Genomic DNA, 288,358 nt, shown 5'->3' with positions numbered 1-288,358 from the left:
CACCGTCAGGAGGTTTTTGGGGTGGGCCTGGGGCAGTGATCCCGCCCGTGTGGCCACGCGAGACATGCCAGTCTGAGTAGACAATACTGACTTTGATGGACCAAGGGTCGGATTTGGTACAAGGCAGCTTCATGTGTTCATGATTACATCACTTCCTGGGGTAAACCCAGAAGTGATATAATCGCACTGTGTGTGGCTGTGCACGTGTGATCACTACAATGAGGAGCAACCTGGCAACCCCATTCCTCAGCTGTGCAGCTGTTTTGGCTCTTGAAAATGATGATGGGGGGAGAGAAGCCCTTCCCCCAGCACCCTGATCCTCAGCGGGATCGGGCCACACAAAAGGCTTCAAAATAGTGCCATTTCTCTGTGGCAGACTTGGAGACGCAGTATCGTCTAACTTGGCCCTCAGCCTAAACTGCCTCACAGGTTTACTGGGAAGAAAAAATGCAGATGGGGAAGAAACAGGTACCCAGCCCCTCAGCTCCTTGGAAGAACGGCAGAATAAAATACACAGATGTTAAATACTATGGCAGACAGAACAGAACCCTCGGGAACTTCACAGGACAAGTCCCATGGACACGGAAAGGAATCTCCCAACACCATCTTTTGAGATCTTGAAAAGACTGGGGCCACTCAGACCAGTGCCTTCGAGACCTCACTCTGCAATATGACCCAGAGGGCAGGGCGGTGGAAATCAAAGGCCGTTGAGATTTGCAAAAGAAGAGCAGACAGACTGGCACAAGGTAACTTCCATGGCTTACAGCGCATTTGAACCCAGGTCTCACCAGTTGTCAGTACTCCAGCCACTATATCACACTGCCTCTACTACAATGCACATTAATTTTTTTGCCATCAAGTTGCAGCCGAGTTTTGGCGATCCTGTAGGGTTTTCCAGGCAAGAGAGTTGGTTCAGAGGTGGTTTGCCTTTGCCTGCTTCTGTGTAGTGACTTTGGACTTCCTTGGTGGTCTCCCCTCCAAGTTCTGGCCATGGCAGACCCTGCTTAGCCTCCAAGATCTGACAAGATCAGGCTAACCAGGGCCATCCAGGTCAGGCACATATGAATAAGACTACACAACATTCAGGTTAGTCTGAAATAATTTTGTGACATTCTGTTACTGCTGTGGAAAAAAACACAGAGTTTCTTCAGACCTGTCATTGATTTATTTAGGCTATTTATATACTCTGAATTCTACCAGCTCAGTCAGTACACAAGGTGGATAACAACACATACTATATACAAATAATCATCTCCTAAAATCATTAAAATGCATAATTAAAACAGCAAGCCTGAGTCCACATCTATAACCTTCCATCTGTCTCCATAGCTCTGTTCCACTACCTCGCCCGAAGGTGGATGTCCACCTCACCTCTTCTGGGACACCTCCACAGTAGTGAGGCAGCAGCTGAAAAAGACCAGGCCTGAGTTGATCCAGGAGCCTAACCAGATGTTACAAGCTGCACAAGTTCTCCACAGGGAACTGTATCTGCTAGCTGCCGGGGGCAACTCATGAGTAAAAGAACAGGGCCTGATTTGGATTGGGACTGCGGTACAGGAGGAGGAGGAATTCCTGCCTTCTTCCCTTCTCTGTGGAGAGTCAGTATGTGCAAGCATTCAGTGCTGGCTGCCAACAGAGCAAAACTAACACTCACCCCCCTCCCCATGATATTCAGGCTGTTTCAGCCATTGAAAACAGCACAAGAGAGAAGGAATTCCCCCTTCTCCCGTGCAGCAGCCCCTATCTGAATCAGGCCTTAAGGTGGCTTTACTCATGAGTTGTCCATGGCAACATGCAGCTATAGATAGCTGCAAGTCCCCATGGCAAACCGGTGTAGTTTGTAACATCAAGTTATGCTCTGGATTGCAATCTTGAGAGAACAGGGACCACTGGGAGACCATACTGTGAGGAGCACAATTGCTGTAGAGGTCCAAATAGGGAGAGAAGGTTACTTCAGGCATGTGGGCCCGTGAGCATGAAAGCAGGAGGCAGTTAAATTAAGAAGAAGACAAAGAAGAAGAGTTGGTTTTTATATGCTGACTTTCTCTACCTTTTAAGGATAATTAAACCAGTTTACAATCTCCTTGCCTTCCTCTCCCCACAACAGACACGTGAAGCTACCTTATTCTGAATCAGACCCTTAGTCCATCGAAGTCAGTATTGTCTACTCAGACCGGCAGCGGCTCTCCAGGGTCTCAGGCAGAGGTCTTTCCCATCACCTACTTGCCTAGTCCCTTTAACTGGAGATGCCAGGGATTGAACCTGGGACCTTCTGCATGCCAAGCAGAGGCTCTACCACTGAGCCACAGCCCCTCCCCCTTGTGAGCTGGGGCTGGGAGAGTTTGAAGAGAACTGTGACTAATCCAAGGTCACCTAGCTGGATGCATGTGGAGGAGTGGGGAAACCAACCCAGTTCACCAGATTAGAGTCCACAGCTCGTAACCACTACACCACGCTGACTCTCAAACACAACTTAGGTAACTCATTCCAAACAGTCAGCCCAGAGGAAATGAAGACTCCCTAAGCACAGTGCTGCTTCCCATTTAAGCAAAGTCATTCAAGCCACCTCTTAAGCTCTGTAGAGCAGGCAGGGTCATTCCAGTTTTCAGAGTCATTCACACCTGCTATTTTCAACACCGGATCTTTCCCAGAGCAAGCTGCTTTTCCCATGCAAGGGACAAAGGTTTAGCGGGCTTGGAATTCTACCATTATCTTCTAGGCTCTAGAGAAGTCAGGGAAGGCAGATGATCATGGTCCTTCAAGGTCAGTACTGTCTACTCAGACTGGTGGCAGCTCTCTGGGGTTTCCCACACCACCTACTACCTGCTCCTTTTAACTGGAGATGCCAGAGATTGAACCTGCCTGCCAAGCAGAAGCTCAACACTGAGCCACAAGTAGATGTAGCCCTTTGACAGGGCCCTTAAAAGAAGCCAGGATATTATTTTCATTTGCTCGCTTCATACTATTGCTTTCCTCTGTCTACTGGCCTTTCCTCTAGTCGCTTCTCTGATCTTGCTTTCCCTCTCTTTCCCATCTCACTACACTTCTAATAGTCTTTCACCTGGCCACCATCCTTTTCTTTGTCTCCCCTTTAAACACTCAGGACTTCTTTCCCATATGCCTCCCTGAACATCTCAGATTTATTATTCCATTCCATAAAAATATTATTAAAAGTGCTGAAGAGCGAAGCTTTCAAAAGGGCAAAATGCTACGCTCATGGACTATAGCAACAGCCCACATGGAACAGTCTAACTCAGGGGGTCGCCAACCTTTTTGAGCCTGCAGTCAGTGATGGTATTCTGACGCAGAGAAGTGGGCGCAGCCACAAAAAAGGCTGCCATGGGAGGCAGAACCCACCAGAAAATGGCTGCTACAGGAAGTGCAGCCACCCACAAAATGCCAGGGATCAAGGTTATATATAACTCTAACTCATTTCAGGCCGAAGTTCTGTTTAACAGGTTGCCTTTTAATCTGCACAGCCAATCAGAAGCCCTGCTGGACAAAAGCCCCACCCAGCCCCACCCACCAGGAAAGGCATCAGTAGGTGCCATGTTGCCCACAGGCACTATCTTGGGGAACCCTGGTCTAACCTATGAATTAACCTAAGAGGAAATGTAGGGAATTACATTTGGGGACCTGATCTAATCAACTAATCCTCTCCCTTTTTTGTCCAGTGATCCAGTGCAAGGTTACAGCATTAAAAAAGAAACCCCTGCACCGCTGCAGAGTTCTATCCATTCCAAGCTCATGCTGCTTTTCATCAGTTTATCTCCCCCCACCCCCGTATTTTATATCTCAAACGCCATTCATTAAAGCAGGGAAAGCATTAATGCAGCCAATAAAATTGATTAGTAAGAATGGACAGGGTGGCTAAAGTACATTAGAAGCAAACACGAGGAGCCAGTGGGAAGAACAGGTTGCTTCTCTTGCCCAGGCGGTGGAGAGCCGAGAGCCGCACCGAGGGAGGATCTAATTTAGCCAGCCCAATCTAATGTGGCATTAGGGGCTAATGGAAAGGGGAATGGGATTATATCAGAACGTTGATGGCATTGACAGGAGCAGGGAGGGGTTTGAAAATTGGATAGAGATGCAACCCATCTTTGCCTTTTGGCCTCAAACCGTTCAGAGTGCAATTCTCCTGAAGGCAACCTGAGTCTACCTTCCATCTTTGGATGCCCGACCCAATCAGCCTGCTAACTTCAATGAAGAGATTTCAGACTTGCGGCGTTTGCTCCATGCTGCATATCGCATGTCTAGGAAAGCAGCATCGTGGTTATAACTAAACCTTCAGCATCCGCTACAGACAAAACTGCTTTTCCAGAGTGACAGTGTGTTAGCCACAAATTCTTAAGTGTGTGCAATTCAGTTAGTTCTAGAGGACAATGTAGGACTGATAAATACAGGGTATACTTTTTAACTGATATTATCTTCCTTACCAAATGCAAAAGACTGGATATTACACCCAAAGGACTGAAAATTAAAAAATCCACTACAAACCACTTACCGGCTGAGTATCCCTTATCCAGACATCTAATATCTGGACTGATCCAAAACCCAGACTTTTTTGAGCCGGTATGCAGGCATTACTCACAGGCCCATTGCAGGACGCCAATTTGCTTTCTGATGATTCAATGTACATAAAATTATTTAAAATATTGTTTAAAATTACATTCAGGCTATGTGTAAAATGTAGACAGACAGACAGACAGACAGATAGATAACATAAATGAATTTCATGTTTAGACTTGGGTGCCATCCCCAAGATATCTCATTATGTATTGCGAATATTCCAAAATATGAAAAGATCCGAAATACAGTCCACTTCTGGTCCCAAGCAGTCCAGATAAGGGTTACTCAACCTGTATCTTACAAACTCTGGCAAAAATTTGTGCCAGGTATCTGACAAAAGGTGCTTTGACTCTCAAAAGCTCATACCCCAAAAATCTATTTGGTCTCTAAAGTGCTGCTGGACTTGAATCCTGCTGTTCAGCTGCAAACCAACACAGCTACCCTCTGAAACTACTTTTTAATTAAAACCTTTTGAATATGTAACCTTGCAAGGGATAAGCTCAAGAACTGTAATTAGGGTGACGCTAAAGTGTATTTTTAATTCCAGTTTTGAATTCACCTTCTCAGCACATGATGATTCTAACAGCAAAGCTTACTTAAATTAGGGTTTCAATTAAATTAAATGTGGCCTTCAATATCAAGAAGGTAAGTTATGTTTCATATCGTATTAGCTGGCAGGAAGATTAGATGGTGCTAATACCAATCAAAATTTACCGATTAAATTAGCACTTGCTTACTGCGAAATGGTCTGTTTTCAAAGTGCCCACTAACATAGGCGACCTAACAAATTCCAAAATCTGTAATTAGCTCAGGCAAGAACAAAACCTAACATTAACACTTAGTACAAGATAGCCAATAATAACATTCTTACAGAAGAGCCAATCTAGATGTTACGGGGAGGACAGATTGAAGAGTCTTCTAAATATTTTTAAATGAAAAGGAGGCAGCAAATTTGAGAGAAGGAATGGGAGAGAGAAGCTGATTTCCCAGGAGCTGTTTTTGTGATCAAAACGGCCCCAAAGTGTTTTCCTCTGTGGGTACTAACGTGTGTGCCCTGGTCCAGTTGCATAAGCGGGAAAGGCACTGGGGAAACTGGCACAGGGAGATGAGCTAAACACCCCCACCCCCACCCCATTCACTCTCCTGATCATAGCCTCCCTCAGTTGATTTTTTAAAGAATAAATAGCATCAGAGAGACAAAAAAAGGAATATAAACCTCCCAAATGAAATGCTCTACATTTTGAAATATCTTGTATTGTTCTTGTAAATTTTCCTTTAAAATGTTTATTGCAACTTTTTTTGTTTTCTTTTTACACAACAGGAATAAAATGCAGCGTATAGTGGAAAGGAAAGATGGATCCCCTGAGGAGGGAAACTTCCTGTGCACTGATCTTCTTCACAGAAACACACTACTTACGCTCCACATTAATAGCGAAAGGGCCAGTTATACATAAAATAATTACACTTGGACAACTGAAACTAGAGACACTTGTGTTTTTCTTATGCATTTATCAGGATCACACTCCACAGTGAAAACAGAAGAGATCTGAGTTGTCAGGAAACACTCTGACTTTTTGCTTTTCAGATCAAAATGGTCACCCAAATTGTCTCATGGCTAGGGTTGCCAGCTCTGGGTTGGGAAATACCTAGAGGTTTTGGGGATGGAGCCTGAGGAGGGCGAGGTTTGGGGAAGGGAAAGACTTCAGTGGGATATAACGCCATAGAGTCCATCTTCCAAAGCGGCTATTTTCTCCATGGGAACTGATCTCTGTCACCGGGAGATCAGATATAATAGCGGGAGATCTCCAGCCACAAACTGGAAGTTGGCAACCCAACTCCCGACAATAAAAATAAAGGGTTGCTTCCATCCTCTGGGCTTCTCTTTTCATCCTCCAAGGATCAAAGAGCCATGACAGATCCCCAAGCAGGGTCACCTCCATGCTTACGCCCAATTAGCAGCCCTGGGCAGAACTTGTAAAGACTGGAAACGTGATGCTTGGGGGGTGGGAGAGTGGCGTTTAGCCTTTTCCTCCTGTACCTCAACCTTTTTGATCCTGTGGGCACCTCTGGAATTCTGTTATACATAAAATAGCTGTGGTGGTGGCAGCAACATAATGGCTACCACAGGAAGCGGAGACACACAACACAGAGAAAGTCCAAATGAAGAGGGAAAGAGTACACAGTGAAAAATACACACTGAAAGAGGAGTGTGTGGGAGAATAAAACCTGCACCTCGGGGGCAGCTGACGTCGAAAACATGTTAATTTAATCTCCACACTCAACCAGATCTCCCATGCCAGTCAGAGGACCGGGTGGGCAGGAGCTCTACCTGGCCCCACCCACTAGCTAAAAACACTTGGTGGGTGCCAGGAAAGGTGCTGGTGCGTGCCATGGCACCCTCAGGCACCACACTGGGGGTCCTTACCCTGCCCGAATTCCTCGAGACAAATTCTCCCTACTTGAGGCTACAAACTTTTTTGGGTAAGGCAAAGTGATTGCCTTCCACTCCAAAATTCAAAGAAAAATAATGGACGAATGGTACCTTTACCTCTCCTCCCCCCTCCCCAATTCATGAGGCTATTTAGTTGGGAGGAGGCAATTTAAATTCAGGAAACAATAAAGGATGAGAGAGTTAAAACAATACCACCAGCGCAAAAGAGTTCAGCAAGACTGCTAGTTTTTTAAAAACAAAAACCAGGCGATCTTAATTGTAGATCTCCTACATTAAATCTTGCTTAATCCTGAAAAAAAACCCTACATGTTGACAAAGAAAGCAGTCCAAAAAGAAAAAAAAGTCAGTTTACTTTTTTGACATAGGCAACATTCCCTTCATAGATTTTATTTACTCACTTACAGCATTTATAACCTGCCTCTCTCCTCCATGGGGACAGAAAGTGGTTTACATCCACCTCCTTTCCTTTACTGTATCCTCACAACAACCCTGTGAGGTATGTTTTTAGGTGAACACCTAAGATAAACTGTATGTATGAATGAGGCGGGTGTAAATGATATAAGAAGAAGAGTTGGTTTTTATACCCCGATTTTCTCTACCTTTAAGGCAGGGGTGGGGAACCTTTTTTCTGCCAAGGGCCATTTGGATATTTTTAACATCATTCGCGGGCCATACAAAATTATCAACTTAAAAATTAGCCTGCTATATTTGGTCAGACATTTAGCCAAGAGGCCCGACCGGAGACGGCTCCGAGTGTCTGCCACATAGAGCGACTCGCTTTTGAGCTCTGCTGTCCCCAGCTGGGCCCAAGAGATTCAGGCAGGGCAGCATCCTTCCGTGCTAGAGATCTGCCAGGAACCATGAAGGGCCAGACCAAATGATTTTGCGGGCCTTATACGGCCCCCGGGCCTGACGTTCCCCACCCCTGCTTTAAGGAGTCTCAAACCAACTTACAATCACCTTCCCTTCCCCTCCCCACAAGACACCTTGTGAGGTAGGTGAGGCTGAGAGAGTTCGAAGAGAACTGGGACTAGCCCGAGGTCACCCAGCAGGCTTCGTGTGTAGGAGTGTGGAATCGAACCCAGTTCTCCAGGTTAGAGTCCTCCGCTCTTAACCACTACACCACACTGCCTGCGAACGATGCCTGAATATACTCACTGGAAAGCCAAGACTGGCTGTACCCGTACAATCAGTGGCTGCGTAATGTGTGAAACGGCCCTCTGGCATGCATGTGGAGGTTCTCATTCTAGAGTGACGGGGGATGTCAATCCCCCACTAAATTAGACCCTCACTCAGCATCGCTTCATTTTGCTGTGAGAACACCAAGGAATTCAGAAGTGAGGAACTGTTAAGCCGAGCTAAGCTCCGGCAGCCTTCAAGGAGGCTGTGGTTCGAAAGGGAGGCCGTGCCGGATGTCCTGCCGTTGGAACCTGAGCCTCCCAGCGCACACAGAACGGCACCAACACAAAAATAGCACGCAACAAGCATTCTGGAGACAGGAGACTGCTTCGTAGCCCTTTGTGACAGCTGCTTTGTCACCCAGACGTCAAAGCAAAAGCACAGAACTTCTCGTTGTTTCTAAAACCTCCAAGATGCCTGGTGGAAAACACACAAGGAAAGGAGTCTCAGTGAAGCAAACTGTACGAACGTAAGATGGACACATCCCATGAATAAGAACAAGGGGGAAGCTGGCAACCTATTGACGCAGAACAAAATTGTTCAAGCTGGTTTGAAATTTTTAAGTGTGATGGCAGATAACAATAAGTGTGATGGCAGATAACAAAGCATTTTAACAATTAAGCGTTTAAACGGCAAGATTGGTCGTGAATTATGGAAATGAAAGCAATGGCATTTACGACAGTGAAAAGGTACAGGATTTAATAGATAGAAATGGGCTGGCATAAAGGGAAATGACAATAGGAAAGGTATTCATGGGCCAGCGTCCAAACAGATGAGCTCAGACAATGGTTGACAACATCTCTTCCAGCTGACACTGATACCACTTTCACCGGCTGCTTTTGAATTAGTTTCAAAAGCCATTTATCAGAATGAGTTAGGGTCTACAATCCCTCCTCTCAAAACTAGTACCACAGTACTTTGGATCCAGGCCAAAGGTCATAAACGGTGGAAGAAAAGGGAAAATAAAACCCAACCTAAAACAGAAACTGGGTACCCAAGGTTGGGTGAAAAGAAAAAATATATAGGTCTATGTGTAAATACTGAAAGCATAATTTATTAGAAGCGCTATGTAAAATTTAAAATTCTTTAAAAGCATTAAAATAGCACAATGGCATATCCTGAGGTTGATGACTGTAACCACATACCAAACGTGTTTTGTCCTATAGGTCCTTCATCAGTGGTTAATTAAAACCCTTTCTTAAGCCTGCACACATACACAGAAATACAATAATGAATACAAATTCAAACAGTTCAAACCCAACCAGGCATGTGTATATGTTGTCTGGTTAGTATAAGTCTCTCATATATTCTGTGTGAAGGTATCAACCTAGTGAAGCAGTTATAAATAAAGGTCATAAACAACAGTAGGAAAGGTTATTTAAAAAAAAAGAAAATCCACAAGTTTTATAGATGGCAACAGCTGAGAAAATAAAGGATGAGAACCTCGAGACCTTATTATGGGGCCTGCTCTTTGCAGCTCTCTGCCCTGGTAAAGGCTTAATCTCAAACAAATCACCTTTGATTTTATGAAAAGTTTATTAGAATAGAGATTAGGGCAGAGAGACTATAACCTGGCCAAATTGCAGAAAAATTTCAAGAAGTGGTTACTGCTTTGAGTCCTGGGGGTTCCTGTGGTAGAGCATCTGCTTGGCATATTTGGCATGCAGAAGGTCCCAGGTTCAATCCCCAGCATCTCCAGTTAAAGAGATTAGGCAAGCAGGTGATGTGATGTGATGTGAAAGGCCTCTGCCTGAGACCCTAGAGAGCAGCTGCCGGTCAGAGTAGACAGTACTGACTTTGATGGGCCAAGGGTCAGATTCAGTATGAGGCAGCTTCATGTGTTCATGTGTACCCACCTAAAACATTTCTTCGATTAATCCTCTTCAGTTTAGGCTCAAAAGTCCAAGATTATTGTAGTCGCCACCCTTTCATTGGTTTAATGAAAATCTGGTTTGTGTTCCCACAGCTATCAACTTTCATCAAAGTGCCCACTTTAAATGGGAACTGAGCTATTACCAAAGTTACGCAATGCCCACCATGTATACATCCTGGCAACAAAGAGTGTGTGGGGGGGGTTTCTTGGCAAACATCTTACTGGCAGATTCAGCATTTCAGGGTGGTTTTTCAGATTATACAAATCTTTCTGAATTTCCAATTTATGAAAAAGATCAAGCGGCTGATGTGACCAGACACCCTAATGTCTCCCCACTGTGCCTACTCCCCTCCATGCTATAGCTTTATGAAACGAATACTTCTATTAACAATATTAATATTAACCTATTACTAATATTACCCTTGTTACCAATTAAACTCCCTTATCAGATCTGCATGGCTCTAGACAGCACACACCCTGGACACAAATCTTGTTCTCATTTCCAGCAAAATCCAAGGAGGCAGGCTGGACTAGTTTCAGTTGGGGTGGGGGGGAGGCGGAGTGTGCTTGGGACCCCCTCCTTTACTGAGGTGGCTGCCACAGCTTCCAGAAACCCCACTGCCACCACACACCATCTGCATGCCCTTCTCTGGTGGTGCCAGCCGCGCTTGCAGCCAGCAGCATGGGTAATGGCGTACTTGCCAGTGAGCAGGCAAGGGAGGGTGTGCGGGGTGGCAGGGGAGGTGCACGAGCGGAGAAAAGCTGAGCATTGGCAACTGCCCAACTCAGCTTATGCTGATGCCAGCCCTGGAGACAGCGGAAGTGCCAACCTGGTGCCTGAAGTCAGGACTGGATGGGGGTGGATCAATGAAATTTAATCTGGAAAAAAAGAGAACTACTTTTGGATAAGGTCAGATCAAGTTGATGTCTGTGTGAGTGTGTAAGTGATGTGAGTGAGTGTGTGTGTGTGTGTGTGTAGCGAGAGAGAGAGATGAACTACCTAGATGGACTACTAAATTAGAAAAATACAGAAGCACCCTCCAGAAAAAATTAAATCTCACTTTTTTTAAAGTGCCATCGAGTTACAGTCGACTTACAGTGACCCTGCAGGGTTTTCAAGGCAAGAGACGCTCAGAGTCGGTTTGCCCTTGCCTGCCTCTGCTTAGCAACCCTGGACTTCCCTGGTGGTCTCCCATCCAAGTACTAATCAGGCTGACCCTGCTTAGCAGCCACAATCTGACAAGGTAGGGCTAGCCTGGGCTATACAGGCCAGGGCTCCTTTTCACTACAACCTTATGTATTCCCTTTATTTAGAAAGTCCCATCAGATGCATGCAAGCAGTGCAGAAGAAGACAGTTCCAAAGCATTTCAAGCACTGAAGTGTCTTCATCAGGCAAAGAGTCACTTATTTCAGGAGTCTCTTCATGCTCTCCAAGCAGAGCTGAAATTGATGTTTCCTGCCCTGCAAGCAGGAAAAGAGACTCCTGAAATTAAGTATTGCCTTGAAGAAATGCCACAAACTCTTGAAACACTCAAACTTGCACTCAGGCCACGAGGCTTTATGAATTAGGAATCTGATTTGTCAACTAAAGCCGTAGATGATTCTGTCACACAGTGAAGATCCTTGTGTTGTGGTAGCAGCAGCTGCCAAAGGAACGTTTTTAAAAATCTGCCCAGCCAACCAGAAGCCCCACCCACTTCCTAAAACAGCTTGGCGAGCCCCAAGAAAGGTGTTGGCAAGCATCATGGTGCCCCCAGTCACCACACTGAGGATCCCTGCTCTAGCATTTTTCTCCCTATGGTCATACACTCTGCATCCAAATTTTGCCGCAGACCTCAACACCATCCTTCGTTAGTGGTAGCCAAGCCAGTGGGTGATGCGGATGCCTGTGCCTTCACCAAAGGAACTCCCCCCCCACACACACTGTTTTGTTGTTTTTGAGTGACAATGCAGCAGAAAGCTTCTTGGTACGTCGTCAACTTAAGCAGTCATCCTAAACCCGCAACTGAGCATCCAGTTAATGGACAGATAATCAATCGACTAAAACTCTGAAATCAGTTGGCATTTCGTTACAATCCTTGGCCTTTTATGCATGGGTTGGATCTCCCTGATTGGACTTGGGTTCATTGCACATTAATGTAACCCAATCTGGGGGAAACTGTATGCATTGGCTTGAAAGATCAGGGACGAAACTGTGTGCTATTCGAGCCATGAATACAGAAAAGCAGTCTCCCAAGCTCAAATCAAGTCCCACCCTTTTAAATGCTGCTCTGTAATTGGCTTACTTCTCAGTGTTCACCGTGAGAGAAGATTTCCTTCCCCCCAATCCATCTGCCACATAAAAAAGCATTTTAAGAACAAACAACAAAAAACAGAGCAATCTGAAAGAAAGGGGGGAGGAGAAATCCAAGCCTCGTTTTTAAAAAGCCTTTCTCTTGCTCAGAAAGAGCTCTGAGGAAGCAGGAAGCACTTGAATCCCCGCCTCTTTACACACTGCTTCGTGATTGGCTGTGAGAGAAGCCAATTTTCTGTGTTTCCCCGTTTAGTCATCGGCACACTGCTTTGAGCCAGGCTGAGCTCAGGGGAGAGGGAAAAGTTGGATTAATAGAGGAACGGGAAGACCCGGGTTGGTTTTGTGTCGAAACAGCGTCGAGCTACCAAGGAATAGGATATTGTGCCTACTGAAAAGTTAGATCCTGGCAGAAACAGGGAATAAAGGAGGTTACAGCGAACATGCATAAATGACCCTTGTCTCTAACCCCAGCAGGCTTGGCCTCCCGCTCCACCCTTGCCTGGGCGAAGCAGTCGTCTCCCCACATCAAATCACGGTCTGGTCTTGTTTATGCTGTTAAGTGTTACCGAAGAGCAATTTCTTTAGAAGGCGATACAGTTCTCTAAACACTGCTCAAGGAGAGGAGTACATAATTAGGTTGTACAAATATTGTGCGCAATATATTACAGCAGTTTTCAGTCTGCTGTGACAAGTATTCAAGCTCCCAGGTTCAACCACCCACCCTTCTAGCTCATGAAAGCAGCCCTGCATTTTTTTGCTTTAATTATCCCCGGTAGTTTGCCAGTCGCTTGATAAAAATCAGAGGTGCTAATGTATACACAGTTAGCATTAGACTCCAGCAAGTCATTATCCCAAGTATTATTTGCTTATCTGTCTTGGCGATGCTGTCGCTGTTTTAATTTCCTGTACATCACACATTCAATACAATGTTAACAGCGTTGCCTTGTATTAATATTTTCCTTCTGACAATCTCTTTTTAGGGACCATTTTCGTCTTCCATTCAAGAGCTCTGAAAGCCATTAGGACATTAGGACACTTGCAAAAAATGTTTAAACATATGTTAACCCTTGTTAAATGTCTTCTTTACAGAAGTTGGTGTTCTGAAGCTTTCAGAAATCCAGCTGTATGGGTCAAGACCCACAACTGGTCTGTATCTCAGCATAAGGTGGATTGAACTACAGAGGCAACTGCCTTTTTGTTGGTGTGTTTCTGATGTCAATGTATATTTTTAAGAGCAGAAAAACAGAAAGAGGAACAAGCTGGGAAAGGAGAGAGAAGAACCACAACAGAGAAAATATATAACTACAACTGGGTATCATGTTGTAGGTACCTGCTATTGGTAGATTCCACTGGCTACAAGAGGCTTCTGCCCTGACCTGGATGGTCCAGGCTAGCCCAATCTCATCCGATTTCAGAAGCTAAGCAGGGTACAGCCTTGGTTAGTACTTGGATGGGAGACCACCAAGGAAGTCTAGGGCTGCTACACAGAAGCAGGCAATGGCAAACCACCTCTGTTAGGCCCCTTTCAAACTGCCCTTATAATCCAGTTGAGCAGCTAGTTGCTAATGGATTTTTTGTGTCGATTCAGGTACAACTGGTTTGACTCCTGGCTGCTAATCGCTTCAGTGTGATGTTCAAACTGTCTGGAGCACTTCCGAAAGGATCGCTATTCCCCCGCCACCACCTGTGTGGCATACTTTTTCAGCTTTTTTTTAAAGTTCTAAGATTTGCACTATAGTGTTATAGCAGCGCCACTGACATGCCTGTTGCTGTAGCCATTAAAGAATGTGCCACCAAAAAAGGCAGGAAAACAAACAGAGGCGCTGTTTGAACTGGCCAGAGTGCTTTAGAGACGGCTCATAGATGGATTGAAATTAGCTGTGTGAACTCCCATCTCTGTATCGCTTTACATTTGGTTTAGAACGGTAATCTGAAAGGGGCCTTAGTCTCCTGACTTGAAAACCCTAATGGGTTGCCATAAGTCGGCTGCAACACAATGGCATTTTCTGCCACCACCACCAGCTACGGTTCTATCTATCTAAGCTTCTGCTGTAGCTACTCACCACCCAGCGGAAGAAGTGAAGAAACAGACTCACCAGAACAGACTCTGGAGTCACCTACAGAACAAGCCAACCACCACTGGATCATCACCTCCAGCTCTTAGCTCATGTCTCTGCAGTGCATCCTCCAGGACCTCCAGGAAGACGATGCTTCCTACTCACAAGACTTGAGGTAGAAGGCCTGACTTTCCTTACAAGTAGTCCCCACTCCTATCTGAAGCAACTACTCACCGGCAGCAATAGGCCACCTAGCAGAGAAGCCCCCACACTCACCCATCCAACAACCTCCAGCGCCACTGTTGTCCCCAAATCTATTGGAGCAACACTACCACAAGAGGATCCAGGCGCCACCAGAGATGTGGTCAAGGGCACATTCACCCACAGCCACCATGTATTACAAGCAGAAACTGGCTTATAATGACTCAGACACTTGGGCGTTCACAATCAGAATATTGTCAACTCTGACCGGCCAGCAGCTTGCCAGAATCTCAGGTTGAGATCTTTCACATTACCTACAAACAGATCCTTTAACTGGAGATTCCAGAGATTGAACCTGGGACCTTCTGCCTGCAAAACAGATGCTCTGTCACTCGCCTCCCCTAACACCCTCCTAGCAATGCCCTTCTGCTATTTATAGCAGCCATATAGGACTGTCTCTATGGAGCAGGCACAGGTTAGACATTCCAAAAGGCAGCAGTCAAAAACTAGCGGGTGAGCATTTCAACTTCTCTTGAATATTCAGTAACAGACCTACATGTCAACATACTTCAGAAAGAAAGCTGGGAAGGGGGACTCCAGGGTAAAGCTGTTACGGTCATGCCATGCCTCCTACAAATAATGGGATACCCATCCCTTATCAGTTTTTGTTTCCTCAATGGAAGCAAGTGGCAAGTAGGAATCTCTCTCCTGCTTTTTAAAAATGTGATATCCAACAAGCTTTGGATAAATTATACTTGGAGTCCCCAACACGGTGCCCATGGGCACCACAGTGCCCATAGACAGCTTTCCTGGCACTCACCAAGTGTTTTTAGAAAGTGGGTGGGGCTCGGGCTCTTGCTCAGCAGGGCTTCTGACTGGCCACTGGAGATCTGATAAGCCGTGCAAATTAAAATAAGGTTGTTTCAGTGGCAACTACAGTGTTGGTTTTATAATCTAATGCAGGGTTGGCTGAAGGCTACTGTTTGAAGGAGTGTCTATTTGCTTCCAATGTGTGGTGCACACAGATTCACATGAACACTTGAAGCTGCCTTATACTGAATCAGACCCTTGGTCCATCGAGCTCAGTATTGTCTACTCAGACTGGCAGCGGCTCTCCAGGGTGTTAGGTAGAGTTATTTCACATCACCTGCCAGTACCTCAGCCTTTTAACTGGAGATGCTGGGGACTGAACCCAAGACCTTCCGAATGCCAAGCAGATGCTCTACCACTGAGCCATGGCCCTATCCCTAAAAAAATCACTTATTCACAAATTAAAAACAAATATTATAAAGGTACCCTAAGATTCTAGTGCGCTCTCCCCTCCAAGGAAAACAAAGCCCTGGAGTGTGACCCCTGTAACCTCTCAACACTCAAAGAAATGGGGTGCACTAAACGTTGTTCTATAACCCCCAATGATTTTTTCTTCTTTACCGGCAGCCAATAACCTTGTTTGTCTAAGCCTTGAAGTGGCTCTATTAATTATTTAGCGGCACACGAGGAGAAGGAATCCATTTAAAATCTTCTGGGAAGCCCAGATATAAAGCCGCATACATCTACATTTCATTCACAACGCTGTCCTTGTTTAGGGGGGGAAAATACAATATTACTAATTAAAGCTCAGTGCATTAGGCCATTACAACCTGAGTGATTCATCGCAGCATAATCAACATGCTTATCGTTTTCTGTTTTAGTTTATTGGGTACATTGGTGGGGGGAGAATATCAAGCAATTTGCAAAATTGAATCCAACCCAAGAATGACTTGAAACGTTTTCCCCTCTCCAGAGAAGTGATTTCACTATGTGTAAAGTGCTGTTCTGGCAAGAAAAATGCTTCCAATCAATAATTAAAGAGAATGAAAGTTTGATGTCTCAGAAGGACACCCGCGAAGCAGGACAAGGAAAGAACAATCTCTTGGCTTGTTCATGTCCCATTTCAAGTGCAGCACTTCAAATTCTTAAAATAAAAGATTTAATTTACCTAAGCATTTCTGACTATCTCAAATCTACAAACCCAACAGGTCCAGAATATATTTTTCAAAATGGCTAGTTTCTACTGCTAGGCAAGTCCTTCAGTGGACTGAAACACCTTTGCTATGCCAACCAAAATCCAGCACTGTGAAAGATTTTCTTCTGAAGGATACACAAGTGCCTTAAAAAAGAGACAAAAAGCACTATGTGGGGATTTTCATCTGTCCCTCCTTCCCAACAATTTGTATTTGCGTGGTTGGCAACTAATTTTAACCGTTCTATGGAAACGACACAGGTGGCATATGGAAAATCTATAGAAAGAAAATTTTTTAACTTGTACTCTGTTAATGCTCTCGTACTCTGCTAATGCGCAGAGGCTAGTTTAACAGTTGGACTAAAGCTGAAGAATAACAGGTCCTCTGGATCTAGGAGGACCAGGACTTTCAACCAAGTAGGGGTTGTGGGTCTGATTGTGAATAAAAGAAGGACGAATTATTTTGTTTGTGACAGTACGGAAGAGAAAGATGAGGAGGGGGAGGCTGCTATCTTCACCCAGCTGCGGAACAGAGAAAGATGGCTTTGGAAGTGTGACCTGGACGGCACCAGCACAAAAAGCTGGAAACTGACATTCAGCATACCCGGGTTGCTACGCAGAGGCAGGCCGTGCCAAGCCACCTCTAAACGTCTCCTGCCTGGACCTCCATGGCCCAGCCGAGGAAGTCCAGATTGCCACACAGAGGCAGCCAATGGCAAACCACCTCTGCTCGTCTCCTGCCTTCACCCCCCACCCATGGAGTTGCTGCGCTTTCCACCAGCAGCAGCTTAGACTGAGTACCTTTTAAAACCTTCCTGTCCTTGGACCTCCAATCAGAAGGATCTTATCTCCCTGGTTTCAACCCATAAACCAGCTTTGCTCCTCCCAGTAGCTTTTACTTGTCACCCAAACCCAGAGGACATGAAGATCATCCTTGGCTCAGACATGGGCCTTTTCAGTTGTGTTTCCATCCACTGGGAACAGTTTCCCAGAGGGAGCGAGGCAAGCATCTTCTTCCTTGGTAGTCAGAAGGTGTTACAAAATAAATTATTTCGGGTGTTCCTTCATTAAGCATATATAATTGTGATGGGTTATAGATATTTTATGGTATTAATTTTGTGCTAAAACATACTTGGGGTTGCTCCTGTTTTACAAATAACCAGGCAAGTAGCTGTTTAAAAGCCTGCGTGATTCTCTTCAGATAATCTGGCTGTTTTGCAAACTTTTGCATTTATTTGTTCCTCATACTACAGTGGTGTCCAGCAACTCATTAAGACTAGAAAGCAGTAATAAAAGGGAAACCAACTGTACTGTACTCATGAACTACTCAAGTGCTCAGTGGCAGAAAAACCCAACCACTTAAAAGCCTCAACATCATGACTCGGCTTTCTCTTATCGTTTAGCATCTTAGAGACTAATGTCTTTATTTAGTATTTGCATATTCAATGACAAGCCAGTGCTTACACAAGCTGTTTTGAAACTGGGTCTTTTTTTGGGGTGAAGAGTCAAGTCACTCGCAAGGACCATTTAACTGAACACATTTCTGCCTTAATTCTCCCACAAAGAGGCAGTTTCTACAACATGGATTATAACCCAACGAGGGTTGCCAGCTTCAGGTTGGGAAATTCTAGAGATTTGGAGGTGGAGCTTGTGGAGAGACCTCAGCAGGATATAAATGCCATAGTGTCCCCGCTCCCAAGCAGTCACTGGAACTGGAACTGGTGTGGTGTAGTGGTTAAGAGCGGTGGTTTGGAGCAGCAGACTAAACTGGAGAACCGGGTTTGATTCCCCACTCCTCCACATGAGCGGCGGAGGCTAATCTGGTGAACTGGATTTGTTTCCCCACTCCTACACACAAAGCCAGCTGGGTGACCTTGGGCTAGTCACAGCTCTCTCTGAATCTCTCAGCCCCACCTACCTCACAGGGTGTCTGTTGTGGGGAGGGGAAGGGCAGGTGATTGTAAGTTGGTTTGAGTCTCCCTTAAGTGGTAGAGAAAGTCGCCATATTCAAACCAACTCTCCTCCTCCTCCTCCTCCTCTGTTATCGGGAGACCAGCTGTAATTCTGAGGGATCTCCAGACCCCACCTGGCAACCCTATAACCAACACTTCTAAAAAAGCACTCAAAACAGGAATTAATCTGTCAACAACTATAAATCAAAACCTGTTAAAGCAACGCAAATCAAGCCACCATCGATTGCTTCTCAAAAATTAAAGCACACATTTGATAATCTACAACAAACAGGACATTGCCTGGGATAGATATTTTGATGGTTTTAAGGATAGCTAAGCTACAATTCTGCATGTTGCTTGGCTGTAAGGAAAGATTTAGGTCAGATATGGAGGGAGGATGACAAGTCTAGTGCTGAAAATATCATTCTTATTCTATCTTGACAGGATGAAACAGTTCCCATGCAAAGAAGGAGCAGTTTCCGATGGTCTCCACCTGAGGTAAATAGCTGGTTCACTGGCTGACAGCCTGAAACTTGGTGTGAAACCAGTATTACATCTACACTTACAGAACACAAGCACAAGGCGAAACAGACATCAGTAACAGGAACAAGGCTGACCACTGACAACTGGATGACGAGTAAAACACAGGCAAAAAATATCCTTGGTTTCATGCCCAGTGACAGGTGTCTCCAAACACACCAACCTAGTTTGGGCCACTCGAAGGACGTTTCACATTCAGTTCAAGTGAACACACAGTTAAAATCCTGAAACCTTAATTTGTGATTTTATCCCTTAAAAGAGCAAACCAGGGAACAGTTAAGATAATCCTTGGAAATAACCACAAAATGATTATACTGGGTAACATCAACTACACATCAGTCACTAGATTGATATGAACTGATAACTTGCCAGGAACTCTTTAAACTTGCTAGGAGTTTAGTTGATCATACTATTTGTTAGCTTAAAGTAGTCCACAAATAAACCTTAATATTTAAGGTGACATATTTATTTCATTCTTAACTCTCATTTAAGACTTATTTTATCCATACAGTTCCTTTGCTATGAGTCTGTATCTTCTCATTTTATCTGTAATCAGTAGTTTCACACTTTGAGCTATTGTAATTTGCTCATTTAGAAATGTAGCCAAGCATGGAAAACGTTTATGTGCCCCAAGGAACAAGTGGTGTTCTCACTTGGGAACAAGCACTGAACCTAAGGTACAACAAACCCAGTAACAGCTCATACGATCCTCTTCCCAACAATATACGTTGACTCGCTTCCCCTCAGCTCACGCCAAATCCTCAGGTTGTTACATACAGGCAATATCTAATGTGGTGAAGATCTCCTTAGAACTGGCTTCCTCCACTCTCACAATCAATTGCACTGAAACACAGATAAGGGGAAGGAGGGGATGTGGCTCAGTGGCAGAGCCTCTGCTCAGCATGCAGAAGGTCCCAGATTCAACCCCTGACATCTCAAGTTAAAAGGACCAGGCAGTAGGTGATGTGAAAGACCTTCACCTGAGACCCTGGACAGCCACTGCCAGTCTGAGTAGACAATACTGACTTTGATGGATCAAGGGTCTGATTCAGCGCAAGGCAGCTTCATGTGCAGCTTCATGTGCTCATGTAGTTCAACCAGAAGCAGCCATTTCTGTTGCCTTGTTAAGCAGAGCTTCAATTCCAAGTTCATAAATCTAGCATTAAGGACCTTGCACAGATTGGAGACCCTGTCTGTGTACCACCCACTCTGCTGCCTAACAGCCTCCATGTCTTGAAGAGGTTTGGAGCCTGGTATCAGGGCCCATGAGCGTTATAGTATTTGGAGATTTCCACATTCACATTGACCCTGCTTTGTCTGATTATGGCTCAAGACTTCACAGCTTACATGATGAATCATACGTAGGGTTACCAACCTCCAGGTGGTGGCTGGAGATCTCCCGCTATTACAACTGATCTCCAAGTGACAGAGATCAGTTTCCCTGGAGAAAATGGCTGCTTTGGCAATTGGCCTCTATGGCACTGAAGTCCCTCCCAACTCCAAACCCCACCCTCCTCAGGTTCCACCCACAAAATCTTCAGGTATTCCCCAGCCCAGAGTTGGCAACCCTAATCATACAGGACGTCATACCCTTAATTTGGATTTTGCTCTTGCTCAAGTTTATACAGTCTAGTAATAAGGGAATTATCAGCTATCCTCTGTCATAGGCCAACCAGTACCTGGTTCAGGTTACATCTGTGTAACATGTGTAAGTTCATCTCCCATCAGAGGCTAATGGACTCCTGATGGCCCTTGTGGAGTTTCCTGCTGATACGGCTGGCTATCCTATTTGGAATGCAGGAGGAGCATGTGGAAGAAACCTCCACGTTCAGAAGCAGAAACCCTCTGAATCCCAGTGCCAAGAGGCAACATCAGGGGAAGGCCTTGGCCTCTAAGCCCTGTTGTTGGACCTCCAGAAGAACCGCTTGGCTGCTGTGTGAGACAGAATGCTGGACTAGACCGACCAGTGGTCTGATCCAGCAGGGCTCTTCTTATGTTCTTATATTAAGTGACTTGGGTAGTTGACACCATCGCTCTCACATATCCTCGGCCTCAGATCCCATTCAGATGTTTGGTTTACCGAGGAGACCGGGCGAATACAGAGAGATTGTAGACATCTAGAGAGCAAGTGGAGGAAAGCTCAGGATGGACAGGATCAAGCCCATGTGAGAGCTCACATTAGTGCCTACTCTGTGGTGCAAAACCAGAAATCAACCCTCCCCTCAAAAGAAGGGCAGACCGTTTTGGTGCCCGAAACACAAAATCCAAATGGAGCCACCTTGAGATCAAAAATGAAACAAATAAACCATCGCTTGCTTCCCTTCAATGACACCCCAAAACCTGTCACTAGGTGGGTGGTCTCATCCTAACTCATGGCAGGGCTGGCCAGTGGTGTCAACTGTTACGGGTGAACACGTACATCCGAGGCACGCAGAAGCATCCGATAACTTGCTAAACAAGGTAGACGGCATCAAGGGACGGGCAAGTGGGAGTGGTGGATCAAGGGCAGCCTCGACAAGACACGGTAAGAGGCCGGCCACCCGGAGCTTCTCCGCATGCTATTTTCGGTGGCAGTTTGTGTGAAAGCAAGCAGAGGCTGCAAACGTACCTTTCGGTTACCCAAAGAACAGTTATTATGACATCCGCCTTCAGTGCTGACGGTGAGGAAGTTACTTTTCCTCTTGTCTCTCTCACACTTATGCTGTGACAAAATTTCTTTGCCCTAAAGCTATTGCCTTCATAGGCACAACCAAACAGATGAGGTCACTCACAGCTAACTGAAGTGTATCAAAATTGTTATTCCTCTCCTTGCTTTATGCTCTCTGTCTCCTTAAGGATACCAACCTTAAAGTGGTGGTGGCAGAAAGTGCCATCAAGTAGCAGCTGACTTATTGCAACCCCTCAAGGGTTTTTCAAGGCAAGAGACGAACAGAGGAGGTTAATGCCATTCCCTGCCTCTGCAGGGCGACCCTGGACTTCCTGGGTGGTCTCCCATCCGAGTACTAACCAGGACCGACCCAGCTTAGCTTCTGACATCCGACAAGATCAGGCTAGCCTGGGCCATCCAGGTCAGGACTACCTTAAGGTAGGGGTTCTCAATCTTTTTGGAGTGGGACCAACTTCTAAAACTGGTTCCAGTTTTGAGGGCCTTCCCGACATAAAAAGAATCCCACATCAGCACTGAACAAGTTTATATTTTACTTTTTTCATTTGTAGTATTTCTCAGTATATAGCCAGCGTGGTGTAGTGGTTAAGAGTGGTGGACTCTAATCTGGAGAACTGGGTTTGATTCCTCACTTCTCCAAATAAGCAGCAGAGTCTAATCTGGAGAAACAAGTTTGATTCCCCACTCCTCCACATGAGCGGCAGACTCTAATCTGGCGAACCAGGTTGGTTTCCCCACTCCTCCACATGAAGCCAGCTGGGTGACCTTGTGCTAGTCACAGCTCTTTTAGAGCTCTCTCAGTCCCACCTACCTCACAAGGTGTCTGTTGTGGAGAGTGGAAGGGAAGATAACTGTAAGCCGGTTTGAGACTCCTTAAAGGTAAAGAAAATCAGGGTATAAAAACAACTCTTCTTCTTCTTCATTCTTGTACAACAAACTGTATTTCATGGCTACTTCATACTTTATGTGCAGAAACAAACTCAGCTCTCCCAGATTTCCCTCCTCCCTCCTGGTCTTACTATCCACCTGTGAGAAAGTCATGATCCAGCTTTGGGTACCAACCAACACCATGAGAACCACTAGTTGAAGGATATACACAGCCACAAACGGCATTTTGGAAAATAAGAGACTGTCAGTAGAATTGCACATTGACATTCAGAGAAGAGCTGAATATCCTATGCTAGCTGGGCTAATCCACTGATTAATATTGTGGTTATTTCTAATAAGAAATTGAATCCATACAGATTACTAAAAGTTCTAGTATGATGAGATAAAAATGTCGCCTCACACCTATCATTTTATAAAACTCGTACTATACCATAACTCCTCCCCTGTGTTTCCCCCTCTAAAATTAGAATCCCAGATATCCTAATCTCTCCTTGTAAAAGTAGGAGCCCATAACCCCCACAATCATCAGCGACTGTTTTTCCATACCTTTTCCAGGCCTGAGCATAACATCCCAAATGCAGCTGCCCCATACAATTATATAAAAACATTGTGATAGTTGCTATTTCATTTACCGGTAAGCCTGTCTTTCTTTCCAACATGGGAGCTCAAGAAGTGTTGCCAACAGGCCTGGAGAAAAATGTCCTCTCCCTTTAACAGAGGCTGAATGTGTGAAAATCTATCTTATTTATTTAGTTCATTTGTACCCCGCCTTTCTCCCCAATGGGGACCCAAAGGAGCTTACACCATTCTCCTCGCCTCCATTTTATCTTCACAACAATCCTGTGTGGTAGGTTAGGGTGAGGGAGTATGACTGGCCCAAGGTCACCATGTGAGCTTCCATGGCATGAATGGCAATTCGAACCTGGGTCTCCCAGATACTAATCCAGCATTCTTTAACCACTACACCATAATTGCTGGGCAGCTGCAGCTTCTCTTGGCATGGAGGAAAAAAACATCACCTGACAAATAGCACGCTATTAAGCCTCTATTAAAAGGACAGACTACTTTTTCTCTCCAGGCAGCTGGCAACCCTAGGCTCAAGGGAGGTAAAAACACATTATTAAGTAAAAAGTACTGCCAGCCAGCCAATTAAAATGCTAGGCCCCTATTAGGCAATCTAAAACTCCCCCCCCCCCAAAAAATGTTCAACTTCATTTTCTTTTCTTTTTTTCAAGTTTTATTGAAATATGCAGAATATTACAGAATATGTCAAAGTATATAAAATATACAAAAAACATAATATACAAAAAGAAAAAAAGTGAAGAAAAAAAACTAAGAGAAAAAGTGAGATACAAAACAATACAGAAACCGACTTCCAACTCTCCCCATACAGAAAAGGTTATTATATATCTTATTTCTTTTGTGAATAACTTTGATTTAATCTATTTTCAATTATTATTTAGCTATTTTCATCTTAGTCTACTGTTTAATACGTTTAGGTTTTAAAACCTAAGGTCATTTTTTTATCCCTAAAATATTGATTTATATATACTCACCAGACCTGTTCAACTTCATTTTCAATTCCTTTCCTATGAACTGCTAACACAGAGTTGGCCTCCCCTCACCCCACTACACATTTCCCATGAACTTTCAACCCACCCACCCCAAATCTTTCCTGGGCAGCCATGGGCCCACCAATCCGTACTGCCAAGCAGCCAGTCCGGCTGGGCCAGAGTATTGAGGATTACCTCGACCAAGCAAAGAACATTCACGATCCGTGCCCTCATCCCACTGCAGGTACTGCTGGTCCCTCGGGAGGGAGAGACGTGGATCCATTCTACAGAATGTGGCCAGCCTGCATTTACAGTCCAAGTATTAAGCTACTAGCAGGACACTCTGGCCCTGTCTGTTCTTGGCACAGCTGTTTCCCACTCAAGATACCCATAGCAAAACCCCAGTTGCTGCAGTTCTACAGAACAGCCTTCCAAAAACTAGTGCGGACTCTTAAAACCTCCCTGCCAATGGCTCTGCCTCGTCATTCTACCAAAAGATTACTCCCTTGTGCCTGACTGCAGGTTTTCTGTCAATTCTCCATTCTAATTCCCATTCTAGGAATCGCCAGAAACTAGCATTTCTGGGAATTCCTAAAGCGGCATGAAGTCACTTCCCGCTTTCCCCAGAAGTGATGGCATGCTATAGCCTTGTGCCGATTTTTAGCCACATCACAGTGTCGGTTCACGTCCATCCTTTTCATACGTACTACCACCAAGACACAGGTCCCCTACCTTGTATCTGGGCACGTGGTTCTTTTTGTCTGAAACAAGAACTTTGCAAGCATCTTTGCCAAGTTTCATTTCATTACATTTGACTTTGGCAAACTGTTCACCATACCCAGGGTCTACACACTGGAGGGATAAAACACTCCCCTTAGAGGAAGTAAACCTCTGAATCCCAGTGCTGGGAGGCAAAATCAGGGAAAGGCTTCAGCCTTTATGCCCTGTTGTCAGCCCTCCGGAGTGACTGGTCGTCCACTGTGTGAGACAGGATGCTGGACTAGATGGACCACTGGTCTGATCCAGCAGGGCTCTTCTTAAGTTCTTCACACATGAGCATTTCTGGAAAGCACGCAGTGGCCACCGTGACTGTCAGAAAGCAGTCACCAATCACCACCACCCTTCTCCTCCTCTGTCCTTGCAGTCTACCTTCTCAGCTCTTGATCATGCCCCAACCTTTACCTCCACAGATGGAGTGTCCTTTGCTTCTTCCAAGCCACCCTTCTTGCTCAATGGTTGCCTGAAACTCCAGCATACTCCTGGTTCGGAGGTGTAGCCAACCAGAGGTGACAGTGCAGGAAGAAGAAGAAGAGTTGGTTTTTGTATGCTGACTTTCTCTACCAATTAAGGGAGACTCAAACTGGCTTGCAATCACCTTCCCTTCCCCTCCCCACAACAGGCACCCTGTGAGGTAGGTGGAGGTGAGAGAGCTCTAACAGAGCTATAACTTGCCCAAGGTCACCCAGCTGTCTTCGTGTGTAGGAGTGGGGAAACAAATCCAGTTTACCAGATTAGTGTCCGCCGCTCATGAGGAGAAGTGGGGAATTAAACCCAGTTCTCCAGATCAGAGTCCACTGGTCCAAACCACTGCTCTTAACCACTATACCACACTTGGCAAAAAACCGAAATCTCACGGAGCTCATGGCGATCTTCAGCAGAGGCTGGTGGGGGAATATGCAGATGAGTTGCAACCTTGCTAGGCCTGAGCTGTCTGTCACCTGACTGTGGTAATGGCAGATGGGGTGGGCACACATGCATGAAGACTCCTGTAGGACTCCCAATTTTGCTAACATTCATACCAGTGCGAACAACCAGATGACACAGACACCTGGGGAACTAGGAAACTCCTCAGGAGCAGAACCTTAGGCAGATCATGAGAGGGAGGGCATTTTGGCCACCTTCTGGGCATAGAGTAGGGGTCACTAAGGGTGTAGGGGGGGGAGGTAGTTGTGAATTTCCTGCATTGTGCAGGGGGTTGTATTAGATCAGGACTTCTTAAACTTTTTCCACTCACAACCCCTTTTCACCCGAGAAATTTTTACGCAACCCCAGGTATATAAAACAGGTATACAAATCAAACATTTTCTGATAATAAATCAAATTTTTGTGACCCCCACATTCAGTTACATGACCCCATATGGGGTCGCAACCCACAGGACGTTTCAGGGGCCCAGAGTTGTCCACTCTTCTGGGTCACGCAAGAAGCTGCCTTCTACTGAGTCAGACCCTCAGCCCACCAAGGCCAGTGTTGCCTACTCAGACTGGCAGCAGCTCTCCAGGGTCTCAGGCAGAGGTATTTCACATCACCTACTGCCTGGTCCTTTTAACCGGAGTTGCCAGGGATTGAACCAAGGACCCTCAACAGGCAAAGCAGAGGCTCACCTACTGAGCCATAGCACCTCCCCAGTCCAGCCCTTCCACAACCATGCAAAATTCCCAAGAGAAAAACATCTTACTTTGTTTTAACCAAGGTTTTCCGCCACCAAAGATTACACAAACATATTTGATACAGCTTAACTCTTTTTTTCCCCTTTCAAATCTGTATAAGTTAGCATGCTGCTATCCAGAGGCTACAGTTCTTTTCTTTTTAAACCAGGTTTATCCAGGGGGGAGGGTACAGAAAAGGGAAAAAAATAACAGTTGGGTGGAAAAAACAAAAAGTCCTCATAACGGGGCTGCTGCAAAGAAGGAATGACCTTCACCTGGTATGTACCTAAATATCAACCACTACCCACCCCATCTCCACTCACAAGAGAATCAATAAAATTACAGACAATAAAAACACAGTGTTGAGTATTAGAGGCTGCGAACTTACACACTTATGTGTATGCCTCACTGAATTTAGTGGAATTTACTTCTAAGCCAGTTTGCATAGGATCAGCCTTGAACCGAAGCATTTTAATAAGAGCGGAGGACTCTAATCTTCAGAACCGGGTTCGATTCCCCACTCCTCCACATGAAGCCTGCTGGGTGACCTTGGGACAGTCACAGTTCTCTCAGAACTCTCTCAGCCCACGCAGAGGCAAGCAATGGCAAACCACCTCTGAATGTCTCTTGCCTTGAAAACCCTAAGGGGTGGCCCTAAGTCAGCTGTGACACGCACACGCACACACACACGAAGCCAGGAGGAGGACTTGAGTGCCTGAACCTGCCTTTTACTGTCTCAAACCAGTGGTTTGCCAAAGTCAGTACTGTCTACTCAGACTGGCAACAGCTCTCCGGGGCCTCTCCTGTCCCCAACTACCTGATCCTCTTAGTTGGAGATACCGAGGACATTCTGCATGCAAGGCAGATGGTCTATCATCGCCTTATCTGCTGAGTGTAAAATGACGGAACCTTCCAAAATAAGGACTTAAGTGTAGCTTTCCAGTTAAATTGGGGTGGCATTCGTTTTACAACAGGCAGCAGGCTTTACTTGATAATACCCAATGGGCGCCAAAGATTAGGTCCGTTTCAGAGTGTGGCCGTGTTGGTCTGCAGAACAGCTCGGTTCCAGTCCAGAAGCTGACGAAGGCATCTGACGAAGGGAGCTTTGACGCTCGAAACCAAATACCCCCCAAAATCTTGTTGGTCTCTGAGGCGCTCCTGGACTCTAAATCCAAATCTAAACGATTAGTTTGGGCTCACGCAGGGGACTTGCTGTAGCCTTGTGAGACAGATGATTTTTTTTGTTTGGAAAGGCACCAGGAGAGCCATTTTCAAGTACCTGGACCGTGATGCTATTGGATGGCTCTTCACCACTGGAAGCTTATGTTGCTGTATGTTCACTGAACAAAGAAAATGAACGTTTCCAGCTGCTACATCAAGGGAACTTTTACATGACTTAGAGGAAAGCTGCATAGCATGGTTGATCTGACACCCTAAATTCTGGAGTAAACGGCTTCATTCTGATCTACCTGTTTGTACTGTTATACAAATCAGCTATGAAAACTTGATAACCGTCACTCGCAAAGCCTCACAACACGATTCATCCACACTGGCTCCTGTCATCTCTTTATCCAGCTGTTCCATGTCAAGCACATGAAGCGTATTGTGTTACATACCCTACTGAATCACAATTCGTTTATTTGAAGTGACCTAAAACGTTTGCTGGGAAGTACTGAGAACAGTACAACTGTCCTCTAGATCTATCCTATCGTATCGGTCTGCGAATATTAAGTACACAAATCAGCCCAAATAGAGAATTTAAGAGTTCGGTCTGTCTGCAAAGTTGTTACCGGCTGCTCAACTTCCCACTGAAACGAATGGGATTTAAACGTGTTAAAAGGGGTCGGGATTCTGCCCCCGTGGTCCTAGATATGTCAGCTGCCAAGCACTAAGTGTGCGATTCCGCTCCCTGCTCCTCTGCTAGACTTATAGGGTGCTGCCGACAAATGGTTTCATATCCTGAGAATTGTAAGAAACGGAGCAAATTACGAACAGGCGTACAGGAAAAGACCTTCTGTTGCAAAGGGATGCAAATACCGGCAACGGAGCAGCCACTTAGCAAGACGATCCACCAGTCACAGCAACGTCACGCCAATCTATTTCAAACTAAGCAGCACATACAAACATCTGTTGTAAAAAGACTGAAATAAATATTAATTGTGACAGATTTGCTCCGTGCGGCTGTGTGACAAAGAGATAAAGATGATTTCCCCCAAAAAACTGATGCACAGAGATTTTTACACGCCCTATAAACAGCGGGCCAACTTTTTAATGCGGTTCTAAGTGTCCGTTCACGGGCAAAGCCGCGGTTCCTGCCCCCGGTGCGAGCCAGACTCGGGGTTCCTACTGACCACGCGCCTCCACCAAGTCTCTTCGAAAAGGCGAGCCTGGCCTTCGGGCTCACGGCGCAAAAAGACCCCGTCCGGAGCCCGAGGGGGGCACACGCCGCGGACTGGCGCCCGGCCCTGGGGCAGCAGCGGCGGGCAGCTCGCTCGGGGCGCTTCCACGCGTGCCCGGGCACACCCTCCCCGGGCACGCCCAGCGCCCCGTCCCACTTGCCGGCGGCCAAGCGCGCGCGGGCAGCTCCCGCCGGCGCGTCTGGCAGCCGAGCCGCCCTCGAGCCGCGCCTCCCCCGCCCGGCGCCCCCCACGCGCCGGCCCCGCCGCCTCCAGCCCCGCGCGCACCCCCAGGGGAGCCCCCCGCCCCCCCCGACACGCCCGCGGGGCTGTCAGCCCTTGCAGGCCGCCCGTCGACTCTCCCGGGAGGGGGCGGCGTCCCCCCCCCCCACCCCCACCCCGTGGCCCTGCCGAGGGGGCCGGCGCCCCTGTGGAGAAAAGCGGCGCGGGGCGGCCGGGGCTGCCTTCCTCGCGGGCCGGGCGAGGGCGGGGGGGGGGGTTCTGGGCTCCTGCCGCGCCCCTCCGACGGCCCTTCCCCGGGGGGCTGCCTCCCCGCTGCCCCGCCGCCGCGTCCCGGGAGCAAGGAGCCGGGGGACACCGAGCGGCCGCGAGACGCGCCGGCCCGCCCGGAGTGGGGAGGGGAGGCGGGCGGGCGGGCGAGGGGGCGACGGGGCGCCACCCCCACCCCATCCCACCCCCAAGAGGCGCCGGCGGGTCCGACTCACCTGCGGTGGGGCGGTGGGGCGGTGAGCCCAGCCTGGCGAGGCGGGGAGGCGTCCAAAGCAGCCCGGAGCGCGCTGGCGGCGGGGCTAAGGGCTGTCGGGGCTCCGCGGCCGGCGGGGCGGCATGACGGGCAGCCTCCGGCTCCTCCGGCTCCTCCGGCTCCTCCGGCTCCTGCTCCTCCTGCTGCTGCTGCCGCCGCACGAGCAGCCCGGGCCCCGCTCCCGCTCGCTGCCTGCCTGCCTGCCTGGCTGGCTGGCTGGCTAAGGCGGGCGTCTGGCTGGCTGGAGCTCCCCGGCTGCCTCCTCCCGCGCGGCGGCGGCGGCGGCGGCGGCTCCCCCCAGCCCAGCCCAGCCCAGCCCAGCCCAGCCCGCGGGAGGGAGGGAGGGGGGGGGAGCGCAGCGCAGGGGACGCGGCCGGCCGGGGGAGAGACGGGGTCGGGGGGGGGGGGCGCGGGGCCGCCGGGCGCCTCTGCGGATCAGCATGCCAACCTCCAGGCGGGGCCTGGAGATTCCCCGGCAGGTCCGACGGAGGGGCCGTTCCCCTGGAGGAAAGGGCCGCTTGGGAGTGGGGGGGGGGGAACTCTGCGGAGATGGAACCCGCCCTTTGCCCATCTCTCCCCAAACCCTCCCCAGCCTCAGCCCCCCAAAATCTCCAGCCATGTCCCAACCCAGAGTTGGGAACCCTGTCTGGGAAGTTCCTAGGATAAGGCTGCGATCACTGTCCCCCTTGAGGGGCTGTCTGGTAGACTGCCCCTGAACTTGGGGGTCCCGTTTTGCTCCCTTCAGAAACCCAGGGTTGGCCTCCTTTTTTAAAAAAAACAACAGCAGCAGCAGCACAAACACCCAGCCTTTGGCCATTTGGGGCAGAGCCGTGGTTACAACATGGGCCGGGCGTGTGAGTTGGCAAATCCAGAAGGAGAGGACTCGATCCCAAGACTCCAGGCCAAGCAAGTCCAGCGGGGACATTACAGGCGTGGCTGGCTCATCGAGGTGGTCGTTTAAAAGAGGAGTCCCAAGGTGGGCCCCGTGGCACCCACCGACACCTGTCTTAGCAGCCACCGAGTGTTTTTAGAAAGTGGGTGGGGCCAGGCGGGGCTTTTGCCCAGCAAGGCTTCTGATGGGCCAGGGCAGATTTGATTGAGGTTGCCAATTTTTAAAAACATTGCTGTGGATGGCTCATAGAACAAGGTTGAGAAGAGAATCCTTTGTATCAGTCGGAGAAAAACTGAATTCATATTTCACTTAGGTGGAAGGCCGCCCACTCCCCTCCTGACTGTGGGGGGGGGGGGCTGATCCTATAACACCCTGGTAAGGGAGCAGGGGTGAGGTCATGGGATTTTTAGCTGACTCTTGATTACAGAGAGAGAAAGAGCTTGGAGAGACAGAGAGAGAGAGAGAGTTGAGACTGCTGGAAGAAAAGGGAAAGCAAGAGGGGAAAGAGCTGGGGAAAGAGAGCCAATAAGCAAGACTGGAAGAAAGCACCCAGATCCCTTTCAATCTAGTCTCCGGGCCAGTTTTGTAAGGGAGGCTGACTTGATTGACCTGGGAGAAGGAGAGGGGAAGGTTGTATCTCTGTCGGGTCTTCTGGATCCTTCAAGCAGCACGTATTCCCCGTGGTTTCCATCTGGACTGCCCTAGCTGCAATGGGCTTTGGTGGCACGCACCTAGGGATGCCAGCCTCCAAGTGGGGCGGGGAGATCTCCCAGAATTAGAAGTGATCTCCAGGTGACTGAGATCAGTTCCCCTGGAGGAAAAGGTTGCTTTGGAGGGTGGAGTCTATGGCATTATAATCTTCTGAGGTCCTGTCCCTCTCGAAACCCCGCCCTTCTCAGGCCCCACCTCCAAAATCTCCAGGTATTTCCCTACCCAGAGTTGGCAACCACAGTGGTACCCTTTTGTGCTGCCCACATTCCTTCCTGAATGGTGGGTTGCAGAAGGAGGGCTTTGGGGCCTGCTACCCTCCCTCAAGGCCTTTGGTTGGTAGAGCGTGCCATCTTGTTGTCTCCTGTGCTGTTTCACGTCTTCCTGACAACCCCCCCCCCCGGGGGAGGACGTCCAAAACTTTGTGCTGTGATGTCACCAGTAAACCTAGTGCTGTCTGCCATCTCCACCTAATTCTGGGGAGGCTGTGGGAAACCTGAGCCGGTGTTTGAACAGGGGCAAAGAAGCTGAAATTTGATCTGGAGAAGATTGGGGGGCGGGTTAGTGCCATGGTTTAATTGCTTTATTTGTATTGTTTTAATTTTGTTTTTTACAGTCATTTATTTATATTGGAACCCATCTTGCGTTCTCCAGGGAGAAAGGTGGCTAATATATGCTTAAAATAAATAAATAAAGGGAACCTCCTTGTTCAGACCGAATAGTATCAATCAGACTTCAGGGAAAGCCTATCAACATAAGCATCATTCAAATTTATGCCCCAACTACAGATGCTGATGAGGAAGAAACTGAAAGTTTTTATGCAAGTGTTCAGGAAGAAATTGATCACAGACCTAAACAAGGTATGCTGATAATCATAGGTAACTGGAATGCAAAAGTAGGAAACAAAGCAGAATCAAATGTTGTTGACAGAGTTAAGCTAGGAGCACGGAATGAAGCAGGAGAACGACTCATAGAATTCTGTGAAGACAACGATTTGTTCATTGCAAACACATGTTTCAGGCAAATAGACAATTGTATACATGGACATCACCAGACAGCCAGAATAGAAATCAAATAGCCAAAATAAATGAAAAGCCTCAATGGATGTCTGAGGAAACTCTTAAAATTGCCAAAGTTAGCAAAAAGCAAAAGTAGAAGGTGACAGAAACAGAATCAAAAGTGTAAGTGCAACATTCCAGCAACTCGCACATAGAGACAAAGAGAACTATTATAATAACCAGTATAAAGAAATAGAAGAGAACAATAAAAAAGGAAGAACGAGAGATCTGAATGATCAGCATGGAAATACATTAACTGAACAGGACAAAATAAAGAAAAGCTGGGAACAATACACTGAAGAACCATACAGAAGAGATGAAAGGATGACAGATTCCTTCCAAGAAGAATCTTTTGAAGAAGAACCTATAGTTTTAGAAAGGGAAGTGAAAGCTGCACTAAGAGCAATTGGGAGAAACAGATCACCAGGAGCAGATGGGATATCAATAGAGCTATTCCAAGCCTTACGAGGCTTCTCCCCTACAGCTTCAGGGGGCTGCTGGTTCCATTATTGTACCTTGGATGCCTTTTACCAGCTTGGCCCTTCCTAGTCATCCAGACAAGAAGGCTTCAAAAGGCATTAGGCATCTGTGGATGAGGAGGGCACGCTTCCTGTGGTTTTTCACCACAGCAGTGCTATGAGTCTGAGGTTACCATCCTCTAGGTGGGACCTGGAGATCTCCCAGAATTACAAATGATCTCCAGGTGACATAGATCAGTCCCCTGGAGAAAATGGCTGCTTTGCAGGGTGGACTCTATGGCATTATACTCTGTTCCACCCCTTCCCAAACCCCTCCCTTCCCAGTCTCCACCCCCAAGAAGAAGAAGAGTTGGTTTTTATATGCTGACTTTCTCTACCACTTAAGGGAGAATCAAGCCAGCTTACAATCACCTTCCCTCCCCCTCCCCACAGCAGATACCCTGTGAGGTAGGTGGGGCTAAGAAAGCTTGAAGAGAGCTGTGACTAGCCCAAGGTCACCCAGCTGGCTTCGTGTGTAGGAGTGGGAAACAAATCCAGTTCACCAGATTAGCGTCTGTCGCTCATGTGGAGCAGTGGGGAATCAAACCCGGTTCTCCAGATCAGAGTCCACCGCTCCAAACCACCGCTCTTAACCATTACACCATGCTGGCTCAAAATCTCCAGGTATTTCCCAACTCAGAGTTGGCAACCGTAGCTATGACTGTCAAATGCCCTGCCAAGGAGGGTGTTCCCTCTTCATTAGTCTGTCAACGGCTGCTGAGACCCAGCTCTTTTACAAAAAAGAGCTTTTGGAGATTAAACTGCAGTGAATCCGTTGGGGCTGGTCTCTGACGTGACTTTTTTATGTCCAGCTCTTTGGTAACTAAAATATTGTCAAAGGCTTTCACGGTCAGAGTTCATTGGTTCTTGTAGGTTATCTGGGCTATGTAACCGTGGTCTTGGTATTTTCTTTCCTGACGTTTCGCCAGCAGCGAATCAATGATTAGCACATTACCTTTGATACTTTTTGCAGGACAATGATTCAGCTCAAACCCAACCCCTTTCTGACTATATATTACTCTTCCTACACACTTGACACTGAGAGACACTGTCCTTCAGTGTTACTTCTCTGAAGATGCCTGCCACAGCTGCTGGCGAAACATCAGGAAAGAAAATACCAAGACCACGGTCACACAGCCCGGATAACCTACAAGAACCAATCTTTGGTAACTGCCCCTCTGTTGGTATCTATTCATACTTTCCACTTTTGCCCGGTGCTGATGTCAAGAGGCTGTTATTTCACATTCCTGACCATTATGTTTTACCAGCTCTTCGTGTTTTATCTGTTGCTACTTCTACAGTTATTCTTGTCAGTTATTTCAGTGGTTAGCTTTTTTAATAGTTTTAATGGAGCAATCCTAAGCAGAGTTACACCCTTCGAAGTACACTGAAGTCAATGGGCTTAGAAGTGTGTAATTCTCCTTAAGATTGCACTGTAAGAGAGAGCAAGAGAACTGGCACAACACATAGAACAGTTTTATGTGATATGTAGGTTTTAGTTTGCTGCACTGTTTTAATGGCGTTACTGAGAAGCCACCTCAGATGCTCTGATTACTGTTTCTCAGCTCATGAGTAATTTTATTCTCATGACTTATCTGTGTCTACATTTTTATACTACCCAAGGTGCTCGGAACATTTGTATAGGGCAGGGCCGTAGCTGGGGGGTGGGGTGTGTGTGACGAGGGCAGCCATAGGGTTGCCAGGTCCCTCTTCGCCACCGGCAGGAGGTTTTTTGGGTGGTGCCTGGGGAGGGCGGGATTTGGGGAGGGGAGGGACTTCAATGACTACCAAGTACCTGGAGGTTGGCAACCCTATGCAGCCGCCGCCCCTGTGGCATGCAGAGAGGGTGGCAGAACTACCTCTCCTACCTGGTACAGAGGTGCCTACACTCTCTGCATGCCACAGGGGTGGTGGCCGCCCTCCTCGCCCCCCAGCTCCAGCCCTGGTATGGGGTTCTCACAACAACCCTGTGAGGTAGGTTAAACTGAGAGAGAATAATGGAGCCGAGGTCATCCAGTGACCTTCAGGGATGGGTGGAAATTTGAACTTATGTAAATAATATTCCATAATGCCTCTAGTAAAGGTACAGGACTCTTTTTGCTAAACCTTTTGACAATCCTAGCTGCAAAATTTTTAAGAGAAGGAAAAGGGTGAGAACTGTTAATGTCTGGGTTCCGAGACCCATGGCAAAACTTTATTTTCCCAAGTGTGGGGGAGTCATGAAAAACAGGATCTTGGTTCAGCAGAAAACCCGACCATTTGGCTAGGTGCCAAGAGAGTCCATTGGCAGAGAGCGCCATCCCACGTGGGCAAGGTTTCTAACTCTGGATTGGGGAAAGGAGGTTTTTCACCCTGGCAGGCAGAAGTCTTAAAAGGTGAACCCTTACTTTTTTCTGAGTTCAGACACATGGAAACTCATCCCTGTGATGTGGGGATTGGGGGGAATGTGTTTGCTCCATCTGAAGATAACTGCCATGATGTAATGTAGTTAGATATTTGTTTTCCCTTTTATTTCCTTAGATCTTTATCTCTTACTATGATGGCTATTTTCCATGTATGTGCTCTAGTCTAGTCTTTAGTAATAAAGCTTCTTTCCTGTTTAAGAAAGCAGTGCCCCTCAAATCTCACCCATACTCTAAGACCACTCTTACACGCTAAAGGTCACTGAAAGCTCTGCTCTTTGTACTTGCTCAGAGACAACCTTCACCAGGGTTCCCCAGGGCACTGGTTTACTGAGAGGCTGGGTTTTATATCTTGGGGTGGTGGCAGGAAGAGGAAATATGCTTTTACACGCAGGCAGATGCCACACAAATGTGAGAGCACATAGGATTGTGACGGGAACAATGTAGATCATTTTAAACGTAAAGCAGTTTGAAAGTCTACTGCTGCCCATGCAGGAATTGAGAAGACAAAAGAGTCACTGGAAAAGACTGTAATGCTAGGAAAAGCTGAAGGCAGCAGGAAAAGATGAACACCTAAGATGAGATGTTTTGACTCCATCAAGGAAGCCACAGCCCTCAGTTTGCAAGTCCTGAGCAAGGCAGTTAACGAGAGGACATTCTGAAGGACATTAATTCATAGGGTCACCATAAGTAGGAAGCAACTTAACAGAACTGAACAAACACACATGTAGGAAATGTTTGTCAGTTACTAGAGCGTATAATCAAGGTTATAGCTTCGTTTCACTAATATCATTTTAAAAAATTAAGAAAAAATATGCCTCCTCCATGTTGATATGAATTACTGTTTCTTTTCTTCTATCCTGAAGCACCCAAATTAACATCACCAGCCTTAAAAAGCTGATTATCCAGGCACTGGGTGTTTTAGGTATTATTGACAAATCAGTGTTGATTTTAGAAAATTCCCCATTTTAGAAAATTCTGTGGGCTTGACCCAAGCTTCCCAAACAGAACAGCTGAAGCTTAAGTTTCAGCTTATTGGGAAGTAGCCTTTTCCTGCTGTCACGTACCATTGTGGTGTTCTTCTATGAGCCTCTCTGGAAAAGCGGCTTTCAAATGTCTAAAATAAAGGAGTCTCTTTCCAAATTTGCACTCATTACCCAGCACCGTTTTAACAATTTAAAACGTTTTATTTTGACACTTGTGTCCCATACAAAAGCAAGGACACCTCGGAGTACTCTCCAATAGATGAGACTGACATTAGCCCTTCCCCTTTGTTATTAGGTCTTCTGTTAAACTTTAGCAGACTCTGTGTACGGGCTTATTGGTAATTCTTATCTGGCCAAGGAGATTACTGACAGGTTCATCCATTCTGAAGAGAGGCTAGAATGGATTTCTCATTTGGCTGTCAGTTTGTGTTCTTCATTTGTCAGGGAGAAAAGGCTTAAGCTTTTCCTTCATTTGTCAAGACTTGCCTTCCCCATCATAACTAGCAAGGTAGAACGTTGCTATTCATCTCAAGTAGGTGTGAGTTGGGATTGGTTGTTCCTGGAAGATGTCATGAAGGACCTCCTAGGGACATGTTTCCTGCATACAAAGAGCTCTGCTGAACCATTCAGAACTATATAAAGCTTCGACATCTTTTTCCTAACTAAGGCTGTTACTGCACTAGGTATTCCCAGCAATGTATTAAGAGTTTGAAAACGTTATAAAAAATACTGTTCGCACTTTGTTTGGCCCCTTTAGCTGTGAAGACGTCTTCCAACCATTTACAAGCTGTGGTATCCAAAAACCCTTTTAAAGCGATGTTTTTTATAACGTTTTCAAACTCTTAATACATCGCTGGGAATACAAAGTGCGGTAACCCCCATCGCTTTAAAAGGGTTTTTGGATACCACGGATAAAAAATGGTTGGAAGACGTCTTCACAGCTAAAGGGGCCAAACAAAGTGCGAACAGTATTTTCTATAACAGTTTCAAACTCTTAAAACATTGGGGGGAATACATTGAAAGTGTGAACAGAATTTTTTATAACATTTCCAAACTCTTGATACATCTCTGGGAATACCTAGTGCGGTAACAGCCTAAAAAAGCCCCAGATGCTTGTGTCAGTAAGAAACTCCAACCCTTTATTCTTTCCCGTGCCTTTTCCTCTGTCATAAAACCTTGTTTGAAGTGGGGTGGCCAAACAAGTCTAGTCTTCCAAGCTTGGTTAATAGAGTTGCCAACCTCCCAGTGGGACCTGGAGAGCTGCCAGAATTAAAACAGACTTCCAGACTACACAGATCAGTTCCCCTGGGGTAAATGGCTGTGTTGGAGAGGGAGGGGGACTCCATGGCATGATACCCCACTGAAGTCCTGTCCCTCCCCAATCCCTGCCCTCCCAGGCCCCACCCTGAAATCTCCAGGAATTTCCCAAGCCAGAGTTGGCTCCCTTACTGGTTAATGTCAGAAGTTATGCGGAAGCACCTTGACAACCCATCTGGCCCTTGAAAACTCAACTTTGAATTTTTGCCTAAGATGACGCTGAAGCTCATTCAGAAGGGCCTGGTCAGAAAACTAAAAAAGCTAGTTGGATGAGCTGTTTTTCTCAGTGTGTGCAGGAAATCATCTGAGAATTTGGTGAGATCTACATCAACTTCCGATCTGTCAACCAATCACTCCTTATTCATGAGCTGTATTCTGCCTTTCATGGAAATGTAATACCTTACTGGATCTGTACATCTTTCAGCCGTGAGTTTGAGGAAATGTTTCCCTGTGTCCCTCCTCTGGGCCTTTGTCCTCGACTTGCAGCTTTCTGGGGTCGATTTTTCATGGAGCTTTGCTGCGGTTTGAAATCTGATTTGTGTCGTTGCAAATTTTGGATTATTCATGGCAGCTCCGAATTTTTCAAGATTGAGCAATAAAAGCCGTGTTATAACCGCGGCAAGTCAAACCACTTTTGCGCCGTTCTTTCCTGTTGCTGCGCAGTTTTTGGCTCGGAGCTCCATGAAAAATTGTTTGCTTCGGTTCATTTACCCCTGCCCATGACGTCTCCTTTCCCCTCCCACAAGAATGGCGATTGGTTGGGGGAGTTTCGTGCTTGGTTGAAAACACCACCCCTTTTGCTTCGATTTCTGCGGCGGCCAGCAGGTGTCGCTTCCTTGCTCAGTCTTCTGACTGCGCTCCAAGGCATAGGGATTGGTCAGCCTTGAGTTACTATTTTCATTTATTTCCTTTGTTTCAAAAGTCCCGCTTGATTGCTGGCGGATTCGAGCCAATTGTATAAAGTGGCCAGGTCACATGCCCCCAGTTGGCCAATGGCAGACGGGTTTTGCGGCTCACAGCCATGAATGTGGTTCGTGTTGGAAGAGGCGGACCCATTCATTTTATTACCTCGGAGGCCAGCAGCCTCAGCTTACCTGAATAAACTGTGTTTTTTAGCGATGGCTGGGAACCAAAAATCGACGGGTGGAACCCGGCCAGGAAAATGCTGCCGAAGTCGTCTGACCAGGACGCTGTTCTGGAGGAGGCATTGCAAATTGCGGGGGAGGGCAGTTGCAAATTGCATAGGGGGCATTGCAAATTGCATGGGGGAGCTGTTGCAAGTTGCAATGGGGGGCATTGCAAATTGCAATGGGGGAGGCGGGGACGGTGGGCCGCCGTGCGTGCTTACTTGGAAGTTAGCCCTACAGGGTGCGATGGGGGCTGGGCTCCACCGCCCTTGGCTGGCTGGTGCAACCCGGGCAAGTTCGGTGCGGGCCAGGGAAGCGTGCGGGCGCACGGGGCTGGCTGCTTCTGGGTGTGCTTTAATCGCGAGGAAGTCTATGGGGAGGGCGTCTTGGAGCTGGGGTGGGGGGCAGGCCAGGTAGGCAAAGTTGGGAGCTGAGGCCGGACGAGGCCTCGTTAGGGCAGCGCGGAAGGAGAAAGGAACTTTTTGCGAAGTGGGTGGGGACTCGGCGGTGGGAAGCTGGAGCGCGGCGGCAGGCGGAGGTGAGCTGGGAGGGCCGCGTGGAGCCACTGTGGATTTCCCCGCTGGGGGGAGGGGAGGTTTTTTGGGGGTTGGGGGGGCGCCAGGCATGCGATGCTGGGGTGATGGAGGTCAATGCAAAAGTGGGATGTCTGCAAAGGGGGTATTTTGGGGGGGCGTCTTTTTGTCCAGGGGGGTTCAGAAGGGTCGCCGCAGCCCCGGGGAGTTGAGGAGGCGTGCGAAGGGAGATCTTCCAGCACAATCTTGCGCAGTGCCATCCTGAACTCAGTGCAAAAGTGGGGGGATTTGGCGGTTTGGAAGGGTGACTATTCAGCCGGAGGGTCCAGGAGGGTCGCCCCCCCGGGGAGTTGAGGAGCCGTGCGAAGGGAGATCTTCCAAGGCAACCCTGTGCAATGCCACCCTGAACTCAGTGCAAAAGGGGGGTTTGGGGGTTCAAGGGGGGGTCACTGCCACCCCCGGGGAGTTGAGGAGGCATGCAAAAGAAAGATCTTCTGGTGTAATCCCGTGCAGTGCCATCCTGAGGTAGCTTTCCTGGGGAGTAAGCACCACTGACCAGACTGGAGCAGGATTCCAAGGAGACCTGTGTAGGATCGCATTGCTACTCCTGTCTAAGGCTCAGTGGGCTAAGGATGGGGGTGACTCCACATAGGATTGTGCTATTTGGGTGCAAGGGGAAGGGGTGAGGGGGCTTCTGTGTGAGGAAGGTTGGGTGAGGGATGATTTGAAGTGCCAGAGGGATCCAGGGGTGCTAGGAAGGCAAAACCACCTCGGATCGCCAGAGCCAGACCCTTCCTCATGAGATGCAAAGGAGGCGCCGATCCAGAGAAGAATCCTTTTATACTGAGAAGTTGGAAGCTGTGGCTCAGTTTGTAGAGCATCTGCTTGGCATGCAGAAGGTCCCAGGTTCAATCCCCAGCATCCCCAGTTAAAGGGACCAGGCAAGTAGGTGATGTGAAAGAGCTTCTCTGCCTGAGACCCTGGAGGGCTGCTGCCGGTCGGAGTAGACAATACTGACTTTGATGGACCGAGGGTATGACTCAGTATAAGGCAGCTTCATGTGTGGAATGGGACGGGGGGGTGAGGAGAGAGGAGAAAAGGACGGCTTAAGCGGCGTGGGAAGGGGATCGCGGGACGGGAGGCTTGAGGGGCGGCGCCGATCCGAGCTGGGCAAAGTTTGGAAGGCTTTGCAAAGAGTTCCCCCCACCCGGGAAAGGGAAACTGCTCAGGGTCCCATCCGCCCGACAGCTGCTTGGCTTTGTGCGCCTTCTGGTAAAAGGATCATGGGTGCGCATTGGCCAAATGGATTGGAAGGGGCCTTGGCGGGGGGTGGGGCAGGCTGGAACCTCCTGTGGACTTGGCCAGGGCTGGCCGAACCCCCCACCCCACCGAACATCTGTGCTCCCAGGCCCGCTCCCTGCTGAGCTCAGAAGAAGCTGTTCTCTCCTCCTCCTTTTCTTCGCGTTGCTGCAACTATTTTCTTGAGCAACTCGCAGATCTTGAGTGTGTTTTGGCAGCAGAAGCCCTGCTGAGTGGAAGGGGCAAATCGAAGCAGGAACCTTGCTGTAATGATGCATGAGAGGGTTTGCCTTGGATTTGCTGCTCTCTAGATGCAAATTCTTCTCTGCCGAATTCTTATAAGTAAAAGAAAATAAGCCCCCAATGCAGAGTTACGAGAATTTGGATGGGGAAAATGTCATCTAGAGAGCGGCAAATCCAAGGCAACCCCCCCCCACATGGCCTTGCAGTTTGTGTTAATCGGAAGTAAATCCCATGCTATTCAGGGGAGCATACTTTTCAGCAAGGGTGTCCCCAGAAATAATTTTAAAGGAGGGGGTCACTAAGAGATCATCCTGTGGACCTCTTGCTGACTAGTTGGAAGGGTGTATATTTCAGGGTACCTTTAAAAATCAATAAATGTAAGATTCTATATGGGGGGGAAGCAAACTCCCAGACATGTAACAAGGGCACTTGGTGTACAAAGCCGAGGGGTGCAGGAAAAGTCATTACTGAAATAAACCTTGTGTAGTTGTTATTACTCTTTGTATTGACATTTTTACCAACATAACAACTATGTATAGTAGGGGGGTGCAGTTTTATATTCTTCCATTGAGTGCTAAAGTGGCTAGTTACAGAAGAAGTTGGTTTTTATATGCCTGGAGAGATACATGCCAAATGCAAACTTTTACCTTTCAATAAAAAGTTGCCTGTATCATTGAAAGCTCTGTTATTGTGTTTTTCTTTTAACGCAAAATATTTGAATGAATGAGTTGTTTTTTTCTAAACGAAAACCTCAATATTCAGGTTAAATTGCTGTATTGGCGCTTGGCGATAAATAAGTGGGTTTGGGGTTGCAGTTTGGGCACTTGGTCTCTAAAAGGTTCGCCATCACTGCCATAGGAGGTCTATACGAACACTTCCCTCGCTGTTCACAGAAATTATTCCTTCTTGGGTCTGGTCAAACTTAATAAATTTTGGAGTAATTTCGCTGCCTTGGACCAAGCGACCATGGGCACTTGGGTGGGAGTGCAGAATCCCAACTGCAGTCACACATGGATACAGTAGCAATTCACAAGCGGATGCTTATCAGCAGGTTGTAAAGCGCCAGCCATTGGGTCAAGCACCAAGAGGGCCTCCTCAGCGATTGCGGAAATCAGAACTTGCAGCCCGAGCATTGTGATGTAAATGCCTCATCTTGAATGCCTGGGGAACCTTCCAGACGTCGGGATAGTTGTCATTTAAAAATCACAAATTGGCCCCTGTTCTCTTTGTAACTTGGTCTGTGGCAACAGCACGGATTTCAAAGGACACCCGTAAATAGAGATTAGCTGAGGAGTTGACCCATTCCTTCCTGGGACCAACCCCCCCCCTTAACTTTGGAAGCTCATCCAGAGTTCAAGAGCGAGGACGAGAGACAGGTGGAGAGTTGGTTGCTCATGCAAACTTGAGCGCTGCCCTGCAGGTTCTCCTCATCTCTTTGGTCAACTCCATTGAACTTTTCCAGCAATACTGATCAGCCATGCAACTGACCATGCGTGCAGCTGCCAACCTTCAATACCTGGAAACGTGGGGGATGGAGCCTGAGTAGGGCGGGGTTTGGAGAGGGGGAGAGGACCTCAACGCCATAGAGTCCAGTTCCCAAAGCGGCCCTTTTCTCCAGGGGAACTGTCCTCTGTCACCTGGAGACCATTTTTAATAGGGGATCTCCAGCCATCACCTGGAGGTTTGCAACTGGGCCTAGGGCATACAGCAATTCTCCCTTTCATTGTCATAACAAGTCTGTGAGGTAGGCTAGGCTGCAGGCTGGGAAATACCTGGAGACGTCGGGGCTGGAGCCTGAGGAGGGCGGGGTTTGGAGTGTAAAGGCACACAGTCCACCTTACAAAGCAACCATTATCACCAGATGGACTGATTTCTGCTGCCTGGAGAGCACTTGTAGTAGCAAGAGATCTACAGCTAGTACATGGAGGTTGGCAACCCCACATAGACTCCACCTTCAAAAGGGGCCATCCTCTGTGCAAGGGATAGGACCTTCGGGGAGCCAGAAAGCAGCCACAGCCAGAAAAAAACAAGAGAGGGAGCGACATCTAGTGGCCACATGGAGCGAAGCAGCAGCATGGGCAAAGTGGGCAGGGGTGGCCAGAGTTGGGGGCAGTCCGGCACGAGCGGAATGGAAGGGGAAGGACAAGGGAGCAGAGGTTACCGTCGCCGAATAGTGCGTGTTTTCCCCCATGAAAAACCAAAACAGCTTGGGGATAGAAGGGGAAAATCCGCTGCCATGAAAAACAAATTTACATCGGGTTGTTTTTTTTTTTTGCTCCACGGCAAAAGAGAAGCAAAATCTACCGTGAAAAATCTGCCTGGGTCTTTTAACTCCTAATGTAGCATAGTGGGAAGAGCAAAAGACGCAAACTTTTAAGTCCCTGGTTCGAAATTTCAGGTCTGCCATGAATTCACGTGAATTGCTAATTAGTTTCCCTCATCATTTCTCCTAATATGGGGGAAAACCCAGCAGGGTAGCTGTAAAAATCATGGAGATAATGTGTGCACAGCACTCAAAGCACTTAGGGGGAAAGAGCTATACATTATTTTATTTTATTTTCCCCTAAAGGTGTTTTAAAAGCTGCTTGTGTGCAGATAAACTCTGCTCCCATGGACACCTTATGATTATCTTTCCTCGAGGCTTCTCTCTTTTCTGCTTTTGGCATGCCAAAACTTATTATAACAGTCCAATATGATTTGGCTATTTAAGCATCCAAACTAGTCCTATGCATTATACTTGTAAAAGGTGGTGTCATCTACGGCAGTGCAAACAAATACACAATCTCCGAACAGAGTAAAAGCCATAAAAGTGCAAACATGTTGTTGACCCTCCACCATGAAGAGCCTCTTTACGAAACCCCAATTTAGGCTTTCAAACAAGCCCCTTTTATGCCCTGTACTTGGCTCCTTCATAATTCCCCTTGGGAAGTTTTCTGTCTTCCACTGGGGGTAGAAAGTGCCATTAAGTTGCAGTTGACTTCTGGTGAACCCGTAGGGTTTTCAAGACAAGAGATGAACAGTAGTGGTTTACCATTGCCTGCCTCTGCACAGAGACCCTGGACTTCCTTGGTGGTCTCACATGCCGGTACTAAACAAAGCTGAACCTGCTTAGCTTCCATGGTCTGATGAGAATGGGCGAGCCTGGGCTGTCCAGGATAGTGTCTTCCACTGCTGTTCACTATATTTTACATCTGGTCTCAATATGTTATCTGTAACAAAGACCGTCCTTGATATGATTCTTCCTGTTTCTCTTAGGTCAGGGGTCCCCAACATTTTTTAGCCTGTGGGCAGCTTTGGGATTCTGACCCAGCATGGTGGGTGTGACCTCAAAATGGTTGCCAGAAAAATGGCAAGAGTCAGAGCCAGCCACAAAATGGCTGCCACTGGCCACAGCTTCCCTTTGATGTGGTGGCCTCATTTACATAGAGTCCAATGGAGTAAATGAAGACAAGGAGGTTGGGTTGAGCTTAACGGCTTGATTTATTGGCCAAGAAGTCATACCGGGTGATGCCAGAATACAGTCGATAAGCTCTGCAGTCTGGTCACACAGAGGGGGGGGGGGTCAATACAAGAGGTTATATAGACAATTGACATTCCAACCAACATTCAATGTGACTTGTAACTGCAGCATCATAGTTTCTACAGAGTGGGTGGGCATTCCTATATCTGAATACAGCTCTATTGTTCTCTGGCGAAGATAAACAAAACCTAAAAGGAGGGGGATAGGGAAGGGGTTGAAGCCCATCGGAGCCTTCTGTTAGCAGACAATGGAATCTGTGTGCATGTTTGGGTGCTATGCAAGAGGCAGGAAAGGAGAGGCCATTGGGAAGCTGCTTCTGTGGGTATGCGTGTAGCCTGCATGTCTGAACGTGGTTACTCAATCACAACACCTTCAGTCACACAGAGAAGATTCTTGTGCTGTGTTGGCAGCTACTGCCAAAGGAAAATGTTTAAAAAATCTGTGCAGCCAATCAAGTCTCTGAAAGCCAATCAGAAGCCTCGCTGGGCAAAAGCCCCACCTGGCCCTGCCCATTTTCTAAAATCACTCGGGCACCAGGAAAGGTATCAGAGGATGCCATGGAGTCCATGAGCACCACGTTGGGGACTGCAGCTCTAGATCTAGGAGTAGCTGAGCTGCAGCCCACTCAGCCTCATGGCTGTGGGTAGAAGAGGCCTTTTGAGGTCACAAGTCTTGTTCTCTAAAAACAGCCGTGTCTTGGTATATCAGTCTCTACAATAGTAAATAATACTAAATATTTAAGAAACTTACAGTGTATCATCTGTCCTTGTACACAGCCCATTCTTAGTTTTAAATCAATAGGTTTTATGATTACAGCAATCAATTAGTATGCATGCATATTTAGGAACTATCTAAATAGCATTCAAAATGTGACTCAAATCAAATTGATTGGAAATCAATCCACACTGGTTCCAATGAGTTTGCACAGGCTAGGAGGGTGGGGCTTGCTGATGTGAGCCCCCGCACCCGCTTTTTTCCCCCCTGCCCAATTAGAACATATGAGAAGGGCTCTTGATCACATGACTAGGCTTGCCCCTGTTCCTTATTTCAAGGAAAGGTTCTTTATTTAGCATTAACAGAATACTCTGGGAAAAGAAAAGATGCAACGTTAATCTAAAAAAGCAACTGTAATACTTTACAGTATAGTTCAATAAAGTTCCATTAATGTTCTGACACACAAAGGCTACAGTCTTAATGATGCTTTCCCAAGAGTAAAAAAGGTAAAGGCAGTTCCCTGTGCAATTTACCGGGTCATTCCTGACCCATGGGGTGACATCACATCCCGATGTTTCCTAGGCAGAGTTTGTTTACAGGGTGGTTTGCCATTGCCTTCCCCAGTCATCTACACTTTACCCCCAGCAAGCTGGGTACTCATTTTACCGGCTTCTTCTTGAGACAGCTACCTGAAACTGACTTCTGTTGGGATCGAATTCAGGTCATGAGCAGAGCTTTGACGGCAGTACTGCAGTTTACCACACTGTGCTATGGGGCCCTAGACTAAGTCCCGCTGAATAACATGGGATTTACTTGTGAGTAGATCTGCTTAGGAGTGCTCGCATCATTATGGTCTCACCACATGTTCCTTATTTGCGAGCTCTTCAGATGGAAACCCTGATCATGACCCCAAAACAAGATGTGAATAGGCAGAGAATGATGAAAAATTCTAGGTAAACAAAAAACTTTTAAAAATAAGTATAGAAGGAAATCAGAATGTTCAGGTAACAATTTTTAAAATATTATTATAATAATAGCAAAAGGTAAGGTAATAAGTTATAGGATTCTCACACTGAATGATACCAGAACATAAAAATCATGCAAAGTATTTCTTGGATTTCCAAAGTCCTTTTCTTTAAGCCATTTCTAGATGCCACCTGTTCTCCTGGTGACCAAAGGCAAGACAGAGGAAGGTTCTTGACTAATCTTAGCACAAACCCACCTAAGCGCCACAGAGCTCAAAACTATCTAATCAAAGTATTCCATGATTATATCACTCTTCACAAAGGACCAATGTTTGCAGTCAAGACTGGCTGGGAAGGTGGGTCACGCCAAGAAAGTGATGAAAACTCCCAGTCCCAACGAGTGTTCCAATCAGATTTTGAAACTTGATGCCAATGGAGGCAAGTTTGGACCAAGCAGCAGCTGAGATAGGCGAATGCTTCCTTTGAGTGGAAGAATGATGTTGGCCACAGCATGCCTCTGGAGTGGTCAGGCAAGAAAGAGGAGTGTTTCCCTGGTTTTTACAATTGGTAGTGGTAGAAAGTGCCAACAACTTGCAGCCGACTTATGGCAACCCCTTATGGGGTTTTCAAGGCAGGAGACAAAGAGAGGTGGTTTGCCAATGCCTACTTCTGCGTAGCGACCCTAGACTTCTTTAGTGGTCTCCCATCCAGGGCCAACCCTGCTTACGTTCTGAGATTTGATTTACAGTTACTATGCCACTCAAAAGCCTTGGCAGCCGAGTGCTAGAGAGTGAGACAAAGGAAGTTTCGTATCTGCACATAACAAATTTCTGATGAAAAGGTAGGTTTGACATTGGCCGTCTCAGCTAACCAAACTTCTTATGTTTGAGTTCATCGCAAGTGGGCTGCACCCTGGTCTAAGATGTTACCACCACTGCCTCCACCCACCCCAGTGCTTTTAAGAGCAGAAGAAAGAGCAGGAGAGAGGCTGTAGCCAGATTTAAAAAGAATAGAGACTGTATAATTGACATGTTTGGGAGGGAAAAGTGTGAAATGACATCATTGTTAATTCACTAATGCCTCTGCCTAGTTAGCGTGTTCGGGAGGAGGTCTCATAGTTAATACATTCAGTTAATGCTTTATGTTGATCAAGTGCCTTTAAAAGTCACTGTCAGTTTCAGAAATTAGGCAGATGGTTTAAATCTGGTATCACATATTATCTAGTGCCATAAATAAACCAAGTCTCATGCTTAAGGGATTTTACAGAAGAAACTCGATGCTTTACAGTTCTAGTTCATGACAGTAGGAACAGAGAGAGGAAACCTAATAACACAGTTAGTGTTATGCTGTGCTTGAGACCATGACAGCAATCCACTTCCCATCTATATTGTATTGTGCTTATGGGCATAAGAACATAAGAAAAGCCCTGCTGGATCAGACCAAGGCCCATCAAGTCCAGCAGTCTGTTCACACAGTGGCCAACCAGGTCATGAAACTTCTGACAGTGACCAGGTGGGCTGCTATAATGGAATCAGGTATTCTAGGAGCAACCCTCTCAGAATGTTTGCAGACCAGTTTCTCTGAGTGAAGGAGAAATTGACAGTTTGGCTAGAAGAAGAAGAGTTGGTTTTTATTCCAACTTTCTCTACCACTTAAGAGAGACTCAAACTGGCTTACAATCACCTTCCCTTCCCCTCCCCACAACAGACACCCTATGAGGTGAATGAGGTTGAGAGACTGTGACTTGCCCAAGGTCACCCAGCTGGCTTTGTGTGTAGGAGTGGGGAAACAAATCCAGTTCACCAGATTAGCCTCCGCCGCTCAAGTGGAGGAGTGGGGAATCAAACCCAGTTCTCCAGATCAGACTCCACCACTCCAAACCACAGCTCTTGACCACTGCACCACACTGGCTCCCTACACCACGCTGGACTCAAAACTCACAATTGACAGTAATTGTGTGGGTCAAGCGGAGGACTGGAAAGAAATCCTGAGAGGTAGGGTTGTCATCTCCAGGTTGGGAAATCCCTGGAGATTTGGGAGCAGTGCCTGAGGAGGGTGAGGTTTGGGGAGGGGAGGGAGCTCAGTAGGGACACCTTGCCAAAAAGTCCATCCTCCCAAACCTGCCATTTCCTCCAAGGAACCTGAGCACTGTAGTCTGGAGATTGATTGTAATTCCAGGAGAACTAGGACAGCCCCCCCCTCCGGAGGGTACTGGATGGCAAGGACTCTAAAGGACTCTAAGGGCTGGGAACCAAGAGGAAAATTGACTGGAGGAAGAGTCCAGAGAAGCCGATGACTTAGAAACAGGTACCCTAGAAAAATTAGGAAAGAGGTTTGAGGAAAAGAGTAAAATTAGCTAATAGATAACGGGGAGGTGTGGCTGTGTTGCACAGACTGATCAGAGCCAATTAATTACTTGCAGCTGAGTGGAACTCCGTATGATACTAAATTCTCTTGGTGCTACTTACCTGTTTTAGTAAGTTCCAGAACAATGCAGCTGTTGGCAGTATCCTACAATCTGAACAAGGACACACTAACTTCTGGTTTCAAGATAAAGGCTATTAGCTGAGAAAGGGAAGGGTGATTCTTGTTTTAGAGTAGGAAACTGAACTGGACAACCTATTGTGCTCCCCTCCCTATTCTAAGATGGATGACTAGCAAGAAAGTTTTGTGTGTACTGGAAACAGTAGATGTTTGGCAGGGATGTTTTACATAGATCTCTGGGTAACTGGGTGTATATTCAACTGATGGCTTAATGCAGGGCCCCCTAATGTGGCGCCCATGGGTGCCATGGTACCTGTCAACAGCTTTCCTGGGGCCTGCCAAGTGCCTGTGTGTGTGTGTGTGTGTGTGTGTGTATAACGTCGCTCCCTGACAGTCTGTTGTTGGCTCCACCTCCTGGGGCAGCCATTTTGTGGTTGCACCAACCGCACTGTTGCACCAACCACAGAATCCAGGCTAATGAAGATGCAAATAGACGTTAATTGTTGTTATTAAATAATTTCAAAATAACATTAAAGGAAAACAAGATCTTGTTATCCAACAGGAACTTTTGACATACAAGAACCATGAAGGTAATGGATGGTGACATTTTCTTCCACCCACCATTATAAAGAGATTGGTTGAAGAATAACAAGTTGCTACATGAACACTTTAAGTAGCTGCTTGCTATTAAGAGAAAGCTTATTTCTGTCCAGCAAATAGGAGAATGTTCCAAAATAGCTTATCCTTGTGAAAACCCAACCGAGCTATTCCCACCTGGCAAGGTCAGGGAGACTCATAGCTCAGCAAATAAATGTACTGGTCTTCACCATTGCAGCCAATTACCAAGCACAGTTTGCTGTATGAGTCTTTCAGAAACAATAACTAGCAGTAGAGCCCTCCAGACCAATTCTCACTCTGCTTTAGTTCAGAGTAACTCAAAAGGAAGTGTAAAATGATATGAGGAGCACAGAGCAAATGCAGGTTTTTGTCTTATGGATGCCAACCTTTGACATAGGTAACTATGGACAGTCTAACCCAGGAATCCCCAATCCATTTAAGCATGTGGGCTTAGGCATCTTGGGAATCCTGACACAGGCTGGTGAGCACAACCACAAAATGGTTGCTACAAGAGGAGGAGCCAACCGCAACTTCTCAGGGAGTGGGGTCATTCCTAACTCTCATGGTAACACTTCAACATTTCAGGCAGAAGCTCTGTTTAACAGGATGCCTTTCAAAATAAATATTTATGTTAGTCACACAGTGAAGATCCTTGTGCTGCGGTGGCAGCTGCTGCCAAGGCAACATCTTAAAAATCTATATAGCCAATCAGATCTCCAATGGCCAATTGGAAGTCACACTGGGCAAAACCTCACCTGGCCATGCCTATTTTCTAAAAACACTCGGAAGCTTCCAGGAAAGGTTTCTGTAATTGCCATGGGGCCCACAGGCACCGTTGTTTGGGAACCCTTGTCTAGCCATGTGTCTCAGGATATCAGAGGGCCAATAGCAGCAGAGGATTGTTGTCTAGATGCAATGTATTAATATTAAAATGTGGAGTTGCAAACTAAGGTGTTTTATGCATGGGCGCTTTAACCTCCTTTATTCCCTGTTTCAGCCAGGATCAAATTTTTCAGTATGCACAATATCTCATTCCTTAGAAGCTCAACGCTGTTTCGACGCAAAACGAACCCGGCTTTTCCCATTCCTCTTCTGGCTCGAATTAAACAGTTCATCCTGGCTCATTCCAGAGTCTCAGAGCATGCATACTCCGTTCTCGGGTTGAGCTTCCCCACACCATCACGTCCCACCCTTTTGCAACCCCCTCCACAAAGCAGCATGCTGATGGTTAAACAGGGGGAAACAGAAGATTGGCATCTCTCACAGCCAATCACAAAGCAGTGTGTAAAGTGGTGGAGATTCAAGTGCCTCCTGCTTCCTACTACCTCGGAGCTCTTTCTGAGCAAAATAAAGGCTTTTTTAAAACGAGGCTTGGATTTCTCTCCCCCACTGAAGAACTATAGGTGGAAACTAGAGAACTCATTAATGCAAATCTGTTCCTTACATGGTCTTTAAACGCTTCCGGAATATTGCTTAGATTGTATTTTGGTGCTATGAATGTTTTGGTGTTTTTCTTAAGCGTTCCAATCACCTATGATTATCAGCATATCTTGTTTAGGTGTGTGATCAATTTCTTCCTGAACACTGGCATAAAAACTTTCAATTTCTTCCTCATCAGCATCTGTAGTTGGGGCATAAACTTGAATGATGCTTATGTTGATAGGCTTTCCCTGAAGTCTGATTGATATTATTCAGTCAGATTTTGCATTATAGCTTCTGACTGCCTTTGCTACATCTTGCTTCATTATTAAAGCAACTCCGTTTCTTCTCTTTTTGTCATTCCCTGAATAAAACACTTTGTAATTTTCTGATTGAAAATGTCCTAATCCAGTCCACTTTAATTCATTAGAACACCATAAATCACCATAAATCACTATAACCAAACACCATTTAATTCATTAGAACACCATAAATCACTACAGCCAAACTGTTGGACACAGACTCCAAGAAAAGCATATGACAGATTCTAAACCAGTTGAAATAAAATATATTTAACCTTATTACAAAAAAAATATTGAAAATTTCTCATGAAAAACAACAATTACACATACATACAGTTTAATCATTCTCCCAGGAAAATCAGCAAATATTTGTCTTTGCGAAAACACTCGTTTAAGCCTTACAACAGATTAACTTGTTGATGAACTACTCTAAATTATACATGTATTATATAAAAGTTTTGCGATTTAGCAATTCCAAACTTCTGATTAACCAGTTCTCTAGATTATAAAATTATAAACAATGTATGTTATAACTGCATTTGGTTATGCTTGTCATCTTTAGTTTGGCTTTGCTATAGTTAATTTATCCACTTTCTGCTACCTACTTCCCCAGATTATTTCTTCATCTAATGCCATCTAGTCTCTGCACACACTATACTGTTGGATACAGATATCTTCCTCTATTACTTGGTTGTGTTACACTTTCAAATGTGCACAGTCATAATAAAACTTCCATTTCTTTTGAAATGCATCCTTCAATCTTCCTTTCAGCAAATTGGATAATCTAGCCATCACATCATATTCAGACATTTTTTCTTCCATCTTTTCAATTCTGGAAATTATATCTTCTTGTTTCCACACCGTTGCCAGTACTACTCTTGCAGCAGTTATCATGTAGCTGAATAGGTCTCTGTGGTTCTTATCTAGATTTGCTGGTTCTATTCCCAATACATGATTTCTGGATCTAAAGAAAAATTGAATTTTAACACTTTCTATATTTCTTGATGCACCTGTATCAAAAATTTTTTTACTTTTTTGCATGTCAAACCTTAAATGAAAATAGGTCTTGTCTTTGTCTTTACATTTCCAGCAGTGGCTGTCGAATGTTTCATTCATTGTTTTAATTTCCAATGGTGTGATGTACGATCTTACAAAATTGTTTATACCAATTTTCTCTCAGATTATTTCTAGCTGTAAATTTAATTGATGTAGATCATAATCTTTCCCATAGTTGCATTGAGAACTCTTTCTTAAAATTCTGCTTCCACTTGATCATACATGTCTTAATTTGTTCTTGTTCAGTCTCATATTAAAGCAAAAGTTTGTATATTTTACCCAAAGTGTGGTTCGTTTCTTTATTTACCATTGTTTCAAATTCTGTATTTTCTTTTACAGCACATTCCTGAGCTGGTGGCATGTGGGGATGGCAGGGAGGCGGTGCAGCCGCAGCACCTCCTAAGCAGTGCCCTGCACACTGAATACATTTTAAAAGCCTTTTGTGTGCTTTTCGCCCCATAGAGAATTTATTGATTTGTCTTTGCCAGCCAACAATAGTTTTTTCTTCTATGTGTATAGGTAGCATCTGAAATAGAAAAATCAGTCTTGGTAGAACATTCGTTTTAATCAACAGCTATTCTTCCCAGGCATGCCAGATTCAGTTTGGACCACCTCATCAAATCCTTCTGAATTGCCAACCAGACCTTTTGGTAATTGTCTTTAAATAAAGTCTGATTCTGTCCAGTAATATTAATCCCCAAATATCTTTCAGGGTCTTCCTTTATCTTACAACCTGTTTTTAGCTGTATTTCCTGCTTTTCTGATCCAAATTTTCTAATATTATCTTAGTCTTAGTCTTGTTTATTCTGTATCCAGAAAGTTGCCCGAAATAGTCTGTTTACTCCAAAAGGTGTTCTATAGAATTTGTAGGATTTTCCAATGTCAAAACCACATCATCTGCATAACATTTAAGTTTGAACTCCTCTCCAAGAGTTTTCAAACTCATTTTTTCATCACTTCTTATTCTGGTCACTAAAACTTCAAGTGCTATATTGAATAGTATTGGGGAATGCAGTACCTTTGTACCTTTGTTGATTGTAAACTTCTCTGTCAATTTTCCATTAGTCAACAGTCTTGCTGATTGCTTCAGGTATATACTCTTTATCCATTTTAAAAATTTGCCACCACAGTTCAAACCTTGCATAGTTTTTAGAAGGTCCCAATAAATATTGTCAAATGCCTTTTCTGCACCCAGGAAAATGAAGGTGGCTAAGCCCTTTTCCTTTTTGACATGTTCTATCGTGTTAATAATGAACCAAACATTTTCACGCACCTGTCTTCTTGGAATAAATCTGGTTTGATAAGGATGGATAATTTGCCCTATTTTTTTTTCAATCTCTCAGCCATGAAGGAGCTAGAAAAGATTTTGAAGTGTAAGGATGTGTCACTGGCCACCAAGACTAGATTAATTCATGCCATCGTATTCCCTATTACTATGTATGGGTGTGAAAGCCGGACAGTGAAGAAAGCTGATAGGAAGAAAATAGATTCCTTTGAAATGTGGTGTTGGAGGAGAGTGTTATGGATTCCGTGGACTGCCAAAAAACAAATCAGTGGGTTATAGATCAAATCAAGCCTGAACTGACCCTAGAAGCTAAAATGACTAAACTGAGGCTATCGTATTTAGGTCACGTCATGAGACGACAAGAGTCACTGGAAAAGACAGTCATGCTAGGAAAAGTTGAGGGCAGCAGGAAAAGAGGAAGACCCAACAAGAGATGGATTGACTCAATAAAGGAAGCCACAGCCTTCAATTTGCAAGGCTGTCAAAGATAGGACATTTTGGAGGACTTTCATTCATAGGGTCGCCATGAGTCGGAAGCGACTTGACGGCACTTAACACACACACTCACTAAGCCATCTAAGACCTATGCCTTCCCTACATACCGTTTTCCTTCCAAGTCCATCCCTTGAACAGTGTTTAATAAATCTCTGTTACTTGGCTGTTAACTTGAAAAAGCCTCTGGGCATGTCATTTCTACTTTGGTAAAATAAATAAAGGGGCTAAGGAGAAAAATTAAAACTCCAATCGAACATTTTGGAAAGTAGTTTCTCACTCAGATTGTGATAGCGTGAAACTATGGGAGATGGTGGTAATAATTATTATTATTTTGTCTTTGGGTTCACAAACATGCCTATGAAGGATTAAATTTTCAAAATATGTTATGCTTGTTAATTGATTTTTGTTAAAATACCAAAGGACCATCCTTGCCATTTTAATGATGCATACATTTTATGGATATTTAATCACTCTTTTCTAGAGGGAGCGAGAGTTACAACTGGTCTATGATTTATGTGAAATGCTATTTGATTAAACCTTTGGAGAATCTGTGTCAGAGCATTACTGCTGCATGATAATAAGAGTGGGATTTTATGCATCCTTTTTGAGAAATGCACCTGTCTGCTAAGACACCCACCAGAGGTCTTCTGTGCAAAAACTGGGAAACCATTATAGGAAATGGTTCTTGTAGGTTATCCGGGCTGTGTGACCGTGGTCTTGGTATTTTCTTTCCTGACGTTTCGCCAGCAGCTGTGGCCGGCATATTCAGAGGAGTAACACTGAAGGACAGTGTCTCTCAGTGTCAAGTGTGTAGGAAGAGTAATATATAGTCAGAAAGGGGTTGGGTTTGAGCTGAATCATTGTCCTGCAAAAAGTATCAAAGGTAATGTGCTAAGTAATCATTGATTACCTTTGATACTTTTTGCAGGACAATGATTCAGCTCAAACCCAGCCCCTTTCTGACTATATATTACTCTTCCTACACACTTGACACTGTCCTTCAGTGTTACTCCTCTGAAGATGCCTGCCACAGCTGCTGGCGAAACATCAGGAAAGAAAATACCAAGACCACGGTCACACAGCCCGGATAACCTACAAGAACCAATGAACTCTGACCGTGAAAGCCTTCGACATTATAGGAAAATTCATTCTCATTGAGCTTTCTAGATTCAAATGGAATCTCTGAAAATTTAATTATTGGTGATGCTGGATGGATATGTTCTTATCCTTGCTCAAAGTACTAATTCTGAATAAATGAACTTATATTACAGATGTGTTAATTAGAACATTAATATTTGGTGGTGGAAAGTGCTCTCAAGTTGCAGCCGATTTATGGCAACCCTGTAGGGTTTTCAAGGCAAGAAATGAAAAGAGGTGGTTTGCCATTGCCTGCCTCTGCAATGCGACCCTGGACTTACTTGGTGGTCTCCCATCCAAGTACTAACCTGGGCTGACCTGCTTAGCCTCCGAGATCTCATCAGATCAGGCTAGCCTTGGCTATTCCGGTCAGGGCAGAAACAAACAGAGGTGGTTTCCCATTGCCTGCGTCTCCCTGGGCTTCCTTGGTGGTCTCCCATCCAAGTACTAACCAGGGCTAACCCTTCTTAGTTTGGGAAATATGATGAGATTGGGCTATCCTGGGCTATCCAAGTCAGGGCACATTGACATTTACTAAAACTATTTCGAGTTCAGCTCTTAGTACTGCTTGCACCAAAAGAAGGAATCCTATCTAGCTCTGGCATGAAAGTATAAATATTCCAAATGTGAGCCTGGCAGTTTTGAATAGCTGAAGACAGGAATTCCAGGTGAAGTCAGTAAAATGATTAAAATGTTCTCTCCAGATGTCAGGAGATGATGAAGGGTTTATTGCAAATGAGATGAACAGAAGATTCCTGCCAGCTGTGATCATCCTTGATGCAAAACTGGCAGGCCGCAGTTCCACTGGCTTGAATAAAACCTCCAAAGTCTTTGACCACTTGAGAGTGGCCTTTAACAACAGAGGAGGAAATTGCAGTTTTCGTCTCCCTTGTGGCTCGTCCCCATCTTTGCAGGATGCATTCGTTTTCAGATAGGCTTCACAGATAATACAATTTTCCCAAAGAATAAAATGAGTCATTTCACTTTTCGTAACTACAGTTCAGCTACAATATAGTACGTGGCCATTTTATTCATTTTGTAAATATAAATGAAAGAAGACTGATTCTATTGAACAAATGACACAGCAGACTTCATCCATGCACTCTGAGTAACATAATATGAATAGCACTTTAAGGGAAAAAAAACTCTTTAAAAATCTAGTAGAAGCAAATATTTCTCTCTTGAGATCCCTATTAGTTTACAATGTTCCTGGGTAATGCATAATGCAATAAAATGAACTGCTGGCGATTATGTTGTTCAATACAGTTAGAAAATTCATCCAGAATTAATACTGCCATACTTTTCATTAAAATTAATAATCCCTCTTCAGATGTGTTAAATTGGCCTGCAATTCTACCAAATAAACTGTCACAAACTATTTAACTTATTGCTATATGATGAAATGAGGATGCTGGTCAAATAACACCCTGTTAAGTTTGGTGTGTTACAATATTCAAAACCTGTCCATATTCAGCTGTCCACTGAAACTGTGACTGAAAACCTTCAAATTTGCACGTTTGAACACAGTTTTAGTTCAGACTTTGAAATCTTATTGGTTTTGCTTTTTGCAGGCATCAGATGTGTGGTCTCCTAGGCTGCCATGTACTGTATATAATGTTAGGTGCTCCATGATTATGTTGGATTAAAAAACCTCCAATAACTTCCTAGCATTATATGTCCAAATTTATTTCCAAAAATCCAAAATCACAAAAAGATTAATGAAATGGTTATTTCCCACTGCACTTACAGAAAATAATCACTAGGATGTGTTGTTTCTAAGGGTTGCCAACTCTCAATTGGGAAATTCCTGGAGATTTGGGGTGTGGCCTGGGGAGGGACCTCAGTGGGGTATAACAACAACAACAACAACAACAATTTTTATTGTATCCTGCCCTCCCTGGCTAAACCAGGCTCAGGATGGCTAACATCATATATAATAGTGTGTGTGTGTAAAGTGCCTTCAAGTCACAGCCGACTTATGGCGGCCCCTTTTTGGGGTTTTCATGGCAAGAGACTAACAGAGGTGGTTTGCCAGTGCCTTCCTCTGCACAGCAACCCTGGTATTCCTTGGTGGTCTCCCATCCAAATACTAACCAGGGCTGACCCTGCTTAGCTTCTGAGATCTGACGAGATCAGGCTAGCCTGGGCCATCCAGGTCAGGGTCATATATAATAGTACAAAATTTTAAATACAATTTAAATCACATTTAAAATCAATACAATACATTTAAATACAGATGGTGCCAAATCAATAGGGTTGCCAACCTCCAGGTACTGTGGAAAAGAATAGTACTGAGTTCTTCAAGATTCTACAAACAACATATATTAAATATAGTGACAAAGTGAAAAGTGCAAAACATACATCAAGGTACACTATTTACAAACTCACAATCCAAAACAAGACCCATACAAAGTAGCTTAAACACCTAGCTACAAAAGTATCTATTAAGAAATTTTGAAAAAAAGAATTGAAGGCTTATTAATGGTCTCGTAAGACTGTCATAGTGTCCTTATCAACTGTCAAATTTGTAAGTTTCACACAGACGTGGGAGGAAATGGGAACTCCGTCCGGATGTGCTTTGCGTTTTCACTGCCACGTGGGCAGCTTCATCAGCCGTCCGTTTGTTAAGAGTCAAAGCTCCTACAAATAACAATAAAGTGCTATTTTTTCTGATATAAGGTCTCATTCTTATTCATAATAATACAATAATTAACTGGAAACAGCAGAAGAGGGACCTGGCAACCCTACAAATCAACCATTTTACTTTGGGGAAGCTGTTCCTACAAGGTGGCCCATGACCCACAGTAACCATAAAAGGGCCAACAATCCAAAGATGACATAGAATCCACCCTCTGAAGCCGCCATTTTAGCCAAGGGCGCTAAGGTTGCTACCTCCAGGTTAGGAAATACCTGGAGATTCGGGGGTAGAGCCCAGGGAGAGGAGTTTGGGGAGGGAGGGACCTCAGCGGTGTATCATGCCATACAGCCCAACTGCCAAAGCTTTTGTTTTCTCCAGGGGAACTGATCTCTGTAGTCTGGAGATTAGTTGTAATGCAGGTGATGTGGTGCCCATACAGTCCACCCTCCAAAGTGGCCATTTGCTCCAGGGGAAGACTGATTTCAGTAGTCTGGATTCAGAGATTAGCTATATCTCCAGGAGAATTCCAGGCTGTGCCTTGAGGCTGGTAGTGTAATACTAGATGAACTTCTAATGAAACAGCTGGGCAATCCAGAACCATCCCCGTTTTCTGCAGCCACTGAAATAACATGCTGTCTACTCAATCTCTTTTAGCTGGCTTAGTTGAAACAACATCGTTACTAAATCCCTAGATGTGATTAAAATTAACTCTCTACTTTATCTAGCCTAGTTCCAAAACCAATTCAAACAAATGGTAATGTCTGACATTGCTGGGAGTTAAATTGGGCTGTCTGCATCAAGTAAAACACAGCTGATAGGATTAAAAAACAAAAAAATCCCCCCACTTCTGCATTCAAACCTTCAATTAAAAGCTTTCCAATAAAAAAAAAATCCCTACTTAACCCCCCAAAAAACAGGCCTAAGTATTATTAATGTAAACTTACCCACTGTGCTGATCCTTTCAAGGCTTTATAACTCATATATAAAATTGTAATTAGCAAAGTGGGAATATACATTCATCCCATCTTCATAGAAGAAAGTATCACATTTCAAGACTTTCCTAAATGGCAAATAAGTGCAGTGACAGAACAAAGTCAGTAATCAAAGAACAACAGTGGTGTAGGGTTGCCAACCTCCAGGTAGGACCTGGAGATCTCACAGAATTACAATTGATCTCCAGGCTACAGAGATCTGCTCTCTCAGAGAAAATGGCTGCTCCAGAGGCCAGGCTGCATGGCAGGAGTGCCCAACTATTTTGAGCCCATGGGTGCTTTTTTTTTAATAATAATTTTTTATTTTTCTTCTTTTAATATATCCATAAAAACAATATAGTAATGATAATAAAGGAAAAAAAACAAATATTATTCTAATTTAACATTCAAATGACTTCCCCTTCTCCCTCTTCCGTCTAAAATTAAATTGTATAATCTTTTGCTAACAGGACTAATCCCAATATTATTTTAATTTATCTATTCTTATCATATCCAACATTATGAAATCAATACCTAATATAAAAGTTAACACAAAATATGAATAAGGGATTAGATCAATGAGTATCCTTTAAATGGTCCCATTAAAAAGTAATTTTCACAATACATTCTCCAAGCCTCCCATTCCCCCCAAAATTGTTCATTATCATTCTGATTTATCAAAGCTGTAAGTTTCGCCATCTCAGTCAATTCCAGCATCTTTTTTATCCAATCTTTTTTATCTGGTATCTCAACTGTCTTCCATTTAGCTGCATATATCAATCGAGCAGCCGTGGTAGCATAAAACAAGAAAGTTCTATGAGTAAAAATAGTGTCTGGTATCATACTCAATAGCATCATTTCAGGTGTTTTAGAAATATTTTGTTGTAGGATCAACCTTATTTCATTATATATCATCTCCCAATTTTTTTTGGCTTTTTCACAAGTCCACCACATATGATGAAAAGATCCTATTTCTTTATTGCATTTCCAACAGCTTGGTGACATAGAAGCATACGATTTTGCTAACTTCTTCAGTGTTAAATACCATTTATACATCATTTTGTAGACATTTTCTCTTAATAGTTGCGAAGATAAAAGTTTCAGGTCTCTCATCCAAAGCCTTTCCCATTTTTGTAACATTATATCATGACCAAACATTTGTGCCCAACTAATCATAGTAGGTTTTATTCGTTCTTGTTCACAATAGAGTTCTAACAATAATGTGTACATCTTGGAAATAAGGTGATCATTTGTATCCAGCAAAAGTTTCTGTAAAGTTGATTTAGTTTTAGCAAATCCTGTTTTCGCATCCTGTAAAAAAAACGAATTTATTGATGATACTGGAACCAAGATAATAAGTCTTTAACTTCCTCATATTCTTTTAGTGAACATTTTGTACCTTCCCATTTCAAAAGGTCCTGATATGTCACAAATTGGGCGGGTCTTAATGGGCGTAATGTCAACATTTCTTGGGAAGAAATCCATAACGGAGTTTTTGTTTCTATTAAATGTTTATATCTAATCCATATCCTATAAAGAGATGATTTAACCATATGTTGTTGAAATGATGCATTTGTTTTAACTTTATTATACCACAAATAACCGTGCCAACCACTTCTGTTATCAAAACCCTCCAAGTCCAGTAAGCGTGTATTTTTTAAGTCCATCCAGTCTTTCAGCCATACTAAGGCAGCCGCCTCAGCATAAAGTTTAAAATTGGGGAGTGCAAGACCTCCTCTTTCTTTTGAATCCACCAAATATTTGTATGCAATCCTTGGTTTTTTACCTTGCCAGATGAAATTCAATATGAGCCCATGGGTGCTTTTGGAATCCTGGCAGCGGGCAAAACTGCAAAAAGGTTGCCTCATAGGGCTGCCAACTTCTAGATGGGCCCTGGAGATTTTCCCCTTTTACAACTGATCTCCACACTATAGAGATCAGTTCCTCTGGACAAATGGACTGCTTTGGAGGGTGGACTCTATGTCATTGTACCAGGCTGGGGTCTCTCCCCTCCCCAAACCCCACCCTCTCCAGGCTCCACCCCCTAAATCTCCAGGTATTCCCCAACCCAGAGCTGGCAAACCGACTGCTGCAGGAGGCAGAGCCAACTACAAAATGTCAAGGAGTGAGATTATGCATAACTCTAATAGTAATTCTTCAATATTTCAGGCAGAAGCTCTATTTAACAGGATGCTTTTAAAAGGAACATGTTGTTAAAAGCTATGACTTGCATACACTCACAGCAACACAGTGAAGTGCCTTGTGCCGTGGGGGAAGCTGTGGCTGAAGAAACTTTAAAAATACCTGCACAGCCAATTAGCTCTCTAATGGCCAATCAGAAGCCCCGCTGGGCAAAAGCCCCACCTGGCCCCCCACTTCCTAAAAACACTTGGCGGGTGACAGGAAAAGTGCCACAGGGCTCCATGGTTCCCACGGGCACCACATCAGGGACCAATCTTCTATGGCCTTATATCCCACTGAGCTGTAGGGTTGCCAGCTCCGGACTGGGAAGTACTTGGAGATTTTGAGGGTGGAGCCTGAGGTGGGTGGGGTTTGGGGAGGGGAGGGACTTCAGTGGGGTATAGTGCCGTAGACTCCACCTTCCAAAGCGGCCATTTTTTCCAGGTGAACTGATCTCTTGCTGCAGTTATAATCTCAAGAGATCACCAGCCACCATCTGGAGGTTAAAACCCCCCAACACCCTCTGTGCTGCCAAGCAGTTACTGGTGAAGCAAAGTACAGAATGACTCCAAAATGCAGTGTAACTTATCTATTAAGGAAAGCAAAAGTACCATACAATTTTACCTTACAATTTTACAAATAAGCAAATGCTAACACCTCCAAAAACTCTGGAGTGAATCCTGAACTTATAAAAGTCCTAGTTATCCCTGAAATTGGGAATAGGAGTGCCGGAGCCACAATGACGTCCCAGAAGACGATGTCCATTCCCGAGAACTCCTCGTTTCGAACACAAGGTTCCTTCTTCAGTTCTTTTGTCGAGAACCCTCCTTATGTATATAAATCACATGTCAGCAATAATATACGGTACCGTATATACTCGTGTATAAGCCAAGTTTTTCAGCACATTTTTTATGCTGAAAAAGCCCCCCTCGGCTTATACTCAAGTGAGGGTCCCACTTACCTGTTCTCCGGTGCAGTGCGGGTGTTCTCCAGCTGGGAGGGGGGGGGCTTTGGTGGTTATGAGGCGGGAAAGCAGTGTGGGGGGAGGGGCGCCTCTGACCCCCTCCTCCTCCTCAGAGAGTTCCGGCGGCCACCGCCGCTGAGGGGAAAAAAAGACGGAGCGGCGAGGATGGAAGAGGAGGAAGAGGGGGGAAGAATGGAGGCGCCTGACGCCCAGGGGGAGCGTGCGCACGGCGTAGGATGAGGGGGCATGGCTGGGGGCGGGGGAGCGTGTGTTAGGGCTCATAATATACACGCTGCATTGTGTACGCACTGTGTTACTGTGTTATTAGCATCTATTTTTATTTTGAAATTTACCTGTAGCTGCTGCATTTCCCACCCTAGGCTTATACTCGAGTCAATAAGTTTTCCCAGTTTTTTGTGGTAAAATTAGGTGCCTCGGCTTATACTCGAGTATATACGGTAATTCAAAAAGTAAAAAGCTTATTTATATAATCCATATAACTCACCATTGTAGTATTCTTAAGGTTAATAGTAGATTAAGTCTCAGACCACTTTGCCAGGTTCCTCACTGGGATACAATATTCCAAGGGTGGTTCCACAGAGTTTCGGGGAAAGTGATAGACCACCCCCCTGCTATGATGCCGGCGCTTCTGCATCGCGCTGGAAGTGATATCATTGGGCAGGAACCCAGACCACTTCCCCCACTTTCAGCCGCCCTCCTTTTGCCTGTCGAACAGCTGAGTGTCAGTGGGCAGCAGCAGAAAGCACCAGGAGATTGCCTGCCATTAGCGTGCACTTGGGAACCCTACCTCCAAAGCAGCAATTTTCTTCAGGGGAACTAATCTCTATAGTCTGGAGATCAATTGTAATCCTGTCTGAGTAGGCAATACTGACTTTGACGGACCAAGGGTCTGAATCAGCATAAGGCAGCTTCGTGCGTTCAGTATTGACTGCACTATCTACTGGAAATGGGTCTGTCTGCTAACATGGTAATGAAGCTGGCTGATAGGACTTGTAGAATACATAGCCATTATAGCTAACTATGTAATCCACATTTCTGTAAAGCGACCCTTTTTTGCTAGGCAGACTTATCTGCAAACTAGGTGTAGGCTGCAAAGCCACTTGACAGATTGTAGCCCAGGATGATATTGGATGGGACACCCCAGGCAACAATTGCTCCCGTGCCAGCCGACGCCAGCGTGGGCGCAATGTTGCTGCTGACCAAAGTCTCATACGAACTGCCTGGCACAGCCCTTACTCAACGGAACAGATGGATTTTTAATTAGTTCTGTCACTTCATTTTCTGTTTACGAAACACCCATCAGTCTGTATGTCAGGAAACATTAGGATCAATTGCAAGCAACACAATCGTCCCTAGAAAGAATAAAATGATTAACAAACAGCAAAGCACAATTAGAATACAAATGAGATGATCTTGATGAATGCATAGAATTCATGCAAGGTGCCATGAGTTTCATGACCCCGGTAAATAATTATTACAGTACTTAAAATTCATGCCCATTTGATTGGAGGTACACGATCATTCTGTTCAGCTTGGGGTTCATTTACCATAAGCTCCATTTGGGCATTCTGGCAACGGGGCTGGCCTTATGTCTCAGGTTTGAAGGCAAACCAGTTTCAATAGCAGCCATGAAGTTTGGACACAACAAAAATATAGTGGGCTGAATGTCAGGGGGCTTCCAACAAGATTGCTATTTCTGACTGGGGAGGAGAAAAGGTTGCCAGCTCTGGGTTGTAGGGCTGTTGAATTTAAAAAAATTCAGTATAGTTCGGATTCGGCCGAATTCGGCCCGTTTAGATTCGGGATATGCCGAAGTCCAAACTCCCCCACTTGGGGTCCGTTCAATTCGGCGGGAATTCAAAGTTCGGGAAAAAAATTCGGCCGAATAAAGCCATTAAAAACACAATTGCGCCTTTCCGCGGCTCTGGGGGGGCATTTTTGGGGTTAGAGGTCCCAAACTTTCAGCAGAGCTTCAAAGGACGTTTATTGAAAGATTCCCCAAGTTTTGTAAAGATTGGGTCAGGGGGGGCTGAGATATGGGCCCTGAAAGGGCCCCCCCACCCTTAATGTGCATCTCTCAGCAGAGCTTGCCGCCCACGCACAAAGCTCCCAGCCCCAACAACAGTTTGCAAAGCAACTGCAAAGCAACACAACCTTGTAAAACAACACCTTTGCAACAGGGAAAACCAGAAGACACACAACTGAAACCTCCCCCCTCAAACCAGGGAGCGAGAGACGCAAGGAGGAACACACACCCCAGGCAGAACCGACGAAAGCCCCCTTTGGCTTCCCCCCCACCCACAGAAACTGCTCCCTCCCCCCACACACACAGACTCTGCTTTCCCCCCCACACACACACATACACAGGAGAAAAATTATAGATTAAAGCCCCCAAAGGGATCTTACTGTGGCTGTCTTCTGTTCCATCAGGAGGGGCTGGGGAGGACTTGTAATCCAAGATGATTCCAATTAGGCACGGGACGTTTTGCTCTGGAGATGCACATACAGGATCGGCTGATCCATTCATCCCAATAGGGGAAAGGGGAAAGGCCATATCTCGGGACCCCCTGACCCAATGTTCACAAAACTTGGGTGGTCTCTTAAGAACACTTGTCTGAAACTCCGCTCAAAGTTTGGGATCTGCACCCCCAAAAATGCGCCCCCTGCAGCCACGGAAAGAGAAAAGGGGTGGAGGCGATATTTCTGCCCCCACTGAACCCATCTTTACAAAACTGGGTGGTATCTTAAGAATGATTGTCTGAAGCTATGCTGAAAGTTTGGGGGCTATATCCCCAAAAAAGCGCCCCCTGCAGCCACATAAATGGAAAAAGGGGTAGGGAAAAGGGGGAGAGCCCATATCTCGAGACCCCCTGACCCAATGTTTACAAAACTTGGGGGGTATCTTAAGAAGCTTCATCTGAAGCTCCACTGAAAGTTTGGGGTCTGTACCCCAAAAAATGCGCCCCCTGAAGCCATGGAAAGAAAAAGGGGGGAGCCCATATCTCGGGACCCCCTGACCCAATGTTTACAAAACTTGGGGGGGTATCTTAAGAAGCTTCATCTGAAGCTCCACTGAAAGTTTTGTGTCTGTACCCCAAAAAATACGCCCCCTGCAGCCACAGAAAGGAGCAAATGTGCACAAGCACCCCCCCCCACACACACACACGAGGATTTCACTCTCTCTCTCTCTCTCTCCCTGGCCGGGCCGCACATCAGCTGATTCCTCCAGTACTCAATCCTGACTGATTGGCCAGAAGAAGACCCAGCTTGGCCACCGACTGGCCGGGGGGGGGGGGAGAATGCTGCTTACTGACGGTTATGCTGCTTACTGACGGCCCTGAATTTGCCGGATTTATTCGCGAACTCCCGAACTCGCTGAATTCGGCTTCCCGGTTGCCCGCCAGTTTTGAGTTCGGTTCCTCCCAAACTAAAAACCACCGAATCAGGGGAAATTCGGCTGATTTTCAGTTCGGGCCGAACCGAATCAACAGCCCTATTGGGTTGGGGAATTTCTGGACTTTTTGGAGGTGGACCTCAGAACGATATAATCCTCCAAAGCAGCCATTTTCTGCAGGGGAACTCACCTTGGTAGCCTGGAGATGAGTTGGAATTCCGGGAGATCTTCAGGCCACGTCTGGAGGTTGGCAACCCTAGGAGGAGGCAAGATTTCAGGAAGGTTTCAAGGCCTGTTGGATATATTCAAGAATGTTATTTTGTTTGATAATCTCCTACCCCACCCTGTACTTAGGGCTGCTTGTAACACCAACCAATATAAAACAATATTAAAAAGTAAAGGTAAAGGTCCCCTGTGCAAGCACCGGGTCATTCCTGACCCATGGGGTGACCTCACATTCCGACGTTTCCTAGGCAGACTTTGTTTTACGGCGTAGTTTGCCAGTGCCTTCCCCAGTCATCTTCTCTTTACCCCCAGCAAGCTGGGTACTCATTTTACCAACCTCGGAAGGATGGAAGGCTGAGTCAACCTTGAGTCGGCTACCTGAAACCAACTTCCGTTGGGATCGAACTCAGGTCGTGAGCAGAGCTTGAACTGCAGTACTGCAGCTTACCACTCTGTGCCACGGGGCTCTTCAAAAAAACAATATTATAGACGTTTTAAAAAAACTTATCCCAGGCCCACAATTAAAAATAACCATAGTAATGTCAATTTGTATATCATATAACACAGCAGCTTTAAAAAGTAGGATCAAAGCAAATAAGCCAGCAATAAAAAACAAATAAATGCCAAACCGCTATTTAAGAAAACTTTATAAAATAACAGAATGTCAAGAGTGTAGGGGGGGGAGTAATTAATTACTAAACCTGAAGGAAAGAAACAAGTATCCAATGAATGATAATTCCCCTCCTCCAGTCAATACACGGAGGGTCCGGGAGAACAGACGACGTTTTAACCAGGCACCAGAAACCCAAGCAGCCCAATGACAGGTGACTACCGGGTGGGAGGGCAATCTGCATTAGAGAGGCTAAAACACCCCCCTTCTTGTACAGCCCCGCACACCCTCCGTTAATGGCAGCAGACACAGCAGGAGCTGGGACGGTAACCTCAGCTGATGGGCGGGAACAGACGGGTTTATGGAATCATTCAAGTATCCGGGTCCCAGACCATTCAGGGTTTTAAAGGTCAAAACTAGAATCTTGAATTTCTTTCAGTCACTTTGTTGATAACCCAGAAAAATTATAGAAACGATATTAACACGAGGGCAAACCACTGCTGTTTTTAAATCGAAGGGATCTCTGTGTGCGGCATGACTGTACAGTGCTCAGATCTGTATCATTTATTTATTATTTATAGCAATAGTCAATCAGTGTGTATAACCAAGGTTGGCCAGATATAATTACTCCTGGAGAATAATAACATGTGGTCTATAATGGGGGTGGGTGGGTTTGGATCCGTAGTAAATTGTAACCCCCAAGTAAGGATTCCTAGAGGACTCCAATGTTAAGACGGATGACAATTTCAGCTTTCCTTGTAATAAGTATATTTTCAAGTCCTTCCGGAAAGATATAATGTTGAAAATGAGGCAGTTGAGAAGTCCCTGCCCAGTGCCACAATACTGGTGTTGTATACACTGCATGGGTATGTTTCAGTAAAAGAAATAATTTGTGCCATTTGGTATTCTATTTAATGAAAATACTGATCTTGTGAAAATCAAATGTTGAACCCACTGACAAAGTCCTATCGGTGGAAATTGTTAAGCTTCATACAAGCAAGAGAGCAAAAATACGCATCATATTAACAATATTAACCTGAGAGATCTTTCAGCTGGTTCCATCAGTCTACATCTATTTTTATCACATTTAACCATATAACTAAATTAAACTTGACTCCCTTTTCCAGGGTTTTAAAAATTCTAATCCCTAAATATTTGATCCTTTCATTTCTAATGTTAAACTTAATGTTTATTTGAAGTGCCCTATAGTTGCCTTCTGCCATGGGTAACAACTTTGATTTATACCAATTAACTTCAATGGGATATCCACATCTATGTCAATACTGTAGTGATAAACATTGGCGGACTGTAGAAACTACATAAGGTAATCTGACCAAGTCGAATGCACAGTATGTCCAGAGCCATTAAAATCAACGCTAACTTTGTTTTGACCACTGGATGTAATCTAAATAATCAAAATGTCACATAATTGGTCAAGCACAGTGATGTCTTGGGTTTAATTTGCCTCTGGGGCATTGTGTTTTGTTGCTGTTTGTAACTGTAACTCATCTCCCTCATGAGACATCAAAATGAAATTTACGTACCGGTAGGGTTGCCATCTCTGGCCTGGGAAATTCCTGGAGATTCTGTGATGGAGCCAGGAGAAGAAGAGTTGGTTTTTATACCCTGATATTCTCTACCTTTAAGGAGTCTCAAACCGATTTACAATCATCTTCCCTTCCTCTCCCCACAACAGACACCTTGTGAGGTAGGTGGGGCTGAAAGAGTTTGGAGAGAACTGTGACTAGCCCAAGGTCATCCAGCTGGCTTCATGTGGAGGAGTAGGATCTTCCATAAAAATCTTCATACTATGTATTCTGAGGCATCAAAATCTTGTCTTTAAAAACATCTCACTCATTCCTAAAGAGAAAATATCTCAAAATTAAAATATCTCAAAATATTATAAAAATGAAAAAGTCCTCAGAATAAAACTCATTCCCATCCCACTGAAATTTTTTTGGGCTTTTTTCAGACATTGACTTTTCTATAAATACCCAATAATTTCTAGTGTTCTGCAGAGATATTCTGGCAAACCAAGCAGCTAAGAGTTCCCAACTGGCAAATCAACTGCTGTTGGACACTAACAGCCCATTCCTGAGAAATGGGCTGGAAGTACATAGGAGGTGGCGTGACCCCGCCGCCCGTGTAAGTCCTCTCTTATTCTGTGATAAGAGGCACTTACAGTGGCGGCAGGAGCAGTTCTGTTGGCACCTGGGCACTGAAGAGCTGCATGCCACTCTTCCAATGCTGCAGTTTCACCGGGACCTAAATCCCGGAAGAGAAATGCAGTGCCGGCGTGAGGGGAGGGGTTAGGGTTGCCAGGTGCCCACTGGTGGCGGGCAAATCCCCGCCAATTGCCCCCTCTACCCGCCAACCACCTGAGGGTCAGTGGGCAAATATGCACGTGTGCATGCATACTGCACGCGGCACTTCTGGTTTAGAACTGGAAGTTCCACCTCGCAAGGGGCCTTTACCTCTTAGTCGGCAAGCGCTTAAACACGAAAGCCTCCCGCCGGAGGAACAGAGGGACCTGGCAACCCTAGGGGGGTGTTCCCTGGGTCGGAGCTGACAGTAGTCAGTTTCCAAAGCCCCTCCAGCTTGGGAATGCCCCCTCCTGCAACAGCGTTGCTGCACCAGGTTCTTCCTGGGACAGTCTCGCTGTTCTCTATGGGGGGAAATGCCCCCTTTTCCTAAAAAGCCTTTTAAAAAGGCTTTTAAAAAGGCTTTTTTAGACCTTTTGGCGGCCGGTGAACCTCTTTGGAGGTACCATGGCGGCGCCTCGGTCACGCCGTCCCTGGCCGCAGAAAGGCTCAGGAATGAGCTGCCCATGACTCTCTCATGTCCACAGGGATGCGGCAGGCCGTCATACTCTCGTGTAAATGCCAAGCCTGCCACGTGTCAGCTTCAGTTACGGAGCTGTCAGTTTAAGCTGAAGAATGCTCTCCCTTAGACAAGTGCTGAGTGCTGCTTAATTGTAGGAAGCTCTATTTTTTAAATTCTTTATGAAGAGCAACATAAAAGATTTAGGTGAAATGTTTTAAAGAGCAATAGCCTGGGAAAATAAAGAATAATCTGGCTATGCTTAAATGGCGAGTGACCAGACACTGATGTCTGACCTTATCGTATTTCTATTGCGCAAGAAGCGTCAGAAGAGGAATTTCTTCAAAAATTCTGTGGAACCAGCAAATCTGGAGAAGAACCACAGGGACTTATTTAGCTACATGACGACTGCAGCAAGAGTGGTTCTAGCAACGGTGTGGAAACAAGATGATATTCCCGAACTGGAGATCTTTCCACTGCGGAGGCAGCTTCTGCTGAAGCAACTTGTAAAAAATCTGCTTCTGCACAGCCTATCAGATCTCCATCGGTCAAACAGAAGTCCTGCTGGCCCCGCCCACTTTCTAAACATACTTGATGGGCACCAGGGAAGGTGTCGGTGGGTGCCATTGTGCTCATGGGCACCATGTTGGGGACCCCAGGTGTAGTTTATAGTACGAATAGCTGCGCTTTGGGAAGACTGATTATAAACATTAACTGATGTTAACTGATTTCTCTGACTTGTAACCCACAGTTCCACTCTAATGAGGCAGGCAATTGCCTATGAAAGAAACCTCTTGCTGTCTCAGTGAACTTCAGTTAGCATTAAAGGGGCAGCTGGACTCCTTTACAAATATTAAAAAATAATTGACAGATTATTTAAACAATATTTAATGTGCTTGAAACCAGGGAACAGACTTGATGTCCTGTGAGAACAGCCCAAATTCAACCACCTGGTCAATTAATGGGACATGATGTATTAAAAGATAAAAATGGGAATTTAAACTGCACTATTCTTTGTTTTTCTCTCTCTCTCTCTCACCCCCACCCCCTTTAGTATATTACCATAGACAGGTTTGACCCTGGTGCTGTTGAGCCAATAACCACACACCAAGAGGGTGAAAGGAATAAAAGTTTATTTCTGTGCACACAAATAAGCCCCCCCCATCTCAAGCGGCTGTTGAAGAGAGAAGCACACCATCACTCCCAATCACAAACAATATATAGTGTCTCATTTCCTCCTTCCATTATACATATTTGGAAAGCACATTGCTGTTGTGGTGTTGTGGTTAGTGTCCTGCTGGGATCTGGGAGATGTAGGTTCAAATCCCCATTCTGCTTGCTTGGAGAACTTGGGCCAGTCACTCAGCCTAACTCACCTCACAGGGTTGTGGTGAGGATAAAATGTAGGAGAGGAGAATGGTGTAAACTTCTTTGTGTCTGTGTTGGGGGGTGGGGGAGGCAGGGTAAAAAGAATTAGATAAAATAAATAGTCTTGAACCTCTGCCAATCAGATTCAGCCCACGAGTTTTACTATTTTTGGAGAGGGAGAAAAAGTTCTCTCCATCCACTTTCTGCGCTCCATCCATGTTTTTACAAAGCTCCATCAGGTCTCTTATACTTTTAGTTATCACTTCAAATTTGTTTTCAACTTTAAAAAGCAACAAAACACTTTGTCGTGCCTTTCACAGAGTGCTTTTTTGTGTATTGTGTGTGAAGGTGATACATATAGGACCAACAATAAAGTGCATGACTTTTAGGAGGAGAACTTGAAACGGCACCATGGCATGTGCTTGTGTGCATCATTACAACGCAACCTGTGTGTTTTCCTGCAGTGGGCACCTCCCATGTTCAAGAATGATTTTGTCTTGACAGCCAGCGTTGTGCAGTGGTTAAGTGGCAGACGAGGAGAACCAGGTTCAAATCCTCACTCTACCATGGAAGCTTGCTGGGTATCCTCCAGCCAGTCACACACTTTCAACCTCACAGGGCTGTTGTCGAATACAAAAAGGGAGGAGAGGACAGCAATGAAAGCGGCTTTGGGTCCTCACTGGGGAGAAAGAAGGGGTATCAATGAAGTACATACATTTCAAGCCTGGCGCACAGGCTATGGGGAAGCAGCAACAGGATCTCGTGGAAAAGAGAGGGATCCTCTTGAGCAGTGTCGAGATTTTAGAGTAGGATTGCCAACATTGGGTTGGGAAATTCCTGGAGATTTGGGGGTCTTGCCTGGGGAGGGCAGGGTTCAGAGAGGGGTGGGTAAGGGTTACATTGCCATAGAGTCCACCTTACAAAGCTGCCAGTTTCTGCAGGGGAACTGATTTTCACCTGGAAAGCGGTTTTTTGGGTGATCTCACTGTGGTAATGAGGTAAATCTCTGTACTCACACGAATTGCAGAACGTTACACAACTTATTTTATTGCAACTAAAATCAGACTCACACACAAACCGAAAGCAAGAAAAGAGAACTGTTAAGTCCGCGTGGGAAGGATTCACGAGATCAGAGACGGAGTTTGAACAACACAGCTTTATTTGATTTCAGCACAGAACTAACTTACACACTGAACGTGCCCTGCGGCCACTCACCCCCCCCTGATCCGTGATAGGGGGGGAATACCCTGATCTCGTCAGATCTCAGAAGCTAAGCAGGGCCAGCCCTGGTTAGTATTTGGATGGGAGACCACCGAGGAAGTCCAGGGTTGCTGTGCAGAGGAAGGCACCGGCAAACCACCTCTGGTAGTCTCTCGCCATGAAAACCCCCATAAGGGGTTGCCATAAGTCGGCTGCGACTTGAAGGCACTTGACACACACACCCTCTGGGTGACCAATGGGGCATGCTGGCTTAGGGCCAATAGGATCCGTTTCTTGTAGGTTATCCGGGCTGTGTGACCGTGGTCTTGGAATTTTCTTTCCTGACGTTTCGCCAGCAACTGTGGCCGGCATCTTCAGAGGAGGAACACTGAAGGACAGTTTGCTTAGCCAATAGGGTGAGCAGGGCTTAGGATCCTTTGTGCGGAACTCAAGCTCCTAAGTCTCCCCTTGCTTACTACCCTACTAGATACATAGGAGCCCCGTGGCGCAGAGTGTTAAGCTGCAGTACTGCAGTCCAATCTCTGCTCACGACCTGAGTTCGATCCCGACGGAAGTTGGTTGCAGGTCGCCGGCTCAAGGTTGACTCAGCCTTCCATCCTTCCAGGTCGGTCAAATGAGGACCCAGCTTGTTCCTGGGGGTAAAGGGAAGACGACTGGGGAAGGCTCTGGCAAACCACCCCATAAAACATAGTCTGCCTAGGAAACGTCGGGATGTGACGTCACCCTATGGGTCAGGAATGACCCGGTGCTTGCACAGGGGACCTTTACCTTTAGATACATACACACCACCAACAGTCCAGGGAGCGGAGTTTTCTTCCATCCCATAAACAGGCTCCAGTTAACTCTTTACTATCTATTTTACTACAAGTTTTAACGGGTTGGGGGGGGGGAGGGGAGCGTCTCCAGGCTCCACACGGAGGTTGGCAACCCCGGGGGGGGGGGCTGCCTGGCCCGCTGCCCCGCAATACTCGCTACACCCACGAGAGACAGCCTGGCGCGGCGGTTAAGAGCGGTGGTTTGGAGCGGCGGGGGTCTGATCCGGAGATTTCCCGGTTCGATTCCCCGCTCCTCCCCGTGAGCGGCGGCGGCGAACCGGGCGGGCCGGGCCGGTTTCCTCGCTCCTTCGGGGTGACCTCGGGCTAGCCACGGCTCCCTCAGCCCCACCTACCTCCCAGGGGAAGGCGCTTGTCAGCCGGTGCGGTTCCTCCTGAAGCGGTAGAGAAAGCCGGCACGTGAAGACCAGCCAACCTCCTCCTCCTCCGGCGCAGCGCTGCTCCTGCGGGGCTCGACGGCCCGAGGAGCCTCCGCCCGCCCCGGCTCCCAGCAGCCGGCGCCGCCCCGTCGAGGGAGGCCTCCCCTCGCTCCCTCCGGCCAGCCCCGGGTTGGGTTGGGCCTGGCCTGCCTTGGGTGGGAGGCGGCGCTGGCGGCTGTCGGGGCCAGAGGGGCCCCCATGGAGCGGTGGCGAGAGGCGCTCTCCTTCCCGGCCTTCCGCCGGCGGCTCCCGCCGGGCGCGGCCTACGGCTGCGGAGGGGACAGGCCGGCGCTGCGCCGCGCCGAGTTCGCCAGGCTCGCAGGTAACCGGGCCGAGGTGGGGGGTCGAGGAAAGGGGAGGTCGGGGAAAGCGCGCCCACCTACCCACTGGGCCCTCCGGCCAGGCCTGCTAAGAATAGCGCGGACACCGCGCTATTCTTAGCAGGCCTGGCCGGAGGGCCCAGTGGGTAGGTGGGCGCGTCTTTGCGGCCTTCCCTCGGCGGGGCGGCGCGAGGCCCGGCCGGCGCGCCGGACTAGGCCTAAAACCGTTGGTTGCTAGGAGACGGAGTGGGGGGGGGCGTCGCCCGCCCTCCCACAACGGTGAGGCCCCCCTGTCACGCTTATAAGAAACAAACGAAATTTTTCCACAACAACAACAGCAACACAGAAATGGGCGCCAAGGCCCGGTTTTTAATTCCGGTTGCCCGCAGTAGTCGCCGTCGGCCCTTCTTCTGCGACCGTTTGAAGGCGCTCGAGGGTCGCCAGCCTTGGTGCCCTAGGGTCTAAGGCGGGGGTGGGGAACCTTTCCCCTGCCGTTTGCACATTTATAATGAGGCAGCAAGGTAGACTTCCCCTGACTGTGGAAGATCCACTGATTTAGCCATTGGGTAATAATCTCTTTTCCTTTCTGTAAATGTATTGGGATGTATTAGGACAGCAAGGGACTAGCTGGATATCTCTGCGTGTGTATGTCTGCGTCAGGGGTTCCCAACCTTTTTTTGACCAGGGACCACTAGGACTTTTTTGTCCGGTGCAGGGACCCCAAGGTTCAAAATAAAAACTCCGGGGATTTGAAAATAAACTTTAATCATAACTGTTAGTTAAACATTAAACTCAGAATTATATTTGAATATATATATTTTATAATAGAGAACTTTTAACTGAAAATATTAATTTGTTATAGGTTTATAACTTTGTTTCGCGGACCTTAATTTAGTTCTCGCGGACCCCTGGTTGGGAACCAGTGGTCTGCGTGCTAAGGCATTGGGGCAAGAGTCATGGAGGGTTACAGTAAACCATAACAAGAACTGGATGAAACTGTTACTCTACTGCCGCCTCGATGTCTGGAGTGCTATCAGCTTTACCCTGAATATTGATGGGTTGTCACATCTTGAATTTGGATAGATATCTCTCCCTCAGTACAACCGGGACTCAGAGATTTCTGCCCATCAGGGCCTCTGAGTCAGCAGCTGCAAATAAACTGTTTTCTTGAAATGACGATCTCAGGTCTCTCTCTCCCCCCACGAACTCCCGTTTACCACATCAATAACATCGTTCGGGGGCCATAACCAGATGTAGATCTCCCGGTGGGGGTGTGTGGGGGGGAGAGACTAGGGTTGCCAGGTCTCCGGCCGCCACCTGGAGGTTGGCAACCCCAGGGGAGGCCACGCAGAGAAGGCCTGGAGGGCGCCCCCGCTCCCCCCTCCTCCCCTGGAGGGCAGCCAAAGGGCGCCGCAGCGCCCCGGCAAGCTGTGGCCCCAGGAACAAGCCGTGGCCTCAGGGAGGGCCGCCCTGCACCACGCCTCCGCGGCAGGGCCCTGGAGCTCCCGAGGGCCACAAAAATGTCCTTGGGGGCCGCATACGGCCCCCGGGCCTGAGGTTCCCCATCCCTGGTCTAATGTTTCAGGGGGCCCCACTTGCCAACGGGCCAGCCGACCCCTTGGCCAGTCCGCTGCTGCGCAGCCCGCGCCCTCCCGGCCCCTCTCAGGGCCCAGCCCCAACAGGGGCAGCTTGGGGCGGGGCGGGGCAGCTTAGATAGTGTAAGAGCCTTGCCATGGTCATGCTTGTTTCTGTTCATGTGTATCCAATGTGTTCGGCATCTCTAATGTGTTCAAGCGGTCAGGAGTCATGCTGTTCAGATAGGCTCTTGACATGAGTTAGGCCCATTCCTGTCCCTATGTTATTCTTTGGATTTTGATTCCCTCCTTTCCCTCCCCCCTGTCCTTCCCTTGAGTCTCTAGCAGGCAACTACTGTATTTTGGGTAGCTCACTCCCTGCTTCCTACCAGGTACTGTTATCTCGTAGTTCCCAGGCCACTTAGCTGTGCACCTGGGGAGATTGTGGATCCCAAAAGGATGCTCACATGTCCTTCTTCCCCCCCCCTTCCCCTCACAGAAGTTTAAATCCCTCTTGTGGGATGCTCTGCTTTTATCTTATTTTATCAATAGTGTGTACCATTGTTAAAACACATGAACAAAAAATAAAAAAGAGAGTGGGTTGGGTTTCTGATGCTGCCCATGGCAACATCAATGATGTGAGTGCTGATGTACATGGCAAGGAAGATCTGCTCCTTGAATGCCAGAATCTGTGCAGAACAGAGGGGGGGAAAACGAGCCGACTGCGGAGGAAACAGAGGTGCGGGTGGATCGTGGCCAAGCCGATCTTTAGGCTTGCTGCTCGACCCTGCACAAAATCAGGGATGAGGGCAGCATGCAGAACAGGCTGACATGGAGGCTCCCTTCCGTTCCTGTGGCCAGTAGGCACTGATGGACCTTTTCTCTATGAGTCTAGCCCTCTTTTAAAGCCGTCTGTGCTCCGTGGCCCTTGCTACCTCCCCTGGCAGTGAATTTCATAGTTCAATTGAATAAAGAAGTGTTCATTTTTCTGTCCTAAACCTCTTTCCTCAGAACTTTATTGGGTGCCCCGGGGTTCTGTTATCGGTGGGAGCGACCCTCAGTTGGGCACCTTGAGGTGGAAAAGGGGGATCTTGCAGGCCAGTCTATTTGCCAGGATTTTTAATGGGGTATAGAGTGCAGGTATCTTTAAAGGGGGTATTTTCTCCTGTATGTTCTAAATTTGTGATTTGTAAGCTGCCATGAGGGAAGGCAGGATAGAAATATTTTAATAAAATCAATTAAATATCTGTGGTGTTAATAGGTCTGATTTAGAACGGCAGCGTTACTGTCTTTAAGTTTTACCACTTAAAGCCCAATCCTATGCATGTTTACTTGGGAGTGAGTCCCATTGAGGTGTACTTCCTAGTAAGTGTGTTTAGGAGTGTTTCCTGGCAGTGCAATCTTACATCTAGTTGCTCATAGGTAAGACCCAACCATGTTCAATGAGGATTACTCCCAGGCCATTGTGCAGAAGGTAGCAGCCTTCTTCTGATTAAACTGTGGAAAGAATGATCCAGAGAAAAATTCTTGCATAATCCAGAAATATGCATGCTGCAATTTGGAAACTGGTTGGTCTTGATAAAAGACCATTTACTGTTCTTGGGAACAGCTTAGTTCCTTGTTATAATTAAGACGCTTAGGATTAGACTGTTGGTAACCAAACCTCCTTCTATGCACAAATATATATAAAACAACCCCTAAGAGTAATCTGTTTTGAAGTTGAAAAACATTGCCAGAAGCTTTTGCCATATACAAGTATTCACATGCAGTAGGATAGAAGGCGCAGGGCAAGTTGGTACTTTTATTTGCAACTTTAGGGTTGCCGAATTATCTTTTCAGTTTATATCTCAGCAGCTCTATGAACTGAGGTTCACACCAGGCACCCATTGCTTGTCTGCTGAATTAGGATGTAGGCCAACTCGCTGCAGCAAACCTTATTGAATCTGGAGTGAAACTAAAAAGCACAAGACTGGCTTGTGACTTTGGTTAGGAGTTGCAGTTTTTTGCCCTGCTATAATGGCCTCCACTAAAGCTTGGACTGGTATTCACGCTGTAGGACACGGTGTGCTACTCTGCAAGTTGCAGAAACTGAAAGATTCTGTAGGAAGTATCAGACACAGGAAATCTTGTATTTTATCTGGAAAAAGATCAGTTTTTAGGGCTCAGGGATGTTTTGAAGAGATCGCAGGACGATAAATGATTGCTGATATTGTCAAGTGATGTTTGCCTTTAAAAAAATTAATATCGTTTAACTACCAGCATTGCAAATAGAATTAGTTCAACTTTTTTATAACACTTCATCCAGGGTGTTCTCTGAACATAGAAGAAACTGCCTTATGCTGAATCAGACCGCTGGTCTGTTGAGGTCAGCACTGACTGGCAGCGGCTCCCCAGGGTCTCAGATTAGAGGTTTTCCACATCACCTACTCCCTGATCCTTTTAACTGGAGATGCTGGGGATTGAACCTGGGACCTTTGGCATGCAAAGCAAGAGCTCTGTCATAGTGCTATGGTCGTTCCTTTGATGCGGCAGGAACATGCCCACTTCTTTTCTTCCTGTCTAAATGCTGGAAATACTACTTTGATCAGTGTTCCATTAGTTTTTGGTGGAACAATTAGTTTCATGTTTGTAATTTGCATTATTTTTCTGTTTTATGATGAACTCACAGAATGTCTTGCTTTACATAACAGAGATTTCTGAGTTTTGATCTTCAATGAACGATTCCCATTTTGTTTTATTTTACCTCATTTATACCCACCTTTCTCTCCAGTGGGGAAAGGCTTACATCGTTTTCCTGCTGTCTATATTAAGTATATTAAAAGCAGAAAGTGGCTTCTGTGCTATTACTTAAAACAACCTATGAGTGAGATCAAAACTCAAATATTTAATTCCACATAAAATCCTAGAGAAAAAAAGAGTTGTAAAGTTGACCCTGCCTGCCTCTTGAGGTTTTAGGATTTAGTCACGTAGAAAAGAATTCTCTGTGAAAAAATAAAATAATGGGTCTCTCATCTTTATTCCAGCATAGATAATTGCTTGTCTGAAGTTGTTTACTGAGGAAGTATCTATTCCCCCAGGTATGTAAGGATGTTAGTCTTCAAAGAAAATTGTTGAAGGAGAAGAACCATGTTGAAAGCTCGGCGTTTTGCAGTATGTGCTCTTTCATAGTCCACAGTAGAGTATGGGGGAAAGTCTAGAACAGTCTGTTGTGTATGCAAAACTAGTGATACCCAGAAGCACATTTACAGAAATTAAGTCTGTTTGCATACTTGGTGAGTACCTGCCACACCAGGCTCACGATGCCAGATACGCTTTCCAAACAGTGTTTAGTGCCAGTTTCTATTCTAGTTACCCATACACTGGTATCTGAAGTTCTATGCCCATTCATGCTTGCATCATCTCAATGAAATGCCGAGCTGGCTTGCGGTGAAAACCGATGACTTTGCCCGTTTTTAAAACAATGGAACAAATCTTTGTTAATTTAATATCTTTAAATATCGAACTTAACTGGGCTTATTTAATGTTTAGACAAGGAATGGTGTAATGCAGTGCTTCTAAAAATTCTGATAGCGTGCCTTTTCTGAATTAAAATTTGGGACACACGTCATTTTTGAACCTGTAGCTTGAGCTGGTTGACATAACATGCCAGTCAAAGTCCACCTCGTGCTGTCAAAACTGATGCCCTTGCGTTAAGGATCATCAGTTTCAGAGGGCAGGAGAGAGCAATGTGTGTGTATGTGGAGGGGCAGCATTGCTTTTCTTGTTTCATCACTGACTAGTTCAAGTGCTTTTGTGTTGCTGTTTTGAAGTTGGAGTAGATCCCAGCATGAGAAAGCATAAGACTGTGATCCAGAATTTGTGCAAAAAGGTGTATTTCGGGCCATGCGGGACTTAAAACAGTTCCACAGGGCCTGTAAAACTGAGCTGTTCCACCAGACATATGGTTGAGGACAGCGGTGGTTTTCCATCGGGGTGGCCTCCCCTTCTCTCCCCCCTCCTCCTCCATCTCTGCTATTTCCCGCTAATAGTAAAAATGGTTTTTTATGTTAATTGTATTATTTGCTGCTGTTAGAGAAAGGATGCCTGGTTTTACTATTTTATTCTTATGTAATTATGGATTGTTTTTAGATGTTTTTAAAAGGTTGTGAGCTGCTCTGAATCCTGTTTGGCCAGGAAAGGGTGGCCTAAAAATAAATAAATAAATTTACCAATGTTTCGGTTCAGACACAGTGGTGTTAAGGGGTCTCTGGGATTCTCAACTTTGAGAGGAAGGTAAGGAGTGTAACTTGAGAATAAAAGGGGAAATTGTTCAAAATAAAGAATTTAGCTCTTCTCAGGTGCCCAGCAAAGCAGCAGGCACCCCTGCAGTCAATTAATGGGGTGGAAAAAGGGAAGAAGACATGGGGGAAGACATGGCTGAGTGGGAGAGCATCTGCTTGGTATGCAGGAGGTCCCAGGTTCAATCCCCAGCATCTCCAGCTAAGGATCAGGTAAAAGACCTCAGCCTGAGACACCAGAGAGCTGCTGCCAGTCTGAGTAGACCGTACTGACTTTGATGGGCCAAGGGTCTGATTCAGTAGAAGGCAGCTTCAAGAATGAGTTCAAGAATAGCAGAAATGGGGGAGGGAGTGACAGAAAGGAGGAAGGTCTGGAAACTGGATGACACTGGTTTTGGCTCAGCCAAGGAAAAATAAATTGTTGCAGCGTCTTTAGGTACAGTTGAGCCTTTGAGGTCTTAAGAAATGTTTGGCTAGAGAGTCTGGTTTAGAAGAGGCACCCTGGGCTAGAGAGACTGGAGAAACCCTGGTATAACAGAAGTGAAGAAGACAATAATAATAATAATAATAATAATAATAATAATAATAATAATAAAACTCTTTGTAAGGCTAGGTTAGATATACTCTTCTGCTATTAAAGGCAAACCTCATAACATAGTTAATATATTGTAGTAATGTAATTCTTGCCTAATAAACGATCCCCTAATTTCACCTGATTTGGCCAAGTTTGGCTAGGTATTTGGTGAAGATGTGACCCCAATATACATGCCCATTTCTAGATCAGAAACCAAACTATGGTTTAAACTTCCAAATGCACAGCAAACTGTGGTTTAGGGATGCTTGCCTGCTTTCCTTTCCATCTGCTCAGTATTCCAGTTGTGGCCGGCTCTAGAGAAAGATCAGTGGCTATAAATGGAACCTGTTGGTTTAACCTTACCTGATGTAAACTTTAGCCCTGTGGCAAACCCATAAACAGATTTCAGCAGACGGCAAATTTACGAAAGCAGTTTTATTGGTTAGAATTGACAGGTTTCAGAAGCTATGCTTAAAAGGACACTAGTAAGGGGCAAAGGCAAGGTACACAGCATATATGGAAGAGCAAAAGGAGATAGCTGGTAACCCAGGCAACCCCCCTCCCAGAGGCAGGAAGGAGTACTTGGCGATTCCCACAGTATGGGAATCTATGAAGACTAAACACGGGGCATAGACTGGCCTTGGACAGAATAGCACAACAACACCTGGAAGCAGCACAGTCAGACAACCACATACCATCCCCATGGCCTGCTCCTGACACCTGATCATATTTATCACAAACTGTGGTTTCTGCCTGTGGTTTGCCAGTTGCAAACCATGGTTTGTGAATTTGGATATCACACAAAAGGTAGTTGAATTTTCTCAACAATATGAGGTCTGAATTACCTTGCTGTCTCGTCTGTTGCATTTGAACTATACTAATAGGCATAACCATTACCAAGTGGGCCGAGAAACCTGTTAAGGTTTGAGCCTTCTTTTTTGAATATATTTGGAAGTGTATGCATTCTGTGGTTTTTCTCACAGCAAGGTGTCTGGAGCAATCTATTTCTCCTGTACACCTGGGCTATCGAAGGTGTTGTCTAAGCCTGGAGTATTTTGGCAGACTGAACTGCTGGGGTAGCTATTATTTGAATCAAACTGCTGAGCAAAGGGTGGTTTTTTTCTTGACTAGACTTGTCGACATATCAAATAGCTTTAACAAAATTATGAATTGAGTTAGATCCATTAAGTTATTGCTGTTCTGTGTCATCTAAACTATGTAGCATTTGATAGTGATAAGATCATTTATAGTTTCTAATGTGCATTTGAGTACCTTGCATCTCCCTTAAAATGTCACTGCTGTTTACAATGCAAATTAGTTACCTTTCCAATGAGAAGAGGTTCATATTCCAACCTGACACTAAAAGGCAATGGAAGCAACTTAAGTACATCTGTAAATAACAGCCTGGTTTCATTGGTGAATGAGCAATATAGGTTGAGAAGTGGCATACTGCATGAACTGGAGTCTGGGATTCCCACATTCAAATTCCCACTCTGCCATAGAAGCATGCTGGGTAACCTTGGGCCTGTCACACATTTGCAGTCTAACCAACCTCACAGGGTTATTGTGAGGATACAGTGGAGGAGGAGAAGAACACAATGTAAGCTGCTTTGGGTCCTCTTAGGGGAGAAAGGCAGGGTATAAATGAAGTAAAAGAAATTGGGGGGGGGGGAATAAAACACATTCCTGTAAAATCTTTCACAGTGACCCCAAGATGCTTGTGCGGTTAATCAATTGCAAATAGACAAATAATTCAGACTGCTGCCTTGACTTTACGTGGCACTTGCCTTGACACTGGGAATGTACCTCTGACATGGGTGTATAACATACCATCACGACCCCTTGACTGCGTGTTGAGGGGGAGAGAGACTGCTTGTCAAAATGTTTGTTTGTTTTAAGTTTTCTCCTTAGTCCCCTTTACCTATTTTACCTCAGTAAAAATGAGACACGAGAGGCTTTTTCAAGTTAACAAACAAGAAACAGAGATGTATTAAACATTGTACAAGGGATGGACTTGGAGGGAAAACGGTAGGTAGGGAAGGCATAGAACCAGAGCTAGTTTATAAGTTTTACTACAGAGAAGGCATAGATCTTAGATGGTTTAGTTGTTGCAGAACTACAGTTCTTAAGTTCACAAATTCCTTTCAGTTTCTAGATGTTAGTATTTAGACTCTGCTGCCTAGCTATCAGGGAAGTTAGAGATTAAACAACCTCGCTTCCCCAGAGAAACACAGAAGTATGGAGATTTCTCCACTGAGGCTTCAGGCGTCTTGAGCAGTGGGTTATTTTCCTTGTTCCATCCGGGGAAGGCAGGACTAAAATTGAACTTCCTGTCTTCCTGGCGGGAAAATAGCCTACAGAAGCCCAGTTTCCTCCTGCCTTCTGGACGGGGAAGCAGGATCTTGGCACAGCTCCGTGCTTCAGTTAGAGTAGGAAGAGTTTAGTACCTTTATTGTTGTTAGTCTTTCTTCCTTTCACTATCTCTTCTTTCCAACTTTATTTTCTCCCAATCTAATCCCCCCCAACCCCTCCTGGTCTGTAAAACCTTTTCTTTGTGAGGGACTTTGATTAGACCCGGGACGATCCAAGATGGCGGACGCCATTACGACCCGGGAGGACGATTTATTGTCGGTAGAGGACTACCGACTAGGTTTAGTCCAGGCGACCCGCCACGACCCCGAGTACCCCAACGGCCGCAATAGCGAGCCCTTAGGGGGGAGCGCGGTGGAAATTGAGCAGGGGAGCGCGGAGAGAGAGACGCCAAAAAAGGCGCGAAAAACCGCGACTGTTAAAAACGGAGCGGGGAGAAAGAGGCGCGGCCCTAGAGTGACTGGACACAAGAGAGCCGGGAAGAAAGCTCCCGCCTACTCTGCAACCTCCGCGAGCGCAGCTACCAATGCCCTCCCGGCTTCTACACCTGATGTCTCCAGGCCTGGAGTTGGTAACGTACTTCCCCCCCCTTCTGAATTGGCGGGACAGCGCGTTTTCTCCCAGCAGGAGGCAGATGACTTAGTGAACTATGCGCTTCAGAGACAGTGGCAAGCTTTCCAAGCTTTCCAACTTAGAATTCCCCCCCCCTTTCCATGGACGGGGCCCACAGGGACGGGGACCATGGGATCTCCCTCTACCTCGCATTCTCATTCCCAGAGTACCAGGGATGGGGAGCCTGCCCTGAATCAGGCCATGGCTCCAACTATAGTTCAACCCCAGGCTTCTACTTCTTCTCAGTGGCCAACAAAGGCTGCACTGAAATCTAAGACATTGGACACTCAGACTTATCATTTGGATACTTCCACCTCCTTAGATTCAGATCAAGAGAGAGAGGAAGGAGAATTTGACTCAGGAGACGAGTCTTCTCAGTCAGATGATCAACCAACTAGATTGTTTAATGGGGAGGATTATCAGAGTTTGTTATCTAAAGCTATTCTGGCCTTAGAGTTAAATGAGGAGTCTGATTCCTCTGAGGAACCTAAATCCAAACTAAAACAGGGGGTCAAGGAGTGTTTTCCAAGAAAGAAAGCCTCCAACAATTTGGTTCCTTTTCCGGATCTCTTTACTAGAGCAGTCAGTGATGAGTGGGACAATCCTTCAGCTAGCAAACAAGTGCCTCCTACTATTAAAAAACTGTATGCCTTGGCACCACATGCCATGTCCATGCTTAAAGTGCCCCTTGTAGATGCCCCAGTGGCAGATCTTCAAAATCCTGGTTTGGTTCCAGAAGATGGAGTGGGCACCCTACGTGACCAGCTAGACAGAAAATCTGACTCTCTGGCTAGAAAGGCACATGAAGCCTCGGCACTTACAATCCAGGCCAATGCAACTATGTCCATCTTCGCTAGGGCATCATATTTGTGGACCAAAAAACTGATTCAGTTAGTTCCTGAGGAAAACCACAGGATTATTGGAGGATTGGAGAGGGTTTTAAGCGCGGTCAGTCTAATGGCCGACGCTTCATTGGATTCAATCTCATTCACAGCTCGATCCATGGCTTCCACCACGGCCTTAAGAAGAGGCCTGTGGCTCAGAGCCTGGCCAGCAGACTTCAGGGCCAAAACTACCCTTATGGCTTACCCCATACAAGGAGACAGATTGTTTGGGGAAAAATTAGACAGAATTCTTGTCGAAACCAAAGACAAAAAACATGTCATGCCCAAACAACTTCGCAAGGAACAGAGGTCATTTAGTTACACCCAGTCCTTTCGTTCCTTTCGACCCTCTTCCAAGTATAGGACTGATTACAAGAGAGGATCCTGGAATACCTCCCGGCCCTTTCGAAGGGGCGGTAGGTTCCAAAGACCTCAAAACAACACCAGAAGCCATGGATACAATGACAAGGGGGACAAGTTCACCAAATCCAATACCCAGTGACGCCCACCTCACAGGGATAGGAGGGAGGCTACAATTGTTTCTGCCCAGATGGTTAGCCTCCAACCCCGACAACTGGGTCTCCAGAATCATTTCAGAAGGGTACCTATTGGAGTTCACCTGCCAACCACGCGACAGATTCATCCTTTCCCCCACATCCCTCAAGAGGGAAAAGCGCACCAGAACATTCAGGGCCATTCAACATCTGCAAAACATCAAGGCCATAGAACAGGTTCCCATCCACGAAATACACCAGGGGGTTTACTCCATATTTTTCACCGTCCCAAAGAAAAATGGGGACTGGAGGGCCATCCTGGACCTCAAGTATGTAAACAAGAGAATGACAAAAAAGCATTTCAGGATGGAAACCTTACGCTCCATCGTGGAGTCACTACGCCCCAATACATTTATGACGGCGGTGGACTTATCCGAGGCCTATCTACATGTGCCCATCCACCCACGACACAAACGTTTCCTCCGATTTGCAATTGGTCCACATCATTTTCAGTTCAGGGCGCTTCCCTTCGGCCTGTCTTCCGCCCCGAGAGTCTTTACGAAGATCCTCGTGACGGTCATGGCAGCTCTCAGACAGGAAGGGATCCAGGTACATCCGTACCTGGACGACATCCTGATCTGCGCTCAATCCAGGGAACAATCCATCCAGCATACTACAACAGTAGTACATGTCCTTCAGGAACATGGCTATATAATCAATTTCAAAAAGAGTTCCCTAACCCCTTCTCGCTCCTTGGTACATCTGGGGGTTCGGATAGATTCTCAGAAAAATTCTCTTTCCTTACCCCCGGAGCGAATTTCCAAAATTATCACGCTAGCATCCTCCGTGATCAGGTCAAAGTCAGTACGTCTAATGAGATTAGCAAAGCTCTTAGGCCTCATGATTTCATGCATTGCAGTGGTACCCTGGGCTCGGTTCCACTCGAGACCTCTTCAGTGGCTCTTAAGACCTTTTCACAAGGACATAGCCAGGAAGAGAGACAGACTCATACGCATGACACAAAAGGCAAAACAAACATTACGGTGGTGGACACACAAGACAAACCTTCAGAAGGCGAGTCAGTACTTACACGACGAGCCTCTTCAATTATTTACCGATGCCAGTTTGGAGGGTTGGGGAGCCACCCTCAACAGACACATGACTCAGGGTCGCTGGTCCCCAGCCGAGAAAAATCTACACATCAATCTATTAGAGATGAGAGCAGTCAGATTAGCCCTCCTCAAATTCTCGTCAGTCCTTCAGGGTCACCATGTACTCGTGAGGACGGACAATACAACTACAAAGGCGCACATAAACAAACAGGGAGGGACCAGGTCATCCTCCCTCCACCTGGAGGCGGTAGCAATCTTCTCCTGGGCACAGATACACCTCAAATCTATACGGGCAGAACATATAAAAGGGGCTCTCAACACCCAGGCGGACTGGCTCCGCCGTCAGATCGTAGACGAGGGAGAGTGGTCTTTAGATCACGATGCCTTTCAACTAATTATTTCCAAATTTGGCACCCCTCAGGTAGATTTGTTCGCCTCAAACGCAAACACAAGGCTGCCCAGGTTTTTCTCAAGATATTTTCATCAAAATGCAGAAGGAACGGACGCTCTGACCAGTTCATGGCCCAAAGGCCTACTGTACGCCTTTCCTCCGTTGCCAATTCTACCCAAGGTACTAAGGAAGGTGTTCCAGGAGAAGGCCAATGTCATACTCATTGCCCCCTTTTGGCCCCGCAGACCGTGGTTTGCGACCCTTCAGCAGTTATCAGTCCAACAGCCATGGCGGATTCCAACTCATTGGGGAACACTTCGTCAGGGTCCTCTAATACACCCAGACCCCGCATGGTTTTGCTTAACCGCGTGGCACTTGAAAGGGGACTCCTGTTAGAAAAGGGTTACTCCCAAGAGGTCGCGGACACCATTATAGAGGCACGACGACCGGCCACACGGCGCATTTATAATGCTTCATGGAAGGCTTACGTACGTTGGACTAGAAGGAAAAAGGTCGATCCCATGAATCCTGGGATACAAAACATCTTAGAGTTTTTGCAGGAAGGGGTAAGGATGCAGCTATCAGCGTCTACACTAAGGAGACAAATAGCTGCGATTACTACAGTGATATCTACCTTAGAAGGGGTTCCCACATCTAGGCACAAACATATTGTGGCCTTCTTAAAAGGGGTGGCACAGACACAACCTCCAGTTGTCCATCGATTTCCCTCATGGAGTCTTAATTTAGTCTTGAATGCTCTTACCTCTTCCCCTTTTGAGCCTCTCGACTCAGTTCCTTTAAAATTCCTTCGCATGAAGGTTTTGTTTTTGGTGGCCATCACATCGGCCAGGCGGGTATCGGAAATTAGGGCTTTATCCATCAGAGAAGGCCTCTGTTTATTTCATAAGGATAAAGTAGTCTTGAGACCAGACCCCACGTTCCTTCCAAAGGTAAACTCCCCATTTCATAAATCACAGGAAATCAATTTGCCTTCCTTTTGCCCAAGACCTTCCTGTTCTAGGGAGCGCGCCTGGCATTCCCTGGACCTTAGGAGGGCGATCAGGACCTTTATCCGTAGAACTGCTGAGTTCAGGAAGACTGACTATATGTTTATTGGCATTAATAATACCACCAGGGGCAAACAGATGTCAGTGGCAGCAATTAGTTACACCCTCAAACACTGCATTGTTGAGGCTTACAAGGCTAGTGGAAATCCGATACTGGTTGGCATCACAGCCCACTCATTACGCAGCGCAGCCACTACGGCCGCCTTTAACAAACAGGCACCATTAGAAGAGATTTGCAAGGCCGCAACATGGTCTACAATCTCTACCTTCATCAAGCACTACAAGATCAACTCCTGGTCTTCTGCGCAGGCGTCCTTCGGACGAAGGGTTTTGCAGCAGGTAGTGCAAGAAGGTTCGTAACCCACCCGGTAGGGAGCTCTTGAAGGTCCCACTGCTCAAGACGCCTGAAGCCTCAGTGGAGAACGGAGCCTTGATTACTTACCGTGAAGGCTCCTTCTCTCCTGAGGCGAAAGGCGTCTTGCCCTCCCTAATCATACACTGAGCAATAATATCGAACCTTCTCTCTATGAGTTTTTCTAAACAATTACTTATAGAAGTCTTATTTAACTGGAGCGAACTAGAACCTGTAGTTCCCTCTACTGTCTGTTGACGTTATGTATGTTGTTCTTGCTGTTACCCGTTGGTAATGTTATCAGTTTTCAGTTATAGTTCCTGTCTATTGAGCTAGGCAAGCCGGTAACTGGGCTTCTGTAGGCTATTTTCCCGCCAGGAAGACAGGAAGTTCAATTTTAGTCCTGCCTTCCCCGGATGGAACAAGGAAAATAACCCACTGCTCAAGACGCCTTTCGCCTCAGGAGAGAAGGAGCCTTCACGGTAAGTAATCAAGGCTCCGTTCTCCTCCAAATTTCTCTTCCAGTTCTCACTACAGAACTACCCCACTCAGGTGGCAGTAATCCCTTAATGAAACCCTGTATCTGGAATATCTCCTTCCCAGAGCCTATTCCCCTTTAGTGACCTGAGAAAGGGTCCCTTTTCCTCCCAATCTCTGCTTTCAGCTCTTATCGGTAAAGTGGCACCAACTTTCTTGAGTACGGCATTCATTCCCTCCCCGTCCCCCAAGAATAAAGAAGCTGGATGTCCTCATTCTAGAGGGATCTTGAATGTTACCTTGAGCTCTGGACATGTTATCAACATGGCTTGAATGGCCATAGGAGCCATTTTTAAAAAGCTTCATTTTAAGCCACTTTTCTTCTGCAGGCTGCGTGTTCTTTTGTAGTCATTAGTTTAAATTTGAGATTTTCTGCTGTTATAACATGATGGCTCAGTATGTAATACATTATTACGTTTTGCCTTGTAGGAATGACTTACCTTGACCATGCTGGAGCTACGCTCTTCCCGCAGAGTTTACTAAAAGCCTTCACTGATGACCTCAATGCAAATATTTACGGTAAGAAGCAACTGGGTAATATAAGCATCCCACTTCGTTATTTTGCGTTGACAGGAGTTCTGCTGTTTTGCTTTGGACTCTTCCTGAGGCCTTGGTCGGAAACCAGTTCTTAACAGAGGCTGTTATTTATCGTCGAGAATGCCCAGTGCCCCAGCATGTTGGCGCCTCCCAATTCTTAGGGCTTTTAAACCCCCCTCCCTATTAGGAATAACAGCAGATGCTTTGATAGCCCCCCCCCTTTGTTCAGGCATAGAAGTTGGCAGCTTCATAACTGCAGAAGGGGAAGATGCCCTCAAAGGCTTGGTTGACAAACACGGCAGATTGAGACCATAGAAGGAACTGCATCTCTTCTGATTGCAAGTGGAAGAAATGCATTTTGCAGCGCTTCTATCCATTTTTAAAAAGCCTCTCCTCGCAAACAGAAAAACCCATCGGAGCAGGCAGGGGTAGAGCTTTTCTCCCTGAGGTGCTCATTTTATTCGCAACCTCAGTATTTTTTTTTTTTTTGCCCATAAAGTCACAGCTGATTTAAGGTGACCCCATAGGGTTTTCAAGGCAAGAGACGTGCAGAGGTGGTTTGGCATTGCCTGCCTCTGCGTAGGGACTCTTGGTGGTTTCAAGAATTCCCTGAATTCTGAATTCTACCACTTCATTATATTTTTTGTGTGTGAACCTCAGTCTCTGTTGCTGTTTATACGGCGGTACAAAGCACAAATATTCAGATGTTAACAAGCATTGTTTCTTAACAGCCCTGACTTGGACAGCTCCGGCTAGCCTGATCTCATCAGATCTCAGAAGCTAAGCAGGGTCGATCCTAGCAAGTATTTGGATGGGAGACCTCCAAGGAATACCAAGGTTGCCATGTGGAGACAGGCAAGGGCCCCTGAACGTTTCTTGCCCTGAAAACGCCACCAGGAGTTGCCATAAGTCAAATGTGACTTGATGGCAAAAAAAAGTTCTTTAACAGTCCTCATTTTGTCACTATTATAACCTGAGGTATAAAGACAAATTAATGATTATATTACCTCCTGTTTTAAAATGAACAAGCATATGTAGTGAAAACTGTAGGAGTATTTAGCAGGCTTTAAAATATTCTCCTGTGAATCACTTTGTCAAATGGTATTCAGTTTGAAACATGGAGTTGTTGACTTGAGATGAGTCATGTTTGCATCAACATGTTTCAAGAAATGTAGTGGTTATTTGTATCCCATACTGGCAAGTAGCACAACCTTATTAGGTGTGGGTAGACGGCACCAGTCTTCATACACAGCTCCTGGTGATAATAACAGAACTTGATTGGCAAGTACTTCACAGTGTTCTGCTATAATCCACTAACGGTGGCTTGATTGGCAGTGGGTTATGTTTGAATTTAACTTCTGAGCAGGCTCCAGGAATTTCTATTGCAATAGTAACTGATTCCGTCCTGGCTCTTTGTGGGAGTTTTGCTGTCTGCTGTCGCTTGCGTTAACTACTTCAATTGAAAATCTGCCATAAAGAGCTTCAGAGCACAGTAGCAAATTCTGTGTTTATTCTCACATTTGCACCAAACACAGCCCTGAAGGGTTCCTTGGGACAGCGCTTTGATAACCGTATGGAACGTCGGATTGGGAATCAATTATCTCTCTCTTTTGCCTTCTAGGCAACCCTCACAGCCAGAGCATCAGTAGCAAATTGACTTACGACACTATTGAACATGTCCGATACAGGTACAGAAATCTCTGTGTTATGTACTGTATACAATAAGTGCACGTGAACTCGATAAGCATTTTTGTTTTAAAATATTGTCGAAGGCTACAAGAACCAATTTTTGTTTTAATTTTATATTTGACGCCTTGCTGTTACAAATGCCAGTTTCCCAAGTACCGGTAGTCATGGGAAGGACTGAAAATGGAAAGGCTGTGAATATATTGTAAAACTGATAATCAGGTCGTAGTCCAAGAGTAGGGTGTCTAAGGCAGGATGACACCCTTTTAGGTAGTTCAACAGCATGTTGGCTCAGTGGTAGAGCACCTGCTTGGCAGGCAGGAGGTCTCAGGTTCAATCCATGGCATCTCCAGGTAAATGGATCAGGTTGTAGGTGATGAGAAAGGTCTTTGCCTGAGCTGTTGGATGGCAGCTGCCAGTCTGAGTAGACAATACTGACCTTGATCTCACCATGGTCTGATTGTGTGTAAGGTAGCTTCATGGGTTATGGATGCTCATGGATGCTATATATTCTCCCTTTACCTTTCACTTTTCAGGCTTTGTTTAATTTTTCCACCCTTCCTTCTGGATTACCTGTATGCTCCAAGAAGCTCAAGCATTTCTCAGCATTAAGTGCAGTTTTTGTTCTTACCTTAATACAGCTTTTGGGGGCCCTCAGAATGGGATTGGCAGTGGAGAAGGGCCTAAAGGCATTCCCCTTGGGTGTGGCTCAGTGGTAGAGCATCTGCTTGGCAGGCAAAACAGACCAGATTCAATCTCTGGCATCTCCAGTGAAATGGATCAGACGATTGGTAATGAGAAAGACCTCCATCTGAGACCCTGGTGAGCTGCTGTTTGTCTGAGTAGGCAATGCTGACCTTGCTGGACCAGGGGCCTGATTCAGTGTAAAGCACAGCTTCACATATTCATGTGTGTTTGCAGGCTGTTTTTCTCAAGCAGAATGGTCAACCTTGAAACTTCATTTGACCTTTAATGCACAAGTAAGAAACATCAGAATTGATTTGTCCTTTTGAGAGGTTGCTAACCGGAGACGATATGAATGAATGAAACTTAAGTCCCTTCTGCAGCTCAATGGGTCTGTTTTAAAGTTATGATGACTCAGTCACTTATACTAGTTGGGTGCTCGCTTGTAGCTTTTCTAATTAACTCTAATCACATGCAATATTTTAACAGTGCATTCCTGAGAGGAATGTCTGTGCTGGGCTTTGGAGACAACGCAGCTGTGCTGCCTCCAAAGGAGGTTTCGGCCCTGCCAAAACCACCTCCCATGGTCAAAAATCTGTGCAATCCTTGCCAAAAATAAAAAGGGGTGTTCCCGGCCCGAAAGGGCTTCGGACCCAGACCGGCGTTTGAGTGCTCCAGCAATGCCTACTGGGATGCTGTAACGCCCCGGGAACACCTCTTAGGACGCCGATGCGGCCTTTGACAGCATTCAGACACTGCCGGAAGGCCCCGTCGGTGTCCTGGGGTGGCGCTGCCGGCAGCACCCCACAACCAGCGTCTGGGCCTTCCCGCCAGAGTTCAGGCCAGTAATGCTGGTGTTAGTTGCCCGGACGCCAGCGTGGGTGGCCTGGATGCTGGCGCGGCACCTTCCTGACCTCCTAAGGGCTTTTGCCCTTAGATCTCAGGAATGCACTGTAACTGTAGTAATTTTTTTTTTGCTGAGCAAAGGAGATTAAAGTAAGGCATTAACCAGAAAACTTCCAAAACTCAAAGTACGTTTTACTAGGACTAACCAGATTGACACGAACCATTGTGCAGCTTCTGGGCTCACCAGAACTATTCATCAGGCTGCAGATAGAGTGTTGGAAGCAGATTTTTCAGGCCGTGATGTTAAACTTGATCTTACAAGCACTCTGTTTGCCCTTTGTAGAAAGTGAAACATTTATTCTTTCTGCATTCATATTGAGGCAAGTTAAGTGAAGTGCTATCCTCTGTTTTTCCAAGTTGGGACAGTTTTACTGGTGTTTCTTGGGTGTTAAAGTAATTGACATTTTTTATTCCAGGGGTGCCTGTGGGCGCTGTGGCACCATCTGATACCTTTCATGGCTCCCACCAAAGTGTGCATAGGCAGGTGGGGCTCCTGGCCAGCAGGGCTTGTGATTGGCCATTGAAGATGTGATTGGCTACGCAGATTAAAATGTTGTTTTGGCAGCCGCCACCACCATTCTTGGTTTCATTCTGTCACTTCTCTCTCCCAGTATATTTTACTCCACTTGTCCCCTGCACTTGGCTTTCCTCTGTATGCATTGGGCCTCCCATAGTGGCCATTTTGTGGTTGGCTCCACCTCCCATAGTGGCCATTTTGTGGTTGACCACACCACCCTGTCTCAGAATACCATAGGTGTCCACCAGCTAAAAGGTAGGGGACCCCAGTTCTATATAGTCTGAAGTACTAATATATTGTCGAAGGCTTTCACAGTCAGAGTTCATTGGTTCTTGTAGGTTGTCCGGGCTGTGTAACCGTGGTCTTGGTATTTTCTTTCCTGATGTTTCGTCCTTCAGTGTTACTCCTCTGAAGATGCCTGCCACAGCTGTGGGCGAAACGTCAGGAAAGAAAAGACATTTTGCCCGCAGCTGTGGCAGGCATCTTCAGAGGAGTAACACTGAAGGACGAAACATCAGGAAAGAAAATACCAAGACCACGGTTACACAGCCCGGACAACCTACAAGAACCAATGAACTCTGACCGTGAAAGCCTTCGACAATATTTTGAACTCCTCTACGGGGAGGAAATACTTCAACAGACCCGGAGATTGGAAACACTTCGGAACAAGAAAGCACTTCGGAACAAGAAAGCACATCTACTTTGTTCTTTAATTTTTCTACTGCGATGCAGAGACACAGGAACCATTCCATCTTTTCTCATAACTAAAAAGAATCTTTAAAACTTCACGAGCTAACCACATTTATGACCATCTAGAACGGGCTCTCTTACGAGAGAGAATTCACACTACCCGCAGAGAACTTGCTGCCACAGACAAGGAGTTGTTTTACTTGCATATCAACACTAGCCACAAAATGAGAAGCCACGATTGGGACAAGATTGATAATCTCACCTATAGGAAAATGGAACAGGGGTTAACCAGCAATACTTCCAGACAGAAGCAGAAGTTTAACAAATTACAGGAAAGAAGACAGACCAGTTCAAAATTTGACAACAAACGGATTATCTTCAATCTGACAGACCGACAACTGTCACCTGAAGAAACTTCCATCCTAGCCAAGGGAGGAAACTTTGCAGTCACTCCCACCCAAATTCCGGTGGAAGACATCATTGCAAATGTAGAAGCTGCCATTCGTAATCTACCTGAAGAAGATGCTGAGGAAATAAGAGGAGAGACAGCAAGAATTCTATGAAAAGCAAAGCCCCCTGCTAGCAATATAACACGCAAGGAGAGAAACACCATCAAGACCCTCAATTCAGATCCAGAATTCATTATTCTACCAGCTGACAAATGCCACGGTGATCATGAAAACAGAAGAATACAAAAAGAAGATTGGGGAACTTCTGGACCCTGCCACATACAAAAAACTAAAACAGGATCCAACCTGCAAAATTACCAGGAAAACTAGCATACTGATCAAGAATTCCACTCTTCATTCAGACACACACAGAAAACTATGCAAGACAGAAGCACAACCACCACAATTATATGGACTACCTAAAATTCATAAGGATTCCATCCCACTCCGACCCATCGTGATCGCCATTGGTTCCCCAACATATGAATTAGCTAGATATTTGACCACCCTCCTACAGGACCACATCGAAAAAACCACTTCTTACATCAAAGATTCAACTCATTTCATCAACAAAATCAGTCCATTGAGACTCAATCCACAGGATATATTAGTCAGCTTTGATTTTGTATCCCTCTTATCCCGGCTATTCCAGAAATGAAATCAGAAGGGCCATTAAACCAAACAAAAATCAGAAAACTCAGGAAAAACAGTCTCCCATAGGAAAGGTATTCTTGCCATTTATTAAAGGAGTCACTGATAGGATGGAGAAACTTTTGAAAAAACATAACCTACAAACAGTGTTTAAACCCACCAAGAAAATACAACAGATGCTACGATCAGCAAAAGACAAAAGAGACCCCCTCACCTCTGCAGGAGTATATCGTATACCTTGCAGTTGTGGACAAGTTTACATCGGGACCACACAACGCAGCATACAAACAAGGATAAAAGAACGTGAAAGATACTGCAGACTTGGCCAACCTGAGAAATCAGCAGTGGCTGAACGTGGACTGACCCAAACAGGACACAGGGTCTTATTCCAAGACACTGAAAGACTGGACAATTTTACCAACTATTTTGTCAGATTGCACAGAGAAGCCAATGAAATTCATAAACATCAGCACAACTTTAACAGAAAAGAAGAGAGTTTAAGAATGTATACGGCTTTGCTTCCTGCCCTGAAAACCTCCAGACTGACAAAGACTACAGTCCACAATAGCCATGCGGATTAGTCTTGGATTCCACATGTTAACAGATCACTTCAGGATCAATGGTTCCACATTATCATACCACACCCTCATTAGCACATTATCTTGATTCTTACAGGACAATGATTTGCACATTACCTTTAATACTTTGCAAGACAATGTCTGTGACATCAGTCTAAGGCAGCAGACATCCATTCTGTGGGCATCTACGGCCAGGCTAGACACTGCAGCACCCGGGACAGTTCCCAGTACTGTCTCCAGAGGCAATGAATGTTGGTTTGGAAAAAGTCTGACCTTAACTACAGGCATACCTCATTTTTATCGTGCTTTGCTTTACCGCTCTTCGCAGATATTGCATTTTTTTTTTTTTTTTACAAATGGAAGGTTTTTGGCAACCCTGCATTGAGCAAGTCTACTGGCACCATTTTTCCAACAGCATGTGCTCACTTCGTGTTTCTGTGTCACATGTTTAGCATCAAAGTATTTTTTTAATGAAGGTATGTACTTTTTTTTAGACATAATGCTATTACACACAAACCGTGCATTCCTGATCAAAATGACTGCGCCAGGCTTAGGAGGTAACTCAGCGGTGTTGCCTCCTAAGGAGGTTTTGGCCGTGCCAAAACCTCCACCCGGCACAAAAAATCCGTACAACCCTCATAAGGTATCTCGGCCCCCCCAAAAGGGGCGTTCCCAAGCTGTAACGGCTCAGGAGGCAGCCTAATGGCAGCCCCACCCCCGGTGGGTCCTTGCGCTGGCACAGGCCTTTGCTGGCCTCCAAAGGCCTTTGGTCCTGACCGCTGGCACACCTCAGGAATGCGTTGTTAATAGACTACATTCTAGAGTAAACATAACTTTTATATGCACTGGGGAACACATTTTGTTGGTGTGTGTGTGTGATTTTATTGCGGTGGTCTGGAACCGAACCCGCAGTATCCGAGGTATGCCTGTAAATGCCTCAGTAGTGAAGCAGCCCTAGCCTACCCATTTGTTTGCTTGTTTATTTAATTGCAATGCTTCCTTTCCACACAGCTAGGGTCCCCAAACAATCAAAAACGTTAAAACGAGCTTTTGACATATATAGTATAAAACAATTAAAAACAACAATTAAAGCAGTTTAACACACATACACGTTTAAAACTCAAACAGAGCAAGGAGGGCCAATGAGTGAACGCCAGACAAAACAGATAAGCCTTCACCCTCTGGTGAAATACATGGATAGAGGGGTACAGATGGATCTCTTTGGGGATGGAAGTCCATAATTTTGGCTCTACAATTGAGAAGGTCGTTTCTTGGGTTGCTGCCCATCTAGCCTCTGGTGGCAAAGGCACTCAAAGAGGGAAGGTAACCACAGTGTTTGGGGAGGTTCATGAGGGAGTTGGCAATCCTTAAGGTATATTTGTCCCAATCTATATAGGGCTTTAAAGATCATTGCCAACAGCTCGCTGGGCCTGGAGACTGATTGGGAGTCAGCGTAGGTGGAACAAGACTGGACTTTAGCCAGAGTGGAAAGAGGCACCCTTTACTATTTCTTCTGTGAGATTACTGGGAACAACTAGAGTCATGACGCTACAGTGGGTTTCAGTTCCTCATTTGAGAAGGCCGAACCTTGAGTTTCAGAGGACGAGTTGGGTGTTGAATTCTCGGAGGTGTCTGGGAGCTGCTGTTCTTCCAAATGTACTTCAAGCTGCTCTTGAGAGACATTACTGCTGACCCACCTCAAGGAACTCCCCCCTGTACCTGGATGATGGTTGGAGGCTTTTGGGGTGTGGGTTAAGATATTCAATATAAAACATGAATCTCTCCCTCATAGGCTATATCCTTCCATCTCGAGAAATCACAGACAACCTTTTGTAGTGTTTATTCCACAGTGCCACGTCTGTCTGCAGCCAGTCCTTGTCACTTAAATTGTCACTTTCTGAGGCTCTGATTATCCCTGAGCTCATATTAACCAGCTCACCTTAAAGATGGAGGAAGGCACTACTGGCATGAAAATCAGGGGTATAACTTTCCTTTGATTTGGGTTGTGGTTCTAATGCTTTACTGAAGACTGGTATTGAAGGTGGAAGGGGGATATGCATTTTTCAGTGCAGAAAACTTTGACTAGTGTGTGCGAAAAGGATCTTGGGGTCTTAGTAGACCAAACACTGAACATGAGTCAGCAGTGTGATGTGGTAGCTAAAAAAGCAAATGCGATCTTGGGCTGCATCAACAGAATAGTGTCCAGATTGCGTGAAGTAATGGTATTGTTTTACTCTGCTCTGGTTAGACCTCACCTAGAGTATTGTGTTCAGTTTTGGGCAACACAATTTAAGAAGGATGAGAGAAGCTGGAACGTGTCCAGAGGAGGGCAACAAAGATAGTGAGGGGTCTGGAGACCAAGTCCTATGAAGAGAGGTTGAAGGAGCTGGGTATGTTTAGCGTGACGAGGAGAAGACTGAGAGGGGATATGATAATGATCTTTAAGTACTTGAGGGGCTATCATATAGAGGATGGTGCCGAGTTGTTTTCTGTTGCCCCAGAAGGTCGGACCAGAACCAACGGGTTGAAATTAAATCAAAAGAGTTTCCGTCGACATTATTAAGAATTTTCTGACAGAGCGGTTCCTCAGTGGAACAGACTTCCTCGAGAGGTGGTAAGTGCTCCTTCCCTGGAGGTTTTTAAGCAGAGGCTAGATGGCCATCTGTCAGCAATGCTGATTCTATGACCTTGAGCAGTTCATGGGAGGGAGGGCATCTTGGCCATCTTCTAGGGGTCACTGGGGGTGTGGGCGGGGAGGTAGTTGTGAGTTTCCTGCATTGTGCAGGGGGTTGGACTAGATGACCCTGGTGGTTCCTTCTAACTCTATGATTCTATGACTAAGCACACATCAGCATCTTTTCTGGTGCTATCCAAGTGTTCTGAAAAAGTGGAACCAGGTGGGGCTTTTGCCTAGCATGGCTTCTGATTGAGCATTGGAGATCTGATTGGCTCTGCAGATTTTTAAAAAATGTTGCTTTGGCAGCAGCTGCCGCCACAGCACAAGGATCTGCACTGTGAAGGTCAGCTGTGGCAGCCATTTGGTGGCTGCTCCTACCTCCTTGTGGCAGAATTCCAACGCTGCCCACAGCCTCAAAATGGTTGGGGACTCGTGTTCCAGACAGTGAAATCCAGAGCTTAAAAGGCAACTTTGGTAAGCCCAGGGAAGTTGGTGCCAAAAAATGGTAGCAAAATGCAGCTGAAGCTCTTGGTGCCTCCAGCTTTTCCAAACGACAAAACATACAAGCTGTAAACTAGCCCTGGGTCAAGTAATTAGGGATGCAATTAGGCATCCATGGAAGTGATTAAGTGATTGTTGTTGAATAATGTGCGGACTCTATTAGTGGTAGACTGTATCTCCTGTGCACTCCAGCAGAGCCCCAATGAAAATTGTTTGAGGCCTTCCACTTTCCATTAGGGGAGGTCCATTAAGCTATTGTCTTTCTTATGTAAATAAGACTGAGACATGCTTCTGTTTTTCCTTTTTCTTTATGCTGTGGGTGCTCTGCTTGGGTAGGTTTTTATATGCCAACTTTATCTACCACTTAAGGAAGACTCAAACTGGCTTACAGTCACCTCCCCTTCCCCTCCCCACAACAGAAACTCTGTGAGGTAGGTGGGGCTGTGAGAGCTGTGACTTGCCCAAGGTCACCCAGATGGCTTCATGTGGAGGAGTGGGAAATCAAACCCAGTTCTCCAGATCAGAGTCCACTGCTCCAAACCACTACACCAAGTGAGCGAACATATCAGTCCGCAGAGAAATAGTGGTGGAAAGTTCTGTCAAGTCGCATCTGACTTAGTAGACCAAACACTGAACATGAGTCAGCAGTGTGATGTGGTTTTCAAGGCAAGAGATGTTCAGAGGTGGGCTGCCATTGCCTGCCTCTGCATAGCAACCCTGGACTTCCTGGGTGGTCTCACATCCAAGTCCTAACCAGGGCGTACCCTGCTGAGCTTCCGAGATCTGATGAGATCAGCCCAGCCTGGGCCATCAGGGTCCATGGAGAAATGAGGTCTCAAAGTTTTGTTACTTTCTGTGCAGTTTTAGCAACTGGTGGCAGGCACCAGGGCATGAAGCTCCACAGAGGCAAGTGATGGTGGAGGCCTCAGGCAGAAGTTTTTTTTTTGGGGGGGAGGGAGCAGCCTCTGCCACCATTCTTGCCTGGTTGTCCCTGCCCCCACCCAGAGCTACTAACGCTTTCCCTCTCCTTGTTCCCCACACAGTATGGGGAGTTGGGCCTGCCAAACAGGGCTGCCTGAATGCTTTGAGGTGCGAGGGCTCAGGAAGCACTGTTGGCCATGCAGGGCTTGCCACGCTGTGTTTAAAGATACCCAGGGAAGAAGAGAGTAAGGAGCGTTAGTTGCTCCAAGCGGAAGGAGTGGCGCTGAGAGATTACATCTGGACAGCTTGCGGGCTTCTTTGGTGGCGGCGCCAAACCGAGGGCATGTGCCTGTGCTCCTCCAGGGTGTCCAGACCTCCTGCAGCCAGATGTTATTCACTGCCTCTGAAAGATAAATCTCTTCCTGCAGAACCAAGTTTGTGACCTGTCCCTGATAACATGAGGCTAAGCTGTACCACCAGCTCAGGCCAAGAGATACCATAGAAAGAATGTTGTTCAGCACAGAGTGGCAGACTCTAATCTGGAGAACCGGGTTCAATTCTCTACTCCTCCACATGAAGCCTGCTGGGTGGTGACCTTGGACTAGTCACAGTTCTGTCTGTACTCTCTCCTCCATCGACCTCACAAGGTGTCTGTTGTGGGGAGAGGAAGAGAAGATGATTGTAAGCTGGTTTGAGACTCCTTAAAGGTTGAGAAAATCGGGGTATAAAAATCAACTCTTCCTCTTCCTGCTGCATAAAATACATCTCTAAGGGTTCTCGGCCCTTCGCTGCATCTACTTTGCAAAGAGTGTTGCCCAGAGCACCAGCGTACAGCAGTCAAAGCTTCTTTGGCTCAACAGAGGTAGTCCATCCCTTTCTTTGAAGAACTGGAGCGCCTCATTGTGAGCCATGGAGGGTGGCGACTGTGCCCAGTGCTTGCCACATTTCCCAACCCATGACCACTTGTTCTGTGCCTGGGCCCTAACTAGGGTTTCCAACTCCTGGAGATTTCAGTGTGGAGCCTGGGGAGGGCAGGGTTTGAAGAGAGAAGGGACCTCAGCAAGGTTTAATGCCATAAAATCCTCCATCCAAAGCAGCCATTTTCTCCTGGGGAATTGACCTCTACAGTCTGGAGATCAGCTGTAATACTGGGAGGTCTCCAGGCCCCACCTGGAGGATGGCAACCCGATGACTAATCCTGAGTTGTGTGCCTTTCCTGGCTTGGTAACTTAGTGTATAAACTGTGGCTGTAATTCAGCAGCACTTTACCTAGCACTATTGGGAGGGGCCGTGGCTCAGTGGCAGAGCATCTGCTTGGCATGCAGAAGGTCCCAGGTTCAATCCCCGGCGTCTCCAGTTAACGGGACCAGGCAAATAGGCGATGTGAAAGACCTCTTCCTTAGACCCTGGAGAGCCGCTGTCAGTCTGAGTAGACAATACTGACTTAGATGGACCAAGGGTCTGATTCAGTATAGGGAAGCTTCATGTGTTCATGGGTTTCAATATGAAGATGGTTCTGCAATAACCTCCTGAAGCGGATCCCATTATTGGGATGGTATGTGGTAGTATAAGGATGCAGCTTCATCTTCTGCCATCTGCTATACTGCATTGACCTACTTTGAATACAGGCACAGCTCCTAAACCTACAGAGCTGAGAAGGTGTCCCTCCTGCACTCAGTGGGGGCAATTGTGGGGATCTAAGTGAAAACAGCTTCCACAAAGGAAGGAAGTCGATGTCCTCTGGCTAATGTTTACTAATGTAGGAAAAGGCATCGGATGTTTTCCCCACCTTTAAAAAAGAAACAGCCAGTTATGTTCTGTTAAAAAAATTAAGAAAACCATCCAGTGCTTTTCATTTCAAAGAGTTGATTCCCTGTGTAGGTATGAGAGAGCAGGAGATCTGAAAATGGTCAAGGTTTTATTGGACTGACTCCTTTGGTGCCAGAGTATGCAAGTTTTCATATTACACAGAACATTAAACGGAATGTGAAGAGGACAGAGTCTCATTAAATGTAGACCACAAGGTTAATTATAAAAGCCCATAATTCCAGGCACTTCGAGCAGTCAGTGGTTTAATCACAAAGTTTAGTACTTCAAATGTAATACAACGATCAGCAAGGGGTTGCTGGCTGTTACAACTCAGTACTTGCTTTGCATCTATTATGTATAGAAGGAAACCATATACTTGGGCAGAGAGAGTCCTGGTGATAATTCTAGGTTAGGATGGCATGCACATATAAAACTTAACAAGTCTGGGTTCTTGGCTAATTAACGTTAGCTTGTCTGTGGTGTTCTCCAGCCTCCAATCTTCATCTGTGTATATCTTTTAAAGAAATAGCTCCCCCCTGCAAGGCCAGAACAGGGAACTGCGTCAGGCATATCTGTGAGGAGGCACCAGCAATTTCTGTGCACAGATGCACATTGTTTCTTGCCGTGCTGGACTTTCAGTGAGCGCATGCATCACACATAAGATTGAGAGAGTAGCGCATAAACTTGGGAGATCAGTGTGACCAACAGACATATCAGTAGTCCGTAATCGATACTCACCTACATTTTGCAAACAGATTTTGGTCACCAGTGCAAAATCGCCCCTGAGAATGTGAAGGAATCTATCAACCCTTGAGGAATCTGTCTACCACAGAGTCCCCAGCATCTCGCAGTACTGATTTGCGGCTTGTGGGCGTCTGTTCATTGACAAGAGACCCATTTTGAAGATTTCGTTCTTACTTTTGAGGATCTGCTCTTAAAAGGACATTTGAATTCGACGGAAAGTCTTATGGACTCATAGGGAAACTGACAGATTTTTGTATATAGTTTTGTATTTTGTGCTTTGGATTATTACTTTCCTATCTTGATGCTTTTCACTTGTAGATATTACTGCATTGTCCTTTGAGTCTATTGTCTCTCCACAATATATGTTCTGAATGATAAGCTGAGTGCTGATATATTTGTTGACAATCTCCAGGTACTAGCTGGAGATCTCCTGCTATTACAACTGATCTCCGACTGATAGAGATCAGTTCACCTGGAGAAAACGGCCGCTTTGACAAATGGACTCTATGACATTGAAGGCCCACCCCAAACCCCATCCGCCTCAGGCTCCACCCCAAAAATCTTCAGGTATTTCCCAACCTGGAAAGTGAGTGGGGCCTGGTAAGGCTTTTCTGAGCAAGGCTTTTGATTGGCCATTGGAGATTTGATTGGCTTTGCAGATTTTTAAAAATGTCACTTTGGCACCAGCTGCTGCCACAGTAGAAGGATTCTCACTGTATGACTGAAGGCTGGCCTTGGCAGCCATTTTATGTCTGTGCCTACCATGTTGGGTCAGAATTCCAGTGATGCCCACAGATACAAAAAAGGTTGAGGGTCCCTCATCTACCACATACCTTCTTTCTGTTGGTAGTGGCTAGCCTTGTTTTCCGCAGGCTTCGGAAGAGAGGTTTTTAAAAAAGTCTTGCTTTGTTGTTTCTAATAACGGGCATGTGCATCAAATTTCATTGTTTGACAGTGCAATCGGCTTCCTAGGGAGGTGGTGAGCTCCCCACTCACTGGCAGTCTTTAAGCAAACTCTGGACAAGCACTTGTCAGGGATGCTCTAGGCTGATCTTGCATTGAGCAGGGGCTTGGACTAGATGGCCTGTGTGTCCCCTTCCAACTCTATGAATCTAATTGGGAAAGCATCCTAAGTTTTGACACCCAATTATTAAGTGCGTGAAGCCAGAGCGACTTCATATTTCTTGATGTATTGAACTTGGCACTTTAAGCAGTGCTAAGCCAGAACATCTATAACAGTGGTGGTGAACCTATGGCACGGGTGCCAAACGTGGCACTCAGAGCCCTCTCTGTGGGCACGCACGCTGTCTGTCGCACCAGCACAGAGTTCGCCTGAGTTCGTTCCCCCAGCTGAGGAGGCTGGGGACCAGCAGTGCCTTCCCGGCTCCTCCGGGAAGTACCGGGCTCCTTCCCAGCGCCTTCTCCGCAGTTGTTGGCTGCGTGCTCCGGAGGCGAAGACAACGACGAGCCTTCTGCCGAGGACTGGAAGAGGTGGAGCCGGGACGGGGCTGGACCGGGAGTGGGACGCCTGGGCAGCCGTCTGCGGCAGGCTGGTTGGTGACTGCAGTGCGGGGGATTGGCGGTGAGGGCCAAACGGGGGCCCACCTGGCGTTTGTACTGGAACCGAGCCCTTTGCTTAGCCCGGGTTTCCACTCTGCTCGTTCATGCAACCGAAGGTGCCTCTGAGCATGTGCAGAGGGCTGTCCCCACCATCATCCCCCCCGCATAACAGTCTTTTTAAATTTGTATGAAGATAACAGTTGGAAAAAGAACCAAACTGAAGGGGTGGGGGCTATGCTCCAGCTGCTTTCCTTCCCCCGCTCAGCCGCCCATGCAGGGTTGCCAACCTCCAGGTAGTAGCAGGAGATCTGCTATTTCAGTTCACCTGGAGAAAATGGCCGCTTTGGCAATTGGACTCTATGGCATTGAAGTCCCTCCCCAAACCCCACCCTCCTCAGGCTCCGCCCCAAAAGCCTCCCGCAGGTGGCAAAGAGGGACCTGGCAACCCCTAGCCTCATGTGGACTTCTAGCTGTGTTGGCACTTTGCGATAAATAAGTGGGTTTTGGGTTGCAGTTTGGGCACTCGGTCTCTAAAAGATTTGCCATCACTGATCTATAAGATGGTTCAGCCCTCATTTTATCCACTTGTACTCTTTTGATGGCACTAAACACACACACACACTCTTTTTGCAGAGAATATCTCACTTTTCTTTGCCTACGTAGTCAACTTCTTCAGCTGGACTTCACGTTTTCCCATCCAGGGCGTATGAAAGGGTCAGTGAGCCAATGGCTGCATGCCAGGTTGCTCAGACGTGTTGTGCCGCCCCCCCCCCCCGTTAAATGCCCACCTCTGTTGAGAAGGAGCTGTCAGTTGCTGGGTAAACACACACATTGGTTCAGCCCCAAGTTCATTCTGCATCCTGATAATGGGAATTACATAAAAACCCAGAATGATAAATTAAATGGTAATAACTGTTTTGAACAAGGGACTGGAGTCAGGTTATTCAGTACTGGATGCGCTTAACAGAACATTTAGCATAGAAACATAATCCTGTATTCATAGAAGGCATCAAAAAGCTAGTGCTAATCCCTTGGAAACAGGATGTAGTGTTACAGCCCACATCCCTGTGTATGGTATTTCGCAGCGTAACAAAAAAAAGTCCCTGAAGGAGCTGTATTAAGCGCAGAGGAGAGGCAGCAGAGGGAGGGGAGGAAGAAAAGGTTAAGGTAAAAAGATATTTTTTCATTCCTTGGTTCAATCACCAACAAAAAGGGGGGACTGCAACCAAGAAATCAGGAGGAGGCTGAAACTGGAAAGGCCACTGCTGGAAGGAGCTAGAAAAGATCTTTAAGCGTAAGGATGTGTCGCTGGTGAACAAGATAATTCATATCATAGTATTTACCCATTATTATGTATGGATGTCAAAGTTGGACAATGAAGAAAGCTGGCAGGAAGAAAGTTGATTCATTTAAAATGTGATGTTGGAGGAGAGTTTTTGGGTTCCTATGGATCACAAATAAATGCGTTATGGATCAAATCAAACATCAACTTTCCCTAGAAACTAAAATGACTAAATGGAGGCTGACATATTTTGCTCACATCATGAGAAGACAAGAGTCACTGGAAAAGACAATAATGCTAGGAAAAGTCAAAGGCAGCAGGAAAAGAGGAGATGGATTGACTCAATCAAAGAAGCTATGGGCCTCAGTTTGCAAGACCTGAGCAAGGCTGTTAATGATAGGACGTGTGGGTGTGTATGTATATGTGTGTGTGTATATATATATATATATGTGTGTGTATATATAGCCGTCAAGTCACAGATGACTTGTGGCGACCCCGAAGGGTTTTCAAGGCAAGCGACTTTCGGCAGTGGTTTGCCATTGCCTGGCTCAATGTCACGCCCCGTATTCTTGGAGGTCTTCCATGCAAATACTTGCCAGGGTCGAGGCTGAGAGTGTGTGACTGGCCCAAGGTCACCCAGCAGGTTTCCGTGGCCCGAGTTGGGATTCGAACCTGGGTTTCCCAGATCCTAGTCTGACACCTTAACCACTATACCACACTGGCTCTCTCAAGACCTGAGCAAGGCTGTTAATGATAGGACATTTTGTAGGTCATTAATTCCTAAGGTCGCCATAAGTCAGAAGTGATTTGATGGCACTTAACCCATGCGCAATAGGATCAAACATAGCAGCACATGCAAATACTTCGCGTAAAGGGAGATTTTGCCCACATTGTAAAGCATTGACACTTGCAGATTTCCAATTTTTAAAAACAGTTAGGTGGGCCTAGTCCAGGGGTCGGCAAACTCATTAGTCAAAAGAGCCAAATATCAACAGTACAACGATTGAGATTTCTTTTGAGAGACAAATTTCTTAAACTTAAACTATATAGGTAGGTACACTGTTTATTAACTTAATAAACTTTAATTAAAGTTTTAAGTCTTAATTAAACTATAGGTACACTGAATAAAACTTGATATAGTGATCTTATTTATTGATAAAATAATAATAGTGATCTTATTTATTGATAAAAATTAAATTGTAAGTCCCTGCCATTTCCCCCTCCCCGTCCGGAGTCCTCGTCTAGAGGCCTGGTCTACCGCCATAAAAGCCTATTGGTAGACCTGGCCTCCGGCTGAGTCCCATTGGGAGGCCAGGTCTACCCATTGGCTTTCTGGGCAGTAGACCTGGCCCCCGGAGGCCCATAGAAGCCAATTGGTAGACCTGGCCTCTGAAGGGGGACTTTTCCCCCTCCTCGGAGTCCAGGTCTGCCGCCAAGAAAGCCAGTGGGTAGACATGGCCTCCCAATGGGACTCAGCCGGAGGCCAGGTCTATCAAAGGAAGCCCGCCCCGCCTAACAGCTGATAGGTGGGCAGGGGGGCCAGGAACTGCCGAGCAATTGCGCGGCTAGAGGGGAGGGCAGGCTTTAGCCTCCCAACCATTGAGGGCAAGGGAAAGGGGGACCGGCCATTCTCCACGGCGGGGGGGGGGGGGAGAGACAGCGTGCCCGCTCTCTCTCTCAGGCGCGCCTGCTCCGCAGCCTGGCTGCAGGCGCGAGCAGGCACAAGAGCAGGGGCTCCGAACCAAGTTTGGAGAGCCGCACTCAACGGGCCAAAGAGCCGCATGCGGCTCTGGAGCCACAGTTTTGAGACCCCTGGCCTAGTCTATAAGTATTTCTGATTTTCTTGAGTTGTTTGTTTTAGCAAATCTAAATGCTAAAATACATTTATCCTTGCTTGTAGAGCAAAATATATCCTAAACAGATGAGGCCAATTAATACTTTGACCTTGGAAACAAAGATTAAGCAAAAATGGTATGGAAAGACATCATTAACAACTCAACTGCTGCACAAATCTCAGTTGCAACAAAGGCTTTTGAAGCAGGAAACTAAAACGTTAAAGTTTGCATGAAATTTATCTGAACCTGACTGAATGGTTACGTCATCTTTTTAAAAAAATGCAAGATGGAATTTTTTTCACTTGTTTCTGTTTAGAAGTGAAATTCCGTGGGCTTCAGAGAGATAATTGCAACATTTTGTAAAGCCCATTAAAACAACAGCAGTCTATGCTGAGTGCCAGCCTGCGAAGCCAAACTCATCTTTGTTACATGTGCAGCTGGGCCCATAGGGAGCAAGGTATGTGCTGGTAATCTTTTGGACCCAAATAGGCTGGGACAGTTTTTGTCTGGAAAAGGCTGTGCCGTGCTGTGAGAACTAGTCGACAAGTTGCATGCAGATAGGGTAAATTAGAATGGTAATAATTGCTGGAGACAGCAGCAAAACGGTTTGCTGTGGTCTGGTCTTGGAAACTGATGGGGAAGGAAAATGATTTTCAGTGTGTTGCTCATTAAGGAATGAGGATGAGACGTTTAGCGAGGAGCGCAGCTGGCTCAGCTGCAGAACCAGGAAGGAAGCAGGTCAGATGCTGCCACCTTGGCAAAGTTATAAAGAAATCTGGGATTACAAAAACCTCTCACGCATTTCAAGGTCATCATTTTAGAGCAGACTTTCTTAGCTGTTTGCTTGTATTCTAAGCAGTTCTGTCTGGCTTGTTCTTTGAGGTTCTTTTGATTCTGGCTATTCGGTTTTAGGCTTCAAGAGACAGCATGGTGTAGTGGTTAAGAGCGGCAGACTCTAATCTGGAGAACTGGGTTCGATTCCCCACTCCTCCACATGAAGTCTCCTGGGTGACCTTGGGCCAGTCACAGCTCTCTCATAAGAACATCAGGAAGGCCCTGCTGGATCAGACCAAGGTCCATCAAGTCCAGCAGTCTGTTCACACAGTGGCTAACCAGAACTCTCTCAGCCCCACCTACCTCACAAGGTGTCTGTTGTGGGGATAGGAAGGGAAGGCGATTGTTAAGCCACTTTGAGACTCCTTAAGGTAGAGAAAAGCGGGGCATAGAAACCAGCTCTTCTTCATCGTGTAGGGAACATCATGTATAACCCTGACAGAGAACCGGGAGAATCGTGAGACAAACCAGCATGCATAACCGACCATATAGAAAATACCCCAGTCAAACCTAGGGAAATTTGAAGTTGAAATTATTACAGCAGGCACCATATATCATGGTGGTGGAAAGCACTGTAAAGTCACAGCGACTTGTGGCAGCCCTGCAGGGTTTTCAAGGCAAGAGATGTTCAGAGGTGGTTTGCCATTGCTTGTCTTTGCATAGTAACCCTGGAATTCTTTGGTGGTCTCCCATCCAAGTCCTAACCAGGGCTGACCCTGCTTAGCATCTGAGATCTAATTTTCCTTCCCCATCAGTTCTTTGCAGCAACCCTGGACTTCCTTTTTGGTCTCCCATTCAAGTAGTAACTAGGGTCAACCCTGCTTAGCTTCCAAGATCTGATGAGATTAAGCTAGCCTGGGCCATCCAGGTCAGGGCAGTGCATCCAGGTAGAGATGTTTTTTTCGTGATGGGAATTGGATAGAGCAAATACAAGGAGGGTCCAGTTTAATAGCCTGTACCTGTCCAACTATGACACCCACATTGATAAACCAAATTGCTGGGTCCCTTTGTGGTCTGTTTCTCTCCCTTCGCTCATAGGTGTATGATTATCATTGGTACAGTGTGAATCCATTATAGACAATGCTGTATAATGGTTTTGTTGCTATTAATAAATGAGAAATTATTTCAAAATCTTTGCCACATTCTGTATGAAGTTACTAAGAAGAGGTGTGCAGAATAACTGGTAATTTCTTTTATACATTCCAGAAATTAGGTCCAGTATTGTTCAATGCCAGGGCAGTTTCAAAACACATGTAACATAAGTAAAGTAATTGATGAATGAAGGAACTAAAACATGAGAATGCTGCACCTTGGTGCTTTCAGTGACCGAAAGCGAAATGCACAAAGCAGTTTTAGATTATGGTGATGTAAACTGAGTCTGAGTTTCAGGTCAACATTGTTTTGGCTTGCCTTTTGGGCTAATAAAAACTGGTACCTGAATTTCATAATGCACCATCATTCCTACATAGGCAGCATTACTGCTGTACCTAGTCTTTGGAGGTATTTTAACTTTTATGTAAATATTATGAACTCATTAGAAATCACTTAACATTTCTTAAAAGGAACATGCCACCAAGCTACATGGAGGATTGAAAGAGAGGAATACAGCTCCAAAAAAAGGTGTGACCTCAGTAATGCAGTTTACCAGCAGTTGACATTTTGGACTATCATTCCCCAACCACTTCCAGCCTTCCATATCTACTGCAGCCTTAATTGAAATAATTAAATATGATTCTTTATGGCACTCAACCTTCCTCAAGAATTTATTCAGGAGTCTGACTTTTCAGTATTTTATCTTGAGAGACCCAGTGCTCTAGTGCTTAGAGCAGGGGTCCCCGACTTTTTTGAGCCTGCAGGCACACAGTGTGGTGGGTGCAAAGGGTCGCCAACCTCCAGGTACTTTCCCCTGTTCTTGGACCGAGGTCTTGAACAATAAAACCATAAAACTTAAATAAGCCCCATTTCGAAAAACACCTCCCTTCGTCTCTCTTCTCTGCAGCCTCCAAACAACGAGCAACAAAATAAGTACGCTGAGGGTCAGAGTCCTCTAAGAGGAACCTCCAGGTACTAGCTGAATATCTCCTGCTATTACAACTGATCTCCAGCCGATAGAGATCAGTTCACTTGGAGGAAATGGCCGCTTTGGCAGTTGGACTCTATGGCATTGAAGTCCTTCCCCTCCCCAAACCACACCCTCCTCAGGCTTCACCCCCAAAACCTCCTACCGGTGCCGGAGGGACCTGGCAACCCTATGGGCACAGCCACAAAATGCCTTCCACAAAATGGGCTATCCTGGGCCATCCAGGTCAGGGCAACTGTGAAGAACTGCTGAATTCCCGGGAGCCGTTCTGGCCTTGGAGCCTCAGGATCGAGGGCTGTGGAGGTCCGGGAGTGGCCGCAGGACCTGGAACAGTTCAGAGCGGAAGAGTCAGTGATGCACCGACGGGAGTTGAAGCAGCGGGGTGGAGCTGGGAGCTGCCTGGAGAGGATTTTCTCCTCCAGGAGTTTAAATCAAAGGAACACTGTGTGAGTTGTCTCTTCAAGACAGGGTCATCAAACGGGGTTTTAAGGAGGACAGTATCTCCAAGCATGGAGAGTCAATCCTAATCATTCAAGTTGGGAACAGATTTGAAGGAAAGAGTGATCTTTAAACTAGAAAGGGAAATCACTCCGGGGAAATGAGTGATCCCTAAAGGGTTTAGGAGAAATATCTCTGGAGTCAAGAGTGATCCCAGTTCAGATTAAGGAATGAACTGGGGAAGTGAGTTTTCTTTTACAGTTCCTAACTCCTAAAAACTGAAAAAACCATTGTGTTTAAGTAAATTTGAGTGAAAACCAAACAGAAACTGTCAACCAAAAGAAAGCCCTCTCAGTGTGAAACCAAGTGAAACTTAGTGCCCTCAATTTCTGACGGTCTTATTATTTTTGAAAAATCAAATCTCTCCCTTGATCTGTGACAGCAACCCGACCCTACAAAAAGCAAAAGGGAACCTCAGAGGCTGCGTACGACTGTGGGCAAGTCATCCTCGCTGACGTGGTCAGTGGGGTTTTTTGACCAACTGTTTCCTTGGCAGAGCTGGTCAAAATGCTCCTCCTGGCTATTCTCCATTGGAGAGTGGCCTTTCTATGGAGGGGGAGGGGACCTGCCCCCAGTTGCTTATTGGCTGGTGGCCCAATGAGATCTCTTCACTTGCTGCATCTTCAACTATCCAGTAGACGGTGCTGGCATATCACCAGGCCCCACTGCTGTGTGTGGGGAGGGGGGGAGGAGGAGAGAATTCTCTTAGAGGCAGATGCTAAAAATAACCTACCCTTACTACTAACTTGGTCACTCAGCACTGTTTTAGCCAACTATGTACAGTCCTGAGTACTCTGTGGGGATCACTTTTGCATCATTATGTGGAGTGTTTTGTTTAGTAATAAAAATATTGGAAGAGAAAAGCCAAACTGGAAGTTGGCCATGGGGGAAGGAAAATTGGTTCTCTCCCGAGGCTTGAGGAAGAAGCTAAATTTGCCAGAGGAAGTTCTGGAGGTCTGCAGTAGAAAAGAAGTTTCAGCATGGCTCAGGTTGCTGGATCCCCACAGGTCAAGAAAAAAATCAACATTCAAGGCCAAAGATTATACAATGTAAAGGTTATATCAGTACAATATATAGTATTTATTTATTTATTTCAGGCGAAATTCATAACATTTATAAGGCCCTGCAATAGCCTACCAAACCAACATATTCATGTAAACACAAATGGACATACAATCATAGAATTAGACTTTAACCAAATGCGTTTCAGCCAAATGGCCTTCTTCAGTGGTCAAAACAATCACAATTCCAGACTACAAATGTACATGACTTTCTAAAAATCTTTATGACTGTAGGTACATTGTGCTCTGAATAAATAAATAATATAAAAGTATATTAAACACATCACATATACATCAATTATTTAAAAAGAATTTTTAACCAATTAAGGCTCCACACTAACTGCAGGGTAACAATATATAATATATATATAAAACTTTGTTTTATGCTTCCATACAAATGTGCAACTAACCTGATCTTAGCCTGACGCTCTAACCCAGGGGTCAACATGATGTCCATGGGCACCATGGCACCTGCTGACACCTTTCTTGATACCCACCAGGTGTTTATAGAAAGTGAGTGGGGCTTTTGCCCAGCAAGATTGGCCACTGGAGATTTGATTGGCTGTGCAGATTTTTAAAAACATTTTAAAAACATTGCTTTGGAAAAGCTGCCACGACAGGACAAGGATCTCCACTGTGTGACTAAAAGTAAGCTGCAACAATCATTTTGTGAGTGGCTTTGCCTCTTGCAGCAGCCAATCTCGTCAGATCTTGAAAGCTAAGCGGGGTCAGCCTTGGTTAGTACTTGGATGGGAGACCACCAGCGTGGATTTGATTTAAATCACTAGTCAGTAAGATTAAATTCATGATTTTCTACACTCTTTTACGGCCTACTGCCATTACAGGGTTTCTCCTCCAGTGAGAGAATAATATGATAAATCTCAGGCTATACACGCAAAGATCCCAAGACTTGTGGAGAATTCTGCTCAAAAGACAATATGTCATATCCACAATATGTCATATCCATCCCTCGTAACATTTGAGTTCGACACCCCTGGTTTAGAATCTAAATGTCTGTCCATGACTTTATTGTCCATAAGAAGCCAAAGTGAAGAACCCTTAGATGTGAGCAGTGGGATACACACACTTGGATTCACCAAATCTAGTTGGTTGATTTCAAGGTAGCTCTAAAATCATGTGGCACCATAAGGAAACGTAATTCATCCCAGTGTATCCCATTCATACATAACTAGAAGGGGCAACACTTTACCCCCCGTCTTCTGTGTATGTGCAGTGGGGGTAGGGTTGCCAACTCCGGGTTGGGAAATTCCTGGAGATTTGTGGGTGGACCCTGGAATAGGGGGGTTGAGGGAAGAAGGGCTGTAGAGTCCACCCTTCAAAGCAGCCTTTTTTCTCCAGGGGAACTGATCTCTGTAATTCCAGCAGATCTCCAGGCCCTACTTAGAGGTAGGGAAACTCTAGGTGGTGGGAAACAAGATCATTCCTTATGGCGCTGGCCATTCAGCATCTGTGGGTGGGAGTTAATGTTTGAATAGGGCACATGTATAAAGTCCAATCTGCATAGGCTTCAGCAGTGTGCTTCACTGGGATTCAGTGGGGCTCAATTGCCCGTATACCTTATTGAAATGTTACATCCATGCAAGGACACCTGGCTTTCTTGGAAGGCAGACAGGATTATCTGGTGCCAGGGACAGGAAAATCTTCTCTTTTTCTCCCGCTGGACCTGGTGCAGAATGAGCGATAGCCAGCCGATTCAGACCAGTGAGGTTGCATAATGAAGGAATATTATCATATTTTCCTGACTTCTTTTTTTTTGGTATCCAAATGTTTCCATAGTAAGTCTTTTCGGTAACTAATTTACAATGTGTCAGGACAATCCCCATTTTAATTATAGTAATAAAAACCCTCATTATTTGCTCCATTAATCTGCTGTAGGCTAATGTTGTATAAATAATCTTCGGTTGAACTAGGCCTACTTCTCTCCCTTTTTCAGTTTAGAAATGTGACACCACATTCCTCTGAGCCAGGCAAAAAAGTGAAGGGTTGAGTTACGGTGAAGACCTGGTCATCTAAAACAAAAGGCACTTAGCTCCACCTGTGGAATAATAATGTCAATTCAAACAGCTGCTTAGATCCCATCCCCATATTTGATTTGGGAGCTGTGTTCAGACTTCGTGAACAAATTTGCGTCCAGACCAGAATGAGCCTAAAATCCTCGGCCACCACATTCTTTCCATTGTTTTTTCTGTATGCAAAGCTGTGTCTAAGGTTGCCAACTCTGGGTTGAGAAACTCCTGGAAATTGGGGGTGGAGCCTGGGGAGGAGAGGGTTTGGGGAGGGGAGGGACCTCAGCAGGGTATAATACCATAGAGTCTACTCCCCAAGGCAGCCATTTTGTAGCTGGTTCCACCTCCTGTGGCAGCCATTTTGTAGCTGCACCCACCACCACCCCGTGTCAGAATGCCCACTGGCTCAAAAATGGTTGGCTTCTGGCTCTGTGAACTGGAAGCTGCCCCCTGGAAGTTTTTGTTGCTATATATTTTATAAGGTGCATCAGGACACTGTTCTTTTTGTAACTAGTGGCTAATATGACTCTCTTGCCAGATTAATGTGTTTAGTTGGGGGCAAAATGCATGTTTCATACAAATCAGTGTCCTGAATTTTCAGTATTTTGTTTCTAATCTAAAGGTCCCTTAATCTTATCACCTCTAGGGAAAAGCAGGCCGAGGACGGTGACTCTGCCTGTTGTCTACTTTACCAGCAAAGGGAGTAGCCAAGTATGAAGGGAGAGTGAATAAAAGTGGGAAAACATTTGATCAATCTGACTGACTCCCAGAAAAAATATGAGATTGTAACGAAGAATGCACAAGCAAAAAAACTCACATTCCATCCAATATCTCGCTATCTGTACAGTGTATCAGCATAAAAACAATAAATCACAGCACATAATATTAATTGTCTAGTTTAATTGTCCAGGGGACACGAGGGAGGGCCTTTTCGGTGGCAGCCCCACTATTATGGAAATACCTGCCCACTGAGGTGCTCCTGGCCTGACTTTCGATCCTCAGGAGGCAGTTGAACACAATTTTATTTCAGACTGCATTTGACTGACTTAGTTTTTATTTATTGGCAGTCCTGATTGGAGATTTTAAATTGTGGACTTTAGGTGTTTTTACAATCATTTTCATTTATATTGTAAGCTGCCTTGGGTTTCGCAAGGTAGAAAGGTGGCTAATAAATATTTTAAATAAATAAATAATGAATAGTTTGCCTCTTAATTTAGTGAAGTGAGCAATAAAATTTTGGTAGCATATGATTCCACTCCAGCCATGGAGAACAGAAAGGGATCTGGAGATCAAGTCTTATGAGGAAAAGTTGAAGGGAGGTGGGTATATTTAGCCTGGAGAAGAGACGACTAAGAGGGGATATGATAACCATCTTCAAGTACTTGAACGGCTGTCATATAGAGGATTGTGCCGAGTTGTTTTTTGTTGCCTCAGAAGGTCGGACCAGAACCAACGGGTTGAAATAAATCTGGCTAAATATTAGGAAGAACTTTCTAACAGAGTGGTTCCTCAGTGGAACAGGTTTTCTCAGGAGGTGGTGGGCTCTCCTTCCCTGGAGGTTTTTAAGCAGAGGTTAGATGGCCATCTGTCAGCAATGCTGATTTTATGACCTTAGGCAGATCATGAGAGGGAGGGCCAGGAGGGTTGCATCAGTGTTTGGCTCTCATGGCCCTTTCTTGCATGCCCAGGGTAGTGCCAATCACCACTTTAGAGTCAGGAAGCCATTTCCCTTCAGGCCTGGAGGAAAAGAAACCTGGAGGGTTTTTTTTTTGTTGTTGCCATCTTCTGGGCATGGAGTAGGGGTCACTGGGTGTGTGTGGGGGAGGTAGTTGTGAATTTCCTGCATTGTTCAGGGAGTTGGACTATATGATCCTAGTGGTCCCTTCCAACGCTATGATTCTGTGATTCTATGATTTTGTTAGTTTACATTTGGGCTTAGATGGATACTGCAATCAGTAGCCAAGACAGATATTTCAATTATCTAAAATTAAGACTTAAAAACCTTGCCCATCCAACATTGCCATGTTTTTCTTCTTGTTTGACAGACTACTGCAACACTTCAATACTACCATTGAAGACTACACTGTCATTTTCACTTCCGGATGTACAGCCGCACTCAAGCTTGTAGCGGAGGCATTCCCTTGGATCCCTGAATCTCCGGAGGAGCCTGGCAGCCGGTTTTGCTACCTCACTGATAGCCACACATCTGTGGTGGGCATGAGAGCGATCGCGGCTGCTGTGAATGTCTCATCTGTCCCCGTGAAACCTGCGGAGATAATATCCCGGACAAGGGACTTGGGGGCTGAAGAGCCAAGCTGCCAGACGCCTCTTCTCTTTTGTTATCCCGCTCAGAGCAATTTTTCAGGAACTAAATATCCCCTTGCGTGGATCGAAGAGATAAAATCGGGAAAGCTCCGCCCTGTCAATGTCCCAGGGAAATGGTTTGTGCTGTTGGATGCAGCCTCTTACGTCAGCACTTCTCCGTTAGACTTAAGTGCTCACCAAGCAGACTTTATACCTCTGTCGTTCTACAAGATGTTTGGATTCCCCACCGGTTTGGGGGCACTGCTGGTGAAGAATGAAAGTGCTTCTTGCCTAAGGAAAACGTATTTTGGAGGGGGAACCGCAGCAGCCTACCTTGCAGGGGAGGATTTCTATTTACCAACACGCTCTGTAGCCGAAAGGTAAAACTGTTCCGCAGAATTTCTCTATCTTCAGTAATTATTCTCCACAATAAATGTGTTCTTAGTGTTAAAGCTACCAGAGCCCAGATCCAGTACTAGTAGCACAATATCCTGTCATCATACGATGAATGGAGGAGGCCTGGCTTGCTATAAAGGGATTGCCTGGTGTGTGCTTTTTCTGATTTGATGTTTATTCCATTGTGAGTGCAACACAGAACCCTGGCCAGCAACTAGTTTTCTTGGAAGTAGGGTTGCTAGGTCGTGCGAGCTTGCAGGGGACACACTGCATCATGTAAACTCCAGCCTCAGAAGCCACCATTTTTGCCAGAGGAAATCATCTCTATTGTCTGGAGATCAGTTGTAATTCCAGGAGATCTCCAGGCCTCCCTGGAGATTGGCAACCCTAGCTGGTATGCATAATGCCTCATTCATCGCTGTCTTTGGCATGTGCTGAGAAGATAGTGGGCTTGGCATCAGTGAATGGATGTCATAGGGTTGCCAGCTCTGGGTTGGGAAATACCTGAAGATTTTGGGGGTGGAGCCTGGGGAAAGTGGAGGTGAGGGACCTCAGTGAGGTACAGCGCCAAAGCAACCATTTTCTCCAGGGGAACGTAGAAGAATCATAGAAGAATCATAGAATTGGAAGGGACCACCAGGGTCACCTAGTCCAACCCCCTGCAATACTACCTCCCCCCCACACCCCCAGTGACCCTCCTCCTTGCCCAGAAGATGGCCAAGATGCCCTCCCTCTCATGAAGTTTCTAAGGTCATAGAATCAGCATTGCTGACAGATGGCCATCTCCTTAAAAACCTCCAGGGTCTTTGGCCACTGGTACAGAGTGACTCCTTTAGGTTATCATGGATCATCATTATAGGGGATAAAGTAAATAGTTTGGGACTTGTTCCGTCAGCACTTTTGCAAATGGGCATGGACCAAACTAGACTAACTATAAATGAAAGAGTCAAAGATATTGAACGTCAAACGGATCTCTTGAGATCTCCTGCATTTATAGCACCTCAACATTCCAGGTATATTCTAGCACCAGCTGCATATTTATACTCCCTAGAAAGGAACACACATAGGAGGGCCTATACACTAGCCAGATGTGCAGCCCTGCCACCTGCCTTATTAGAAGAGATTTAAGAAGATCCCCAGGGTGGGGCGACTGCCCATGTAACACAGGAGAGCTGGAAACCATTGAGCATATATATTTTTAATGTCCCCTCTACAAGACAGCCCACTTCAATATTATTGACCCTTTGATTAGGGAAATGGGCTCTGGTGATGAGCTGGGAAATAGCTCACCATTAACCACCCAGGTCACAAAACACTGTGCAGTAGCAATGAAGCAATGAAGCTACGTCGCCTTAATGTACTCCCTTAATCTGTGGAAATGTAAAATTGGGTAATTCCTAATTTTGTTGGCCTTGGTTGTAAACATCTACTCTGTATGGTCAGTTTCTGTTTTACCAGCCACAAATAAAAAAATTATTTATTTATTTAAAACCCTCCAGGGAAGGAGCGCTTACCACCTCCCGAGGAAGCCTGTTCCATTGAGGAACCACTCTAACTGTTAGAAAATTCTTCCTAATGTCGACTCTAGACGGAAACTCTTTTGATTTAATTTCAACCCGTTGGTTCTGGTCCGACCTTCTGGGGCAACAGAAAACCACTCAGCGCCATCCTCCGTATGACAGCCCTTCAAGTACTTGAAGATGGTTATCATATCCCCTCTCAGTCTTCTCCTCTTCAGGCTAAACATACCCAGCTCCTTCAACCTTTCCTCATAGGACTTGGTCTCCAGACCCCTCACCATCTTTGTTACCCTCCTCTGGACATGTTCCAGCTTGTCTACATCCTTCTTAAATTGTGGTGCCCAAAACTGAACATAATACTCTAAGTGAGGTCTAACCAGAGCGGAGTAATGTGATGGCATCACTTCGAGTGATCTGGACACTATACTTCTGTTGATGCAGCCCAAGATCGCATTTGCCTTTTTAGATACCGCATCACACTGTTGACTCATGTTCAGTGTTTGGTTTACGAAGACCCCAAGATCCTTTTCGCACGCACTACTGCTAAGACGTCTCCCCCATCCTATAATTATGCATTTGATTTTTCCTACCTAAATGCAGAACTTTACATTGATCTCTGTTGAAATGCATTTTATTGGTTTTAGCCCAATTCTCCAGCCAGTTAAGATCATCCTGTATCCTGGTTCTGTCTTCTACCATATTTGCTACCCCTCCCAATTTAGTATAATCTGCAGATTTAATAAGCATCCCCTCTATTCCTTCATCCAAATCATTTATAAAGATATTGAACAACACAGGGCCCAGGACAGATCCCTGAGGCACTCCTCTAGTCACTCCTCTCCAAGTGGATGAGGAACCATTAACAAGCACTCTTTGGATGCAATCTGTCAACCAATTACAGATCCACCTAACAGTAACAGGATCTAAATCACATTTTCCCAATTTGTCAACTTATGTTTGTCATCTGGAGATATAGTTCTGGAAGATCCCCAAGCACCACCTGGAGGTTGGCAAACCTATATTGGGGGTATATCAACCTGCGGAAGCTATAGTTCCCCTTCAGATATTCCTTGGATTCTAGATTGGATAGTATAATCCTGAACACACTTCTTGGCTCATTGACTTAAATGGATTTAGGTGGAACTGTGCTGAGATTTGCACTGTAAATGCCATCTTAATAGGAAGATGACAATTCTGTGATGACTACAACATGATTCCTCTCTTGGAACAACACACTTGGACACAAGAACGTGAAGAACAGCTGGATCAGGACAGTGGTCCATTTAGTCCAGCATCCCATTTCATACAGTGGCCCGGCAATTGCTCTGGAAGGGCACACAAAAAAGGGGGGGGGTGCCTCCTAGCACTGGGATTCAGAGGTTTGGTGCTTCTGGGTATGGAGTCCCCCTCCAGTCACCATGGCTAGTTGCCATTATTGGCACCTAAAGCATACGGCTTTTTCACCCAGCGGTCAATGAAAAACGAGACCAAGAGCTTTACATGTGAATGTACAGGTTGTTGGTGGAATTTTTAGCCTCCAGTCATTTTATGAGAAAGTGCCACCCCCGAAGAGGTGTTCCTGCCGACAAGTCTTCATTAATATTCCCTTTGTGCATATCGAGCTATGTCAGTAGCGGGATCCCTGGCTGAGAATGGAGAGGGTGGCAGGCTGTCAGGAAATGTGATTTGCCCTCTCATCTTTCACTCAGATAAAACCCAGACGTCGTTTTAGAGGTGCTGTAAACCATAACGTGTGCTTTGTATTTTTATAATATTTTTTCCAGTGTCAGTTTCAGATAGATTTATTGTACCTATATTTTACCAATTGTAGGGTGAAAAAAGTTCTTGTAAGTTAATCATTAAACTAAAATTTGCCATCCCCACTCATTCCACTGAGTACAGAAAATATGAGGATGAGATAGAGTTGCCAGACCTCTCGCCGGCTATCCTGATTGCCTGCTGCCCCTGCTCAAAGCGGTGGAAGGAGAATTATTTTTTAAAAAACAGGTCTTGCTCATGTTGTAATGTTACTTCTGGCCCCTCAGGGTTGCCAGGCTGTGCAACACCAAATTTGAGGGTGGAGCCTGGGAGAGTGGGGTTTAGAGAGGGGAGGGACCTCAATAGGTTATAATGCCATGCTGTCTACCTTTCAAGGCAGCCATTTTTTTTCCAGGAGAAGTGGAATAAGTGTTTTAAATAGTGATTAATGTGTCTGGAGGTCAGTTGTAATTCCAGGAGATCTCCAGCCCCCACCTGGAGGATATACTATAGAAACGAAAATACCTGTACTGGAGGATGGCAACCCCAGATACATCACTGTCAAGGAAATCCAGAAGTGACATCTATACCCCGCTGAGGCCCCTCTCCTCCCCAAACCCTGCCCTTCCCAGGCTCCAGCCTAGGCTTGCCATTTGCCTGGTTATGGCGGGAAACTGCCCACCAATTAACCAGGCAGCCCCCCGATCCTCACCTGGTTGGCAGGCAGAAGCAGGCCCTCTGAAAGGGGGGGGAGCCATCGGCACGCATAATGTGCCTGTGCAGTGGTGACATCACTGGCTGGGGTTACCCCGGAAGCGACAGAGGTGCTCTAGCATTCTCCCCCCCAAAACTCTATGGCTTTCATAAAGTTTTTGGAGAACAATGCTAGAGCATCCTGTGCGATGCCGGCACTTCCGGGGTAAACTCGGAAGTGATGTCATTGCTGCGTGCATGCAGATCGCCCCCTCCAACCCCACCTGGAAGAAGCTTCTGCCGGTGACGAGGGGGGACCTGGCAACCCTACTCCACCCCCAAATCCGTAGGAATTTACCAACCTGGAACTGGCCACCCTACTGGGATTAGAAAAGGTTATGACCATTAATGTGTACATGGAGATCCTACTCAGTATTAGTATGGGGCTGTCATGATCCTAGGCTGAGGCCTACCGGCCTGAGGGAAGGTTTTCTTCCAGAAAAGCCTGAGGCTTTTCCAACAGGCCTATAGTTCCCAAGCACCTTCCAAGCTTTGTGATTGAGCTGGGGAGAAATAGAGGGGAAAGCAGAAGCCAGTCACTGGTGAGGAGCCAGAGCCAAGATGCCCTCCCTCCCTTGGCTGGAGGGGCAGGCAGGCAGGCAGGCCCTCGTGTCCAGGCGGCTTCCACAGGGGGAGGGGGAGAAAGGAGAGTTCCCCAACGGCCCCTTCCTCCCTCCCTGGAGAGAGGGAGATGCACAGTCCATCCATCCTCCCCCCCACCACGGACATGCCAGTTCCCTCCTGGCCAGAGGGAGGGGCAGGTGCTCACCCCCCCCTACCATACTGGGACCTTCGGGCTCCAGATTCAGGGCAGGCAGATGCCCGAGCAAAGTAGCTTGGCTGGAGGAGCCCCCCCCCCCCGGCTGGGGAGGCAGGCAGGCAGGGCCCAGGCAGCTTCCACGGGGGGTGCTCAATTTGGAACCAGTGCAGCTGGTGGAGCACTGGTTGGACATGTGCCCTCCAAGGGGTCCCCATAAGGATCTGAGCCACTGCATTCTGGACCAGTTGAAGTTTCTGGAGCAGTCTTAAGGGAAGCCCTGTGTAGAGCAAGTTGCAGTAGTCTAGCCTGGAGGTGACTGTTGCATGGATCACTGTGGTTAGGTCGGGGCGAGAGAGGTAGGGCACCAGCAGCCTGATCTGGCAGAGCTGGTAAAATGCCACCCTGGCTATATTAGTGACCTGTGCCTCCATCTGTGAGGGAGGCATCCAGAGTCACCCCCAGGCTGTTGACGGATGCAGCTGCTGTTAACTGCACACTGTCAAGAGCTGACAACCCACACTCCCATCTCCCCGGCCCAACCCCTTACCCCCCTCCCAGGGGCGGCCTGAGCACGGCCTTGAGCTCGCTCTGTAGCCCTGGGGGCGAGGGAACGAGAGCGGCCATACCGAAAGAGAGGCCTGCGCGGCAGGGAGGGAAGAGGTGGCAGCCCTCGGGGCAGCTCACTCTCTGCCTCCCCCTCCCGTCCGGGCTGCGGGCGGCCTCAAGTGAGAAAGGCGCCGCATGGGGCTTCCTCTTCCGGGCGAAGCGCGTCCAAAGCAATGAGAATTTCTCTCGAGCCTTTCTGAAGAGGGACTCGAGGAGCTGACAGCAGAAGCCAGGAGGCAGCGAGCGGGCTTACCATGCAAATATCTAAACGGCGGCTGCTCCCTCCGCTGCTTAAGAAACCCCCAATCCCCACAGCAGGCCAGTCAGCAGCAGCAGCACGTGGTCGCCCCTTTGTAATTCGAGCGCCTCCTGAGCAGACTCTCTCCCCACAGCAGGCCCGCCAGCAGCAGCGGCACGTGGTCGCTCCGACGGAACCCAAGCACCTCCTGCGCAGACTCTCTCCCGGCCCCCCCTTTCGCTACTCAGCCTGGCCCGCACATGGAAAGAGCCGCACTCAAGGGCTCAAAGAGCCGCCTGCGGCTCGGGAGCCGCACTTTTGCGACCCGTGGTTTAGGTCATAGTGCTGTTCTTTCAGACTAGTTATACATATACTGCGCAATTGTATTTTTTTAACCTCCAGGTAGTGGCAGATCTCCCACTATTACAACTGATCTCCAGCCGATAGAGATCAGTTCACTTGGATAAAATGGCTGCTTTGGCAATTGGACTCTATGGCACTGAAGACCCTCCCCTCCCCAAACCCCGTTCTCCTCAGGCTTCGCCCCCAAAATCTCCAAGTATTTCCCAACCTGTAGCTGGCAACCCTACCAATGGCCCTGCAGGGCAGCTGCCATTGGGAGCTTTCTTTCTTTTCTTTTTTTTAAATTTTTTTTATTTTATTTATATAATTGGGGGATACAGAAGGAAAAAATAGGGAAATGGTAAGACATTAAGTTAAAAAAAAAAGGAAACAACAATATAATTAACAATTTCCATTAAAAATTAACTCATCGTATTCAAAATATTAATCATTTGTAAAGCACTATGTCAAAACAAGAATATACATTTTACAATGTTAAGATCGTTTACTTGACATTCAGTTTCCCTTTAAAAAGATAACGTAGTATGTAATATATAATATAACATATAAAACCTTTGTAATTTTTTAATAAACGGTCATGCTGATCTTAGTTTATGTAACTGGAATTCATGTAAGTGTAAAATGACTCCCATTTTTCGTCAAATTGTTCTATAGATTCGTTAAACTTTGGGTTTAAAACAAAAGTCAATTTGGCCATGGTAGCGTAGTCCAACATTTTTTCTTTCCATTCCTCTATTTCTGGTGTGTGCATTTGTTTCCAAGTTCTTGCTAGAACCGTTCTGGCAGCTGTTGTAGCATACTTGAAAACATCGTGAAATTTCAAAGGGATGTTTTGTGGTACCATACTAAGAAGATAGTATTTGGGGTCAAATGTTATCTTCGTTTTCATTATCATCTGAAGTTCCCGGTGGATCTTTTTCCAATACGTTTGCAGTTTGGGGCAAGTCCACCAGACATGAAAATAAGAACCATCTGTATCTTGACATTTCCAGCAGACACCTTTTTCCCCGGTGGAGGACATCTGAGAAATCATATTTGGAGTCAAGTACCATCTATAAAATGTTTTATACCAATTTTCTTTTACTTCTTGAGACACAGTATATTTAAGTTCAGAGGTACATAGTTTTTCCCAGGATTCCATATTAATCATTTCACCAAAGTTTTGCATCCACTTTATCATGTTAATTTTGACTTGTTCTTCTTCTGTATCATATTTCAAAAGGAGTTTGTAGATTTTTCCTAATAAATGAGAATCATTCTTAGATATGATCTGTTCGAATTCTGTCAGTTCTCGAAATGGCTGAGGATACAAACAATCTTTTTGTAAATTAGATGTCAGTTGAGAGTAGGTCAGCCAGTTCAATTTTTGAAAATTTTCTTGAAGTTTAACTAAATTAAAAGTCAAGTTAAACTTCAAGAGCTTTCTTGGCAAGTTAAGAGGCCAGTCTGTCCCTGCCTATAGTGGAAGGAACTTTCCAATAGAATAAGAGTCTCTTCCACTGTAGGAAGGCTCCTTCTGCCAGAGGAAGACTTCCACGCTTAGCTTAGTAGATCTAGCCTAATGTTTACTCCTGTAGAGGTGGTAACAAATGATTGCCTCTGGTACCATAATGGAAACCCAAAGGCAGTTAAATGTGGCCATGAGTTTATAGAAAGGCTCCCATGAGCCAATTCTACAACTGTGCTCCAACATCTGCAATTTTTAGATTCTGGGCAGAATTTGAGAGGTAAATTTTGACCACCTAAAACAATACAGGTCTACTCAGAACTCAGATCTTTTCAGTTGGGTTACTTCCAGGAAAGCGTGCTTAGGATTGCACTGTTAGTGTGTTGGACTTTCATGCCTTCGACACTTTGTGTTCAAGGTACAGCCTATTTGTGTGTCAGTGTGACTTGAAAGGTCTGACTTGTGAATAATAAGGTCAGTTGGGCAATTCCTGTTAATCATAATCTCTTGTTCAGCTACAAAAGCCAGAATCACGATTAGATAAAGGCAACAGTTGAGTTGCTCAATATGCATGTTTAGACCTTTTGAGTTCAATGCGTCTAGTCACAAATAGGTTCCTTTAAATTCCAAATCCTATCTAGTGCATGTACAAGTACACAGGGGTGGGTGGGTATGCTGGCAAGTTGCAGCTGACTTATGGCAACCCTATCATGATCCTATATTTGTGGATCCTGTACTTTCCTTGAGGAGTGTGGTTCCCTGGTGCTAGGTGTTTTCCATCCTGACCTGGATGGCCCAGGCTAGCCCAATCTCGTCAGATCTCAGAAGCTAAGCGGGGTTGGCCCTGGTTAGTACTTGGATGGGAGACCACCAAGGAAGTCCAAGTTTCCTACTCAGAGGCAGGCAATGGCCAACCACCTCTGTTCATCTTTTGCCTTGGAAACTCTATGGAGTAGCCATAAGTCGGCTGCGACTATGGCATTTCCCACTACCAGGTGCTTTCTACTAACCTTGAATGAGCAGAATGCACCCAGGGCCAGAGCACTCCAGAATAGAGTACTGCCTCCATAATGTGAGGCAGCCTGGAGCCAGTCGAAGGAAGGTATAGGATTGCAGCTATGACTGTGGCAGTGAGACTAAGGACCTTTTCTGTTGTGGCTTTGTACCTTTGGAACTACTTCTCTATGGAGACTAATCAGCATTTAGAAAATTTGTCAAGACCTTCCTGTTCAGAATTGCTTTCACTGTTTGGGATGGTAGCAGAGAGACAGTTTTATTGCACTGTTTGCTGAATCTTATTTGTTGGTTTTAGAATCTGCTATGTTAGAGTTGCTTTATCTTATTTTTCATTGTGGTGAGTAATGGTCGTAAGCTTGATAGAGAGCCTGATATAGCTGGCTAAGCTTTCTGTACATTTTGAAATAAACACTTTGTGTGTAATAACCAAGGGCTGTTTATCTTCAGGAAAGATTTGATTCTCCCATTCCTTTCCTTTCCTTTCCTTTCCTTTCCTTTCCTTTCCTTTTATCCCTTAGAAGCTCCTTGATCAATTGATCTTGAGCAGCATATATCTAGTGTTGGAGGGATATAAGGACTGAAACAAATCTTGCCACTGACAATGTAGCCTTGGGGTCCCTGTCGCTTAGTAAAAAAGGCATTATGTCAGTCACATAGGCATTGGATTTGTATATTAAAAGGGGGGAAATATAGTGTGATCGAAGTTCCTCGTAAAAGCGGCATTCCAAAAGGGCATGGGCTAATGAGTCAATAGAGCCAGAAGAGCAAGGGCAGATCCTGTCTGAGTATGGTATATTCAGAATTCTGCCCTGCATTACCATAGAAGGATTAGCATTCAATCTAGCCAAGCAAAAAGCTCTACAGAGACGAGGAGTTGTCAGATAATATGTATAGGCAGGCAGACCACGTGGAGTTGGTATTCCGAAGAACTGGGATGAACAGACTCGACGAGCACGAAAAGTAGTGCTGTTATAATCGAGCTCTTTAATGTGCTTTTTAATTTGCAGCAAGATGAGAGTCAGTCCTTATCAGGGAGATCTGTAGGAGACATCTCCCTAAGCAAGTTAGAATCTGCTGTAGGAGGACACACTATTATGGTTGGTTCCAGAGGAACCGGGGCATTGCCTTGAAATAGGTCAGACTCTTGGGCGGGCTGGCTTACTAAGTCAGGAGTCATATCAACCGTGTGTTTGGAATTTGGTTGGTGCTCAGTTCTAGTAGAAAGGGAAGGTACCCTTGGTTTAAAAGGGGGTAAATGGGCCTGTGCTGACTTAATCTGGGTAAGGTTATCTTTAAGGTTCCTAGCCTCATTATTATATTGTTTTGTTCCTTTGTTGGGAGAATGTGAAAAGAACTAATTAGTTTTGCATCCTCCATTTCGAGTATATCATCAACCGGGTTACATGGCTGGAGCAGAGAGCATCTAGAATCTGGTGGTAGGCTTGATTTACGGTACATGAATTTTAGATTTGAATCAACTGGGGAGGCATTCTTTAAACTAGTTGGAGACAGATATATTAAAGGCTTATCAACCTTGTGAGACTCAGCCTGGTTTTGGGGAGCAAATTTAGTTGATTTTTTAAAGAGGGGCTTGGGAGGGATCTTAGATGAGAGCAGAGGTGCTATTGTTGTGCGAAAGGATTCTTTGGGGAAAATGCCGAATGTCATTAGTCGGTCCTGATTTTCAAGGATCAGCGCTGGGATACGGGGGGAATAAAAAGTAAGGGACAGACGATGTTCACTTAATAATCCTGGGAGTCTATCAAAGTATATCAAGTCAATATCACTTGGGTGGCAGTGCAATAAGAATGCTAAATGCTCTTTAATTCGCCATTTCCCATGCCAGCTTATAACACGCCCCTGGTAAGAATGTATGCTTAAAGAGATCCTGAAGCTATCAGGGATAAGGGTAGGGTGATTAGGATAGTGGGACCTTTGTACTCCATGCCTTCGAAAAAGTGGGGTTCTGTGCATAGGTGCAGGAAGATTGTTTTCCTGATGGGAACCTTTTGGTGCAAGATCAGGGGGATTCTCCCATTCAGTCTGCTCAGAGTTTGATCCCTCTATGTTCGTGGGAATTTATTCCAAGGATATTACGTGGAAGTTTGCAAACTTTAAAAGGAGAGCCATGGATGCCACCTCCCCTCATCAAACTTTTAAGGAACCCGTTTTCCCCCAGTGTCTGCAGAGATCACAGATATGAGATTTTAAAAAAAATGCTATTGCCATGCACTTCCAAGATTTCATAATTTAGGAATTGTGATAAAAATACTCTCATGGTTTTTTTTTTCTTTTTTAAACCCAGTTTCCAACAAGTGTAGACAGCAGGGAAATACTTTTTATGTGGTTCCTGGGTACACATTTCCTTGAGTCAAGTAGGTCTGCAAAATTGCACCCAAAGATTCATTGTGATTCTGTAATGTGAATTTTGTGATTTTGTTTTAATATAACCAAGCAAATGCAACAGCTGCAACAAAACCAAAACTGAACAGCAGCAAGTTGCATAAAATGTCTCTACATACCCTAAAACACCTGCAAAAAGACATCAACCGAAAAAACTCCACTCGTATTGTAGATCAAATAAAAATGTCTGTAAATTTATAAACATGTGCAATACATAAAATACACCTTTAATAATAGCAAATAGTCAAGAAAAGGCCAAACGTGTTTTGACAACCGTTGTCATCAGTGGCCCAAATTAAACAGACAAATTCACAGCGATCAAACATTATAAACAATACACAGTAAATACACAGTAAGTCTGGTCTTACTATATCATGAAATAATAAATCTGAAAAATAGAAATATACAAACGGGGACCCTCAAGGACTTGCCGGGTCACTTCATTTCCCCCGTATCCCCTTCCCCACACTATTTCATCTTTCACTCTTCCCGACAACCCCCATATCCTGTACCTTTTGCCTAGTTCTTTCCTTCCCACTCACCAACCAATCTTTCTTTTATCGGCTCATACCCAATCTTCATTTATTATAAGTGGGAACCTCAAGGAATTGTGGGGGGCGTCTCATTTCCCCCTCCCCACTATTTACTCTTTCCCTTTACTATGGTAAAACCATAGAGTTGTTGCAGTGTCACTTCCAGTTTAAACCAGAAGAGACGTAGGCATGCCGGTGTGATGCCAGCGCGCCCAGACAGCCCTTAGTGGCTCCTGGGGGTTGCCAGTTACAGCTTGGCAACTCTGGTTGTTCCTGTAAGCATGACTGCTTGTTAATAAATTAAAGGGCTCTGAACAGTTTTTCAGGAAAAGAAATCTACGGAAATTTTATTTGAAAGGCGCATGACAAGGAACAATGGGGACTTGTCTTCACAGACAAATACTTAACGAGTGGACAAAATACTCCTTTTGGCATGTGCCATACAAAAGAAAATCGGTGTAGTAACTGGATTAGGATCTGGGTAACCCAGGTTCGAATTCCCACTCTGCTATGGAAGCTTGCCAGTCATGCACTGCTATGACCAGTCACACCCTCTCAGCCTAACCGACCTCACAGGGTTGTTGTGAGGATAAAATGGAGGAGAAAAAAATGATTGAAGTGCTTTTGGTCCCCATTGGGGGGGATGGTGAGGGATAAATGAAGTAACCCATTTATCTAATTCCCAAGTGTGCAGGGGCACAGTGACCTCCAACAGGTTATTCTACAGACTTGGGGTCTGCAGAAAAATCCAAAAAGTAAACAAACAGACAAACGGGGGTGTAAATTCCCCCAAAACTAAATAAAGCGTTCATGCACATGCATGGAGAACGCACCTACCTTTGGCGGCTGCCTCCAACCCTGCTGGGCCAGGTCAGCAGGGATTCTGGCAGCCGCTCAGGCTCGCCTGATCTGGCCTTTGTGTGTGTGTGGGGTGGTGGTGGCGGCAGGCGAGCTCAGAGCAACTCCAGGGTCACCCGATCTGTCCTGTGGGGGGCGGGGTGGCAGGTGAACTTGGAGCAACTCCGGGCTCGGCCAACCTGGCCTTTGGGGGAGGGATTCCCCCCACAAATTTCGTGGGCTCCCTCTTGTAAATAATAATTGGCCACCTATCATCTGTGTTTCTGTTCTATAGAGGTTAAAGTTGTTGTGCATAGAATTGTGAACTGGTTTATTTTTCCTTTCCCTTGTTGAACTGATTGCCCCAATTGCCTTCAGCTCAGCAGTATACCCTTAGGGATGACGAATGCAGAGGCCTTTCTGTTTAGTATCTGACAGACCCATACGGCAGTAGCACTGCCAGTTACTGTCAAATGTCCAGTTAAGGCCTTCAGCACAAGATAAGAAAATACTTGTTGAGTGATATGGGCAGGGTGATACAGTACAGGGTACAGTTTAGTCGATGGACCCTGGTTTCATGCTGTGAACCTTCTGCATTGTTTCTCTGGCATGCATGTATTTTTTGGAAATGAGAAAAATATGTCTGAACTGGCACACTTGCACTTATAATTTTCTCTGTGTAGTGTGGTAATCTTTAAAGATTAGGAATGCTGTGCTAATCCTTGGCTCTGTATGTGTGTGTGCATGTATTCTTATATGCTCATATTATAATATATTTTACATGCACATTTCACACATACATATTCATCTTAAAGAAGCGGACTCTCAACTCTACAGAGGGCCCAAACTGATGTAACATGATCTGATCACCCGGCTTTTTTCTTCTTTCTTTTAAAGTAGCTGCTTATTTGATTGGGAATGTGGTATTCCATGAAGGAAATGTTTAACCTTTTCCAACCCATCCTATTTCTGCAATCAAAATCCCCCTTCCTCAGATGCCATTTGCCCTGCCCGCTAGGAAGAAAAACAGTGATGCTGTTTTCTTAGATGTTTGTTAATGTAGTTCTTTGTAAGCCACTGTGACTCTAACAGCCCATTCCTGAGCTGGCAGCGTAAGGGGATGGCGGGGAAGAGGCTCGGCGGCTCCTCTTCCTAAGCCGATTCCCGTACGCAGTTAAACAAAAAAAGCCATTTCGTGGCTTTTTTGGGTTTAACTGGGGCTTTTCGCCCCGTAGGGAACAGCGAGGCTGCGCCTGCTAAAAAGCAGGAATCCCATCTAAAAAGCAGGCTCAGCACCGCCATTCCCGGCGCCATCATACCGGGCTGAATCGGGATAGGGAGCCGCCTAACCGGTGGCTCCTCCTCCCGCCCCGCCTCTGGAATGCCCTCCTGCGCCACGGAGAGGCCACGCTGGCGGAGGGGCAAGGCGCGGCTCAGCCACCCTCCCCGCCGGCGTAAGTGCGTATAATCTCGTAATTACACGCACTTACGCTGGCGGCAGGGTTAGGCCGCCTCCTAAAAGGTTTCAACCTGAAACCTCAGGAATGGGCTGTAAGAGTCTTGTTATGGGCTGAACATTTTGAATAGAAGAGAAATTTAGGAGTGCTGACTTGGATTCTTCTGGACCCAGTAACGCTTGAGAGGTCTAAAGCAGGCTCTCTGTTCCCCTTTCCTAGCTAGGCTTCATTTCAGTGGCAAAACAGCAGAATGCTATTTAGAAAAACAGCAGAATGCTATTTAGAGAAGGTCAAAATTAGCTCTCTTCATTTGTATTTCTGGCCACATATTGAGGGTTGCCAGCTTTGTGTTGGGAAATTCCTGGAGATTTGGAGGTAGATCCTTGGGGATGGTGGGGTTTGGGGAAGGGACCTCAGCAGGGTATAATCTCATAGAGCCCACCCTCCAAAGCAGCCATTTTCTCCAGGGAAACTGATCTCTATTGCCTGAAGATCAGTTGTAATAGCAGGAGATCCCCAGGCCCCACCTGGAGGTTGGCAACCCTACACATGTGATTATTCTTCAGGAGTATTTTGTAACATTAGATTCATTTGAGCATTCCACCCTGTACCTTCTCCACTGAAATGAATGAAGCTCCTTGTGTGTATTCAAGCACTTGTAGGACTCTGAATCGTGGTGATGGGTTTTAGATTTTATTTGGAGAAGAGATATTTAGTGGTAGAAAGTAGGGTTTTCAAGGAAAGAGATGTTCAGAGGTGGTTTGCCATTACCTGCCTTCGCATAGTGACCCTGGACTTCCTGGGTGGTCTTCCATCCAAGTACTAACCAGGGCTGACTGTACTTAGGTTCCGAGATCTGACAAGATCAGGCTAGCCTGGGCCATCCAGGTGAGGACACAGAGATACTTAGTCTACATTTATTTAGTAAACATTTTCTTCCATATCTGTAAGGGGATTAGTGGTAAAGTGAATATATGGGTTTTTTTTCCTGATGTGATCTTAAAGGTTTTCACTAGAACAGCTGAAATTTAATGCAGTGTGAGGTAAATTAGGTGCTCTTCCTCAGAACAGATCTTACCCAGATATGACCACAAGGAGTCAAGGAACCTTCTCATTCACCTCCATTCATATTTTGTGCACTGAAATATAACTGGAAGTTGTTACAGCATATTTAATAGATTATATCCGCAACAGATGTCCATACCAAAATTATAGTAAAATGGAACATTGTGCTCTAAAATTGCAAAGTAATAAGCAAAAATTTATTAAACTGTTGGTAACACAAACCATTATAGCAATTAAAGAGTTTGTTTCCAGTGAAAAAGAGTGCAAAAATCATGGGAGGAATCAGACTTTGTATCATGCTGCAAGGTTTTCTGGGACACAGTTTATTCCAGCAGGGCTTTCTGATAAGGAAATGGAAGCTCCCTTTTAAAGCATTGCTTTTTTATTTAATTTGGAATAGGGTTGACATGTCACTTGACCAGTCATTTGACCCCTCCATTATCTGACTTGTCAAATATTCCATGAAGCCAAGAATATCAATGTGTAGGTGGCAACTTTCCTTGTTAAAATTTAATCATAGTGCTATTTTTTGGAAGGCTGGAAGGGAGGGGCTGAGTCCTGTCCAGCCCTGCAACCGGCAGAGGCAAACTCAGCAGCAGGGCACAGCGCCTCCTACTGGCTGCCTGTGTCTACAGCAGGTCTCTCAAGGCATGAACGGGATACAAGGAGCCAGCAGTTATACAAATTGAATTTTTGTTAATTTACCATGATAGTTTTAACCGATTTGTAATTTAGCAATTCTGTAATTACTAAAGGTGTTAAACCTGTTGGGAATTTGGATTGTTCTAAATTCCAGTGGAGCATAAGGCTGCCAAGCCTTCTGGTAGCGGCTGTGCTTCCCCACCACTACTCCAAGCAATGGTGGGAGAAAGATGGGGAAAAATACCTTGGTGTCATGTATAGTGCTACATCACTTCTGAGGAAAACATGGAAATGATGTGGGGTAGCTCTAGGAATTGCTAGAAACTCTATGGTTAGAGTTTTCAGCAATTCCTAAAGCTATCCTCCGTCACTTTCGGATCTTCCCGCAAAGTGATATAGCTCCACACACGACATCCCTGCCCCCAGCCCCCCTGCCAGTTGTCTGGTAGTTCTGGCAACCAGGGGAGCGTCTGTTACAGCAGAAAAACAAGTCTCTTTAATAGAGACTTAACACCCCCCCAAGATTTTGCTACAATAAATCTGTTAGCGTTTATCATGTCGCAAGAGACTTGCTCTTTTTGTTGTTGTTGTTCTAATAGTAAACATTTTAAAGATACTTGATCGTTATTCGAACAATATTTGACTGGTTAGTTTTGCCAAATCTTTTTTGACTGGTCAAAACCCAATCCCAATTTCGGTTCTTTAGTACTGAATAATAAACGGGTAAATGGCTAGGGAATATTAACAGGGAACAACTTCTGATAGCTTCCCCCTTGTAGTTGTTTGGGGGCAAAAACATTCTGTGAATGTTGTGATATGCCAAGAACACTGCAGTCAGTAATTCATGAAAGAGCCAGTGTGGTGAGCACATATGGCTGCCGTAATTGAACTGAAATATCTCTACCTAAGACCCTGGAGAGCCGCTGCCTGTCTGAGTAGAGGATACTGGCCTTGATGGACCCTCATTTTTGCACTGGCAGCCTTATACCACCCAAATATCATGTTTCCACTCCTTGGGGTGGTGGACATTTTTACCAACTTCTGTATACCTTCCACACTCCCCACTCCATGTTGTCCCTCTTATAATGCAGGAGGGTTTTTTCCACCAAGTATCACCCTCCAACGGCATACGTAGATAGATCACCAATAGATGGATGGATCACCCATGTGGAGTCAGTGACCACCAAAGCTGCAGGAACATTCTGAACACCATTCCCAGTAAACATACATTCCTTCCCATTCTCAGTAAACATTCTCAGTAAACATACAGGTGAATTGCATTCAATGGACCTTATTAAATTGAGCAAACGAATAATTGTCAGAAGCAACCATGAACATGAACTGGGATAGGCTGGAGGGAGAGATACTTGGGTGCAGGATATTGACTTCTTGGTCTGCTGTCTTAGGACAGTTGTCTCAGCCAAAAAAGGGAGGCCTTGATATCCCCTGCTCAGTTATTGTGATGGGGAGGAGGAAGGAGGAAGAAAGTTTGTGTTTGTTTGTATTTCACAGTTAAGTGTCCTTGCCCAATGCATTTTGTCCTCATCTGGTTTAAACTAGTCTGATAACTCGTCCCCCCCATTTTATCCTTTAACTTTCTCTGCATGTCTAAATGAGTTAATTACCATACTTCAGTAAACAAGGACATCGATTTATGAGCTTTTTGCTGGGTTTTGGCAACTTGTCCCTGCATTTTTCGCCTGAAGCAGCTTTTCTACGAAATAATCTGCATAGAGTTAGCTTTCAAGACATTCAGCGGGACATCTTAAGGAGACTTAGTTGCTGAGTAACTGTCACACAGAGGCGGGTCTTAGTATTACTGCTCCAAATTACATTTCAGTCAGCGTGATAAACAGCATCATAATACCTTTGACTCAGTTGTCATTAATTATAACTGAAATCTGATCTCAGCTGGGGGTTTCCTTCATAATTATTGCCTATAAAGACAGACGTTCATATGTACAGGGGTAATGAACCAAGGCCTGGCAAGTCCTAAGAGGCTAGCATTTTACCTACACCTCTCAAAAGATCTGGAAGAGTTTCAGAATTTTGCTTCATAAATCATACTACAATGAATATGAAATAATCTGGGTCAACATCCAATTGGCAATACCCATGGAAAGTTGAGAATAGAAATCTGCAAGAGCTTTAATGTATTAAATAACTAAATAGTATTAATTTCTTTGATGACAGTGCATGACAGTGACATGTACTTAGAAATTAAACAAGTTTAAGCATGTCTGAGAGAGAGAGAGAGAGAGAGAGAGAGAGAGAGAGGAATGCTCAATAAAAGAGCTGAACTTCCATTTTTATTAACTTTTGTCTCCTTTAACTAAGATTACTCATGTATCAAAAATCAGCTTGGGTATGCAAGAGTAATTATCTACATGAAATCTCCTATTTTCATGTACAAGGGATCATTGTGTACACAGTATTGGGAGGGAGGGAGTAATTCCATGGAACGTGTGCCGATGGAAACAGGTTTGACGCTACTTAGCAGTGTGGGGGTGGGGGTTTGTTTTGCTGTTAACATCCTTGCAATTTCTGTGCTGCTGTCTCACACTTGGGGCAGCCAGACAGTAACACTTCTTAATTTTCTAAAAAAAGAAACCAATTACACCAGCCACAATCGGAAGGAGATCATTGAAAATGGTATCTTGCCTATTTTCAGAGGCCTCTCTGCCTTAAAAGATTGCCCAGTTCTATCCTTGACTTTATCAAGTAGATATTTGGACACACAAGTCCTCAGTGGAAGTAATCTTCAGATGACACCGTGATTGGAGAATAGAAACCAGTTTGTTCCTTACAATGGATAGTATTTCTTCTTCCTTGGCAGCATTTGCTGCAAGGCAATCAATTGCACTTGATTTTGGGCCATGAGGTGAATTATAACTTGGTGCAAAGTATGTTACTTCATTCCTTAGGCCAGCGAATCCCCAACATAGCACCTGCCAGTGTGTTTTCTAGAACCCAGGTTTTCTGAGTCTCTGGGATAACATTAGAAGGGTCTTGAATGGAATAGATAAAAAAACAGGGAGCTTTGGATCACTGCCCGTCAATGAACTCCTTCCACAATGTTGAGCTCATCCCAAAACACCTGTATCACAGCTGTGGACCCTCAAAAAGAAAGATTTCGGGACACCATGATCTGCAAATGTAAGCGACTGTAACATTCGCAGTCACCTTCTAAGTGTGTGGAATTTACTGAAGACTAGACAGACCTTTGCTGCCAACAATTATGTCACCAACTGAAGCCTACTTGGACTTTTACAATAGAAAGAACAATGATTACCTAACTTATAGTGATTGGATAACAAAAAATGGGAAAATTAAGACTTCAAGACCTACAGAAAAAGGGTACCAATATTTAATGGTTTACGTATTGCCAATTAGTTGACAGATTAAAGACGGACTGTTTTGCAAGAGGACACCCAAGAAACCTAACAGAATTTGAATCAATAATATCTAAAACTAAAGATCACTTAGTGACAAATATATACCAACTTCTTTTAAAATATGATGTGGAAGCAGAACAAGTAAAAACCTGTATGGTCAAATGGATGCAGAATTTTGGAGAGGTGGTTTCGATGAAGCAGTGGGAATCACTTTGGACATCCGAGATAAAATTTACCTCCTCACAAAGTATTAAAGAGAATTGGTATAAGATTTTTTTAAGATGGTATCTTTCACCCAAGGACCTTAAGAAGATGTATAATACGGTCCAAGCTAAATGCTGGAAATGTTCTGATGCGGAAGGAACCTTCTATCATCAGTGGTGGACTTGTCACAAAAGCCAAAAATACTGGCGAATGATACATTCAGAACTCCAGAAAATGCTCTGGGAGAATTACAGATTGGATCCCAAATATATGTTAGGAATGGTCCCACCCCAGTTAAACTCCATGCATAAAGAGCTTTATCAATATTCAATTTCAGCTGCCAGAATTGTGTATGCTAAACACTGGAAATCGAATATAACTCCAGATATTACAGAGTGGGCCAATAAACTCTTAGACTTTGCTTTGATGGCCAAACTATCGCAATTGGTCAACAAGAAACCAATGGAAGAATTTGAGTTGAAATGGCAGCCTTTTTATGATTATTATTCAAACAGCTTATAAACAATGTAAAAAACTAGAAAGTAATTTAGCAGAGAATTTGTAGTGATATATAAAGAGTAGCTATGTTTTGCTATGTTTAGATATTTGATAGAGCTTTAAGACATTCTAGGGTCAAAGATAAAGGACAGAACTTCCAGTAGTACTTTTATTTTTCCTTTTAAGCATAAACTTTGTTAAGGCTTGGAGGATAAAGTATGTTTTATTTTACTTTTCCCCTTCCCTCCCTTTCTTTCTTCTGTATCCTGAATTTATAACTTTTTTTAAAATGGAAAGTGCTGACTTACGGTAACTCCATAGGGTTTTCAAGGCAAGAGAGGAACAGAGGTAGTTTGCCATTACGTGCCTCTTCGTAACGACCCTGGACTTCCTTGATGGTCTCCCGTCCAAGTACTAGCCAGGGCTGACCCCACTTAGCAGCATCCTAGTTCTGATGAGATAGGGCTAGCCTGGGCCATTAAAATCAGGGCCGGCTTGGCTTTAGAGACCAGCCTTTTTGTGTCTCTGAGTTTGGCAATCTCTCTTTCTCTGTGGCCACTCAAACAGGAAACCTCCCCCTTCTTTCGAGATTGAAGCCAACTAGCATCTCTTCCCCTAAGCAAAGACCCCCCTAAACAAAGACCCCACATGTCTTCCCCACATAGCAGCCATTTTATGATAACTCCGCCCCTATGACAACCATTTTGTGGTGGCACCTGCTACCCTAATTCACAATTCCAAAAGTGTCTGCAGGGTGAACACGGTTAGGCACAGATAATTATTCTTTCATCAGTTTGTATCAAGCTCCAGGTTATAAGACTGAAAACAGGACAGGTAACCAGTTCCTGTGTTTCTGAGGTACTGAGAATTCCACCCTTTGCATTTCTTTCATTTAAGGGGGATCATGCTAGCTACAGCATTTCAGGGATTGCTTTGTTCAATAATAATAACTGCATAAGTCTTAATTGAAGTATTATGATCTATTCTAATTATCTTCCAACATACCTACCACTCCATGTAAGAGTTTTCATGCTTTTTTAAAAGGGGGAAAAGCCGAGGGATTGTCTGTCTAGAGAGATTATAATGTTAACTATTCCACTTTTAATTGATGCCGTTTACTTAGCCCTTACTAAGACCTTGTTCAAATACCTTGAAAGGGATTAAGGAAACATCAGATTAAGTCCCTCTGAGGAACACATATTTGTAGCCTGGCTGAGCTCTCCCTTTGGCAGTTCTGGAGGCAATGTGTGGATGAGGAACTGTACAAATCAGATGGCTGTATTTCCTCATTCGTTCTTTGGGAAGTCACTCCACTCGTGAAGTGCTGCGGCCAGAATAGCAAGGGATCATCTTTTGCCTTTCCCAGGGGCTTGAGCTCAGCCCCAGAACAATATATTCAGGAGGTCATTTTGGAATCGGTAACTTCATCTTTGATTTCCTTCCTCATATTCAAGACATTATTTAGGAGCACTCACAATGTGAACAGGATCCTACCTAACCATCCCTACCCACTCTGTTTATTTTTGTTTCCAATTTTTAAAAAGTCCCACCCATGTTTTAAGGAGCTCAGTATAGTGTACATCATCCCCTTCTTCATGACCCCTATGAGTAGGGTTACCTAATCTGGCTTGGAAAATTCCTCAAGATTTGGGGGTGCAGCCTGGGGAGGGCAGAGATTGGGGAGGGAGCTCAGTGGAGAGGTGATGCCATCTAGTTTACCCTTTGAGATAGCCATTTCCTCCAGGGAAACTGACCTCCGTCATCTGATCAGTCATAATTCAGGGAGAACTCCAGGCCCCAATTTGAAGTTGGTAATCATACCTGCAGCTTAGGCTGAGTGAGTGAGTGAGTGAGTGAGTGAGTGAGTGAGTGAGAGAGAGAGAGAGAGAGAGAGAGAGAAAGAAAGAAAGAAAGAAAGAAAGAAAGAAAGAAAGAAAGAAAGAAAGAAAGAAAGAAAGAGCCCCAAAGTAGTTGGTGGGATGACCATGAGGAAACAGCCATGCATAAATGGCCTGTGTGAAATGGAAAACTCCACTTGCAAACAATTGCTGAAGTGCATTGATAGTGGATTCAAAGTGCATTATTTAGGGTGCATGAAAGCATGCCACATCTCTGCTCCTCACTTGCCTTGAAGACACTGTGTGTGGGGGGGGGTCACCATAGGTTAGTTGTGGCTTGATGGCATTTTACCTTATAGGACTGCTGTAAGCAATGCATCAAAAGAATGTATGTGAAGCATTTTGAAAGTACTGTATAAATGCTAAGTGTTCTTTAATACATTTGTGATTTTTAACTAACCTGTATATGAACAGCAGCAAAAAGTTGTTTTCAGCATGATTTCCCCCCCTTTTCATGCAGGTTTGAGGATGGAACGGTTTCTTTCCTTGATATCATTGCATTAAAGCATGGATTTGATGCCTTGGAAAGACTTACAGGTCAGTGTCTCCTAACACTTTTAGTTTTGCTGATTTCCAGTCCACTACTATCAGGGGACGGACAGGAGAGAATCTCATCCTATTACCCCCTCCCATATTATATTTTGGACCCTATTTATAGGCTTGCTTTAGGGTTACCAACACTCTGGCTACCCAGTCCTGGGGCCTGTTGATTTCACATTGAATAGGAGGACTAGTGGTAGTACTTCCACGCACAACTAACTATTGTACCATATGGTATCAGGGAGTGTGTTATATTCACAATCCTCTAGCTTTCATGAGATGGACTATCTACCACACAATTAAGATCAAAATCAACTATATGTTGAACATAAAATGTACAGTAGTTGAGCAATTAGTGCCAGAGCCGCTAACTGTAGTGGTTAGAGTGTTGGACTAGGAACTGGGAGAACCAGGTTCGAGTCCCCACTCTGCCATGGAAGCTCGCTGAGTGACCTTGGACCAGTCACATACTCTCAGCCTAACCTACTTCACAGGGTTGTTGTGAGGATAAAATGGAGAAGAGAACAGTGTAAGGTACTTTGGGTCCCCATTGGGGAGAAAGGTGGGGTATAGGTAAACGGTAAAGGTAGTCCCCTGTGCAAGCACTGGGTCATTACTGACCCATAGAGTGACATCACATCACGACGTTTACTAGGCAGACTATGTTTAGGGGATGGTTTTCCATCGCCTTCCCCAGTCATCTACACTTTATTCCCAGCAGGCTGGGTACTTATTTTACTGACTTCGGAAGGACAGAAGGCTGAGTCATCCTTGAGCCGGATGTGAGCAGAAGTTATTGGACATCTTAACGAGAGCCATGGAATGTGTGAGCTAAGTGATGGCTCTGGCATAATGTGTGCCCAAATTATTCTGGCCAGTTCTCCTGCCTCCTATTAAACGGTAGGAGGTCAGGCCAGCACAAAGGGACAGACTTTACATCTGTAGGTCACTCACTGTGAAATGATGTTCTGTACTTAAAGACTGTGGCCTACAGCAAGCAGTATGGGGAGGAGGCTGCTGCAGCAGGCCCGGGAGACCACAGAAAAGCAGTAAGAGAACGTCCGTGCAAAGCCAGCTTCTTTTTACACAGTCAAGAATATATGTGAAGGATCTGAACACAAATTGTCAGCTTGTTGAACATTCACCAGTGCTCACTGCAACTTAAAGCTTATTTATTTTCTGCATTTATATCCTGCCTTTCTCCCCCAACGGGGGACCTAAAGCAGTTTACACTGTTCTCCTCTCCTCCATTCTGTCCTCACAACAACCCTGTGAGTCGCTTAGGCTGAGAGTGTGAGACTGGCCCACAGTCACCCAGTGAGTATTAGCAATGATGCTGTCATTCTGTTGAGGTGTTTTTTTGTTTGTTTTTTTGCATAACCGTGGCTATCTGTGTTTGTATGTCCTAAAATAAATATGGAGTTTTGGGGGTGGGAAAATAGGAAGAAAATTAGTGTTGATCGTTTAAAACTGTATCAGATCAATCAGCATTGCGGCAATTGAATGAGCAAGTATACGGAGCAGCTGAAACCTTGCTGCTGGTTGAGTTCCCATTGTATTTTAAATTTCACTAGATTGATTTGTCATAAGTGTTTGATAATTGAGAAAATTCTTACTACCCACAGCTTGCTCATATGGTAGTTTATGTTCCCTGAAAGTACTGCTGAGATAAGCTTGCTTGGCAGGGATTGGTTTGAAATATCTAGCACTCTTCATGCCTATATATGTGGGATAGTAAATGGAATGAAAAGTCTTTTTGCAGAGAACATAAGAAGAGCCCTGCTGGGTCAGACCAAAGGCCCATCAAGTCCAGCATTGTGTTCAGACAGTGGCCAACCAGCTGTGTCTAGGAAGCCCACAAGCAGGATGATTGCAGCAGCATCCTCCCACCCATGCTCCCCACCCATTCTCCCCAGCATACAGGCTCTGGTCCTGGAGGGAGTAGATATCCATCATGATTGGTAGCCATTGAGAGCCCCGCCCTCCATCAATTTGTCCATTCCCCTTTTAAAGCCTTCCAAGTTGGCAGCCATCACCACATCCTGTGGTAGCGAGTTCCACAAATCAACTATACACTGTGTGAAGAAGTACTTACTTTTGTCTGTCCTGGCCGTAAAATTTAAGAATCCTGTCTTTTTGAGCAAGCTTGAACAATACCTTGATTATAACAAAAGCTTGGGTAAGTGTGACGAGATCCCTGTACTCGAGAAAAGATCAGCGTCTGTGCAATAAATGGAGTTTATACGATGCTCCTTCAGTGCCATTTAACGGTTAACTCTCTGAGCATTAACCAAGCCCAGCTACAGATGCAGTGTATTGACAAAGCCACACTAATGAGCTGTTGGTCTAGTTGGTTGGTATAGTGCAGACAGTTACCAAATGACCCTTTGGCTTTCACTCAATTCAGTTTAATTTCTAAAGTACTCAACGTGTTTCATTTGGTCCAATAATCTTTCAACCCCAACTATCCAATATTAATTTAAAAAATCAGGAATAATTAAGAATATCAGTATCTCTGAGTTAGCTGAATAGAAGTAATCATAAACAGATTGAAAAAAACTCACCAGAAGATGACTACTTCAGTTATCTGTACCAGTGTTTCACTGGCTGAATATGCAAATGTATCTAAAGATTTAAAGCATGTTTGCATCTTACCCCCTTGCAAACAACAACCAAGAAGGTTTACACCAATATGCAGATGATTTGCATGAAGTGTATTAGTACGCAGCCACAGTAATTAAATAATTTATTAAAACTATCAAGAGTTTTTCTTAAAGGACTTATTCAAGGATAAAAAACCAAAGCATTGTGGGTAGTTATTGAGCTAAAATGGGAGCTATTGTTGGGAAAGCAATTCATTTATTGGGAAAGGCATGCTTAGATCTTGGATTATTTACCAGCAGCTGTTCATGGGATATACCAACCACTTAGCCCAGTGAGGATTTTTATTCAGAAATGGACAAACAGGAGTGAAGCTTATGGGTCTATTACATGGATTATATCCCAGGGGCAGAGCATTTTCTGCATAAACAAATCATTTTTCATTGTAGGCTTTTTCAATGTGAATTTGAACATTCAGCTCTTTGTTCGATTCAGCATTGATTTTATTTACTGTCTTGAACTATACCTTCAGACATGGGGCTTTTCTGCATGGGTTTTTCCCATTGGTTCTGGCCCATATTGCTTTGGTTTATCCCATGATGTCTGCATGCATTTTTGTGTCTTTAGTTTCCACTTCATTGGTTTTTTGTTGTTGTTGTTATTCCCTGGGGTTTTTTTCTGGTTCTTTAGAACCCAATTTTACCCCTATCTTTTTCAAGAAGCCGATTTTGAGTTGGCCTTTCCTTCATACATAATGTTTGTGTCATTATGCCCTTGGACACCAAGGATGACACCCACCCATTTTCATTATTGGACTGTTGTCATTGTCCAACCCCTCCGAAGACGTGTCGTTTCCTTTTTTTATTTTGCTTAAAAAACGGCCCTAAAATAACAATATATCAATGTAATGTTGTAATTATAGGTTAAGCAGGTTCTCTGAATTTCCAACTTTTATTTTAAAAAGTGTCTAGCCCTTTTCCTCACAGAGATAGAAGGGAAGAGTCCGGTGTGTGTGTGTGTGTGTGTGTGTGTGTGTGTGTGTGTGACACTACCAGTGACGACACTGATGATGACATCACCCTCCTTTAAACATTCTCATTATGTGCGGAAGAAAATAAACTGTCTCCACAACTGTGACAATGCAGAGGGAGGGCAGACATGCAGAAGAATCCTCCCCAAACCGATTACAGTGTTTGTGGATTGAATGCCAAGAAAATCAGGAGTCATAGAAATAGTAATTCTATCTCATTTTTCCTCCCTTGTTAAAGGGGTTTGGGTGCTCCCTTATATCATGAATATTTGTCAGATATCTTGGCTTGTGCAGGTGAGGAGGTCCCTGTTGCTTTTAATGTCTGCGGTGTTCTCCATGCGCAAAGCACTTTATTCATCTGTCTTTCCCAACACTAATTCTAGGAAGAAGGGGTGAAAGAAAGATTTCTCCAAAGGCCAGCGAGTCTAATGTCTGAAGTGAAATTTGAACAAAGCTTCCACCCCAGTATCCAAACGTAATCCTTTGTATGTTATACTGGCCATGTGATCCTTACAAGTGATGTATAATGTACTCTGTAAGATTATCGATCCTTGGTGTCTAAAGGCTAATTCGTGTAGCCCATGAAAGCTGGTCTGCAGTTTTCCATTCTGGAATAAGTGAGAATAAGAAGACTTTAAGTTTGACAATGGTGTTACTTTTTCAAGCAAAAATCATGATCCACAGGCAGAGGATTGCAGGTGTTCAGTATTTTTGAAAATCAGAGCATCTGAGGACCTAATTTTAGGCATCCGAGTATATTGCCCTAGATTGCTAGCACTTTCTTTTTTTGGGGGGGGGGCGTTAAAATGGAATGATTGTTTAGTGAATGGTTGTTCACCGGCTGGCCTATCTGATCTATTAGCACTTGTAGGGACTCAGAGAATATAGTAATAAATCATTTGGACTCAATGGATTGATTCAGGCTACAGCTGCGTGCCTGAATTTGAGGCACAGGAGGTTCAATTCTATCATATTTTTGTGGATTTCTCTCATTTGTTCTCACCTCCTTCCTTAATAGATGTACCTGGCTGTGAGAGGAGGACAACTTGTGAATTGCAAAACACCTGGCTGGTGTTAGGAAGACTGTTGGCTAGACTATTTGTTTTTCAGGGAGTGCAGGATGCTGGGTAGCCTCAGAAGTTGTCATTAGGCCCCTACTAAAAACAATCTTAGGTATAGGTTCTTCTGCTTTCTGTTATCCTGTCTGCAACCTTTCCCTTTTAGGAGTGAACTCTTTAGTTTGGCATTGCTCAGCAGTTTCAAACACACCAACCATAACATCAGTTTCTTGGGTCCCTATCAGACTGACCTTTAGATTGGGTAGCTTTGCTAACTCTCTCTGGGGAATTTCTTGGAGATTTGGGGGTTGTGCTGGGGGGGACGACTTTGGTTTCTCCGAAACTCTGTGGTAAACCATAGAACCCACCCTTCGAAGCTGCTGTTTTCTCCAGGGAAATGATCTCTGGAGTCTGGAGATCAGATGCAATTGCTGTAGAACTCCAGGCCCAACTTGGAAGCTGTTAACCCTTAGCTTAGGTGTAGCACTTATGGACTTAGTTGCTTATCCCTGCTTAGAGACCAGAGGTAGTGTGTCATGTATATATGTTAACACCTGAGAAAAAGTTCCTAGCTGAGAAAAAAACTTATTTCAATAATCAAATTTATGAGGAAGGAGGGATGGAGAAAATGTAGGGCCCTAAGTTATGACCCCTCTCTTGATTACCCTTGGGTTTTATATTTAAATTAAACACTCAACATGGGGGTGACCCTTAAATAACTATGGCTGGTAGATCAGAGCCTAGTATGAGAGCCAGCATGCTATAGTGGTTAAGAGTGGTGGACTCTAATCTGGAGAACCGGGTTGGTTTCCCACATGACACCAGCTGGGTGACCTTGGACTAGTTACAGTTCTCTTCAAGCTCTCTCAGCCCCACCCTCACAAGGTGTCTGTTGTGGGGAGAGGAAGGGAAGGAGTCTGCATATAAAAACCAACTCCTCTTTGTTTTCATGGCTTCTGTGCAGTCCCACATGGGACTGCGCAGGCCAGCCATGGAGAAAGATTTGAAAGCTTCTAGAAGAGAAAGCTCCCTAGGAGCACTCCCCTCCCCCTGTCCGTGACCAAACCGTAACGGCTTTTCCCTCCCAGGGATCACGTGACCGGGAGTGGGTGGGGAGCACTCTTCCCTCAGTTCTCTTTCTGCCGCTGCAGGGAGAACAGTGATTAATAGCTTCTGTGTCTTTCTGTAGCGTTTGTTTGCGTGAGGTAAAATTTTTACCGTTATCTCTTCGTTTGCGCTTGGGAAGATATCTACTCGATGGACATGGCTCTTTTTAAAAAGTGCCGCACTTGTGGCACGAAAATGGCTGCGTCCGACGAACATCAAGATTTCCTAATCTGTTTGGGCAAAGGCCATATTGTGGCCATATTGTGGCCTCATGTAAGGCATGCACCCTATTCACTCAGAAGGCCTGTCAGAATAGACTTATAAAACTTAAGGCGGCCCTATACAAAAAGTCCCTCACACCAGAACAAGCGGGGGAAAGATCTAAGTCCCTGGACTCCCTGGCAACCTCATCTTCTTCTATTAAAAGAGGGACAAAGGAGGTGTCTGAGGACCTCAGGGCTGCGTCTGAGCAGCCAGCAAAGATACATAAGGAAAAGAAAAACCACCTCTCCTCGCCTAAGACCAAGCGTTCAGGCTCAAAGGGAGACAACGCCAGGCACACATACTCGACGTCGGCAGATTTGGCGCCAGCACCTTCGGTGTCAGCGGATTCGGCGTCGGCACAAGGTCGCACTACATCTGATTCTCCGGTTAAGGAAGGACAGGGAGCAACCATACATGATGAGGAAAGCTCCATCCTCAAGACATCATTTGCCATCCAGGTGGGGCTCCAAGTCCCCTAGGCAGAGGTCTCCATCGCCTCGATGCCTTGATGCTGCAGTGGGTGAACCAGTGTCTCCTCGTGAGCATGGCCACAGCCCTCTCAAATGCCTGCAGAGTGTGGAAGCACCTGCTTTGAGGCACCCTCTTACCCCATTGCCATCGGGGTTGGAGGTTCAATTTTTGTCTTCGGTGGAAGACATCATAGAGATACCCGAGGTTGTGATTTCGGACCCAGAGGAACCGACTCCCAGAGACAGACATCGCAGGGAGTGTTTCCACTATTTTCAGGATTGTGCTCCATGGGGATACTGCCCTCCCCCTTGGTACCCTCCTTTTGGATACATGGGCCATCGATGTCATGCCAGCACAGAGTATATCCAACCATTCGAGACGGCCAGGGCGCCTAATGCGATGACCCATTTTTCCTCAATGCCGGTCGACATAGACTCGCACCGACACCAACTGGATTGCATGCCTTCCACGTCTTACTCGGAATGGAAGGAGGTGCTGCCCTCGACTTCGGCTGCAGGTCGACCAGTTGACATAACAGCCTTGACGTCGAGCGCCAGGCAAGTGGTCGACGTAGAGGAACAGGATGAGGACAGTGATCACGGTTCGGAAGCATGTTCTGAGGATACTTCCCTACCTTCCCGAGACGATGCAGTGGGGGACCCCACACCAATTTCACCCATGGAGGACTTGATAGCAGTATGATATCAGCCGTTTTATTCTTTATTCCTTGTCTAATTATTGTTGCCAAATGCGCTGCCTGACCTCCCGCCCTGGTCTTGGCAACTACTTCAGAGACTCACTGTACTGTCTAAGCGTTATAGCCTGTTGTTCTGGGCTAGCGCTCCGCTGCATAACCAGGCTGTCCAGAACAAGAGACCGGGTCACCCCTGCAGAACCAGCCAAAGGGAAGCCATGAGCCTGATTGTCTCCTGATCCAAAGGGAAGCCATAACGCCGAAGCGAGAGCATCTCGTCGCTCTCTCCTGCAGGTCCCCCCCCCCAGTATCCTGTGAGAAAAACATCTGCCGCAATCTGCATTATACTCTTCTGCCGCATCCCTGGAGTGTAAAGATTCACACCTTCCTGAGGTACTGTCGGACATGAGAAGATCGAGACAAGCCATCCCGGAGATATGCAAATCATTGGTGCAAGCTTTTTACAAATTGTCACTTTGCCCGATCTCTGCGGCCGAAGTCTTTGATCCCTATTGTTTTAGATAGGAGCCATCTGGGGGAATCTCAACCCCCCACACCCCAGAGAAGGGTATATTTTGCCCTCCCCGACAGAGCAGTAAGGTTCTTGGTTCTGCCCTACTTCTCCCTCCATATGTCGTGTGTGTTGAGTTTTGCGGAGCTCCACACTCCCCTCCTTTCAGGTGACTTGGCTGGCTCAAGTCTCCGATACATCCCTCTCCCATTCCCCGCTATATTTCATATTGTACCTATATGCCACGGATTTTGGACATCTCCACTTCTAGATCAGTAACATATTACCCAATCAACAATATCCTCTCCTTTGAGTAACGTCTCTAACCCTACCTCCTCTTATTCTTAGTTTCTTGTATGTATGTATGTGCAACACTGAATGAATGAATATATAAACACTTTTAATCTGGAATTCCTTGGTCTGTCGTTATCCTGAGATTCACTGAAAACAACCCTGGTATACATTTGGTGATTCCGCTATATAAATAAATTAGTGCCGCTGCTCATGCTAATTTCCCCAATCAGAGAGCAGTTTCGGCAACATTATGGCCAGCATGGAATTTGCCTTTTTCACAGCAGCCACACACTGGGTTGACATCTTCATTGAGCTATCCACTACCACCCCAGCAGCTCCAGAGCATTCACTGAGATGGACATCAGAATGCACATTCAAATGTAGATAGATAAATATACACCTGGACCCATGTGGCAACTTGGGAGTGCTATTTGACACAGCAGTCCCCAGGTGGCTGCTGTGGCTTGGAGTGTGCATGCCCAGCTTCAGCTGGCATCTTAACTGTGTCCATTCCTGGGTCAGTCAGATCTAGCCACAGTGATCCATGCCTTAATTACCTATAAACTGGACTACTGCAGTGCACTCTATTTGGGGCTACCCTTGAAGAGTGTTCGGAAGCTGCAGCTAGTGCTGTGGCTGGACAGCTGATTGGGGCCAGCTGTCCTGGAGCATGATATTACAGCAATTACATTGGCTACCAGTCTGTTCCTGATCCCGATTCAAAGTGTTGGTTTGGACCTTAAAAGCCCTTCATGGTTTAATAATCTGATGGGCCGTCTTCTCCCATATGGTCCTGCCTGGGTGTTAAGATCACAGGGTGAGGCCCTCCTGACTGTCCCATCAATCAAAGAAGTTCGTTGGGTGGGTACATGAGAGAGGGCCTTTTCAGTCGCAGCCCCATGATTATAGAACTACCTCATGTTTGATCTTCATAAGGCAGCTGAAGACGGTTTTGTTTAGGACTGCTTTTGATTAAAACAGTCTTAAATTGTGCTTTTCAATTTTGGTTGTGTTTTTTAATGTAATCCTACATATTTTACTGATCTTATTATCTCTCCTGCCCTTCAGATTCTCTGAAATAGTTTTAAAAGCTACATTGGGTGGGGCATAACATGCCTTTCGATGAAATGACGCAAAATTCCTTGTGCAATGGCAGGGCTTCACAAACCACATTACCAATTGCTTCACAGACCACTCCTCTGCAACAGATGAGTCAACAGCCTTTTGCCAATTTATATGTGAAATGCTGGCACTGCTATTCTATTGCAAGTCAGAAAAAGTGCCACAGACCAAACCTTTATAAGACAGAAAGAGTTAGCAAAGAGTGCAATCTTTTTTTTTTTGTGGCAATAACGTCACCTGGATTCACCTGAAAAAACATGTTAATTCCAAAGAAAATAGGTAAAATGGAAGCACGTTATCTAATTATCCCTATTTTACAACCTTCAATATTTAGATGCAATATTACATCAAAGATCATTTCATTTGCAAAATCAATAGTTTCTCAGCTGTTTTGATCTTTTCTGCAGTGCAGAAATGTTATGCTAATTCCGACGGGAGCGTATTAAAGCAAAAGAAAATTTGCATATTTTGTAAAATGCTACTTGTTCAGCAACTCCAGATTAAATGGCACTAATCATAAACACTGGATATAGTTAAATCCTTTTGAAGTTGCCCTGAGATTAAGTTGGATGCTTTTGCCACAAGCCCATGAAATAAGCAATAAAGTCTGTTTGACACCTTCCCCTAATTACAGCATATATAGCAAGCTGTTGCTATTCCATTTGAAGGATGGTGTTTAAGATCTTTGCCCTGAAAAAGAGGAAATCATTTCTATTGCAAGCATGTGTCAGCTAGAAACAAACACTGTTTTGCTGGCCAATCGCTGTATTTGTAGCAAGCCGAACTGGTGCATGTAGAACGTAAAAAAAAAAAAAGTAGCTGTCATCTGAAGGGTATTCATTAAATGCAAATTCTCTTGGGCATTCACCCTTCCTACTTAATGAAATAATGTACGAATGTTTATTTTATTTTATTAAACGTATATCCCGCCCTCCCCAGCAAAAGCCGGGCTCAGGGCGTGCCGTCAAGTTACGACTGACTTATGGTGACCCCAGCAAGGGGCTTTCAAGGCAAGTGAGAAGCAGAGGTGGTTTGCCATTGCTTTCCTCTGCAGAGTCTTCCTTGGTGGCCTCCCGTCCAAGTACCAATGCCGCTTAGCTTCCGAGATCCAATGGGATTAGACATTCCTGCCACCTAATGAAGTTACTGTTCTCTTGATTGATTCTAGGAGGGTGTTCACTGTGACAGGAGAGATTTAACGCTACTGTGACTAGAGTGCTGTGGTCTTGGCCTCTGATCACAGGGGGTTGGTCTATTCTTTCTGGCAGAAGGAAGGGTGGTGTGTCTTAACAAGCGTAGATGTCTCCTTGATGGGTCTTGAGTGTCAGCAAATGGTGTTGTTCAAATGCCCATGAGGGTTTGGGAGCTTCCTGCCTTACCTGGCGGGGAGGGAGCAGATGGATGTCTGTGTGAAGAAGAAGCGTGGTTTGTTTGACATGCTGAAAGGGACAGAAAGTCAGTCAGTCATTGCTTGGAGGTGGTTGAAGGGCCTTTGGGGCACAGGACCTCCCTGAGGATCCAGTATGGGGTAATGGTTCTGCAGCCCTGTAGGATCTACCTCTTATCTGTGCGCTACCTATGTATTTGTAAATGAAGTAAATACGACAAGGTGCCCAAAGTCTCCTGTGCGCTTTCCTCCGAAGAAAATTAACTTGGATGAGCACTAACCCCATAGACTCTCACTGCTCAGAGAAATGAGGCACCCATAACACTGTGTTGCAACTTGTCATTATGGTGTGTGCTAAAGACAACCATTTGGGTAAAATGATTTGACCGTTGGGCTTGGGGCTTTTCCACGTGGTTTTTCCTATTGGTTCTGGCCCTGTACCACTTTGGTTTATCTCAATTTAAGCATGCGTTTTTGTGCCTTTAGGTTCTTCCTTCAGTTTTTTTGTGTTCTCCCACTTTTACCCCAGTATTTTTCTGGAAGCTGATTTTGAGTCACCTTTTTCCTCCTGTGTAAAGTTTCTGTTGGTTTTCTGTGTGCCGCCCACTCCCACCCACCTCCAACCCACGGTTCAATGATTGGACTGTCATCATCTTCAAACCCCCCCCCCCCAAAGACGTGGTTTCGTTTTTTAAAAGATATTAAGATGTTGATATATTGATATACAGTTGTAATGATAGGTTTAACTGGTTTTGTGAACTCCCAGCTATTGTTTTAAAAAAATCTCTAGCACCTTCCCTCGCAGAGATATAAGGAAAAAGGGAAATCTCCATGAGGGAAGTAGCTAGAGACTTACTTTTTAAAAAATAAATGAAAGCTGGGAATTCATGACACTGGTAAACTTATCATTACAACACTATATTGACATATTGTTATTTTAGTGCTGTGTTTTTGTTTTTTAAATTGTAGTCGTGATATTGATATATCGATATAAGCATGCACAAAAAATAAAGGGGGGGGGCTGTGATGCCATCGATGATGAGACCGATGATGACAGCACCCTCCCTTGAAAATCCTGATTATTTAAGTCACATACAGAAGAAAATAAATTGACTCCACGACTGTGAAAATGCAGAGGGAAGAAGAGTTGGTTTTTATACCCTGCTTTTCTCTACCTTTAAGGAGTCTCAAACCAGCTTACAATTGCCTCCCCCCACACAACAGACACCTTGTGAGGTAGGTGGCTCTGAGGGAGGTAGGGGTGCTGAGAGAGTACTGAGAGAACTGTGACTAGCCTAAAGTCACTCAGCAGGCTTCATGTGGAGGAGTGGGGAATCGAACACAGTCCTCCAATCTTAACCACTACACCACGCTGATGTGTGGAAGAACCATGCCCAAACTGATTCCATTGCTTGGTGATCGACCCACCAAGAAATGCAGGAGTAAGTTGGGCATCTGGAAAAGCCCTGGGAACCTGGAGAGCTGGATTCAAATTCCTGCTCAAGTGCATAAGGCACATGATTATGACAGACTCATAAAGCAGTATAAATTGTGTGTGGGGGGGATGGGTGGTCCCCTCATGGTAGGGGAGAAAACTCCAGCTGTGAGGCCCTCTTGACCAGTTCTCATGCTTAGCCTAACTTATCTCAGTGCTGTTATGGGGACAAGATGCTTGGGAAAGACTTTTCTATCAGGCCTTGAGCTCCTCATAGAATCACAGAATCATATAGTTGGAAGGGGCCATATAGGGCATCCAGTCCAGGGGTGGGGAATGTCAGGCCCGGGGGCTGTTTAAGGCCTGTGGAATCTTTTTGTCTGGCCCTTCCTGGGTCCTGGCAGATCTTTAGCTCAGAAGGATCTAAGACTGGTGATCTGCCCACAGACAGGAATAGCCTCTATTCAAGGCAGATGTGAGTTTGTTTTGCTAAGAAAAGGAACCTTTATTCCCCCTTGCAGAAGCGTCGTTAGCTATGGAGCTGCTAGGGGGTTGAAACCGCCCAAGAAACTGTATTAACCCTTTCCCACCAGGGCCATGGAGAAACGTATTCTGTCTGTACTACAAGAGGGCTGGGGACGGAAGTGGTGACAATGGAGGGGTTAAATTGGGCAGAGCCAGAATGTGCGGAGGGGCCCCCAGTTCTTAGCCAGTGTGTCCTTATTTCATCCCTGCAGATGGAGGTAGCAGGAGCAGGCTGTAGACGGCTACGCCCAGCTGGTGCAGCAGACCATCCTGTGCCACCAGGTGGGCGAGTGTGCCACCAGTTGAATGTCTACCTGCTTGCCCGTGCAGGGGGAGTGTCATCTGGGGCAGCTGCCTGCTTGGGGCTTGGTCGGCTAATTTTTAAGTTGATAATTTTGTATGGCCTGCGAATGATGTTATAAATATCCAAATGGCCCTTGGCGGGAAAGAGGTTCCCTACCCCGATCTTGTCCAACCCCCTGCTCAATGCAGGATCAGTCTAGAGCATCCCTGACAAGTGTTTGTCCAGCCTCTGCTTAAAGACTGCCAGTGAGGGGGATCTCACCATCTCGCTAGGTAGCTGATTCCACTGTCGAACAACTCTTACTGTAAAAATGTTTTCCTAACATCCAGCCAATATCTTTCCACCCGCAATTTAAACACATTATTGCGAGTCCTATCTTTTGCTCCTGTTATGGTTTTCAATATATATATGGTAAAAGTATAGATAATTGACAAACTGCAGCATTGATTTAAACTCCAAGTAAAGATTTAAGGCTTCAAATTTGGGCCTGCAGAGAGAGAGAGACCTAGACCTGAAAGAACGAGTTGTTTGTGAGAAAGGATGTTTGGAAGGCATTTGAAAAACCATAGGGCAAGGTCAGATACAGTGTTCCCAGGCATTGGATAATCAGTTGAAGTTTGGGAATATAGCCAAAACAAGGTTGTCAGTAGTACAGAATGCAGAGAAAGACACATTTATCTGCCTTTGTGGTTTCTCTTGCTTTTAAGTCAAATATGAGTGCATAATAAGCAAGTCTAATAATGATATATTTGTCTTTGTGGTTAATGAGCCCTGAAGAGAGAAATGTGGAAATTGGGAACTTATTTTGAAAAAGTATATTGATATCTATGTTTGGGCGTTATTTCCTATGTTATCTATTTGTCTGACATGAGATTAGGGAAGGTTAGGGAAGGATGTTTGTTAAGAGAAATTTTGTCTTATGGTACATGTTGTGTCTTTTGATGTGTGAGAATATTGCTGAATTCTCAACAATTTTGCAAGATTCTCATAACAATTTCTTACTGATTCCCAAAACAATTTTCATTGGTTCTCATAACAAGTAACCTCTGGAAGAGTATATAAAGGGACTTAAGATTGTAAGAGGTTGGAAATTCTTTGCCAGGCATGCTTGCGTGCTGTCTGTCTGAGAATTATCCCTGGCATGACACATTGATGGGTATGTAATTTTTTTGCATTTTTCCTTGTAATTTTTTACTGTATTTCAGATCTGTAATTTGTTAGAATCCGTTAGATTTTTTCATGTAATCTAATTTTCATATATTCTGCATATATTAGTGGGTTTCTTACTTTTTCATTAATAGTATTGAAGCATTAACAATAAAAAGGAATTCTAACACAATTCAAAGTTGTGTCATTGCTTGAAGTGGCTGATTAAATAAGATAACTTATTTTTAGTGAAATACAAGATCTAGAAACATAGCCACTTATCACAGCAATTGATCTGCTTCACTGCCAACAGGAACAGCTCTCTGCCCTCCTCTGAGTGTCAGCCCTTCAAATGCTTCAAGAGAGCAGTCATGCCCCACCTCAGCCTCCTCTTCTCCAGACTAAACATTCCCAACTCCCTCAGCCTTTCCTCGTAGGGTTTGGTCTCCAGGCCCCGATCATCCTCGTCGCTCTCCTCTGTAGCCATTCCATTCTGTCCACATCCTTTTTTAATTGAGGCCTCCAGAGAAAGTTTTTCTCCTCAGAGAAAGGTTTTTTGTTAAATGCGATTAATAAAACAAGCACATTAATACTTGTGATTAGTTGAGTGCAGTATTATTTGTGTGTAATTAAACTGATTGTTCAAGGCTGAAAATGTTTTAAATGTCTGGCAAGGCACCTCCAGTGTCTAGTTTCCAGACTGCTACTTACAGATCATAGCCAGGAATCCCTAGTTTGTGTGGTTTAAGGAGCATTTCCGGGGCTGATCTCAAAGCAAGGGAAGAGCGTTTAGATACTCAGGCATTCATTCCTCAATGCCTGTTTCTCCTAAGGGGAATAATATGATGTGATTATTTCCACAGGCAGTATTCCAAATGATTATATTTGGGCATAAACAATTCAGGAAGATGTGTGTTACTGGGGTTAGAGTGTCAGGCTTAGCATTGAGGGATCTGGATTTAAATCCACACTCAGCCATGAAGCTGAGGCTTCACGGTGTTTGTGACCACAGTGCGTGGGGGAGAAGGGGCTGGAGTCCCAGCCATTTTGTTTTCACATCCTCAAACTGCCCCATGGAGCTGTTATTGGTTTCCTTGAAAAATCACATTACTTACAAGGCTACACATAACTTTCATTATGGAGCCAAGAGCAGCTCTGTGGGATGGTTTGAGATTGTGGAATCAGTAGGCTTCTTCCTACACGCTGTGGTCACAGATAGAAAGCACCCATGGTGCTGCTGACAGGCACAAAACTCCCATCGCACATGGGATGCTGTTCCCAGTGAGTGTCCTTATTCCTGTAACTTTCTCAGTTTCACTACACAGTTTTTTTGCCAGCACAGACGACTGTTGGATGGCCCAGGCTAGCCTGATCTCATCAGATCTCAAAAGCCAAGCATGGTCAGCCCTGGTTAGTACTTGGATGGGGGACCACCAAGGAAATCTAGGATTGCTCCAGAGAAGCAGGCAATGGCAAACCACCTCTGAACATCTCTTGCCTTGAAAACCCAATGAGGGGTTGCCATAAGTCAACAGCTTCTCACACACACAGATGACCCCCCACGCACACTTCACACGTTGACTGAACGTGCAGGGAGGGGGGGCAGCATGAGCCTTCTGACCCTGCCTCCATGTGATGGCTTGAACGTCTGCAGGGCGTGCCTGCCCAGAATAAGTGGTTGTGTGTGCACTCCCCATGATCATCAGACTGCTTTCCAAGTGTTACTGATCACGGGGAGGGGGTGTCTGTGCGGCAGCATCCTCTGCATGGTCACTCCTCGCAGACAAGCAGGTGATCACGCAGGGGCAACAGGTTGAGCCAGAAGGCTTGTGGCCGTTCTCCCTCCCTGCATGTTCAATCAGTGTCCCAGCAAGGGTGTGTGTGTGTGTGGGGGGGTCATCTGTACTAGGCTCCTGGGAGCAAGGATGGAATGAAATGCAGCTGATAAAAATTATACGTCTCATAGTGAAGAGCTAAGAATTTGCAACACATAATTGGATCTAAAACAAGATTATGATTTTGGGTAATACCATATCCAAAATTCGTAGATTATATAATTTTCCATTTCGCTAAAATAAAATAATATGTTGTGGATAAGCTCCACAATTTTTAATAAGGTAGATAAAGCTTACCACGTATCTAAAAGACATCACACTAATATGACATTCATTCCAGCTTTTTAAAAAGTTGTGTTAATTAAAGAACAAGAACTAACACAACAGTGGGACAATTGTGAGCATCTTTGTTTGGTGTCAGTCACCTTTTCTGTTTCCCGCAGGGATTTATGAGAGTGCTCCATTGATCAGTAACCTGAGAAAATCTTTAGATTTAAAAGAACATTTTTTAAAAGCACAAAATGTACTTTGTGGTTATTACTGGGCACGCCAGGCTGACATTTAACTCTGCTGCCAGTCGCAACGGCTCTTCATGATTTTTAAGAAGCCAGCCCATAATATACCACAAGGGGAATTAAGCCATAGTTGACAGAAGTTGCACTATTCCACTGCTGTTTGGTTCAATAAGAGCAACAGCATTTAAATGAATTTGCAAGATGCAAGCTGCTGTTTCAGGTTACTGCACCATACATACAAAGATCAATGTGGAGATCTGAAGCGGGTGAACCTGTTCCGTTGAACTTCACTTTTCTAAACAACTCGAGCATCTGAGTATTTTTTGGGCTAAAGTTCACGCTGATGTTTGATGTATTGCGTCTGAAAGGGTGAACAAATTAGGATTAATTTGAGGATTTCCCATTCTTCAAACACACAAATTAAATTATGAAGCCATCTGAACTGTCTGTTTCTGGCATCTCTTCTTCTTCTTTGTGAGTGTTAGGAACTCAAGTACAGCCAGAACGGCTGAAGCTGTCGCAGGGTATGCTTTACCAAACTCTGAGGCTTGTATAGCATTACATTAGATGAAAAAACCAAGAGTGTTTAAAGCTGCTTTGAGACAAGGCAGCAGCATCCTCTAGGGCAGGGATGTCAAACATAAGGCCCATGGGCCGGATCTGGCCCCCTGAGAGCTCTTATCCGGCCCGTCAGCCACCCGAGGCAGCCATACACACCCCACTCTCGATCTGGGCTGGCGAGGCATGGCCCGGCGCAACCAAGTGACATTTATGTTATATCCGGCCCTCGTAACAATTGAGTTCAACAACACTGCTCTAGGGCAAACAGTCAAGATGAAATTCTTAGATGAACAAAATAAATAATACAGGGGTACCTAACGTGTTGCCGGTGGGCATGATGGCGCCAACTGACTCTTTTCCTGGTGGCCTCTGAGTGTTTTTAGAAAGTGGGTGGGGCCAAGTGGGTCTTTTCGCCAGCAAGACTTCTGACTGGCTGTGTAGATTTTTTAAAATGCTGCTTTGGCAGCAGCTGCCACCATAACATAAGAATCTTCATTGTGTGGTTGAAGGTAAGAAGCTGTGGCAGCCATCTTGTGAACAGCTCTGCCTCCTGTGGCTGCACCCATAACATTGTGTCAGAATTGCAAAGGTGCCCTCAGGCTCAAAAAAGTTGGGGGCCCCTGTGCATTCCCACAGGTAGATCCTCTCATCACCTCTAGCTTGGCTTTAAACCTACTTCATTTCAAGACAAGAGACAGTCAGAGGCAGTTTGCCATTGTCTGCCTCTGTGTAGCGAACCTTGGATTTCCTTGATGGTCTCCCATCCAAGTACAAGTTGACAAATTGGGAAAATGTGGTTTAGATCCTATTACTGTTAGGTGGGACTGTAACTGGTTGACAGATTGCACCCAAAGAGTGGTTGTTAATGGTTCCTCATCCACTTGGAGAGGAGTGACTAGTGGAGCTCCTCAGGGATCTGTCCTGGGCCCTGTGTTGTTCAACATCTTTATAAATGATTTGGATGAAGGAATAGAGGGGATGCTTATTAAATTTGCAGATGATACTAAATTGGGAGGGGTAGCAAATATGGTAGAAGACAGAGCCAAGATACAGGATGATCTTGACTGGCTGGAGAATTGGGCTAAAACTAATAAAATGCACTTCAACAAAGACAAATGTAAAGTTCTGCATTTAGGTAGGAAAAATCAAATGCATAATTATAGGATGGGGGAGACTTGTCTTAGCAGTAGTGTGTGCGAAAAGGATCTTGGGGTCTTAGTAGACCAAACACTGAACATGAGTCAGCAGTGTGATGCAGTAGCTAAAAAGGCAAATGCGGTCTTAGGCTGCATCAACAGAAGTATAGTGTCCAGATCACTCGAAGTGATGGCATTGCTTTACTCTGCTCTGGTTAGACCTCACCTAGAGTACTGTGTTCAGTTTTGGACACCACAATTTAAGAAAGATGTAGACAACCTGGAACGTGTCCAGAGGAGGGCAACAAAGATGGTGAGGGGTCTGGAGACCAAGTCCTATGAGGAAAGGTTGAAGGAGCTGGGTATGTTTAGCCTGAAGAGGAGAAGACTGAGAGGGGATATGATAGCCATGTTCAAGTACTTGAAGGGCTGTCACATAGAGGATGGTGCCAAGTTGTTTTCTGTTGCCCCAGAAGGTCGGACTAGAACCAACGGGTTGAAATTAAAAGAGTTTCCGTCTAGACATTAGGAGGAATTTTCTAACAGAGCAGTTCCTCAGTGAAACAGGCTTCCTTGGGAGGTGGTAAGCTCTCCTTCCCTGGAGGTTTTAAAGAAGAGGTTAGATGGCCATCTGTCAGCAATGCTGATTCTGTGACCTTAGGCAGATGATGAGAGGGAAGGCATCTTGGCCATCTTCTGGTCACTAGGGGTGTGTTGGGGGGGAGGTAGTTGTGAGTTTCCTGCATTGTGCAGAGGGTTGGACTAGATGACCCTGGTGGTCCCTTCCAACTCCATGATTCTATTAACCAGATCCAACCCTACTTAGCTTGTGAGATCTGACAAGACCAGGCTAGCCTAGGCCACCCAGGTCATGGCACCTCTCATGAACTTCTATGGGGGGGAAACCAGCTTACAAGAGTCAGGAAGGAGGGGTGAAATTTGAAGGTGTATTAGTTGGTTTTCCTGGAGCTATGCAAGTATTAGAGTGCTACATACACATACCTAATGGCACATTCTGAGCAGCCATACAAGCCCAGCCTAGCCTGATCTTATCAACTTGGAAGCTAAGCAGGGTCAGCCACTGAGGTTAATAGTTGGATGGGAGACCACCAAGGAAGACTAAGGTTGCGATGCTGAGGAAGGAAATAGCAATGCATCTCTGCTCATCTCTTGCATTGAAAACAGCATGAGGTAGAATTTCATGGAGTTGCCATAAACTGATTGCAGCTCAGCAGCATACTTTAACGTTAATGGCACATTTCCTCTCCTTTTCTGTTCGCTTAATCCTTTCTTGGCTCTGACTTGAATGGTCCAGGCTAGCCTGATCTAATCAGTTCTCACAAGCTAAGCAGGGTTGGCCCTGGTCAGTACTTTGATGGGAGACCAATTAACCCAGTTAGGACTTGGATGGGAAACCACAAAGGAAGTCCAGGGTCATTATGCAGAGGCAGGCAATTGCAAACCACCTCTGTTTGTTTCTTGCCTTGAAAATGCGACAGGGTTGCCATAAGTTGGCTGCGACTTGATAGCACTTTCCACCACCACCAGTCCTTTCTTGGTTTTCTCTCTCTCCACCTTTCCCCCGTTGTACCAGTATTACTTCTGGGTGTGTGTGTGTGCGCATGCGCGTGTGTATGAAGTCCTCTCTCTGTGTTATGTTGGTTCCTTTGTAATTTAAAATCTGCATAAAACTTCAGTAATATAAATGTGCTATCAAGGAGTGGGATTATTTAATGCATCAAGGATGAATGCAAACCTTTGTGTTCTTGTTGGCTTTTCAATTTCATATCCCATTTTTGAAGAGAGACAAGGAAAGAGGAAGTGTGCCCTTGGGAAACTGGGAAAAGCACGTTACAGTTTTATTTCTTAGCAGAAGTTTATAATGTGATTATGAAAATGTGAATAACAATCAAAATAATGTAGCTTCTTATTCCCGGTAGGTAGTTTAAAAAAAACAGTCAACTGTTTTCTAACAGGAGCCTCCAATTATTCATGCCCACTAGTTTTCTGCATTCAAATATAATGCATTTATATGACTTCAGCATCAAACATTGGGTGATAAATAGCTGGATTAAAATGCTGTTTGGGGGGGGACTGCCTTCAGTGGAAGCAAAACTAAGTGGAACTAGCAAAAATTGAAAGTGATATTAAATATTGAGGGGAATGTGTGAAGAATTGCATGACTACAAAATATAAATCAAAAAAATGAAAAATGACTAAATAATTACCATGGCTATAAAATATGTTAAATCCATTGTACTTTGGAGTAGCCACAAAGAACTATCAGGGAATAGGTTCAGGGAAATTACCTTCCATGTACAGATCATTCTTTGGATCCAGTTCCTTGTTGCGTAAAGGGACTGTCCCTTCTCCCCATGCTGATGGGTTTTATATTCTCTTCTGTGTGCACAGGTTCCCTCTTTGAATACTACCATGTAAAAGTTGTAACAAGTTGGGAAAAACATTTCAGGAGTTTCTCTTTTATCTAGGAGCCAGTGTGGTATAGTGGTTAAAATGTCGGACTAGGATCTGGGAAACCCATGTTTGAATCCCTACTCTTCTGTGGAAGCTGGCTGGGTGACCTTGGGCCAGTCACACTTGCTCAGTCTAACCTACCTCACAGGGTTGCTGTGAGGATAAAACAGCATGACTGCCTTGTCTTTCTCTCCAGTAGTCATTGTTGCATGCTACTTCACTCCACAGCCAAAACATTGAGTTAGATCAGGGGTCCTCAAACTAAGGCCCGAGGGCCGGATCCGGCCCCCGGAGGGCTTTTGTCCGGCCCGGGGACCAAGGAAGCCAGTCCCCCCTTGCCCCCCTCCCCAGAGCTTTTCTGGGCTTCCTGGCTGTGTACGCACAACTGGAAGCCTCCCTCCCGCCCCAGTCGCCCCCTTCCCTGCTCCCTCTCCAGCCCCAAACCCCTTTCCTGGGCACACAAGGCATCTTGCTGCTTCGCGTGCCGCCCGGTCGCCCTCTTCCCCCTCTCCCTCCCAGGCCCAAAACCTCCTTTCCTGGGTGCGCGAGTCGCCCCCTTCCTGTCCTGGCGTTCCTGTTTTGGCAACAGTTGGCAGCGTTCTCACGGCTCGGGGCTCTCTCTCCTCCTGGGGGTATCCTTGTGGCCTGGAGGTAATTGTAGGGGCCTCTTGGGGGGGAGGGCTGGGCATATCTCCAGGGAGAAGAAAAAGACTTGTGGCCATTTATGCACTAGGAGGTTTTGCCTTGGATTTGCCGCTCTCCAGATGCACATTTTCCCCGTCCGAACTCTCAGAACTCAAAAGTAAATTCCCCACCCCACCCCAGGGGAGAGTTTGGAGAATTCGGATGGGGGAAATGTGCATCTGGAGAGCGGCAAATCCAAGGCAAACCCTTCCATGAATAAATGGCCTTGGTTTTTACATGCCAACTTTCTCTACCACTAAAGGGAGACTCAAATTGCCTTACAATCCCCTTCCCATAGCCTCCCACAACAGACTCCCTGTGAGGCAGGTGGGGCTGAGAGAGCGCTAACAGAGCTGTAACTTGCCCAAGGTCAGCCAGCTGGCTTCGTGAGTAGGGGTGGGGAAACCAACCAGGTTCACCAGATTAGCCTCCGCTTCTCACGTGGAGGAGTGGGGAATCAAACCCGGTTCTCTAGAGTCCCCGCTCCAAACCGCCACTCTTAACCACTACAGGGGGAAGGACCGGGCTTGTAAGGAGGATGCTTTTCCGGAGAGCCCCCTCGTGCCGCCGCCTCCTCCCCCGCAACAGTCCGGCCCCCAACAGTGTTTGAGGGACAGTGAACTGGCCCCCTGTTTAAAAAGTTTGAGGACCCCTGAGTTAGATGAATAATCAAGCGAATGAACTGATGACAAATTGTGTGTGAGTGTATGTGCTGTCAAGTCTCAGACAACTTATGGCGCAGCCAATTTATGTCGAAAAAGGCTTTCAAGGCTAGTGAGAAGCAGAGGTGGTTTGCCATCACCTTCCTCTGCAGAGCCTTCCTTGGTGGTTTCCCTTCTAAGTACAGATCTTGCTTAGCTTCTGAGATCTGATGAGATCTGGTGTCAACATTCTGCCTTCCCTCCCCGATGACAAATTAATGCTTTCTTTTAAATAATCCAGCAGTTTGCTGTTCCTTATACCTTAGCAACAGTGATGGCTGCTGATCCGTTTGTGATTTTGCAAAGCACCATGGGAGCTGTAGTTTCCCTTCTCTGGTCTCGTCTGGTTTTTTTTTTTTTTTTTTTTGCAACTTGCAAAATAAAGAAATTGTTTAAATAAAATTGTGAAGAACACTGAGAAGCACCTATAAAAGTAAAAAAAGGACACTTTGAAAGGAAGCACACTCTGAACTTGCTGAGCAAAAAATTGCTGTGTGATTCCCTGTAATGGAGGGTGGAGTATGCTGGAAAAACCTTTCCTTGAACTTTCTGCTGGTCCAGGATTGCTCTGATTGGCAGCCTGCTTGTGCTCAAGCAACTGAAAGCTTTGCAAGCACAGCTCGTATGCAGTTGCAACCCTGTTTGTGAGACGTTTGAGCTCTCTGCCACTGAACTAAACGTATCTGTAGATACGGTCACCCCGATTGCAGCCGTCGAACTACATAAACTTAGTTGTTGAAGATGTTTGCTCTGAAATGCCCTCATCCTTAACTGGGATCAAGTTTGATTCTCTTCCCCCATCCAGAGTTGTTTCTGAGTACTACTCCTTCCCTGTCCTTCTCTAAGAGATGGACTCCCTCCTACAGTGAGAGACTCTAGAAGTCGTGCCTCCCTCCCAGAAGGATCTAAAATTCCACTCCGGGTGTTTCACCATCCTGAAGAAAGATGGTAACTCTTTCCAAGGCTTCAGTTTCAAGGTCTGCAAGAAGAAAGGAGGTATACAATTCCACCAATCTTCCTGGGATTTTTTGAAGGATGGGTGTAAAAGGATATATAATATATCTGAGGTCATGTGAGCTCTAGCCCTGCGGCAAACCATAAACAGATTTCAGCAGATGGCAAATCCATGAAAGCAGTTTTATTGGTTATCATCGACAGGTTTCAGAAGCCATATTCAAAAGGACACTAGTAAGGGGCAAAGGCAAGGTACATGACATATATGGAAAAGCAAAAGGAGATAACTGATAACCCAGGCAACCCCCCTCCCAGAGGCAGGAAGGAGTACTTGGCGATTCCCACAGTATGGGAATCTATGAAGACTAAACACGGGGCATGGACTGGCCTTGGACAGAATAGCAAAACAACACCTGGAAGCACAACCACGAACTGACCTCATGGCCTGCTCCTGACATTCTGCCCCTCCAAAGACTCCCCCCTCACCCCCCCACCGAGGGTTTGTGAGGGTAGGCGGCATGGAATTCCTGTACCAGGCGGGGGGCGGAGATGTCAGAGGCACGCACCCATTCATCTTGGGCGGGACCAAAATGTTTCCAGCGGACCAAGTAATGAAAGGAACCGTAGCGAAAGCGAGAATCCAGTATCTTAGCCCCTTCAAAATGTCCCCCCCCCCATTTCAGGCACTTCAGGTTGTGGCTCAGGATGCCATTTTTGGGAAGGAACAAACTGTTTTAAAAGACTGATATGGAATACAGGATGAATTCTCCATAGAGACTTGGGCAAGGAAAGTTCTGCAGTCACTGGATTAATAATCAGGGAAATAGGGAACGGACCCACGTACTTGGCACTGAGTTTATCGCACGGGCGGGTGGATAGTAGGTTCCTGGTGGACAGATAGACGAGATCCCCCACTTTGCAATCTTTACCAGGGGAGCGATGTTTATCAGCCTGAGCCTTGTAATTGCGTTTGGCTCGCTCCAGGTTTTTGACCAGCCATGGCCAGGTTGTTTGTATGGAACGTACCCATTCAGCCACATCGGCTCCCCCCTCCTCCCCAGAAACATCAACATGACAACAGGGCCAAACTCTTTACCATGGACAATCTGAAACGGGCTGAACCCAGTGAATTGGTGAATCGCATTATTGTAAGCATATTCGGCAAAAGGCAATAGGCCTACCCAATCATCTTGATGGTAATTAACGTAACAGCTCAAATAACATTCCAAGACCGCATTCACCCGTTCGGTTTGACCATCCATCTGGGGATGGAAGGCACTAGATAGTCTTTGTTCCACTCCGACCAGTTTGAGAAAAGCCTTCCAGAATTTGGCCACAAAATTTGAACCCGTCCGTTACTATCTTGCGCGGAAAGAAATGTAGACGGAAGACATGTGACACAAAGAGCCACAACCTGAGTCTAGTAAGGCTTTAACTTGTAATTGAGGACCTTTTCTATAATGTCGTAATATCACATCTACGTATACGGTCTCTTCTACGTCACTCACCATAAAAGGAGCCTTGGGTTTCCTCTCGGACTGAGGAGGATCCTTGACGGAGCTGTAGGAGGGCCGCTTTGGCCTTCTCCCCCTGAAATGGATCCTCGAAACGTCGTCTTAATGCTCGCATAAATTCATTAAGCGACCGTATGGATCGGGCCCGGGTATCAAACTGGAGGACCATCCATTCTGCAGCTTTTTTAGCCAAAAGTGAGAAAAAGGAATCTTACTCGGCTGTCTTCCATGGGAAAGGTATGCCCTTGTTCTCTCATGTAACTGTCCACTTGGTGTAGAAAACAGGGCAAGGCATCTGCGGAGCCATCAAATGTGGCAGACCAAGTTTCGGGGAGCCCAAAGAAAATGGGGGCAGTGACCAGTCCATTCCCTCGCTAACTTTAGATCGCGCTCCAGTTCCTGCCGCCGCCCATGCCTGAGCGGCGGCCGCATCTGCCAACAGTTTGTCCTGCGCCCGCCTCTGGTCAGTGAGCGCTCGGTCCGCCCTGAGTTTGGTGACCGCGGCGGCCATCACAATTGGTTTGGCCGCTTGTTCCAAGAGCGTTAGGATCTCCTTGTGTTGGCCCAACAGCAGTTGGACCTGTTGAGCAAGATCCGCGGAGGAAGGACCAAACTCAGAGTTTAGTACTTTCCCGACATCAGCTGCCGTTGCCGTGGTTGGCGGTAAATCCATGAGGGCCAGGACTGTCCAGGCAGTAACGCTCTGTGCTTCCCGGTGGCATAAGGTGGGATCCAGAACAGTTTGCGGAACGTCTCCCTCCCGAGCCCCCACCATTGGGGAATGGGGCTCGAGCCCCTGGATTGGGGCCACCGAGTCCTGTTGCGCCCCGCGGAGCGTAAGCTCAGCCAATAACCGAATTAGCAGAGTAAAGTCCTCTTGCGCCAACCGGGTCTCCTCCAGCAAAGTATCCAGTCCCAAATGGTCGTCGCGGGCACGTAGATCAGCGTCCTGGGTCTTCCAGGGGGTCGTCGCTGCCAGGCGACGCCACTGATCAATCACCAGGCCAAGCAGCCGGGTGGCCTCTGCATCAGTTCGCATCGTCTCCTCCAAGACTGCATGCAGTAAGTCGGGGTCCTCGGGGAGCTCGTCCTGCGCCCCAAGCTGAGGAGACGAGTGTCCAGGCGAACCCTCCAGGGCTCCAGCCAAGGGCAATAAGTAAGGATGACTAGTGTCCTAATGTGAGCTCTATCCCTGTGGCAAACCATAAACAGATTCCAGCAGACGGCAAATCCACGAAAGCAGTTTTATTGGTTATCATCGACAGGTTTCAGAAGCCATATTCAAAAGGACACAAGTAAGGGGCAAAGGCAAGGTACATGACATATATGGAAAAGCAAAAGGAGACAACTGGTAACCCAGGCAACCCCCCTCCCAGAGGCAGGAAGGGGTACTTGGCGATTCCCACAGTATGGGAATCTATGAAGACTAAACACGGGGCATGGACTGGCCTTGGACAGAATAGCAAAACAACACCTGGAAGCACAACCACGAACCGACCTCATGGCCTGCTCCTGACAGGTCATTATAGAAAGGGCAGTGTGGCAGCCCGTGTCCAGCCATTTTGATTTCCCCAGTAGCGCAAGGCCATAAGCGCTCCCAAAGTGGTACACCACAATATCTCCCTTCTAATAAAGCAGATGGAAGAACATTGTGATGGGCCAGAATGAAAGCTATCCTGCATTTGGGAATCAGTAGTTCCTTTTCTCTTGGAAAGTCTGGGAACTATAGCTGTGTGCCAGAGGCTAACGATCTCTAACAGTATCCTGACCACCCTTGCCAAACTTCAGTTCCTGGAATTTTTTGGAAGAAGCCGTGACAATTAAATTGGCTTAAAACCAATATAAATTTGCAGTTCAGATAAACTGTTGAAGCATAACACTGTTCGATACTTTGCTGTCATGCGGCATCAAAAAATTCTGTTAATATGGATGTCAAAATGCTGTTCAGTGAATAAATACCCACATCTCTGTCAAGGAAGACACTAGTTGCAAAACAACAACAACAACCCGAGATCAAACCCCCCCCCCCCACACACACACACTTGAATCAACATGGAGGTGGTGAGCACCCATTGTGTCCTGGATTGGATTCTGACAGGCTCTTGGCTTGGGAATGCTACATCTCTCATGGTGTAACTACACAATACGCCTGACCCATGTCAGGACACAGGTGCGTGACTGGACTGGGAGTCAGGTGTTCATTGGGGAAACTCACCTTTAAAAGCACTCCTTCACTCAGTGGTGAATGGGCCCAGAGAAAAAGGGTGGGAAATTCCCCCCCCCACTGAAGTTTCCGTGGGCAGAAACCTGGTGGGAGGGAGACTAGAAACCCCTTCTCCTCCCGCACCTGTCACAGAGCTCTCTTGCAGCACCAAGAAAATGAGTACTTTCAAAGGCGACTTCTCCTGATTGTCAAGATCAGGAGTCCACCTGTGACTCGCTTTGGTAAAGGATTCACACAGACCGTTGAAGTCTGAAGTGACAACACTTTATTAAGAAGAACAAGCGTAGACTAAGACATGACTGCATGCAAGCAAAGGAAAGTTGGCAATCCTAAATGTGGCAAGACCTTTGATTTAAGACTGCTAGTTCTGGGACAATGGCCAAGAGTTGCTAGGCAACTCACAGATTAGGTTTCCCACGGCCCAAACCCAAAACATCTCACAGGTGTCTGCTCTTGCAAACTGAAAGCAAAAACAATATAGATAACTCCTTCAGGCAGTCCTGGAAAACGACAACAGGCCAGCTCCTGAAAACAGTTCAAGATCCTGACGCTGATATATCAGTAATATATCTGACCAAGTACTGTTGCGTGTTCATGACCCAACACGCTTGGGGTATCTTGTGTCGTTTTGCCCCTCTGAAGCCTTTGAGAAACTGTTGTCACTAATGGTAGAGCCGCACCAGTTAACAGGAGTTAAAAATAAGGCCAAGGCCAATGGTGCGAAATGGTATCTAGCCTTGACTAGATAATAGTATATAGTAAGGTCCTTTCATTAGCAACCTGCTACAGAATTTATGCTCATTTGAAGGACTACTGCAATAGCTACAGTTTCCCCTGAAGAAGCCCCTTGGGTGAAACGCGTAGGGAATTTCTGTTCTGAGCAATAAAAAATCTTTTTATCTATTTTGCACCATTGGCCTTGTCCTTATTTTTAATAAGGTCGCTAATGTCACTAATGATAAGTCATTAAATACACAAGGTGCAGAAAGGGAAATCAGCATCTTTCTTTCATGCTTTTTAGTTGCTTTAAATGAAAGCATTTCTCATGAACTTAAAGGGTTCAGTTCATTTTGTATGCAAAGCTTCTTTCAAGGTATTAAGAGCATCTTTATTTCAAAGATTAGAACTGTTAAAGCAGAATGACAGTTGGAACTGGGGAGGGGGGGAAGTCCTGTGGCTGTAATTAGCAAGAAAGCAAGGGAGAAGTATTTGTAGGCGCTGAAATTTTATTCTTTTTTTATTAATCAAAATTTTATTTTCAAATCTATAAAATACAAGCAAAACATACAATACATAACACCATAACATACACAACACAACAATATAATATACCAAAACATACTTTACAAGAGTGAACTTAAAACATATGATTTCATTCTATTTTATAATATAGAAGTCTAGTATAATGCTATTACTTCCTTTAGTGATAACACTCAAATTATGGTATCTATGCTTTACCTTTGTCTTATTGCAGTGACCCTCATATCCGTCAATAATTACTACCAATTTATATATTTTTAAAAAGGATTATAAAAGGCCTTACTCATGTATTATTGTAACTAAACATTTTCATCTCTGATTATACTTTGTACTTACATAATAATTCCAACCAAAATTAGATGCTATCTCCAGTATAGTGCATATAAAGTTTTTATATAATAACTTTCTGTAATACTAAATCTTGAAATTAACCAGTTTCCTTACTATTTATGCAAACCTTATAGGTGCTGAAATTTTCTACCTACACTAAAAACCATCAATTTTATGACTCTCCAGCAGGGGTGCTTGATTGCCAACCAGGATGGTTCACACTTCATCTGCAAATTTCAGTCTCCCCAACAGAATGTTTAAAAAAACTGCATTCAAACCGTTTCCATATGTGTAGAGCCCGTGTGGTGTAGTGGTTAGAGTGTCAAACTAGGATCTGGGTGACCCAGGTTCAAATCCCCCTTCTGCCATGGAAGCTCTCTGGGTGACCTTGGGCCAGTGGCACACACTTGGTCTTACCTGCCTCACAGGGTTGTTGTGAAGATGATAATAAAGAAGAAGAGAATGATGCAAGCCATTGTGGGTCCCCATTGGGGAGAAAGGCAGGGTGTGAATGAAGTAAATAAATAAATATGTTCGGTTGTGCTAAAAAAAAGCCACTGGTGCATATGCATTCTCGTATCATTTCTTAGAGCTTCTCCTCTCCCCATCTGCCGTTAGCCACATTAAATACGTAAAACATTTACACTTTGTAGTTAGAGACTTGTAGACGTGGAGTGTCTCCTGTTGTACCTTACTGATTCAGTGTTCGTTTGTGGCACTTGCTGGCAAACCATCCAGATCCGGAGCAGTTTGTGCCTGTGCACTCTTGTGGGAGTTGTAGGGTTTTGCTTTACCACCCCCCCCCCCAAGGCACAAAGAGGAGGTGAGCAGCGAGTTGGCTGTGCTTGAGAAGCAGTTCACTTTAACGGCACGGTGATAACCTTGGGGGAAGTCTTCACTGTTAGTGCCAAAAGGTTCATTTTCAGATTGCACTGGGAGCAAAAATGAGCACCGGCTGTACAGCACGCAAATCCAGATGTGGCTTATTTCTCAAGGCACTGATTGCCCACGGCCCTGTGGCTAGGAACGAGCTTGTGCAGAAAAACCAATCTCTGTGGCAGGCTGAAGGCTGTGAACAGTGTGGGTGCAAAGCTGCTTCACACAGGTGTGGGCCACCAGATATGGATCAGAGCTGGATACGAGGGATTAACTCAACAGCAGCAGCAGCACCTTTATTGGCATATATACAATTAATACAGGGGCTAAAAACAAGGAGAACAAAAGCTAGGACCAGAAAGGCTCAGAATTTAGATTCTCGAAGCCTCATAGCTAGCTGTAGAAATTTTGCTACCCTATCCATTATATCTTACTTTTGTCCAGAGAGAAAAAACTGAACTTTACAATTGTCCAAAACGCCAGTGACAAGAAATTTCGCTCGGGTATCAACATAGAAAGGACAATACAAAAAAAAATGTTGTAGTGATTCTACCCTGCTCATACTGCACGGACAGAGTCTTTTACAATACAGGATTTTTCTGAAACCTCCTAAAAAGTACAGCTGGGGGTAAAACGTTAAACCTCGCAAGCATAAAAGCCTTTTGTTGTTGCGAGTTAACCAAGTGGTGGAAGTAAGGTGCCAGACAGTGAAAAGGTAGTGGGATCCCAAGATTTACAGGGGAACAGGTTTTCCTGGCTGCACAATTTAGTTCCTGTGATTCAATGTCTAGGAACAAGCCTTTTATGATTTTAAATGCAGATGCTGCAGAAGCCAGTACAAGCGAATCTAAATGGATTCCTAATGAAATGATTTTTTGCTCAATGTAACTTAACCATTTAGAGGACTGATATTCGGTTAACTCTTTCTCCTGAGATTATTTCCCCAATCAGAAATTGGCCCTCAATTTTTGCTGCTGAAAACCGGGTTACGTCAGAGAAGACTTTTCCCCACACCACTTTTTCGCTGTGATCCTGCTGCACTTGGTTTCTTCCTGCCCAGGAATGAACACTTATCTTGCTCTTATGTGGATTTTATTGATAGTGTCCATTTCTGTGGGAGTGAAAGAGGGGGAGAGGTGTCTGTGTGTCAGAGACAGGAAGAGCGACAAAGGAGTACCATTTACTCTTGTGATCTATTTCATCCTTATAAAAAAATAGCAATCAATAAAAGTTAGGGGTCGTCACGTTACAGATCCCTCCTCCAAGCACTCATTGATCAGTGCCCTGATATCCACAAAGCTGAACTGTTCTTGAGGGCTAGAGTGTCAGTCTTCAGACCGATTAGTCCTGGAATTTCTTCTCACAATCTCCCTAATGTCTGAGATGGTGAAATGAATCCAGGAGCAACATGTCCATTTGTTTAAAAAAAATGATAAAAATAGAAGCTGTTTGTCAAAAATGGATGGGAATAAATTTTATAACCTCCCACTTCCACACTAGGATTGGTGGTTTGGATTTTTAGAACACAACCTTTGTTTTGCTAGTTTGCTTAATTGACCATTTTTGCCAAAATCTCAATGACTCTTTGAAGTGAATTGCGTAAGAGGCTTAATAAAACTGAGCTGAAATCCTGAACCTTGTGCTTTTTATCTAGCGTTTCTCAGTGAATAAGAATTTTGGAAGAGGGACAAGTCTTGCTATGAATCCATATTTATTGTCAGATGACTGAGATGGTTAGAAAATAGTTCTAAATCATATGCTATCCAATGAAGTGTTGATGAATAAGAAGGTGCTAATTCTTTTTCATTTACTCTGCCGATGTTCAGTTTATAACAGTTTTCAGAATGCCGGGCAAATAGACCTCTGTTCACGCAACAGGCACAAGAGTGACTTGTTGCCAGGTTTGGAAGTTCCTCTCCCTTTCATGCGTAGAGGTCAGAATTGGTGTGTCCTCCTTGGACACCCCCCATGAAGGTGGCACTGAAGCTGGTGACTTCTTGCTAGGGGTTGTCCAGTTTCTTCCCTCTGTTCCCAATAGGCTGCTGTCAAACAGCTGGTTGGCAGGCGAAGGCTCCTTAAACAGCCCAGCACCTTCAAATCAGCAGTGAGCTGGGCAGTGCCCTAAAAGGCTCAGCAGTGCTGCTCAGCTTGGAGTTGGACAGCACAGTCCAGGGCCTGCCCACCACACCAGCCACCTGAATAGGCATCGTCATGACTTCCCTGTCTTGGGCTGTTACAGCCAGAGTGGGGGTCCAACCCATCCCCTGACATTTCCCACAAACCAGGATTCTAAACCACAGGCTTTTCTGCATTCTTGTCTCAAAGTTCCTGTTTCTTCAGGGGTTTTTAAAGTTCCGCACGTGTTTTGCTCCCTTTAGTGGTCCATTTGATATCACACCCATTTTTATGAAGAGCAAAAAGCTGCTGCATAAATCAGCAGGGAAATAGACCACATTTAATCATCTGCTATATCGAATCAACCGTTAGAGGGAGCAAAACACATGTGGAACTTTAAAAACACACACTGAAGAAACAGGAATTTGGAGATGAGGAAAAAGAGAATGCAGAAAAGCCCCATAATCCCAGCATAAAATCCCGGTTTAGGGCAAATTGGAGTTTTGATTCAAAGAAAACTAAGGAAGCATTTGCAGTTCCTTTCAGGTGAGGGGAAGAAGGGAGGCGGAAGGGAGTGTAGGAGCACTGCAAGAAGTCATATTCATGTGTGTCCCAAGCAAAGAGATATGTTGTGACACCCAAAAGCTGCCCTTTTACATAGATTGCTTATACTTTGCATATTAAAATAAATTGTTGAGAAAAATGTCTTCCTTAGTTAATAGCTAAAATAACAATCAGCAGTGGGTAGAAGGAAGAAGCTTCCCTTTACTATATCTTTACATCAAGGCCATTTTTATCATCACTGAACTCACAAATGTTGTAAAAATGTCAACATCTTGAAAACAGTAGAAAAGAGTAGGAGTCCAGTAGCACCTTAAAGACTAACCGTGCATTCCTGAGAATCAGCGTAGGGGAACGGCGGGGAGAAGGTGCAGTTGAACCGCCTCCTAAGCAGTTCCGCCTATGCCGAGAAACAAAAAAAATCATTTTCGTGGCTTTTTTTGTTAAACGGGGCCTTTTCACCCTATTGAAAACAATGAGGCTGCGCCTGCTAAAAAGCAGGCACAGCAACGCTGTTCTCCGTGCCGGTGTTACAGGGCGAAAGGGGACAGGAAGCCGCCTACCAGTAGCTCCTCACCCCTCCCTGGGAACACCCCCCACGCCGGCGCCACGGGAAGACTGCGCCAGCAGAGGAGCAGCACGCAGCTCTGCGACGCTCAGGCGCTGATGGAACTGCCCTCACCACCAGCGTAAGTGGGCCTTGTGCCATGATTAGATTCACTTACGCTGGTAGCAAGCTCACGCCGCCTCCTAAGAGGAATCGGCCCCCAGGCTCAGGTTATATTGTAAATCGACATTTGTGTTGAGCACAGGACAAAAGCTGGCCTGTATGCAAGCCTGAAGTTAGAAGTTTTCTTTTCCCATCTGCCCTGGACATCATCAGTTTCAGTGAATAAGGCCAGAGTTCAGTATTTTGATTTGGTAGGGGAGGGAGAGACTGATTATCCTATGCCGAAGAACAGCACTGTTAATTTGATTAATTACTGATGTTGGTTGCCTCTTTAAAGTCTGAACCACATAAAATGGCTTCACTTCAACCAGATTTCCCTGCTTCCTTGTACAGCTCCCTGCAAAAAAAAAAAAAAAAAAACTTCAAATGGAAATCTGAGTGGTTCAGCAAGGAATGCATATTAGCGGCTTTCCTTAGAAGAGTCATGCAGTTTGAACCTTATTCTAGGAACCTTATTCTAAGGTTGCTAACATCCTCGACCGTAAGGAAAATACTGCAAATTAGCTTCTCAGGAAAATAAGATAGGAAATTTCCAAAAGCCTTCTGTTCATTAAGATAAACATTGAAAGTGGTTCACATTTGGTGTAGGCGTACCCACTTGAATAGCAGGATTAGGAATCTGCTTTCCATAGTATTGGATTGAGGAGTTGAGAAAAGAAGAAGCCATAAAGAAATTAGATCCCCAATTAGGGCTGAGTATCTATTGCACACATGGAATCAAAGAACAGGCCAGTCTTCATTGCATTTTCAGTCACTTTTTAAGAACGGCTTACTTAAAGGTTAAGTGCCCCGTGGCGCAGAGTGGTAAGCTGCAGTACTGCATTCAAAAAGCTCTGCTCATGACCTGAGTTCGATCCCTGATGGAAGTCAGTTTTAGGTATCCGGCTCAAGGTTGACTCAGCCTACCATCCTTCCGATGTTGGTAAAATGAGTACCCATCTTGCTGAGGGTAAAGTGTAGATTACTGGGGAGGACAATGGCAAACCACCCTGTAAACATAGTCTGCCTAATAAACGTCATGATGTGACGTCACCCCATGGGTCAGGAACGACCTGGTGCTTGCCCAGGGGACTAAATTACCTTTTACTTAAGGGTTACTTTTAGTTCAGTGCAGTGCCAAAGTGCCCTTTCAGTAAATGCTGACTGCTGCCCACAGAACTGGTCATGTCAAACCCTGAGTTTTCAAAGAAGTTTTATTTGGACACTGATGCCTCCATATGGTTGCCAACTCCAGCTTGGGAAATTCCTGGAGATTTTGGGGGGGGGTGCCTGGAGAGGGTAGAGTTTGGGGTGGAGAGGGCACTCAGTGGAAATGTAACACTGCCGAGTCTGCCCTCCAAAGCTGACATTTCACTCAGAGGGAGGGAAATTCTGGGAGAACTCCAGGCCCTGCCTAGAGGTTGGCAACCCTGTGCCTTAGACGTCGCCCTGCGGCCTGTCTTGTTTCTGAGGTATGAGTGTGAAGCATTTGATTGTGTACCTTAGGAAGGTGTTTCCCCAGGAAAAGGCTTACCCAGCTCTTGAGAAGGAGTCCACGGTATTAAATGTCCCGTCCCAGCTATTCAGTGCTATCTTCTGAATGACAGGTTTACTTTAATTACACACTATGTCATCCTTCGTTGGATCCAGCCCACATGTAAGCACAATCCACGGGTGCAGTGTTGGTCACTGGCCTTGCAACCATACCACGTTACAATCCTGTATTGGGCAGGGAAACTCCATGAGAGTGCTAACTTCCTTTGCAGGTGGTTCTCTAGACCCCAGGTGGTCCTGCCCTTGGGAAACAGGCTCAACTTGAAGAGAAGAGATATGGGGAGAAGCAGCTCTTGGTCTCAGCCCCATTGATGCCTGACTCCTGCCAGGTTGCCAGGATGTAAACACAGGGATGCTGTGGGTGAAGTGGAGCCTCTTGTGCTAGAACCCAAAATGCCGTCTCCCTCTTCTACACTGCCTAAAAGCCAGGCGGGAGCGGGCATTGAAGAAGGTCTGCCAAGAGACCAGGGGGCAGATGGAGCCTAAAAGAGGAAATGGGCGCTGCAAGACAAGCAGCTCCCACCTGAAGTCCCTTTTCCACCAGAGACAAGAGAAGCTGAGCTCTTACTTGACTCCAGGGGCCTGGGGACAAGTGGAAGAAGGGTTGGTTTTTATATGCCAACTTTCTCTACCTTTTAAGGAGAATCAAACCGGCTTACAATCTCCTTCCCTTCCTCTCCCCACAACAGACTCCTTGTGAGGTAGGTGGGGCTGAGAGAGCTGTGACTAGCCCAAGGTCACCCAGCTGGCTTCATGTGGAGGAGTGGGGAAACAAATCCAGTTCCCCAGATTAGAGTCTACCACTCATGTGGAGGACATGATGTGAGGGAGGAGGGCAAAACCCTGGACCGGCCAGGATAACTCCCCCCTCCTCTATACATGTCTTACCTGTCTGCCGTTACTAATCTTGACCTCCTTTCTCTTTACCCTATTTAACTTTATTTGGCGCCTATCAAATGCGTTGAACTCATGGGACATGTGATGAAGTACCACCACTATTGTCTGGTCATCAGCAGGTGATTCCAACCCCATGGAAGGAACGTAGGCATGCCTGCTGTGAAGCCCCCTAATATTCAGGTGCAGCCCCCAGGCACTGCATATTATTAGTTTTCCCTACCCTTTTTGTGTTAGGTAGGTAGACACTGTCCATGCTTTATCTATTTCAGCTGCTTTCTCCATTTGTTTTCTTTTTGATTATGTCCCAGCAAGAATTTTTTAAATATTGCTACACTTACAAAAATAACCTCTTTGACGCACATGACCCCTGCCTTGGCAAGGCAGATGATCAAGTCGCGCCAACATTGTGTAAAATCTACTCAGCAGGTCCACAGGAGCCATATGTCTTGCCTTGGTGCCCAGGGAACAGCACCACGCAAGTCTCTGTCTCGGTCTGCCCTGTCAGCCTTCATACAAATCTCACCGTCACAGTCAGCGTTGGTCTCTCAGAGATCAAGGGTGGCGTCACCTGTTTCTTCCACTCGTGGAGCCAGTGTGTAGTCTGCCTCCATTACTCATCCACTATTCTCTAATTTCCACTGGACGGTACAGATATCTGAGTGACTTGGAATCAAACAAATTGAAAAGCAATTGGGAAAGGAGAGAAAGGATTTTGATTCCAAGCAGTTTCACAATCCCGAAGAAAGTCGTTCTGCATCTTTGGAATGTGCATATTTTTATCCTTTTAATAAATTTTTGTATGGTAACAATGATGAATGTCGTCACCATGCTAGAAAGGTCCATCAGATTTGCGTTCATCAATCTGAAGGAGACCTGCTTTGGCATCACAGGTGGTTGTTCCATTTGCCATCCCTCCAAGCCGCTTTCCATGTTGAGTGACAGCTCCTCATCCACACACCACGTTGGCCATGGCAGCTTTCCTGAGGTGATTGCCTTTCTGTATGTAAACAATTGACTCCATGTATGATATAATGACCTGTTGTTCTTTGAGTCTTCATCTGTGCATTCTCACTGGTAGTCTTTGCGCCTGTGCAGAACTACAATTCAGGAGCATCTAGAGCTAGATTTGAGGTCTGAAAAACTTCCTCCTTCAGGAAACTGTTCATAATGTGCATGCTGAAGGCGCAGGAGATACACCTTCTTGCGCAGCTGTGCTGCACTCCCAAAGGGACCAAAGGTGCTTCACATCCCAAAAAAGGATGGATGTCTCCACCCCTAAGTCAGTCTCAGGTATCAATGAGTTTATGTAGACCAAGAAGGTCTGGATTGTGACCCAAGCAAGCATCCAGTCCTTTGTTTGTCTCTATGACAAGGCAAGTGGTACAGGTGGCCAAGAACACATCCACTGTTTACTACATCAACAGGCAGGGTGGTACAGTATCCATTACCCTTGAACACCTGGTCACACATAAACACACATGAAGCTGCCTTATACTGAATCAGATCATGGGTCCATCAAGGTCAGTATTGTCTACTCAGACTGGCAGCAGCTCTCCAGGGCCTCAGGCAGAAGTCTTTCACATCATTTACTGCCTGACCCTTTTAACTGGGGTTTGAAGCAGGGACCTTCTGCATACCAAGCAGATACTCTACCACTGAGCCCCTCCCCTGCTGTGTGGGAGAGATACATCAAGTCCGAAATCACATCACTCCCATCGCTATCCATTTTGCAAGAGAGGACAATATCCAGGCAGATGCCCTCAGTCGCCAGGGAAACAGTTATGCATGTGTGGGAGCTCAGTGACTAATACCTAAAACCCTGTTTTTCTCACTGGGGTTTTCCAGAGATTGGTCTCTTTGCCACTCATTGGTATCATTGGTTCTGTTCCCGGGCAGGTTCGGGCCACCTGGCCCTGAGAGATGCTTTTCTCCAGACATGGTTGAGGTTCATCTATGCACTCCCTCCTATCCTTTTTTCACCAGAGTAATCAGGTGGATAAGAGTCCCGTGGCGCAGAGTGATAAGTTGAAGTACTGCAGTCCAAGCTCTGCTCACGACCTGAGTTCGATCCCGACGGAAGTCAGTTTTAGGTAGCCGGCTCAAGGTTGACTCAGCCTTCCATCCTTCCGAGGTCGGTAAAATGAGTACCCAGTTTGCTGGGGGGTAAAAGGAAGATGGCTAGGGAAGCACTGGCAAACCACCCCGCAAAACAAAGTCTGCCTAGTAAATGTCGGGATGTGACGTCACCCCACAGGTCAGGAATGACCCGGTGCTTGCACAGGGGACCTTTACCTTTTATAATCAGGTGGATAGTGAGGGATCACATAGATGGCATCTTTATCACATTGTGCTACACAAGCCAGATATGGTTTTCAAGAGTCTCAGTCATCAGTCTGCCTAAAGTGCTGGATCGCCTTCATGGCAGCATCCTTCATCCAGACACCCTGGACCTGGAAGATTCTCTGGACAAATCACTCCTTGGAGCATCTGAGTGGGGCTATGCTGAATGCACAGAAGCCATCTGCTAGAGGAGAACAAGTGAACAAGTGATAGTTTTTCACCATTTTTGCTTCATAATCTGGATGAGATCCGTCTACTTGCCTGGTGACTTCCATCTCAGAATACCTTTTCCATCACCTGTCTCTAGGATTGGTGCATTCATCTCTGAAAATTCACCTGGCTGCCATGTCAGCTTTTGATCCTCTCCTGCATGGACGTTCACTGTCCACTCAACAGATAGTGAAGCCATTCTTCTGGGGACTCGGTTTGTGGACAAGGCTTTGAACTACTGGCCATGTGTCATTTGTGCCTCCATAATTTTAAAGTGGAGTAGCCATCTGCTGTGCCAGGAAGGCCTCTGAATGTTGTGCCTGGTGGTCTGAGCCTCCTTACCTGCAAGGCTGAGATGCCCCCGTGTCCTAACATGTCTTTTCTGCTAAAAGTGGTTTCAGGTTTCCACCTCAGTCAGGATCTTATTCTCCCTAATTCTGTCACCTTTGCACTTCCTGGATGTTAGCAAGGCCCTATCCTTTTACACTACCAGAATTACCTTTCACCAAAATGCTATATATGCTACTGGGCCCCTACTACTTTATATGCTACTGGGCCCCCAAGAAAGAACAGCCTGTCTCCTCACAGAGGTTCAGCCACTGGATCTTTCAGACCATCAAACTGTGCTATGAACTGTGCTATAAGCCATAAGGCATGACCAGAGTTCACCACACCAGAACTATGGCTGCATTCTCTGCTGTCAGTAGCATCAGTATCAGATTTGCATCAGATATTTGAATCAATATCAGATTTGCACAGAACAGGTGGAGAACACTGGCTTTTCTGCATTTGCTGTTATAAATTATGCTCTTCTTAAAACTTGAATGTCCACTGAAAAGGATAAGGTTCTGTGATGCAGTTGAGGCCAGGGGGATATTAGCATGTTCCAAAAGAGATTCAAATTCAGAAAACTGATTTGGAGCCAGCTTTTTTGTGTGCCTGCAGGAAAGACAGTGCTTGCGTGGGAAGTGTGTCGGGAAACTTACCCTGGATTTCCCCCTCTTTCACTCCGTTACCATTGCATGGTTTTGTTGCTGAATACAATACACCGATAGTACTGGGCTGCGTTTTGCTGAATGATAATATGGTGTATTTTAATGGGAATACCATTTGTTGGTGCTCCACTGTGGGTCCCCACTGTATGAGACAGGATGCCAGACTAGATCAACTGCTGGTATGACCCAGCAGGGCACTCCTTATGTTCTTTTCTTTTCCCCCAATTCTTTTATTAAGAGAAAATGAGAATATAACAATAAAAGAAAACGGAAATACAACATTACTAAAATACACATACTATAAATTCTTAAAAATAAACTAAAACCATGCTGCCATTAAATAAAATATCTATACCAGTGAGCCAAACAATACGCTATCTAGTTATCTAAAGTCCAATGATAATTACACTCCTTATGTTCTTATTGGAAGTGAAGTACTTTGTGCTCTTTCTTAGCCCCAGACTTCTGAATTTCCCCAGCCCTGTTACTGAGAGATGCTGTATCCTGACTCCAGCCACTGATAAGCCAGCTAGAATAGTTATTCCCTCAATGATGCCTCCTTCCTAACCAATTTTTTAAATGTTTTGTATATATTTTAACTCTGTTTTGGAGCAATGTGGTATTGGGGAGGGGTTTCTGACTTCTTACTACACTGTTTTTGCCAGTGGAAACAACTGTGGGGCAGCAAACACCCTTATGTCAGGCTGGGCCCTTGCATCATGGCTTGCGCTGCTCTTAGTGTCTAGTTTGGCTCTCAGTCAGTCCTCCCAAGCTCTGCACACTTGCTTACTGTATGTCTCAGCCCCCCCCCCCCCGTTCTCCTTTCCTTTCTTTCTCTTCACCACTCCCCATCCTTGCCAGTCAGGCCTCCAGTGCTTGTCATGTGGGGTCCTCTCCGTCTGAAAAGGCAATCTTTTCCTGGTTGCACACTGCAAGCATGGATGGGGTGCATTGAACAGTTACCAGAGTGGCCTGGCAGGAGTGTGCTAGTGGAGGGGAAAGAGAAGGTGAGAATTGGGGGACCATGTTTCATCTCTAAGGTGGCATGCCAAGTTCTGATAACTAAGGCTGCAATCCGATGTTCGTGCAATCGGGAGGAACCCCCTTTAAATTCCACAGGGCTTAGTTCTGGGTAAAGATGTACAAGATCAGGGTAACTGCATTTCCTCACATTTCCTTCTTATTCTCCTGGCCATGCCTTTTCTTTATCATACCTTCTATGTCGTTTCCCCCAAACAGATAAATTTAAAACAATAAGTTACTTTAGGAATTGACTTGTCCTTTCTGGCTTATGCTCATTTAGAAACTTATCACTGATATCGATGTTGTATGATAGTGTGAATAAATGTCTTTAAAACGATTATCCATACATATACACCTCACACTCACTGTCATGTGTACTGATACATATTAGTCTCAAAGCTCTATCAGGAGTAAGTGGTGTCTACATTCATTGCTAAGATGGAGAAGGCAGGGATGGCTGTGACAGTGTATGAAAAGCGGAGGAGACAGAGAGAGAGAGAGGAAGGGAGAGGGAAAGGCCAGATCGTGAATGGGAATAAAAGAAAGTAGAAGAGAAAGAGAGAATAAGAAGGCAAAGGAACAAGCACAGATGACAGGAAAGAGATTGTGAAAGGTAGGAGATTACAAATTCTGATCAAAACCTAACAAGAGAGAAGAGGAGGAAAATTCAGGGAGCAAAAGATACAATCTTGTAATTTCTTTTTGTGTGTTTGTTGTTTGAAAAATCCAGAAATGATGAGAGTCCCCTGCCTGCTTGCACAACATCAAGCACCTAGTATAATGTGACTGTGGTGCCCATGTGACTCAGGCATCACATACTTGTAGCTCGGGAATCCCATGCTGCCACCTAGAGGCTAATGGTGGACTCCTGGTCTGGAAAAGTTAGTGGCCATTCTATTCACAGATCTGTATTAATGCATCTTTGCGCTAGAGGTGTGCATTCGGCTAAAGCTGAAAAACAGGAAAAACCTCGAAAAATACCTCTTTGATATTTTTTGGGTCTTCCCCCTGAAAAATGGCAGCAAATTTAAATGGAGCCGAAAAGCAGATCCCCGAATCATGCTGAAAAACTCAGCATGATTTGGGCCACTTCGGCCCCACCGCCATTTTCAACAAAAAAGATTCCCCCTCCCCTCTCCCTTTCTTACCTGCAAGCCCTGTGTCAGCCCTTGGCCCACAGAACCAGAAATCACCACAAAGTCATATAGAGTCCAAACAGATGGCTTTTACTGATCAAATAGGCATACAGTGCAAACGAATAAAATGACAGCTATGAGAGGCTCACTAGCTGGGAGATATTATAAGGCAGGAAAGGCGGGAGATTACACGCATGAATACAGTTTCCCAGGAGCTGAGTTCCCAGGCCTAGGTATGCGACCTTGGGGGGCAGACAATACAGCACAGAGACAGAGGCAATAACGAAACCGAGATAGCAGCCTGACATTCTGCTCCCCTCAAGGCCCCCTCCCAGTTCGCAAGGGGGCTGGCCTGTCCGGGTAAGCAATGTGAAAGGCGTCGACGAGGTCGGGGGCGGAGACATCCCGTGCGCGCACCCATTCGTCATAGGCAGGGGGGAAATGTTTCCAACGAACTAGATATTGCAGATTGCCATGGTGAATACGGGAGTCAAGGATCTTGGAGACTTCGAAGTGTTCTTCCCCCCCCACCATGATGGGTTGCGCAGGCGGTGGGTCCGGATGCCACCGTGGAGAAGCAACATGGGGTTTGAGGAGGCTTATGTGGAAAACAGGATGCACACGCCTCAAGGATTTGGGGAGAGCCAGTTCCACTGTGACAGGGTTTATGACCCGAGTAATGGGGAAAGGGCCAATGAATTTGGCGCTGAGCTTATGGCACGGTTGGGTGGAACGGAGATTTTTGGTGGAAAGGTAAACCAAAGCACCCACTTGCAGATCACCCCCGGGGGAGCGATGTTTGTCAGCTTGCGCTTTGTATTTACGTTTGGCCCGGTCGAGGTTGCTAACGAGCCAGGGCCAAGTGGTACGGAGGGCGTGTGCCCAGGAGGCAATGTCGGGGTTCCCCTCCCCCTCTACATCATCTGTAGGAGCGATGGGACTGAAATCTTGTCCATACACAGCAAAAAACGGGCTAAAACCTGTGGATTGATGCATGGCATTATTGTAGGCATATTCTGCTAAAGGTAACAGTTCCACCCAGTTATCCTGGTGGTAGTTAACATAACAACGCAAATAACATTCAAGTACAGCATTGACACGTTCAGTTTGACCATCAGTTTGAGGATGGTATGCACTAGACAATCCCTGTTCCACCCCCACCAACTTGAGGAAAGCTTTCCAAAACTTAGAAACGAAACCACTTCCGCGGTCACAAATTATTTTACGCGGAAACGAATGTAAACGAAAGATATGCGTCACGAAGAGGCGGGCCAGTTTCTGAGCAGAGGGGATCCCTGCGCATGGAATCAAATGTATTTGCTTAGAAAACAAATCAGTAACAACCCACAACACAGTTTTACCCCCACTGAGAGGGAGATCAGTCATGAAGTCCATAGCAATCACTTCCCAAGGTCTGCTGGGCGTTTCAAGAGGTTGTAGCAGTCCCGGGGGTTTGCCCTGCGATCGTTTCGCAGCGGCACAAACGGGACAGCTGCGGATGAAGGAGTCAATGTCGGAACGCATTCCCCCCCACCAGAACTGTCTGCGCAATAAGTGAAGGGTCTTCAGAAACCCAAAGTGCCCAGCTGTTTTGGCTCCATGAGCTAAATGTAAAACGTCCTTCCGGAGAGCTTTGGGTACATACAATTTTGAGTCTTTGTACCAGGACCCCCCTTGTTCCAAAACACCAGGAGGTAGGGTATGAGCGGAACGTTCTAAAAGGCACTGGTCCCGAAGGACAGTTAAAAAGGATTCGGAGATGGGGATTTTGGAGGGAGCCCCCCCGTCGGTCATGGAGATCTGAGAAACAGTTATAGGGCTAGTGCTTACGTGCGGCGGCGCGCAGACTGCAGGCGGCTGAGCGGTCGGAGGGGTAGGAGGGGCGGGAACTCCGGTCTGTTGCGGTGGCGGCTGGGCAGCCGGTTGGGCTGGCGGAGCTTGCGAGTTAGGGAAGGTGTGCTGATGCTGGGATCGGGTTTGCACAGCCAGCATAGGTAGGGCCCCACGTTGCATAGGGGTGAACAGAGAGTTGGTGGGTCTTTCGAGTTTTACCGGATATTGTGGTAAACGGGAGAGGGCATCCGCGAGAACGTTCTGCTTCCCAGGGACGTGCTTTAGGGTGAAACGGAACTGAGCAAAGAACTCCGCCCACCGTTGTTGTTTCGCCGATAGCTTATGGGACCCCGTGAGGGCAGCTAGATTTTTGTGATCGGTCCAAACTTCAAAGGGTACTTTAGACCCTTCCAAGAATTGCCGCCATAAAGTCAGTGCATGATGAACTGCAGAGGCCTCTTTCTCCCAGATGGGCCAGTTTAATTGAGCATGCGCAAATTTTTTTGAAAAGTAAGCGCAAGGGTGAAGAAGACCGTCCGGTCCTTGCTGGAGGAGAGCCCCTCCCATGGCTACATCGGAAGCATCGACTTGCACAATGAACATTTGATTTGGGTCTGGGTGCCGTAGCACCGGCTCCGAAGTGAAGAGGCGTTTGAGGGCCAGAAAGGCGGCTTGGCATTGCTCAGTCCATAGGATTTTTGCGGAGGGCAAGGCAGCCGAGCTTACTTTTCCCTTAGTTTTCAGCAGGTCCGTAATGGGTAGAGCCACTTGGGCGAAGTTAGGGATGAATCCCCGATAGAAGTTTGCAAATCCCAGAAATTGCTGTACTTGCTTACGGTTGGTGGGGGGAGTCCAATCGAGGACGGCTTGGACTTTGGCGGGGTCCATGCGAAGACCTTGGTGGGAGATGATGTATCCCAAAAACGTGAGTTTGCTTTGGTGAAATTCACACTTAGCTAGTTTAGCGAACAGTTGATGGTTACGCAGGCGTTGTAGAACTTCCCTGACCAGAGTCACATGCTCGTCCACAGTTTTCGAATAAATGAGAATGTCATCTAAGTAGACCGCCACCCCACGATATAGAAGGTCATGTAGGATTTCATTGATGAGTTGCATGAAGACCCCCGGGGCCCCTTTTAATCCGAATGGCATTACAAGGAATTCATACATTCCGAAACAGCTAGAGAAGGCAGTGAGGTGTTCATCTCCTTCGCGGATACGGACTCGGTAGTAGGCTTCCACCAAGTCTAATTTAGAGAACACACGGCCTTCCTGTAATTGTCCCAAAATATCCGATATTAATGGGATAGGATAGGCGTTGGTCTGGGTAACCGCATTGAGCTTTCTGAAGTCAATGCACAGGCGAAGGTCGCCCTCTTTTTTCCGGACGAAAAACGCGGGGGCCGAGTTTGGGGCATTCGAAGGGCGAATGAACCCTCTGGCGAGGTTTTTGTCCAAAAAGTCCCGGAGGACAGTGCGCTCGGAAGCGCTCATAGGGTAAATCTTACTTTTGGTTAATGTGCAGTCCTTTACTACTTCAATCGCACAGTCTGAGGCCCGGTGGGGGGGTAAGGCATCACATTCCCTAAGGTCGAAGACATCTTCAAAGTCCCGGTATACAGCGGGTAGAGCCGGTGGTACTGGGGCAGTAGAGGTTAATGCTGGAACGGGCGGAAATGGCAGAGCAAAGTTTTGCCGATGCTGGTCGCAGGTGGGACTAGCGAAAGAGATAGTGTTTGTTTCCCAATCAATACTGGGACTATGTCCTTTAATCCAGTTAATTCCCAAGACCACTTCAAATCGGATAGGGGCTATAGTGAAGTCTATTTGTTCCCAGTGGGAACCAATTCCCATTGCCACCCCTATGGTGCGGTGATCAACTGGACCCCCCTGGAATTGGCTCCCGTCCATTTGAGCAAATTGGACGGGGGCGGGTAAAGCCTCTGAGTCGGCTCTGAGTGCAGCAAACGTGGCTTCGCTTATGAGAGTGCGACAGCAACCGGAGTCAATTAGTGCTTTGACGGGGATTTGTGGACCTCCGTTAAGTTGTTGTAAAACTGCATCCACGTAGACGGTGGAGTCCACTTCTTTGATTTTGGTAGGAGCATTCGGTTTGATAGAAAGATCCTGAGAGGTCTGTGGAGATGCTCCATTCACCACAGACCGGAGCCGTTTTTTGACAAGTCGAGGGGAGATTCCAGGTTTAAGGCTGGAGAAATCCAAGGGTTTTCCTCATCCGAAGAGGGAAAGCTGTCCCCCAATGGGGCACTTGTAATCCGAGACCCGGCGGGGTCGTTGGAAGCAGGCAGGGAGGCTGGGTCCCCGGCATGGAGTGCAGAGGGTGTGGGCCTTCCCGGAGCTGCGCTGCGGGTGGCCGCGGTGCCTCTGCGTGGTGGACGACCTCGGGCGCGGGTTGTCGTGCTGGGACGAAATAATTCCTGGCGGCGTGGGCAAACGGCTGCAAAGTGGCCCATTTCTCCGCATGTAAGACAGGCACCCCTCTGAAATCGGGCTTCACGTTCCTGGAGCGGACGTGGGGGATTTCGTGGGACGAGCAGTGGTGCCTTGGGTTGAGGCTTTTGGGTGCCCTTCTCCTTGTGCTTTTGACGGACGAGAGAAATAAAGCGGCGGCGGCTTTCCACTTCCTCGGCTAATAGGATCCAGCCTTCGAGGGTATCGGGATCGCCCCGCATGTAAGACCAGTTCAGAATGTCAGGATGCAAGGCTTCCCTGAAATGATGGATTAGGGTGGTCTCGGGCCAACCTACAATTTTACTTGCCAGTCGCTGAAATTCATCGGCAAATTCCCGAACTGTAGCAGAGCCTTGTTTTAATTGTAAGAGTTCCGTTTTGGCTCTTTCCCCCAGGAAGGGGTCCTCAAACCTCCTTCTCAGGGCAGTCATGAAGTTGTTGAGGGAACGAATCGCACGAGAGCGGGTGTCAAACTGGAGGACCATCCAGTCAGCCGCTTTGCCTGTCAGGAGGGAAGCTACGTACCGCACCCGGCTATCTTCCGTGGGGAAAAGTTGACCTTGTTCTCGCATATAACTGTCCACTTGATGCAAGAAACAAGGCAAAGTCTCAAGAGATCCGTCATACGTAGTCCTCAATTTGAGTTGCTTCCAAGGGCCGGGCGCGGGTTGACCCGGTTGCACGGGTGGTCCGGGCGGAGGAGCAACAGGAGCTCCAGGAGGCAAGGGTGGAGCAGGCACATTAGCAGGTGGTTGCACGGGTGGTCCGGGCGGAGGAGCAACAGGAGCTCCAGGAGGTAAGGGTGGAGCAGGCACATTAGCGGGTGGTTGTACGGGTACCCCCTGACCCGGTATCGGAACGGGCTGTCTCTGAGCTATCAGGGTTTGTTGTAATTGCCTGTTCTCTTGAAGCATAAGTTCCATTACTTCCTGGAGTTGATCAACACGGTCGGAGAGCTCCCGATTCTGGGCTCGTAAAAGATGAACCTCCTCACTTGGGCCACCAGTAAGATGAGGCTTACTGGTTCGGAAGCTCGTGGCCCATTGAGAGCTATCCCCATATAAATCCTCGTCTTCAGACTCATCTGAGTCTCGACGTCGGTCAGCCAAACGGCGTGCGCGTTGGGTCGCACGCGACGGGACAAACGCCGGGGAAAAAGTTAGACCTGATAGTCCCAGTACATAGTCCTTGGGGCGCGTGTCCACGTTCGCCTGATTCCTAATCCTTGCTGCAGCCGCCCTGGCTGCTTCCGCCGCCTCTCTCTCTCTTGCGACCCTAGCCGCTTCGGCGGCTTGCTGATCCGCAAGAACTTTGGCGTTCTCAAGTCTTAGGGCAGTCTCTGCCGTAATGCGCGGCAAAAGTTCTGTCTCGAGGAGCAAGAGTATGGGGTCAGGTTCCCCGCCCAGCAGAGGTTGTACTCGAACCGCCAGTGCGGATGCCTCGGCTCCAAACGTCGGGGTCAAAACTTGAGCCAAGGTGGCTACCGGGGTGTCCTTTGTACATTCCACAAGGAGAAGAGCGGTGCTAATAGCGACTCGCTTGGCCTCAGCCTGGCAGCTGGCCGCATCCGGGATCAGGGAAAAACCCTCCGGCGGGGCTCCCGCCATGGTAGAAAGAGTTTGTCGAGAAATAAGATTATCCAAAAGTCCAGTTAATATTTGTAAATCCTCAGTCGCCAATCGGGCATCGTCCAGTAATTGATCCAAGTCCTGAAGATCTAAACGAGCATCAGTATCCTCCGATGTTAACATCCAGAGACGTCCTGTAAGAGATTGCCTGCGCCTGTACCAGTCCCCTCAAGCGGCAAACCTCTCGGGTCGTCCGGAAAAGTTCAGCGATTAAGTCTTGTAACAGAGTAGGGTCCTCTGAGAAGGGTTCCAGGGTAGTAGATCACCTGGAGAGCTGCACAGCTCCCATCCAAGTGGCAGGCGAACCCCCCTGGGCTCCAGCCTGGCTAGGAGAACGGTGAAGATGAGAGATAGCTGTCATAATGTCAGCCCTTGGCCCACAGAACCAGAAATCACCACAAAGTCATATAGAGTCCAAACAGATGGCTTTTACTGATCAAATAGGCATACAGTGCAAACGAATAAAATGACAGCTATGAGAGGCTCACTAGCTGGGAGATATTATAAGGCAGGAAAGGCGGGAGATTACACGCATGAATACAGTTTCCCAGGAGCTGAGTTCCCAGGCCTAGGTATGCGACCTTGGGGGGCAGACAATACAGCACAGAGACAGAGGCAATAACGAAACCGAGATAGCAGCCTGACACCCTGCCTCCAGCCCCCACGTGCCTGTGCCCAGGAACCCACAGCCTCTGCACCCCCATGTGGAGCCCGGAGGCGGTGGCAGCAGCCAGTTCAGAGATGTGAGCGGGCCTTGGCTCGGATCCACGTGGGGCCCGAAGGCAGCTCTAAGCGCACCTCAGCTGCATCTCTCCAGTAAAGGTAAGTTGGGGGGAGGGGAAATGGGAAGGGGGTGGGAAATTTCGGATTCAGGTCTAACAGACCCGAATTTTGGGGGGAATTCAGATATTCCTGATATGGAGGTTTGGGGATATCCAGGTTTTCCGAAAAAAATCACGTTCATTAGACCCAAATCCAAAATTTACTGTTTTTATTTTTTTGCACACCCCTACTTTGTGCTTCTTTGCTCCTTCCTGTTGAACAACTGCTGAAATATTTTCAGAAAGAACTATTTTTTAAAAAAGATGAAAAGTGGGTTGATTTCAGGAAAATGTGTTCATGTCTCAGTGGCGTTGCTTTAAAAGATATATTTCAGAACAAAAACAAGAAGTTGTTGGATTTTTTTTCTTCCATAGGTGGAATGGAGAACATAAAAAAGCATACGTTTGCTTTAGCTCACTACACTTATACAGTCCTCTCCACACTGAAGTATGCTAATGGGTCACCCGTCGTGCGCATTTACAGTGATACGGACTTCAGCAGCCCGGATGTCCAAGGTCCAATCCTTAATTTTAATGTATTGGATGAAAATGGAGAAATAGTCGGTTATTCACAGGTATACTTCAGTAATTCACTGTTTTGTCTTTGTTGCTCGACCATCTTTTGACTAAATGGCTGTTCATAATACCATTCTTTGCTTACTCTATTTTCTTTTTGGAGGAAACAGGTTTTCTGAAGCTTACATTCCTTTTGGTTCACAGCAAAATTGTATTTTTGCCTCTATTTATTGTCAAAGCCACAGTTTCTAACTAGTTGGAAGTAATTTGTTTAAAGTTTATAGTACCTAAATGCAATTATAATGAAGACATTGTTTATTTTTTCAAGGAGTTGAAAGCAGAATGATCAAATGTTATTGGTTAATTTTGTTAATTAATTAATTAACAAGTGGGAACCTGCAAGGAGGCATCTCATTTCCCCCTTCCCCACTATGTCTTCTTTCCCTTTCCTGAAAGCCCCCATAGCCTCTCCCCTTTTCCTGCTTTCTTTTTAGGGTTGCCCATTCTAGGTTGAGAAATTCCTGGAGTTTTGGGGGTGGAGCCTTGGAAGGCAAGGTTTTGGGAGGGAAGAAACCACAGCGGGATATAATGCCATAGAGTCCACCCTCCAAAGCATTAATTTTCTTCAAGGGAACTGATCTCTGTCATCTGGAGAGCAGTTGTAATTCTGAGTGATCTCCAGCCCCCACCTGGAGGTTGGCAACCCTAGTTCCCATGCAGGAAATGGCTCTTTGGAGGGGTGGAGTCTGTGGCATTACACCATTCTGAGATACCTCCCTTTCTCAAACCCCACTCTCCCCAAGGTCACCCCCCCAAATCTCCAGGTATGTCCTAACCTGGAGTTGGTATCCCTATCTCCTTCCCTCCCAACAGCCACCCCGGCAGCTGCCACCTAGGAAAACTGTGGCCCAGTTGTGTGTGGTGAGGCCCACTTTCATGGTAGGGAACTTTCAAGGACTTGTGAGGTAGCACCTCACTTTTCCCTCTACCCCCTCCCCACACTATTTCCTCTTTCCCTGCCCCATTTTCTCCTTCTCAGCCATTCAGCATCCTACATTTATCTAGCTCCCATCTTCAGCTATATTGATTATTTATGTACTTCATTTTTACCACACCTTTCTTCATAGTGAGGACTAGGGTTGTGCATATCAATATACCTGAACTGAAAATAAGCCCGAAATTAGCCATATTGGCAATATTCGAGTTTCAGGTTGACTGAATACCAAAACATGGGAATCTGTCCGAAGCCAAATACATGATTCCTGAAAAAATCCGAATACAGATATTCGGCTTTTTGGGTTTTGGCTATTCTCCTTCGGCAGGGTCTCCCCTTTGAGGCCCTTGTTGTGGAGCAACAGTAAACAACTGTTCTGGAGCAACAGTAAACAACTCAGCTAAATCCTCTATATGACATCCCTTCAAGTACTTGCAGGTGGTTATCATACCCCTCTCAGTCTTCTCCTCTTCAAGCTAAACATACCCAACTCCTTCAACCTTTCCTCATAGGACTTGGTCTCCAGACCCCTCGTTGCCCTCCTCTGGACACGTTCCAGCTTGTATACATCCTTCTTAAATTGCGGTGCCCAAAACTGAACAGAGTATTCTAGGTGAGGTCTAGCCAGAGCAGAGTAAAGCGATACCATCCCTTTGCGTGATCTGGACACTATTCTTCTGTTGATACAGTCCAAGATCACATTTGCCTTTTTAGCTACCACATCACACTGCTGTTCAGTGTTTGGTCTACTAAGACCCCAAGATCCTTTTCGCACACACTACTGCTGAAACAAGTCTCCCCCATTCTATAATTATGCATTTGATTTTCCCTACCTAAATTCAGAACTTTACATTTATCTTTGTTGAAGTGCATTTCATTAGTTTTAGCCCAATTATCCAGCCTGTTGGCGTGATGCAGGCAAGGAGTGAGGGCTGGAAGCTGGAAGCATAGTCTGGGGAACAGTCCAAGGTCATTCACAGTTCAGGCAAAGTCCAAGATCTCAATACCGGCAAGGGAAGTCTGAGGCGTTACTCAAAGTCAGTCCAAGAAGTCAGGATACCAGGAATCCAAAGTATAGCCGGGAAACAAGGCCGGTACACGAGGTTGGTGACAAGTTGCTTGCACAACAGCCAAACCTAAATGATGGCTTAAATCCCTTCTCCTGCTGCTGTAGCAGAGCCAGCTGAGTTCACAGATGGTGCTTCAGCCCTGCTCTTCCTCATCACTGCTCCTGAGGTGGTTCCTCTGTAAAGCCTTCAGTCTGCCGTCTCCGCTGCATTGCCAGACGGACCTGCTTTCTTCTCTGCTCCAGTGGCCTTGGCGAGGCCTCTGGAGACACTGCAAGTTGCAAGGTGTCAGGTCCAGCTGGAGTCCTTGGACTGGCAGGCTGCAGGCATGGTGAGTCATCTCCTGACTTTGGCTGATCCTCTATTCTGGCAGGTTGTAGGCCCTGTGGTTGTTCCTGTGGGACTTCTGCCTGAGGATGTCCCTCTGTTCTGGCTTCTATTTCCCCTTCGTCAAAGGAGGTCTCTGCAGGCTGACTCATGACACCTGTCAAGATCCTCCTGTATCCTGGCTCTGTCTTCTACCGTATTTGCTACCCCTCCCAATTTAGTATCATCTGCAAATTTAATAAGCATCCCCTATATTCCTTCATCCAAATCATTTATAAAGATGTTGAACAACACAGGGCCTAGGACAGATTCCTGAGGCACTCCACTAGTCACTTCTCTCCAAGTGGATGAGGAACCATTAACAAACACTCTTTGGGTGCGATCTGTCAACCAGTTACAGATCCACCTAACAGTAATAGGATCTAAACCACATTTTCCCAATTTGTCACAAGAATATCATGTGCTAGCCTGATGCTGGAAGAGGAGTAAGAGAAGCAAGCTTGGGGCCGTGTGTGTGTGCATGCATTATGTGCACACAAGTGTGCTGTGTTTATATTGGCAAAAGAACTACCCTGGAGTTGCTTGGTCATTTCTGTCATCTTGCCAAGTAGTAAAGAGTATTTTACCCACAAGAGTGGGTACAGCTGGGTCTCTGTGAGCAAGCTGGGAGCCCATGCACTTTCTGGCAAGCCTATCGTCAACTAGTTATCCCTGAATTCATCTTTTTAGACTTTGTCACAGTATAGTAAGGGGGGGCAGATGGTCTCTGCAGAAATCCTCAAAACTCATCATGATTTCCATCCTTTTGTGCTGTACTTAGCATGTATAAGCATATCCCACGTAGTGGATTGAATCCAAGCAACTTTTCTGCAGATGAAAGATGAAGGAGGCGTTTTCTGTGGCAACCGAAAAAAGATGTGCTGAGAATCACAGGACTTTGGATGTGAGAGTTGCTGGATATGGAGTAAAAAAGCTGGCTGGATCCAGCCCCAATGATTTATTTAGTATATTTGTATCCTAGCCTTCCTCTAAGGAGTTTAGGGCAGTGTACATGATTTGCCCTCCTGTACTTTATGATCACAACAACTCTGTGAGGTAGGTTAGACTGAAGCAGACAGAAGGTGATGGTATCCAGGTCATCCAGTAACTTTCATGGATAGGGATGGGAACCCATATCTCCCTAGCCCTACTCTCTCACTCCTACACTGCAGTGGCTTGCAGGTGTGGTGAGTTATACTCTCATTATCATGTGCAAGATGACACCTTTGGGATACTGGTGGCTTTTTCCAAGACATCAACAGTCAGAGTTTTGACTCCTGAGGAAACATGTTATTTGCAGCAGAGAAAGTCCAATTCCATTCATTGTTAGATCTGATTTATATATTTCTGGAGAGATCCATGGATGCTGCTTACACTGCTATGGTATCATCTGTATGGATGGCTTCGGAAGGAGAAATGATAATTGAGTATTTCTTCAACTGCATGTATCTCTAACAATGTTTTCTTCTATGAAGAAATTCAGGTTGGACAAGGGTCTGCTGTGACCCCCCACCCCAAGGTCTTTGTCTTTTTCGATTTGGCTCAGTCAGACAGAGCCACCATGTTTCCCCACCCCCACCACCAAAGGCTGAGGAAGAGAGGGCTGAAGGAAAAACACAGCTACAGTGAGGGGAAAAAGTATTTGATCCCCTGCTAAATTTGCCCGTTTGCCCTCTGACAAAGAAATGACCAGTCCATAATTTTAATGGTAGGTTTATTGTAGCTGTGAGAGACAGAATAACAACAGGAAAAACCCCAGAAACCCAGAAGACAAAAGTCAGAGATTGATGTGCATTATAATGAGTGAAATAAGTATTTGACCCCCTATCAACCAGCCAGATTAGGGTTAGGGTTAGGGTTCTGCTGTCGACAGAAGCAATCAATCCATCAAATTCCAAACTAGCCACCGTGACCAAGACCAAAGAGCTGTCCAAGGATGTCAGGGACAAGATTGTAGGCCTGCACAAGGCTGGACTGGGCTACAAGACTATTGCCAAGCAGCTTGGTGAGAAGGTGACAACCCTAACCCTAACTGTCAACCTCCCTGGGTCTGGGGCTCCATGCAAGATCTCATCTCGTGGAGTTGCAATGATCATGAGAACGGTGATGAAGCAGCCCAGAACTACACGGGGGGAACTTGTCAATGATCTCAGGGCAGCTGGGACCATAGTCACCATGAAAACAGTTGGTAACACACTACGCCATGAAAGACTGAGATCTTGCAGAGCCCTCAAGGTCCCCTTGCTCAAGACAGCACATGTACAGGCCCGTCTGCAGTTTGCCAATGCACATCTGAATGACCCAGAGGAGAACTGAGTGAAAGTGTTGTGGTCAGAGACCAAAATCGAGCTCTTTGGCATCAACTCAACTCGCCGTGCTTGGAGGAGGAGGAATGCTGCCAACGACCCCAAGAACACCATCCCCACCGTCAAACATGGAGGGGGACATATTATGCTTTGGGGGTGTTTTTCTGCTAAGGGGACAGGACACCTTCACCGCATCGAAGGGACGATGGACGGGACCATGTATCGTCAAATCTTGGGTGAGCACCTCCTTCCCTCAGCCAAGGCATTGAAAATGGGTCGAGGATTGGTATTCCAGCATGACAATGACCCAAAACACACGGCCAAGGCAACAAAGGAGTGGCTCAAGAAGAAGCACATTAAGGTCCTGGAGTGGCCTAGCCAGTCTCCAGACCTTAATCCCATCGAAAATCCGTGGAGGGAGCTGAAGGTTCGAGTAGCTACACATCAGCCTCGAAATCTTACTGACTTGGAGACGATCTACAAAGAGGAGTGGGACAAAATACCTCCTGAGATGTGTGCAAATCTGGTGGCCACCTACAAGAAACATCTGACTTCTGTAATTGCCAACAAGGGTTTTGCCACCAAGTACTAAGTCATCTTTTGCAAAGGGATCAAATACTTATTCCACTCATTATAATGCACATCAATCTCTGACTTTTGTCTTCTGGGTTTCTGGGGGTTTTCCTGTTGTTATTCTGTCTCTCACAGCTACAATAAACCTACCTTTAAAATTATGGACTGGTCATTTCTTCGTCAGAGGGCAAACGGGCAAATTCAGCAGGGGATCAAATACTTTCCCCCCTCACTATAGCTGTTGTAAGGATGGAGGGGAAAGGGTGGAGAACTTGGTTTGATGCGGGGGCTGCCATTTTGTTTTATTTATTTTAAAACATTTCTATACCGCTTTTCAAACCAAGTAAGGTCCCCAAAGTGGTGAGCATCGATACATTAGAACATTTCAATAGTAATACAACTTTTAAAATAAAGTATATATCAAATAATTCAGTCAAAACATATAAGCACACGTGACACCAAAACCAGGCAGGAAGGCCAATAACAGTTATTGGGGATATGTCAAACAAAACAAAAAGTGATCACATGCTGGCAGAAGACAACAATAATTTTAAAAAATCATATTTTGAAAAAAATAACAATAATTTAAAGTCCTTTGTCAAGGGTAGTTCGGTTTCCAGAAGTCACTTAAACAAGATTAGAATATGGCCAATCCTTTAGAGAGTCTGACAGTCTTGGGTGAATTATTGACATGGCTGATATTTTTTCAAAAGTGTGATGAAAAATTATTCTTTTGTTCTTCTGTGAAGTACATCATAAAAGTCTCGTGAATGATACTGGAAAGAGGAAAGGCCAACATGCCCCCCTGGGGTGGGGGGAACCTGGATTCTCAATTCTGCTAAAGTATAAACTGTGCAGTGACGGTCAAAGAATATGAATTAACCATTCTTTTAAGAGCATACCCACTTATTAAATTAAATGTGATGACTCCAGCTAAGACAAATATTCATAGCTGGCCTAATGGCTTTTTTGGCTGAGTTCCAAAGAGCCATCTTAAAAACTACTGGGGTGATGGTTCACTATTGATTTTTTTATATATTGATTTAGCAGTTAAGATTTCAGGCAACTAGGAGAAGCTGATGAAGTACTGAATACAAACTGGATTATGAGGAAGGAGGTTGGGCTGATTCCCTTCTGTTTGGCCTGCAGTAATTCTTTGGTTTGGATTGTCCCTCACTGTTTTGTGGCAGACATCTTAGCATAAAAGCCCATGGCAGAAAGCATTAGATGATATTATTTTGCCCGACTACAAAGGAACTGATATTGGAATGGGTTTTTGTTGACACAGGTTGGCAATGTGTGTTTGTAGAATGGCTCTTCATGTATTTAATAGTTGTTGTTCTGGTTTCCCTCAGACAACAAGGTTGAAGTGCTGCTGTTCCGCATCAGAGTTATGGTGGATGGCATGCATCTTAACAGATATAGTAACTCTTCCCCTGCTATAGAAGAGCTAGATTGTATATTGCAGGTTGAAAGACTCTTACAAGGGAGGTGGGATCGAAGGGGAGGAGGTATTCCCCTGAAATGGAGATACAGTCAGTCATGTCCTACCCACCATTTCATTGGGGAAAATTCCGTCAAATTGTTCTGGCTAGATTGCCTGCAGAGAGGATAAGTGCAGACAAGTAGATAAGGCCACCAGGGCAATCCTAAATAAAGTTATACCGTTCTAAGGCCAGTGGACTCAAAAAAGGTGTAACTCTGCTTTGGAAACCACTGCACATTTTTTCTTTTTGCGGGAAGTAGGTTGATGTCACTTGACTTGGCCAAACTATTCCCAAATTGTGCAGAGAACCAAGGTGTGCTGCTTCTTTCAGGGGGTCAAAAAGCCTTCTTGCACACCTTAATTCTTGTAATCCTACTGTCAACTGGTTTTACTTTGCAATAGAATATCCACAGCCATGCCAAACTGAGTCTGGAAACAAACAGGCGGCCAGTGAAGTTGTTTCAGAACTGAACAGAATAAGTACTGCCTCTTTCAGATCAAATGAACATATGAAGCTGCTCTATACTGCATCAGACCCCTGGGCCGTCAAAATAAAGATCAGTATCATATACTCAGATTGGCAGCTGCTCTCCAGCATCTCTGGTAGAGGCCTTTCACATCACCTCCCACTTGATCCTTTTAACTGGAGATGCCAGGGATTGAGCCGTGGATCTCTTGTGTGCCAAGCAGATGCTGTACCATTAAGCTAGGGTCCCACCTTTAGAAAATAGGAGGAGCTCTCTTTTTTACCCCACGGCCCTTTAACGGACTGGTGGACCCCTGGCAGCTGGAAGCCAGCTGAGTCAAGCGACCCTTGTAGACCCTGCAACTCTGCTTGGACCTGAATCGACCCTGTGGCCTGAGTCTAAGTGGAGTGGGATCCTGTGGCACAGCCTGAACCTTAGTGGGGCCACTGGGCACAGCTTCCTTCAGAGCTATTTTGATGTCCCAGTTTGCCTGTGGCCTTCACTTACAATGCTGGTTGACTCTTGCTTCTTCTTCCTTGTCTCCCTTTGTTTCATGCCATTCAAACAAAGCCTTGCTTGTATTTATTTATTTACGCTATTTATTGTCTGCCTTTCTGACTGGTACTCAAGGCGGGTTACACAGAGTGAGTCAAGACAATTGACAGGATGGAGTATTCACATAAGCAATGAAATAAGATTTGGGTTGTAGGACCAACCAGAAATCTAAAGAACAGAACTGAAGCAAAGCATACATGTTAACATGACACGTTAAATGATGCAAAATTACATAGTAGGATCCATCTTAATACAAACTATACACAGTAGTATAGACCACAGTCCCTAATAATTTGTCCAAGTAATGTTATGAATCATTTTGTCCAGTGCAACCCTATTGTGTGCATAGAAAAGCCCTCTTGAATAATTCAGTTTTGCATAGTTTTTGGAAAGCCAGGAGAGTGGGACCCTTCCTGACCTCCTCTGGCAGGCCTTACCAGAAGTTGGGGGACACAACGGTGGAAGCACATGTACGAGCAGTAGTTGACTTTGCCCACTTGCAGGTTGGCATCTGCAGAAGGCCCTGCTTGGATGAGTGAAGCTGTCATGGCGGAGCCCAGGGGGAGAGACAGTCTCACAGTTACAAGGTCCAAGGCCATGAAAGGCTTTGTATGTGACAGCCAATACCTTTTAATTGAGCCTGGTGACTGATGGGCCACCAGTGGAGTGACTGCAGAGTGGGAGATATGTGCCTGCTCCATCGACCTCTTGATAATAGCTGAGTGGTGGCATTCTGCAACAACTGGAGCTTCCAAATTGATTTTGTGGGGAGACCAGCAGACCGTGCATTACAGTAGTCTGGTCTCGATGTCACTGTGATGTGGACCCAGGTGGCGAGATCCGCCATGTCAAGGCAAGGGGCCATTTTTCGAGCTAGGCTGAGTTGGAAGAAAGCCTTTTTTGCAACTGCGTTAACTTGCTTCTCCAGCAATAATGCTGGGTCCAGTATAAACCCACCCAGGCTCATGACTGAGTCAGCAAGGGTCAGCTGAACCCCCCATGTCAGCTATAAAGAAAAATGCAAAGGCTTGAGGTTGATGGAAATATAACAAGTAGTAATATAGGTTGTTTTATAGTGTAGAACAAAGAAATTAAATATCCTGCCATAGAAACAAAGCCATAAATGTCAGAATGTAGTCTGTCAAACTAACTGACAGATTAGTTGTTGTGTCTATATTGTAATTTTTTATTTTGATTCACAGACAGATGTATCCCATGTTTACCTATTCACTTATTCCCTTTTTTCCCTTCAGTACCCTTTATATAAAATAAAATAACAAAAAAGAAAAATGCAGCACAGCGCAGAGGATCACGCGGTTTATTAAGCATAGGAAAAATGTATTTTATTACCAACCTCCTTGTTTTTTTTAAATTTTAACTTAAACAAAGCCTAATTCCTCATTCGGGAGAAGAAAAACAAAATAATTCAAAGAAGGCTGGGTTTCTTTCCTGACCTACTTTTGGGCTGCATTAACCTTTTATACCAAGAGAGCCTCTCTCACAGTCTGTGAGCAGGAGATTTTTTTAAAAAGCAGTGCTAGGTTACTGTGTGTCTAGTTCCAAGAAAGAGTTAACATAAAGGTGGGGGGAGAACATGCTGTTGCCCTTTGACATCGGCTGTGTTTAGCTAATGGCTTATGGGGATGCAGGCTGCCAGGCAGATATATTGAGGATGCAAAGGGAAACAAAGCAGTAACCAGGTCTCCCTGGGGGATGGGATGCTTAAAATGGGCAGGCTGCATCTGTGCTAATCTGCTGCATGAAGTTCTGCACTGGTGTTTTCAGGTCACAGACCCCGTCCATCCACAGGACCTGTGCTGCAGCTTGTTGAATCAGTCTGACACAGTTAACCATTGATGCATATGAGCATTGTCAGGGTCAATGGCTTCTTGCTCAGCAAGCATTTTTTCCTCCAGTGTTTCTGGGGGAGGGCACTCCTTGCTTCTAGCATGTTGGGAAGCTGTTCCCGCTGGGGCTGCCAACCTCCAGGTGGGAGCTAGAGATCTCCAGGAATGAAAGCTGATCTCCAATGACAGAGATCAGTTCCCCTGGAGAGGGTGGACTCTCTGGCATCACATCCCTGCTGAGCTTCCATCCCCTCTCCAAATTCTACTTTCCCAGGCTCTGTCCCCAAAGCAGCAGGAATTTCCCAAGTTGGCAACCCTAGTTCCATCCCTAAGGCAGGCTGACATATTCTGATAGCATCCTTTGGAGGCTACGTCTGCCAAAGGCTGCATCATGAATGAGCAGGAATCTGTGCAGTAATTGTCTGGTGAATGTGTGAGCAGATTTCTACATATCAACCTCGCAAACCCAATTCAGTATATGGGCAACCTTTATATACTGCTGATGTTGCTGCCGCTGCAGATAGTATACTGTGGGCAATTCCACAAGGACCTTTTTGGTGCACTGCATTGGTTTCCCCCACCCCCAGCTTACAGACAGTATGATTTGCTGGGTTTTACTCCCCAAATTAAATTAAAAAATTCCTCATATTTTGTTTTTAGACAACCTTAGTACTGATGTTTCCAGAAGGAACATGCCTGAAGTGGTGTTTGCGGCATCTGTGATGTTAGCTGTGCCTTTGAATGGTGCTGCCCGCTTCCCCCCCCCCCCAGCTTTGTAGCCATCTCCGTCTTTTTCTGAGGTGCCGTTGTTTTCACTAAAGCTGTCTTTAAAACAAATGCATTCAGGTAAAACTGTTGCTATAGAACAGTGATGGCGAACCTTTTAGAGACCGAGTGCCCAAACTGCAACCCAAAACCCACTTATTTATCGCAAAGTGCCAACACGGAGCGGTTCAAAGTCCAGGGAAGGGGGGGGGGCTTTGAACTGCTTCACGCTGCCTGCACGGCTTGAGGGCGGCGAGCCGATCGGGGCTTATTGTACAAGAGATGGATTGACTCACTAAAGGAAGCCACGACCCTCATTTTGCAAGATCTGAGCAAGGCTGTCAAAGATAGGACATTTTGGAGGACATTGATTCATAGGGTCGCCATGAGTCGGAAGCGACTTGACGGCACTTAACACACACACACGCTCCAAATGCATGCTAGATTCGAGTCCAGCAGCACCTTAAGAGAGGAACAAGGTTTTCAGAGTATGAGTGTTCAAGAGTCAAGCTCCTTTCGTGTATCTGAAAAAGGGAACTTTGACTCTTGAAGGTGTATCCCCCCCCCAAATCTTGTTGGTCTCTAAGGTACTCCTGGACTAGGTGTTCTACTGCCAACCAGCATGGTCACCCTCTGAAACTATCTAAATTCCTGCATTGACTTTTACTAGTGGCATAAGCAGTTTTGTGGAGAGGACGGAAGGGGGAAAGTGCAGAAGAGAGCATTTGGGGTCCTTAAGGGGCATGCTTTGACATGCATGTGTCATGCCAAGCAGATGCTTTGCCACTGAGCCACGGCCCCTCTTTTCTACAGATTCCTATTGATAGGTTGCGAGTTGTGGGGGGGGGGAAGGGGGAGAGACCTGGGAGCCCTGTGCACATGTGGACACGGGCGGGTCTCGGGGCGGGGGAGGGGGGGTCTCAGGGCCGGGCCAGCACCTACCGGTCATGCGGGCCATGTGTGCCTGGGGGATGCCGGCGAGCCGCGGGCCCCTCTGCTGGGCCACCAGGGGCTTGGTGGGGGCCAGGATGACGGCGCGGCCGCCGGGGAACCAGCACTAGAAGTTGCAGAGCACCACGGCCGCCACCAGCGTCTTGCCCAGCCCGGTGGGCAGGCACAGCAGCGTGTTGGCCTCCAGCGCCGCCCGCGCCGCCCGCACCTGGTAGCCCCGCTCCTCCAGGCTGCTGCCCCACGGGAACAGCCACAGCCCGCCCTCCGGGCCCCCCACAAAGCCCACCGGCCAGGAGAGCGCGGCCGGGGACCTGGCGCTGCCCTCGCCTGCCTCCTCCTCCTCAGCCTCCAGCGCCGCCCGCAGCAGTGCCTCGTTGTCGCCGTCCCGCCGGCTGCCCGCGGAGCCTGGCCGGCCTCCCCACGCCTGGAAGAGCGTTGCCTGCCAGGAGGCCCCCGACGGCCACATCGCCCTCACGACAGCCCTGCCGTAGCCATTGAAAGCCCCGCCATCGCGCCGCGCCCTGATTGCCTCGCCACCCTCAAGCCGACACATGCACGCGCGCTCCCCTCCAATGGCAGCCTCTCCGGCTGCACCGCCGAACGCCCGGATTCAAAGCCCCCACTGCCCAGCTGGGCGGCAGGGAGTGCGGGGAAGGGGGCAGGAGCTTTGAAGGGAAGGGGGCGGGAGCCGTGCGTGCCGGCAGAGAGGGCTACACGTGCCGGAGTTGGCACGCATGCCATAGGTTTGCCAACACGGCTATAGAATGTAACCGTGGTCTTGGAATTTTCTTTCCTGACGTTTCGCCAGCAACTGTGGCAGGCATCTTCAGAGTAGTAACACTGAAGGACAGTGTCTCTCAGTGTCAAGGGTGTAGGAACAGTAATATATAGTCAGAAAGGGGTTGGGTTTGAGCTGAGTATTGTCCTGCAAAAGTATTGTCCTGTAAGTATCAAGATAATGTGCTAATGAGGGTATGGTATGTTAATATGGAACCATTGTATCCTGAAGTGATCTGTTAATGTGTGTAATCCAAAACTAATCTGTATGGCTATTGTTGAATGTTGTCTTTGTCTGGAGGTTTTTCAGGGCAGGAAGCCAAGCCTTATTCATTCTTAAACTCTCCTCTTTTCTGTTAAAGTTGTGCTGATGTTTATGAATTTCAATGGCTTCTCTGTGCAATCTGACAAAATAGTTGGTAGAATTGTCCAGTCTTTCAGTGTCTTGGAATAAGACCCTGTGTCCTGTTTGTGTCAGTCCATGTTCAGCCACTGCTGATTTCTCAGGTTGGCCAAGTCTGCAGTATCTTTCATGTTCTTTTATCCTTGTTTGTATGCTGCGTTTTGTGGTCCCGATGTAAACTTCTCCACAGCTGCAAGGTATACGATATACTCCTGCAGAGGTGAGGGGGTCTCTTTTGTCTTTTGCTGATCGTAGCATTTGTTGTATTTTCTTGGTGGGTTTAAACACTGTTTGTAGGTTATGTTTTTTTCAAAAGTTTCTCCATCCTATCAGTGACTCCTTTAATAAATGGCAAGAATACCTTTCCTATGGGAGACTGTTTTTCTTGAGTTTTCTGATTTTTGTTTGGTTCAATGGCCCTTCTGATTTCATTCTTGGAGTAGCCGTTTGCTAGCAGTGCGTGATTTAGATGGTTAGTTTCTTCCTTGAGAAACTGTGGTTCACAGATCCGTCTTGCACGGTCCAAGTTCGTAGATGATACATTTACCATTTGGAGCCATGGTGAAGAAAAATTAATGGACTTTCTAAACCATCTTAATAATATCCATCCAAACATTCAGTTTACCATGGAAAAGGAAATTGAGGGTAAACTCCCATTTCTTGATACCTTGTCATCCGTAAATCAAACCTTCAGTTAGGTCACAAGGTCTACCGGAAACCAACTCACACAGATCGCTACTTACACAAAAACTCCAACCACCACCCCCGACAGAAAAGAGGAATAATCAAAACATTAATGGACCGTGCAAGACCTCCAGACAAAGACAACATTCAACAATAGCCATACAGATTAGTTTTGGATTACACACATTAACAGATCACTTCAGGATACAATGGTTCCATATTAACATACCATACCCTCATTAGCACATTATCTTGATACTTACAGGACAATACTTTTGCAGGACAATACTCAGCTCAAACCCAACCCCTTTCTGACTATATATTACTGTTCCTACACCCTTGACACTGAGAGACACTGTCCTTCAGTGTTACTACTCTGAAGATGCCTGCCACAGTTGCTGGCGAAACGTCAGGAAAGAAAATTCCAAGACCACGGTTACACAGCCCGGATAACCTACAAGAACCAATGAACTCTGACCGTGAAAGCCTTCGACAATATTTTTTACGGCTATAGAAGATCCACTAAAAGCCATCTCATCTGGAGAACCGGGTTTGATTCCCCACTCCTCCATAGAATCATAGAGTTGGAAGGGACCGCCAGGGTTATCTAGTCCAACCCCCTGCACAATGCAGGAATTTCACAACTACCTCCCCCACACACACCCAGCGACCCCTACTCCATGCCCAGAAGATGGCCAAGATGCCCTCCCTCTCATGAACTGCCTAAGGTCATAGAATCAGCATTGCTGACACATGGCCATCTAGCCTCTGCTTAAAAACCTCCAGGGAAGGAGCACTTACCACCTCCCGAAGAAGCCTGTTCCAATGAGGAACTGCTCTGTTAGAAAATTCTTCCTAATGTCTAGATGGAAACTCTTTTAATTTTAACCCATTTGTTCTGGTCAGACCTTCTGGGGCAACAGAAAACAACTCAACACCATCCTCTATATGGCAGCCCTTCAAGTACTTGAAGATGGTTACCATATCCCCTCTCAGTCTTCTCCTCTTCAGGCTAAACATACCCAGCTCCTTCAAACTGTCCTCATAGGACTTGGTCTCCGGACCCCTCACCATCTTTGTTGCCCTCCTCTGGACACGTTCCAGCTTGTCTACATTTTTCCACATTTAGCCTGCTGCGTGACCTTGGGCCAGTCAAGGTTTTCTCAGAACTCTCTCAGCCCACGCAGAGGCAAGCAATGACAAACCATCTCCCAATGCCTCTTCCCTTGAAAACCCTACGAGGTCGCCCTAAGTCAGCTTTGACTTGATGGGACTTTCCACCACCACCAGAAGACCCACTGAACAAGTCCCACTGAATTCAGTGAGGCTTACTTGAAAGTAAAGGTGTACAGCCTTTACAGCTTTGGGGAGGGGGCTGTGGGCCAAACTACACAATATGCCCGACATGTGCCAGGTCACAGGTGCATAGCTGAACCTACAGTTAGAGGTACTATGGGGGAACTGGCCATAAAAAGTGCTCATTTGCTGGTGCTGCAAGGGAACACTGCGAGGAGGGGAGATTTCCATCTCACCCTGCTTTCACCAGCAGAAATGTTACAGGGAAGGCTGGGAGTCTCCAGTATTTAATGGGGAGATTAGCTAATTTGGAGACCAAATTTAGAGCACTAACGAGAGGCTTGACTTACAGCGGACCTTGAACCTTTGTTTACAAGGGATGAGCAAACCAGAGGAATAAACTGAACAGGAAGCAATGATGTCAATAGTCCTGTACGTATATGGTCATACAGCTTACTTTCAAATAGGACACGTTCGGTAGTTTCAAGTTCACCTTCTTTACAGATACATTTACGTGCTTCCATCGGAAGTCTACTATATTTCCCATCTAAATATGTAGAGGGCAAAGCATTGTACCGAAGAAGCATAAAAGATCTTCAATACTCAGAATTTATAATATTAAGCAAATATGGCATCATAACATTCCTACTGAGCAAATCCTTTCTAAAAAGGGGATCCAAGATCTCATTTAAACTCCTAATTGTAAATATGTGCATGTAGGAATAGGTTCATTTAGCACTTGAAAAGAAACATAAAACCACCACCAAAGCCCATTCTCCACACAAAGAACTCACATGAATGCCCTATGTATATCTAAATAGAAAGATAGGTTGCATTTTCTTCTGTCCATCCTGCAAAGAGCTCAGAGCAGATTACATTGTTCATTCCCTTTATTATATCTTCACAGCAACCCTGCAAGGAAGGTTAGGCTATTCCTGAAGGAATTCTCCGTAGAATCTAGACCGATGCCTGTTACTGACATAAACATTTAGTATCGCAATTAACTGAGATTTCGAAGTTGTGAAACGGAAAAAAAACCTAAATAATGAATGAAGATCAACATAATCATGAATGGGTATGGGGATGAATAAGTTATGTGGGTGATGGGAAAGAATGTTTGTGATTTGGTTGAATGTATGTGAGTATCCATGAATGAGAAAGAGAATGAGTGTTTTAATAGTCAAACCAGGACTGTGTACCCCACACTATAATCACAATGCATTGTAATGAAGAAATAATCCTGGGTCATCAAATACATTATTCACATTAAGTACATTTGGAGCGATTACTTCCATTAGCTTCTATATTTTTAGAGATGTATCTTCTGCCTAGATATGAAAAGCAATGATTGGGGGAGGTAGCTAAGACAGGAGAAGACACTGACTGAGAGCAGGCGATAGAGGGATCCAGCAGGATAGAGCAATGACCAGGAACCCCGCGGGACACGGACACACACACCAGTTTTTGAAGGCGTAACTAAAACAGACCTGAGAAAATGGACTGCAGTGGGCCATGAAGCCTTGAAGGAAGTCTAACTTTACTTTAAGCCCTCTCTTTTGATACATCAAAATTGCCTTTTAGGGGAGAACAGATGCAAGAACATAAAATTGCAGGTGGTCCTCCCCCACATTTGTAAAAAGATTTTTATCCCAACAAAAAGAACAGGCATATTCTGCAAGGTAGAAGAAGAAGAGTTGGTTTTTATATGCTGGCTTCCTCTACCTTTTAAGGAGAATCAAACTGATTTATAATCTCCTTTTCTTCCTCTCCCCACAACAGACACCTTGTGAGGTAGGTGGGGCTATGAGAGTTCAGAGAGAACTGTGACTAGCCCAAGGTCACCCATCTGGCTTCATGTGGAAGAGTGGGGAAGTCAACCTGTTTCACCATATTAGAGTCCACCGTTTATGTGGAGGAGTAGGGAATCAAACCTGGTTCTCCAGATTAGAATCCGCCGCCCTTAACCACTACACCACACTGGCTCTCCAGTTACTGCCGCATCAGGTCAGCCAAGAACCCAGAGATATTGTGGAAAGTGGACGTTATTTAATAAGGGGTTCTAGTATCATACGATTGCCGCGACAAAATATGAGCTTCTCTGGGATTTGAAGAGAGGGTGCAAGCAATGATAAAGACAATAGTGCATATCGGAGTGCATACCCGAGGAGGCCATAACAAGCTGCCAGAAGGCATTTTAGAAAGGGCTGCAGATACAACAGAAGAGGTGCCCAAGCTGGTGGAGTTAATACTAGCCATTAAGCTCCTTTGTTGCTAGGTTTGCTTGGTTAGCAATAAAAGTAAGACAGTGCTGGATCAAATCGATACAGTATGGAAGTGTGGGATAAATATTGTTTGGAACCCTATGGATTGTTATTTGTATCAACCCTATGAATTTCTGTGTATTGATTGATTATTTCAGGAATGTCTATGTTTCTTTTAAATTTTTGAATTTTGTTTTATCCTGAATATTTGTGTTTTATCATATACTATGTAACATTTTGTTTTAATTGATGGTCCATGACTGTAATAAATTATGATTGATTGATTACAAGTAGGAGTTAAATCAGAAAGCAGCAGAATCAGATCTACCTAAATCAGATCTCTTATTATCAGCAATTTTCCTTATAGAAAATAATATTTAAAATACTGCGCATTTTTCTCAATTGCATAGAATGAAGTTTAAATTCTACAACTAGATTTCTGAGACAATTGGAAAAAGCACACCCTAGTGCATTCTTGATTTACAGATTTTATTATATAGATTAATATAATCTTTCTTTCTTTGGTCCTGTTGAAACCGTAAGGTGGACAGATTGGCTGGGCTCTATAACATCCATGTCCGCACAGGCTGTTTCTGTAACACTGGAGCTTGCCAGCAACATTTGGGGATTAGCAATGATGACATCAAAAAGAACCTCCAGGTCAGTATGGGTTTGGTTCATCAATACTTGGTGATGCTGCCTCCCCATTCACGATTTCCAGTCCAAAAGATGGTTTATCTATTAGCTTATAAAGAGCTATATTGCAGGGATACCTATGTCATGTTTGTGCAGAATATTTTGCATCTCCTCTGTTTAAGCCCTTAGCTGTGTAAATGAAATCATGTAGACTATGGATGAACAAATGGAATTCCTGGTACCCAGTTCTGGCCTCCAGGTATGTCACACAGTTGCCATGGGGAATATAAATAGGCCACCCTACTATGTGGGGATGCCCGTGAATTCAACTTGGAAACTTTAGCTGGTGCATAACATGGCCTGCCTACAATTTGACAGGAAACAACTGATCTGATCACATGATACCTGCTTTGGAGCAATTGAACTTCTTTGGGGTTACCTAGGTGCTTTGAGGTTCAGTGTAAGGTTCTGGTGATAACCTTCATAGCCTTGCATGGCCCAGGGACTTTATGGAATACCTCTCCCTGCATGAATCCATACAACCACTCCACTATGCCCTTTTGCATTTCCTAAAGATGGAGCCAGGCAGGTCTCTCTAGGAAGGGCATTCCAAAGAGTGGGTTTGAGAACCAGGAGTAGGCCTGTGGAGAAGGAAGTAACACAAAATAAAGGGTCCTGCTTATTCTCACAGGCAGCATCTTGAGGGACTCCCCTGCTACTCACAACCCCTCAATTTCTACATTTGAGAAGAATCTGTTGCTGTAAAAATAGTCATATATATATATATTTGTAATGTTTACAAAAAAATGTTCATGGTACCTTTTTCTAACGTAACTAGGCTGGCCATGTCTGTGGAGATGACATAGATGTAATCGATGGATGTCCCACCGGGTCTGTGAGGATCTCCTTTGGCTATATGTCCACGTTTGAAGATGCACAAACCTTTCTGAAGTTCATTATTGCCACCAGGCTCTGTGGTTGCAACACGGTTAATTGTCCTTCTCCAGCAGGGAATGTTTCGCCAGTGACAGCATCTCCAAAAGAAAATGGCTACACTTGCGATAACAACATTGTTAACAAACTTCCTCCAAAGAAACCCATCGTGGACTCTCAGCTTAGCACCATTTCTCCTTCGAGGGCAACACCAGTCTGTCTACAGCCTGAAGAGGGGCATTCGGAAAGAGACATGACTGAAATTTCTGGGAATTCGACTGAAGTGCAACAGAGTGGTAGAATGCCAGTAACCGTCACCAACATTTATCTCTACCCAATCAAATCATGTGCTGCCTTTGAGGTAAATGTTTTCACTGATGTTTTTAAAGAGTCATGCTGTATTGTCTGTCATGCTTGTATATCCCTGACATTCAGTTTTCTGTGTGGATAATTTTTTTCTGAATGGAGAAACATCAGCCATGTGAGCTTTGACCTAGAAACTGAGGCAGTGCCACCCAATTAATTATAGCTTTACCGTGTCAGTGAGAACTAACCCTGAGTATGTATTCCCTCCAGCAGAAGTGCTGCTTGTGCTGTGTGAACCTGTTCTGGATTCCGCCTGCTCTGAGGTGTCTTGCAGTCCCCCCCTCCCACTTTCTACTCCTTCAAGTGGAAAGAGGAGGAAGTTCACACAGAACCTTAGAAACCAGGTTAGGATGCCTGGGAGAAGAGGAAGTCAGATGAATGCTGACCAAACAGTTAGAACAAGACTGCAAAGAGTTGTGATCCACCAAACTGAACTCTGCCCACAAGCAATGCATGGGGCTGCTTGAGACCCTGGAGATGCACTGCCGGTCGGGTAGACAATACTGACCTTGATGGACCAAGAGGTCTGACTCAGTATAAGGCAGCTTCGTTTGTGTTCATGTGAGCTTTTGCCACCTGCCTGGCTCTACAAACCCAGAGCAGTAGAGTTCCTGCTAGGCTCCAATAGGAAGTTGGTAGGCTATCTTTGGCTTGGTGAGGCACAAGTTGTACAAGTTGAGAGCCAGGTTGGTATAGTAAATAAGTAATAGCTTTATTTGCATTTAGCCAAAGGCCATTACAAACATGTCCAGGATACCACAGATGTGTAATAAAAGGAAATACGAGATTAATAAAATGCTGGATTAATAATAGATATACATAATAAAACTATGCTAAATTGAGGCATACAGAGAAATAATAACTAAAGGTTGCAGTGGTGTCCCAATCAGCCAATGGGACCTGTGTGTGTGTTAAGTGCCGTCAAGTCGCTTCCGACTCATGGCGACCCTATGAATGAAAGTCCTCCAAAATGTCCTATCTTTGACAGCCTTGCTCATATCTTGCAAATTGAAGGCTGTGGCTTCCTTTATTGAGTCAATCCATCTCTTGTTGGGTCTTCCTCTTTTCCTGCTGCCCTCAACTTTTCCTATCATGACGGTCTTTTCCAGTGACTCTTGTCGTCTCATGACGTGACCAAAATACGACAGCCTCAGTTTAGTCATTTTAGCTTCTAGGGTCAGTTCAGGCTTGATTTGATCTATAACCCACTGATTTGTTTTTTTGGCAGTCCACGGAATCCGCAACACTTTCCTCCAACACCACGTTTCAAAGGAATCTATTTTCTTCCTATCAGCTTTCTTCATTGTCCAGCTTTCACACCCATACATAGTAATAGGGAATATGATGGCATGAATTAATCTAGTCTTGGTGGCCAGAGTCACATCCTTACACTTCAAAATATTTTCTAGCTCCTTCATGGCTGCCCTTCCCAGTCTCAATCTCCTTCTAATTTCTTGGCTGCAGTCTCCCTTTTGGTTGATGGTGGAGCCAAGGAATAGAAAGTCTTGAACAATTTCAGTTTCCTCATTGTCAACCTTAAAGTTGTGTAATTCTCCTGTAGTCATTACTTTTGTTTTCTTGATGTTCAGCTGCAGTCCTGCTTTGGCACTTTCTCTTTTAACTTTCAGCAGTAGTTGTTTCAAATCTTCACTATTTTCTGCCAATAATGTAGTGTCATCAGCATATCTCAAATTATTAATGTTCCTCCCTCCAATTTTCACTCCACCTTCATCTAAATCTAATCCTGCTTTCCTAATTAGATGTTCTGCATATAGATTGAAGAGATAGGGAGATAAAATACATCCTTGTCTGACACCTTTGCCAATTGGAAACCATTCCGTTTCTCCATATTCTGTTCTAACTGTGGCCTCTTGTCCAGAGTACAGGTTGCGCATCAAAACAATCAGATGTAGTGGCACACCCATTTCCTTTAAAACCAGCCATAGCTTTTCATGATCCACACAGTCAAAAGCTTTGCTGTAATCTATGAAACACAAGCTGATTTTCTTCTGAAATTCTCTCGTATGCTCCAGTAACCAGCGTATATTTGCAATATGATCTCTAGTGCCTCTTCCTTTTCTGAAACCAGCTTGAACATCAGGCATTTCTCGTTCCATATATGGTAACAGTCTTTGCTGTAAGATTTTGAGCATTACTTTACTTGCGTGAGAAATTAATTCAATGGTCCGATAGTTGTTGCAATCTTTGATGTCTCCTTTCTTGGGAATTGGAATGTAAATGGATCGTTTCCAATCTGTGGGCCATTGTTTTGTTTTCCATATCTGTTGGCATATTCTTGTCAAGATTTTGATGGACTCCGTTTCTGTGGCTTGAAATAGCTCTATTGATATCCCATCTGCTCCTGGTGATTTGTTTCTCCCGATTGCTCTCAATGCAGCTTTCACTTCACTTTCTAAAACTGTAGGTTCTTCTTCAAAAGATTCTTCTTGGAAAGAATCTTTTATTCTTTCATCTCTTCTGTATAGTTCTTCAGTGTATTGTTCCCACCTTTTCTTTATTTTGCCCTGTTCAGTTAATGTATTTCCATGCTGATCTTTCAGCATGCCTAACCGTGCTTTAAATTTCCCTTTGATTTCTTGGATCTTGTGGAACAGATCTCTTGTTCTTCCTTTTTTGTTGTTCTCTTCTATTTCTTTACACTGGTTATTATAATAGGTCTCTTTGTCTCTACGTGCTAGTCGCTGGAACGTTGCACTTAGACTTTTGATTCTATTTCTGTCACCTTCTACTTTTGCTTCTCGTCTATCTCTGGCAATTTTAAGAGTTTCCTCAGACATCCATTGAGGTTTTTCTTTTCTTTTGGCTACAGGAATAGTCTTTGCACATTCTTCCTTGATAATATCTCTAGTTTCCACCCATAGTTCTTCAGGTTTACATTCACTTGAACTTAGTAATGCAAATCTGTTCCTTACATGGTCTTTAAACTCTTCCGGAATATTGCTTAGATTGTATTTTGGCGCTATGAATGTTTTGGTGTTTTTCTTAAGCTTTATCTTTATTTTCGATATTAGCAATTCATGATCTGTACCGCAGTCGGCTCCTGGTCTTGTTTTGGCCGAGAGAATAGAGCTTCTCCATCTTCTGCTTCCAATTATATAATCTATTTGATTTCTATACTGGCTGTCTGGTGATGTCCATGTATACAATCGTCTATTTGGTTGCCTGAAACATGTGTTTGCAATGAACAGATTGTTGTCTTCACAGAATTCTACGAGGCGTTCTCCTGCTTCATTCTGTGCTCCTAGCCCAAATCTGCCAACAACATTTGATTCTGCTTTGTTTCCTACTTTTGCGTTCCAATCACCTATGATTATCAGCATATCTTGTTTAGGTGTGTGATCAATTTCTTCCTGAACACTGGCATAAAAACTTTCAATTTCTTCCTCATCAGCATCTGTAGTTGGGGCATAAACTTGAAGGATGCTTATGTTGATAGGCTTTCCCTGAAGTCTGATTGATATTATTCGGTCAGACTTTGCATTATAGCTCCTGACTGCCTTTGCTACATCTTGCCTCACTATTAAAGCAACTCAGTTTCTTCTCTTTTTGTCATTCCCTGAATAAAACACTTTGTAATTTTCTGATTGAAAATGTCCTAATCCAGTCCACTTTAATTCACTTACTCCCAGGACTGAAATGTCCATGCGTTCCATTTCTTGTTTAACAATTTCAAGCTTACCCTGATTCATGCTTCTCACATTCCATGTTCCTATTATATGCGTCGAACAGCTTCGGACTTTCCTTTTGCATCTATTCATGTCAACCACTGAACGTCCTTTCGGCTTTAGTCCAATCGCATCATTAAGAACAGCGCTACTCGTACTTGTCCTCTGCTCTACCCCAGTAGCAGATTGAGTGCCATCCGACCTGGGGGTCCCATCTTCCAGCACTATATCTTTTTTCATTTTGGATTGTCTCATCATAGGGTTTTCAAGGTAAAGGTTGGTCAGAAGTGGTTTACCAGTGCCTTCTTCTGCGCAGTACTAACCAGAGTTAGCCGTAGTGGCACTGCCGTTGTCTAGGAAAGATCTTCCGCCAGTGTCACCTTCCACTACTGATGCTGCCCAGTAGCTAACCTTCAGGGATTCCTCTACCCCCATCCCCATTGGAACTGCCTGTTCTCTTCTGCGGATGTGGCCATTGATCCCTTAAGGGGGTGGATGCATCTTTGTCTGGTGTCTCAGCTGTGACCATTCCGTCTTGAGTGACTCTGCTAGGAGTTTAGTCTCTTGATAGAGTCTAGACCCCTTACGGTATTGCTCTCAGCTTCCCTGACACTCACAAACCCCCTCACCACGTTAAGGTGTGCATCCAGAAGGGGACCTAGCAACCATTAAAATCAACTCAAAAGATCAGCTGTCTTAGCAACCATATTGGACCTTATTTTCTTTGCGCCAGAGCATACAGGGAAGTCCTATAAGAAACAAACCCATCGGTGTCTTTTAACAAAAATACTAATTTCTCAGCACTAGGACAAATGTTAAGGCCAGAAACCAAACCAGCAAGAAACGTAGCCCTGGGTTCCACATAGAGAGCACATTCAAATAAGTAGTGGTATAAGTCCTCCAGAGCAGACATTCTACAGATACAAAAATGTTGGTCTTTTGGAATTCGGCAATAATGCCCGGTCAACTCAGCTGTTGGCATTGTTTGAAACCGTAGGGACGTAAAGGCTTCTCTAAGCTCTGGATTTGGTATATTGGCTAAATAAGAAGCTCTAAGATGGTCAGTTTTGAAAAGTTTAAACCAAGGAGCAGTTCCTGATTTCAGAATCTGTGTTCTGTCCATCAGGGCATCGAATTTGTAGACCCAATCTTTAAATTGGGAATAACCTGCTGATAGCCCTAAAAGGTCATCTGGAATTGAATACTGAAATAATATCTTATTTAAGAAGTTAAGGCATAGTGGATTTTTCGTTAGCATGATATTAAAAGATTGATTGCTAAACGATTTTGCTCTAGCTGTTCTGTCCCCCCCCCCCAATTTAAATACCACTAGGTGTACACGCTCCCTGAGTGAGGGAAGACCTATTTCAGCCCTCATCAGGGCAGCTGGAGTCCCCTTGGGGAGAGCCAAAATACGCCTGAGAAAGTAGTTTTGAATTGATTCTAAACTAATAAGAATGTCATCTTTCCAGCCCCATACTTCCACTCCATAAAGAAGGTGTGGTATGACCTTACTTTTGTATAGTTTTAGGACAGGGTCTATAAGGAAACCTCCCTTAGTGTAGAAAAAACGTAAAATGGACCCCACTATCCTTAATGCAGAGGCCCTAGCTGTTGCTAGGTGCACATTCCAATATAGGGTCTTCTTGAATGTGACTCCGAGCTACACTGCTTGATTGGGTTGCCAAGTGAGGGTGATCTGGCTGCAACATCTGTCACCCCATTGATTGCCAGGGTTGATTTGGCTGATCTGGCTGACTAGGCAGGTGTCCCCTCCCTCCCTCACCGCTCCATGTGAGTCCCTCCCGAAGCTGCGCTCTCGGTGGAAGAGGACAACCATCCCAGATAGAAGAAGTGTACCATTCTTCGGTTAAGGATATACAATAGCTGCGCTTCCCTGCTAGAACCTCCAAACAAGCGTGATATAGTGGCTGGAGCACTGGAGTAGGATCTGGGAGTCCCAGGTGCAGGTCCTCACTCCACCATGGACACTCATTGGGTGATTTTCGGACAGTCGATCTCTCTCTCTCAGCCTAACCCACCTTACAGGGTGGTGGTTGTGAGGACAACAGGGCAGATGTAAGCGGCTTCCTGGATCCCCGTTATGGAGAAAAGCAGGGTAGAAATACTTAAGTAAGAAATCTGCATTATGAGGCAACATCATATCAGCTGAGTTTAAATGTTGATTTACAAATTTTCCCTAAATCCATGGAGGGCTGGTTTTAAGAATTGATGATGGGCTCATTATGCCAAAGCAGTTCTGTCCTCCCAAGGAATTGTATGGGGAACAGCCATATCTGGGGAGGACACACTTGGATCTGAGCAAAGGCCGAAAGACCAGTAATGTTGGCTTTGCCTGCTGACTCGTTCCCCCACCAGTCATGATCCAGGCTAAGGATTCTTTAACTTCCTCCTCCCTGATATGATCAGCAGCCAGGCTTTGCCAGACCCCCCCACGCCCCAACACTCATTCAGTTCAGGGGCTCCTTAGCTCCCCTCTATATTTGCATAAGTAGCACCTGTAGCAAGTCCGGCATGGATGCATATTATCTCCTCCGTTTTATTCACCTGAGGCAGTGGTCGGCAAACTGCGGCTCCTGAGCCGCATGCGGCTCTTTGGCCCCTTGAGTGCAGCTCTGGGCTGCAGGATCGCGGCCGCCCACCCGAGAGAAGCCACCTTCCCCGGGTGCGGAGTGTGCGGGGGCGGGGGCTGGCTTCCTTCAGCGGAGGATCGGGGCTGTGCGGTGGAGGAGAGCCTGGTGTCCCTTCCCCACCCCGGCCGGACTCTGCGCGCACGCAGAAGTCCCGCAAAAGTTTTCCGCCTTTCCGCCAGCCCAGAGCCGCCGCCGCACCTGGGGGGGCGGGTCTTTGCAACGTGCTGGCCCAAGCACCGAGGAGAAGGAGGGAGGCCCTGATCCAGCACACACACACCCTCCCCCACCTTCCTCACCTGCAAACTCCAGCTCGTTGCCCTCGTGGCCTGCCCTTCCCGTCCACTGCTGGAGAACGCCAGTGAGAGGGGAGGGGGAGGACGCCCCTCTGCCTTCCTCCTCCTCTTCTTCCTCCTCCTCCTCGGAGGCCGAGGCGCTGAGGAGGGGCGGATGGCAGGCCGGCCGGGGAGGGAAGGAAGGAGCCCAGGCGGCGGGGAGGAGGAGGAGGAGGTCGGGGCCTGGGGGGGGGGGAAGCCTTGTTTGATTCATGCACATTTTCCCCATCCAGATTCTCAAAACTCTGCATGGGGGGTTATTGGCCATTTATGAATGGGAGGTTTTGCCTTGGATTTGCCACTCAGATGCACATTTTCCCCATCCAGATTCTCAAAACTCTGCATGGGGGGTTAGTGGCCATTTATGAATGGGAGGTTTTGCCTTGGATTTGCCACTCAGATGCACATTTTCCCCATCCAGATTCTCAAAACTCTGCATGGGGGGGTTAGTGGCCATTTATGTATGGGAGGTTTTGCCTTGGATTTGCCACTCAGATGCACATTTTCCCCATCCAGATTCTCAAAACTCAACAATAAGCCCCCCTGCAGAGTTTTGAGAATGCAGATGGGGAAAATGTACAGTGTTTGTCAGTCATTGTCATGATTTAATTTTATGGATACCTTACTTACAATTTAATTTTTATCAATAAATAAGATCTCTATTAAGTATGATATCAAGTTTTATTCAGTGTACCTATAGTTTAATTAAGACTTAAAACTTTAAGCTTTACCTATGTACCTACCTATATAGTTTAAGTTTAAGAAATTTGGCTCTCAAAAGAAATCTCAATCGTTGTACTGTTGATATTTGGCTCTGTTGACTAATGAGTTTGCCGACCACTGACCTGAGGTACAAAACGGGCCTGGCTTCAAGAGTGCTTGCACTGCATGGGAGAAAGCAGCTAGCAGACAAGATGTAGGTGTCTTTGGTGGGTGGGGTGGGTGGGGTCTTTGCTGGGAGCTACATGGGAAACCTCTAGGGCAGGGATCCTCAGTGTGGTGCCCGTGGGCATCATGGCACCCACTCACACTTTTCTTGGTGCCCCCTGGGGCCAAGTGGGGCTCTTACCCAGCAGGGCTTCTGATTGGCCACTGAAGATTTGATCCGCTATGCCGATTAAAAAACCACGGTTTCAGTTGCCGCTGCCATCTCAGTGTTTTCTGCTTTCTCACCCCTCTTACCCAGTGTATTTTTAAATCGCCCCTCTTCTCCTCTGCACTTGGGCTTCCTCTGTATGTGTGGTTCTGCTTCCTGCAGCAGCCATTTTGTGGTTGCGCCCACCACCCTGGGTCAAAATTCCAAAGGTGCCTACAGGCTGAAAAAGGTTGGGGACCCCTGCTTTAGGAGCTGGATTGGGGCTCCAGTTGTCCAGTTTCCTATCCTCATCTTTCACAGCTCACTGTTTCAACTCTGTGGGTCTGTGACCAGTCCCCATCTTTGCCTGCAAGAGATAACCTTTTTCTGTTTGCATAGTCTAGCCGTACTCACTCTGTGGCTCACAGAGAGCCACATTCACAATTACTATCAATAACAAGGCCCAGATTTTCATTTACCTGAGCCTCAGGGAACCTCACCGCTTACCCTGTTTCTCTGGCAGCAGTATTTCAAGGTGGAAACTGTCTGCCAACCAAATGTCCTACTTAGCAATGGACTTGGCCACTTCCCTGAAGTGTGGGGCAGGGGCCACATTGGGGAACAGTGCTTAGAAGAGCCACATGTGGTGCACTGAGGGAATATGACTGGTGTTGTTCTTTATCCACTGATGAAGGAAAACAGTCAGGAATCCAGATTTTGCCTGGGTTGGTTCATTTTTTCCCCCAGCTTGTAATGTAATTTTCCTCTTGAAATAATAAATAAATCAGTGATTGGGTTGCATGAGTTATTGTCCCAGGGCAGTAGACTGTGTAAATTGGCCCAAAGTTGGATTTTTCAAGGGTATTCCCACTGGATTGAGATGCAAAATACATATTACTGCATTTATTTTTGATGGTTCTACAAAATATCACAACCTTGCCTGGGAATGAATAGCTAATGATCTTACTGCCTACCTAAATAATAATTCTGTAATTAGCATGCTTGTATTCACCGGCATGGCAGGACTGCAGGCATTGGCAACTGAAGAACAACTTGATTAAGGTGGTATAATTGAGAGGATACTGATTTGCATTACAAAGAAATGTTATCATTAAAAATATATTTGCAACAGAAATACGACATTTAAGCATTGTGGTACTAACCGAAAGTTCACCCTGCAATTTTAATTGCTTTTTATTTCTTTATTTATTTGATCAGTTAATTACATTGACACCTTTTATGTGGCTTTTCCCCATCTTCTTTTTTCTTTTTCTTTTTTGAATAGTGTATGAGGAAATGGGCTGATGGTCCACACGCCTATCTGGAAGCCGACTTTCCTTTGTGATATATTTTGCAGTGCTTTAATGAATGTCAATATTATTAAAGCTTTTTTTATGAAAGCCTCCTAGTGTGGGTCACAGTCCCACATCAGCGTGAAAATTGAGGTCGAAGCCATTGACTACTCAGACGCATTTAAAATATATTCCATTTAATAAAAAGATTTTTAGCTGCCTGGCTGTTTAAGGTAAAATGTAATAGGAAATATTATCAAGGCAGTCACATATTTTTCTTAAGTGTAAATAACACATTACTCTTGTGCTATGAGTGCAGCACTTAATTCACAGGCTCACCCTTGGAAAACGGAGAGACCAGGTTCAATCCAAAATATTCATGATACAGAAATATATCTGCTGAAGGCGAAGAAATGCAAATGAAGCAGATTTACATAAAATAACTGATTCTTGGGGCAGAATTCCTAGTTTTGTTGAAAAAACGCAGCTTAGGGTCATGTGTATTCTACACTTTAAAAAGATGGTATTGAAAATTTTGCAGCATGGTATTCCAGGTTCTGGGGTAAGAAAAGCTGGATCCTGCAACATGTATGAATTATTTAAATTAAGCAAATGTACATGACCCACAGGAGCCCTGTGGTGCAGAGTGGTAAGCTGCAGTACTGCAGTCCAAGCTCTGCTCACGACCTGAGTTTGATCCCGACAAAAGTTGGTTTCAGGTAGCCGGCTCAAGGTTGACTCAGCCTTCCATTCTTCCGAGGTTGGTAAAATGAGTACCCAGCTTGCTGGGGGTAAAGGGAAGTTGACTGGGGAAGGCTTTGGCAAACCACCCCGTAAACAAAGTCTGCCTAGTAAACGTTGGGATGTGACGTCACCCCATGGGTCAGGAATGACCCAGTGCTTGCACAGGGGACCTTTACCTTTACATGACCCACCGTGCAATCCTAAACAGTTACATCCTTCTAAATCCATTAAAATCATTAAGGTTTAGGCATAACACTGCTTAGGATAGAGCTGCCAGACAAAGGCAGATCTTATTTATAGTGCAGTGGTTCCAATAAGATATAAAGCATTCTACCACAGAGAAGCACAAAAGTCACCAACTTCTTTGGTGCTCACATTCATAGTAAGACTTCTCTGCTGTCAAATGAAACTTCTCTGCAGATATCAAAACTGCCCATCTTGCAAACTGTTCTTCCATAAGGAGTTTTATATTAGTTTTTGCAGTACAGCTTATCCTCAATCCTGTATTGTGGTTCAGCGAGTTTCCCATAATAATTGTATGTTTAATGTCAATTTATGTATTTAAAATATTTTTAGCCTCCACTATAAGCACGGGGTTTCTGAGGTGACTTCCAGGCACAGTCATTAGTTGTTGATAAAGCATCAGTGAAACCCAGCTTCAGCAACATCTGCCACAAACAAATGTTCACATCTCCAGAACTGTTTCCTACAGAATTAATAGGATGAACAGTGAAATCAAGATGAAATGTCCATGATAAAATCATAAAAATAAATTTATGATCAAACCATGGCAGGGAGAAGGAAAGCGGCACATGAACCATCGGAGGTCCACAAGACCAAGAAAGGTTGAAAAAGGGAGAGTGGTTACTCAGTAAGGGAGAGCTTACCAGTAAGCTGGGTATTTGACGAGAGTTCCAAAATCAAGCCATCACCACTGTGGTTATCGACCCAAACTCAGATGGCAGAAGCATACAGCATAGGGTCTCTGTAGAAGATTTTAATTATCTAACAGATTTATAATGGAGCAAGTACATCTTTAAATATGCCAATCCATAGTGCCAGAAAGGTAAGCCAGCAGTTTAAATGGTGCCTAGAAACTCCCCTCCCCCCAACAGGTGAGATATGTACTCTCAAGCTCATTGTTGTGCTGCAGGCAGAGAGCGAGGGACGGAGGCTCAAAGCGTAGTCTGGGAAGCAGTCCGAGGTCCTACACGGTTCAGGTAGAGTCCAACATACCAATACAGACAAGGGCAGTTAAAGGCATAAGTCAGGGTCAGTCCAAAAAGTCAGGATACCAGGAATCTGAAGTATAGCAGGGAGGTAAGGCTGATCCATATGGAGGTTGGTGACGAGTTGCTTGTACAACAGCCAAGCCTACTTGATGACTTAAGTAGGCCTGGGGGGGGGGAACCAGCTGTTGCTTGTTATCCCATTCATTGCCTGGTGAAACTCATTAATCTTATCACTGTCAGCAGGGAGTGCTCCTCGCTGGGTCTGCAGTCTAGCACTCCTTCTTTGCTCATGTAGCTGTGCCCTTAGTCTCCTGAGCCTCTGCTCCAGCGACTTTGGGGGGCTGTCTGGTGGCACTGCATGTGGCTAGACCTTTGACACAGGTGAGTCTCCTGTCCTAGGAGGCTGTAGACCTGGGGAGGACCCGTCTGCCTGAGGATGCTCTGCCTGTGACTGCTCAGCCTGCTGCTCCTCTCTTTCATAGGCTTCGGCTTCAAGGTCTTCGTCATCTGTGGAAGCCCCAGCAGGATGACCCATGATACTCATACTAGCGAGCAATCTTATTTCTGTGTTTTGAACTTGATATTTTCAGACCATTTTCAAAGGCAACCTAGCGTAGCAGTAAATCTAACATAGATGCGATCAAAGTAGTGGACGGAATGTGCTTCTTAAGGAATGGCACAGCTGGCATCCCAGCCAAAATTTGGCTGAAGGAGCTACATGCTGCAGAGAAGATCCACAGTTCCATGCAAACCTGGATCTAACAACATGCCTCTTCTGGGAACCTGCTCCTTCTGGGTCAGGACAAGCTATGCAGAACAGACTGACTGTCAATTTCTGATTACCTATATTATTGACTATCTGCACTTTGGTTTCTGGCCTAAGCTTTCAGTCCATTACCACACTGAGATGCTTGTTCAGGACATGTTTCATCCGACCCAGCTGAACATGAGAAGGAGAGTTGGGCGTCATCAGCACACCAATGACTCTTCACTCCCAATCTCATCTGCTGAGGCACCTGCACAATACCTCAGTAGCTAATGTAAAGAGCCCTCTTGCCCTTCTGAGTCCCTGAGATTCTGTAGGAATATTTTTCCAGACCTGTCCATCTTTCCTAACTTTCCCCCTTGGCTCTTCCTCCTCCACCATTTCTTCATGAATAAGGATGATAACCTTTGTCCATGAAAAGCCATCTCTTTTCCTATCACTGTACCTGTAAGGGTGGGGGGAGGCTGTGCATTTGACTCTAGGGAATTCCACAAAGGCAAGACTGAGACCGACTTAAAGCCGAAGGGGACAGGCTGCCACCCCCTGAATTAGTAGTCAATAAGGATGCAGGCAGGAGGGGGCTGGGGCAGTGGAGCCTGCTGGGACAGGGCCTCACTCACCTTAACAGGCCCACCTCCACTTAGGGTTTCCAGCCTCCAAGTGAGACCTGGAGATCTGGAATTACAACTGATCTACAGACTACACAGAGCGGTTCCCCTGGAGAAAATGGCTACTCTGCAGGATGGACTCTGTGGCATTATACCTTGCTGAGGTCCCTCTCCAAGGCTCCACCCCCAAATCTCCAGGAATTTCCCAACCTGGAGCTAGCAACCCTACTCTTCACTGATTCCTGCTGCCATTTACCTTTTGCCAGTCTGTGCAATTCCCATCTTTGTCTGCCCTACTTTGTTTTGCCTATGCAGACCTCCACTGGCCAAAAGAGGACAGTTGTTGGATACCAAGTTCCCTCTTTTCTGTAAAGATCTCAATTCTTGTCACTGCCTTTATGACTGAATTAATCCTTTCCGAATACATTCATCCAGGCTAAAATCATCAATGGGCTTTGGTATCTATTTCGTAAGCTGGACATATTCGTTATCTTGGAAGACCCAGATCACACACAAGATTATTGGGACAAATGTGCACAATCAAAATTAATCAGAGGTATGGACGGCTTTGCCTGAAGAGTTTAGAAACTCTTATATGAATACAAAGCACATTTGTAAATAATGTTACAGCGAGGCTGGCTTTTAGCAATGTAATAAGCCAAGGGGCCCAATCCAGAAAAAGCAGAACGTGTCTCATTAACATCAAAAGGAAAAGGTAATTATGTTGACTGACAGTGGGACTTAGGCAGAGCTACTTTTCTCTGAATTGGGGAAGCAGAGCTTACTGAATGAGGGGGGAGGTTTAACTTTGGCTCTCACTAATTCTGGGTAATGACTTGGGTGTTGGCCTTGAATGTCCATGTATTCTGTCTGTGCCCCTATTCCTTACCTTACCTTCTTTACTTTCTGTGGCGATAATTTTTTGTATTGAATATTAGTTTATATTAAATGGGTTTGGGTTAAGAAAAACCAATTTTATTAATCTGTAGCTTATATTAATCTGTAACTTAGAAGCCATAGGAAGACCTGACTTTTAGTTGTCCCTAGTTCCAATTAGGACTCTGACCTAAAGGGTCATAGGAAATTGCATTGCTTAGAGCTAGTCACCCACAGCACATTAAGTGCTCCAAATCGTTCAGAGGAGCAAGGCCATTTAGGGGGAGATTGTTTTGGTACATTGACTGATGGACAGAACAATCAGTTATCAGACCCAGACACTGAAAGAATTATTATGGAACACGAGATTTTCCAAACAACTTATAGCCATGATTTGTGAATACTCATATCCTGAAGATAATTCACAGTGAAGAAGTGAGCTGTGGCTCACGAAAGCTCATACCCTACCAGAAAATATTTTTGTTAGTCTTTAAGGTGCTACTGGACTCATATCCTGAAGAATTTGGCGGGGGGGGGGGGCTTTTTGAGACCTCCTCACGGTCCAGCCTATAAAAAGGCTGTCCAAATGTCCAGTCCTTTGTCCTTCCCAGAGAGAAACCATTCTGTCTCTCCTTTGGAATGACCCAGAGCAGCTCTGATTGTCTGTCTGTCTGTCTGTCTGTGTATCAGTCTCTATGTGGGGTGTTGTTAAATCTGTTTAAGTATTATTCTTCTCTTTGCCTTACAACCTTTTGTAAGTTTAATAAACCTATATGCTTTACTGCTATATGTGTGTGGTCTGAAACTGTCCTAAGCACATGGTTTGTGTTTCCCTATTACATCCTCTGACTCTGCTTTGGTAAGAGGCAGGCAGAGAGGGCCATGCACAACGAACTCAAATTTTCTACAGTGGGTAGCCGTGTTAGTCTGTTTGCAGTAGTCAAAAAGGGCAAGAGTCCAGTAGCACCTTAAAGACTAACAAAAATATTTTCTGGTAGGGTATGAGCTTTCTTCCCTGGAGCAAATTTCCTGCCTTAACGTGCCAAAGATTTTGTCAGCACCAGTCTTCCCTTGGAGGATAGCAGGGGTTTCCAGATTAAACAGGGTACTTACCCAGGCAATATGCAAACCACATGATTGCAGAACACTGATGAATGGAATCATCTTTTTGCTTTATCTGACAGTTCATGTTTGTGCTGATGAGTTGTGGGCCCATTCAGTGTGCAAACCAGTGGTTGCTTGGGGCACCAAAGAGGCAGAAGGTGGCATGTGGGAGAAGGCAAGCGGGATTTCTTGAACCAGTTGTGACCTCCCTGATCCACGGCATTGCTGCCAGGCTCTAGGGCTTTGTAGCCCATATTAGTCTACCACAGTGGCACAGAAGGAGGCAAGTGAGTTCCCTACCACCACCACGCCATGGTCACCAGAATCCAAGATAAGCTCCAGAGGAGTTCTGCAGCCCACCTTGGAGCCATGGATGAGGGTGCTTGGGACTGCCAAATGTTGATCCCGCCCTGCACACAACAGTGTGAAATGTCAAATGCCCATTCCTGAAGGGGGTGTGTGCCGGCGTAGGCCAAGGGCTGGGCGGTGCCCGCAGTCCTCAGATGTGCGGGAGGTATCTAGCCCCTTTCGGAGCAGGCAACAAAGATTATGCTATCTACCAAGGTCAGAAGTCAGAGGCGTCGTCAAAGCAGGCAGGAGTCCACGGCCGGAAAGATCATTCATGAGCGGTAGCAGGAACACAGAGAAACTGCACGGTTGCTTCCGCAAAGTGAAAGCATGCCTGCACTGCCTTTATCAGTCAGTGCACTTCCAAGCTAGGCTTCATCCTCAAATGACTCAGCACCAGTTCTCTGTCTGCTTAGCCTCTCCAAGCGAGCACTTCTCCTTTTACCCTGCAAAATCACACGCTGCCGAGTCCTGATATGCCTATCAGGTTCAGGTGAGCTTGGAGGGCTGCCATTTTCAGCTTCCGCTGCAGGGGTTGGGGGAAGAGTAGCATCTGTCTGCCCTTGTTCCATCTCTCTGCCTAGCTGTGGTTCCTGCTGAGTTGTTTCAGGCTCCTGTGCTACTGACTGCAATGGAGGTACTGAAGGCCTAGAGGCAACCTGTTCCTCCACTTCAGCTTCAGAGTCCTCCGAGTCCTCAGCTCCCAAGGCAGGGCCCATGACAGGGGGGTAGCTCCGCGGCAGCCAGGAGGGGCGCAGTCATGCCGCCTCCACAGACGCTTCATAGCCACTGTGGAGAAAATAAAAGTATTTATCAAAAAATAGAAAAAGGGGGATGCCCCATTGAAAAGAATGAGGCTACGCCACAAAACAGGTGGCATAGCCTTGCTGCAGCTCAAGGGGGCGTTCCCGGGTCCAGAGGGGTTAGGAAGCTGCCTAAAGGCAGCTCCGCCCCCAGGAACACCCCCCACTCCAGCACCAGCTGCCTCTTCCAGGATTTCTCTCCTGGCTTGGCTGCGCTAGTGGCATAGGCGGGTGCAACTCTGTGGCACCCAGGTGCCAGTGTGTGTCCCACCCGGGATGGCATAAGTGCCTGTTATCCCAGATTAAACAGGTACTTACGCTGGCATGGTAAGAAAAGTGTGTGTGTGTGTGTGTGTGTGTGTGTGTGTGTGTAAAGTGCCATCAAGTCGCAGCCAACTAATGGCGACCCCATAAGTAGCCATAAGGATTTTCAAGGCAAGAGATTTGGCAGAGGTGGTTTGCCCTTGCCTGCCTCTGCTTAGCAACCCTGGACTTCCTTGGTGGTCTCCCATCCAAGTACTAACCAGGGCCGACACTGCTTAGTAGCTGAGATCTGGCATGATCGGGCTAGCGTGGGCCATCCAGGTCAGGGCAAAGCCAAAGTAAAGGCAACAAGTATATCTTACATGAAAAGGACCTTCAGAACAAGGCATATGACAAAATCCTGAAATCCAGGAAGTTCCAGAATAATATGCATTCATCTCATTGAAGAGGTGGAGAGAAAACTAAAGAAGAGAATTATTGGTTGCTCAAGTATGTGATGTTGTCTTATATATGCATTTAGAAGCATAAAAGTTTGATGCACATAAATTTTGCATTGCAAATACTGCAAAATGAAAAAGGTAAATTTTAAACATTCATAACTTTAGCACAGCAGCAGATTTTAGGCTAGGCACATTCTAGGACTTTCCTCCAGACTGTATAAATAAAAGAGTATTTAATCTTAAATGCAATGAATACTTTAGCTGACACTGGAATCCAATGGAATTTTTAACTGTTCATGTGTCTCTAGTTAAAATGCACTGTGACAGCATTCTCTTTGTAGTTTTCTGACTCAGAGAGAAAGCCAAAATAGACTGAAGTCTATTTAATGGAGTTTACTCCGAGGAAAGTGTTCTTAGGTTGGCACTGTGAGTCAGCCAACCTTTCTGCTGACCTCATTGCTATGAGCTTCTAAAAAATATCTCTCCAAAAGTATCGGCATAGAGGTTCCTCCAGCTATGTTGACACTAGAAAGCTAATGCTGTGCTACAGTTTTTTGCATCCTTCGTTGAAATTTTTTTGATCAACTCAACATCATTTTTACTAAAAGAAAGAAAAAAATTGCAGGTTCCTGGTATGTTTGACAGGAAAAATGGGTGAATGCTAAAGGACAGGAGGGAAATAAGAACTTTTTTTTTTTTTTTTGCCACTGCCTCAGTTTATTTTGCAGAGGTATTGTGGGTAGTGCAGATGTCCTTCATGTGTGTCTCTGGGCAGTTCCTCATTCTCATTTTCTTTGCTTTTAAATTCCTTTTTCTTTGGGGGAAGGGGGTCCAGTTCCATGCATGTTTTGCTCCCTCTACTGGTCAATTCAATATGACACAGGTTTAAGTCCAGTGTATCTCAGTTTAGATTTAAACTGCAGGTATCAATGGCAGACTTGGCCTGGATAACCCAGGCTAGCCTGATGTCGTCAGATCTCAAAAGCTAAGCAGGATCAACCCTGGCAAGTATTTGATGGGAATCCAAGGAATTCCAGGGTTGTGACGTGGAGGCAAGCAATGGCAAACCACTCTGAATGTCTCTTGCCTTGAAAACCCCTCCAGGGGTCACCATAAGTCAGATGTGACTTGATGGTGGCAGAACAATTTTTTTGTGTTATAGCGAATTGACCACTAGAGGGAGTAAAATGTGCAGAACTGAACACCCCCGAAGAAACAGGAACTTAGAAGCGAGGAAAATGAGAATGTGAAACAGCCCTCTGTAGTGTGTTCTTTTTGGTATGGAATAATTAGGCATCTGTCCAAGATAGTCGGGGATAGACAGATACCACCTTTCTCAGAGTCTTAGTAAGGGCAACAGGTGGAGAAACTTGGAATGTCTGCCATAGTGCTCTAAAGTCCACAACCATTCTTAACCTGCCCCCAGTTTTACCAGTCCTTTCCCATGGGGATTTAGGGGATTATTGGCACAGTAAAGGACATGGCAGGGAGTGGAAAGATGAACCCTCTGGGAAAGGGAACAAGGGTGTGTAAGGAAGTGTTGGGTTGAGGTTGTGGGAGGAAGTGAAGAGTCATGGTTGTGTGTGATGGTTGACCTTCTGAGGCATGTGTACATAAATGGATGGGACTGTTTGCTTGCTGGGGTGCTGAAATCTGTGTCTCCTATCACCTATACCTCAGAGGAAAGGAGCTTTTATCCATGTCTATGTGCTTTTACTCACAAAGGCTCATTTAATGAACGGGAGCTAAACATTGTCTATAACAGTGGTCGGCAAACTCATTAGTCAACAGAACCAAATATCAACAGTACAACGATTGAGATTTCTTTTGAGAGCCAAATTTCTTAAACTTAAACTATATAGGTAGGTACACTATTAACTTAATAAACTTTAATTAAAGTTTTAAGTCTTAATTAAACTATAGGTACACTGAATAAAACTTGATATACTTAATAGAGATCTTATTTATTGATAAAAATTAAATTGTAAGTAAGGTATCCATAAAATTAAATCATGACAATGACTGACAAACACTACATTTTCCCCATCTGCATTCTCAAAACTCTACAGGGGGGCTTATTGTTGAGTTTTGAGAATCTGGATGGGGAAAATGTGCATCTGAGTGGCAAATCCAAGGCAAAACCTCCCATACATAAATGGCCACTAACCCCCCATGCAGAGTTTTGAGAATCTGGATGGGGAAAATGTGCATCTGAGTGGCAAATCCAAGGCAAAACCTCCCATTCATAAATGGCCAATAACCCCCCATACAGAGTTTTGAGAATCTGGATGGGGAAAATGTGCATGAATCAAACATGGCCTCCTCCCCCCGGGCCCCGACCTCCTCCTCCTCCTCGCCACCCCCGCCTGGGCTCCTTCCTTCCTTCCCTCCCCGGCCGGCCTGCCCTCCGCCCCTCCTCAGCGCCTCGGCCTCCGAGGAGGAGGAGGAAAAGGAGGAGGAGGAGGAAGGCGGAGGGGCGTCCTCCCCCTCCCCTCTTGCTGGCGTTCTCCAGCGGCGGAAGGGAAGGGCAGGCCATGAGGGCGACGCGCTGGAGTTTGCAGGTGAGGAAGGTGGGGGAGGGTGTGTGTGTGCTGGATTGGGGCCTCCCTCCTCTCCCCGGTGCTCGGGCCAGCATGTTGCAAAGGCCCGCCCCCCCCAGGCGCGGCGGTGGCGGCTCTGGGCTGGCGGAAAGGCGGAAAACGTTTGCGGGACTTCTGCGTGCGCGCAGAGCCCGGCCGGGGTGGGGAAGGGACGCCAGGCTCTCCTCCGCCGTGCCGCGCAGCCCCGATCCTCCGCTGAAGGAAGCCAGCCCCCCCTGCGCCCTCCGCGCCTGGGGAAGGTGGCTTCTCTCGGGTGGGCGGCCGCGATCCTGCAGCCGAGAGCCGCACTCAAGGGGCCAAAGAGCTGTATGCGGCTCGGGAGCCGCGGTTTGCCGACCACTGGTCTATAAGAACTGAGGACTGCGTATGTAAGAGAGACAGAGATCTCTGAGCCACACTCTTGGTGAGTTCTCGCTCTTTCTGAGACAGAGAGAGAACCTGAAGCAAACGAAGACTCTTTTCATAGATCTATATGGCCATCTTGGGATCTGGAGCGACACCATCACTATTTGGTACAATCTCTTCTTGCTTTAAAGTGGTATCATCCAAACCACAACAATGAATCCTAGTGTGTTGGTTAGAAACAAAAAGTCTTGGACCCAATCTGCTCAGAATTTTCTCTTCATCCTCTTCATTGGTCTTGCGCAGCTCACATGAACACATGAAGCTGCCTTGTACTGAGTCAGACCCTTGGTCCATCAAAGTCAGTATTGTCTACTCAGATCAGCAGTGGCTTTCCAGGGTCTCAGGCCGAGGTCTTTCACATCACCTACTAGCCTAGTCCCTTTAACTGGAGATGCTGGGGATTGAACATGGGACCTTCTGCGTGCCAAACAGATGCTCTACCACTGAGCCACAGCCCCTCCCCAACAGCTCCTGTTCAGTTCAGTGGAGCTGGTGTCAGAGAATTTCCTAGGTTTTTTTTTACCAAGGGTCCACTTTGTGCTAGAATATACCAAGTGTATCGAAGTAAATGGTGCAATTTTAGAAGAAAGGGTTTACAAAGATGAAAAGCTAACAAAGGGAGACCGCATATTTTACCGTTGCAGTGAAAAGGTAAGTTACTATCCCATCCCATCTTGTCCTGCCCAGCTTGTTGTAACGAGAGCTTTACCTTTGATTTACTAATTAAAGCCTCTAGAAACCCAACATAGATGCCTCCAATGTTCACCTGCTACTCAGATGATTTAAACAAAGGACTGATTTTCAGCCATGAACTGCCCTTCCTTTGTGTTCAGCATCTATGCCAGGGATCCCCAACCTTTTTTGAGCCTGTGGGCAGATTTGGAACTCTCTGCCACACCGTAATGGGCACAGCCACAAAATGGCTGCCACAAGAGGTGGAGGTGAAGCCAGCCACAACATGGCTGCCACAATTCAATCATATTGTGGTGGCAGCTACTGTCAAAGCAACATTTTTTAAAAAATCTGCACAGCCAATTGAATCTGCAGTGACCCATAGCCACTCCTGGCCCTGCCTGCTTTCTAAAGACATTTGGCGGGAACTATGGCACCCATGGGCACCGTGTTGGGGACCCCTGATCTATGCTCTTTAGTAAAGAGCTTCATTGAATACATGAGATGCAATGTATCTGATTAAGTGAGTTTTAACTCAGGAAACCTTATGCTGGAATCAGTATAAGTAGCTTTTAAGGTTCCAGCGGGCTCGTGTTTTATGTTAAGAGCCAACGTGTTCTTCCTTCTTGTCTCCATGTCAGGTTGCACAGTGGCCCGTTGGAAACCAAGGCTTGCTGTATGACCGGAGCTGGATGGTTGTGAATCAGAATGGGGTGTGCATTACGCAGAAGCAGGAGCCAAGACTGTGTCTCATACAACCCCTGATTGACCTGGAGAAAAGCACAATGACCATCAAGGCAGAAGGTTAGAGAGCTACGGCGCTTTCTATACTTTGCCAAGAGACCGTTACAATGAAACTTTCGGCTATGTGATGGTAAAAAACAAAAAGTTCTGAAAGGCTCTTTAGCCATCCTTGACAAAATCACTAATGGTATATCTGTATATCTAATCACTAATGGTATATCTGTGTTATGGTAATAGCACCCTGGGAACTAGGGTTGCCAACCTCCAGGTACTAGCTGGAAATCTCCCTCTATTACAACTGATCTCCAGCCAATAGAGGTCAGTACACTGGCAGAGAAAATGGCAGCTTTGGCTATTGGTCTCTATGGCATTGAAGTCCCTCCCCAAACCCCTTCCTCCTCAGGCTCCGCCCCCAAAATCTGCCACCAGTGGTGAAGAGGGACCTTGCAACCCTACTGGGAACTGCAGCTCTGTGAGGGGCGGCAAGAGTTCTCGGGGAGAATTCTGAGCGCTTTCACCAGAGTACGGTTGCCAGGATTCTTTGGCAGGGCGCAACCTGGGGAGAAACATTTAAAAGAAAAATAAGGTCTTGGGTACTTACAGGAAGTTCTGACCATAGAATTCCTGACAATTCCTAGAGCCACCTGGAAGTGACAAGGGTACCTCTAGCAACCAGTAGAAACTCTATGGCAGGGGTGTCAAACTCATTTGTTACAAGGGCCGGATATGACATAAATGTCATTTGGTCAGGCCAGGCCATGTGTACCATAAAATTTAATGCCAGGCACCAGAGATACAAACTTTATAGAAGACACAGGCAAAGCTAATGAATTATATTATTTTTTACTTTATTTTTCAAACATACTTAAAACAATAACCCTCACAGTATTTTCTTTTATTTAGCAGTCTTTTATCATTGACATGGGGGGGGGGCAGTTGCCTCAGCTGGTCAGCCCACTGCCGGCTCGCCAACCCAGACTGGGACCGTGTGTATGTGTGGCTGCCTCGACTGGCTTGCAGGCCGGACAAGAGCTCTCAAGGGGACTTACGTTTGACACCCCTGGTCTATGGTAATCTTATGGTAATCTTACCATAGAGTGTCTGGTGGTTGGGAATGTCCAGAGAGCTACTAAGTTTTGAAAAGAGATGTCCATTAACAGTTAACTGCACTTTTCTAATCTGTTTCATAGTTAAGCTACAATGCTGAACTATATTTTGCTTTTCCCCGTGGCCTGCCATTTTAACTCTGTTTGTGTGCCATTATTATTAATAATATATAGTCTTTTCCTTTGAGTGACTGGATCCAAACAAGTTAAGCCCTATCTAGCCCACTCCTAACGCCAGTCATGCTGCCATGCCGGTTCAGCTGGTCAATATGCTATGCTGCAGAGAAAAGAAATTTTGTAAAAGACCTAAACCCAAATAACGACACCCACCAAACATGGAGTGGCAGCCAGCAATGCCCATTCCATCTGCCATATCTCGAAAGAGCCCACCACCATGGATGGAAACAGCTCACAGGAGTGCTTGTCTACCTCTGTGACATCAGCCACCCGCAGGACAGAACAGGGGAAGAAATGAAGGCCACACAGCACCCTCCACGGTGTACCCGATGGTGTCAGTGTGCACAACATGAGCCACGTGGTTACTGGGAGTTCTGAAATGTGTGTGTGTGTGAATCCCCTTCTGTAAGAAGCAGACATGAATGGAAGGAAGCACAGGCTGTTGGTCTCTAAGGTGCTACTTGACTTGAATCTAGCATGACCCTTCCCAGACAAGGGTTGCCAACTCTGGGTTGGAAAATACCGGAAGATTTTGGGGAGGGACCTCAGTATGGTACAATGGCATACCCTTCAAAGTGGCCATTTTTTCCAATGGTGCTGAGCCCTGTCATCTGGAGATCATGTGTAATATCGGGAGATCTTCAGGCCCTTCATGGAGGTGGGCAACTCTAGTTCCAGCCCCATGGGGGGGGGGGGGGGAATGATGCCACTAGAAATTCATGGTACTTTTTGCAAGTCAAGATGGACAGAGACGCAAGCACAAGAGAACCCTTCCTGATAGTGGAGTGGGGGGATAGTTGGGGACAGAATTTGCAGAGAGCAGATGGCTTGGTGGAATTTGCATTAGGTTGCTGCCGAGGAAATAAAGTTCACACAGAGCCTTTTTATCTTAGGAAACAAATAGGGAGTCCTTCATTATAAGGAACTCCATTCTAGACAGGATAGAGTAGAGATAGCATTGTAAACTGACTAACTAAACTAGTATGGATGAAGATGGAAGAAAGCATGTCCTGCTCTCATAGTTGCAAGATGGAGAGAGAGACAATGTTAGCCGGAAGGACGATTCGCTGAAGGTGGCAATCTAGACATCAAAAGGGTAGCATCCGAGCAGTAGAAAGAAAGGGATAACAGGTCCTGACCTATCTGTCACTCTGGCTCTCAATAGTCGCCAAGGCTAAGAGACAGCACAAAGTCCTTCACTTCCAACAGCAGGAAACAGAATCTAGCAGTCTCATTTCCACCAGGGATGGAGAGAAAGCAAAACTAATCATTTGGCTGCCAGACAAGAACCCTAGCATTCTGCCATCCACACAGTTTACAGGGCACACCTGTAAACTGGACGCATCATGGGGTGTGTAGAATCCTCCACAGCCGCTAGTGGTCATCTGGGCAGTCTTACACCCCTCTGTCCTCGAAATCATAGTAAATGCTTCCCTGCAGTGTCCCAGTTAAGTGAGTAGATCTGAATTTCAGGAGAGGATTTTTCCATTAACCATTGGTGAGTTCCTTCCCCCCCCTTTCCCAACCTGTATACACATATGTATGTATCAGTTCCTCTTATTTGCTATTGCTAGAGAGAATAATGAATGTGCAGTCAATCCCATGGAGTTCAGTCAGGTTCATTTCACTTTTCTCACAGTTTGCATACCCTTTTTGTTCTCCATTTCATTTTTAAGTTTGAATGCTCTTCAGAAATGGGGGGCACAAGGGTCCAGAGGGAATATTTGTCCAGGGGACTGTGGGCTGTGGTGACCCTCAGCAGCTCCATTCCTGACATCCAGATGTGCAGAGGGCAGCTGTGCTTACTTGAGTGACTGTGGTCATGAACACACACCTCAATTGCTCCATATATTTTGAAGCTTACCCTCGACATTCAAAGTGGATTCAGGGACCGCGTCTCAGTGATCCCTAGCGCAAATGAAACTTTTGTCATTTGGTGTCAGATACTGTTCTTATTTTCCCGTAGTATGTGTGATGCAACCTTAAATGTTGAGCCCCAAGTGAGCCTGAATACTACATTTCCCCATTTTCACAAATGCTAGGCTGAAACAGTTTTCTGGTTTACTATTTAACTCGTCAAAGTGGGTTACTGTCTAAGGTCTTTTATGCATAGCTGTTTCACTCACCATCACCCCTCCGAGGATTTTGGGTCTTTGTGTTGATTATGCATGCCATTTCCGACCGTCATCGGTCACCTCGCTCTCCCCCTGCCTTTCCCTGCGTTTTGTCTGTGTTTTCAAATTCGAGATAAAACAGGTCTCTGAAAACGCAAGTAAAATGCGGGGAAACACAGGGGGAGAGCGGGGTAACCTCTGATGGTCGGAAACAGCATACATACCGTATATACTCGCGTATAAGACGAGTTTTTCAGCCCAAAAAAAGGGCTGAAAAAGCCGGCCTCGGCTTATATGCGGGTTAACACGGTAGGGGAGGGAGGGAGGAGCCGGCTCCCCTTGGCCAGGAGCGCCCTGGAGGGGCCTCCTGTGGCCGAGGGAAGGCCGCGCCTCCACCGCCGCCGGGCGCAACCGGCTCCCCTTGGCCAAGAGCGCCCTGGAGGGGCCTCCTGTGGCCCAGGGAAGGCCGCGCCGCCGCCGCCGGGCACACCCGGCTCCCCTTGGCCAAGAGCGCCCTGGAGGGGCCTCCTGTGGCTGAGGGAAGGCTGTGCCTCCGCCGCCGCCAGGCGCACCCGGCTCCCCCCGGCTAGGAGCGCCCTGGAGGGGTCTCCTGTGGCCGAGGGAAGGCCGCACCGCCGCCAGGCGCACCTGGCTCCCCTTGGCCAGGAGCACCCGCCGCCGCAGCCTTCGCCGGGCCTGGAGAGGCCTAGGAGCGGCCTGCGGGGCCTCCTGGGCCGCGGGGGGGGGGCCCTGCTGCCGCCGCCTGCCTGCGCACCTGGAAAAGGTAAGCCTGCGGGGGGGGGGTTATGTGCCGACCCTCAGCTTATATGCGGGTGCCTAATTTTTCCCCATTTTTGGGGAGAAATTAGGCACCTCAGCTTATACGCGGGTCGGCTTATACACGGGTATATACGGTAATCAACACAAAGACCCAAAGTCCTCGGAGGGGTGACGGTGAGTGAAACAGCCATGCTTAAAAGACCTAACTTAATCTAAATGTGCAATTTTCTGTTTCTCATCTTGCAGAAGTTTTAAAGAAAAAAATACGATTTATTCTATAATGCTATTTTTATCAGATACGGTGTGAACAAGGCAAATCAGGGATATCATTTATGGAGGGGAAACTATACACACACACCGATATTTCAGAGGACAAGTGATTAATTCAGAGGGACCACCTACATAATCTCTGGGCTCCTGAATGGTAGCTTACCCTCGATCACTGTTGTTATAAACAATTCAGTGGGCCAAAGCTTGAGATTTGTACAGCCACCCTTAGCTTCAGAAAAAGCTATTACTGTAAGTTACAAATCAAATCACAGCAAATGTTTTTAAGATACATGGCTTTTTTTTCTTTGTAATTTCAGGATCCTGTTTATCTTTCAGTTTTGCCGACATCTGGGCTTTGTTGCCATCCTAGGATGTTCAAGAACAGCCTTAGGACGTCACTATTAAACTCTTAGAAGTCGAGAGAGATGCCTTCATTGTGCCTGATTCTTTTCTCAAAATAGGCATAATTAAACCACGAATATAAAATTCAGTTAATGTCTTAACGTTTTCCCTCAATCAGCACCATTGAGGACAGGCTCTTGGGAACGTGCCCAGTCGTACTCTTTCTGACATGTACTGAAATTGTTTGACCCACACCCACCCACCCCGCCCTCGTGACACATACTCTCTCTTTGGAGATATCAAGGTCTACAGTTTGTGGTGTGCAAATGGTTCAAGCAGTTAATTTGCCCTTTTCAATTAGTAACATCCTGAAATCACTCGCATTTCCCCCCTTAACTCATTAACCAATGCAGTATTTACATTCCCTCTGTTCATTTAATTCCAGATGGGAAAATTATAGCTGACGCTGTTGGAGTTGATTCCCCCCCGCCCCATTCTGTTGAACTCTGCGAAAAAATCTGTGTGAACATTGAAAAAAAAACCTTTATTCATAGCTTTGCGTTCTACGTGCTTCTGATCTTGCCTAGTGATTCCCCCTCATGTCTTAAAGGATTTCTATTTCCCATCTCTGAATATGTGTTTATTACCCCAGTTTCTATCTTCTGCAGCCTGGGTTTAATAGCAGCCTGCCCGTCTTCTCAAGGATGGGTGGTGTCAGAGCTGTGATCAGGCGGTCTTTCAAAAGCTGCAGCCACAATGGCTCCAGTGCGTTTGTGCCAATCCCAGTGTGTGAGATACTCAGGGAATAAAGTTACTAAAAGCTGAAATCGAATATTGCCTAGCGTGCTTTGGGGATCAAGGTCATGTAAACAGTTGCCGGACTGTCATTTAATTATCATCTGGAGGCTGTGTGTGTGTGTGTGTGTATAAAATTATCTACAAAAATGGTAACAGGTTCAACCAGATATAAGCAGGGCGCCGTCATAATTAATGGTGTGCAACAGTGGCTCAAAATGGGTTTGCAAACTTATTTAGTATTATCATCATCATCATCATCATCTACACTTTGACCCTCTTTTCTCCCCAGTAGAGGCACAAATTGGCTTGCAACACTCTCCCATTTCTCTCCCAGCATAGTGTAGTGGTTAAGAGCGGCGAACTCTACTCTGAAGAACCAGGTTTGATTCCCCACTCCTCCACATGCAGCCAGCTATGAACTCTCTCAGCCCCACCTACCTCACAAGGTGCCTGTTGTGAGGAGAGGAAGGCAAGGTGGTTGTAAGCCACTTTGAGCCTCCTTAAAGGTAGAGAAAATCGGGGTATAAAAACCAATTCTTCTTAATTTTATCCTCACAAAAATCCTATCAAGTAGGCTATGCTGAAAGTGGCCCAGGTTTACTGGCCCAGGTTTACCCAGCAAGCTTCCACGGCAGAATAGGGATTCAAACCTGGGCATCCCCGATCCTAGTCCAGAACTCTAACCACCGCACCATGCTGGATGCCATAACCATGGTGACCTTGGTAGTTTGATGAGCATTAACCCTGGTTAGTATCTTTGCACACAAGATGTGAAACCACGATTAATGTTGATAAAGGGGACACAAAAGGGAGTCCATTCCAGAGGCTGCTTTCTCAATTTGCAGACCATGGTTTTCAGGGAGTCACTGTAACATCTGCACCAGGTCTGTGTATATGACTTTAAGTATTGTTAGGAAAACAGTGACATCACAAGCCAGAAATTCTTTCACACAGAAATAGTCTGCAGTATACAAGAATCTCTCAGAGGGGGGCAGCGCTGTCTCCCCTATTGAGGAGTTGGATGGGCAAATCATTCCCCCAAATCAAGCAACACTTTAAAGACCAACTTACAATATTTCTCTAAGGGGGGGCGATCCCTTCCAGACCCCATAAAATCAGACCCCCTTACCCAATCTTCACCAAACTTTGGGGGTCGTGCAACGAGCATCCCTTCAAGCTACGCTGTGAATTTGGGGGCTCTACCTTCAAAAATGCCCCCCAGGAGCTTTAAAAAAACCCCATAAATGGCCCCGAATTTTTTCGGTTATTTCGGGTTTACCCAAAAAAATCAGGCCCAATAAACCTGAACCTGAAATTTACCGGATTTTTTTTTTTTGCACAGTCCTAGATTAGGATGTAAATATAAGTCTTATTGATAACAGCCATGTCTACTTCGCTGAACCCTTTTCTTGTACCTTTCCATATAGGGATGGATCCGATCTCTGTATCTTTAGAAGAAGACAGTGGAAGACAGACTCCTATCTGCCAAAGCAAAGTCTGCTCACACAGGTAAGAAGAGACAGGTTTACACAAGGTAGGGAAATCACAGTATCTGGACTAATTTAAAAGTGGGTTCTCTTATGAATTTGTGTGTGTGTGTGTGCGTGTGTGTGTAAAGTGCCATCAAGTGGCAGCTGACTTATGATGACCTCAGTAAGAGGTTTTCAAGGCAAGTTGGAAGCAGAGGTAGATTGCCATTGCCTTCCTCTGCAGAGCCTTCCTTGGTGGCTTCTCATCCAAGTAACAACCAAGATCTGATGGGATTGGGCTATGCCATGACGCCTTCCTTCCCTTGTGAGTTCTTGGTACATTTTAATTGTGAAAGCACTAGCAAAGTAAATGCAGGTCAGTGGTTTAGTTAATATAGGACAGATACATATTAAAATGTAGTTTCAGAGGGTAGCTATGTTGGTCTGCAATAGAAGAGCTAGGTTCAAGTCCCACAGTACCCCAGAGACCAACAAGATTTTGGGGCATGAGCTTTCCAGAGCCAGAGGCCCCCTTTGTCAGCTATCCAAGTTGGTCTGCAGTAGAAGAGTTAGATTCTAGTCCAGCAGCACCTTAGAGACCGAGATCTTTGGGATATAATCTTTCGAGAGTCAAAGTTGTCTTAGACTTGTATCTGATGAAGGGAGCTTTGACTCTTGAAAGCTTATACCCTGAAAATCTTGTTGGTCTCTAAGGTGCTGCTGGACTCAAATCTAAATGTAAAATGTAGCAGAGTAAATATGGGGGGGTGTTCCCCCTGTTATTTTATGGGAGTCTACATAAATTTCATTATAAATTGATACTTACCTAGAAGCTTTTTCAGGGCGAAGGAATATTACCTGGCCTTTTCTGGCCCAGTGTGAAGGGGTTTTCTTGGCCGTAGTCTCCCTGCAGTTCCTTCATTGGATTAGACCCGGGTGGAGTATACCTGAGAATGCCTGCCCCCCGCCCCCCCCCCAGGGTCCCTCTGGTCCAGGGTTGCCAATTTCCAGGTGGGGCCTTTAGATCTCTTAGTATGACAATCAACCTCCAGATGACCAAGCTCAGTTTCCCTGAAGAAAATGGATGCTTTGGAGGATGGACTCTATGGCATCAGACCCTCTGTGGTCCCTCCCCAGGCTCCACCCATAAATCTCCAGGAGTTTCCCAACACAGAGTTAGCAACCCTGCTCCGGTCAGCAGATCAAGACCAGTGGCAGGCTCCAGTTCTGGAGAAAGTATTGCCCATCAGGCCAAAAGAATCTAAACTCTGAATGGCCCCTTGGTGGTTTCTCAGCCAGAAGTGAAATCTGCTGTAGTAAAGACTCCGCAAATGTACACAACCGCAAAATGCTGCCACAAAAAAACAGACACGACGGCCGTTGTTTTAATCAGTAATTTTGCCTTTCGTATCCCTCGGTGCTTTGTTGGATTTGCTAGGAATGCAAGTGGCATTTGATCCCCAGGGGATCAATATTCAGACTCTGTCCTTGTTTCTCACTTTGTAAATTACCCGGGCGGTGGGACCAGCTGTATAGCACTAAAGCTAAATTTGTTCATGACAAAATAACGAACGTGCAGCTTTACAGCCAGGGTAGTATCTGGAAGAGGCGGGGGGAATGAAGCCTGTTTTATAAATGTGCTGATGTGCCAAATGAAATGTAATGCTGACAAATGTATAGTAATACTCAAGGAAAATGTGCACAAGAATGGGATAAACAGGCTCGGGCTGCTGCAGAAGGACTTTGAAAGGACCTTGAAGGGTCCCCCTTGTAGGGATTGGTCCTCCCAGTTCTGGAAGGCTACCCGAGCACTTCTAATAATCTTTTGGGTCATGATGGCTTCAACCGTTTTCACGAATTTCCCCTCCCTTGATTGGGAAAGGTTCATTTGATCACGGGATCTTCCTGTCCCTTTAGACGGAAGAACTGCCAGTGCGGCTCTCCATTGAGTATGGCCAGTAACACAGGAGAGGCCGAGAAGACGCCTGCCGGGCTAACAGCCCCCCCCCTGCACAGATTTATTTGATTAAATTTGTCGATGCTGAGGGCTTGGTTGTCTCCTTGGAACCATAACAAGCAATACAGTAGTATGAAAAGCTGATCTGGGGGAAAGGACAGTGTCTCTAAAGGACTAAAGGAAACCTCCACATTCAGAGGCAGCGAACCTCAGAATACCAGTGTGGGGAAGCAGCAGCAGGGGAAGACCTCAGCTTCTGTGCCCTGTTGTTGGACCTCCAGAATAACTGGTTGGCCACTGTGTGGATGGTGGACTAGATGGACCACTGGCCTGATCCTATGGGGCTTTTCTGATGTTCTGATCATGGGCGGGCCTCAGCCTCTCTGCTCTGTTGTTGGCCCTTCAGAAGAACTGGTTGGCCACTGTGTGAGACGAGATAGTGGACTAGACAGACCCTCCCTGGTCTGATCCAGCAGGACGGGGACAAGTGGGGCTTTTCCCAGCAAGGCTTCTGATTAACCGCTGGAGACTTGATTGGCTGTGCAGATTTTTTTTCAAATGTTGCTTTGGCAGCAGCTGCCACCAGAGCCCTGTTTGACTGAAGGTAAGCTGTTTTGTGGTTGGCTCCACCTCCTGTGGCAGCCATTTTGTAGCTGTGCCTACCATCTGGGTCAGAATTCCAGTGGCCCCTACAAGCTCAAAAAGGTTGGACATCCTTCACCTAGACCAGTGGTCGGCAAACCGCAGCTCGCGAGCCGCATGCGGCTCTTTGGCCCCTTGCGTGCGGCTCTGCCAATCCGGCGCCCACTTGGCTCTGCTTCTGCCGCTCCCCCCAAACTTGCGCGGGGGGCTGGAGGCTCCCGAGCGAGTGGGAGGGGGGTGGGGGGAGAGCGCTCGCTTTGGCCCGCAGCCAATCGGAGAGGTGAGTGTGCCGCACCGCGGCCCGCCATTGGCTGCTGCGGGGAGGCCAGCTCAGCCTTGCACGTCGCAGCGGGGTAGGGTGTGCGCCAACCGCTTCTTTGGCTGCGCTTCTATGTGAGTGGGACGGGGACGAGGGGGAGGGCTGCGCCGAAGGGGTCGTGAGGGGGGAGAGGGGATGGTGGCCGGGGCTGGAGGGGAGGGGAGGGGAGGTGACCCGGGCCTAAGAGGCCCCGAGCTCCGCTTTGTTCCGATTGCTGCTAAAACAGAAACCTCCCCCCCTCCTTTTTGAAGTCGTACAAAATATGTGTATGTATTTTGAATATACATTTGAAACTTCTCGGCTCGGCTTTGATATCTCTTCCTGACTTCAGCGTGCACGAGATAGAGAGAGACGGAGCCGTCGAGCTCTTTAAGATCAGTCGAGAAAGAGCCTTGCCCTCCCCAATGTTGGATTTCCTTGACTCTCCATCTTTAAACCCTTGAATTACTGGATCGCCTTTTGAAAGAGCCGAGGGGGCGGGGAGAGAGCGGGCTGGTCGTCTTTCTTAACTACAGTCAGCCGTTCAGGTAATTGGGAGCTCCTTACCAGGAGAACTTCACTCGATAAGGAAAATCTCCTTCAGACGGCAGATTAGAGTCCAGTCAGGCGGCGGAGAAGCCCCCCCCCCAATTTCATGGGCATCCTTTCCAATAACAACCCGATTCAAAGATTCTTGTAACGAATAGGTGGCGAAATAAACCTCTCTTCCCCACCCCTTGGGGGGAAGGGGCGATGCATGAATGCAAGAAAGCGCAGCAAACAGAACCCAAGCCCCAGAATCCCAGGAAAAGGCCTCCTTCCAACCTGGAACCCTTAAAATCGGTTTCCCTATTTTCGCCCCCCCCAACCCCAGTTCCTCCGAAGTGCGCCGATCCTGAACCACACCGCGCTGGGAAAGGGTCGAAATGCTCGCACCAAACCCAGAAAGGGACAGCCGTGTATAAAGACAGCATATAAAGCAGTGTACAAAGACAACCATTTCCAAAACCTATTCAATGTTCGAGGGAGGATCTGGGTTTCAGGGAGTGACATCCGATCAAAGCGTCATTCTTAATCCACGGGTGAGGGCCGCAGCTTTTAAGAGCCCTTGCTCGCGAGAAGCGCTCTTTGCAGGCTCTGGCTTGGTGGATCGGGATCTCATAGAAAAAGCTCTGCGGGGAACCAAACGGAGTGGCTTCGCGGCGGCATCAGAACTCTTGCTTATGCATGGGAGGTTTTTGCCTTGGATTTGCCGCTGTCTAGATGCACGTTTTCCCCGTCCAAATGCTCAAAACTCAAGGAGGAGGAGGAGGGGGAGGAGGAGGAGGGGCGTGGTGGTGGTAATGGTGGTGGTGGTTTTTATATGCCGACTTTCTCTTCCACTTAAGGGAGGCTCAAACTGGCTTACAATCACCTTCCCTTCCCCTCCCCACAACAGACACCCTGTGAGGTAGGTGAGGCTGAGAGAGCTCTAAGAGAAATGTCAATAGCCCAAGGTCACCCAGCTGGCTTCATGTGGCAGAGCAGGGAAACGAATCCAGTTCACCAGATTAGCCTCCGCCGCTCATGTGGAGGGGTGGGGAATCAAAGCCTGTTCATCTGCGTGGCTTCTATGCAGTCCCACATTGGGACTGCGCAGGCCAGCCACGGATAAGATTTGTCAGCTTCTAGCAAAATCTAAAAGAGAGTGCTCCCCCTCCCCTTGGGGCATGCAATCTCCCCGCCCACAGTCACATGACCCAAGGAGGAGGGAGCACTCTTCCCTCCAGTTCTCTTTCTGCCGCCACGGAGAGAGAACGTGTCAGCACCTCTCTCTAGTCATGGAGCCCAAAAAAGCTCCACTTTTCAAGAAATGCACTGTGTGTGGTACTAAGATGGCGAAGAATGATACCCACACTGAATGCCTCCTTTGTTTGGGGGAAGGCCACTTTCCGGCAGCTTGTAAAAGTTGCTCCAAACTCACCAGCAAGGCCTTGAAGGTTCGATCGACTCGGTTACTTTCTCATCTCTACAAAGAGTCGCTTCGCCCACGAGGTCATTCTGCTGAACCGAGTACTTCAACTGGTAAGTCCCAGTCCGAAATGGGACCTACTACAAAAAAGTCCAAAAAAGTTGGCCCTTCTAAGAAGCCTTCCTCCGTCGTTATTCGGCCAGCAAAGTTTATTGCTCCGGTTTTGCAAGATGGCCGCGGCTCATCGCACCATGCGTCCCGCTCAAAATCACCTCGGTGTCGATCACCTTCGAGGTCGCCCAGAACCCCTCGACGCCAATCCCAAGCCAAGTCGCCTCGCTCGCCTTGTCTGAGTCACGAGCTCCCGACGAAGCTGCAAAGCAGCCCATTACCATTGAGGATTCGCCTCCTCGATCCCTGGCTACCCCCTCGGTTCCGTGTCCAAGCAGGGCCCAGGAAAACTCGGCTGAGTTTAAGCAGCACCTCCTTCACCTATATAAAGATGTGCCTCCGGTGCTTGCAAAGTCCCCATGGCCTGATGATAAAGGGCCTCGGGCAGAACCTACAGAGCTCCAGGTCGGTGCCGATCAACCACCCCATCCTGTGAGTGTTCAACAGGACTCCCAGTGTTTGGTTGAAAGGAACCAAGCGGAGTCTCCGAAGGGTTCGTCCCATCTCGAACCCGGCCAACGGCCTCAGCGTCGATCGGCTTCTCGACGCCATTTCCAATCCCCGGCTTCGTCCGGATCCAGTCGGTGTCAGTCGAACTCTCGCCGTCATCGATCTACCCGTCGGAGCTGATCTTCTTCTCGACATTGAGCCGATCGTTGGAGTCGATCCGCTTCCTCCAAACGCCGGCCATCTTCTCGTCGGAGCCGATCCCGTAGTCGGAGTTGATCCCGTCGTCGGAGCCGTTCCTCCTGTCGGAGTCGTTCCTCCCGTCAGAGCCGATCCTATCATCGGGGCCGTCGGAGCCGATACAGTCGTCGACACTGATCCATTTCTCGCCACTCCCGATCTCACCGGTCTTCATCCAGACAGTCTTCTTCAGGTCACAGCCGTTCATCCCACTCATGAACTCCGGCCATTCACCAACACCAGCCGTCATCTAAACAGTCATCTTCCAGACATTGCCGTTCACTTCACCCACTTGGTCCAGTCGTTCAACCTCGCCATTCTTCATCCAAACAGCCAAACACAGGACATAGCCGTTCACTTCGTTCACGCAGTCCGATTAGCCAGAGGTGCTGCTACTCCTCTAGGAGCCGGTCTCCCTCTCGTTGGCATCGAGAGGTTTCTCGACGCTGATATCCTACTCCTTCCATCTACTCGGGCTCTTCGGTCGACTGTCGTCATCCTCACTGATGCTCTCGGTCACGTTCGCCTTCTGGAGGCTCTCGGCGTAGACACACGCCATCTCGCCGTCCTCATGACCATTCCAAGGACTCCGTCCAAGGCAAGAGTCTCTTTGCAAGCCTCCTCTTTCCAGGTCTCCTTCTATGTCAAGGGACACTGATCCATCCGAATATGACGCCTCCTTCTCTCCTGATGAGGATGAGGAATCCCGCACTTCAGCTCCCTCACCTGAGGACACTGTTGGGGACTCTAAGCCGCTCTCTCCTACGGGAGATGTCCGTTTATATGTGGAGCAGCTCATTTGCATGGCGAAAGCTCTCAAAATTGAGTTTAAGCCGGAGGACTTCGGCCCTATAGATGATATTATGGATATCCTCCAGAACCCTGACGTAGGCCCTGTGGCCCTTCCTTTGATAAAGAGCATTCTGGAAGTGATCCGTAACAACTGAGCTAAGCCTGCTTCGGTCCCCCTCTTCCACCAAACGAGTAGAGAATCTTTACAAGATTCGCAGGGAAGGTGGAGAATTTCTTTACCAGCATCCCCCTCCTAATTCCGTAATAGTGGAGGCTTTGCCTGGTAAATATAGGTCTGGAGCACACTCCTCCCCGCAGGATAAGGAAGGCCTCCCTCTGGGATCGTATAGCCCCTCAAATCTCCATCCTTCCCGACGATCAACGTCCCTCGGCAGTAGCATGTCCCTTACAAGGCAACAGCTTACAGGCATGTCCCTTACAAGGCAACAGCTTACAGCTGCAAGCCATGTGGCGGATTCCTCTAGTAAAACCATTGCCTCTGCCATTGTCATTCGCCAGCATGCCTGGCTGCGCCAGTCTGCTCTCCCCTATGACACTCGAGCCCGTATTGAGGACCTTCCTTTTGAAGGGACATCCTTGTTCAGCGACCAAACTGATACTTTCCTGGATCACCTGAAAAAGAACAAAACAAATGCCAAATCCTTAGGGATTGCCCCCCAAGCTCCCGACTTTAAGCGGCGTTACTTTGGCCATCAAGCCAACCAACCTTCCCGCCCATATCGTTTCCAGGGTTCCTTCCAACAGCCCTCCTTCCATCCGTCCTTTCCCCGCCCGCAGCAGGACAGGAAGTTCCCACCCAAACCAAGGGTCCGTAAAGGCCCCAGGGGGTCTCCCGGCCGCTTCAACAAACCGAAGCAGGCATGACTAGACTTGTCTGCTTGTTTTTCTGATCGCCTATCAGCTTTCCACCATTCATGGTCTGCTATTACCACTGATGTTTGGGTTCTCAAAATAATAAATGTTGGTTACTTCATAGAATTTGATATGTTACCTCCATACAGGCCCACGGGCCGCTCTCTTTCGCCAGCCCCAGACCTACTAGTACAAGAGGTCGCCACTCTTCTGTCTAAGGGAGCCATTTCAGAGGTTGCACCTTCGGACCGAAGTCGCGGGTTTTACTCCCGCTTTTTTCTCGTGGATAAAATAGGGGGGAAGCGCCCTATCCTGGATCTCCAGGACCTTAACACCTTTATTAGGACCAGGAAGTTCTGTATGCTTATGCTCCCAGAAGTGCTTCCCCTCCTGGATGAGCATGTGTGGTTCGTGATATTAGATCTCTGCAATGCTTATTTCCATATCGCAATTCATACTGAGTGTTGCCAATACCTAGGGTTTGAATGCAATGGAAAATGTTACCAGTACAATGTGTTGCCCTTCGGGTTGTCCACAGCCCCCAGGACCTTTACGAAGTGCCTTGCAGTAGTGGTAGCTCACCTTGCCCTGAAGGGTTGCGTGATATTTCCCTACCTGGACGACTGGTTGTTGGTGGGTCCGTCGCAATCGGAATTAGCCATACAGGTGGACTTAATCCTCTCAGTCCTCAACAACCTGGGTCTTTTGGTTAACTTTTCTTAGTCTTAAGCTTGTACCTGCTCAACTACAAACCTTCATTGGAGCGCAATTAGATGCTGTCCAGGCCAGAGCCTTCCTCCCTGTACAGAGAGCTCACGCCATTCAAAAAATGGTGGCTAGCTTCACAAAAAACCGGTTTCAAAAGGCCCATCATATTCAGAAATTGTTAGGCCTCATGGCCTCTACCATGGCTGTGGTAGAGTTTGTGAGGCTCCGTATGCACCCGCTCCAAAACTGGTTCCTCTGGGTGTTCAGGCTCAATGTTGATCCCCAATATAAACGCCTTTCTGTTTCCAGATACGTTATTTCCTCCTTACAATGGTGGGCACACGATGCCAACATCCTCTCAGGTGTCCCCTTTCAGCGCCCTTCTCTTCAGAAGTACCTGTTCACAGACGCTTCCCTGTCAGGATGGGGGGCTCATTGTGGTGACCTTACGGCCCAGGGTACTTGGTCGTCCCTGGAATCCCGGTTGCACATCAATTTGTTGGAGATGCATGCCATCCATCTTGCTCTGTCTTCATTCACAGGGCACCTGGACAGACAGCACATTCAGATCGCCACAGACAGCTCCACCGCCCAGTTCTATATAAACAAGCAGGGCGGCACAGGGTCCGTTTCGCTATCCAAGGAAGCCAGTGACATCTGGGAATGGGCCATAGATCACCGCGCTACTCTCATAGCAATTCACATTGCGGGGAAGAGCAATACACTAGCAGATGCTCTGAGTCGCCTTCCCAATCAAGCCCACGAGCTCACCCTGAGCAGCAATTGTCTCCACCAGATATTCCGCCTATGGGGTTATCCGCAAGTAGACCTTTTTGCCACACACCTCAACTCAGTGTGTCCCAAATTCTATTTGAGAGCGGGAGCCAGCCCGGGCTCAATGGGAGATGCCTTTCAGGCAGTTTGGAACGGGGCCCTGTTTTACCTCTTTCCCCCATTCCCTCTACTTCACAAGGCCCTAGCCAAGGTGAACCACGACAAGACAAATGCCATCATTGTCACTCCATTTTGGCCTAGGAGGTTGTGGTTCGCAGTGCTCATGTCACTTGCACAAGGGAATTACATTCTTCTTCCGAAGAATCCCTCACACTCCGCCCCGGATCTGCAACTTGCGGCCTGGAGGGTGCTACTCCAGGGCAGTGGTCTGACAGGGTAGGTAAGGTTCTGTTGCATTCTTTAAAGTCCTCCACACGGCGGTCCTATGATGCTAAATGGAGACATTTTTCTGCTTGGGCTAAGGTTATAAATATTTTACCAATCAATTGCCCACTGTCTGTTGTGTTTGATTACCTTCTATCTCTCAACGATGATGGTTTATCTAATTCTTCCATTAAAGTTTGTTTAGCCGCAATATCGGCTTTTCACCCAGATATTGACTCCTTCTCCGTTTTTTCTCACCCCCTTTCCAAAAAGTTTTTGAAGGGTCTCAATAATTTGTATCCTCCTGTCACTCCACCAGTTCCCCGGTGGAGTCTCTCCTTAGTCCTTTCACAGCTCATGAGACCTCCGTTTGAGCCGTTAGCTACTTGTGAATTGGCCCTACTATCCTTCAAGGTGGCCTTTTTAGTCGCCATCACTTCGGCAAGGAGGGTGAGCGACATCTTAGCACTGTCACATTCCCCTCCTTATACTAAGTTCCACTTGGATAGAGTAGTATTGAAGCCTAAGGCCTTTTTACCTAAGGTCGTTTCAGCCTTCCACCTTACACAGGACATTGTCCTCCCTGTTTTTTCCCTCACCCATCCGATGCTGATAGGGCATTACATTCCCTAGATGTCCGCAGAGCCCTTCTTTTTTACATTAAAAGATCTCAAAACTTCCGTAAAGATGATAACCTTTTTGTTTGCTTCGGCGGGCATCGCAAAGGTCGTCGTGCTTCTCCTCAGACCCTCTTGAGGTGGATCACGTCAACCATCAAGATGGCATATGAGTTTGCTCACCAGGAGTGCCCTCCTATGATCAAAGCTCACTCTACCAGAGCGTATGCGGCTTCCACCGCCTTCTCCTCCAATATAGATCTCCAGGACATCTGTAAGGCTGCTACCTGGTCCATGCCCTCTATGTTTATGAAACACTACGCTATGGATGTGGACTTGGCAAGAGATGCAGCCGTGGGATGTGCCGTATTGCAGTCTTTATTTCGGTGACTGTCCCACACCCACCGTCCTGGTAAGCAAGCTCGCTACTCTCCCAATGTGGGACTGCATAGAAGCCATGCAGATGAAAAACAGAGTTTCACTTACCTGTAACTGTTGTTCATCTAGTGGATCTTCTATGCAGGCACACATCCCTCCCTCCTTCCCCGCTGTGGGACCTCTCCGCTAGACCAGTGGTTGGTTCCGTGGCGGCAGGTTGGAGAACTGGAGGGAAGAGTGCTCCCTCCTCCTTGGGTCATGTGACCGTGGGCGGGGAGATCGCATGCCCCAAGGGGAGGGGGAGCACTCTCTTTTAGATTTTGTTAGAAGCTGACAAATCTTATTTATGGCTGGCCTGCGCCTGCGCAGTCCCAATGTGTGCCTGCATAGAAGATCCACCAGCTGAACAACAGTTACAGGTAAGTGAAACTCTGTTTTTCTCCAGATCAGACTCCACCGCTCCAAACCACCGCTCTTAACCACTACACCGCTACACCACCCCCTGCAGAGTTTTAAGAATTCGGATGGGGAAAATGTGGGTCTAGACGCTGGTCCTTGGGCGTTGGGCCGGGTGGGAAGTGGTGAGTAGCAGGGTGGGGGGAGAAGGAGATGCAGCTGTCTTTGGGGAGGAGCCCTTTTTGGGGAGGGGAGAGAAAGACACCCCCCGCACACACACACACATTATTAAGTATGATATCAAGTTTTATTCAGTGTACCTATAGTTTAATTAAGACTTAACACTTTAATTAAAGTTTATTAAGTTAATAAACAGTGTACCTACCTATATAGTTTAAGAAATTTGGCTCTCAAAAGAAATCTCAATCGTTGTACTGTTGATATTTGGCTCTGTTGACTAATGAGTTTGCCCACCACTGACCTAGACTAAAAAAGATCTAAGACTTTGTCCTTGCATAAACTTCTGGTCTGGTCCAGAAGCGAGTTCTTTGCTCGCAGGGCCTTCTGACAAAACTGACTCACCACTCATATGGTACCATCTCTATATGGATTCTGGTAAGGGAGCCTGCCCTGCTTCTTTTGCTAGTACTGACCTTATAAGTCCACCTGCCACAATGTAATAAGATGCTTTTTGGCGCCATTGCACGTAGTCGTTGCAAAGAAAGGGTATAGATCTTGGCAAGTTATAATTCATCTGCCAGACCCAGAAAGAGGCTGTGATGGCTTCCAAAGAACAAAAACCGAGGTTATCTAACCCCTAAAGCTTTGGTAGAGCCACCAGCACTTCCTATTTAAAAAAGGAAGGAGGGCTAACCTGAAATATAGCGCATCTCGGTAGTTTCCCTAGAGATACAGAATGACTCAAAGCCCGTTTAAAAGAAAAAGAAATAAGGTTGTGCATTGGGGGGGGGGAGAAAATGTCATTATTAATGCTGGAGAAAATACAGATATATAGTCAGTTAGTTATAGCAAAAATTATCATGTATAAAATGAAGGAGAAGAGAACCATGTAAACTGTTTTGTGATCCCCACTGAGGAGAAAGCCAGGGTGTCAATGAAGTACACAAATAAATAAATAATCTCATGGTTTATTTGGCTTTCAGCAAGGCTCAATTAACAGAAGCTTCATATTTTATAGTTCCTGGTTTTAGGTCATAAAGCAGCAAGTTTAGTATCTAGAAGCAAAATGTAAAGAAACAAAAATATTTGCTGTAGTAGAGAGAGTCCTTAAAAGATTCAAAAGCTACAGCAGCAGAATTATTTTGCCTCAGATCTTATTTTGGACCTAACAGACCAAAACCGATGCCTCCGATTTTAGTTCTGAGGCCCAAATTTCCCATCCCATCCTTCTGAATGTTCGTCATTCTTTCAAGACAGTCCACACAAACCATATGATTTCCTGAGCACCTTGGTCAGGTGAATAAGGGGAAAGTAATTTCTTTGACAGCTAAAGCTCCATCCGTTCGTGTCAGGTGAATAGGGTCCCCCAGCTTAATTTCCTACTCAAGATTAGAACTTTAAAGGGCAATAGCTTTGAAGAACAGCTGAGACATCAAGATACATGGAAGGTGTGATTGTCTGTTACGAGTTCACTTACATTTGACAAACATCTCTCCGAAGACCTCAAACAAGTGATATCCCAGACTAAGGAAGGTTGGTAATTAATTTAAATCCACTTTCCCCAGGGGAATGTCACTGAAAAAGCACCAGACTTCAAACAGCTGCCCGTGCAAGCAGAAAACTCCTCATATAGTTCAGTTCCCTTCATAAACTGGTAAATTGTTCACTTTGGTGTCACCATATAGTGTGCCACTCAGCTCTCACAAGACTATGTTCTGAGATCTCAGTGGCCGTTTCGGGGGTTGCTAGGCAACTTGCAACCCACATTGCTGAGGATTCCAAGCCTCTTGTTAGTGTCAGTGCATGGGGAAGGGGGAGAGAAGCAGACTAAGCAAATTACAAATGTATTAAATACTTGTATGTTAAAATACTGTGTAAATTAGAACATATAATACTCACGATTAACAGAACAATTCCAAATGTGAGGAACAGGGACACTGAAAGACCGTCTCCATCCATCTGTCCCTGTGTGCCAACTATGGTCATCAGGCAGCCATCTGTTGTCTATCCTACCACTTAAGGTGGCCTGTCTGGCATCAACCAGAGCCCGGGCCTTTTCCATCGTGGCTCCGGCTCTGTGGAGTGGGCTCCCTGAGGAGGTGACCCCCCCCTCCCCAGAGATCTTCAGGAGGCGCTGCAAGGCCTGCCTGTTTGCCAGGGATTTGGAGGGGGTTTGAATGAATGGCAGGTATCTTTTAAGGAGGGGAGGGGAAGAGATTTGAAGTTTGTTATTTTATTTGTGCTTTTAAACTGCAAATGTTTTTAACTGTTATTGTAAGCTGCCTTTGAACCGTGAGGAAAGATGGGATATATATCTGTGTGTGTGTGTGTGTGTGTGTGTGTGTGTTGTGTGTGTGCATAAATAAATAAAAATAAATTGATGCATGAACTTACTGCTGGGGGAGCAGGCGTAATTGAAAGGAAAAGGTAGTCCCCTGGGCAAGCACCGGGTCATTCCTGACCCACGGGGTGACATGTCATTCCGATGTTTTCTAGGCAGACTTGTTTATGGGGTGGTTTGCCAGTGCCTTCCCCAGTCCTCTTCCCTTTACCTCCAGCAAGCTGGGTACTCATTTTACCGACCTCGGAAGGATGGAAGGCTGAGTCAACCTTGACCCGGTTACCTGAAACCAACTTCTGTCGGGATCGAATTCAGGTCGTGAGCAGAGCTTGGACTGCAGTACTGCAGCTTACCACTCTGCGCCACGGGGCTCCTGGGAGCAAGCATAAGAGGTGTTTAATTATTCATTGTATCTAAGCTGACATTAGTTTTGCCACTAAAATAGATTGCTGAATCCCACCTTCCCCTTCTACCACCTTCCCCTTCTACCTTTTCCTTGCAGAGTTCAGACATACAGTTGTGGAGGAAGATCGACGGCGTGGTTTTCGGAGTTCCTTGGCCGAGAGTGCCACCTGATCAGGCAGTGTTTAGACGTCAAGAGAAATGCAAAACAGAAACATGAAAAGGGTATATATTTTGCATGGCTATTAGGAAATGGATGGCCTGGCACTACAAATGTGAAATGTCAGCATGACTTATATGCTGAGTTGTAGATAAAAATTAAAATTGCTCCCGCTATACGGAATGCATGGGGATTACAAAATACTTGCACAATAGTCAGTCTTTCAAATCTGCTCTGCCTATGCAGGACCTGGGGGGAAATTCTACATTTTTCTACTAAGCCCTCTTCGTTAGTATCCCACAATGTGTAATTCTAAATTGGATCTCTAAAGGATCACTGAAACTATCTTTGTATTGAACATACTATTAACTAAAACTAACGGAAACAGTATCTGAAAGCATCTAAATACTTTGGTGGCGGAAAGTGCCCTCTGGTCACACCCAACTTATGGTGACTCCGTAGGGTTTCCAAGTCAATAGACGTTCAGAGCTGGTTTGCTATTGCCTGCCTCTGCGTAGCAATCCTGGACTTCCTTGGTAGTCTCCCATCAAAGTACTAATCAGGTCAGACCCTGCTTAGCTTACGAGATCTGATTTCTACAATTTTCTGTTGTAGATCATCCCTTTTATTCCCAAGACTGACTCAGTAATTTCTTCTCCCTTGTGTCTTCCCATCACTGTCAATGCATGAGGAGAGTACAGAATAATTCATTCATTGGGGAGCCAACAGACAGTGGGGAGGGATAGGATCAAAAAAACAAACAAAAAAACCCTCCCATGGGCTTCTCTATTTGCAGTGGGGACAAACCTAGGTCTTACATGCATGGCTGTTTCACTCGCCGTCACCCCTCCGACGACTTCGGGTCTTTGGATTATGCATGCCCTTTCCAACCCTCAGAGGTTGCCACACTCTTCCCCTGCAATTCCCCGCATTTTGAGGGACCTGTTTTATCTCAGATTTCAAAATGCAAGGAACCCCGGGGAGAGTGAGGCAACCTCCGACAGTTGGAAATGGCATCCAAACAAAGACCCAAAGTTGTCGGAGGGGTGACGGCGAGTGAAACAGCCATGCACATAAGACCTTAGTCTCATGGGAGCGGACAGATGCTGATGAAAGTGACCAGGTGGGCTCACAAGGGACAAGTGTCATGGTTGTGAGCAGGCCAGGTGGCAAGGATTAGACAGGCGCACAACAGACAGATGAGCAGATGACAAATTAGGTAGAATTACCTGGATGGGCAACGGATGGTGGTCAGGAAAGAAATTAGGAGGGCAGAGGCTGAGGGGGCCAGGCAGAGTGGGAGGAGTTTGAGCAGGGAAAGGACGTGCCAAGCAAGGTGGCGGAGGGTGGTGCCAGGCTCTGGAGTGGAAGCTCAGCTTCCCTGCTGGTGAGTTCAACAACAACAAAAAGCAGGCCCTAGCTTTACAATTCAAGTCTACAATGCCGCTAAAGGGTACATCAAAGGACAATTAAGTTCACCATCTAAAATTCTAAATGTAGAAATCTGAAACCTAATTTCTCCACTGCATGTGTGCAGCTCCAAAATGGGGCAAATAACACCCCAGGACCATTTTGGCTGCCTTGTTTGCCATTTCTTTTTTCTTTTTTTTAAATTAAATTTATTGCCAAAAAAATTACATCAAGACTATAGACAGAATACAAATGAAAAGGAAAGAAAGAAAAAAAATAAAAATATATACAGACAAAAAGATACGTTTGTTTTGTTTGTATTGAATATAAATCTAATTAAGAAATTACTACCTGTTCTCTAGCTACAAATACAAATTTTTAAAGAATTATTGTTACAACTAAAAATCAAACTTTTCTCTGCCATGCCTACATTCTTCTTTTAATCTTCAAACCCACAAATCAGCAATTCATTTTTTTCCCATATTACGCAAAAAGTCAATGAAGGGTTTCCAATTTTCTACAAATTTAGGTTAGTTATTTTCTCTAATCAGCGCAGTCAGTTTGGCCATTTCCACTAATTCCAACATCTTGACAAGCCATTCTTCTATTGTAGGTATATCTGAATTTTTCCATTTCTGTGCATATAATATTCTTGCTACTGAAATCAAATATAAAAACAAACATCCACATTTTTTTTCAGACTGGCTATCCGTAAAACCCAAAAGATAAATTTCTGGTTTCATTTTTATGTTAACCTTCAGAATCTTCTGTATTATAGAATGCAATTGTGAGCCATTTTTAAAAACTTTTGTACAGGTCCACCACAAGTGAAAGAAAGTCCCTTCATGCTGTTCACATTTCCAACATGTATTTGGGACAATTTTTTTTACATTTTAGCCAATTTATCTGGAGACAAGTACCAACAATACATCATTTTATAAAAAAGTTCTTTGAGGCTAGAACTTAAAGTAACCTTAAGACCCTTTAACCACATATTCTTCCATTGTTCCATTTGTATGTTATATCCAAAATGGAGAGCCCATTTCACCATGCAATCTTTTTCTTCTTCCGTTTCATATCTCAGCAAGAGCTTATACACTTTAGCAATGCCATGATTATCACTTGCACATAGCTCTGTTTCAAATTCACTTTTACCATCTTCAAAACCATAAGATTATCAGTTTTAAATCTATCTAGTAATTGTACATAGAGAAACCAATTCCTGTCGGTCATTATTTCTTCTCTCCTTTTGCTTTGCCATTTCTAACTGTCTCCTTATTCTGGATCTATTTCAGGAATGGCACTTGTCACGGCTGCCTCCCTCTCTTTGGTGAACGAAGCACAATATCTCCTGATAAACCGAACAAGTGTCTTACAACTCAGCGATCAGATAACTGCAAGGCAAGTGCTCTTTCTAAAACCACGCATTTCCTGAGATTTGTCATTTTTACTTTTCCTGCAAACAAGATTTGTTTTCGTTGGATCTGTTTCGTTCCCCCCTTCCTTCTTGTTTGTATGAAGACTAGATACCTCCATATTCACAGTGGCAAGGAAAATTCGTATTACGCCGCAGCCCCCCCAGTTCTTCGACTGGGAAAGGTGTCAGGAAGATGCCGGGTATTTTCCTCCTCTCTGTCATAATACTGAGATGGGGGTAGCTGAAGATTCATCCTCTTTGAAACTGCAGGAAACTTTTAACACGTTATTTCGCACCCACTTAAGGCAGATATGTCCTCTGTAAGAGCAAAGGGTAAAGAGAAGGGTAGAGAGAAGCTAGGATTTATTGCTTATACTGAACACACAAGTTAGCCATATCTTTGGGAACTTTTAATCCTTTGGACTCTATCTTTTGCTTCATGTCCAGTTTACAGGATGAGATTTTGAGTTTGAGGATGAGACTTTGAATGGCTCCTAATACATTTCCTTCAGTGATGTGATGGTAAGAGCAGGTTTCAGCAAATCTGAGGGCCAAAGAGTATCCTGCTACCTGAGACCCTGGAGAGCCGCTGCCATTCCAAGCAGACAGCCCTGATCCTGACAGACCAGTAGACTCAGCACAAGGCATCTTCATACAGAATAAGATATATTGCAAAATACAAATCAAAGGAAGGGAAGGGATGAAACAGAAGTGACAAAGCGTCAAATCCCAGAATGCCAGGCTTAGTTTACACATGTATGATCCACAACTGCTGTGGCTAATGGATGCCTTCTGTGAATGGGCCAGCCCAGACAGAAAGTTCATTATCACTTCAGATCACATATTCGACTGCCAGTTGTCAAGTGTACAGTAGTCAAGAGACAGTCACGCTTTTATTTGCACTCTGCCACACATAACTTACTGCCGTGGGAAACTTCTGGATGCCCATTTCAGGTTTTTTTCAAAGATTCTGTTTTATAGCAAGGAGCGATGATGGAAGGACCATCTGGCAGGCTCTTCTCCAGCATCCGCCTACTGTTTGGGATGCACTCAGCCCCTTAGAGATTTCACCGCATTGGTCATGATCCTGGGGTAGCTGACTGTTCTGCCTGCTGGGCTGGTGTGAGGTTACAGCATATCTCTCAGTCTTGAGGTTTACAAGCCAGAGGAATGTCCGAAAGCAGAATCAAGTGGTCCGGAGTCAAAAGGGAGTCAGAAAGGTGTGCAGGAAGGTTTGCCAGTCCAAGGTCAGGCAACAGGAGATAAATCGGGTAGAGTGTCAGCCAGTTCAATGTCTATCAAACATGTTACCACCAGGAACATCTAGTCCAGCCCCCTGCATAATGCAGGAAATTCACAGCTGCCTCCCCTCCACATCCCCAGTGACCCCTACTCCATGCCCAGAAGATGGCCAAGATGCCCTCCTTCTCATGATCAGCCTAAGGTCATAGAATCAGCATTGCTGACAGATGGCCATCTAGCCTCTACTTAAAAACCTCCAGGGAAGGAGAGCTTACCACCTCTTGAGGAAGCCTGTTCCCCTGAAGAACCGCTCTAACTGTTAGAAAATTCTTCCTGACGTCTAGACGGAAACTCACTTGATTTAATTTCAACCCGTTGCTTGAGCTCAGGCCGGGCCACGACACCAACTTGCATTTGGGGACCGTGTGTGTATCCAGTTGTTCACCCTCGGTCAAAATCCTGAGGCAGAAGAGCTCTGCCTGAAACACTCTCTTTGTGATGTCAACAGTACCAAAGGTTTGCTTGTTGCTGTCCACATACAGATTCCATAGAACATGCTAAATGTCAGGGATACATAACAGTTGGACTGGTAATTTTCCTTAAGAAATTTTAGCTCATTCGAAATGGGGCACCAGAAGGGTACCACAGAACGTCAGCTGTCTGAGACTCAAAGGGGGGCAATTTGCCCTCTATGATTTTTTCAGAATTGTTTGTTCACAATGCTTTTTTATGGAGAAGGGGGTGACCCCCTTCAAGGGCCCATAAAATCGGACCCGTGACCCAAACTTTACCAAACTTCAGGGTTCATGCAAAGAGAACTACCCTGAAAATTTGGAACTCTACTTCTAAAAATGCCCTCTCCCCCAGAGCTTCGAAAAAAATTCCCATAGGCTAAAATAGGCCCAATTTTTTTCAGGAAAACCTTAAAAAACCTGGAATACCCATTTGCCAGTATGGGTATTAGGCTTATTTTGGGTTCCCTCCCAAAAATCAGGTCCAATAACCCCGAACCCGAAATTTACCGATCCCCCCCCCAGCCCTAGTTGCCTTATTGCTTTGCACTAGACCAAAGCCCTGGTCCTCGGCCATCTGTTGAGCCAGCCGTAGCCACCTTCCAGAGGCGAAAGGTTGGAGACATCTTTGGGCCAATGGAATGGGAGCTTCTGTTCCTTCTGTGTTGCAGGTATCACTGTGGGCATGGTCTCAAGTGTGCGCCCTTGGCATGGGCCAGTAGGCAAGGGCAGAGGGCCCCTTGGCTCATCCCATGGCTTGCAGCCTGTGGCCCTGAGTGACCTGTCCCGCTGGTTCCGGACCAGCTCAGAAACTGGAGACGTATGCTTTCTTTCTCACCTACATTCTATTTTCTGTTTCTCTGTAGGGAGTAAAGCAGGATAGAAATAGCTAAATAAATAAAACTGGAAGTTCTGAGTAAGAATATAGCGCCCACAGTCCTGAACCCACATCTAAGGCATGTTATCAAACCACTGTAGATCATAGCAGTCATGTATAAGGGAGGGCTGTGGCTCAGAGGTAGAGTATGCTCAGTGGCATACTCTAGGGAATTAGGGGGCCTTGGTCCACGGGAGGGGAAGGTGGCATGGGGTAGCCTGATCCCATCAAATCTCGGAAGGTAAGCAGGGTCAGTACTGGGAAGGGAGACCTCCAAGGAAGACTCTGCAGAGGAAGGCAACGGCCAACCACCTCTGCTTAATCACTTGCCTTGAAAGCCTCTTGCTGGGTTCGCCGTAAGTCGGTTTGACTAGACAGCCCGTACCTACATATTTGATTCTGTGATTGTTATCCCATTGGGAAACGTGGGTTCATGCATAGATCAGGTGACGTTTAACACTAATTCACCTTGAACCATACATAACTCTTTTTTCAGCTGGTCAAAGCATTCTTTGGAAGGAGGCTCTGATTTGTTTTCTGTGCAAATGGTGGCAGGCAAGCGGGGCTGGAGATCATCTGTTCTGATCCTTCCCTGGAAAATTCACTGCTTTTGAACATGCAGTCTTCAAAGCTTACTCTCTGAAAAAGGAGAATTGGACTTTTTCAGCATTTCCGTTCCGACCTGGTAATGCAAAGTGGTCAGCTCCTCCCAGAGGTTTCTTACTGGCGGATTCTGATCTGCGAACTGATGCTGGGAGGATCCCCTGGGGGTGTCCTTTAGCATAGCTGAGTTGCCTCCTGTGGATGCCTTTTTCTTTTACATATTACCAGGCCTCTTTTTATTCCAGTATGTGCTGACCACGGAGTTCCTCTTAGGGGCAAGGGGATAGTTTGCTGACTGGTAAAGATAAGGCAGTTACTCTGTCTGTGGTTTATTATTTAGCGGCCACTTTGAAGATATGCCGAGAGTCATAATTAAGTTATGCCTAAATTCTCGTTGTCATACAGGCGGCTCTTTTTGCACTGGGGCTGGATGGTTTCTTAAGCATAGCCAGATGCTGAAGCCACATCTCAGTCTGGGGGTGGGCCCCCCTCGCCTTTTCATATCAGAGGATTTTTCAGTGGGTTAACCCATTCCTGACAAGCTTTTGTGCTCTAGGGCAGAGCAGAAATTCATGGTATGTCCAATTTCCTGCCCCCCTCTCCACGTCTTGCTTTGGCCTCTTCTGCTATAACTTGTGTGTTATGAGTTTCTTGAAGAAAGGTTAAGCAAACCAATTAAATTATTTAATGATGGGATATGGAACTTCAAAGGAGATGATTTGCTCTGGGAATCAAATAACAACCACTGTAAAAAAATATTAATAGCAATACTTATAGAAATATTTCATATGTTCTTGATGTGAGCAGTTGAGATTGTAGGTTAGCAAAATCCCTCGAGTGATCTAAGTTTACTGAAAGCATGTTCTCTGTGGAGCTTCATGGAAGGCAGCTTGGATTTGACCACTGCCAGGGGACGCAGCCCCAGGAGGGGGGCACATTCACCTAAACAAAAGCATCCAATGCCTGCTCACTTTACAGTCCCTTGGGGAACGGCTCTGGTGCAGCGCCAAGAGAGCTGGGCTTGGACCTGGGACATTTGGGTCCAAATCCCTGCTTGGTCATGAACCGCACTGGATGCCTTTCGGCAAGTCACTCCTCCCCTCATTTTAGCCCACTGCAGCTGGTGGCCGTGAGGCTGAAACACTGCTTTGAGCACCTCTGAAGAACAGCATGCCGTGTCACCAAAGGGATCGCTCTGCTCCATGTGCTTCATCCTTCGGAAAGCGGATCAAAGGAAAGCCGTTGCAAAGCCAGAGGGCCAAGTTACAGCCCCCACGTTATACCAGGCTCATCAAGGTCCATGGTCAGACCTACCAGGAAAAGGAAAGCAGGAAGCCCCTGGTTAAAAATGTCCGGCGAAGCCATTTTAGGCTGGAAGGGAAGGACTAGCCCGATCGCATCAGATCTCGGAAGCTAAGCAGGGTCATCACTTGGAAGGGAGACCTCCAAGGAAGTCTCTGCAGAGGAAGGCGATGGCCAAACCACCTCTGCTTCCCACTTCCCTTGAAAGCCCCTTCTCAGGGTTGCCCATTAGTCATTAAGGGCAGGGGTGCCAGTGGGCCTGGGGCTCAGTGGTACCACATCTGCTTGGCATGCTGAAGGCTCCAGGTTCAATCCCCAGCATCTCCAGTTAAAAGGAAGGGGGTATAGGTGATGTAAAAGACCTCCCCTGAGACCCTGGAAAGCTGTCACCAGTCAGAGCAGAGAGCACCGTCTAGGGTTGACACCTCCAGGTTGGAAAATTCCTAGAGATTTGGAGGTGGAGCCTGAAGAGGATAGGGTTTGGGGGAGGAGAGGGGAGGGATCTCACTAGGATATAATGCCATTGAGTCCACCCTCCAAAGAGCCAAACGGGAGAGACTGTGGCTCAGTGGAAGAGCATCTGACTGGAATGCAGAAGGTCCCAGGTTCAATCCCTGGCATCTCCAGTTAAAGGGACTAGGCAAGTAGGTGATATGAAAGGCCTCTGCTTGAGACCCAGGAGAGCCGCTGCCTGTCTGAGTAGACATTACTGACCTTGATGGTCTGATTCAGTATAAGGCAGATTAATGTGTTCATTTTCTCCAAGGGAACTGATCTCTATCTGGAGATAACTTGCAATTCAGGGACATCTCCCAACCCTTGATAGACCAAGATCTGATTCAGTGTAAGGCAGCTTCATGCGTGCAAGGGTGTACAAAGGGTGTTAACTACAACAGAAATCTTCCTTGTCATGCCGAGAAACCTGAAATTGCAAGTGCGTAAATAACACGTTTGAGCTAATATTAGCACATGTGCTTGTCTTCTCTGCCTCTGCGGAACAGACTAGGTGAGTCACTTCCCCTCCAGAAGCTCATCCATCGCTTCCGCGCCAACATTGTTATCAGCACAAATGAGCCGTTCGAGGAAGACAAGTGGGATGAGATTTCAATCGGCAGCCTGCGTTTCAAGGTACAGAATGGCTGCAGCTGCACCGTGTGGAGCAAAGAGCCGCTGGAGGCGGGGCCAGTTCCCGGGCTGAGGCTCCAAAGCCACTGCTGGGGGCAACCCGGCAAGGAGAGTGCCGATGCGCCACAAGGGCTTAGCTCCTGCCCAACCATTGACAGCACGGGAGGGGACGAGTGTGGAGGTGCAGGCCGGGCGGGGGGGTGGCTCTTGATTGCAGCAATAGATACCCCTTCCCCCCTGTAAATAACTGCAGCAATTGCAATACCCCTCCCAATTATACAGTAAATGTTATTTTAATTTACAAGCATGCATCTGATATTCTTAATTTTATATTCTTAAATTCTGGCGCACTTTAATAAACTGATACATTTTTAAAGTTTGAGTGACTTCAGTGTATGTGAATTCAGCTGAATTCAGGACTAGCACCCCTGGGTTTGACTGTCAATTAATTGTTACTGTCCAGTAACCAATACTACTCTCCTGCCTAGGATTGGCAGCTCTGGGTTGGGAAATATCTGGAGACTTTGGGGATGGAGCCTGAGGAAGGTGGGGTTTGGGGAGGGGAGGGGTCTCAGCAGGGAATCATGTCAGAGTCCACCCTCCAAAAATGACCATTTTCTCCAGGGGAACTGATCCTTGTCACCTGCAGATCAGATGTAATAGCGGAAGATCTCTAGCCACCACCTGGAGGTTGGCAACCCTACTCCTGCCTAGTGGCACGGGGGATGTTGGTTCCATAAATGCAACGATAGGCCCCTCCAATCCTGTCTGCTAATACTAAGAGCTCCTGAGCTCTCTGTCATAGTGGCTCATCGTCTCTCTTCTTATGTGGGCCATGGCTCGCTTTGATCAGGTGCCTGTCATTTATTTAAAGAGATGAGAAATTTCTTCTTCATGGAGAATTTTTCACAAAAGTAGAAATACCTTTGGCTCTACAGCCTTTCTGCCATTTTCCATTTCAAAGGCGAGACAAAAAACTAAATACTTACAAGTTTAAAATGTATTAAAAGGAGCCCTTCGACTGGTGGATATACTTTGCTTGAAGGAAGAGAGGGCGTTTTGCAGAGCAGAGTATAGTTGGGTTTTTTATCAAAAAATATTAGTTAATATAATTGTCCTCTTCTGTTATGTGGCACAAAGATAAGAAACCCTGAAATTCTTGCCACCTGTTAAATTACTGGCCATCCATCAATCTATTGCCTGGGTCTGTGGCCACTGTGGCAGCTGCTAAGACATTTCCTGGCCCCTTAGAAAGTGGGCGGGGCCAGGAGGGGCTTTTGCCTAGCAAGACTTCTGATTGGCCACTGGAGATTTGATTGGCTGTGCAGATTTTTAACAACATTGCCTTGGCAGCAGTGGCCACCACAGCACAAGGATCTTCATTTTGTGGCCAAAGGTAAGCTGGAGCAGCCATTTTGTGGCAGCATCCAAAACACTGTGTCAGAATTCCAGAGGTGCTCAAAGCCTCAAAAAGGTTTGGGACCCCTGATCTACTGGGTTTCTTGCTGGGAAAAACCTAAACAGAAACCATTCAAAGCATGCCTGGTGCTAGAGGTATTGTAGCAATAGTCAGCAATGACATTTGACTTCTGCGCTGAGGCAGGAGATGGTGAGTTGGGCAGACGGTTGGATTGAGAGTCTTTTCTGTGGAAATTTCAGGTTATGGGGCCATGCCACAGATGTCTCGTTATCTGTATTGATCAGCAAACTGGACAACGCAACAAGGAATTCCTTCAGAGTCTGTCTTCCACCAAAGATAGAAAGGTCAGCCTAAAATATCCTCGTTGTTATAGCTCCCTTTCCCTTGTGACCCCTTTCCCTCCTGTGATGGATCGCCTGCAGCCTGGCCCAATTTAAATCATCATCATCTACACAAAAATAAGCAGCAGCACAGTTCTAATCAACGTTCTCTATTGTGCTGTCCCAGGAAAGATGATATTTACAGACTTCCAAGCAATCATGTGAAATGTAAGCATCAGCACACAGCAAGTTCCTTTTTCCTTCTGAGGCCCCCTTTCTCTAGCATCCTCTCAGATGCAGTTTCCTAAGTGGAAGGAGAGTTCCTGAGAGGAATTTCCAGACATTATCTTGCTTGTCAGGGTCTCTGGGGTACCTCCTCGGGGAGCGCGGGGGCAGGCTATTTTCTGTTTAGTTGAGCTCCAGAGGTTTCACTGTTGGCACCAACACTGGTTGCTCCTTCATACACCACTCTGAGTCACCAGGCACGTGCGGGTTCTGCCTCCCCCGGTACCACAAGGCTCCACCCTAGCTCTCAGGCTCCGCCTCCTGAATTGCAGGCTGAGAAATGACCCAAAGCCCACCAGCTCCATGCATTATGCATAGCAGTGACTCAGCAGCCAGCCTGCCCTTTAGCTGTCACTTCTGCTGAGTTTCAAGGCGGCGGCGGCTGCATCCTAAGTTAGTTTAAACTGTACTTCTCACTCTCAAGTGACTTCTGAGCTTCAAGGCATGAGGTAGACACCCGTAACTCCCGAGTTCGCTGGGAAACTGTTGTCAAAATATTAGATTCCATTGGCCTGTTTTAACTAGCGAGTGGTGGGGTCACCAGTGGGGTCATAACTCAATCTTCAAGCGTGTCCCTTAATCACCCGTGAGATTGAATGGAACTATGAGCTTCCGGGTGGGTGAAGACACAGCCATGCAACCCTTTCTATAAACCCTTTAGTGGGGTAAAACATTATTGCAGCTTTTAGCGTATAAATGTTTGCGGTCTACATGAGCAAGGTTCGAATCCAGTAGCGGCTTAAAGACCAACATTTCCAAGGTATAAGCTTTCAACAGTCAATGCTCCCTTCGTCAGAGCTTTGATGAAGGGAGCTTTGACTCTTGAAATCTTATACCCTGAAAATCTTGTTGGTCTCTAAGGTGCTGCTGGACTCAATTATTGCTCTTCTTCTGTGGACCAGCACGACTACCCACCTGAAACGGTGGTCTAGATGCACGACTACCCACCTGAAACGGTGGTTTAGATGATATTCCTTCATGAAGACCCTTGGGTTGCCTGGAGTCCATGCTTGGCCTGGACAAAAAGGGAACTCCGTGTCCCTGAGCTTACACAGAAGGCCATTTTCTTACACACTGACAGCTAACTTGTGATAAAATTCTTCTTAGCTCTTAGTAGGATGATAGAGATTACCAAGTTCCCTCCAGGGTAGTTTGATTGTCTGCTTGAGCTCCCAAACTGCCATGAAACTAGATTGTGACAGTGTGCAGCGTTGTGGTTTAGAGCCTTGGAAACCAGCCTCAGTTGCCTTCTGCCTGGTTCTTCCAGTGATGTTCCGATTAGCCTACAAAGGTGTGATCTTTGAAGCTATCTTCTGAACAGCTGATTCTATCCATTTTCCTGGTTGCTCACTATCTGTTCAGCTTACATATTTTTAAACAAGAACATAAGAACATAAAAACAGCCCTGCTGGATCAGACCAAAGGACCATCAAGTCCAGCATTCTGTTCACACAGCAGCCTCTAGGAAGCCTGCAAGCAGGATGAATGCAGCACCATCCTCCTGCCCGTGCTCCCCAGCAACTGATATAAAAAGACATTCCACCTAGGGTACGGGTGAGAGTAGATACCCCTCATGACTGGTAGCCATTGACAGCCTCATCCTCTGTCCACTCCCCTTTCAAAACCTTGCTCTTAAAACTAAAATTAAAATGCCCATTAGACTAATTTATATACTAGCCTTTTATTTTGCCAAAACCTAATTGGTGCTGGATAATATCTAAATCCCACCTTACCATGGTCCATCTCATCCCACTGATGTAGTCGTGCCCACATCTTTCTACATGAGCAAATATGCCCTCGAAAGGGCACTTGAATGCAATCATACCTTCAACACTGCAAACGAGTAGCAGCCCCCCCACCCCATGTCCTTGCGAAGGCTTATCTGGAGGTATCCAGCAGAGAGCCTTGCCGTGAGGCATGCTTTGGCTGCAAAATGAGCTTTTTATTTGTTTTGTGCCTTTGATTAAGAGTAATGAGGAAGCTGATATTACACCTACCCTGCTGACATCAGAAAATGGTGTGCAAAGCGACATAGCTCGCAATGTAGCATTTTGCTTAGCTTTTAGATTGTTCTGGATAGTTAAAATGCCCTTGAAGTCAGCAAGGAACTAGAGAGATGTGCAGTGCAATACTGAACATTTTTACTCAGGAGTAAATCTCATTGAGCTTAGAGCTGGGTGAACTTTGAAGTTTCACTTTTTCTTGTCTTTTGGGTTACACATGTTGTAGCTGTAAACATTTTACTATTGTGGAGTCAGTTTATTTTCTTCCACTCGGGCCTTCAACAATCAGGATTTTCATGGGAGGGGGCTGTCGTCATTGGTGGCATTACAGCACCCCCCCACTTTGTTTTAAATAGCCTTTTCCCTTATATCTCCATGAGGGAAGGGAATAGAGACTCACTTTTTTCCTTTTCTTTTTTCCAACTACCCTTACAACACTACAGTGATATACCAATATTTTAGGGCCCTTCCTCCCCAGTAGCGGCATTCAAAGCCCCAAAGGGCTCTCCTTTATTTTAAAAGGCCATGGCCTGCAGCTGCTGGGGCCTGAATATTTAGATTGGTCCTGAGCGGTTTGCCCAGACATCCAGACACATGTATACCTTTACATGGTCATTTTCCAACTTAAAAAATAATCAGAAAGTTGCAGAACTGTCCCAAGGACTTGGTGCCCCTGCAGGGGATGGGGTGGGGTAGGGTTGCCAGGTCCCCACTTACCTTGGGCAGGAGCTTCTTATGGGCGGGGCTGGGTGGAGAGATTGGTGCGCGCTCCTGATCCCACTTCCGTTTTTCTAGCCCCTCTGTGTGCTCGCTCTGTGGAGTCAGAGTGCATGCACAGCAGGGCTGGGAGGAAGGCTCTTACCTCTGTCTCCAAGCTGCAAGCCAGATCGGCACAGAAAGAGGTATTTTCATTTCTAGTTACAGCTTATGTCGGTTTACTGCAGGGATCCCCAACGTGATGCCTGTGGGTGCCATGGTGCCCACCAACATATTTCCTGGCGCCCACTAATAGCCTGTAGAAAGTGGGCAGGGCTAGGTGGGGCTTTTGCCCTGCAGGGCTTCTGATTGGCTGTGCAGTCTGTTAAACAGAGCTTCTTCTTGAAATGTTGAAGAGGTACTATTAGGATTATAAATAACCCAATTTCCTGACACTTTGAGGTTGGCTTCGCCTCCTGTGGCAGCCATTTTGCAATTATGCCCACTGCAGTGTGTCAGAATTCCAAAGGTGCCCGCAGGCTCAAAAAGGTCGGGGACCCCTGGTTTACTGGAAGTCCTCACAGCAACTAAACTTTTCCAGCGACATTCACTGAGGCTGTACTCGCCCAGGAAGGTGTGTGTGTGTGTGTGTGTGTGTGTATCCATTAGCTCATGTTTGGTATTTCTTAAATTGCCAAAACGCACAAAAGAAGAGGCAATAGTGGGAGAAAAGGAACTCGACCTGCATAAACTCAACAGGAAAAGAGGTTCCAAGCTGTTTGTTCATTTTACTACTCCTAGATGATATAATATTGGAATTCTGTTTCTCCATCAAAAGATCATCATGATTGTCTGGTCTATTGGATATTTGACATTATAAATGTTCTAAGCTTGTTTTCTTTTTCAGACTAACTTTGGCATCTACCTGATGAATCATCCTGAAAGACCATTTTCTGTTCCAAATACCTTGTCAGTGGGATCTGAAGTACTTTCAGTGGAGAAGAACACCACACGCTCGTTGTCCCCGGAAGAGCAAAAGTCTGGGTGACTTCAGGCCATGTATCTTCTGAACACGAAGTGCCTTCACCAATTCTGCTTGCCAGATTTCAGTCTGCCTCAGTAATTGGAGTTAATAAAGCCATATAATTCTTCCAAATCTTTATCGTCAATTTGTTTGGCTGGGATGGGTGGAAACAAGAGGTCACAGAGTGATGATGTTAAATAGTAAATGAAAATGTGCGGATGGGTTGAAATTGTTAACTGCTTGTCTTGGTTTTTCAATTGATGGCATAAAGGCGGGAAAAGGGAGGGCATGGATGGTAGGTAAAGGATGGTGTATGTGGAAACTACAAACACTCCATGAAATTGCTAGATATCCATTTCAGGAGCTCAAAGAGAATAATCATAATGTGCTGGATACAAAGAGGTGAGATTCCCCTATAAAAAAAAAAATTGAAGTTCTTGCTAGCTAGAATGATAGACTGAAGCCCCTGTTTGTACACCATTTGCAAAACACACAGCATCATTTTAAGTCATGTTTGAGGCTCGGAGCAGGTTTTGACAATGGCATCACTTGCTTTGTCCCACAGAAACAAAGGGAGTCCACTGAGAAGTTAACTCTTTCTTATTTGCATAGCCCTGTTAGGACTTCAAATTCTGATTCACCTGCAGACACAGAAACAAAACCCAGGAGATGGGCTTCATTTTTATTTATGTGACCTTTCAATGACAGCAACGCTCAGGTTGGTTGGCCTTCTCCTTTTTAATACTTCAAGGATTATTTCTTTACTTATTTCATTTATGCCCTGCTTTTCTCTCCATTGGGGACTCAAAGCAGCTTCCGTGGGCCTCCCCGCCTCCATTTTATCCTCACAATAACCTTTTGAGGAAGGTTAGGCTGAGAGTGTGAGACTGGCCCAAGGTCACCCAGCAAGCTTCCGTGACAGAGTGAGGGATTTGAACCTGGGTCTCCCAGATCCTAGTCTGCACTGTAACCACTACACCACACTGTGCAATTCCAACTTGAACCTCAACCTGGCATTAGTATCAGGACTCAAGTCTTGAATATTCAAGAATATTGAATATGGCAACATCTTGATTTTCTGGTGTGCTCCTGTATGTTGAGCGTGACAAGAGGATATTTTTCCCAGTGTGGAGATTTGATTTTGGAAGTTTTTTCTAGGGGAAAAAAAACCAGTTCCAGCTTACCATCTGAATACCATGGAAGCTAACCAGGGTCAGCCACAGTTAGTAGTTGGCGGTGTGAGGGTTCCCAACCTCCCTGTGCAAACTCCATAAAATCACTTGCTCAGACAGTCATGCAGAAACAATGAACTTTATTGGAAGCTTCAGGTTAGTATAGGCCTTACACTGGTAAAGTTGCAAGTGCTCACAATTTCACAAAGACAGAATTATAACCCCTACAGGGAAGCAGATGTCAAAAGTATGTTATGGGAATCTACGAGATAATTGTGCATGGTACAGGAACATCAAAGACCCCAGGAAGCTCGTTATTGCTATCTGCCTACCAAGGCCATAGCTGGTGGGAGGGAGTCGGAGAGAGCAAGGGAGGTGGACGTGGGAAGAGACATTCCAACCTGGGGCCTGCTGGCCGCAGCGCCTGAACCAAGGAAAGGCAAAAGGCCTGGACTGCTTTTACGAGTCCAGGGGGGGGAACATACAAGGCAAAGGCGTACAGACCCTCACATTCTGTCCCCCTTAAGGCCCCCCTCCCCCGAGCCCGGGTGGACGAGGCTTATCCGGATAGGCAGAGTGAAACTCTCGAACCAGGCGGGGAGCCGCCACATGGGGAGCGGCCACCCATTCGTCATGGGCGGGTCCCAGGTGCTTCCAGCGGATCAAATAGAACAATTTTCCCTTTTTCAGCTTAGAGTCCAACACTTTAGAAACTTCAAGATGCGATTCCCCCCCCCCCCCACAACCGTAGGAATTTGGGACTTAGGGAGGGGGTGGAACTGAGGGGCAGCGACGTACGGTTTAAGTAGGCTGATGTGGAACACCGGATGTACCCCTCGAAGAGACTTGGGAAGTTCCAACTCCACTGTGACGTCGTTGATCACTCGGGTGATGGGGAAAGGACCTACATACTTGTCACTAAGCTTTTTACAAGGCCGAAGTGAACGTAGGTTCTTTGTGGAAAGGTAAACCTGCCCTCCCACCTTGAGTTCCCACCCCGGAGACCGATGTTTATCGGCCTGGTCTTTGTACTTGCGCTTGGCCCTTTCCAGGTTTTTCTGCAGCCAGGGCCAAGTGGTCTGCACCACCTGTACCCAATCCTGGACCTCCTGCACCCCTTCAAGTTCAGGAGTGATGTTAGGAGAACCAAAGGGCCCAAAGTCCTTTCCATAAACCACATGAAAAGGACTGAAACCTGTGGAGGAATGGGGGGCATTATTATAGGCATATTCAGCAAAAGGCAGTAGGTCTACCCAGTCGTCCTGGTGGTAATTGACATAACACCTTAGATAGCATTCTACCACAGCATTGACACGTTCGGTCTGACCATCGGTCTGGGGGTGGTAGGCTGAAGAGAGTCCTTGCTCTTCCACCCCCATGACTTTTAGGAAGGCCCTCCAGAATTTGGCAACGAACTGGGCCCCTCTGTCGGAGAGGACCTTCCTCGGGATCGAATGGTACTTCACCACGTGATTAATAAACAGTTTAGCCAGCTTCTGAGCCGATGGTAGCCCCGCACAAGGAACAAAGTGAACCTGTTTAGAGAATAAGTCTGTTATCACCCACAGTACAGTTTTTCCCCGACTTGGGGGCAAATCAGTGATAAAATCCATGGCGATTACTTCCCAGGGCATGGTCAGGGTCTCCAGAGGCTTTAAAAGTCCGGGGGGCTTTCCCATTCGTTTTTTGGCAGTGGCGCAAACGGGGCAGCTGCGCACGTACAACTCCACATCGGCTCTCATACCTGGCCACCAAAATTGACGCCACAACAAATGCAAAGTTTTTACAAACCCAAAATGTCCCGCAAGTTTGGCCCCGTGAACCATTCCCAGCACCTCTTTTCGGAGTACTTCGGGGACATAAAGCCTACCCCCCTGCAACCAAAAGGAGCCCTGTTGGTCGAGATGTGCGGGGAGAACCTGCTGATCCGCCTCCCTCAGAGAAGCGTCCCGGAGCCGCTGTTGAAAAGCCTCCGGGACTCCTTTGAGGGGAGGAAAATCTTGGCGGTGGGATTGGGACCGGGTGGTTACTGCAAGTCCTGAGACTTCCCCTCTCTGTTCAGGGGTAAACAAGGAATCCACCGGCCGGTCAAAGTCATTGCGGTATTGGGGGAGTCTAGAAAGAGCATCCGCTAGCGCATTGTCCTTTCCTGGCACATGTTTCAGGACAAAGCGGAATTTGGCAAAAAACTGCGCCCAACGAATCTGTTTCGCGGTGAGCTTTCTAGCCCCCTTTAAAGCCTCCAGGTTCTTGTGATCGCTGCAAACTTCAAAAGGGATCTCTGCCCCCTCCAGGAAATGCCTCCAAATGGTGAGGGCATGTTTAACAGCCGCGGCTTCCTTCTCCCAAATGGCCCAATTGATTTCGGATTGGGAAAACTTTTTAGAAAAATAGGCACAAGGTTTCAGCTGACCGTTCTCATCCCGTTGTAAGAGGCCCCCCCCCCCCATGGCAACGTCAGAAGCATCGACCTGGACCACAAAAGGTTTTTCACAATCAGGGTGAGCGAGAACGGGTTTGGACGAGAAAAGTCGCTTGAGCGTATCGAAAGCCTGCTGGCAGTCCGAAGTCCATTGCAACCTAGCAGAGGGCAAGGCGGCTCCCGCCCCTTTCCCTTTTGTGCGCAGGAGCGAAGTGAGAGGGAGCGCTACCTGGGCAAAGTTAGGGATGAAGTTTCGGTAAAAGTTAGCAAAGCCCAAAAACTGCTGTAAATGTCTGCGCGTGGTGGGGGGGTCCCACTCCATTACCGCCCGAACCTTCTCGGATCCATCTCTAAGGCTTGATGGGAAATCACATACCCCAGGAAAGTGATGGAGGGTTGATGGAAATCACATTTAGAAACCTTAGCAAACAGTTTGTGCTCGCGCAGCCGCTGCAGCACCTCGCGCACCAGTTGTACGTGCTCCTTCATGGTTTTCGTATAAATGAGGATATCGTCCAAGAAAACCACCACCCCGCGGAACAATAAATCATGAAGTACTTCATTAATCAATTGCATGAACACACTCGGAGCCCCCGAAAGTCCGAACGGCATCACTAAATATTCAAACATTCCAAAACAACTGGAGAAGGCAGTCTTAGGTTCGTCCCCTTCTCGTATGCGGACTCGGTGGTAAGCCTCCACCAAATCCAATTTGGTGAAGATTCGGCCCTCTTTCAATTGTGCGAGAAGGTCTGGAATGAGAGGGAGGGGGTATGCATTAGACTGAGTGACAGCATTCAGTCTACGGAAATCAATACACAGTCTTAAGTCTCCCGTCTTTTTCTTGACAAAGAAGGCGGGGGCCGAGTATGGAGCCTTAGACGGGCGGATAAAGCCCCGCGCTAAATTGGTGTCCAAATATTCACGCAACACCGCCTTTTCATTAGGACTCATGGGGTAGACCTTCCCTTTGGATAATTTGCCATCCCCCACTATTTCAATAGCACAGTCCGTCTCCCGGTGGGGGGGCAATTCGTCGCATTCCCGCACGTCAAACACATCGGCAAACTGGGAATACTCACTGGGAAGCTGGGGCAGGGAAGCCTTGATAGAAGGGGCCCCCACGAGGGCGGCTACGGGAGTGTTAAGTACTCGGTCTTTATCATGGAATTCACACGGGTTGCGGGGAAAGGTGAGCGTCCGCTCAACCCAGTCTATGGAGGGATTGTGCCCCAGCAACCAATTCATCCCTAACACAACGGGTGCGGCGATGGGGGCGATGGTAAAATAAAGTCGTTCCCAATGCTCCCCTATGGCCATGACGACCGCGGCGGTGCGGTGAGTAACAGGCCCTTTTTTAAAGTCACTGCCATCCATCTGGGAAAAGCGGATGGGTTCAGGTAGCCGCTTTCGCTTAACTCGCAATTGTCGGGCAGCCTCTTCGCTTATCAGGGTGCGGGCACAACCCGAGTCAACTAGGGCCGTAAATTCTAACATGGGCCCCCTTTAGGCAATGAGAGATGGACCTTTACATACACATTGTCTTCCTGAGCGCTTACCATCAGTGGAGCTCCTTGCACAACGTTCGGAGCGGTCTGCTGAGGAGCCCCCTTTACAGCAGACCGACGGCGTTTTTTGCCGGCATGTCCCAGTCCTCCTCCTCGCTGGAGGAAGCAGACGCGGTATTTGTAATCCGTGACTCCGATGAGTCAAAGGCTTCATTTGTAATCCGTGGCCCCGATGGGCCAGAAGAGCCCGAGGCTTCGACCTCGGCACGTGCGTGCAAGGCCGAGGGTGTGCCCCGTCGGCTCGGTGCGCCGCTCCGGCGGCGAGGTTGCCCCTCGGGAGGGGGCTTCTCAGGTTCGGTCGTTGCCGGACAAGACGGTCCCGGACGTCCGGGTCGGGAAGGGCATTGAGAGGCAAAGTGTCCTTTTCCCCCGCAAACGAGACAGACCCCGCTCTCAAAGCGTTTGCGGCGTTCGGTCACGGATGGTCCTCCCCCCGAGGGGGGACGAGAGTCCTTCGGACCGCCGGGCCTGTCTCCACGGGTCTTGGTCTCCCGTCCAGTGCGTTGTCGGGACAGGAGCAGCAGCTGCTTTCGGTTCTCGATGTCAGCGGCGTGACGAACCCACCCTTCAACATCGGGCGGGTTACCTTGCATGAAAGCCCAGTGTTGCAATTCCGGGTTCAAGCCTTCGCGGAAATACTGCACCCTGGTAGCTTCACTCCAGTCCAAAATTTTACTCGAGAGCGACTGAAATTCGCTCGCATACTGCGTGACTGACTTAGTCCCTTGGCGCAGTTGTAGCAAGGTGGTTTTTGCTCGCTCGCCCAAATGCGGGTCCTCGAAACGGTGTCGATGGGCGATCATGAAGTCATCAAGACTTCGCAAGACTGGGGAGCGGAGCTCATACTGCAGTACCATCCAGGCGGCCGCCTCACCTTGTAGGAGGGACGCCACGTATTGGACCCGGGATTCTTCCGAGGTAAAAGTCCGGGCCTGTTCGCGCATAAAAATGTCCACTTGCACCATAAAAAACGTCAGCTGGTCACTCGACCCGTCATACGTGATCTTCAGATCTCGGCGGGCCAGTGGAGTGGGACGGATGGGAGGTGCGGGAGCCACAGGTGGGCCTGGTTGCTGCCCTCCGTCCGCCGGAGCCATGGGCGGCGTCGGAACCTTCAGGTCGTCCATGGCTTGGGCCATGTCCAGAATCACCGCGTTCATGGCATCCATCCGGTCCAGTAATTCCTGCCGCTCTTCCTGCCAGCGCTGCCGCTCCTCATCCAACTGGTGAAGCATCAGGGCTTCCTTTCGGGCGGGATCGTCCTCGAACCCCAACCCGTGAACCGCAGTCCGCCGTGACCACGCGTCGCTCTGCGGGAGCAACCAACCCCGGGGAGATTCCAGCCAGGTATTCAAGCGGGTAGACTTGGGCTTTGTACCCAGACCCGATCCCGAGTCAGCTCCACTGGGCGTCTTCCCAGTCGACTTCCCTTCCGAAGGGGCCGGATCGGGCTGCTTGGGTACGGCGCTGTCCTTCTTGTTGTTGTCATCCCCGTTGCCTGCCATAGCTGTCCAAGAACGGTACAGGAGCAGGATAACGAGGCAGAAGACTTGCAACTTAATGTGAGGGTTCCCAACCTCCCTGTGCAAACTCCATAAAATCACTTGCTCAGACGGTCATGCAGAAACAAGGAACTTTATTGGAAGCTTCAGGTTAGTATAGGCCTTACACTGGTAAAGTTGCAAGTGCTCACAATTTCACAAAGACAGAATTATAACCCCTACAGGGAAGCAGATGTCAAAAGTATGTTATGGGAATCTACGAGATAATTGTGCATGGTACAGGAACATCAAAGACCTCAGGAAGCTCGTTATTGCTATCTGCCTACCAAGGCCATAGCTGGTGGGAGGGAGTCGGAGAGAGCAAGGGAGGTGGACGTGGGAAGAGACATTCCAACCTGGGGCCTGCTGGCCGCAGCGCCTGAACCAAGGAAAGGCAAAAGGCCTGGACTGCTTTTACGAGTCCAGGGGGGGGGGGGAACACACAAGGCAAAGGCGTACAGACCCTCACAGGCGGGAGACCACCAAGGAAGACTGGGGTTGCTATGTAGAGGAAGGCAATGGCAAACTGGTTCTGCTTATCACTTGCCTTGAAAACGCCATGGTCCTGGGGTCGCCATGAGTCAGTTGTGACTTGATGGCACACAATTATTGTCATACAAGGACTTTGGGGGGGGGGCATTTCATTTAATCATCACTTCCTCTTTCCCTTCTCTGAAAGCTCCCATAGCCTTTCTTGTCTCCTTTTCTCCTTCCCACCCACCAGCCAACCTACCTTTATTGTTTATTTATTTATTTATTTATTTATTTTCAGTGAAAGCAACACTCAGGTTGGTTGGTTTTCTCCTTTTTTAATACATGTTTTTAATACTGTTAATACTTTTTAATACTATTATTTAATATGATTTTAATACTATGATTTTTAATACTATGATTTAATTCTATATGATTTTCAGATCTTTCTGTAAACCTGGGGTTTTTCTCAGGTTTTTAGAAAGATCTGTGCTTTCCAATCATGGCTCCAATCTATTGATTTAAATATCCACAGGTCTGGCCACCTAGAGAATTAGATGTGTTGACAAGTGGAGACCCGTGATACTGGCCTCTTTCCCCCCAGCTTGTCGCTGCTGGTGGGAACACCAACAGAGGAGGCGGAGGAGGAGGCAGGTGCGTTGTCTGCACACGTGAACACGACTGTTTTTATTGGGAAGGGGGGTTAACCCCGCAGTGTATTTTTAAATATTTTCATATTTTTCTGCAAACCTGGGGAGTCCCCCAAGTATACAGAACTATCTGTTGTTAGTCAGTATGGGTCCAATCTATGGATTTAAGTATCCGCAGATGAGCCCATATTTGACTATTAGAATAGAAGAGTACGTATATGAGGGCATAAGAGGGCATAAGCCCTCCCAGACTAGTGTCAAGGTATACTAAGCCCATCTATAGATGGACTCACATTCTAGCTGTATCTGAAGAAGTGAGCTGTGGCTCACGAAAGCTCATGCTGTGCCAGAAATTTTGTTAGTCTTTAAGGTCCTACTGGACTCTTGCTCTTTTCTACTGCTGTAGACTGACTAACATGGCTACCCATCATAATCTATCATTTGAGCTAGGGGTGCCAAATCTGGGTTGGAAAAATTCCTGGAGATTTGGGGGTGGAGCCTGGGGAGGGCAAGGATTGGGGAGGGGAGGGAATTCAGCGGGCATAATACCATAAGAGTCCATCCTCTGAAACTGCCATTTCCTCCAGGAGAATGGATCTTGGTTGCCTGGAGATCAGTTGTAATTCTGTGAGATCTCCACACCCCACCTGCAGATTGGTAACCATACTGTGAGCCCTCCAATACTTGGTGTTCAAAGACATTGTGTACATCTACTACCAATCAGTTTGACTAAATAACCCTCCCACAATGTGAGCAAAGGTTTCTGGTACCCCAGGTCTAATACTCTCCCCTCCTTTACTTCCTCCAATAATGTCCTCAAGTTGTAAGAATTAGGCACAGCAGCGTTGTTCCTTGGCCCTTCCCTGGGCAGGAATCCCAGAACCCTTGGATGACTTCTCAGGCAACCAGAGAATGAATTATTCGTCCTTTCCACTTGTTCTCTTTTAGCAGTTTTGTGCTGAACAATATAAAATTGCCCTGTGTGCACATGCGCTCTGTTGTAAGTGGAGAGAGAAAAAGAGAGAGACCCTATATAAATACAGACTTTAAATAATTCAATATGTATAATTTTTGTAATTGATACTTGTAATGAGCAGGAGAAAAATGGTGCATTGCCACTTCCTGCTATCAAAATCAGCAACTGCTTCCCCCTATAATTTCTAAGTATGCCATAAAAATAACACTTTAGTTTGTATACCAACGTACTTGCGGGAAATCTGGCATTCAGCAGCCTGCTGTTTTGTGACCTTGAAGGGAATTTTGGCATCTCTCTTGTATGGTAATATCTTTGCAGAATTGAAATTTTATCTAAATGCTGAACAGTGGTGTTAACGAGAAAGCAGGACTTTGTGGGCAATATCTAAGGACTCTTGTTTGTTAGAGCCAATCCACGGAGGGGTTTTTAAAAGGGTTTATTGTTGTTGTTGTTGTTGTTGTTTAAGGGGTCCTACAGTTGCACTTCAAGATGTAAAGTGGGAACAGCAAGTGTGTTGCACACACTTGTATTATGTTGGATCCTGGGATCTGGAGATACAAGGACTGGCAACTGTTCTCACATTCCCTTCCCTACCAGCAGTTCCTTCCAACCCAAGGGAAGTTCATTCCCTGGGTTCTGGCACCTATGGGGATTAATTGTTGAAAGTAAAGGACTTTGTGCTTTCTCTTAACCTCAGACTTCAGGGGGGACAACACTAGTGAGTCAGAGAGATAGGTCGATTGCGCATGGCAGTTTTACCTGGGGCTTGATGCTCGCTCGTCCCATACTTTTCTGTAAAAAAGCTATGTACCAGCACAATCAAGTCCAAAAGTGTGAGTCCTCGAGAGGGCTGGCTGCGAGGTCATCTCTAATGGATGGAAAACTCATGAAGAACTCCAAGGAGCAACTGAGTCAGATCAGGGGCGAATGTGAGTGAAAGCACCCATGCATAAATGACCATAGAGGGGACAAGACACTGGGCCCGACTGCTTGATGGTATGCCAATAAAGGTATTGAAATTGAAATGGAATTGAAGACACTGGGCCTCCTTTCTCTACTGCTCTGAGATATCTTTTTGATGTATAGATTGCTACTTTCAGGGAAACTTCCTTCTTACCTCCTTCTTCACACCTCGCACTGTTCTCCATCTTGCCACCATGAGGGGAGGATGCAAGTCCTGGATCTCCCTCCATCCTAGTTAGTTAGAATAGATAGGGAACGATATTTTACTCTATCCTATCCAGAGACGGATTTCCTACAATAAAGTATGTTAGTGGAATAGACAAAAAGACTCCAAGCAATTTTGTTCCTGGCACAAAGAAGAGGTTGGGATGGGCTTCTCTGCGCACAATAGCTTTGTGTACTCTGCTAAATTAACAAGGATTTGGGCATAACGAAACCCTCATAATCCAATATTAATAACCACAATGCATCAGAAGCTACACAAATGAAGAGGTAGGGGACAAAATTGCCCCCCTTCCCTCTTCCACAAGTACCATCCCCAAGAGGCAAGAGAATGATTTCACTCCCTTTCCTCTCACTCATTCCTCTCTCCTCTCTGATGCATGTGCACACTCTGTTTCTCTCTTACCTCCCACACATACCTGGCTTGGCTTCACCGCCACATATAACAGGCAGAGTTCCCTTCTGCCCTTAGCTGTTTGGGGACTCTCTCTCTCTCTCTCTCTCTCTCTCAGTGGTGCTGGCCCCCAAATGTGCTGCACAGGGAGAATGCTCTTGCTCAGTTGTGTCATCTTGCAGCGGCATAACTAATTCATTATGCATTCATGGGATCTCGCCTGCTTTCCCCACAGGTGTTTCACAGTAATTGGGAGCTTGTTAAGTGTAAAGCAAAGAATATGTCAAGAAACACTGTCTGTAACACTTTGTTGAGTGACTAACCTGACCCAATTGGTTAATGTGGTTGGATAGACTGGAGAGCTTTATATAGCTACAACCTACCTGGAGAAAATGTCAAGTGGAAGATGGGGGTACTCTTTTTTCCCAAATGAAATACTGGATGTGTACCATCATTAAAAAAAAAAAACCTTTATTGGCATAGCGAGTCATTTAGGACATTCCATGGGTGTATACCATCTATTGAAGCAAAATCTTCTTACTGTATGTAATAATAAATTCAAATTCTGCTTTGGACAGCAGTCTTTTGATGAGCTATTAGAATAATCCCCCCAATGCAATTCTGGTTTGCTATCTTGAGTCAAGAGGAAAGGCAGGGTACAAATATTCTAATAAATAAATAGATCACCATGAGTTTGTCTGTAGCTGTAGAAAAGACCAAGAGCCAAGTAGCACCTTAAAGACTAAAAATTTCCGGCAGAGTAGGAGCTTTTGTGAGACGGCATGATGTTACTTCTAGAAAAAGCCCAGAAATGATACCACACCTCTTTAGGAATTGCCAGGAACTCTATGGTAAAACCACAGAGTTTTCACTGAATCCTATATAGGACTGACACCACTCTGCCGGAAACGAAAGGTAAGGATCCCCTGCTTCCACTGAGAGACTAGCAACCCTAACTCTATGGCACTGTACCCCACTGAGGTTTCGCCTCTCCCCAAACCCTATTCTCCCCACGTTCTTCTCCCAAACCTCCAGGAATTTGCCAACCCCGAGTTGGCAACCTAGCTAGGAACCAACAGACAACTTCCCAGTGAAGTTTGGTGGTGATGATGATGATGCAGCAGTAGGCATGATATTTAGGGTTGCCACCCTCCAGGTGGTGGCTGGAGAGCTAATATTACAAATGATCAGCTGATAGAGATCAGTTCCCCTGGAGAAAATGGCCACTTTGGCAATTGGATTATATGGCTTTGACGTCCCTCCCCTCTCCCAACCCCACCCTCCTCAGGCTCCACCCCAATAATCTGGTATTTCCCAACCCAGAGCTGGTAACCCTAATGGTATTCAGAACAAGTCCTGTTCATGTCCTAACTGTACCAGATCCAGGGTCAAAGTTTGGAGAGCAAGGCCAGGTGGAAGGTAGATTGGCACAGAAAAGAACCTCCCGCCAAGTCTGAGTCTAGCTCTGGTCAAAGAGCAAGCCTGAACTGGCACCTTCTCTTGTAGTCGGGCCTGGAGGCTAGACTTGACCTAGTCCCAACTCTGGCCTTCCAAGAAGAATCTTTACTAGTCCAGTTTTTGTACAGAGGTGATGTGAATTCATTGTTTTCTAACCATAAGCTGAAGCACACATCCTTTCCTGAACTTAAATTGGTGGCACGCTTCCCTTGTACTCGAGAAAAAGTTTACTCTGAGGGTGTGGAGTAGGAACTGCCTGCCGCCTGCATTTCTTCATGACTCACTGTTTGGGGTGTGCCATTATTGCTGGATAATACAGCTCCATCTCTGCATGGGGAGGGAGTAGGGTTGCCAACCTCTGGATGGTGGCTGGAGAGCTCCTGCGATTATAACTGATCTCCAGGTGACAGAGATAAGTTCACCTGGAGAAAATGACTGCTTTGGAAAAGGTGGTCTCCATGGTACTATACCACACTGAAGTCCCTCCCCTCACAAAACCCTACCCTCATCAGGCTCCACCCCTAAAATCTCCAGGTATTTCCCAACCTGGAGCTGGCAACCTAGGAGGCAGTCCCTCAATGCTCCAACCACATCCACTAAAAAGACATCAGCTGGCAGGAGGACAAGACCACACCAGTGACTTCTGTGGGGATCTTCCTCTGTGGGAGTGTCCTGGAGGCACAGAGGGGTCTTGAGGTTTGTAATGCGTGTGATTTTATGGGATGCTAGCACTGACTTCTTTTGTGTGGCCCTTTAGCCACACAAAGACCCCTATGGGCAGCTGCCCTGGAGGGTCCACTGGTGGCAGGAACCGCTGGGCACAGGCCAGGCAGCAGCTATGATGCCAATGGGTGTAGGTTTACCGGATGGGTGAGCCTGTGCCCGCTGTTCTGGTTGCTGCGGGAGGGAACTGAGTGGCCAGCATGATGAGCCATGTGGTTCTGCTTAATCCATGGCTGTTTTTCCTGCCCCAAATCTGCCCTGGCTTGTGCGACCTGCTGCTAGGGTTGCCAACCTCCAGGTGGGGCCTGGAGACCTCCCAGGATTATAACTGGTCTCCAGACCACAGAGTCAAGTTCCCCAAGAAGAAATGGCAGTGTAATGATTATTGACTTCTGAAATGTTTATTAGTTAATAATTCGGTGTTTTTATAATTGTGCATTGGTTATATCCTAAAGTTGGAGTCCTAGAGGTAAGAAGGGGGAGAAAGGAGGGGTGGGGGGCTGGCAAGGTGCATGCTGATTGGTTGTGGAGAGAGAGAGAGTCTGCTGATTGGAGGAAAGAGGGGAGTGGAGAGGCTTTTGAAGGGGGAAGTTGAGGCAGAGATTCTGAGAAAGGGAGATGAGAGAAAAGTGTGCAGAAAAAGTCTGAGGAAGTTGTTCGTTTCATAGAAAAATATACGACGAATGAGAGTTCCTGTGTGAAATAAAGCAGAGTGTTTACAGCTGCCTGGGTGGGGCTCATACAAGCGCTCAAAGATAGAAACCTAGTAGAAGGGTTGTTTTTTATACCCCGATTTTCTCTATCTTTTAAGGAGAATCAAACTGGCTTACAATTGCCTTCCTTCCCCTCCCCGCAACAGACATCTTATGAGGTAGGTGGGGCTGAGAGAGTTTGGAGAGAACTGTGACTAGCCCAAGGTCACCCAGCTGGCTTCGTGTGGAGGAGTGGGGAAACCGACCCTGTTCTCCAGATTGGAGTCTTAAGCACTACGACCCCCACCGCTGGCTCTCAGGCTGTATGAATTGTGGTGTGAGGGGCAGAGAGGGAGTCGGTGAGGCAGCAGAAAAGTGGAAGAAAATGAGATCTCCCTTTCTAACCCCTCAAAATTCAAAAGCACAACAGGGCAGCTTCAGAGGGTGGACTCTATGGTATCCCATTCCCTCTGAGATCCCTTCCCTCCCCAAACCCTGTCTTCCCCAGACTCCACCCTGAAATCTGCAGGAATTTCCCAACCCAGAATTCTCAACTACCTGCTACACAGTTTGTGAGTTACTGTTGAGAGTCGAGAATTAAAAATGGTCCTTTGGAATATTGAAATATCCTCTCTGAAATAAGTGTCTTAAAATAACCTTGTCTTGATGGTGTTTAGGATGACATTTTGTTTAGACAGTTAGCTGAAGGTAAAACTAGTTAAAAACTCCCACTTCTTGTGTGTGTCAAGTGCCATCAAGTCGCAGCCGACTTATGGAGACCCCTTTTGGGGGGGTTTTCATGGCAAGAGGCTAACAGAGGTGGTTTGCCAGTGCCTTCCTCTGCACAGCAACCCTGGCATTCCTCCTAGGACCTAGTTCATAGTAATTGTAGTGGGAGTTGTTCCTCATCGTGCCACTAGATGGCAAACATCCTCTTTCCTTTATAAATCACATTTATTTGTAGTTTAAACATGAATGTTACTTATTAACCCTACTGCTTGAATAGAAGGTCAAGATGGCATTAAGAAGAGGAACAAGGGTGGGGGGGAGATACATAAGATTCAGAATATTTTAAGGGATGTGTGTAAAATTTCAAACTAAATGCAGATGGACTACCGTGTATTGATGTTTCATACACTCCAGTACAGTAAGACAAGTTTTTTAATGCCAGTCATTTCATTCTTTGTCAGTGGCATTGAATGGACCGGCAGAGAATTTGAAATAAGTACGAAACTGATCCAAAGATCCTTGGTGCTTTGATGTATTTATGCATAATACTGTTTAGGCTACTCAGTACTGTTATAGCAGTACCAACTCAATATGGAGATGTCTCTTCATTGGTGTAGTCAGTGGTTAAGAGCGGCGGACTTTAATCTGGTGAACTGGGTTGGTTTCCCCACTCCTGCACATTAAACCAGCTGGGTGACCTTGGGCTAGTCACAGTTCTCTTTGAGCTCTCTCAGCCTCACCTACCTTATAAGGTGTCTGGTGTGGGGAGAGGAAGAAGATTGTAAGCCAGTTTGATTTTCCTTAAAAGGTAAAGTTGGCATATAAAAACCAGCTCTTCTTCTTCTTCCTGTATTAAAAAATGAAAACCAGAACCAGTGCCGTTCTCCTGCTCCAACAGGGAATTCCTTTTGGGGTGCCATCTCACGACATGCCCTGATCTGGCTGCCTCAAGCTAGCCTGATTTCATCAGATCTAGGAAGATAAGCAGGGTTAGTACTTGCAATGGGAGACCCCCAAGGAAGCCCAGGATTGCTATGCAAAGGCGGGCAATGACAAACCACCTCTAAACATCTCGTGCCTTGAAAACTCTACTGGACTGTCATAAATTGGCTGTGACTTGATAGCCCTTTTCACCACCAACAGCTGGAACTCCACCAGGTGTTGTAGATCTTATTATTACCTTGACCTGTATAGCCCAGGTTAGCCAGATCTCATCAGATTTCGGAAGCTAAGCAGGGTCAGGCCTGGTTAGTACTTGGATGGGAGACAGCCAAGAAAGTCCAGGGCTGCTACATAGAGGCAGGCAATGGCAAAACCACCTCTGTTCATCTCTTGCTTTGAAAATCCTATGGGGTCGCCATAAGTCAGCTGTGACTTGATGGCACTTTCCACCACCACCACGTCATGCAAAGTGCACATAAACACCCCTGTCACAGCATGTTCTACACCATTGTGACCTCAATCCATGTGCAAGCCTGAGTGATGACATTTTCACTTCCCATTGGTGGACTAGAATGTTCCACTCATACTATCCCTCCCCATCGTCCCTTGATAGTCCTCCCCCCTTCTCACGTAGCTACGGGTCCCTGCAGGAGCAGTCACACACGCCACTCCCTCCCTCGTCTCTGCTGTCATTCCAGACTCCTCTGCCAGCTCTGGACATTGTGACTGTGGTGTTGTGCAACCACCTGCCTTAGTCCTGCCAATTTTTATGCCCAGGAGTGCTGTGATGCCAAGCCAGTCCCTGCATCACAGATTTGGGGACTATTGTCCTTCGGCATATGATTATCAGCTGTAGATGTTATGTCGGCCAACATGTGCTTTCTACAGTGTAATCTGTGCATTCAGTCTCTTTTAACTTACATTGTTTTAAACATTCTGCTTTTGTTTTCACATCTTCCTGCCTGTTGTTGTTACCTTCTCCGCCTCAGTAATTGACAAATTAGCTGGACTCTTCATCTTTTCTCAGATTAACACTTTCATTCTAACACTTGTTTCTGCTGTAATTTGAACTGCCTCTAATATCCAGTTACCGTATATACCCGTGTATAAGCCAACCCACATATAAGCCAAGGTGCCTAATTTCTCCCCCAAAATGGGGAAAAATTAGGCACCCGCGTATAAGCCGAGGGTCGGCTTATAACCTCTCCCCCCCCCCCCCCGCAGGCTTACCTGACCGGGCTCCTGCAGGCCGCTCCCGGCCGGGGAAAGCAGCGGTGGCGGCGGTGCGGCCTCCCTGCGGCTGCAGGAGGCTCCTGGAGGCCGCTCCCGGCCAGGGAAAGCGGCGGCGGCGGTAAGTTCCCCCTCCCTCCTCCCCCCTCTACCGTATTGACCCACGTATAAGCCGAGTTCGGCTTTTTCAGCCCTTTTTTTGGGCTGAAAAACTCGGTTTATACGCTAGTATATATGGTACCTCCCTGGTGGTTTGGAGTCCAGAGCGAAGTTCTGTATACTTGAAGTATGAATGAATTATGTGGACGAGGTCCTTTGTTTACTCGAGCTTGGTGTCCTACATAGACCACGTGACACGAAACTTTAATGGGTAGTTTCCTCAAGCTGGGTCTTTCTGCGCCTTTCTAGAGAATTTGTTGGAGCAAGACATTTTAGTCCATGGAAAAATCCCTCCCCCCAAGTTGTGCAATACCTCTTTATCGGGACCAAACTAAATATAATTGAAAACCCCGTGAATACTGCAGCACTGTTCATCGGGCTGGATATTCGCTACAAATAAAAAAGGAGAGCATCATGATTCCAGGCATGATGGGAACAGTCTCCGTGTCTGTGACTTCAATAGTCTTTTGTTTTTGCAGTTTTCTAGGCGTTGTATGCCCTGATCTATATGACCCAGGCTAGCTCAAGCTCGGAAGCTAAGCAGGGCCGGGCTTGGCTAGTACTTGGATGGGAGACCCACCAAGGAAGTCCAGGGTTGCTACACAGACTCCTGCAATAGCAAACCACCTCTGAACGTCTCTTGCCTTGAAAACCCCACAGGGTTGCCATAGGTTGGCTGTGACTTGATAGCACTTTCCTCCACCAACACCAGGGTTTGTATAAAGAGACTATACGGCTCTGGGTAAGAAGGTGAAGGACCTTGGGGCGCAGGTTGTTTTTTCGTCAGTTCTTCCTGTCGAAGGTCGTGGTTTAGTAAGGGAAAGAAGAATACTACAAATTAATGACTGGCTGCGTAGATGGTGTCGTCAAGAAAGGTTTGGATTTTTGGACCATGTCTGAAGCTTTTGAGATGAAGCTCTTCTATTGGGAGATGGTTTGCACCTCACGAGGGTAAGAAAAAATGTTTTTAGTGAGAGCCTTGCCAACCTGATAAGGAGGGCTTTAAACTAAATCCTATGGGGGAGCGAGACAAAAACTTCAAGCCTAGCATGTTGACAGTAAGTGGAGATGAGAACAATAAAGATTTGGGGGGAGTGCCATGTATGCGAGGAAACATAAATTTGCAGGTGAGTTCAGAAACGAAAACCTCGGGGCACCTAAACCATGGATTCCGATGTCTGTACACTAATGCGCAGAGTATGGGAAACAAGCAGGAAGAACTTGAAGCCCTAATACAGGAAGGGGATTTTTACCTACTGAAACTACAGGAAGGGGATTTTGACCTACTGAAACTTGGTGGGATATCACTCTTGATTGGAATGTTAAGACTGAGGGGTACGACTTGTTTAGAAGGGATAGACAGATAAGGAAAGGGGAAGGAGTAGCATTGTATGTCAAAGATGTGTACAATTGTGAAGACGTACATGAATCTGAGCATGGTAGTTCAGTCGAGAGTCTATGGGTAAAAATAAAAAGAGTAAGAAATAATTATGACATTATGGTGGGGGTCTGCTATCGACCACCAAACCAGGCAGAGGACTTGGATGAGATACTCCTAGACCAGATTACAAATTTCTCAAAGAGACAGGACATGGTGGTCATGGGAGATTTTAATTACCCGGATATCTGTTGGAAGTCCAACTCTGCTAAAAATGCAAGATCCAATAAATTCCTGACTTGCCTTGCTGACAACTTCCTATTCCAGAAAGTGGACAGGGAAACAAGGGGGATCTCCTATCTTAGATTTGATTCTCACCAACAGGGACAAACTGGTTGATGAGGTTAAAGTAGTAGGCACTCTGGGTAGTAGTGACCATGTAATCTTGGAATTTATAATCTTGGGGAAAGGAAAAACTGTACATAGTTAGACACATAGGTTGGACTTCAGGAGAGAAAATTTTAACAAACTTAAACTTATGCTGGGTAGAATCCCATGGTCAGAAATACTTCAGGAGAAAGGAGTTCAAGAAGGCGGGAGTTTCTTAAAAATGCAATACTGAAGGCACAATCACAAACCATTCCTATGAGAAGGAAAAATGGGAGGAGCCTAAAGAGGCTAGGGTGGCTCCATATACAGCTTTTTAGAGTTGAGAAATAAAAAAGACTCGTTTAGGAAGTGGAAGGAGGGCCTTCTAACCAAAGAGGAATATAAACAAATAACTAGTGCTTGTAGGGAGAGTGTTAGGAAAGCTAAAGCTCACTATGAGCGTAGGCTAGCGAGAGATGCTAAACACCACAAAAAAGGGTTCTTTTCCTATGTACAGAGTAAGAATAAGAACAAGATAAGCCCACTGCGGGAACCGGAAAGTGAAATTGTAACAGGAGATGAAGAGAGGGCAGAACTCCTCAATTCCTTTTCCCCCCTCAGTCTTTTCTTGCGATGGAAGCGGTGCTCAACATGGCATAAACAGAACACATGATGAGGGAAGGGATTTGCAGCCTAGGATTGGCATTGGGGAAGTGCACAGATACTTCGTTTCTTCAGATGAAACAAAGTCCTCTGTGCCAGATGAATTGCATCCAAGGGTACTCAAAGAACTTGCAGATGTAATTTCTGAGCCTCAGTCCATTATTTTTTAGAAGCCTTCAAGAACAGGTGAGGTGCCAGAAGATTGGAGGCGGGCAAATGTTGTCCCCATCTTCAAGAAGGGAAAGGAGGATCCAGGTAACTACTGACCCATCAGCTTAACTTCTATACTGGGAAAAGTTTTTGAACAAATCATCAAACAATCAGTCCTTGAGCATTTAGAAAGGATAAATCTGATCACTAAGAGCCAGCACGGATTTCTCAAGAACAAGTCATGTCAGACTAACCTTATCTCCTTTTTTGAGAAAGTTACTACCTTGCTGGATCAGGGGAATGCTGTAGACATAGTTTATCTAGATTTCAGTAAGGCTTTTGATAAGGTTCCCCAAAACAAATTGGGAAATGTGGTTTAGATCCTATTACTGTTAGGTGGATCTGTAACTGGTTGACAGATCGCACCCCAAGAGTGCTTGTTAATGGTTCCTCATCCACTTGGAGAGGAATGACTAGTGGAGTGCCTCAGGGATCTGTGCTGGGCCCTGTGTTGTTCAACATCTTTATAAATGATTTGGATGAAGGAACAGAGGGGATGCTTATTAAATTTGCAGACAATACTAAATTGGGAGGGGTAGCAAATATGGTACAAGACAGAGCCAGGATACAGGATGATTTTGACAGGCTGGAGAATTGGGCTAGAACTAATAAAATGCACTTCAGCAAAGATAAATGTAAAGTTCTGCATTTAGGTAGGAAACAACAAAGGCATAATTATAGAATGGGGGAGATTTGTCAGAGCAGTAGTGTGTGCAAAAAGGATCTCAGGGTCTTAGTAGACCAAACACTGAACATGAGTCAGCAGTGTGATGCGGAAGCTAGAAAGGCAAATGCGATCTTGGGCTGTATCAACAGAAGTATAGTGTCCAGATCACGTGAAGTGATGGTATCGCTTTACACTGCTCTGGTTAGACTTCACCTAAAGTACTGTTCTTAGTTTTGGGCACCACAATTTAAGAAGAATGTAGACAAGCTGGAAAGTGTCCAGAGGAGGTCAACAAACATGGTGAGGGGTCTGGAGACGAAGTCCTATGAGGAAAGGTTGAAGGAGCTGGGTATGTTTAGCCTGAAGAGGAGAAGGCTGAGAGGGGATATGATAACCAAGTATTTGAAGGGCTGTCATAGAGGAGGTGCCGAGTTGTTTTTTGTTGCCCCAGAAGATCGGACCAGAACCAACGGGTTGAAATGAAATCAAAAGAGTTTCCGTCTAGACATCAGGAAGAATTTTCTAACAGAGCGGTTCCTCAGTGGAACAGGTTTCCTCGGAAGGTGGTAAGCTCTTCTTCCCTGGAGCTTTTTAAGCAGAGGTTAGATGGCCATCTGTCAGCAATGCTGATTTTATTACCTTAAGCAGATGATGAGAGGGACGGCATCTTGGCCATCTTCTGGCCATGGAGTATGGGTCACTGGGGGTGTGGGGGGAGGTGGTTGTGAATTTCCAGCATTGTGCAGGGGGTTGGACTAGATGACCCTGGAGGTCCCTTCCAACTCTATGATTCTGTGATTCTAACTGTTTTCATCTCTCAGATGCAGAAGGGTCAGAAGGAATTGGGTACCAGCTAAGTACTTCAGCTAGGAAGCTCACAAGTAGTGGAGCAGCCCAGGTGCCAGGCAGGTAAATGGATATGCCAAGAGGTGCAGTTTCAGAGCAACTTAGCTGAAGGACCAAGCCAGGCTGAGGAACTTTGTTGGGCCAGTTCAACCCTATTGCCACTGTGTGTCACGACTTGTGTTGTGCTGGTGGCTTCAATTCCACTTTCTGGCCATCGAGGAGCTGTGGAGAGCAGCTTACCAGCTTCCTTCTCTGGCAGGCTGAGTCTGTAAATTATCACACCTACAAACAGTAAAATGCCACTGCTAGATCAGCCAGATGTAGGGATGCCAGCAGCCTCCAGGTGGGACCTGGGGATCCCCTGGAATTACAGCTCATCTCCAGACAACAGAGATCAGTTCCCCTGAAGAAAAGGAATGGTTTGGAGGATGGACTCCGTGGCATTGTACCCCACTGAGGTCCCTCCCCTCCCCGGTCTCCTCTCCCAAATCTCCAGGAGTTTCCCACCGTGGATCTGGTAAGCCTACCCCCTCATCCCGTGCTGGGGGCTGGGGGCGGCGGCAGACCATTCTGATCTTCAGCTCAGGAAAGTCAGTGTGATGTTGTGGCTGAGAGTAATGGACTGGTACGTGGGAGACCCAGGTTCGAATCCCCACGCATGCCATGGAAGCTTGCTGGGTGACCTTGGGGCCAGTCACACTCTTTCAGCCTAACCTACCTCCACAGGTTGTTGTGAGGATAAAATGGAAGACAAGAGAATGGCGTCAAGCCCTTTTGGGTCCCCAGTAGAGGAGAAAGGTAGGGTATACTTTAATTTATTTATTTGCTTGCTTGATTTTTACCCTGCCCTTCCCGACCAAAATCAAGCTCAGAGCGGCTGAGTAAATAAATAAATAAGTTTGTGCACATTCAGAGGGTCATGCTAAACTACAGGGATGATCAGATGTTGAAGATGTATACGCAGGCACAGTTGTCTTGTGTGTGACAATCATTTTTCATAAGTGATTTTAGTTTCTTTGTTTTCTGCATGAGCAAGAGGCTGAAGCATTGGCTTCCTGCCTGAGGAGGTCAGGAAGGCTCCCGCTCTCCTGGCTTTCTGCAAATTATGCACAACTGAATTATTCAAGAGGGCTTTTCTACACAGCTACACTAAATGTACTAAATGACTCACAAAGTTACTTGGATAAATTATTAGGGACAGTGGTCTATACTACTGTGTACAGTTTGCTGAAATTAGGATCCTACTATGTAATTTTTGCATCATTTAGTGTGTCATGTTAATACTTATGCTTTGCCTCAGTTTTGTTTTTAGACTTCTGGTTGGTTCTACAACCCTAATTCTTAGTGCATTGTTCACCGAATATCCCATCCTGTTGATTGTATTGACTCACTCTGTTGTAATCCACCTTGAGTCCAAGTGAGAAAGGCACACTATAAATAACGTAGATACAAATAGAATAAAAATTATTCTCTATGATTATAACAACAAATGAAACTCCTGCACCAAACACTGGCTTCAAACTCCACAGTAGCTTCTCCTTTGTTGGCTACTGCAGGAGTCCCCAATCTTGTTGAGTCGAAGGGAACTTTTTGAGAATGGGGGATGGACACCGCCACAAAATGGCTGCCCCGGAGGGCCAGGCCCAGTCAGAAAGAGGCTGCCATGGAGTGAGGGGGACAATCATAAACGGCTGAGAAGTTGGAAAACAAGGTTCCTCCTATTATGAAGTCAATTGTCTGCTGACAGTCCTCTTTTCTAGACCCTGCTGACCTAACTACCTTGATCTGTGCTTCCGTAAACTCTGGACTGGACTGCTGTAACCCACTCTACATGGGGTTGCCCTATAAGACAACTCAGAAACTTCAACTAAAGCAAAATGCAGTTGATTGCCTACTTAGAAGACCTAGCCACTAGGCACATATAATCCTAATTTTGGAGTAGTTACATTGGTTTCTTTTAAAGTCCTTCACAACCTACCTCAGCCTGTAACAACCCCTGAGACAGCTGTCTCGACCTGATAACCAGGCCCGAAAATAATGCAGCCTTCGTTTTCCTATTCGTTTTGTTATACAGATGGCAATAAGAAACTGAAGTGGAAATGTGGAAGTTTGTTTCGAGGAGTTAGTTACCGGTAGGTGGTGTGCCTCAATTCTTCCCTGTGCCCTAATTCACCTTTCCAACCTCTCTGTTGTGAGCAGCTGTTTGTTTGTTGTTCCTTCCTTGGTATTTGGAGGTATCTGCCTTGAGGAGGTGCCTTGGGTTCTGCTCCAGTGGTCTTCTGGCAAAAGAAGAGAAGTCTGGAACGCCGAGAACAGATTTCACGCCTGGGCCCCATGATGTCCTCTGGATTACATGTCTCTATTGTATGCAGAGAGTGTTCATTGTTGGGAAAGTATGGGAGAAGGCAAGGCTTGCGTGGCTGAGTGTAGGAGCAGGTGGTGGCTGGAGCCTGCCTGGGATTTCAACCGATCTCCAGGTGACAGAGATCAGCTTACCTGGAGAAAATGGCTGCTTTAGAAGGTGGACTCTATGGCATGATACCCCACCCTCCCCAGGCTCCAGCCCCCCAAAGCCTTCTGGAATTTTCCAGGGCTGGCATCCCTAGTGAGAGCCAGTCACAATGCGTGAGGGATGATGGTTTGCATGTGGTAGATTACAGTTGGTTGATGGTTGAGGAAGTGTGGCCTTTTTTTCAGGAATGGAGAGAGAAGAGTTTGCCTGCTTCCGTATACAGAGTCAGCCTCTCCGTGTGAATATTTTTATATCAGATAGCCTTGGCATATTTTTGCTTAATGGTTATGTTTTATGTTTACTCTAAGATTTATCCTACTTAACCTTTCCCTTTATGATGTGTGTCTGTAAAATAAAACTTTGTCAAATCTATATTAAAAAAAAAAGTTTCCTTACAATTCCTAAATGGAATATTTGGAAGGTGGCAGAGTTTTAATGCATTTACAGGCTACATAGCGGCAGGCGGGTGGTCAGCTGGGGTGAAAAAGCCCCCTGAACAGAGAAAGGGGTCCTGACACAGGAAGTGGTAGAAAGGCAGAAATCCTTCTCCTGAGCTATGAAAAGGGGGCGGGGGCTGCCACAAAGCCCCCCTGGTTTGCTTGCTGAACATCTTCTGAATGTTGCAGGTTTTAGTTCCCCCCCTGTAAGGTTTTGAAGGGGACCCCCCGGAAGTGGTGTAGTGGTTAAGAGCGGTGGTTTTCCTTTTCCCTTCACATTCCATTTTTTTTTAAAAAGAATCCAGCCTAATGAAAAGATTAAAAGAATCTGAATGCTTTCACAGTGTGTTATTTTGGTTAGTCTTAGTAAAAGCTCTTACATATCTTTTTCTGCTAAATTGGATTATATCAGGAAGTTTGACATCATCTCTCAAAGACAGGTTAATGAGGACCTGGGATTCCTTAGTCATTACAGGTGTTAACATAATTTCCCTAGTTTTGCCATCATTAATTACTGCCATTGTCTCCTGTATTTTTCTTGATAACATTTTAATTTTACACAATTATATTTGTCACCTGCATGTATGGCCCTTTAGCCTTGCTGTTTACACGTCCTTCACAACCTTTGGGAGGGGTGGTACTTGCCTAATGCATGCATCTGATGGGCTCTAGACCATGAAAGCTTATACTAAAATAAAAACTAGTTAGTCTTTATGGTGTTACCAGACTCTTGTTTACTTGAACATCTGATAGTATCTGCTAGATAACATACAATGACATGAAATGTTTGGCAAATGACAGCTTATTATATTTTGTACCATCTTTTTTTAATCAAGGGACTGTCAACAGATTTACACATCACAGAATACACAGGTTGGGTCCAGAGTCTTCCCCTGAAAGTGGGGTGCCTGATTCAGATCAGGATGACTACATAGCATATGGAGAATGGGGCTTCAGCCTCCCCTCTCTGCAGTATTTCCCGACCAGCAGCTATCCCAGGGACGTGCTCTTTGGCCTGCTGGGGGAACCCACATGTACACTCATGGGTTTCCTCAACATGGCTAATGGTACCTCCCTCCCCAACTGTTTCAGGTCAGGAAAATGGTGCCGGAGAGAAGTGTGAACCCCCTCCCTTTCTGTTGCGATCTGAATCAGGCACAGCACTTATGGGAAATGGGAACCTTCAACACACATGTGGCTGTAACACAGAACTCAAGGTGGGGACCCTGGGCCCAAGCTTTGTACTCTGCAACGAATTTTGATGCAAAATGAAAAGTTTCAAATCTGAAATCAGAAAAAATCTTGCTGAATGCTAAGGATATTTCTCTAAGCTACTCTAAGGCATCTGCTTAATGTTAGATTTCTGCCGGAATCGGGCAGAATCTCGTCCTTCTCCCATATCAGAAACATGGCAGTAATGTCTTGGAGATCTCCTGTCAGTCATGTGTAGGCTACAATATCAGGGAGCAGCTGTGCATTCAGCGAAGTGTGGTAGAGTCGTAGGCATGTCAAGATGCCTGAGATTTCAAAATGTTGATGGGAGTCAATGGCAGAGTTAATGTGGGACTGAAGCATGCAATCATGGCAAAGACTGTAATTATATCTGTAAGCCCTACAGGGAGTCGAGCTCCCCAGTTAGGGTGCTTTCATCCTGAGCATCTTTCCTCCTCAAACGTCATAGTGACACTCTGTCAGCTCACTGGACTCAGCGTGTGCAAATTACTGGTTCTGAGCTGCATCACTTCTCTTTGCTGTAATGAGGGGCAATTAATTTCTGTGGCACTTGTGGACGAGTTCTTCCTGGCTTTCTTACCACACTGAAGACCTGTGGATGCTGGAATGCTATTTGACCATTTCAGATTTCTTTAGTCAAGGAATGTTCATGCTGTCTCTCCAGTGAACCAACATGCAGCAAAAGTAGGGTTGCCGGGGGGGCCCGGACACTGGTGGGGGTTAGGGTTGGCAGCTCCAGTTTGGCAAATTCCTGGATCTCAGTGGGGTGCAATGATGTAGAGTCCACCCTCCAAAGCAGCCATTTTCTCCAGGGGAAGTGATCTCTATCATCTGGAGGGCAGTTGTAATCCCAGGAGAGCGCCAGACCCCACCTGGAGGATGGCAACCCTAAGCAAAAGCAACAATGAATGCAAACAAAAGGGGTGCCAGGTAGGGTTGCCAACCTTCAGGTGGTGGGAATACAACTGATCTGTAGGCGACAGATAGGGTTGCCAGGTCCCCCATTGCCACAGGCAGGAGGTTTTTGGGGTGGAGCCTGAGGAAGGCAGGATTTGGGGAGGGACTTCAATGCCATAGAGTCCAATTGCCAAAGCTGCCATTTTCCCCAGGTGAACTGATCTCAATCGGTTGGAGATCAGTTGCAGGAGCAGGAGATCTCCAGCTAGTACCTGGAGGATGGCAACCCTAGCGACAGAGGTCAGTTCACTTGGAGAAAATGGCTGATTTAGAAGGTGGACTCTATGACATTATACCCCAGTAGAGTCCCTGCCCTCCCCAAACCCCGCCCTCCTCAAGCTCCACCCCCAAAATCTCCAGGTATTTCCCAACCTAGAGCTGGCAACCTTAGGAACCTCTAGGTCAATGTCTCCCAAACTAAGGATGGGGACCCTAAAATGGGCTCTAGGCCTCTTGTATGTGCAGCCATGGGCCCAGGAGGGAGGACATGGTGCATGCTGGTTATGGGAGAAGGCCCTGCCAGTCTTCATGGTAAATTTAGGTTTGCCTTCTCCACAGAATGGGCTGAATGGCCATAAAATACAGCCTGTTGCTGAATAAGGGTCCGTATTTAAATACAGTAACACTGAAAAAGAAAATATAAGTGTAATAACTCTATAGCACTTGGTACAAAAACACAGCATCACTTTATTAGAACATAGGAAAGGCCTGGTCTGGGCCCCGCTAGGCCATATCCAGTAACCAAGGTAACAAGCGAAAAGTGAACCTAAAGCAAAAGCTTTTTCCTTAAGGGGTCATGTTAAAAGACCTATACAATGTAACAAGGGAATGCCACAAAATGTACAACTGCCTACAATATAACAAGGAAGTTATTCCATGTTAACTGATGTGAGATTCTTGCATGTTATGTTGGAGGGGGAGAGCAGAAGGAGTTTCTTTTACAGTGGAGGCCCCCAAAGTAGAGCCAATTTAGAAGCAGATCCCACTTCAAAAAAGATGGAGAGGCACTGCTGTAGCTGGGAGGGCTTTCAAAGACAGGGTGCCACCACCAACAAACACACTCAATGTATAATGCATAGTGTTCTGCAGCAGATCATCAAGATCTTGCTTGTTGACGCCCCCCCCCCCCCCCACGGATACGAAATCCATCTTGAACACATAGTCCCAGCTTGAATCCTCTCCATTTTCAGTAAATCCCTGACAGCACCCAAGCGGAGAGATGAAAGATTGTGGAGAACGTATGTGAGTCTTCCACCTGCCCTGCCAAACATGGCATTCAGTTGCCACCACTTTAGATTGGGGTGTTTGGGAGGTGATAATCTCAGCCAGGACAGTTGTACTTCTCTGTTTCTGCTCTCTGCTTCCCTGAACTCTTGCAATGTGAGCACAGCCAGGAGTGTGAGGACATGGGAACCCCCTGGAATTGGCCTGATGGAGCCCACAAGAGGAATTGGTCTTGCGCACATCTGTCTCAGCCTCCATTTTTAACATTGAGAACTAGCAATACAAAATGGAAGCAAAAAAAACAAACGAGCAGGCACCATTACCTGAAGGGAAAGCAACACATAGACCCCTTCCCAAAAGATTATATTTTTATAAGGTTTCCCAATGGACTAAAGGAAAAACTCCTTAATGGATTTTTAACATTTTGTGAAGGAAAAGTAACGTTTTACAGCATCAAAAATGGTCATTCGAAACAGGTAAAATGAACAAAAGACAACAATATTGCTTGACTGATCATAACACATGTTCTGAATCTCTGTTCTTCCCAAACTTTCATGTAGCATTCCCTTTTTGTGGGAGCTGGCGAGCAGGCATTTTGGAGATGCACAAGGGGCAACAAGCAGGTGGGAATTCCATGAACTGCAGACTGTTCTGTAATAAAAATTGATTTTTTTAAAACTCAGCTTCTTCATTTTGTGCCTTCTGTAGCTGTCAGGAAATCCCCAGATTCAGTCGCTCCCAGGGCTGCTCTCACACACCCCAGTTCTTACATTAGCGTATTATTGCTGATGCCGTCCAGGAAAAAAATATTGTCGGAAGATCGGTGAGGGGTTTTTGTTGGAAAATGGGTGAGGGGGGAGGGAATGTGGTTGAAGTGGATATTGGCCAACCAAAATGCCTTATGAAGAAATTTGGAGACATGTAGGGGGCAATATGCGGGAGTTCCATGAACTGTTCTGTATAGATCGTTGGTGCTATAATTAAAATGGATATTTTCCTTTATTTCTTCATTTTGTGTCTTCTGTGCTATCTGAGGCTGTCAGAAAAATCCCATTTTTCTATTGCTGCCCACACTTGCCTCAGCACTTAAATGGTGCAGTGCCTTCATGAACATCTAGATATCTAATAGTGAAGCTGGCAAATCTTTGGATACTTATATCTAGAGTTGCCAGGTCCCTCTTTTCAACCGGCCGGAGATTTTTGGGGCAGAGCCTGAAGAGGGCGGGGTTTGGGGAGGGGAAGGGACTTCAATGCCATAGAGTCCAATGGCCAAAGCGGCCATTTTTCTCCAGGTGATCTGATCTCTATCGGCTGGAGATCAGTTGAATTAGCAGGAGATCTCCTGCTACTACCTGGCAGTTGGCAACCCTACTTATATCCGGTGACTGGAACTGTGAACAGGCAAGACAGATCTTTCTACAGACTTGAAAAGGAGCAGGGAGAAGGGGCAGGGCCCTTTCCAGGCCTATTTTGACCTTTGAGGGAAGACTCATTGCAGCCAGGCCAGGCTAGGGTTGCCAGCTCCAGGTTGGGAAATTCCTGGAGATTTCGAGGTGAACTCTGAGGAGGGTGTTGTGCCTAGAAAACGTTACCCCTATGCAGAGGCAGGCAATGGCAAACCACCTCTGAACGTCTTTTGCCTTGAAAACCTTACAGGGTCACCATAAGTCAGCTGTGAGTTGATGGCACTTTCCACCACCACCAGCTTGGTGGTGAAGCCATTACTTTGGTGAAGTCATTATTGACTGAGGCAGCTGTAAGTCTTCTTACGTTTGGTGCATTTTCAATAAATATCTTTGATGTTGGAACAGATGCAAGGCAGGGATGCCCACCATCTGCAAAATGATTTGCCTTAGCTCTGGAAGCTTTGGCTATTCTAATAGGGCAGACACCTACTATCATTTTAAACTTAGTTGATAGGCTGATGATAGGCTGATGATATCATAATATTTCGGATGAATGTCTTCCATGCCAGTGCTAGTCTTAGAAGGGAAATTGAATCATATAGTCAGATCGCAGGCTATAGACTAAACCTCACAACATCTGAGATCATGCTGATTAACTTAGATGAGGCTAAAATTAATATGTGATCCAGTAATTAATGAGATCAAATGCAAATTTTTCTTATGTGAAATGCTGAAGTAGGGTTGCCAGCTCCAGTTTGGGGAACTCCTAGATATTTGGTAGTGGAGCCTGGGGAGGACAGGGACCTTAGTAGGGTTGCCAGGTCCCTCTTCACTACTGGTGGGAGGTTTATGGGGTGGAGCCTGATGAGAGAGGGTTTGGGGAGGGTAGGTACTTCAATGCCATAGAGTCCAATTGCCAAAGCGGCCATCTCCAGCTAGTGCCTGGAGGTTGGCAACCCTAAACCTTAGTGGGGTATCATGTCATAGAGGCCACCCTCCAAAGCCCCACCAAGTAGAAGGGCTGTGGCTCAGTGGTAGAGCATCTGCCTGGCATGCAGAAAGTCCCAGGTTCAATCCCTGGCATCTCCAGTTAAAGGGACTAGGCATGTAGGTGATGTAAAAGACCTCTGCCTGAGACCCTGGAAAGCTGCTGCCAGTCTGAGTAGACAATACTGAGCTTGATGGACCTTGATGGTCTGATTCAGTGTAAGGCAGCTTCATGTGTTCATGTGTCCAGGGTAACTGATCTCTGTAGTCTGGAGATGAGCTGTAATTCTGGAGGATCTCCAGGTCCCACCTGGAGGCTGGTATCCCTATGCTGAAGCGATCTTTCTTAGATGGAATTAATGCCATAAAAATTGTATTTTTGCCTAAATTATTATTATTATTATTTTTGTTGTTGTGTTCCAAAATCTCCCTGCCTGTGTTCAGGATAAAACACTGCTGGATTGGCAGTGACTTGGGGGCGGGGAGCCCCAAACTGACCAGAGATCAGCTCCAGAGAAATGGCATCAAGGAGTACCAGCAATTCCAAATCTGAAACTGAACTATCAAACCTCTAGATTGAAGTGGCTTTCAGAATTGTTAAAGATGGAAACAAAGCAGAATGCAGTGGAAATTGAGCAAAGAAAAGCCCCCCCCCCTTTGGGAGTCTGGATTT

General features: G+C 46.1%; 1 protein-coding gene and 1 non-coding gene across 2 annotated transcripts; both read left to right on the top strand.

The window, feature by feature from the left end:
• Positions 1-72,752: 72,752 nt before the first annotated feature.
• MOCOS (molybdenum cofactor sulfurase) lies at positions 72,753-258,508 on the top strand. Its single transcript, XM_056857260.1, has 15 exons — positions 72,753-72,876; positions 87,548-87,637; positions 89,277-89,343; positions 113,691-114,329; positions 136,200-136,276; positions 183,963-184,162; positions 201,445-201,561; positions 202,376-202,831; positions 223,379-223,541; positions 230,496-230,577; positions 244,189-244,313; positions 246,954-247,059; positions 252,613-252,739; positions 254,396-254,500; positions 258,368-258,508. Exons 1-15 carry the CDS (start codon positions 72,753-72,755, stop codon positions 258,506-258,508), a joined length of 2,619 nt encoding a protein of 872 aa, XP_056713238.1.
• TRNAS-GGA (transfer RNA serine (anticodon GGA)) lies at positions 252,163-252,237 on the top strand. The gene has a single exon. It is a non-coding gene; the product is annotated as a tRNA-Ser (tRNA).
• Positions 258,509-288,358: the final 29,850 nt, after the last annotated feature.

The sequence above is a fragment of the Euleptes europaea genome, chromosome 11, assembly GCF_029931775.1.
Source record: "Euleptes europaea isolate rEulEur1 chromosome 11, rEulEur1.hap1, whole genome shotgun sequence".
Lineage (NCBI taxonomy): Eukaryota > Metazoa > Chordata > Lepidosauria > Squamata > Sphaerodactylidae > Euleptes > Euleptes europaea.
The sequence above is the reverse complement of the archived record's forward strand: the minus strand, read 5'-3'. Positions and strand labels throughout refer to the sequence as shown.

What these genes read in the sequence shown, in the direction of transcription:
- MOCOS (XM_056857260.1), top strand. Translation starts at nt 72,753, where the DNA reads ATGGAGCGGTGGCGAGAGGCGCTCTCCTTCCCGGCCTTCCGCCGGCGG. An exon ending in ACACGCTCTGTAGCCGAAAG is followed by an intron (nt 114,330 to 136,199) that starts GTAAAACTGTTC and finishes CTTTTCATGCAG; the next exon opens with GTTTGAGGATGGAACGGTTT. An exon ending in AATCATGTGCTGCCTTTGAG is followed by an intron (nt 202,832 to 223,378) that starts GTAAATGTTTTC and finishes TCTCCATGTCAG; the next exon opens with GTTGCACAGTGGCCCGTTGG.